General features: G+C 37.6%; 7 protein-coding genes and 2 long non-coding RNA genes across 14 annotated transcripts in view; 6 read left to right on the plus strand and 3 right to left on the minus strand.

The window, feature by feature from the left end:
- Positions 1-210: 210 nt before the first annotated feature.
- Positions 211-170,317, minus strand: LOC117214669 (centrosomal protein of 290 kDa-like). The gene is made up of 24 exons (XM_033460881.1): positions 170,138-170,317; positions 169,845-169,929; positions 169,690-169,736; positions 169,528-169,614; positions 169,329-169,464; positions 169,111-169,247; positions 168,497-168,735; positions 168,281-168,413; positions 168,013-168,203; positions 167,804-167,945; positions 167,456-167,696; positions 167,044-167,209; positions 165,267-166,613; positions 164,547-164,844; positions 162,975-164,191; positions 162,032-162,230; positions 161,727-161,941; positions 160,912-161,059; positions 160,431-160,823; positions 160,193-160,359; positions 159,536-159,734; positions 159,192-159,449; positions 158,992-159,076; positions 211-1,291 (listed from the first exon to the last, which is right to left on the minus strand). Exons 1-23 carry the CDS (start codon positions 170,315-170,317, stop codon positions 159,002-159,004), a joined length of 6,300 nt encoding a protein of 2,099 aa, XP_033316772.1. The 3' UTR covers positions 211-1,291; positions 158,992-159,001.
- On the plus strand, positions 90,996-92,775 carry LOC117214672. The gene is made up of 2 exons (XM_033460884.1): positions 90,996-91,332; positions 91,743-92,775. The coding sequence occupies exons 1-2, from the start codon at positions 91,270-91,272 to the stop codon at positions 92,082-92,084; spliced, it is 405 nt and encodes a 134-aa protein (XP_033316775.1). The 5' UTR covers positions 90,996-91,269; the 3' UTR covers positions 92,085-92,775.
- Positions 117,467-151,361, plus strand: LOC117214670 (chorion peroxidase). 3 transcript variants are annotated; one of them, XR_004488923.1, is made up of 17 exons: positions 117,467-117,894; positions 125,439-125,639; positions 134,607-134,686; positions 134,944-135,037; positions 135,377-135,568; positions 135,635-135,831; positions 139,047-139,299; positions 140,443-140,588; positions 143,614-143,855; positions 144,273-144,405; positions 144,493-144,620; positions 144,693-144,802; positions 145,108-145,200; positions 145,490-145,659; positions 146,355-146,463; positions 147,335-147,602; positions 150,120-150,216. XR_004488923.1 is itself a non-coding variant. In XM_033460882.1 (17 exons), exons 1-17 carry the CDS (start codon positions 117,887-117,889, stop codon positions 150,264-150,266), a joined length of 2,394 nt encoding a protein of 797 aa, XP_033316773.1. In that variant the 5' UTR covers positions 117,467-117,886; the 3' UTR covers positions 150,267-151,361. The 3 variants fall into 3 exon arrangements, 2 of the variants coding, with proteins under 2 accessions (XP_033316773.1, XP_033316774.1); XM_033460882.1 differs by having other exon boundaries at positions 147,335-147,425; positions 150,120-151,361; XM_033460883.1 differs by lacking the exon at positions 150,120-150,216 and having other exon boundaries at positions 117,468-117,894; positions 147,335-147,425; positions 147,484-147,829.
- LOC117214839 (protein starmaker-like) lies at positions 152,672-155,200 on the plus strand. Its single transcript, XM_033461207.1, has 2 exons — positions 152,672-153,945; positions 154,081-155,200. Exons 1-2 carry the CDS (start codon positions 152,672-152,674, stop codon positions 155,117-155,119), a joined length of 2,313 nt encoding a protein of 770 aa, XP_033317098.1. The 3' UTR covers positions 155,120-155,200.
- Positions 155,645-159,136, plus strand: LOC117214673 (eclosion hormone). The gene is made up of 3 exons (XM_033460885.1): positions 155,645-155,727; positions 157,471-157,569; positions 157,722-159,136. Exons 2-3 carry the CDS (start codon positions 157,473-157,475, stop codon positions 157,886-157,888), a joined length of 264 nt encoding a protein of 87 aa, XP_033316776.1. The 5' UTR covers positions 155,645-155,727; positions 157,471-157,472; the 3' UTR covers positions 157,889-159,136.
- A 925-nt stretch (positions 170,318-171,242) lies between the features above and the next one.
- On the plus strand, positions 171,243-185,646 carry LOC117214728 (2-oxoisovalerate dehydrogenase subunit beta, mitochondrial). 2 transcript variants are annotated; one of them, XM_033461006.1, is made up of 8 exons: positions 171,243-171,488; positions 172,222-172,299; positions 172,646-172,848; positions 172,977-173,141; positions 176,684-176,855; positions 177,843-177,988; positions 182,707-182,793; positions 185,115-185,646. In XM_033461006.1, the coding sequence occupies exons 1-8, from the start codon at positions 171,353-171,355 to the stop codon at positions 185,253-185,255; spliced, it is 1,128 nt and encodes a 375-aa protein (XP_033316897.1). In that variant the 5' UTR covers positions 171,243-171,352; the 3' UTR covers positions 185,256-185,646. The 2 variants fall into 2 exon arrangements, with proteins under 2 accessions (XP_033316897.1, XP_033316898.1); XM_033461007.1 differs by having other exon boundaries at positions 171,251-171,488; positions 172,977-173,132; positions 185,115-185,643.
- An 8,643-nt stretch (positions 185,647-194,289) lies between these two features.
- LOC117214784 (terminal nucleotidyltransferase 5C) overlaps positions 194,290-288,358 on the plus strand; it is a 160,220-nt gene continuing 66,151 nt past the window's right edge. Inside the window, exon 1 of one of the 2 annotated variants that reach the window (XM_033461103.1) lies at positions 194,290-194,967. In XM_033461103.1, the coding sequence (XP_033316994.1) occupies positions 194,827-194,967 (141 nt within the window). In that variant the 5' untranslated portion in view covers positions 194,290-194,826. Of the gene's footprint in view, positions 194,968-265,144; positions 265,862-288,358 lie in introns of those variants that run through there. The other variant, XM_033461106.1, reaches the window with a different exon arrangement.
- On the minus strand, positions 236,032-238,480 carry LOC117214786. Its single transcript, XR_004488939.1, has 3 exons — positions 238,398-238,480; positions 238,169-238,254; positions 236,032-236,345 (listed from the first exon to the last, which is right to left on the minus strand). It is a non-coding gene; the product is annotated as an uncharacterized LOC117214786 (long non-coding RNA).
- LOC117214785 lies at positions 256,750-258,398 on the minus strand. 2 transcript variants are annotated; one of them, XR_004488938.1, is made up of 4 exons: positions 258,162-258,398; positions 257,580-257,614; positions 257,043-257,486; positions 256,750-256,949 (listed from the first exon to the last, which is right to left on the minus strand). It is a non-coding gene; the product is annotated as an uncharacterized LOC117214785 (long non-coding RNA). The 2 variants fall into 2 exon arrangements; XR_004488937.1 differs by having other exon boundaries at positions 258,044-258,398.

The raw sequence follows: 288,358 nt of genomic DNA on the forward strand, positions 1-288,358 counted from the left end.
TTGAAGATTTGTCGGAATGGAAACGGAATCTGTGATTTTCATGGGATTTCATTCGCGAAGTTTTTAAAACAATTCTTAGGCTACAGCGTACTTTCCATTTTACAAATTCTTTATTCAAATGCAAGACATGGTATTTCTAGATTTTTCTAAAGGAACTTCAATCATATATGTGCTTGTATAAAAACTAGGTAGTAAATTTATTCTCCCACATACGTGAACATACTTATCGAACAAAATATATTCTACTACAAGTTAAAACTGGTACTCGTAAAACTTGCATACTTGCACTCAGAGTATGTTTTAAGACATATTGAACGAATAAGGAATGCTTCCGCCATAATTATATACTATTATTATATAAAACCGTGTGAGTAAAATGATAGTGAAAGCCCTAACTGCTTCATTGTTCGCCGATCCAACGTGTCGATAAACGGACAATAAAAGAAAGTTATTACGTAAAAAAATATATTACGGGCTACCCTATAATATTTTGAAGAGTATCTCGAAGAATAGAACATCCAGATAAGTATAATACCATTCATATTTTCCAAAAGCCGTAAATCACAAAAAGATACACACGTTACATTAAAAAAAAAAAAAATTGGGAAAGATATAATATTCCTATTTCTTAACACATTCGTTGTTCAATTTTATTAAAAACAAAAACTAACAAAGAAGAAAATGTCCTTACATGTTTATCCGATCGAATATCTAAACGGATGCAATTTATATATACCTTCCAAAACCGAGGAGATCTCCAATATTTAAAAATACGCTCACGGATTACATTAAGAGAAAAAAAGAACTTATCCCTAAAGAAAAACACACACGAAAAAAGAACGAAGGAGATATCGTTCTATATTTCCAGCCTTTCTCGCTGCATCATATTTTGCGCGAAGGGGTTAACCAACTCATCGCCCTTTGCTATTTCCCTCAACGCTCGAACCAACATGTTCCACGAGTATTTCACAGACTTACCTCGGTGTGACCGAAGGGAAAACGCGTTTTAATAATTCCTCGCCTTCGAATGAAAAAATCGCACCACGAGCTATTCGGTGAATCGTAAAAGGATGCCTCCTTCGAGCAAAGTTGTTCGTTGTCTCCAGTAACGCGATATCCCTTCCGTCGGTGACCTCTTCGCCGCTTGGCTTTCCGTTTCGTCCTGCAAGGCTTGTCAGGAATCCTTCGTCTCACGCCGAGGAATATTATATTGTAATATTTATCGCCGCGAACGGCGAGCGTATATTACCGGCGTCGAATGGGTGACGTGCCAAGCTGACGGCGGGACGACCTGCGAACACAACCACCATAGGGTTCTTAACATTCCATAGGTCGGCAAAGGCGCGACTTCGGCGCTTATTAGGCTGGAGGAAGCGGAGGACGCTGTTAAAGTCGCCTTTACGGAGGATGCTACGAAGATATTGTCCGACGTTCATGGGGGAACGTCGCTGGCGCGTGTTTGAGGGCGCAGGATTGTCCTAAGCGAGGCGGAAACGATGGTCTCAAGGCTATGGTGGAGTCGAGCTCGATATTAAAGCGTTGAGTTTGGTTCGCTTGGAATTTGAAGGAAATTCGATGGATAAAGACGGGTTTCCACGTGGTAGTCGATAGGAGAGTATTTTTTGAAGAAGTTTTCGAAAATTTTTAGGGTTTCTAGTTCTGAATAACGCGAGGACGGTGCTTTTGAGGCTACGGTGGAGTTGAGCTTGGATCAAAGCGTTGGATCCGATTCGTTTGCAGTTTGAAGAACGTTCTATGAATGAAAATGGATTTCCATAAGATCTTTGATAAAAAATTTTTAGAATTTATAGGATTTTTAGTGCCGAATGAAACGAAGATGGTGTTTTTCGAGACTATGGTGAAGTCGAGCTTGAAATCAAAGCGTTCGGTTTGCTTTGTCCCAGGTTTGAACTGGGAATTGATAGAAATTGATTTGCAAAAGTGTTCGATGAGAATTTTCTAGACTTCGAAATTGAAAAATTGGATAGTTTTCGGTGAAATATGTTCGATAATGAATATTGCTTCGATATGACAGCAAGTTGAATTTCATTCGTTTTTGTCTTTTGATCTTTATTGAAAACTTTTATTCTAAATTCCCAACGATATTCATAAGACGACGAATGTTGTTCTTTTTCAAATTATTTCAACAATTTTTAACACAATTGCGAAACTTCGAAAAATGATAATTCTTCAAAGAATTACAAATTCTTTCAGACCACAATTCGAAATTCTAAACCCATTTTTAGCTCGGCTCAATAAACATCTATCAAGGTCTATATCGACGAACGAATTTCTGGTGGGCAGTAACGAGTTCTTATTTTTAGTGCGAAACGCATGTGCGATACCGATGGTTAGATGTGGTCGTGTGTATATATATACGCACATATAACAGGCAGTTCATCCAAGAGCGGATTTATCTGCTGTGCTCCCTCCGCGCACCCACGTCGCATGGTAATGCAATAATTGACCTTTTCGCCGGGTCGATGGAGAGGAACGCAAAAACGGGTTGACGCCGGAGACAACTATTTCGAGCGCGCGTGTCAGAAGCATGAAAATTCGTGCGCGGGCGTGTGAGAAAGCTTCTGTGAAAATTGGAAAAGGCATCTGGCTGAGAGGATCTCTTCTATCCGCGAAAAAGCTCGTTGAAAAACTATGGACGACATTCGACCGAAATACCGGAGACGTTCTCGTTCGAATTTTCATATTTCTGTTTAGTTTGTTAGTGTTTCTTTCTTATTTATTTAACTATAATGAAATAATCTTGTTTTTAGTATACTTATGTAACGTTTTAACTCTTTCAATAAGATATCAGCTTTTTATATTTAGATCAAAGTTGATTTGATTGATAAATAATACAGCGTGTTTAAGTATAACTAATTTGTATATACAATGGCTTTTCTGTTCAACATCTTTTAACACATTAATAAAAATTATATACCGAGATACCGAGTTTTCATCGGTTATAATTATACGACTTTTCGCGTTCATTACTTCTTGAACGTTTTCTCCTCGCCATTATAAATTGCGGAGGTATAGTAAAGGGAACATTTTTACATTTTATACTGTATTTCTTCATAAGTCAGTTTTTTCTAGGTATTTTATGAAAAATTTGTAGAAACATTAATAGTTAAATCATAAGACACTGTAATTAAAAATACTTTTTTTCTTTCCAATAAAATATCCTTCGACACTGTCTCTCTAAACTTCCTGCTTCCGTAAAGGATCAATTCAATGTATCTGCTTCCTTCTCTATTCTATATTTTATCCCTTCCTTTCCATTTCTCAGAGCCAAATAAGACAGAAAGAAAAGAACGTAAAGGCTGTCAACCATCGCGACAAAATTCACATCCAAGCATCGTTCCTCCGGACTTTCAACTTTCACTCGGCGACATCCGCCGGTGCAATTAAAGACGGGGCCCTCTCTCCCGGGTCACCATTGACCTCTGTCGCAAGGACGTCGCGGTTCCGTTCGCCTTATCAAGAAAAATCGCCACGACGCAAGGGCACAGCAATATCTGGACCGTTCGACCGTGAGACGAACCCTGAATAATAGTCTTGCGAATCGTCTGGCTAGCGCGTATAGTGATTCAGCGACGAATCAGCTCGCGTGGCCTCGCCTCGAAACTTCAACCTGAAAATTCGTTTGCAGTTGCCCCTCGTTTAAGGACAAGAACAGAGGAGACGAGACGATTCTTCACCACTACGTATGCTGATCGAAGCTTCGTGTAGCAGTTCATTTTATAGATTTACGTAGACAAAATAAAAAATAAAAAATATGTATCGATTATCGATACTCTATAAATGACTCGAGAGACTTGTGCTATTAATGAGACTTATGATATAATTATAACGTCATTGACTCGCGTAACGCGTATGCTCGTGCAATATCATAATTTTGCCAAGATAATTATAAATGTGGAAGCTAGTTAGAAAATTGGTTTTTCCATTAAACATTACAACGAGTATATCGTAGCTTTGGTATGTTACGTACATTCGCTTACTACGTGCATTCTGTGCGTATTTCTACGTAAACGCATAAAAATCCGCTGTCTAGTGATCAGCTTGCAGTTTGCACGCGCTGGATCTGCGCGAAGGCAGATCGTATCTGCTCCCTTGGAACGTATCAATTGTACAACATGTGCGCTCACGCGCGCACGCTCGATAAATCAACATCAAGCCAGGCGATGTACAAACAAGTGTTCCATGGTGTATCCCGGAGAATCGAGACTTCGTTTCCTTTTTTCCATCCTGCTCTGTGTTTTTTCACCAGGTACTGTCTCTGTCGTTTTGTAGGGCGTACGAGCCTAGATGCATTCTGTGGATGTGAATCACTGCAGCGCGGGCTAAAATAATTGGACGGTAAGTAGACTTCAAGGCGAGACGTTTCTTTTTCCTCTCTTCTTCGTTCTTGTCGTTTTCCTTTTACCAGGGTCGTCGATTCGATAATATTGAGCTAATATTATCACTGAAACTTCACAATTAAGAATTCATCATCGCGCGCTAATAGATTACGGCGATTACAAGAGAAGGGAATTTGACATTCCTTGAACAAACTTTCCTTTTGACGAGTAAAAGTTGTACCCTCGTCGTAAACCATAGTCATCAAGCTGTTAATGCAGGTACACGATACGTTTCATCGTTCATCGTGCCACCAACGACGAGTTAAACAGTCTCTTTTCAAACGCAGATCGCTTAAAAATCGTTCGTATCCCGCTTTGGCGAATTGGTAACGGGCAAATTATTAACATTGGCGCTGAACTGTGAATATTTATGAGAATCTGTATTTTTATAAACGCGAATAAGGAACTGGAACCTAAGCAGAAATTGTACGAGTCACGAGTTACAGACTGTCGGGTTACGAGTTATAAAATTGTGTCGAAGTCGTACTACTCTTGTGTATCGGTTTCAAGATACGTGTGACATAGTATTAAAATGCATATGGTTATTTGGCCGACAACCAACAGCTGGCTGTTTACGTTTATTTATGCATCCAGCAACACGTTAATTTAAAATTATTCCACCGACAAGATATAATCGTTTACGACATAAAGTTGCAATAATAATGTGTTACCGTAGATCGTTCTTTTGATGTACAGCCTATGAACTGTTATTTATCGACGCACTCGATGATGAGAAAGTACCTAATGTTTGTAGGAAGCGGCATGGAAACGTACGATAACGTACACGACTTTACATTAGCGAAAGGCGTGCCTTTTAACAATTGAACATTCGTTAATTTATATTAATTGAACGTCTATTTGCTCTTTATTAGTCTGACTATCACGACATTGTTAATAACGCAAATGGCAATGTGGTCTTGTTTTCATCAGTAAAATTGGAAAAAAGAAACAAATGGATTAAATGTACCAATAAATATTTATATCAGAATAGAGTAAATCAACGGAAGAGGTTAAAATAAATAAACGTAGGAATGTTTATTAATTCCATCGTTTGTCGAAAGTAAATCTTTTATCTCGAGATGTTTCACTCTAAAAGTCTTCATCTTCGCTGTAAAATTTTGCAAACACGAAGGCCCGAAACTTCTTCGATAATTTTTCCTTCAGATTCATCCTATGTATTTGTAAATATTTTAGAAGATCCGTACATTCCAATATTCTCAACATTTATGCATTCGCGTAATCAAGTAACGCAACTGGTCTAAAATTAGGCCAAGTAAGTCTGCCAGTCTGCTCCTCCCGCATCATCGATATTAATTTATCCCCTTCCAACTGGCGAAAAATCTTCGTTGCTCGCGATCTACTCGTAGTAGATTGGCCCGTAAGTAGCCAGACCAAACCCACTCTGCCAGCCCACATCATCGGCATCGCTCTAATTTCCAGCAAAGCGAAACCTTGCTTTTCCATGAAACCATTACCGCGATAATCGTTCTTCGGCTGTTTCTAAATTATACGTGAGCGACAAATCGTGAAGTGGGTGGCCAGCCTACGAAATAATACATTTGCGACTCGTGCATTCGTCCAGGGGATTATTAAAGACACTTAGAGAATTTTAGCATACTTTCCAAATTGCAAATTAATAATGTTAAGTGGTAAGCTTTAATGGTAACTTACTATTTGTACGACCTACGACAACGACTAGCTTCGGTAGGTCGTAATGGAGTTTGGTTGGATTCTTTGAATCGATTTAAGCGCTGCCAATGTAACGACAGGTTGTTTCTCTGCGTTTTCTTTTATCGATACATACCGCTATGATTGTGTAAATCGCTAACGTGTTCGAATCGAATCGTTAGCACGACGATACTCCGCTTTCTATCGTTGTTTTTCATTCTATCCAATGCTTTCAGTTGGATCAATAAAATTGATAGTTTTCGACGGTCTCGGAATGAAGCTGCTCTCGTTCTACTTGCTACGATATTGGTATACCTTTGCGTTCTTCTCGTATCAAACGAAATCTAGAAGTTACGTAAGATGGTCAATTGGTTGGTTGGCATGTTGTTCACTGACGCTACAAGTGACAAGATTCGAAATTACGATCTTATCCTTGTTCTTTGGAAACAATCTTTTAAAAAATTATTTACTATTGTTTACATCTTTAGCATTAGAATTTCAAATTGACGGAATGCATAGACTACGTGAAAATATACGAAACAGACAGAGTAAAGTAGTCGTTATAATATTCAAAGGTTTGCTTCAGTGTCGAAGATACATTAAAAGATTGAAATTCGATGATTCATCGAGAACTTCTTTCTCCCTTAACCAGAACCAAAACCAGAACGAGAAGCACGCCTCCGGAGGAGCGGTGTATCAGCAGGTCGCGACAGGTTTTCGGACAGATTTCTTCGTGCTTAGCATTGTCGCGCACCGCCGGACTTACGCGGTCGTTTGCAGGTATGCCAAGTATGTAAGGTCTAACGTTGAGTCGCTGGACAGAACGAGTGGGAGGAAGGGCACTCTTGGGTCACACCGAGAGAGAAAGGCAACACGCTGGAGGAAAGGGACGGAAGAAAGTGGAGAAACGGTGAGAAAGTGCATGGAAAGAGTGAGAAAAAACATACCTTATTTTTTGGACATCTATCACTCTGTATGTACGATATTACGTACATACATGGTCGTTCAAAAGTTATATCATACCTTTTGTCTTTAACAAAGTTGTAATATTTAGTGTTGATCAACAGCTCCAAGTTAGAAGTATTTTTTGATAAACTTACTGATATATCTGTTCTTTACAATCGCTACGAAATCCATATTTAGTAACAACCGGTCCGATATTCCAGCTTCTAAAAAATCCACTTCTAATGAATTAAAAATCATTATCACAGAGACATCCCTACCACCGCTCCAAACCCTCCAACCGAATTCCTGAAAATCCAATATCTAACGATCTACTAATTGGATCTAATCTGATCCAATGATCACAACCGCTCCAGTATCTCAGGCTAAGTGAAAATTCCAAAATTCAACACCGTTCAATCCCGATTCCAGTTCCACCTATACCTCGCTACGCACGCAATTTCTTTAATCTGCAGAACATCGACCTTCGATCATCTGTCACCGTCGTATACCATGTCCTAACGCGTAACCCTGTCGCACCCTCCTCCTCGACTCGGTCTCTTGGAGCCACGACCGGGCGAACCGAGCCGGTCAACGTAGTAGGAGGACTTCGTCCTGCGAACGGTAAAGGAAAAGGAAGAAAGAAAGCGCGGTGGACAGGCGAGCAAAGAGAGAAACGGATCGACAGGGAGCTCGCTCGCGCGCGCCACAGGCCGTAGCCGGTGCCTGTGGGAAGAGAAGGAGAAGTCGCGGGAGTAAGATGGTGGTGACCAAGAGAGGAGAGTGAAGGGGGCGAGGAAAAGGAAGAAAGAATGCATTTGGATTGCTCGATAGGAGTAGGTGGGCACGTAAGAAGGCTAGGTTGGCCTGGTGGGAGTCCTGGCCACGGACTGGCCGGACAACCCGGTGCAGGACGAACGGCAACTCTGCCTATATTATAGAACACCAGCATCGGGAACTTGTATAAGCCTCAGCGCCGCGCCACGGTGGGAATTCGCCTCGCTAACGTGCGCGCGCGCGCGCACCTTCCTCCTTCTCTTTTACCCGCTTCGCTCTTTTCTCCTCACCGCCGCGTATTTAGACGCGCTCTGGCCGTGTGCACGCTGTCCCCGCGACAGCGGACCGCGCGTCGACGCGGGATTCCCGCGTTTCGGAACCCGCGCATGGGAAAGGGACGACGAACCGAGGGGGGTTACCCGTGGGGTCGCGTCATCCACGAGGGTGAAGCTCGAGTTCAGAAGAGGCGCCACAGGCCCTCGCAGATTGTGTGTGTAGCGCACTCGGCGACGCTTTGCCTGGACAGGGTTCCGGTCGCTTGCATGGGGAATATGAGACGTTCAACTTTGTGGTGTTTCCTGCGGATCGTTTCAGGGAATTATTGTCTAGTATGGACGGAGTATCGATGAGAGGAATCGTGGAATTGTGTTGGAATTGACAGCTTTATGAATGAATGTATTTCGGTGATTGGGTTGTTTATATGACTTGGTCTTCGCCTGGATTAAGGTCGTTGAGTTATATCTTCCTGTCCCTGTGGGAAGATTTTATTCTTCGAGGACGATAGTAGGCTTTAAATAATTCGGTTAATGGTAAAGTTAAATTTAATATGGGGTAATCTTGGTGGATGGTATTTCTGTTATTTTGGGGCGGAATTCATCGAGTAGTTAAGTTGCATATTTGATCGTATATTTTGATTTTATATAGTGGTAAATGCTTTATGCTATTAAATAGGTTAGGTGATGATGAGGTTATGTTTTATGTGGGATTGTAAATCACTGAATAGTATATCGCTTTTAGCTTGTTTTGAAGTTGTCGAGAAATTACGTTGTATATTTGATAGAAGATTTAGTGTAGTATATACGTAGGTAAATATGAGGAAGAATATTAACGTATTAACGTTAATACGTAACTACTTAATAGTAGTAGCACAAGGAAACTACTTCGATAACGCGTACCCTTATATTGCAGTAAGAATAATTATACTGCAATCGAACGTTTGCTCAATTTCCTGGCATTTTCTTGACTTGCGAGCGTGAAGCTACTAACACCAAGTAAACGCTACTGGACCCGACTTTTGTCGGGAAGTAATATAACTACCTAACCAAGTTCGTATTTAAAAATTAATACAGGAGAATACCAACCCTTTTCGTTGCTTCGCTTTTATGTAGCTACATTTTGTATTTTCCGATACTAAAATCACTATTCAACGAGTATTAAAATATTATCACTTCGAATATTACTTCACAATGTTATTTCGAATATCGTGACATCACCAGGTGAATGGGATAAAGTAAGAAGCATGAAAGTTTACAACAACCAATGTACGATATATTGGTACGCGACAATTGAAATTCGAACTAGTGAGAGTCACCACTACAATAACAATAGTAACGTTGGTAACGAAGTACGATACTAACAGAATTACTGTAGAAAGGCACTTCAAAAAACTGATACACCTTCCATTCCCGTGGCTGCATTTTCATTCCGATTTCACTTGTTCTATAACCCGAACTATTTCAATCTAGAACATCACAATCCTCGAGTTCTACACAATATTTATCTTATCTCCTAGACAAACATTCCGGAAGAGCTCAGAAAGGAATTCCGATGGAGTTTCACTTTATTCGTTCATTACTTAAATCGCAATTTTAAATTAAAAAAAAAATCTAAACATGTAAGTTGACCAGATAAATCTCCTACTCTACGAAAACGTTGCAGAGTCGTACCATTCATTTGGATATCATTTTTCCTAGAGCTATTTTAAACTGGAAACGTCTCGACATTTATCTACAAATCTACAAGAATAGTTCTCCACAAAACTTATCTAATCTCCCAGGAAACTATTCTAAAAAAAACCTTGAAAGGAAATCTCGTTCGTAATCTGACTCGCAAATCAAATATATCTCGACATTCCAGTTATCCATGAGAAAACTGTCTCGAAATCGATGAAAAAATTCCACAAAGCAGCAAAGAGCCACATCGTTGCATGACTATCGCTCCATTTCCATTCAGATTTCATTCTTCCACGGGGTCATCTAGAGGCCGCGTTAACGCTTAATTAACGCAGATGGTTAACCAGCACTGCGTGCGCGAACCTAAGGTGCACACGACATGGTACCACAAGGAAGAGCAACGGAAAGAATAGTCGATGACAGTGATAGTTTACAACCCACGAGTTCTACACAATATTTATTTTATCTTCTATACAAACATTCCGGAAGAGTTCAGAAAGGAATTTTGGAGAAATTTCACTTCCTTCGTTCATAACCTAAATGGCAATTTTAAATAAAAGAAAAGTCTAAACATGTAAGTTAAGCAGAAAAATCTCCTACTCTACGAAAACTACACTGCAGGAAAGTAACATTCACTCGGATATCATCTTTTCTAGAGGTCAAACAATTTTAAACTGGAAGCTTCTGAGCATTTATTTACAAGTCTATAAAACCAGTTCTCTACAAAATTTATATAATCTTTCAGGAAATTATTCTAGAAAATCTCGAAAGGAAATCTCGTTCGTAATTTAGATTGCAAACCAAAAATATCTCGACATTCCAGTCCTCCATGAGAAAAGTGTCTGGAAATCGATGAAAAAATTCCACAAAGTAGCAAAGAGTTACATCGTTGCATGACTATCGCTCCATTTCCATTCAGATTTCATTCTTCCACGGGGTCATCTAGAGGCCGCGTTAACGCTTAATTAACGCAGATGGTTAACCAGCACTGCGTGCGCGAACCTAAGGTGCACATGACAAGCTGCCGCAAGGAAAAGCAACAGGAAGAGTACCTGATACTTGCTTACGTAGCTAAAGAGCACACATATACGGTAGCACATTAAAGTACTTAAAAACTTATAGGATACTTTTATGAATATTATGTGTATCATAGAAAGCAGTTTAAAATTTCATTACTACCCAGACATGGAATAAAATTGCATTGACTCTAAGACATCTAATAAGAGTACGTTTCTAATGACAGTATATATTTCGCAGAGATTCTAAGAATATTCACACAATCAATTATCTATTACACTAATAACCTTCGATATTCATTGAGACCATCAATAACGCTTACTGTATGCTGAAACTTGCTATTCATTCTGTATACCAACTTCTTATCACATATTACTGTATGTTCGCAGCAAATATCTATAGATATAAATAGTTTCATATTTGACCAATATAATTATGACAATGGCGTTTTATTATGATACTAGTAAAACTTCCAAATGTTTCAATAACACACATACGGTATACAGGTAAAAATTTGCCATGGTAAGTGTTCGAATACTTTGCTGAGCTACTGTGTACATAAGTACGTGTAACGCGGGAGAACACGATGGTGTGCGATGGAACAACGATCCGGCTCGTGCGGAGGGCAGAAAGTAGATCCTGCAAAATCATCCGTGGCTCGTGTGCACCTCTAATGAAGATGTGGTAGATGTATGAATAAGCGGATATACTCGACGTCCACGACGTTGCACACCGATGGTGTGCTGTTGCTGCTTTGCTCTGTTGCTGTTCATGCTTGAGCGTGTTGTTCGTTGCCTCTGAAAATCGCGTGCAATGTCGGAGGACGGCAGGTGGACGGTGAAGGGAAAATAATGTTCACCGCGGCGGGTGATATCGCGGCTGCGAAATTCCTTTTGCTTTCTCTTCTGCTCGACAGGCAGAAAGAGAGAAAGAGAGAGAGAGAGGGAGAAAGAAAGAAAAGAAAGAGAGAGAGAGAGGAGAAGAGAAGGACTTTTAACTTCGCGGTGGGTGTAGCCGGCTCGTTTGTATAGTCGCGCATTATTCCGCGACGTGACGGTTTAATGGTGGAGGCCCGATTTCTCGCAAACGCGAACGCGCGCGCAAGCACCAGCGCGGACAGAAGCTACGATTGCGAGAGCCACCGTGCAACCAGGATTGCGAGAGACCAAACGTTGCATTCTATATGTGTTTGTGTGTATGTAGTCGTTGATTCTGTACAGTTTCGTTATTTGTGCTTGCCTTTCTTTCAGCTTTTGCTCTTTTTTTTCCTGCCATTTCATTGTGGAGAAAGGAAAGAGAATGGAGATCTTATCCATCGGGTTGATAACGCGATTTGTTGGTACATTGTCCTTATGTTCAGGTTCGTGCGTTATGTCTTGAAGTTCAAAGTAAGTCCATTTTCACAGTCATATAAGGATAAATCAGAGATGAAAGTAGTTTTGTATTCGAGAATTTATAGTTTGGAATTTGTTCTTAACTCTAATCTTTGTTTTATTCTGCAGCCTACATCGCTAGGTACGACGTGGCTGAAAATCGAACGAAACTGTTAGGTTCAAAGACGAAGTTCTTTAAAAATATCTGGCGAGCTCATTGGAAAGTAAGGTATAAACATTTGTAAAATTACATACATTTAACGCGATACTAAAATAGATACAAACAAAATTTATTAAATAAAAACATTCAAGCCAATTTCCCGTCGTCGATTCTTCCTACCCATCAACCTGATTAACCTCTACTATACAGCTTCGTTCGATGCTTGCATCGTTGGTCGTAGCAAAATTTCTTCGTCTCAGCTCACTTCGTACCTTAACATCGCATAATGGAAAAAACATGATTCAACAATCCAGTGAGTTTTTATAATTTCGAGCGAGGCAACTCTCACGGCGCAGCGGTCAGAAGTGAAACGAACAAAACGGTCGAGGTCCACTCGAGATCGCACAATCTGGCCGTGTCTTTAGTTGCGCGGGAATGCAAGGGAGAGGGCAGCTGGGTGGCGTAAGGTTCTCAGGTAGGTACATTTAGACGGACGTGCGCACGTCGAGATTCGTGGCCGTTCGCCGATCGTTGACACGAGACCGGAGCGCTCGACTGCATTATCGTTGGCGTGCGAACAGGTAACCTCGCGATCTCTCTCGCTGCCAGCGTGCATATGCGCGCGGCTATTTTGTTATGCCGGACCCGTCCACGCGCTGCGCAAACAAATACCCCGCGAAACGATCGTAACAGCGGCGTGTACACGCGCGACGATATCTGCTTTGGGAATTCTTCCTCATAGGCAGAGCCATGAGCGGAGAGAGAGAAAGAGAACATTGTAAATCAATGATATTAATATCAGCAATAATTTCGATGGTAATTCCCACGATGGCCGATACCATTGTCCCAGAAAGTATATCATTTGCGGTTGAAAATGGTTATCGATCTTTCAATGGGTTTCGTTAAATAGAATATGAACCTGTGGTCTACTAGTCGTGATCGATGATGCGTTTCGTTTGGTTAACTGTCTATTTCGATCGGACGTAGTTTCTTATGTTTGGACTTTATTTTCAATCGTGGTATAGATTCTTCTAGACGAGAGTTCCTAGGATGTGTTATCGTAAGATTGTAAGATACTTTTTCACTGTTTGTATGTTTGTAATCTATTTTTAATTTAAGCGTGATTTATGTAACACTAAATGATCCTTCCAGATGAAAATTCCTAGGAAATGATATTAAAGATTCGAGGTTGACTACCAAGACAAATCTATAAAATATCTTTGTTCAATTGTAGCATTTTTTACGTTTACATTTTCTGTTTAATTTAAGCGGAGATCGAATAATTTCTCTAGACGAAAATCCCTAGGAAGTGGAATGATATTAAAGATTCAAGACGGGCTATAAGATTACAAAACACCTCTGATCGATTGTAGGAATATGAGATACGATTATAAGATTGCGAGATTACCACTGTTATCGTAAGAAATTTATATCTATCGATCCAACCTCCGAAAACTCATCCTTGTCTCAACTGCTTTTAGTAGTCACGTCGCCGGAATACGCAAGGACCTCCTGACTGATATTCAACTCGATCAATACCCCTCACCTTCCTCGACACTATTACCAATATTACCACAACAAATATATCTATTCGTAATTCCATCGATCTATTGACCCATCTACAGGATTCTCGTGTCTAAAAACCACGAATCCTCATCCTAAATCAACAACTCGCCGGTATACGACTATGAAGTACAAATACTTCACCGAATCCGCGCAAGGCATTATTTTAACATTATATCGAAACAGACCGTTAAAGTTTATAGTTACAGTAGATGTATGTTCTAATGAACTGTCGTTCTACTTATCTATCTAAAGAACGTTTGAAAACCGAAATTCATGCACTCATAACGATCTATAGCAAACTCTACATTTTTGTTGAGATGAAAACAATAGACCAGCAGAAAAATCATTGTCGCATTCCATGATCATTCTTTTTCATCCGACTAAATATACTTTTTATCATATATACATGCATATATGTAAATCTATATATAATGTATATCTTTTATATATACATAAGTAAGACACATAAATATATGGATTATTTCATTAACGAGCAATAAATAATAATTGGTATATATTAATCGGCCATTTGTTTTTCCGACATAGAAGTCTGGTCCCATAAGTTAGGATTTAGATGAGTCAGGGAGTCTACTTTATACATGTACTTATACATTCGATTGCTGTGACGTGTTCGTCAGAGCACGCATCGTCTGTAAACATAACTCAACGCGGCTAAGCAGCCGAGTAAAGGAGCGGGGTGACGGGGAACGGCTCATCGGTCGGCGAGTTTCTCTCCCCGTTCAATTTTCCCGGATATCCTTTCACGCGGTCCGCGGACTCGTCCTTCCACGACCCAGGTCCAGAGTGCGTTCGAAGCTGTCGAGGCTGTCTGTCGAAGGGAAGTCGGTACGGTGAGAGGCGGACACGAAGGCCTCGTGCGCCACGGGCCACGACGAGGGGCGTCGAAACCGGAAGTGGTCTATCGAGGACGGGAGTTGCCGTGGCAACCGCGATCTGCTTTAACCCCCGGTCGATCATCGGTCTTCCGCGTCATTCGAAAGCGGTCTATTATTCGGGGTCGCTGCATCCTCTGTTGCACACAGCCTCCTCGAGCGGGAGCGAGTCGAACCAAGGCTTTCAGGCAGCAGCAGGCTTGAACCTGTGCGTTGTGTTTGTGCCACCGATGAGCAGCCAGCCAACAAGAGAGAACGCGATAGGATACGCGACTGCACACAGCTGAGCCGAACGGTGCCGAACTCGACCGAAACGACCCGGTGACGAACGACTGAGTCCGAAATCTCGCGACGCGTTTCACCGTGTTACGACGTCGCGTTACGCTTACAGCAGGGCCGTCTCGAGCCGCGCTGCCAACGACGATCTTATCGGGCCAATTGTTTGACTTTGTGTTGCCTGCTGCTGCTGCTTGCGACACATGACACGCCAGTCGACAAGCATGACTACTGCACGAGATTTTTCATGTGCCTGATCTGTCGAGGATTCTGTCGATCCTGTTTTACCCCGTTGCCAGTAAACCGTTCTTAAACGGGGAAAGGTATTCGAATCAAAAGATTATTGAGGTAAAAATGCAGACCGAGATTTATCAAAGGGTAAATATTGTGCACGATCAATGCGTATCGTATTTTTACATCGATTGATTCGAACGCAATCGTTCAACGACCAGTTACGATGTAGTCTATGCTGCGCATGCGCCAGGAGCGGATCAATCGTGCCACAAACCCGTTAACGTCGATTGCTTCTCCGAGAAATTAATCTACTCGCTGCTCCTGATTCTTGGTGCTTTCTTACGTGTGAAACGGTCCGTGCAGAATCTTCGGTACTTTCACCCGCTTTTTGAACCGGAACATAGACCGGACAATCGGAATCCCGCGTCCTTCAAAGTTCATTAAATAATTTTATCGGCATCCAAAATCTATTATGTTAATTAGTATGTACAGATATCGAATGGTTCGGTGTTCACAATAGGCTGACTGGAGTACAGGGATACGGGAATCAGTTAACAAAATTCGATTCACGAGGATGACTCATTTGTACCGATCGCCGGAGGTCTTGAAGGGCGACGGAGTTCCTTGATCCAACGCTGTGCGTATGTTTGTGCCGTGTAGTGATGGATTCAAGATACTTCCAGTTGCTTCGACATAAGCAACCTTTGACTCGCTCCAAACGTTATTTGTAATCCCTAAATTTAAATTGTAAATCTTACAGAATCTAAATACCTCGCAATAAATCTCGAGCACTTTTCAACTACTCTTTCTTTCAAAATAAGTGAGTTTCTATCCATACCAATAGAATATAGTTTCAACACAGAGCGGATATTCAACCACCGCTGTATATCATTTTCCTCAGCCCTAGTTAGTCACCCTGCCCTATGTTATTGACCAGAGTTTTGCACCCCGTAACAAAAAGCATTCCTCACCGAAAACATCGATCTATTCAAAGACATAACCCTCGGCATAACTTTCGCCTAACATACCACTTATCTCTAATCTGAAATACTACGTTGTATATATACATTATAAAACGTTTCTCTATATCTTCGAAATTTAAAGGATGAGAACGATTTTTTTTCCTAAAACGGCTCGAAAACTCACGAGATACAGAATGAAACTGGCATCGGTGGTGTGGCGTGTGTATTGTGCACGATGTGTGGGTTCGCGGGGCCGCGTTGTGTTGTTGTAGGAATGCTGTCGGCAGCCGGCAGCAGGGTCGCCCACTGTTACTCGTCGGGACTCGCTTTTGCTGCCTCTCTGCCCTTCCTGCGCTGGCCGGCTCGCTCGTTCGTTCGATTCCGTTTTAAAACTATATTGCCGTGGCCCCTTTGTACTTGCGGCCACTCGGCCCTCGCCGCTGTGTGCGTGCCTCTCTGTGAACGTATGTGGCACCGTGTGCGCACGTACGTGGATCGTATTACATATTTGTCCAGAGGAAGAGCGGAGGTCTCGTTCGTCGTCGTGTCGTCGCGGTCTTGCCTTCGTCGCGCTTCTCACCGCGCGATACGCCAACTTTCTCGCGTGATTTCGAACGGCCACGAGCGTGCGCCGTGCACTTTTTCTAGCGATGGCGCTGACGACTCGATCGGGAACACCTCGAAACCTCTCGACGTGTTTCTTGGAGCTTGTTCCACGTTGGAATTTAATTTATGATCGGGACATAGAAAATCATGTTGAGTACAGTACGTTTGGTTGCCTATGGGTATAAGTGGAAAAAGAAGGACTTTTCCGTACTTATGGGACAAAAGTTGTACATAGGACTATGTTCTAAAATTTTGCGGGAAAGTTATTTCACGAGTGACAATGATGGCGCTAGTAGTCACGATGCATCCTAATGCTGACAAGTATCAGACTACCGTAACGAATGAAGCACTTGAAAAACGAAACGAATGAAATGTGGAAAGGCTTATGAAAGTATTGAAGCGCTTGTAGACGCTTTCATAAATATTATGTATGTTATATAAAACATTTTGAAGTTTTATTGTATCGCTAAAACAAATCAGAAAATATATATAAAAGTTATAAGATGCCACAGCCTAAGAAAGGTTAAATGTAATTTACGATTAAATAAAAAAAAGTGCAGGCGTGGCAATTTCAATTAATCATATGAGAAGAGCAGGTAACGTTAAAGTCTGTTCAAAATATCACAGGTTATTCCAGCAATTATTCTCACGATTATTCCAACGGATAATTTCGTGTGACGCGTGAAGCGAGCGCTCTTATTTGTCTCGTCCAGCGGTTGGCGATAGACGGCGTCATTATCTCGAGCGACGCCAGCGATAACACCGTTGAGTGCGTGGAAACTACCACACGTTCGTACGCAAGCCGGTATTAAACGGTTGGCCAAGCCGGAGGAAGAAGCGGAGGGACGAGAGTCCTCTCACGGCAATACTTTCTCGGCGAATTTTTTTCGTTTAACGAAAATACCGCGCCTCATGTCAACGTACTCTTCCCAGTTCGAGTCATTGCTTTCCAACTTCCTCTATCCCCACTTCAGCGCTCCCAATTAACCAACATCGCCGCTTATCCCGGCGACAGTCCGTTCGATTACAAAACGCCTAAGCATAAAAACGACCATGTTTTACCTGAAGGTGTTGTGACAGTCTCGAACAGGCTGATCGAAAGCCTAACTTAAACAGTAACACAGTTCAGGTCCACCGCCTGAACACGGGTCGGTTGGTCGATTTAGAAACAAAGTCAAGTTTCGTGCCTTCTTCTCTGTCAAATTCTAGGGGATTCCCAAGAAACGCTCTCTGGGAAGGTTGTAGGTCCAAAAGGAGGCAAAGAGAGTGTGAGACTCTACTCTTCGGTAAGGTCTTCGGCTTCGGGATTAAGCTCCGTCCCTTCTTCTTGCCCCTCTCTGGCAACCTCTCTTTCCCTCTCGAACACTGTCGGCTCTTTCCACGAAACTCATCACCGTTCAACGGGCTTTATCCCGGCTTGTTTGCCTTTTCTTTCAACCGTCCGGGCTCCTTTTCTTTTTCTCTCTCCGCGCCTCTGTTCCTTGTCCTCCGCGAGACTCCCTCTCCCCCCTTAACTTCTCTTCCATCCTTATCCCTCTTTCTCCGCCTCTCGTCCGTATCATCGACTCCTTTTTTCTCCGTCCTGCCTACAGTTTCTCCCGCACGCGCAACCTTTTGCCGAATGGCGTGCCTTACGGCGGGCCACGGCAGGTCTCTCTCAAGACTACTCAAGAGTCCGCCAAGGGAACCACCGTGGCTCCTCCGTTTTGGTCTTGGTCGTTTTCAGTGGCGTAGCCCGGCCACGTTCTCGATAATCGGTCGAGAGTCCTACCGACTCGCTCTTCTTCTTCCGACCCTTTTCGACAGACCACTATCTGCCACCTGCCTCTGCCGAAAACGCCTATGTCGAGCAATGGCAGGTCGATGGATCGGAAAATATCGACCATTCACGATTTTCATTGCAATTAGGATTACAATCAATATCGATCGACTAGGCTCTGTATGAATGAGATAAAAACACCTGTTCAAGTTTTGTGGAATTCCGGGAATTCGCAATTCTGTGATATTTAAACGTAGAAAATTATTTTTCTAAGATATTAATTATAAAGTTTCTCTAAGAATAATTACTCATTAACCCTTCGAGGATTACTTTTTTTTTAGACTTCGAGAAAGATTTCTTTTTAGTAGGTTTTACTGTTTACAAATGTCAGTACTAGAATTTCACCAGTTTTCTCGTGGCCATAGCCAATTGTTCGCGTGCACCTGATACGAGATGCTACGGACGAGATTTGCGAAAGATCCGCGGCTATCGACGCGGTTGCGCGGCCCTCTCGGTCGGAGCCCTCTGGCGTAACGAGTAACGTGGCCTGCGAGATCCCCGAAGGGGATTCACGGATCTTCTTCTTCTTCTTCCTCTCCGTTCTTTCCTGCCGCTGCCGTTGCTTCCTTCTTTGTCGTTTTGCATCAGACGATGCGAATTAAATTGGAAACATGTATGACGTTGGGTAGGTGTAGCGTTCCCGAGGCCGTGGCAGGTGGCCGCCACGATCAAACGTTTCCTACCCTGCTGGAGCGATTCCGGGAATGGTCTGTGTGGTACCGAGGATTCGGATGAAAATTTGAAGAGTGGTCGGCTGAAGTATGAGGTTTGATTAGTTAGTTGTTAGCTTGAAATCGTTTCAAAAGTCGACCAGTTTTTTCATTCCTGGATGTATCCACCATCGCTTTAGTAGTTTTGTTGTGTATTCTATGGTTTCGGAATTACTATGAACTTCAATGTTTGATCGGTGGCTTTGAGCTGTGATTTTCCGTTTTTTTTTTTTTTTTGATTAATGTGCATGATTGATTTTATTGATAACTTGTTTATAATTCATTTCTTTATGATTTTGAGGCGAAACATATTTTTTCACCTTCCCCACAATCTTAATTGTCACATTTTTACTTTTTTACCAATCTTTGTCGATCTGTGAGCTATCTTCAAGCTTTATTTTTAAGCCTAAGAGATTTTTTCCATTTCCAACTATATCGTATTAAAATACAACTTTCTAGTCATAAAATAACACTAAAAATAAACAATTAATAATAACGTATTTATCAAGTTTTTCTCCCAGGATCGAGAATTCTTAGAACGATAATATTAATGAGAGGTCTTCACGACAAATCGAAGTATGTTAGTCAAGATGCTATTACATTCTTAAATTGATTCAGAGATGCAGAACAAAGTGTTACAGGGCAACGTGTCAAGCAGATATCAATATCTAATTATTCGTGAAAGATGCGTGTTGGTTGGGTCGTGGCGGCGGTGTCTCGTCACGCGGTGTATAAACGGCACGGATTCTGGGCCCCTCGATCGCCAAGGCTCATACATTTTAAATCGTCCTCTCTCGCGACACAATTTGTGCGCGACAAATTATGAACAATGACGGAGACAAGGCTTCGGCCCGATTCTACTAATTTCTGCGCGCCGGAATAATCAATTCTTGCATCAACATCGTAATTTCTGGATTACGGAATTTTTAATCGGCGTGCCGATGCTGCATTGCATGGTTTGCTATACCGCGCAAGATTGCGCATTTAATCGATTATTTGAATAATTTTATTACCAGGAAATTTTTAGCTAATGTAGATATCGCACTCGACTTTTTGTATTTTTGATAACGATCATTGCAAATTAAATTACGTATGTTCCGTACAGATTCCTTCTTTTTTTAAATTAATTAAATTGCAAATTTTATTTGTATACTCACTCAATAAATCGACACTCATTACGCTCTCCGTTCTGTAAAATTTGTTACTTTTAACTTCTATAATCCTTTACTCGATATCCGATCGTTAAAGGAAAAAGGCCAAGTGGCTTTTGTTAAAGCAAAGTCCTTGAAAATGGTCGATGGGAACTATAGTCGCAAATTTGATCGATTTTGACTAATATTCCAGGCGCCGCGTCGTTGCGATTCCAACAGAGCGTTTGCCGTAGAAATTTATTCGGCAGCGGCAAAGAAGAATTCAAACCCTTGCGGCAATAAATCCAACCGGGGAATTCCGTAAGTGTCGCGTGTCGTGCAACGAGAGTGATCGATGAACGCAACGACAACAGGTTTGTCATAAATGAACTTCCTTTTATTCGCCCATCAGTTCTCGAGTATACGAACTCCGAACAAAGTTCACGACACATGAGCATATATCACTTACGATATAGCTCTTTTGTTTTCTAATCGATTTTAATAAGCACGAAGTATTTTCGTTGCTCAAGTAAAGAAATATTTGTGGAAAATCGGTTACTGACTTTTATCATGAAAGATCCTTAATTATATTAAATTATATTAAATAGACAGATATTTAACAAAAAGAAATTAAATGAAGTCAAATGAAAGTTCGATATTACATTTATAGCAAATTGATAAATTGTAAAGATTATAGAATGTTTTATTAACAACTGGCTTGGATTATTCAATATTATTTTTCATTTGGAAGATTTTACGATATTGAATTATTTATGAATGCATCTTAGTTTTCTGCAGATGATTTATAATTTATGAATAAGAATACTATTCGAGGGACACGTCACTGCAAAGAAATTCGTTTGAGCACAGTACTTCACACGTACGATGAACGCTTCCACATTGAAAAGCTCTAACTCTCCATAGATAGTATTCCTTCCTTCAAGAATTTTAAGCATTTCTTTTACAGAGTAATGAATTACCAAGAAAAAAGAAAAATTTAAAAATCAACTAAAACTTCATTTCGATAGACAATTTCATAACGCACCAAAAGATTGCACAGGGCGGCACGGCTTCTATCCACGTCCCTGCAGCGTGAGCCGGCGGTGCGTGGCGTTTGGCGCGCACGCGGCTCCATTTCGAATGCTCAGGAAGACTCGAGTGTCGTCGAAGTCAACAAACTAAGCCACTCGATAATCCAACTTCCCAATAACCCAACACTTCCAAATCTTTCTTAAACCAATCTGCTTGAAAACAACATCCAACTTCTCTTTAACTCATCCGACATTTCAAACCTTTATTGATTCCACTTTTCCTCTATCCAACGCATGGGGAACTGGAGCAAAATGACGAAGCAAAAAAGACATCGGGAAGAGCTTCGAGACTCGGACGCCAGTGTAAGAAGCAATGTTCGCAGAGCTTTACTTACGAAGGCTTGGTTCCTTGGACGGAGAGCAAGAGATAGCTGCAAAGGGGGAGCGACAAAGAGGGAACGGATCAATACCGTGCGATACACGCCGAAGTAATTTCATTGTCCACTGTTAGCGGCGGCTCACGTGTCGCGTGGCGCGGCATGGCGTGGCGTGCGCTCCTCTCTTTCTCTTTCTCTCGTGCTTTCTCCCTTCCCCGTTTCACGGCTTTGCCATCGTCTCCACTCTGCTCTTTTCTTCCCGCTATGTTGCCCGCCGTTCCGTCTCTTTCTTCCTCTCTTTCTACTTAACCCCCCTACAGACTCGAGCTCCTTCTTCGTTCCACCATGTTCGTGCGTCCTTGTCGCTCCACGTCGGACCCACGTCTCTCCTCTCTCATGCAGAGGGGGAGAGGAGAAATAGAGCCCTTATGCCACGAGTGATAGCCGTACGCTGCTACTGGGTATTGATCACCCTCCGCAATCAATGTTAACAACGCTGCTTACAGATGGCGAGATCAATTATCTAGATAACGCACGGAGACAATCGTAGACCTACGCGTTGTGGCTCGATGTCCAGCCTTGGTTCATTGGCTGAGTGTTTAGACCTGTCTGACTCTCCTCGATGTTTCCAGATCGAGGAAACGAAGGAGACAGGAGATCCGCATGTGCTCGAGAACGGCTCGTGAAAGTTTTTAGAGAATGCGTGTACGCCGTTTTGCTCGTGCTGGAATCAGAGTATGGGATCATTGAAAATAGACGAGAGAGTATCGGTTGGATCGAACAAAGATCGCTTCTGGTATATATGTACATACGTAGTTTGCTTTCAATGTTGTTGCTAGCGTTGGAAGAGTTGGACGTAGAGCATTGAACGATTTAATTGCACGAGGCCAATAAACCCCCCTCCTCGTTTGAGGGGGGGGGGCAAAGGAAAAAAAGAGTAGTGGACCGTAAAGACTTCCATTTTGTTTGGAACGTTTACTTACGAACACGGAGCCGTTTCTTTCTTTCTCCCTCTATGTCTGTCTTTGTCTTTCGATCTGAGAGCCGAGCAAAACGCGATCGCGACTCTCACGGTCGATCTTTCACTCTCGGACATTTAGAGCGTTGACTTTCTCTCCTATCGCGAGTGTCGTTCGTGCGAACCGCGCACGATATCCGCGACGTTCGTGACGACCAATCATGACCTTGTCGAGATGGATTGATTGCGAGCCGGAACGGGGCGCAGCGTGTCGCTGACTATTTAGGTGAACTTTGAACGCCGCAACGAAAAAAAGAGTCCGGCGATCGTGTAGATTATACCGGAATCGTGATGCCGATGCTTGGAAACTATACCGTGACTGAATGTAAAATTAGGAGTAAACTTGATATATCGAATGGTATTCGTGTAGATTTTGTCATCGATTTAAAGCATCCTAGATAGCGTTCTGAAGGAATATACAGCATGGCTCATGAATGTATTCGAACACATATGTATTCGAACTTTTTATGGACGTATTATATGTGTTTCTATTCATGTTTTTCTATGACAAGTGTTCACTTTGGTCATCAAGATCATGTGAAACATCTACTGGTCTCATTTACTTTCATCAATCTTCCAATAATGTTTAAAAGTTTTGGATTTCTTTCAAAATGGAGATGCACTATTTATACAGTAGCAATATTGTGTGCGCGTAGGTACAAATACGTATATAAATATTTACATGCCCATTCCAATGCTTTACAATTTACATATGTATATATATATATGTATCTCCCTATTCATATTATTATTTATCTATTTTTTCCACTTCCTTCAAAATCTCCAGTTTTATCTTTTTTTCCTGTCCAATATTATGAACATACAATTTTTGTATGACTTATAAATTAAAATTCTATGAAAACTTTCCATTTTCCATTTCTGTTTCTGAAAATCATGCATGTTATTCTTGATCGATTATCCTTACAAAATAATAATAGTAATGATAATAATAATAATAATAATAGTAATAATCTATGAAATCGATCTATGTGACTTTTGAACAGCTGATATGTTTGTAAGTGAAACAAATCTCTGCCTAAGTTCCACTTCTTCAATTACAGTAATAATATTTTCCCCATTATCAACCCTAAGAGAGACTCGAAACCATTATCCGCATGACCAACGTACCTAACCTAACCGGTGTACAAACAAGCCACGGCACGGGCCAAAGATTGTCCGGCCTCGTGTAGAAAGTTACGCGGCAATTACACAAGCGCGCGTTATTTCCACGGTAGCTGTTCGCCAGCGAGGTCTCCGCGGCCTATCGTGATCCTAACCTATCCTTGCATCAGTCGGACGGTAGTTCCTACATGGAAGTATGCATTTTCTACCAATACACACTTACATCAGGCTTGCATCGTGAGCGCGCGCGCGCGCGCGCCATTACTGAACGTGGATGAAAACGTTCACTCCGTGGTACACGAAGTGGCTGGCTGCTTGTCAGAACAAAGTCTTTTGCGCCGGAGCGCGAGCTAGCCGCTGGCCAACAAACTGCTGGTAGCAACAGGCCAGCAACGGTCATTTATGTTAGAGAAGCGGCGCGTATGCATTTGTGAACGCACACTAGTGTTCGCGCGCGAGAGCGAATGAGCGAGTGAACGCGTGCACACGCACAGGGACGCGTGCGCGTTCACAAATCGGGTATTCCGCATGCACGCTCCAACAGTGATTTCTAAGTGAACGACACGACGCGACGCGACTGGTAGACAGGCAGGACGGAGGGGAGGAGGAAGGAGAACGGAATCACGGAGAAAGAATCCTTTCGTTGAGCATCGGCTGTGAGACTGACTCATGGCCCGACGTTGATGAGCTAATGACGAACATATGCAACGGGAACTACGAGTATGCGAATAAAGCCGTCAATAAGAGCGTTTTATGGTTTACGAGAACGACGCTTCGTCTCCCGGGTCTTGCGACCGGAATCACTGATAGAAAAGAGATATCTTTCGACTTTCTTTATGATGTTTTTATATTTTATTGATATCGATTATCGACGATGGTTTTCTCACGGCGATTGAGGTCGTGATATTATTTTAACGACGTAGAAGGACGAGGTGCGAAAATTCCGAGAGAAATTGGCTCGATAAAAAAGAAATCTCTGGCTTGGCGCACGAATCCGGGGATCAGTTAACATAAATTGCTCAATAACAAGACCGTCAATGGTTCATTGTTATTTCGATCAAGCAACGTCCTTTTCTACGCGCTTCTGCTCATTTCATCTCTCACTTTCCCCCGGTTGCTTTGTGGCCCGCGCGAGGAAGGGCAATGGAATTCGAGTCTGTGGATCTCGCAGACGCATCCTCTCACCCTACCCCCAACCACCTTCCTGCGGCGTCCCACGCTTTTCTGTCTTTTTCTTTCTCCCTTTCTTCGGCTCAGCCGCGCGCAAGATATACATAGCCGGCCAGATAGAAATAATACATTATTTAAATAGTGTGGCGACTACGGTGCGTGACCTTCTCGTCGACGTCGCGCCTGATTCCCCTCTTTAACCTCTTCTCCTCTTGAGCTGTGTGTGCGAGTCGTCACCTACCACTTCTTACGTCCACTCCCTTCCACCTTCCGTCGTAGCTCACCCTTACGCTCGATGTATCCCTACCACGCCAGCCGAAGAGCGCGCGAACGCATCCCCACCACTCTGCCCGTCTTCTGTTTCTCTTTCTTTCTTTCTCTTTTCTTGCTCGTCTTTACCTCTGCCCGGTGTCTACTTTTCGCCCCCTTGTTCTTCCGTCTTTGTTCACCGACCGCTCGATTTCTCGATGACTCTTTCTTTCCTTTGCTAGTCTTCTCTTTTCCACCATCGGGACGCTCTCTTTTTCCTGTCATCTGCTTCGGCTCGGTTTGCCGTCCTTCTTCATTCTTGGCCCCACTTTGCTCTCCACTCTCGAGCGACAGTTCTTGGCGGCTCTCCTCTCTCGACTGCGGATCCGTAGCTCGCTTGTGTGCAATACAGGGTGGCTTGCAAGGACGAGAAATTAAACAAACTCCTTAAGGCGGTTACCTGCCGTCGCTGCTGGCGTATACACGCTTAAGAATGTCTGTGTGTATACACACGAGCCATAGTATATAGTAAAGCACAGTATAGATGGTGCACACCTATAAACAGCTAAGTTCATAGGTGTCTTTGAAGTAGTTGGCCAGAAGGGCGGGCAGCTTTTGGGAATTCTTTTATCCTAGAAACCGTTCTTTTTCTTTTTGTGATCAAAGAAACGAACGTTCGCATTTCGTTGAGAAGTCTGGCCTTTACTTTCTGCTTCTTTCGTAATTAAACGACGAGATGGTTTGGAAATGTAGGAGCTGTAGGTGGGGACGAGCTATTGCGCGATTTATCGTTATGCAATTGGAGACGATGTATCGGAAGTATGCATTGTTTGTGAAATACACACGATCATACATACTTACTTGGATGCACGCTGGTGTACTTTGAATCGAGGTATAGCCCCGATGAGAACAGCGAAGTCGTAGGAAAATTATTTGTTCGAACCGAGGGAAAGGCAGCGTGCTTTAACGACTGGTTCTTACGATAAGTTGGCGTGAAGATTATAGTAGGGTTGAACGTGCGCGTCCTTCCGGCCTTTCGAAACGTGTTTTCTCGCGCCAGACATTGCACGTAGTTCAGAACTTCGGCTATCCGCCGTTAGGTCGCAGCACTCTTTGTCTCGTTCTTTGAAATAAGGGATGTGGGATGCGACATTTTGACGTTTCTTTTTATCGCTTTCTAATCTTTTGATCTTAAACTATCGAAACAACGATCAGATACATTAAATTTTATAAAAGAACATATATGATTTCAATATTTTAATAGCGTTATATTTATCTTTCACAAAAAACTTATCAAGGATAGGTAGCAATTGTACCAACAAGAAGATCAATAAAAATTTTCCTAAATCATACTGTTTCAACCATGTTCCTAAATATAAATGTACCATTTCCCTAATTCGTCTTATTCATACAGTAAACTTCCCCAAGAACTTCATCAACCTTAACTTTCTTTTATTTCCGAATCGCATTGGACGCCACGGTGGCGCTTGCAACGCTTCTCCCCTTCCACTCGTCTCGTCTCTAGCTCTGCGCTCAGCCTCCATATGTCGCTCGAACGTAGGGGAAGGAAGAGAAGAAAAAAAGACGCAACAATACGTGGCACGGGTCTAAAAAACATCATCGATTTCCCTCTTCTCTCGAATGGAGCTGCGACGGCTCCGTCCGCAACGCGTACACCCGCTAGAAGAAACGAGCATGTATACGAGTCGAGGCGCACGTAGTACTTACTCTCGACACTCGTGTCGGCCCCTTCGTTTATCCGCTTCCAGTTCCTGCACCCCTCCGCGCGGGTGCCCACCCTCACCCTTCTCCCGGCAATCCTTTACCCTCTCTTTCTTAAAAACCACTCCTCATCTGGCGTGCGCTTGGAGAGCGTGTGGCGGCGCTGTCGGCGCAGCTTCCTTCTTCCCCTTCGCGCCACGCAGCGCCACTGTGAACGAGGCTTGAACTGGCTCCGGCTCCGTCTATTGGCGGCGTTGCCAAGTGTCCTCGACCATCTGTAACCGCTCCTCCTCTCCTGTTTATTGGTTTAATATTCAATACGGCTCGTGAGTCCGATGTGTAACAGGCCGATGTAGGTGCACATTCGAAGCGCGTGCGTGCGCATGTATCGAGAGAACTATGTAACTGTGTATACACCCCTCCCCCCTCCCATGGCCCCTGTCCGTTCTCTTTCTCGCTATAGCCTGTATCCGTTTCCGTCTTCTTTTCGTCCTTTCTTCAGCGTACTGCTCGTTCACCGGTTCACTCGCTCGAGTAGCATCAACCTCCCCCCCCCCCCTCCTCGCCGCTACGCTTCTCCTCTTCCATATCGTTCTACCGCGATCTTCCTTCATCCTTCCTACGTTTCGTACCTCACAATCAGCCGTGGAATCCGTGTCTACAGGAATCACGAACGTGTATACGTGCGCACACGCGGGCGTGCCGATGCGCATAGTCAGGGGTTAACTATGTATAGTCGGATAATAGAGTTTGCCGAGTCGACATGCGCCCTTCTTGGACCAAGGTGCCGGCCTTGCCCCATATTTCTTCGAAATGGCCGGGGAGTCGAGTGACGTTCGATATCTTGAGCGTAGACGCGACGACGGAGGATCGTCGCCGGTATCGTCGACGCTGTCGCTCTGACGACGAGGTCAGATCCATGCGAGACGGGTTCAGCTGACGCCATCAATGCTTTCGCTTGACGGAGTTTATTTCGTTTTTTTTCTTTTTTCTCTTTTTTTTTTTTTTTTAGTTATCGATCGTCGATTAGGAATGCGTGGTAACGCGACGAGTGCGAGGGAGTTTTATTCAATGTTTGATGAACCATGGATTAGATTGTTGCGAGGATGTTTATGCAATATCACGCTTTTATGAACGTAAATAGATCTAAATGAAGTTTTGTTTTACACAGCAAATATTTTATTTTGCGTATTTTGTATGTTGCGTCCATTCTCTACGTTTTCGCGTCTTTAAATTTTCCATAAATGTATTAACATGCGCGATATAACGATTAGTTGCGAGGATTAATTAAGGAGCTTTCTGAAAGAAAGCACTTACGTATAACATACGTTTATGATGGCAAATACATTTTTCAGTCAAATAGTTGAAAGATCAAGGAATTTCAATTTATTTTATTATCATTATCAATTCGAACGTAGCCAATATTAAAGATTTTACACGGTTAATCATTTTGTATTATCAGTCCTCTTTCCAGAAAATCTTCGAACCACTTACTTTCGGAAGTTTTATAATATGCTTTGTAGACTTTAATCCGATGCCCTCTGACCTTTCCTTTGTTAGGTTTGTTGATTCGCTCGAATGCCAAGGTTGGCCATTCTTTTACAGCTGATGTTTGTAGCTTTGGTACGTGTTTTAATATAGGTAACAAAGTATATCTTAATTGACTGCGATTATTTCAATTTTCTTTGGATCGTAGGGTTCGTATTTTCAATATTGTTTTATAGTAGTCGATTATGACTGAATTATAAATAAATAAATATAAAGGAAATTTTGATAATAATATGAATTGCCTTTATAGACCCGTATCTTACCCTAGAACCTAAATTGTAATTAAACAATTATATCTTCATTGACAATTGAGCCACTTAGAAACCATATTAACTCCATAATAGGAAGACAAAAAAGCGTCAACGATATTAATATTTTATTTATCGTCATATATCGTACAAAGTTTTGTTACATTGGATATTTTTGTCGTTTACGTTATCTGCTTTAATAAACGATCTTATGGAAATTACACAATTCTCTGGTACGAGAACACAGACGCTAATCACGCATCCACGTAATAAAGTCGAGAAACGTACAAAAAATATAATAAATTAGTTTGGCTTCCGAGAACTTTGAATTTATTGTAATTAAGCACTTGCCCTTTTCTTCGTTCATTAGATATTATAGGGTTTCCGAATAAATAAATAAATAAATAAATGTTATGTAAGAAATTAAGATTTGGAAATTGAACTTCAATTTTAATTAAGGAACGAATGATTAAATCTATTTGATGGTTAATGGATTGCATTTTGTGCGCTTAATGTCACGTGATTGTTAATTCCATCGATCGAATAACGAGAAACAATGCTCGTTCCACAGAACAACGTATGTAACATTGATTTGTGTATTACGTCAGCCCGATGATGCTCGGTGCGTGAAGTGCTATTGATTCGCCCCGCAGGCAGGATAGACAACCATATTCGATTTTCGACCGTGCACCGTGGTATGATTAAGTAACTAAACTAAGCAATCGGATACTCAAATATTGTTCTTCGACCTCCGTTATGAGCCCATTTAACTTATTCAATGATCGATATTCGCATGTAGTACGTATGTTTGTTTATATGCATTATCGTCTATTGATCGGCGAAACACACAGACAGGAAGATTATGATGGCCTGTTACCGTAATATGTGAGGCTATTTAACTTCCATAAAATTCCTATCATTTTTAAACAGTTCTGGTTTAAGTAAACGAAGTCAGTTTCAATGATACGAATTTATCCCGAGTACACGCACCAATCGTAAAATATAATTAATATTACAGGGAAATTACGTCATTTAATTTTTATTTGACGTTCTGATAATCCATGGTTTATCAGGCCAGAGTCATTAACCTCTGTTGGAAGTTAAAACACCTGTTAAACTCTAAAAGGTCGCTTCTGTCCCCAGCTTTCACCAAAAACAATATCACGAGAGCAACTGGTACCCTAATTTTAATAATATCAGAAATTTATTTTCTCTTTTACGGATTATCAAAAAAGTCGTGGAGCACACAAAACGTAGAAAGATCACATTCTAGACTAAACTCATATATTTCAAAAATTGTCTATATTTCAATAATATTTACTTAATTATTAATCCATCTAAAATATCCATCATATAGATCCAAAAACGCTAGAGTTAACATCTGTAAAGTGTCTATTTAGAGTATCCCAAAGTTCCTGTTTACCAATTAACTATTAACCTCCACAAACAATGAAAAACAGATGCGACTCGATGCCATCGCTAGGTCTCTACTATTGGCTGGTTAGCAGTAGTGAGTAGCGACTGCGTTGGACTACGAATAGCTGAGGCGGGAGCGATGACCAGATGTGCGGATCGTATACGGGAACGGGACACGGGATGAAGCGGTACATAGGCAGATAATATTTGGCTGTAAAATTTCGGGCTGGCGTGTTCCAACGAAACGGTGTCTCGTTGGTCTCGACCCAGCTGTCAGGGCCTGTTTCGACCGTTCTCGTGAACGGAAAAGAGAGTTACCCTACGGTGCTTGAACAAGTCGTCGAGGGTCTGCCTTTATCTCGTGCCAAGCCTTACGACACCCTATAGTGACTACACAGTCGCCTTCGTTGTCTCTCGTAAAACAGTAGACGGATTCCCAGGTCGGCGAAGACACGAGTTTTAGATTAACCGGACAACGTCACTTGCCACACCTGCGGAGATCATTCGCGGGATACACGTGTAGTCGGTGTCATAGGGTATTATCGCGCGATAGTAACAGCAGTAGTAGTAGTAGATGTTCTTCGATCCCTTTTATCAGTATCGTTTACTTTTTTCTTCTTTGGAAGGTTCTTGGGTTCCCGCTTTTTGAATGATATATAGTTGGGATGTTCGTTGCTTCATTGAAATGATTGCAGTTTGTTCGTGAAAGGATGAGGTTGTAGAAGGAGTTATAGTTATACGATTCGATTTTAGTTTCCTTCTTAAATCTAATTTTTTATTAAAATATTAATATTCCCATCGTTTGTATTATTTTTCCTAACCTTAAAGATCCTAACCTTAAAGATCCTAACCTTAAAGATCTGTCTCAAACTTTTGAACTACCTGAAAAATCATCTACGATAATTTAGTGTTCTTTCGTCGCCTTTAAACGACAATAGCGTCTATTGTGACAAGACGATTGACTTGTTTGCGAGAAGACATTTTTCACGGTTCTGAATCTCACGTTTCACAGCCTTGTTGCTAAGAAATATCCTACAGTTACCATTGGGAAGAGACGACAGGTCTGCGGACCTTTCTCTAACAATGGTCAATCGTGACCATCGAAAATTTGTCAATATTGTTCCCTTCATGAAAAAAAGGGAAAGCTTCTTTCCTTTCTATTTATTGTGCAAAGAAGATCGTTATTAATTTGTGTATTTGGTCATCAAGACAGGGTAATTTACGGTATGCCGTGTTCCAAGGAAAAATACGAGTTTAAAAATATAATTTTGCTGATACCCACTAAATGGGAATACCTGGCTATACGAAGAAGTATGTTGGAGCAGAGAAATTTTCCTTTCCAACGTACGTGTGAATGGCTGATGAATAGCCACAGGCTGTTTTTACGATGATGTTTAGAGGAACCCTCTGGATGGATCGCGTGCTCGCGATTATGAATCGGTGATCATTCTATGCACGCCGATTCGATTCATTTGATCATTGCTGACTAAACGCCCTCGAGCCACAATATTGCGATTTGAAAGTGACTCGCTCGACGTTCGACCGATTGATACGGAAACTCGGTGCACACCGTGGAATGCAATTTGTTTTAGGTATCCGTTGGTGAAATTCGTGATACGACGTAGTGCGCGGAGAAAATCAACCGAAAATCGCAATTAGGTGTTTCGAACTCTTGATATTCTAGCTTCTTATAAGGGATTTAAATAGAATCAGCGAATATTTGATTATGTTATGCTATGTCTAGATGGACGCACACAAATGTCTTTCCATGATATCTAAATTAATTTGTAACAGATATAAAAAGTATTTGATAAATGTTCATTTAGAGAAGACGAACAATAAAACTTATGCGATATTCTTTCTATGATACTCAAAGTGTTTTACAATGCATTCGCGAAATAATAAACGATAGAAAATCTTCATTTGGGAATCACAATAGACGCTGTCCATATATTTTCTTCTGACGATTTCCAAATTGAATCGCAATAAGTTTGAAGAGATAAAAGACAAAGCATTGAAATGTTCTTTTATGGTCGGCAAATTGATTCACGACTGACCTAGAAAAAAGTTCTCACAACTGATACTACGAAATCTACAAGATACCATCAGTTTTTGTTTCTTAAACAGTTTGATAATCCTACTACCAATTCACTCTCGACTAACCACTGCGAATTTCTAAACGTCAACGAAGAGAAAGGAGGAAACATTCTCTTCTTAGGAGAAGAACATAGGATAGGGGTGTCGTTTGAGAGAAGCTCGATCATTTCGATAACCGGCGAAGAAACGGGACGGCACCCGCTTGTTCCTGCGACTGTCTGGATCGCGGTCTGAAAATAATCCCGACGATAAAAGGCATCACGACACGCTGGAAGAATGTTTGAAAAAATCCAAGAGCGTGGTGTAGGTACTGTTCATACACAACGGCCGTCTCAGAATAGCAGAAGTCGAGGTAAACACCGTAAAACCGCGCGAACCCGCGCGCGTCCGCTCGGCTCGTTTCGAAAGGAGACCGCGTACGTCGTGCACACGGGTTCCGGGGAAACGCTTGACAAGGAGGGAATGTAGGAAGAGGAGGACGTGCTGGAAAGAAGCTCGAAGAGGAAGAAGTCGCGCGACCATTCGCGAAAGCGACCGGAGAACCCGTTTATGCGACCCGTTAATAATCTCCGCGGACCATTTTTTTCTTTTTTTTGCATTAAATTACACCATGCATTGAGTCCGCTTGCAACGATTCTTAAAGGCAACGTCGTTTGTTTGCTCGTGTATTTTCTGGTCTTATCTTCTCATCGTTTTGCTAATTACACTGGCTCGCGAAAGTATTTGAACACTTATCGCGTTCTGAAATTTCATTGGCACTGTAACGAGACACGACCGTGGTGATTATATTGGTTAAATTTAAAAGCAATCTAAAAATGTGCATGGAAATTATGAAACATTTATTGCAATCGTATCTAACGTATTACAGTCATATGTAACGTATATGTATACAGCAGAATGTAGTATAATCAACTATAATAATAATAATAAAAATCAACTATAACAGTGATAAACGTAAGAAATATTCGTTAAACTGTGAACAATATAATCGCGATAGCTTTAATCCCTCAGTACCTGCAAATTTTAATTTATTCGTACAATTATTTTTGTAATTGATTCATTCATTTCTTATCAATGCGTAACCATGAAAGAAGATTAAAAGAAGTATATGTTGATATGGTTTTAATGTAAATTGCATTTCTAACGAAATATCCAATTTATATATTTTTCTGTGTCACAGAATTATTTAATAAAATTACAAGATACTCTACGCAAGAAATATTCTCTTCAAACGTGGTTAATCGTTTTCTAAAGCATGAACTTTGAATTATTCAATGGTGAATTTCGATTCTGTTTCTGGCAAACTGACATGTGGTTATTTAGGGGGCTTATTTTTAGTTGGTTCGTCCGTTAAAAATAGAATATGATGGATGAATTATTTAAAGAAATTAGGGTATTAGCCAGATGGATGTCTGGTATTAGGTACATGGACGTTCGCAGATTCGGATTTACAGCGATGGATTGTTTTGCTATCTTCAGCAGATAGGTATTCGTCTGTGAGAATGGAATGTCTAATTGGAATGTATCTTGGAACGTGCAATATCGGGACTGAATTCCTTCAATGTTGCCACTTCTTGCTAATACAGTGACTACTAGCGATTAACATCAAGGTACCGATGAAGCTTCTAAACCTAACTTAAGCAAGGGACGTCGAAAATGGGATGTATCCATTGTTATGGTAGGTACTTGGAATTATGACAGGAGACCCTAAACATGCTGGTTTTAGAAGACTTTATGAGAGACAGACTTTTGGGAAGTAATTTAAATATAGCTTTAAGTATACAAACTCTGTTGTAACGCGTGAACCTAAGCTGAAGAATGGACGCAGAACGATAATAAAACCCATGTGTCCTATTTTACTTTATTTTTGAACTACTGACATTTTTTTTTTATGTTCCAACAATCTTTCTTGGTAGCAAGATGCGTTGGATATTCTTTTGTGTATATACTTTTATTATGAATTTTCCCTCACGTTGTTTCGCAGATCGAGATTTACAGAATATACAGACGCAGACCGATCATCGTTCAAGTATTTTGACGACACGTTGAAAAAAATTCAGTCGATTGCAGAATAATTCCGTTTCCTCGATCAATTTAGATTTAAATTGAATTATTTGAATTATTTCAATTGCGTTAGTTCAATTTTTGTATTACTTTTATTATTCAATTTTCTGTCGTTTAAAGGAAAAGCAATCGTTCAAATGACTTCGCATAAGAGAATAACGTTAAAGTAGCGATTGCTACTGTTAGAAAGTTCAAGACAGAGTTGTAATTATACTTCGAGAAAAATGAGAAGGATATTTCGTTAATATCTTCGCGAACACATTCTCTGACCATAAAGTTCACCCACGCAAAGTAGTTGCATCGACAGCGCACGCCACTATAAGCATGTGCGTGTATTATAGCATTCAGTATGAACGAATTCAGGTAACGAATGTGTTAACTACGCGAAACGAATCCGAGGAAAATTATTTATTAACGTCTCTATGCATGCACCGCGAACATAGATACGAACGAGAATCGAGCGTGCAACCAGCTACATATTTTACACGCTATCGTTCGAAAGTATGCGGACGTATTTGACAGGACGTAATTTAATTACAGATACAAAAATTCATCTTAATTTTATTCTCTATCTTACACGATATACAATTTTATCTACAAATTTCTCTGCTCGTGTTCATAAGAATATGAATTTCCATAAATACACGCAGTGTATTTAATTATCGATATAAATCGACCAAAATGTCCATACATGCTTATGAACATCAGCATCGACTGTTCCGCGAATTTTATATATTTCATTCGAGAAACTCCACTACAACGAACCACGTCATAACGTTTAATTTTAACAAAATATTGTATCTGTTGTTTTTACCATTTTTTTGATAATCTGACTCGAACGACCTATCCATGTCACTCACAGTGTTTCGAACTTTCTTCAATCCACGACGATTTATCTCATTTCGATCGATCTCCAAAATTTCGTAACGTGGATCGCCTATGACCACCAAGTGGTAGTCGACGACTTAACCGAATAAGGCTGAGGTACCGGAGCGGTAATCTTGGCCTGGTGTCGGTGTTCGACGTTGTCCTGGCGGCCTGCAAAGAGGCCCGGCACACCAACCAGCGGCGCAGTCATTGCCACAACAAGTAGAAAATATACTTTCAAGCCTAACGGGATAATGTCGCCATAGTGACCTGCTCGGCCTATTATTTTTCCGCGCGAACCATAATACGCCGGGCCTCTCTGCGTGCTCGATTAGCATTACCCGGATAGAACAGCGTTGCCTCTCGATCGACGTCGGTTTCTACAACGAACGTTTCTGTCATCCATAGATACTATTTCGCTTTTTCACCCGGATTCGATCAACTATGCTGGACGTGTCTGACATCGATGGTCCGATAGCTTTCCAGGGTTCCGTGGGAATCACAGAAGATTTCAGAGATGTTTTCTGATCTAATAGTTTTTTTTTACTATTAGATCAGGTATCGGGTACTTTGAGATACCAGTCACGTTTCATATTTCGTTCTATCCGGTTAAAGTTAGTTGTTCATCGAGTTGGTTAATTTTTTCAATCGCAAATTATCGCTTGGCGAATATGCAAATAATTATCTAGTTCCGTTATCCGTTATGCGATATATTGGGGATTCGCATAAATATTTGTATATTTAGGATGGACAGATTTCTGAAGCGTGGAGATTATTTACGGAATGTACTGAATAATATATGTCGTCAGGTCTATGGTTAGGTTAACTCTCGGTTTATTCTATAATTATGCTATTATCTGTAGTTTATAATTACTTTATAATGAATTCAGACGTACGTAATCTCGTATAATTACCGTGATATTCAGTTTAGCATAGAATGACAAAAAGTCAAGATCGTATGTTTACTTAGAGTCACGTCAGTTACACAATCACGTTGGTCATACGATTACGTACATCTGGCTTCGTTATAAATTAATTACAAAGTATCTATTTTTCCTTTCCTTTTTTACATTATTATACATCGTATATAAAAAATGGTTCTTAGACGTAGTACAGATTTCTTGAAAGAACATGAAAGTCTACTTTAATTTTAGGTCGATGTTTTGGAGTTTCATAGATGCCACGAAAGCAACGTTTCAGAGGCGAAACGTCAGCGAATTTTTCAACATCACCTCTGAACTGCCCTTTCGAAAGTAACTTTTACTTTATCGCACTCTTACATAAATCTCTTTCTTAACATCGAGAGAAATTCGATTGGAAAAGAAACGATCGATGCTTTCTTACGTAAAGATAAATATTATTCACACGTTTAATTGCAGCCGAGAAGCAAAAGTGTGTTCTTCTTGTTCGTTTTAAGAGCGAATCGTTATGGCTGGAGAAGCAAAATTTTATGAAAATTACGGGAAATAGTCTTGAACGAGGGGAAAGCGACGAGAATCGCGTTCTTACAGAATCGAGATGCTACGGCAAAACTAGTGGAATTAGGCATACGAGTAAGATAGGCGAGTTTTACAACCCCTTTCAGAAAAATTACTTAAAAGGATGAGGGTTATTTGAAGCCGTTTTAGAAGGGTACTCGGTGTCGTACGATTATTTCAGTGAAAGGAGTCACTTAGACGGCGAGACTAATAAAAGAGAGCTGACTTTTACGCCAGAACAGAACGTACAACATGCATCCACCATTTTTTTAGCCCCAACCTTCCGCAATAACGTTGTAATACGTTGGAAGAAGCTGTAAGACACAAAAGCAGACGACGCTCCAGCGATTTTCCTTTCGGCGATTTTTCATTCAAATTCTGGCGGCACACAAAAGTCGAAATTTCTGCCATAGAAAACAACGGAAGAACGTTCGGAATTCAATTCCAATAGTAAAATGTAAAAAATGCAAATAGTAAAATACGAGGATATAAAAAATCTGAGGATAGTATTTCTTCAGATGGAACGAAGTTTCTTGCTACAGTCTTTACGTCACTTTCGACTCGATAGTTTCGATTACTTTGTCGTCGAAAAAGTTTCTTCGATTTAAGAAATATATGAGGGAATCGCGCGAAAAATGTGCATTTCTCGTTGGAATTTTAGCCTATCTTGATGCACGAGAGATTAAAAGTTTGTTGAAATTCGTTGATCGTAACAGAGCTAAGAAGAAAAATTGCTGGCGTAAAAATGTGCGAAACGAACACGCTATCCTAGTAACGTAAGGCTAACGAAAGATACCGCTACGTCTTTGTGCGGATCCTTTCTTGGATCAACGAAATCGTATCGATCACATTGCGCACCTAGGTGAAGGAACGTGCAAGACGGACATGCGCGACAAGTATCGCACGTATTCGAGCCTGTTGGTTCTCTACGTGTGCTGCAACGATGGACATATTTGCGGTATTACATGTTAGACGTGTGCTGCGAATAAATCACGATGCCGCTTTGAAAATTAAAAACCAGCGAAAAGATCGTAATCGAATAATTTGACGATTTTCACCATCTTCTAATCCTAACAGCAATAAAACTGAAAATTAGTATTCGTAAGAAAAAATCTACGATTACATTTCAAATGCAAAGTATCAATTTTTCGCTCACGTACGAAGAGAGTTTCGTGATCGACCTCTGTAATACATTCTTCGATATATTGTACTGTATAGATGACTGTGATTAATGAAAATGATGTATCATGGACGTAAATAAAAATTCGCAATTATTTTATATCGCTGTGGCGGTATAAAAGTCGTCGTTAATTTGCAACAGTACTTGCATATTTCAGCGAACTTCGAAAACAAGGAAAAAAAAAAACACGCCGAACGTGGCGATTTCAGTTTTCAAGAATTACTTTATATCGCTGTTTCAATATAAAAGTCTTCGTTAATTTGCGACAGCGCTTGAGTATTCCTGTAATTTGAAAAGCAAAAATACACGTTAAACGTCGTGATTCCAGTTCCTAAGAATTATTTTATATCGCTGTTTCGATATAAGAGCCGTCGTTAATTTTGCTAGCAGCATTTGCATATCTCGGTAATTAGAAAAATAGAAAATACGTTGAACATCGCGATTCCAGTCTCTAAAAATATTTGACTAACACGGAGATAGCAAGAGCTGCGAAATCTCGGATGAACTGGCTGTGTGTGCAACGTGTCATCAGATGCTTTAGGTCGATGGTGAAACAGCCCCAGAAGAATTTGGATATATGGCGTATTTTTACTTATCGTATTACTCTTGTCTCATATTTCTACAATTTTACAGATAGAAATTGCAACAGAAACGTTTCAAACATAAGAACCTCGAAACACCAAGTAATTACCACTGTGGAACACGAAGAGCGTCATTTGTCGATTAATTTGTCGAAAAGAAAGGGCAAGATGCATCCTTTTGGGGTTGTTTTACCAGCAACCTAAAGCGTCGAACGCGCACACAGCCGCATCGTTCGAGATTTCACGGTTCTTGCCATCTGCTTGTAAGCAGCTCCCATTGTCAAAGCTTCCTACAGGCTATTTAAATTCCTAAATTCCAAATCCTATTTCACAAAATCGTTCGAGAGCTCCACTCTTTCTCACCCTACGATTCCCTTTACCAACACTTCCTTCCCTTCATTCAATTTCTTTTTCTTTAAAAGTCGTTTATAGCACAAGGCCACGCGGCGTTTGTGAACGAAGGAGACCCTTGCTCCTCGACTTCCGGCGCACTTCCTCCTCCACACACGTCGTTTCTTAAATAGCGTGCTCGGTCGGTGACGCCGGTCTCCTCGTGGTTCCGGTTCGCCGGAAGCGTCCGCTTTTGTCAGTGAACACCGATCGACGCGGCCCTTTCTCTGACCGATCGACAACTCGCGCACTGTGTTTCACGTAGAACGACAACTCTTTCGCTGGTACGCGACTGCTCTTTCTTCCGGTTACGCCTCGCGCGTTCCCGTCGATGAACTTACGCTAAATTTAGGGCTAAGACACGTGTTTCTCATTACGTGTGATTATTTGGAAAAGGGAGGACAGCCGGGAAATAGTCTTTCCAGGCATTTTTCTGGATGTAAAGTAAAAATGGACCAAACGCGGCTGAGAAATGGATGCTGTTATATAGGTTGTACTTTCGTCGGAAGTATGCGCGAGTCCCTTTTTTAAATTCCTTTTTCGTATCTGTACGTCTCGTTGGAATGATCGTTTGGAACCTTCGAAACAATCGGCATCGCTATCTTTTTCCGTGATTTGATTATTCCATTTCGAAACACCGTTTGGGCTCTCGTTGCAAGTTTAGGTAAACGATACATATACATATAAGGTGTATTGCTAGGTAGAGGATAATTTAGATATATTCGACTTTTTAATAATTATTCTAATTAGAGAAATTTGTAGAGTTTTATTGGAAATCTGAACAGTAAATATCATTTGATGTGCATTGGTCAATAAAAAATTATTAGTATTTTATGGTAATTACTCTAACCCGAGAAAGTTTTACAGTTCTATTGGAAACCTGGCTGGTAAATGATATTTCATGCGCATTGATCGATACATTGATCGATGTTGATCTTTACAATGACGATAGTTTTAATTCGAAAAATTTAATTCAACTTCTAGCAAACGTTTGAAGAGCATACGATATCCAATGTGTATCGATCGATCAACGTACACGAGAAGCACCACAAATACACACAAAGGTACGAGAAACGCGAAAAGTACTACGCACTAAACGGCGTATACCTACCATTCGAACATTCTATGACAAGAGGTACCTTTGGAAAGTATGTAAAAATGGTTCGATCAGCATGGGTAACCGTGGAGAAGGAGAAAAAGAAGGAAAAAGAGAGAATGAAAAAAAAGATTGCCGCTGCACCCGGATTCTCTATCCGTGTCAGTGAAGACGAAACGTCGTAGCGCGACTCTCTCTCTTGTGAAAATCTATGGCAGCTTTCATACCGATTACAATGGCTTCCGTTCAAACGCGTCTATATCGATCGTGAAATCCAGGCGGCCGTAATGAGCGAAACATGTTTACAATTATTATTTGGTCGCGTTCGCTGCCTTGCGTTCCGCGGCGTGAAATCACGGCAGCCACCAACTCCATCGACTCTAAAATCTCTAAAACGTCAGGCGAAATTTTGCGACACGCCTGGAAATTTTCGTCCGTCCCGTATCGACGTAGAAACGTGTGATTCGTTTTATCCTTCCGCTTTAGTTGAAAACTACTAGCGAAAGTCGCGCGGGAAACAATGCACGGAGTTTTTTAATTTAAATTGCCCCGTTTTCCACCAGGCAGATTAAATTTAAGTTCGTTTACCGGGCGTAGCTTACCGGTTAAATTAAATACGTTGCCTGATTGTGAATTAGATATTCCGAGGTTATTTTAATTTCATCGAATTTTGAGCTTCCAACTTCCCGCTTTTCGCATTGATAACGTATTATGTTTATGCGTGTGCGCTTTCCAACAATAGCAACGATAAATAAGTAAAGTTGATCGATTAACACTTGTTACACTTTGCCTTGTATACAACGTACTATTTAGTTATGCAAATCCTGTAATGGATACAATGTGTCAAGAATTTTTCTAGTCACTGTTACGTACTTGAAGTATGAATTTGTTCGGAGAGTGTAAACGGAGGGAAAAAGCTCCTCCGACTATAAAATTATTTTGAAAATTTCATTTGTTTTCGTTATTATATGATATAGCGAAAGTTCATCGGAACAAGAATTGTATTTGTAGAAAAGTCTGTACGTGCTACTTCTTGGTTGTTGAGAAAACCGAACGTGCCATTCGTTTAAATTTGCCAGCATTATATGTAAATATAAAAACAAAACATATATTTGTTCAAGATGTTCTTTTTATTTTTATTAGAAAAGTATATTTCGTAATGTTGCGACTAAGAATTGTTATAAAATTCTCCTACAGATATTTAATATGCACGAGTTCCAGCTTAATGGAACTTACGCTGTTTTATACAAAGATATTGAACGTACCGATGGTATTACCTTTTAACGCTACCAGTAATTACTTACAAATAGAAATTGCTTTTAAATTCTATACTACGGTATTCCCATAGGCACGCAGTACATTAAAATGAAAGGACAGCATTTTTTAATATTTGCACTTACAGCGTTGTCTACGAGAGATCTTCGATCGGTCTCACAATCGTCGTAACGACAGCCAGAAATATTCGCAGTCACCGTAACCTACAATAAAATAGCAAATGCTAAATATAGAGAACGAGTACCTCCATGTACATTACGAGAACTGGAAAAATAACGCTGAAACGACGCTTTCGTACTTATACATTGTTCTTATGTTTGGAATCACACCTTCTAAATATCTCCTACTTTTTTTGCAACACCCTGTATACTCGTCGAACGATAGGGGACGAACCCCTCGAACGAATTCGATTCGAAAGAAGCGAACGAGTAATCGTGGGACAAAAATCGAGCCACCCGTTCTCCCATATGCATGCACATGTATATTTTTACCTCCCTTATGTCGCACAATACGCGCCATCGTATTGGTTATACAGTGGCGCCTGCGTGCCACCGTGGCCACTTTATTTTCGGTGATCTACCGATCCGAGTAAAACCGGAACACTCGTTCTAGCGGCAAACTTAACGCGTTTATACGCGCCACGCACTCCAGCAATGTTGGAGGAGTCGGCGGTTTTATCTAAATTGCATCGAGATCACGATAGCGCGTACAAACTTGGGAAATTGAAACTTTTGGTATGTTTTCAGTTGGTCGATGATTAACGAGGAATTAAACCGTTCCGTCAGGTTCCTGATTCTATCGGTGAAAGATTTTCGTGAATAAGATATCCGTTGGGCGAGGTTTTGATTTTCCCGATTCCGTAAAGAGATATGACGAAAAGGATTCGTAGATATACTTCATCTAATATATAAAAGTATAAGTAATTTGTCAAGCAATTTTTGGTTTCTCTGGCCGTGCAAGATCGCAAATTTCGTCTTTTGAATACGAGAAATATCTGGAGGATTTTTAGATAATTAATTTCTAACTAATTAGTAGACGATGGATTTGTATGCGAATTTATAATTTTATGAGCATAGCTAAAGATATATAGAACCTAGATAGGCGACTGTTTTATTTATTAAATATTCTAATGGGTACCGTATCAAGGATTTATTTACACAATTTTGTACATTATACATATGCATTGTTTGCATTATTATATCTTTCGGTTTCGTAAAAATCCACGAAAGGGAATAAAACTCCGCAGTCTGGTAATTACAAAGACAGAAAAATCCGACATCTGTCGCGAATGACGGATTTGTTACTTCTGCATAGAGTTAAACCGAACCGAGCTATACGAAGTTGCGTGAAAAATTCTGGGTCTCTACATCGATTCGTCACGTGCATCGAACATCGGACTCGTCACGCTTCATATGAAAAAAGAATTTCGTTCGATGGGCAAATACGATGACGTGGTCCGAGCTATCGTCGCCTAACAAGCTGGCAACTGAAAGTTGAGATCCGTTATCGATTCTAATCGGAATACCGCGAAAGATGCGCTTATCGAACCTCTCTCGCCGTTAAACGGTTCGGCTATCATCGGATCGAGATCGATCGCTGCGTTAATTCGCCGATGAACAGCTCTCGATCGACGTGACGCGTTCGAATTAATACGCCTCGATGAATTATTCATGCCGATCGACCGTTTATCGATCGTCGTGGATATAATGGAAAACACGTCGCGGTTCTGTTCTTACCAATGCTATCTTATCGATATAATTATTGAAATTCACAGACTTTTATTTGACTTACGACTGATTTATGCCACGTTCGTGACATGGATTTTGTAACTTTTTGTCGAATTGGTAGATCTATATATACCGTGTAACGTACATACAGTGGCAGTAAAAAGTATTCGTATATGCCTTTATTTTAATAATCTGAGAAATATTCTTCTGCCAGGTATCACGTTATACAAACGTATGTACGATAATGTAAGTCTAACGAAATGATACGAGATTTAATACCTTCGAATTTAATTAATTGGTATGTAAATGCTAATACGATAGTAAGTATGATAAGTACGATATAGTGTTAAAAAATTTGTTGTAGCCACTGTACACTGTACAGTTATGTTTATGGTTTTCAAACTTTCAAGGTTTTCTTGTTTTAAATGATAAAGTACCGTGATATGAATTTATTAGCTTCCATAAATTCAACATTTACTAACTCCATTTCCACAAATCCCGTGTCTTTTTAAAGTTAAATTTCGACGATCATTCTGATAAGAATTTTATATAATCAGTGGATATTAGTACCTTTTCCGAAATTTTAAACGTATCAAAGAATAAAGAGACATTTTCGTTGCGTTTCCGGTATTTTTCGGTGAAGTAGAAAGTGATATAAATAATGAATATAAAAATAGGATGAATTTACGTTTGCCTAATACCCAATTCGTGAGTTTTGTAATATTAGATTTATCGAATACGATTATACAATCCTATTGTTCGACGCACAAGAGTCAATAAAACTCGTCATCCCCTCAGAAAGTACATTTTCTTCGTGAAAATCGTAAGATTGTCTGAATTCAGCAGGCGATCGCGATCGTGATTCGTACGCTCGCGGTCCGTGTTCTTCCTCTAGCCTTTCTTTGTGTCCGATTTGAATAGAACAGCGTGCTCGTATTCGAATGAAACGAACGTAACGGGCAGCGGCGAAAACGTAACCGCGAGTCGAGTATCTGGGAAAACGGCGTGTCCCGTTACCTTCGATGAATACGTTTCTTCCTCGATCGTGGACAATGGCGTTTAGCTTGTCCTGGGATGGATTGCTCGGACGAGGATTGTGTGCTTTGGGAAATTAATATGGCTGTGGGAAGGAATCGCCGAGATGTAGATAAAGAATGCAGACTGTTTAGGTAAAGTATCGAAGTTGAAGCATCGGGCATGAAGCATCTTGCAGTTTGGAATTTTTGTGAAAATGATGCAAAGGACGCGATACAGTTAAGCATAGTTTATTGAATAATAAAAGAATCAGAATAAAATATAAAAAAAAAAAAAAGAATAAATAACATTTGACGCTTTATTCTGGTTATTTTATTATCCAATACGATGTGTTTAATTTTATCGTGCTCTCTTGCATTGTTATCGATCCGGTTATCTTTTGCTTTCCAGGAATAAATCTTTCAAGTTTGACGAGAATGTAGTCGATAAAGCATCAACGTAACTAGGAATACATAGGTAAGAAATATAATATAATATATAATGCAAGTGAAAATATTAAAAATACGAATGGAATACGCGCAATTTTACGTTCGACTCGTACAGCTCGATATTAGAAATCGCAACGTTATACGGAATTTTACTATCGACTTCTTAATACCTACTGGAACAAAAACATTATTAGTAAGTCGGTATACGAAGGTAATAGAAAGTTTGCTCCTGGAATAGCGCATACTTAGGAAAAAAAAGACTCGATTTTCTCCGATCTACTGCAACCTCTACCGTCAAGTGCCACGAATATCGAACCGTACTTTAAAGTACAATTACTCATACACGCTCCATGTGTGATTTTATCTTCAGAAATGAACCCCGTATCTTTCGCCGGCAACCTAGTAATTTAACATTCATCGTTTACCCCATTATTGTAATTTATCTCCATTCAACATCGGATGGAAACTTCTGCTGTAAAGCAGCATGTATTGATTGTGCGACGAGTTGTACGTATTTCATGTAACTTGGATTTCAACAAATTATTTTCAATATTGGTTTTGGTAAATATATGATTATACGACAGATGAGGGAATAATTTCCACGATTAAGTTAATCAGCAAAGTCGAATCAATCTTCGAAGCTTAAAAGAAGGAAGAAAACGAAAGCATATACGACACAACAACTCTAAACATCTTCAAATCGACCAAATCAGTCTCCAAACCCAACCCACACCCAAACCCCAATTTAATAGAATTAAAAGGAGTTAAACATAAAACGACAGCCCTAAACTTTCTCAAACCAACCAAATCATACGCAAAATTCGAATTTAGAAAGAAAGGAACCGAACATAAAGCAGCAGCCTTAAACTTTTTCAAACCAACCAAATCAATCATCAAGCTTGTCTCAATTGTTTCAAACCATAAAAGTAAAAAGACCAAGATAAGAAACTCAGTATGTAAAGCTTTAAAAACAAAATAGAAGGAGAGAGAGAGAGAGAGAGGGAGAGAGAGATAGAGAGAAGATTGGAAATCCACGGACGCGTGTACTCTCGGATGCACCGGCTTGCAGTTCCGCCACTGATTGGCACCGCGTTGGAGAATGGCGTTACGTGCGCGCGCGCGCGCTCCTTCTCATGCGACACACAGAAGGCCTTATTCACGCACGTACACACAACCAACAGACGGTCGCACCCACACACGTAATGCCGGTTTGGCAACACGGCCGGTGCAAGGCCCGTAACAGCCTGTTGGCCAACATCGGGTGGTGCACGAGCGCATGCGCGTGCACGCCTTCGCCTTCGTGACACTTTAAATAAACCATGGTGGGGTGTAAAAGGGGGGCAGGCACAAAAATGATAAACCGCTACAAAAATCCCGATATAGACGCGAGCACGCGCGCGCGAGCCACTGCGACCGACCGACCGAGCGTGCCGATTGCGCACGACGCCGCACGGTGGCATAGAATCAACCTTCTGTGTGCTGACCGGAATTGAATGACGATGCATGGTCGGCTGACACGCACGGGGTTCACAAATCTCCCGGAACGGACTTCTTGACGCGGCCCTAACCCCCTTGCTATACGAGTTCCTTAGTAGATTCTTATAGGTTTATTATGGTTCCTTACGCTATTTTTTAGATATTTCTGCAGATTTCTTTCTAAACAAACTATAAGGAATTTTTTTGGATCGTATCTTTGAACGTATATTTATTAACGTTTGTAGAATATTAACTACTTTTTTTTCCTAGTGAAAATAATAAAGATATGTAATCGAAAAATTACGCGCAGTTTTTACTATACTGGCACTCGTTAATTTGTAATTTATACGTATTTAGTAATCGTCAACGAAGAGTCGAAGTTAACATTAATTTTTTATTACAAATACAATCTATTTTATCGGTTGAATCGTAACCATAATTCGTGCCACGAATGTGACTGGATAATCGATATTATAAGGCTAAGGGTTAAAGATCGGGTAGTTGATGCAGATATAAAGGGGTGCAGCGAGATGGATGTTAAAGCTTCATCGTTATATGTCATAGGGGTCTGTTGGGTTTTACCGGGTTTCTTCTGTCGCGTTCGGCCCAGACACGAGTTGAACGTGAGAGATGCTTGTGCATTGTACTTACATGTGTACTGGGCGCGGTGAGAGTCCTGCAGCTCGATCCGAACGCTCCGAACAATTCTACTGGAACAAATGAGAACTTGTAGAATTTGGCTAAATATTTACGGAAATTTGGCAACGAAAGGACCAATCGGGTGTGAACGATTTATCAACGTTGTATAAAATTAAGTCAAAAAAGAATAAACTAATAAATCTCTTTATAGTGTTTGCCAAAACCTTTTACCAAAACCAAACAAAACTGTTGTACTATTTTTGTTAAATTAGTAACTTTAGTTATGGGGTAAATTGTCTTTTCTAAATATCTATTATTATATTATTTCGTCATTGATGTATTCTTCTTGGTTAATTACAATTCTTTTGATTTCCAGTTGCTGTACTAAATACTTTATTAATGTCATTTATATTATACATATATTTACGTATAATGTTATATTTACATTAAAGAAAAAGCATTCCAAATAATAGGTTAATCGAAAGATAGTTGGGTGCAGTTCGTCACGCAAAGACATTGAAAATTTACAACGGTTTTTACAACAGGAAGCTTCCTGTTATCGTCAATCGAAGGGAAATTGAAGTTCGAAGAGAGGTTCTTGACGAGACGAAGAAATCTATGCCTCCTTTATCGATTTCCCTTCAACCTGTATCCATAAAATTTGCATGTTTGCTTGCAACAATGTTCCAATTACTGATAATCCAATCCAAATTTCCCTACATAACTTGTTTTTCAAACCTTAAATATGCCATTGTATAATCAATCTACAGATAAGTACGTATTTTATTCCCTTAATTTGCATTCCAGAAAAATTCTTTTCCTATGAAAATCAGTAACGATGCAAGAAAATCAAAAGATAAAATTCTTCTCTTTTAATCTTTACTCTACTACACCTTGTAATACGTAAATTTGATTCCTTACACAAAAATTCCTCTGTTTTCGTACAAACGGATTATTGTGTTCAACATAATAGTAATAATAGTAAAAATAAAAGTAATTTGACTTTATTCAATTACAATTAACAGGACTCTATTAAGAAAAAAATCCCTACTTACCCTACAACAAAAATTTGTTTTGTTTAACATAGAAATGATCACTTTCTTATAATCAAATCCATTACCAATAAAGGTAAATATGTTATATATCTTTCGCAAAATACAGTAGCAAACATAGTAAACAGCAAAACGTGCTTTTAAATTCAACGTTTTTTTTCCATTTTTTAAAAGTAATACTTTTCATAATATAAGGTTTGAGAATAGATTTTTCATTTGGAGTACCATCAATTATAAGTACAACGCAGCTTTCACATTTTCATTTCGAATAATAATTACAAACAGAATCAAGTGGAATTTGGTATAAGGACTTCTCCAATTTACATGCTCGCCACTGTACACGGAACTGCTTCAGTCCGGTAACCCGAGTTCAGTTTATCGCGAACCTAACTGCATAATGTCGATTAACGAGGAAACAAAAGGATAAAAGAAGACAAATCTCGCGTGATAATTCGCACGGGATTACGTACGCGCCGTCTCCTTTATTGATTTACATACTCTGTCCTACATATCGCGCGCCTTATCTCCTTATCTCTCACGTGAAATAGAAAGCGAGTTTGCTGATCGATATCCGACCGGATTCCCGGATATCTATCCATTCTTCCCAGAAACTACTTATCGGTTGCCTAGTAATACACCTTCGTCAACGCCAAAAGAAATAGCGGAACACGGAATATGGCGACAAATTTTTCTTGGCCAAAGACAGAATGATCCTATATTACACCGTAAGAAAATAAAATGAAGTATTTACTGTTTTGATTGTAATAAACTAATTAAATGAAATATCCGTTCCATATGACATCTACCCAGGAGTCAATATCTAAGTATTATAAAATGTAAATACGCGAACTAAACGAATCATGCCATAAGCCTATCGTAAATTCGTTATCAAAGTGGAAGCGAACAATGACGCCGTTCAAACCTCATACAACGAAGATCCAAATTTTCCGAAGGAATCCAAATTTTGCATCAATATTCCATCATCCACCGCTTTCAAAATCTATCATTTCCCACGATTCCCCTTTTCCAGATTTACTGAAATATAAATCGTTAAAACAGTCGTATATTTCAACCTAACATAACCTCCAAAAATCCATTGCTGGACTGCGAATATTTACGCAAATTATATTTTTATAAGTACAATAAAAAAGAACGTGGAGCCTGGATAAAGCGTTGTTTTGTACTATATACTCGTATTTTCTATTACATTTTTGCATATTTCAGTGTCCACAAAAAGCTATTGGCATATCCCCTTACCTTTCGATGAACCGTTTCTCTTTTTTTTTTATCAGAACCTATGTTCCATTTTCACAATATCAAACTCTTGTTCTCATGCGAAAGTGTTGCTGAATTATACAAAATTTAATATTCATGAACCAAATTAATTAATGTGGACATAACACGTATATGATAATGTACAAATATTTTATCTGAACACTGTATATACGTATCGTACATGTATATAATACATTCTTCTACCTTCAATTTATATATGTCGCGTGTTATTGCTATTAATTATCAGTTTGAAGAACACGCTTTTAGAATTTTTACGTGTTGTACAAATATCTGCATTTGATGCATTCATTTCTAGGTTATGATCGCTCGAAGTCGGAAAGTTCCAATTTGCCTTTCAGAGCATCTTCCAGCTTCATTTGCATTCGTCCACAACTTTCCCATCACACTTGCCACGAACAATTGTATTTTTATGATACCTTATCAAAATTTTATGTGTCTGAAGGGGTACGACCATCCTCTATTTCTATAAACGCAGAAAAGTCCGCAGCGTACCCATCACTCTCCATTGCTCCTCTCTTAACCATCGATTCCACCCGAGTCTGGGTCCACCTGACCGGTAAGTCGATCGAGGCTCTCCCCGTTAGCCGTGAACACCGTCCAAATCGTTCACTCTCGTCGAATCCGTGCCAGCTTTCAGTCGGCTCGCTTTATTCCGACGCTTCGTTTCAGCTGGCCTACATACACGATACCGTGTTCCTTGCTGCGCGCCCGTTTCTCTATCCTTTTACCAAACGAAACAAAACGGCGAAAAGAGCATACCGGTAGCCGAACAAAAGCTACGCCCGGCGCTCACGGTATTTTCTTTCGACGCGTTTAGCCAGCAGTTCGCGCTAGAAAGAATAGACGAGGCGCGTAAAATCGTGCACGTACGTTGCTTACAATTGTATAACTGTTCCCGCGAATGTGGAGCAATTAAACGCGTAAACGGGACCTGATCGTTTCGAATTAATTGCTCGTGTCCGACGTAGCTCGTCGGAAGTGGTCAGTATCGGTGTTTCTGGTAGCACAGGCGATCGTGGACGATCGCGAGAGTGCGAGCACGCGACGGTTCGCGCACCTAACCTCCTAATGTCGACCGTTAATCTTAGTGTTACGAACCTTTGAGAAACCACGTTGATCAAATGGATTAGTCGAAGAAAACTGCGAATTTTTATGTTTTTATGGGGAAAAAATTAGTCCTTCTCGGTCGGCATAGTTTCCTTTCACTATCAACTGACCGAAGCAATAAATATTTACCACTAGAATCGCCTCATCTGACTTCAAAGACAGAAATGCTGCTACTGCAGTGGCGACATCTGATGGTAAACAGCTAAAGATTGAAAAATTCGCATAATGCGAATAATACGAAAAGAATATATAAAATATCTAAAGTATTGTATTGTATCTGTTATATCTATTATACTTCTGCAATGATAGGTAATAATAACAATAATTCGATTATACCGTGAATAAAGGAAATTATTCATAGGTACGTTGGGAAAATACAGTGGAAATAGCGTGTACAGGCTTTAACATGTAGTAGCACAAGAATGGCATACAAATCATCTACAATACAATAATTTTTAGGTAATTCTTATCTTATTACCAAATGTCTTCGGTTTTTGAGATGGATTTTAAGAGGTTAGGTACCACTGCAACCATCCATTTTGATCGCGAACGTTAAGGGAGAAGAGTTAACCTACAATTATTTAGGATTAGAGTTCGAAGCCACTTGATTGCGCGCATCCTTTTTCGTTTGGACAGAATCATTTATAAGAATGTCTCTGCGGTTATTCTTACGTATGCGATGTATTGCAGCAATTTGTATTACGTAATTCATGCATAATATGCACGAACGTAAGTCTGATATGTCAGTAGAATGTTAATCTGTCATTAGAGCGAGAGAAATCTGTCGAAATTACGTACGAAGCAGAATAATACATTCAAAAATGTTTCTAGTTATAAATACCTGTTCTCATTGCGTAATACCTTTCGAAGTATCTTAATTTCTATTCGAAATTTTTTCCACCATATTCGCCTAGATGTACATTAGCATAGGTAAGAAACCGAAATTGTGGAATAAGTGAAACCAATACAAATGACAAATCAGGTTGAACGAATATAAACATTCGTAAAATTTTCCTCTCGCCATAGGCTCATCTTTTATGACTGTTTCATCTTACTTCACGTTTGTTCTTTGTTCATCTTTCTTTCTTGTACAGAGTTTGATTAAGAATCGAAGCATCCTTACGTTAATACAGAATATCATTTAATTAACCCTCGAACGATATCGTTAGATCGTAGGAGACTACAACAATTCGAGTTAATTAGTGTATTTCCATATACGTGTATAAGTGTTTTATTATTTGCCATTTTTCCCCCGAGTTCTTGCACTTGCCAAATAATGAAACTTCAATTGAGGATCACAGATTCGAAAGGGTTCGTTGAAAAACTAATTTTGCTCAAGGAAGAACAACATTTGGCGTGAAAAGATTAGAAAATCTGAAATAAGTAATTCCGGATTGCCAGGCAATAAATTAATCTATCGTGCAACGGGTTAAACTTGCTCAAACTTCGTCATCTCAGAAACTTTGGGAAAACGTTTTCCTTGGTTGTAGAACGATTACGCGAGGCGTGGATCGATTCGAGGGTCGGATTATCGTTCGATTAGCGTTTGGTAGGCCCGGTGAGAACCCTCCCAATGCGTTGCTGGCCCGTTTGAATCGCGTCCCGGTAATATATTAAAGGCAGATGAACCGAAGCGGTGGCTATTTTCGCCGCGAAACGTTTAATTTAGCGTCTAAGCACGCGGACGATATATCGTCCGACGCGCTAACAAGTCTAACCCTTTCAGTGTCGCAATTACGCGGCGAGATTAATAGCGACGTTTCTATTTAGCTTACGGGGAGAGACGAACGAGCGAACGATGAATTATTTTCGCCCTCGGACGCGAACTGGAACGCGAACGTCGAAACCGATCGGAGAAAATTTCACGCCGTGTTACCACAACCGCAACCAGGGATATTGATTATCGCGATGGATCGTTCTGGACGATCCAACCGGCTTCCATCGTAAATATAAACGTTCTGGATGGATGGTGCGCGATCCAGACTATGTAGACACTGGGATTCGAGGTGATCGGGTTTAGGTGCAAGCGGGACCTTGTTTCTGGGACCAAAGGATGTTAGATAATGATGGTTATTATTACCAGGTCTAATAATAGTAATTCCACTTATTTATCAAGTATAATAATTTGATAATAACGATGTACGTACGAACGGGTATTTGATATTATCATCTTATTTTTTTTTTCTTTGTTTATTTTTTTGAGGATGTTAGATGATGATATTATTACGAGGTGTAATGTTGGTAATAATGATATATGCAGAGTAGGTCACTTGACATTGTCATCGTTTTTCGGTTGATATTATCATTCGCGGAGGTGATATAATGTCTGTTTTGAATCTTTTGAAAGACTTCGTTACGTCGTTTGAATAAAATCTATATCTTTTAAAAAATTTGTCAGAAAATGTTATATACGATATAGTATTAATACGAGATTATTGGATATTATTACTTTATGATAGTATAGAGTCAATTTTACGAGAAATTATAGTTATGGATTCGGGGGGCTTCTCCTTCTTTTGGAATTTTCATTTTTGTTTTTGATCCCTGAAGGGTTTACATAGGCATATGTACAGTTTGCGATTATAAGCTTGAGACCACTCCCTCTCGAGCAGAACGTAAATTGTTTCGTGGAAATTCACTGATTGGCAGGTGAGGTCTGTTGTATAGATAAAATGTTCTAGTTTGTGCGGAAAGAAGTCGTTTATGGGATATTATTTCATCCGTTGTAACAACGATTCCTATTTCTCGTTCTAATTTATCTTTTGTATTTTAATCTGATTTTCTTCCTTAATTTTTCGAAGAATGCAAAATTCGCGCTCAATTCTTGTCGTTTGTTAAATGATTTTCAGAAATGTTGCAATTACGAGAAAAATATACGAAATTAGAACATTGCATAAAATACAAAAATCTTACGACCAATTCTATGATCACATTTAATCGCACGATAATTACTATTAACAGCAATGAAACGAATAAAAATGTAACGTTAACAATAAAATCGATGTGCTTGGTGAACTTTCATTCATTACAGCTTCTGAGAGTTAACATCTACTTATTCTTACAGCTACAATTTAGAACTCGAATTCGAAATAAATTGCGAAACTGCGAAACTTGGATGCTTTAACCTTTGTGTTCCACAATTAGCATTGCTGTTTGTTGACCGAGGGAGATCGAACGTTTTCCAGAAAGAGGAGCTCACTGACGTGCGGCGATCCGTCAGAGAGGACGAATTGTTGAATCGCCGCCAAGAAGGAAGCGTTTTGCAAAATCTTACGAATTAACTTGCATACACATTCTCGAAGCAAATACATAGTCGAGGACCAGGAAGAAGAAAGTCAGAGATCGCAGAAGAAAAATACATGTAAGTACATTTTTGTTGAATTTCTAATTTTATCTCGACAGGAGAAGAAAGTTGAAGATTACGCAGGACGAACATACGTAAGTACATTTTTGTTGAATTTCTAATTTTAATTCGATAGAAGAAGTTTAACATGACACAATTGAAAATGAAAATAACCTGTTACGTATAAGCATGTCAGTCCCTAAAAAATAGCTAACAGATTGGCAAAGTTTTATGCAAGCCAAAAGTGTAATTATTAAGAGGAATAATATTTTAATAATTTTAACGCTGTAACATCGTGATTAGACTGCCTATTCTTATGCAAATTAATATTTTTATGCACACAGCCAAAGAAATACCGCTTAAGCAATTCCTAATTTACTGCGCAAAAATTCCTAATTTAACATCCAACGATCGATGTTCGACAAATTTTAAAATCAATGCAAAAACACCTATTTCTCTCTAAAACCAAACACAAAGAGAATTTTATTAACGTGAAATTGATCAGCGAATCTTGAAACTACAGGTTTCCTGTAAAAGAAAAAAGAAAAAGAAATGAGAAATGCGAGTAATCATGTTCCCCTGTGATCTTCGGTTGAAAAGGAACATTCTCACCTGTGTTTTTTATGGGAACGTAACGAAGTGGGCTGTTTCTGAGTTGAAACTATCGCGGATAGAAGGCCCGGCGCGCGCCATGATCGACCGAGATGATAGATCGTTTCTAGAAAGTACTCTAGCATACACGCATCACGCAATCGTATCAAATCTATGAAAGTCCACCTACATGTAGGCTGTACACGTACGATTCGCCGTTTCACCTCAAGCAGTGAAACCCGAGACGCTGTCCTTTCGAGCTGCATTTATGCGCCGTGATTAAACGTGAACTAGATACACACCTTGCGGCAAAACAATCCGTGTTCTTTCTCTTTTGTAATGTTAGAGACGCCTATTGGTATAGAACCTATCGATTGTATTCTTATTGGAAGTTGCATGGAATGTTATATGTTTGCTACAAATACAAAGCAGAAAGTTAAGAATTAGGAGTATCGCGTGGTTTTCGCCAGTTTACGAGCAGTTTTATCTTGCAGATCGTAAATGAAAGACGATGGAGATGACAGAAAAGGTAAACGGAGTATGTAGAAATTAGAAAGAAAATGTTACGTTAATTATTTAATTTCCAATGTCACTTTGGAGCGCTTTTCAGTTTTGGAATAGATATTCGCGGTATAGCGTTGAAGTGCGTATGAATAAACTAGATAGAAAAGATAAAGGAAGTATAATATAGAGATTAAAACACGAATTTATATTAATTATAAACGTCCAAGATAATTTTGAGGGGAAACTCTTTTTAGTACGTTTTATTAAAAAGCACGTGCATATAAGTTAATTCAGTTTATCATAGCATTGATTTTTTATTAACTATAAAGCGACTTTTAGAAATCGGCAGCGATTGAATATCTTACTCTTAGAAGAAATAAGTCAATGTACGTAAATTATTTCTTTAAACAGAGCAAATATAACGAATGCTTAATTCCTTATATAACCCCAATATGGAATTCCAAATTTAATTCACAGTCCATTATTTCATAAAATATTTCAAAATGCCAGAATACCATATACCGAACACCATAAATATAGCATACAGTGTAATACCAAAAATAAGATATCCATAATATTCAATTACATTTCATGAAATTGACATGCTGGACTTTAAAATCGACGTAGGTACAGATTAACACAGCATCTGTTTCGAAAAGAACATGGACTGTCATCACGCGAGTTTCTTACAATTAGTAGTTTTCTGCGTGACACTTAAGATATTCATGATACATAAGCTGCACGTTTCTCGGTGAGAGGAAATGTCGATACAGAAACATGGTGGCAACGATTTACGTCAACGGAGAAACGAGCATATAATATTTCGGCGATCCGTCATTTGTGAAACAAGTGCATTCTTGATATACTTGTATCCACGGAATTCGTGTCGTGTAATTGGAACGGAAACGAGTGGGCGTATATTAATCGATGGACATCAGTTGGTTCGTACTATCTTGCCACGCATCCTCGGTAATCTAATGCTAGTCGATGAAAATCTAATGCTAGTCGACGAAAATCTACATTTCGAATGATACGAAGTTTAAGATTATTAAATAGATTCGCTACGTTTGCAAATTTTTCAAATATTTGACACGTTTCGTATGCTACTACTCCGTGCAATGTATCGAATACATCGATCAAACTCCAAAGGCCCACCAAAGATCTACGTCACGTAAATACCTCCATCACCAATTCCTCTTTCCAGATCTAAAAAAAAAAAAAAAGATCCATCCTCTGAAACTGATCGAAGCTGCAGTATCCCACTCCCACAAAATACAAAACATCGCAGTAGAACTCCGGTAGAACTCCATCTATCCGAACTTAAACAGTTTACGTAATTGTGCTTCATACGATAGGAATTCACCAATGGTTTTCCCTTCGTGTAATAAGAATTCATATTCCGATAAACGAATTCAATCGACAAACGTTCAATCGACTTAAAATTCAAACGATTAAACCGATAACTACAGTTCTACCGAGTATCGAGTACATCACTGAAAGTCAAAAAAAGAAAAAAAAAAGAAGGATAAGGGGATCGTTACAGTGGCATAAAAATACAGCGTTCGCCAAGAATTGGCCAGCGCTAGGGCTGCGCGCGGTGGCTGCAATATGTACGCAGCGATGATACGCGGCGCGCGACAATTTACGTTACCGGGCAAACTAGTGGATGATTTAAGCGGACCCTGTGTGTCGGCTTGGCTTAAACAACAACAGCTGCGTATCCGCGGCGCACGCGACCAGTGACTCGCAGCGTCGGATCGCACAGCCGATGAAAAACCTTCTATTAGCGGTCTGGCCATCGTTCGGCCCGCGTTATCCTCTGATACATTAATGACGCGTCAAGTCAGCGCATGACAACGCGGCTACCCTCTGGCGCAGAGGTCCATCCTCGATCCTCTCTTCGCCTTCCCTCTTTGTCCGTCTCTCGACCATTCTACACCTTCCATCGTCGTCTATCCAACAGTTGATCTTCTATCCTCTTCTATTCACCGGTTCAGCCAGTTCAAGCGTCTCTGTCGCGCTCTGGCGTGGTTCTTCTCTGTCTCACCCCGTCTATCTCGCCCCACCCCCGCCACCCTCTCTCTAACCCCTCTGTGCGAACTCTCTGCTACCGGGCTCTGTGAGGAGATCAATAGGGATCCTACACCCCGTTCCTCCGCCGACGTGCCAGAGGAGGACAAAGGTACCACTACTCCTGGCTCTCTGATGTTCCAACGCTTCCACGCACGTGCCTATCCACGATACTCGCAACTCGTCTACGCGTCGTTCCGCGAGTTTTACGCCAGCAGGAATAAAAAAGACGCGGGCGCGCTCACGTGGAAGAGGGAACGTCGAGTGGGGATCGCGGGTTAAAGGATCAAGGATGCGAGATCTAGGATCGGCAGTCTGGGTGACTGGTAATGAAGTTGGGTCTCGGTTGCGTTTCATGGGCTTTTATGACGATGGCCAGAGATTTGGATAAGCGTGGAATTGTGGATATGATTATTCTGTAATGGATACATTGGTATTGGTATTGTACGTGAGTCGGCCAACGTTACGTAACACACCTCTCGTGGATTGTAGGATTTTATTAACAAATTTCGAGAAGTAGATAATTTGTTTTGTAAAGAGGGTAATTTATCGGAAGCGAATGCTAGAAGCAATTAGGAATTTGAAGACAAGTTGGAAGAAGATGTTCGTAACATTTTCACTGTTTCCTTTGTTTCAGTTTAGAGAGTCGATCAGTAAACTGCGGATTTTTATGCATTTAAGCGTGATTTAAAGGTGTGATAACGCACAGGATATAAAGCGTAACGTACAAATCAGCGAATCGTTAAACGAATCATTAAAAATATTTTACGATCTGGTAGAAAGTATTCGAAAATACTGTTAAAGGAATTTCTACTCCAGTTCTACTTCTTTGGTTGTGTTCATAAAAGTATGAATTTGCATGAACATCCACAGTCTGGTAATCTAATAGCTTAGCGTAGATTGATTTAATTCGGGGCTATCGTTGATGCGACGTATGATTTTCGTTTCGTAATTTGTATTTTATACGATAGAGCCAGTTAATGCCTTTATCGTGTAACATAGTCCAAATGTAACTCAAACTGTTGTGGTTACCTGTCCTGACGATACTACGCTAGTGTTGAGAGTTCATTTGTTTCGTATAATGTAACGTAATTATTATAACATTTATTATGAATAGGCAACGGAGTGTGTACTTTGGATCTTAATTTGTATTGTATAACACAGTCGCTACGTATAGCGTAACTGTTAACATACATTATGTATGTGTAGTTAAAATTGTGAGATCAACTATAAATAATGTTGTTACTTCTATGTATGTACTATTTTCACATTGTACTACCACTTGTATAATGTATGTGGCTATCTGAATGTGTAATTTATTGTTTCAATGAGAATGTTGTTACTCGTATATTTAACCTAATATCAATCATTTTGATATTAACCTTGTCCCAATGTCTTTCGGAAAATTTGAATACTTTGCTTTACAAGAAAATTTCGTAGACGAATGGGGAGATATTTGTCTAATACGCAAGCTTTCATCGAGATTTATAATTAAAAACTTACACAATTACGTGTGATTAAATTCGATATATAGAATGGAATATACGAATAGTAAATAATATGAGTAATTTTATTCATTTCGTTTTATTATAGTTGTATGGATATATTAATTGTAGAAGCGTAAGCGTTTTGATCGAAGCATTGATCGAATTCTTAACTGAAACTTGCCAACAGCTAGGAATTACGTAGTTTATCGAGGTCGAACTCGATACAGTATAATACCGTAACAATGTACACTTCCTGAGTTTTCAAACAGAGGAGAAAATAGAGATCTGCTACTTTCTAAATATCGTATCTACCTATGTTTCTAATACTGTAACATAAAATTCCTTAAACGTACAGCCATTAGTCTCTTGTCTGAAAGTTGCTTCGTTAACGGTCGTATAATTCACGATCTAAACTGTATTAATGCGTTTGTGCATCTTTGAAACTCTCACAAATGTGCACACATCCACAATCTATATCATACATATTCTCAAAAACATACTCTATCAGTATGAACGTACATCGATCTTATCAATCTCACGAACGCGACTAAAGAAACAGAGAACTTAACTGGACGTTTGTTATTTCACCAAATATTACAATTTCGTTTTGTCGATCCGTTTCAGCCATTTAATACCATAATTTCGAACGTCTCGTATCCTACATACATATGTTTAGTTTCATAGCATTAGCTGCATAGTTTCATGCATTTACGGCTACTTTGAACACGTAGAAACGCAGAAAAATGCGCATAATGTGCGAGAATATGTACAATACCCAAACTATACACTCTCGCTCCACTCAAAACTATCCAACAATACACTGTCAGCAATCTCTACCAAGTAAAACATAAAAATATGATTTTGCATAAATCTCCACTTATACATCTCTCATTGCTCCTTTATTGATAATTTGTCCACCTTGAAATTTCCCAAAACACACTACATATCATACAATCGTCTATTACAGGTCAAGATACCAATATCTCGATGGAAAAAGCATTGAAAATGTCTCAGTCTAGAGCATTGCCAAACTAGGAAGAAACGGTGCGCCAATTTATCGTCGCGTATCCGCGTATCTCGATCCGGCGTCGATTAATCCCTCTTAATTAATTTCGCCTGCCGGTCGGCGTCGGTCAACGATTCGACTTTCGATCCCGTTCGCGTGGCCACGGTGGCTCGTGGTTTTGTGGAGCAGTCTGTGCAACAACCGGTGCAACCGCGAGTGCACTTTCTTCTCCCGGTGGTGCACAGGCACGTGTGTACACGTGGGTTTGGCGGTTTTAACAGCCACGCGTTACACGCTCTCACAAAATTTCACCGTTTCTCGCTACTACCGTCCGGTCTGGCACACGACTGCCTCGTGCGATCGTACATGTACACGTATTTGTTTCACGTACGCGTATGCGGCTGGTCGGTGTCGGCACCTTTAACGACCTGAAAGATATCGATTATGCCGAAAATGAAAAACATCACGGAGCCCGATTGTCAGGCCTGGAGAAAGTCGGCTCGCGAGCTACTCCACAGAGGCTGAACGAGTTAAACGACGAGCGAGGAAGAGGAAGAGGAAGACGAAGAAGAAGAAGAAAAAGGAGATGACACCTGACGTTTTCCTTCCTTTCAGGAGAAAACTCGTCGATAGAAACGACAACGGGAATGGGGAAACGCAGACTCGTAACAATGGAAAGTGGAATCGCTTTTGGATCGTTTCTAATCGAGAAATCTTCGATGGTAAAATTTGATTTCGATGGTGATCGTCGGTGACTCACGTTTTAGGTAGCACGTTTTCTAGAGCGATCGAATTAAGACGAATTTCATCGACTAGAAAGTTGTTAACAGCGAGTACGATTTAGCTAACACTGGCCGAAAAAGGTACGCTGATAGTGATATCGTGAAAAAATTAAACGTTATAGTTAGTATATTTCAATCTATCGCGGTTTTAAAATATTTGTATGTGAACTTAGCGTGGCAGTCTACGTCTTATGGATCAACGATGAGTTAAACAAATTTCATTTGCCATCTAAGACAATTTACATAAATGGATCCTATTTTTTGAAAGTGTTACGGAGAGAGGAAGCTTTACGATTTGATTTTTTCTTTGGTCGCTATTTCTTCCCATTTAAGTACCTTTACATTAAGCTACATTTAAGTACTTAGAGCATTACAGTAAACTGTCGGATAAGTCAGAGAATAGTATGAAATTTGCGAGGCTATGAAATATGGGAATGAGCGAATTAATTGTCTTGGGGCTATATCGTATTGTTTTTTAATAAAAGAAATTTGAACTGTTATTATTTGCGAATAAAAATAAAACAGAATTCTGTTCAAAACGTATCTTCTTTTGTCCTTTACTTGGTGACTTATCGAATACCAACGAAAATTTGTATTTCTTCTAGTCGCGTAACTCCACGATGATAGAATACGAAGGTAGAAAGTTTCTATTATTTTTGAAGCCACGGAAACACAGCTAAGGATGAAGTTGCGTGGCTTTGAAACATGGAAAACAAAGATTGTTCTGCTTATCTCTTCCGAGAGTTCAAGCGATGCAGGTGTTTCGAGAATAAAACACAGATACGAACTGAACCATGCTGTGCGTTGTACGAATTTTGTAGAAAATTCATAAATAAAATATGTCAATATGTTGCGTTCGATAAATAAAATTAATCTAAAATCATAAAGCGTCGCGCGCATTTCGTTTGTAAAATAAAGAAGAGCAACTCGAGTAATAGATCGTTTAATTGATAATATATTTTTTATAGGTAAACTTTCAGAAGATTTTTCAATTTTCAAACGATACTTTGCAAGTGGATTTAGCAGTAAAAATTCAGAATGCGAGAATCATTTATCTTATCACGTCGTGGTATTCCAAATGCAACGACTCGATATTCAAAGAAACTTCTAAATCGCGAAAAAGAGAGGTATAAAAGAGATATGCGGACATCCTTTCTGCAAATATCTCAGTGAATTATCTATTCTTACCTTCGCTCTACTTTTTTTCGAGCCATGCAAAAACCAATTTTCTTGCCAAATCGTGGAACATCGTTCCCTAATATCTGTGGACGCAATTTTATAAAATCCAGAACTTCGCCGTAAATGAAATATACAACATCTGGTCCCTTCGTTAATATAAACAAACGAGAAGTACAAATATAATTTCGAACGATGCAAACACGATTATATACGACTAGGTTATTTTTTTTCAGTAATCATGAAACACTTTTTAATATTAATCTGTCTGTTTGCTTTAACACAATTGATTCAAAGACACGCAAAGTAAAATACTCATAGAAATATCAATAAACTAAAAACTCTATGTAAATTCCATTCCTTTCCATATTAATAGAAACACGGATTTGTCTAAATACCTGAAATCTGCAGATAAAATCAAAATCAAATTGACGAATATTAAAAAATCTATGTACCGAGCAAAGTTACGACGTGCAAAAATAACAATCTCTGTTTAAATTCTAGCTCTTTCTATATCCACGAAAACACGAATTTGTCTAACTAAATTGATTAACATAAAGAAATTTAGAAAACGTCCTAAGCAAAATATCCATTACAATACCATGAAATAAAAATCTCCGCTTAAATTCCACTTCTTCCTCTATTCAAATCATAAGTGTGTCCAAATTTTTATAGACACCTAGAATCTGCCAAGAAAACTCTAACCAAAGCCAACACAACTATCCTAGAACTCTAAAACCCTAGACACATCTTTCAGCTGAGGCTGCGCATTCAAGGCCTCTTCGCATCCATCGCCTATCTTCTCGATCCTGCACCGTGAGGATTTCATCTCAGGTGCGAGGCTTCATGTTGAAAATAGGTAAGATTCATCGTTGGGCTCGTGTCCGGTGACGATGTCGGACGTGCACGCGGCACATAGCATAGCTGGCGTGGCACATCCGTGACCGGTGGATTTGGCCAGGTCCCCGAGCCACCTGTTCCCCGCGTTCAGATGCCGGCCGCACAAATAAAGCGAAAGAAGCGCGACAATGTGGCATGTGCGGGATCGACGGTCGGTGCATAGGTGGTGTGGCACGGTGTCGGTGGCGGTGGCGGCGGTGACTCGTTGCCTGTAAGCCGGTCATAATAGTCGGCGGCACCTGTCTCGCTGAGCTGGCCATCTGAGATCGGGAACTGATGCAGCCGCCGAAGAAGTCGACGGACTAGTCAGTGGCGGGGATACCCGAAGAAGGTGGACGAGCGAGAGCAAAAGAACAAGCAGAAGCAGAAGCAGAAGAAGAAGAAGAAGAAACTAAGAGAAAAAAAGGACCAACGTAAGAAGAAGGCTAATATAAGAGAGCAAGATCATGGAGAGAGAGAGAGAGAGAGAGACGTGGGGAAGAGAAGAAGAGGTTGTATCGGAGGAGAGGCGCGTTGAGGTGGGGTGTAGCTGGGAAGATGCTGCACGGAGTGGGAGTGTACTCTGGACGAGAGGGAAGAAGAGGGCGAAAAAAACGGGCGAAAAAAGGTTCTCGGTGAAAAGGAGAACAACGAAGACAACGACGAAGGTGAAAGGGGGTGGGGGGTAGAGAGGATCTGCACACGGGCAGCCGGAGGGAGGATAGCACGAGAGCGGCTAAGAAGAAGAGAAAAAAGAGAAGCAACACCGAGAGAGTCGTGGAGAGAGCGAGGAAGGAGAAAGAGCACCGGTGTGAAGGAGCGTGCGCGTGCCACTGTTACACCGACACCTGCCACAAAACTTGGCTCTACTTTTTGGCGCACATGCACCCACCACACCTTCCCCATCCTTCGCTCCTCTCCTCTTCCAACTCTTCTCTCTCCCTTCTTTCTCTCGAGAGCGGCCTACTACAGTTCGAGACAGTATGCATATCGGAACCTTCCGTTTGGTAGCGACCAACGGTATTCCGAACGTCTTATTACCAGACGCCGAGGAGGGATTAAGTTCCGCGGTTTTAACGAACGCTACCGATGCCCACCGCTGGGGAGAGTATGGTTTCTTTATCAGGCTGATGCGCTGTTTCAGGATACAGCGTGCTGCCTGGATAACGAGAGATTCGTATGGGATTGGCCGAGGGATTGTCGGGGATCAGTCGTGGTTTTCATGTATTTATACGTGTTGCGTGTTTGCAGGTTTCTGACAGGAAGTTAACATGACGTTTAGAGATGATTATGTTGCGAAGAAAATCGTAATTATTTCTATTTTAGCTTTATTGGGTAGCGTATGTTGAACACGGAAAGAATCACTTTTCAGAAATCAAGAAGCCATCGTAGAAAGGCTATTTTTGTTAAGATGAGACAAAGTTAGCATGTTCTACGACTAAAAGCTGTTTTATTATTGTGTTATATATAAAAAGAGTGATATATAGAACAGTAATAGTATCAACTTATGAAAGCGGCAGATATCTGTACAATATATTCTGTGCAATATAAATAGTTTATTTATAATATTATCATTGGTTAATTATCATTAAAATTAAACACGCGATTTATCAAATTGTTATATTAACTGAGTTTAAATATTGCCGCTATAGTTAATTGCTAAAAGAATCGTCTACAATTTATCTAAAATTGTCGAAGACCAATTTTTGCATTAATTTAATTTTCACATTAACTACCATACCAGAAAAAACTAATTCTACCATATCGTAATGCTGTAGGACAGTTTTAATATGGAACGAAATCATCCTAAGTCTTGCCACTCGTAATTGTTTAAATTAGATTTTGTCAAAAATGAGCAAGTGTTCGTGCTTCTAATCAGTAATATACAGAATTGCGCGTTAGTAGTCACGGAGCTAAATAGCTATCGGAGAGCGAAACGCGAATTCAATTGGGTCAAACGATTCTCCAATTGCAAAGCTCCCATGAAATATTAATATTCGACAAATTCGACCATTAACAGTTCCGGCGCTCGAAATCCCGAAATCCTTCTAGAATTCAACGCGTTTCAATTTATCCATCATTTTCGCGAAAAGTACAACCTACACTGTATCCGAGTGCTCCGCGAAATTAAAACGGAATTCGAGGCATCAGAATCGTTCGATCTCACGGACTCACGTCCATCGACGTCGTTTCGTAAATTTTGGTACGAACAGACCGATGATTTACAAACACGAACTATCTCCATAAGCGAAAACCATAATGGAAGAATCATGAGATTGCCCCCCAAAATATAACACGCCCCCATAGTTCTGTATTCCGACCCCTCATCCACCCTCGTGTCTCTGTGACGAAAATCGAGCGAAACAACGCGACCTCGTAAGACACGCGACGACCTGACAGAGGCTCTCTTTACAGCAGCGGCGTCGACTGGTTCGGCTCTCTCTGTGGCGGGCGGAAATTTCAATTAACTTTATGGAGGCCGCGATGTAAATTGCGTAGGGGTCAACGCGTGTCGGTAGGGGCCAGAGAGTAGGAGCAAGGGTGCTGCCGTTGCTGCCACTGCTGCCACTACTACCGTTCTTTCTGACAACGGGGGTGAATGTGTAGTCGTGACGAGCGGTAGTGGTAGCAGAAGGTTGATGGTGGTGGCGACGCCGCTGGTGGTGGTGGTGGTGATGGTGGTGGTGGTGGTGGCGAGTTCAGGGGTGGTTAGAGGTGTAGGCACGGTCCACGGCCCCGTGGGCATAGGGTGCGGGCAGAGGGTCGCTGGTTGGATGGGTATTGATCAGCCAGGCGGCCAACAAGACGCCTTTGCAGGATACCTACTATACCCTCTACACCACCAACGTGCCCCGTCGTACACATTGCAGGGATTCCGTGTCACGTATACCGTGTCTAACACCAATGAAACCATCACCCACGCCATCCAACACCAACGAGACCGTCACGTATACCAGTCAACACCAATGAAACCATTATATATACCAGCTAACACCAACGAGAACATCGCCCACACCGACGATGGGCCAACGTAAACCCAGCCCCACCATCCGTGACATCACCCACACCGACTCTGCACCGCTGGCACGTGAAGTTTTGAGAGAGAGAGAGAAAGAGAGAGAGAGAGAGAGAAGCAGGTGGAAAGAAAGAAAGCAAGAGCGACGAACACGAGCGAGAGCGTGATAAGGTTGACGGGAGGGTTGCGAAAGAGGGAAAGGGAAGATTTTCACGATGCTACTAGCCAGGCGGCCAACAAGACGCTTTTGCAGAGGGACGCTGCTATCGTACATAGGTGAAACACATATACACGGGCAGACGTGGAGAGTCGCGCCACGTTCCACGCAAACGCCGCCGTCGGCCGAGATCGAATATACACTACCACAATTTGACATCATATACCCGCCACCGGGACCAGTCGACATAAACTACCACCGCTCTGTCCATGAGAGACCACCTACAGAAACGCGTCTTTCCGCCGTGGCTTCTCAGAGAGAGGGCTAGCGATAAAGAGGAAACGGGATGGAGATACTCCGGCAGGGCTAAGGGAGAAAGAGAGTCGCGTAGGGAAAAAGGGATAAGCTTTGCAGGAGGCATGGGTGAAAGAGTAGGATGGAAGAATTTGACGATGCCAAACCGGCTACCATGAGGCCTATGCAGGGTTACCTCGCCGCTATACATACCAGTGCCACTAGGCATCGCGTATATATTATTGTCGCCTAGCACACAGTGTACTCACGACCACGATCATTCGACCGTACTACCACTAGCATCGAGAGTTCGAGTAGCGTGTTCTCCTATGCTCAACACACATAGCGAGGCCCTTTACACGCGCGACCCGAGATGAACAAAAAGGGACCAAGGGAGACGAACAAACGAAGAGAGAATGGCGAGTTTACGTGATAGCGGGAGAAAGAAGGAGAGAAGTGACGCGCTGGCAGCGAGGCAGCCAACGAAACGCCTCTGCATCGATGCTCTCTATACGTGCATCACTAACACAAGCACGATCGTTGCCTGAGAGCATCGTCGCCGCTGCCATCGCCTGTTACTCGTCTAGTCCTTGCACGAAGCTTCAGGAAGTGGAGACGAAGAAAGGGTGGAGAGGATAGACGAGCGAAAAGGTCGAGTTCCATGGACGAACCGATGTAAGAGCAAGCGAGACAAACAGAGAAAGAAGGAGAGGAGAGTCGCGTTGACGCTACCAAGACGCTCGAGCAAGATCGAGTCTTTGGAGGATACCTACTATATCTAGCGCCCAACCACTTCCACTACCAGCGTCGATACATACGACCAACACTGGTCCAAGATTCGCGCAGCATCTTCTCTGTTCGCATTAACGGCGAGCAGGATGGAGATAAAACGGAGAGGAGAAAGATAGAGGTGTACATAGGTAGGCAGAGAGTGGGAGGGTGAGGTTTATATGGTTGAACAAGGGGATGGAAGCGGGAACGAGAGAGAAGTAGAAAGAGGAGGCAGGATTGCGAGAAAGAGACAGAGGTAGGGAGTTCACGTCGACGCCACTGGCGCGACATAGTGCCCCCGATTGCGATATATATCCACCCTCCCTAACCAACCCTATGCTTCTGCCACCCACACGCTTCGATCTCGCCTCGTATCTCTCTCCCTCTGTCGGTTCCCTCTCTACTTCGTCAAACCCCATCCCTGGCAGCCTCTGCCACTCTAACCATCCCTCCTACCCTTTCGTTCCTCCGCTTCCATCTACTAGAAACTCAACCCCGCCGCGCACCACCTTGTCTCTCTCTTCACCGCCACTGCGCTTTTGCCTCCGTTCCGCAATGCTCGGCCTCAGGGTTTCTGGCGTTGCTCTGGGGGGTGGCTGGCTGCCGCTGGACGACTCTCGCCACCACTTCGTCCACGAAAAAAACTCTATATACGGGGTATATAACACAGGCGGGCAAGAGCGAAATAGAAAGAGAAGGACTTTTTCCCTTTTTCCTTCTTGTTTTTTTTTAGTTTCGACGCGTCGCAAGGCCGTTGGGATTTCCAATTGGAATTTTTCGGGGCCCTGCTCTCCCGTGTCGATCTAACGCACGCGCGCAACCGATCGTCGAGCATAGAATACCTATCGATACATCGATTGGCGAGGGATGAGAGACTGCTCGATGCTTCGCAGTCCACGATGAGAATTGGGTTTCTTTAGTTTTTATGTTATTTGAAGGGTTTTCAAGGTTTGCAGGATTTTAACTATATCCGAGGTAAATTTTAAAGAGCAAATTTTTTCGGATAATGGTGATGGTAGAGTCCTCTCGCTCGATTATTTATCACGTCGTAGGTTATACACACCTCTTCGTTTTGTAGTTTGTTTGCAAGACTTTTACGGCTTGAGGATTCCAAGCGTTTTTAAGGTAGACTCAATTAGATGACAATTTTACGTCAAGTAGGATAATTGTAATTTCTAAAACTTGAGTAACCACTTTGATTGTTTTATATAACAACAAGTTTAAGTACCAAATTAAATATTATTACACATTGGTAGAATAAAATACTCAATATTGTAAGCTTTAAGGATTTCTTTAAGTCGAATAAACTAGTAAAATTACAGTTTTCATGAATTTATTCAAAAGTTGCAAGATGTTTGATTAATTTGGGCATAGTACCGGAAGTTATTATCAATTAATGTATACAAAATTAATTATGTATTAAATTAATTAGTGTAATACAAAATTAAGAAACACGAAATGTCGGATGAATGAAATGTATGTCAAGACCATTTCGATTCAATACTGTACGATTTCGTTATATTTTATCAATTTTCATCAAGTTATCCAAGGAAATAAAGTAACCGAAAGCCAGGCTTAACACGAGTCTCTCGACGTGCTAATCTTCCCCTCAACAATAGATCCTAGCCGAAAATAAATCCTGCCATATAGTGCCTTCCCATGTAACCACCAATACTACTTAACACTGCCATACATCTGGGGACATAGTGTTGCAGTGTATTTCGCTTGAATGAAGCGATTCGATGACTCTCCGTTACCTATTTATTTTCCAGTGCTCGATATTTGAGGTCACTAAACGAAAATTCTCAGTTACATTCAAATATTACGTGGATTAACGTCTGATATTTAGCACTGAATTTGTTTAAAAACTGACTTATTAATATCGTAAATTTCTATTAATAACCGAATATATCGTAAAATGTATATTTTACTTTAATTTAATTAAAAAACGAATAAATTAGGAATACGACAGGACGTATTTAATTAAATTAAAAACTTGATACATCTGAACATATTTAAAAGTTAACATCCGTTAATCTTCCAAATTTTTATTACTCGTTTCTAAACTCATTTTCTATACGATGAAAATTTCAAAGAAAAAAGAACAAAGCGAACAATAGAAATTTTAAAATTTCCAAATTGTCTAGCACGTTAAACGTACTCAAAAATTATCGTAACTTTATCTATCAAACGTGGCTATTTCTTAACTACTAAACGTACTCAAATATCGATTGACAAATATCATAAATATCACAGTTTCCAAATAATGATTATTCTCTCAGCACAGCTTTCTCAAAATTTCCAATCAACAACGAAATCTTCCTACCCGATCGAACCTCTAAGAAAAAAAGAAGGAAACTATATTCCCTCGTTCCCTCTTGCCAAAAATCGACCTAACTTCCCCCAAACTTGCCATCGAACGACCGCCAAATGTCGTTCAACAACCTTCTCGCGCCCCTACATATATCTCCATGCCTCTCGAACGAATTCGGTAATTGGATATCCGGATATCCGTCGCTCGAGCGTTGGACACAGAAACGGATCATCAGTTCACCCCCATCTCACCATTTCTCTTCATCCTCCTCATTCACCCTTCCATATTATTTCATTTTCTTAAAGACACGTGCTGATAAAACGGCGGCAATTGCCGGGTTTCACGCGGCATTCCCACCTGCCGTCCTCGCACGCTCTACAACCGTGTTCTCGCGCCTATACGCCGACAGACGGACGCGTCGTTATGCCTCTGTCCACGTGCCTGCCGAGGTAGCGTCCTCTCTCCGAGTGTCGAAGGTGCGCCCAGCCACGCCGCAATTCGAGCACACCTTCTTTCGACTCGTCCGAGCCGCCTGTTGCGAGCACCTGTACCCAAAGCAAGATGTCTGGAACGCGTGATCGAACGTTCAAGAGAGCATCCGGATCGGCAATTTATTCGAACAGCCGATGGTTCGATGTTTGAGTTGATCGTTCGACGGTAGCTTGTTTCAGAGCTGCTGCTTTAAAAAGTTGGTGACAAACAAAGAGATTAACTGGTGCTTTTACGAGCTTCACGGTTTCATCGCTCGGATGACGAGATGACGAGGGTCTAATTTTTTTACGTGATAAATCGTTTATCTTCGCAGGTTTCCTACGTAAGGATGCGACAGTAGCTGGGAAGAAGAGAAATTTTACAAAATAATATTCATTATTGTTTTTCGCAATTAACGTTATTGGTTTTTCAAATTTGTATTTAAATGATATTTTTTTAATCCATGGAAATTCTCTCTGCGATATTTATTAACGACGCATATCGGTGTATCGAGTGTCCTTCGGGCAATCATTTATAAATTAATAATGTCAGAGTCAAGCGACAAGTTACTAATATTATTCTCGAGGAAAGTTCTCGAGGAGTTCTCAGATTTTAGAAATATTATTCCTAGGTATTGAGAAGCCATTGAAATTCGTATTAATGAACTGTGAGAAATTACAATTTCCTATTATTCTGATGTACAGTTGTCCTGGTGTTGATATCAGTAAACATGTGTTGAAATCCCTCACATTCACTGCGGGTATAAATTTCTGTGTCAAAATAGACGTATGGAACGAAATGTGTGTATATATGTGAGAAAGAGAGAGAACGAATGTGTTTTCAATGCAAATAGGATAAGATGATTGTTACGTAACATAGTTTGTCGAGTTTGGATGAGAAGAGGGGAAACTGGGTGATGACTGTGGCTAGAAGCGCAACGTGCTACGAGTTACAATTACAATGATTGTGGATTTTATGGCGTTTTGTGACGGTTCCAATGTAAATGGGTACAGGTGACGTCAGGTGTTTCAGTTGAAATACGTTCATATGGCGAGTTGATATATGGACTGTAGTTTGCGAATTTTATATTTTGTTAGCGAATCGATTCTGCGGTGTTTTAATACGACAGAAGTTAAGGCGTTTTCATTTGAACGACCATGCATTTAAAATACGATTGTCTTCTTCTAAAAGTCATTATTATTCATATATTAGAATATGTCATATATGCGTATTACTAAAGTTTGGAAACTACGATAATAAATATAAATATGATACATTAATATATGAATAATACATTAAACATAATAGATATAATATAAATGCAATATCTCTGACGATTTGTATTTAAATTTAAGTATCGAAAAATAACGTATTCTTTGGCTGTTTATCGAACGAAAAAAATATTTCACGTATTCATTGAGAATAAATGATTAAGCAGAGTTACAGCAGCGAACAGTCAAACTATAAAAAGTAGGCCAAAAGCGTATCGAAACGAAACGACAATACGCGGACCATCTTCTGTAAAAGTAAAAATAGAAAGGGATTACCTCGATGATAATTCTTCGTTTTCATATACGAGCGACTTGGTCGCCACGATCGAGGAAGCAGGTCACTTTCTTGGACCTAATTTTCTCGGAATCCAGGTTCGAGCGTCAGGCAAATAAGCCAAGAATTTATTTTGCATAAACTATATCCTCTTATAATTTTTGAAAATATAAAATTAATTGCGGTATCTGCCAAGATAACACAGCATAGTATATCAAGCTTTAATCGCAATAGGATGGAATTCAAAAATGTTTATACGACAGAAAGAATTATACAAGAGAAATTTATAGAAGACTAAGATACGAATCTCAACTTTCAATTATGAGAGAAGCAACAGTGTAAAGAGTCTGACGTCGATTACCGAAATTGAATAATTGGTTTCATATCATTTCCAGATAAACTTAAATTCAAATACTTTTTTTTTTTTATTTTAATTCTCGACACGATTTAACGTAGTACAGTCTGTGCTGTCAAATTAGATCCCACTTTTCGCATCTTCGAACTTAGACATGTCCCCTTTCCTAACATTAATTGGCTCATCCAATTCTTCGACCGAACATCCACCACAATCGCCAATCCAATTCTCCGGAATCCCTAAACAAAACTCGACCGATTCGAAATTGTCGGCGCTAAACCTGTGGTCATTGTTGGCTAATAATTGGTGCATCGAATTCGTCGATGAGAAATCTCTGTGTCACCGTCTTCGATCCAATTCCTCGGGATGCCCGAAGAAAACTCGACAAGTGGAAAGTTTTGCCGGTGTGCCCGGTTTGACGGAAAAATCTGGAAAAGTGGGCCTGTGTAGGCCACGCCTGTTATCAGAGGCAGGTCAGGCCTCGTCTTTTCCTTTGGAAAAGCCGGTGGAGAACGAGGAGAATCGCGGGTTCCGATGGGAGAGCGAACCGAGAGAGGATCGCAGAGAGGGAGGAAGAGACTCTGGAGAGCAAGTGAGCGTACGAGTGAGAGGGGAACGGTTCGTGAACGCTTGGTGAGTGACTGAGCGAGAGAGACGGGCCACGTCGACAGACAGCAGAGAAGCAGGGAAGGACAGAGAGGGTAGTAGACAGGCCGCAAGAGAGACACAACATTCAGACAGAGACCGAAGTAGAACCAGGGTGAAAGAGAAAGAGATATAGAGAGTCAGACGAGGTCCGCCGCAAAATACAAGTTGGTAGGATATCGACCAGCCGGAAGTCTGAGTAGTTGTTGCCATGGAGACGCTCAAGTCAATTTGACCTGGGCCAACAGTCACCGGCATACTGATGCACGATATGCCATCCCATTATTCATATGGTTTTTACACGGTGGAACATATTTCGCGGGCCGATAGACCAGCGCCACGGTGAACACCACTTCACCGGAAGCCCGCCACCGGACCGAATCGCATCAGAGCGCTCCGTTCGAATCATCCCTTTTCCCAAGCTTTTTCGTTCCACGCGAAATCCACCGACTTTGTCGCTTTCCTTTTTCTCCTTTCTGTCCAGAGTTTTCCCTCTCTTCCATTCTTTTTTTCTTGCCGCTTTTGTTTGGATGAAAGTGCCAGATAGGTTAGGATCGGGAGGTTAGGTTGGTCGTTCGATATTGGGACGAAACGTGGATTGGAATCTGCTTGATGATGCTGGACGACGAGACGGTTCTGATGACGACACGGATAATTGCTACCCTTTTTGGTTGATTGTTATGGGATTATTGATTAGGTTCATGAGGTGCAGACTGATTTTAACGAAGTTGATGGAGATTGTTGGTTGAGTAGGCAAATAGTTAAGTTTGTTCGAGGAAAATTACAGAAGCTTTCGTTGAAGTTCCTCTTATTTTTCGAACGTTTCGACGTTCCTGCGACGTTGAACTGAATTATTTTGGGATACGACACTTTTAAAATACATAAGCATAACGCCGGCTTAAATTCCATTTTTCTAATAGGATTTACAAAAATATGAATTTACATGAACTTTAGTAAAGTTAAATGCAAATGAGAAGAAGCGGATATAAATTAAGTCTGGTGTGGAATTAGCGTCGAGTCACGTGCTGCAAACTTTCGCTTGGTTTTTAAAGCGGTGGAATCGACCGATTTACGGATTTCGTTAATGGAATATTATGATGATTATTTTGATCAAAGGACGCGGTAGTCGAAACAGAGAACTGGAGGGCAGAGATCTGCGAGGGAGGACGAAGTTGGCGAAGGAGCCGCGTGAAACAGGATTACTCAGGGCTTCTCCAACTATGCAGACTCGCGCGACACGCGAGTTCCTGCCTCGTTGTTGGAGGCTAAGTTTGAAGACGCGCGCGAGGGAGGATGACTGATTGTGTAGACCGGGCGAGATTCAGTTTTAGGGTCGAAGTGTTTTCTCTTTCCTTTCCACTATGGAAATGGTCTTATAACCCGATGTCATGCCGTGCTCCCTAAAAATAGCCAGATTCCCCGGTATTTGTATACATTTTTCGTTTTTCAACGTCTGGTCGGAGAGGCAAGGTTGACGCGTCCTCGGAGGGTGGCGAGTTTTCGAGAAGAATTCCTCTAGCAGCTCCGTGATTCACGAGGAAAAAAAATCCACGGGCTGTTTTGTATTCCTCGCGATACTCTTTGCATCCGACGAGTTTAGGTGAAAACGAGATTCGCCAGCCAAAGAGGCGAGCTTCGATCGAAATCACGCAGAACGTTGGAGAACAGAAGAACGTAAAGGATTCTTCGAGAGGACCTTCTTTGGAAAATCGTTGCTTAAATGCAGATATTTCTTTAGGAATGTTAATTTTTAAGCATCCGTATCGGCAAATTGCAGGGGTAGTTTTGGCGTTTCGATCGATATAGGAAACCAAACTGGTCGCCATCATGACCTGATTTACTCTATGCACTTGCAAATCCCGTCATTCCTGTGCTTTTCGATCTTGCAAAGAGTTTCAATTTATCGATTTTGCTTCTTCAACGTTCTTCGTATAAGTTCTAATCCCTTGATCCGATTGTAAATTGTTGTAATAATTTCATTGCAGCTTCGATTGTTCGTTTCTCGTCATGAATTTTAATCTGACGTATATGCGTGCACGTTTAATTTTTGTTTAATACAAGCGAGAATTGAAAAAATCCTTCTACTGCAACGTCAACTCTTTTGTCAACATCGTAAGACATCGCTTTGTGAAATATATAGTTACACTAAGCGTAACTATTTTGTGGCTTCTACGAATACTTTCAGATTGGTTTCAAACTCTACCAACATAATCGTGATAAACGAGTGTCGTTACAGTGCTAATGAAATTTCTAAACATTTTGTGTAACGCACGGAATGTATTCGTAAAAGCGTGGGAATGCCTGTCGTCTAGAAGCGTTCAAGTACTTAAAGTCTTACCAGGCCATTCTTTTTTCCAATGGTCTGTGTGTTCGCCTGTCTAATGTTAGGAAATTTATTCATCGAATTAATTTGGTATAACGAGCATTATAAATTATCTTCATTGATCTGACACCTACGCCAATTCTGAAAGCTAATTACATCGCGACCCAGGGAAATAATAGGCGGTCCTTCCCTGAAAACGCTATTCACACGGTCACCAAGTTACATTCTGAAAGGCAAGATAAATTAGAATCGACCGAGATATTCAGCGTGTGTGTCGCGTCATCAAATCAATGAATCGCCGATTAGCAGTGTCGTTAGACGCGTCGACTGGAAAATGCGTGATCATTTTTCGTTAATCCGGCTCGAACAGGTGCGACCTGTCGTAGATTCATCGCAGTGGTCGTTGGCAAACGTTTGATACATTTTCATGCTATTTACGATAGCTATTTATCTACTTATTCGATATACGTGGTAAATATAGAGTACGTAAAAAATACATAACATACATACACGTACACATAAAGATATTCTTGGAATTACAATAAAAATAAAATACTCGTTTATAATATCAAATTGCATTTTGTAGGATAGAAAGTAGCTGCAACAGGAATAGGAGTTAAAATTGGTATAAAAAATGTGCTTTTTTTCATTTTGGAATATTTTAATGGTAATGATAATTAATCAAAGAATTTATATATTGACGTCTGTGCTCTTTGTTTTTAAGCAATAATTCCAATCTTCGATCGTATAACTATTTTCATTCTTTAATGTAGATTTGAATAAGTAATGAAATGGTGCCAAGTAGCTTCTTGAAAGTCGTGTCATTAATGTAGTACATAAGTTACCATTAAGTTAGTTCTACCTTGAGTGACATATTACATCAGTAGAACCAGTATCCCAGTGTTCTTCGACAAATCGCGCTATTTCAGGAACGAATAGCCATCTGTAGAATCCGTAACCGTACCCAAAATCGTGGAACAAGGATTAATCTTGATTATATCGAACGTTATCGTTGTTTATGCCAAACATTATCGTTTGATCTTTTCGAGGATAAACATACCAAGATTAGATAACCGCTTTCTTTAGTTGTATTGTTCCAAGACACGTCTACAAACGCTAAACGAGATAACTAACAGCAGAAAGGTAATATACACATATTTGGCAGCTGTATTCTAGCAATTTTTGGACTCGCGTTTGCATCAAACGAGAATTCAACGTACACACACGATAAAACTATTTCGATTACGTGCTGTGCGTTAGCTTCTTTCTTAAAGCCTTAGATTGTTTTCTTTTCAAACACTCTGTATATTAGTCTGCCGCGATGAATAAACCGCAACGAAGCTCCCGTTGGGATTATAACCACAGGGCAATAAAAATAACGATTTAATGATCACGAGATACAAAGCGACACGTTAAAAAATTACCACGAAACGGGGTTAATGCCGACGCGGGGAATATTGAGAAAGTTTCACGTTGGTGGCCACGTTTGCGCTGACAAAAATTGACGCCGCGCACAACGGATTGTTCCCGATATGACCGGGAAAACGAATTTCCACTCGCAATCGATGCAACGCCGATGAGTTTCGATAATTAATACTGTATCTTTCGGTGAATTTTTTTTTTTACTTCGTTGAATTTTTAATTTATCCGACGAGAGCCAGTTTTCAGCGCTTTTCATTATAATTCACTGCTTCAGTATTTTGGCCTGGATTAGATAACTATATTTAACGTTTGATTATTTCTATTTATGGAAATTTATATACTTCCTGGTATTTCAGTCGGCTCTACGTATTTGTATCTCTGTCTATAAAGTTTAATCGTTGTTTCTTAGTTCGCGAAAGACGAAAGAGGTAACAGGGAAAAGAAGGTTTCATAGTTTGCTACGAAATCGATAGAAGAAACCACATAATCGAACGATACGTGTAATTCGTAGATTCGTAATTGTACGTACAGAAGAAATAACATTACGCAGGAAGCATCGTCTCTGAAATCAGTGGAACGATAATTCAAAGAAGGTTCATTGGTTCGTGGCTGGCGCGAAGAATGCGCCTGCTCGCGCGCGAAATCGCCGCGTTTTCGTGCACGATTCCGTGCACGGTGTTGCGCGCACACGCGCCCGGTTATATTTGCGCGCAACTAGAATGCATGACACATAAGTTTGAAATAACTCGTAGAGCGTTCCATTAAACGAAGCACGTGACGAAGTGCTGTCAGGCTCGCGTAAAACCGAACGCTATTTTGATTCGCGAAAACTGCATCGCCAACCGATACACAACATATATACCAAACAGTGGTGTATTTGAGGGACGGTGCTATTTCAGTTGCAGTTCGATCTTTGCGCGAATCGCGGATATATTTGCACACGCGGCTCGATTAACCGACACCCAGGGCTGGGGCTTGTTCCCTCGAGTCAGAGTAATAATGCTTCAACGTCCCTGCACCGTTATTTTCAAAGATATCGGCCCTGTTTCTCTAATTCTATCGTTTAATTCGTTGTTTCGTTAAGATCGTTAACATTCGTTAGAGAAACAGTAAAACAAGTGCAAGCAGAGATTCAAAACGACGATGCTTGGCTATCGCGAATTATGAGGAAAAATGGAAAAGTGATTTTAATATGTAATGTATGATATTTAATAAAAAAGATTTTGATTTATTTGGTTATCAAGCTTGAAATGTTTTTTTCCGTCGTCTTTGGTCCAATTATATTTTTCTAAGGTTAAAAAGTATTATTGGTACGCAGGATTTCTCACTTCCAGTTCATCTTACACATCTTCTTGAAATTGCAGTCTCGTGCAGAATTTTGTGAATCTACATTGTCAACGGTATATCGACCCATTGAACTTAATTCGTATCTCAAAATCGTATTTACATAAAGCAATCGCTATTTTTATTTTAAAAACTATGTCTCTTATGGAATTAGGTACATTCTTCTGATATCGCAGATTACCGTGCTGCAATAAAAATCGATCATATCGATATATACGCATATATGTATTAACCATTAACCAAGCAGTAAATTAGATACACATATTGTTCGTTAACAAAAACAGTGCACAATGTAGGTATACTTTTCAGATCACTACAGTGTCTTGCCCAATTAACTCTATATACTATATCACAGGTTGTTGCACCTATATTATAAATTATATGGCGTTCAACTTCAATAAAATTGATCGCGTGAAATACGAGCAGCGAAGGACAATTGGAAAAAAGTTTTTACGCAACGGGGATAAAAATCTTCGAGGTGATCTGTTCAACGCTATAATCTATTGTATTTTACGAGCCCCTGATCACTTTACATCGCAAACTCGCTCGAACAGGAAAAAAAAAAATAGAAGAAGTTCGAGTATGATGAATGATCGGAAACGAACCGTTTCGAATTGTTTAATTTTCGCGTTTAATTGCCCTTAATTGCATCAGTCCCCGAGGCGGGCGTAATTTCAACCTCCGATCGCCACTCAAATCACAATGTTTGCCTTGTATATCCGGCACGACGAAATCGACCACCCCATCTCTCTCTTTCGGCCCCATCCCTCTTAAATTGCTCGCCGCTGCTCGCACATTCGAGAAAGTAATTTTCGTTTCGGCTATTCTATCGCCCCTCGAACGAATGATTACATCATCCGTTGGGGGATGCATCATTCTCGCACCCGAACAGGGGTGGATTAACTTGATGCGCAACCCCGTCACCGAAATTCATAATCTGTGCAGCCAACGCGAGAACCATATTCCCCGGCAAGTGGCAAATTCTAATATATAAAGCGCCCCAGTGTCATCCAACACACTTCGAATCGTGTTTCACAGAAAATTTATGAGCTGATTTTACACGCCATATATTTCTATTAATTTCTATCGTATTTTCATTAGTTTTTATTCATTTCTAATGTATCTCTATTAAGTATATTTCTATTGATTTCCGGAGTACTTTTATCAGCTACAGATCTATTATTTTCTAGCGTATTATCACTACGTGTATTTCTATTAATTTCTAATGTAATTTTATTTGTGTATTTTCATTCATTTCTGGTGTATTTTTGTTAAATATAGCACTATCAGTTTCGATTATACAAAGTGTCCAAGTAGTTATGGTACAGCCGGGAAAGGGACGATTCTAGGTTAAAAAATAAATGGAAAAATAAGACAAGTTAATCAGTGAAGAAGGATATCAGGATTGAATTTTTAATATTTTGATGTTTCCTGGTGTTTTTTTTATTATTTCGGTAATTTCTATTCCTTGGCTATTATTTAGATTACACGAACAACGTAGCAAGTAATATCTTTGTTGGTTTATGAAAGTTTCATTTCTATCGAGTGTTGTGGGTTATTGATGGACCATGTGGCATGAAACGTGTTAAATTAATTAGTGTGTTCCTTCGCTCGATGTTTAAGTAATAGGGAGATAAAGGAAGTAGAATGACGGACGATCTAATATAATTACGATTTGATTAAATTCTCGAATATATTTATTGTATAAATTAATATCTTTAAATAAGATTCAAATTTCATTTATGTATTACGTAATATAAGCTTCAAAACTGCTATAACGTTTGAATTTAAAGTAGTTATTAAAAAGGGAGAATCGGAAAGTGGCGAATTAATTTACACGCTTAATGCGTGAATTGAGTTCTTTATTAAATTCTCAAAGTACAAATAGTGTATTATGTTATTATTGTTCGTGCATTCTCACGTTTGGAAAACACTTTCGCGGAGCATTAGACTGCAAGTGAAAATGAAATTTTGCTAGTGTCTGCTGAAACTCAGTGGAAGTTTTGACAGCTGAAATAGTTGGGGATTCGCCCACAAATTTCAAGTTACCAACCGTATACGGTTGATTTCACGTAAAATCGGGTTATTTCAAAATCTCAAGTGGAATATATCACAATGGAAGAATAATATCACCGAAGTTTGTCAACGTAGCACGAACACGTAAAAGATTGTCTAATCGCAGCGTCTTGACATATCACAAATAGAGAAGAATTTATTAAAATAATATTAATAATAACAAGCAAAATTTGATTAATAATATCAGTTCAATTATACAGAAGGACTTGATCATTTGAAATTGTTTGGTATGTAGTTCTAGCATTTGAGAAACTTAAACGAAATTAAACTGAACTGTTATTCAAGACATCCTCGATATTTCTAACTAATAAGTCCGACAGAATTAATCGTTTAGAGCTGGAAGTAGTATAGATCAGGATCTATTTACGAATCATGAATCTGTTGGTTCGATGAAGCAGAAATTGCTGGTGGGACTGAGTCGATGAAAGCTTTGCCTCGGCACAGATGCTGCCTAAGAATTTCTTGAGCAAACAGAGAGACGAAATAGGCCCGGCGAAGTGTATTCGATACGAAGATATTTTCTTTTCGAGGTTCCTCTTTCTCACTCTTGGCTGATGTCTATTTTCTGGGGTGGCGCGCGTGCATGCTCGCGAATTACTCGATGAACTAAATTCCGGGCCACATCAAAGCAATTTCCGTCATCGACTGTGTCATCGAGTCAGGTTGCCTTTGAAGATCAGTGTCGACGCTGTCAATGGCAAACTTTACTTTGGTGAAGTGTATCGTCTAATGATAGCACGTCCAGACCCTAATAATAGCCCTTGGTTGCCTAATAGTTGTCTAAAATTCTCATTCGTGAGCGCACCAAGCATTCGTCCCTTTAACAGATTGCCACGTTTATTAATAAACGCCGAACCTTTAATAAAGATCGAGTGGAACGTCGTACAAGTACAGAGGAATATTATCTTATCTTCTCGAGCCTGTTTTCTGTTAGAACGATAGAGAAGTTTGGGAATCTTCCTTATAACGAGTAGCTTGTTATAAAAGAATTCGTTTAATATTTTACCTCGCACTATCTCTTTTATCAAATTCCTGCAATTCTGCTTATAACGCTACATGCGATACATAATTTCTTTGTTCAAGTCACGCGTGCAAATCCAACCCAAACACGAACCTAACAGCGTCAAAGATGCATTTTTAATATGACCGATATTAAGAAGCTTGACGAAGCTTCGTCCTCAGTTACGTATTAATTAGGCATTATAGTTAAAAGATCGATAAAAACGTACGTATCACGTTTCTCTGCTGCGATCTTCATTTATACGTATGTTTACATATACTTACATACATATACGTATATTTAACGTACGTAAGATGTTGTAGCTTGCATCCATAAAGATCAATGGGTAAAATTATCAGCTTGAAAAGGTATATTCTTTGATATCAGGTGCGTGTGCACCAAATGGTTAACGCCAATCCATCCCATCAAAAAACAACAAGTTAACATCTAAGTTCCTTAATTCCTAATACGAAGAAAAGCAGGAATTTCATGGCGCAAGAATCCTGCTGACAGAACTCTTTTCGAATGCCCTTCGAAATCTCGAATTCGTACACGTTTCCCTAACAAGTTTCCCAAAGGGAGATCTCGATCGATGGACAGACAAATCTGACAAGGATCGCGATCCATCGCGAGCCACCCTCTGCCATCCACCCTTCTCGTTCTTCTTTCCTCTAGAAAGAAGACCGTGAGAAGATCGTCGAAGCTATGCAAAACAAGATAGCTACGGCGATCTGGTGCTCTTTGCTCAAGAAACTATTAGGTTACCGAATAATTCATGCGGGGTCGCAGCCCGCCAATCCGGTGGCGCGTACAGCACACGACCACGCCGAATCCAAGGTTCGCGGGGTCGTGCAGGATGCAAGGCGAGGGGCAAGCTAACACACTGTAGGGACAGAGAGGAACATTGTATCGCGTAGGGCGCTGGACAGAGATAGAAACAGCAAAAGTAGAGGAAGCGAGAAGGTACGAGATTGGAGGAACACAGAGGAGACTAGCAAAACTGAGAGCGCGTATACTCTGTTGCCAATCTCTCCCCGACACCCTATATCCTGTGGGGGACATAGCCACCCCGTTCGCCCCATAATCGTTTCTCTCGTTCCGCACACTCTCGACAGCGAGCGAGAGAGCGACGGGGATGGTTCTCGGCGAGCGGGACAGAGACGGCTGATGGCCACGCGAAAAAGGAAAAATGAAAATGAAAATACGAGAGAGAGCGCGCGCGAGTGGGGAGGGAAGGGGAGGAAGCGGGCGAAAAGAAGAAAGGGAAGAGGTACGATGTGCTCAACGGGGAGAGAAGAAAAAAAGAAAAAGAAAGAGGCGAGGGGTTGGAGGCGCGGGAAATGAAAATAGAAGAGAGACAGGAGTCTAGGGTTGTCCCAGGAGAGGGAGAGCGATGGAGGCATCGGGTGAAAGGCGACGAACATCGGGGAAAGAAACGGGCGAAAAGGGAAGAGAGGAGAGACAAAGTGGTAGAAACTAACGGCACGGACGGGAAGAAAAAAGCCGTTGGTGGGCGAGACGTGAATAGAAGAAAAATAGAATACCGGAGGAGCAACGGGGTTGGAGTAGAAGAGACGAGTAATGCGACAGAGAAGCGACAAGGGTGAGCGAGAGGAGACAGGACGAGACAGGGACGAGAGAAACGTGGCACAGAGCGAGCACGGTGAAATTAGCACAGATAGAGAAAGGATGAAATGGTTAAACGAGGGAAGGACGAAGCGAGATGAACAGAAAAGGGAGATAGTCAGGGCAGAAGCGCGCAGAGAGAGGAAAATGGAGTCGGTGGAAGAAAGACGGAGCGAAGGGAGAAACAGGGAATCGAGCAAGAGCAAGGCTATAGCTGCTGCCGTCCCGACCCGACCTCTCATCCCCCGTTACCCCATTCCTGTCTCCACCTCCCTAAACCTTCCCCTTTCCGCGCTACCTCATCTCCCAGCGTTCCCTCGGCTCTCTCTCCCTCCCCTCTGGTGCCGCTATCACCCTCGCCCACCATGGCACAACCACCCACCTATCCAGCCCACCGACCAACCATACCACACAGTAACACCCCGACCGACAGATCAATACCTACCAACTACCAAGCTGCTCCCAGATTATCATTCTATCCGTCCACTTTGAACGGCCCCGAAAATCGAGTGGACACACCGGCCCGTATGGACCCTCTCTTTCTCTTTCTCTTTCTCTTTCTCTCTGTTCCTGTCTCTCGCGCGCGCTTCTGATCGACCTCCCTCCTCGAAGGCCAGAACGCGTTCAAGAGAAACGCCGCTAAATGGAAACCGCGATCGGAGCGTACAGTCGCTTCATCGATATAGATCCCCTGACTGGAAACCGTTCTCTATCGTTGCTCGATTAACGCGGCCAAGAATTTAGTTTCGATGTTCGCTTTCCAGATACTGACTAGCTGGCTTATACGCCGTGTCGAGGTAAGTGTACTCCGCTGCAATGGCTGACTCGAGCGAACACCGTCCGTTCCATCGGAACATCCTACGCGCTTTAACGTTCTGTTTCGGCATCGGGGCCGAATGCTTTCCGGGATCGATAATTAACGAATTTGCGCGTGCAAGCTGCATTCGAATACGAAAGATGGTATCTCGAACGCGTTCAAGAATTTTGGTGACAATTTGGAGGCAGGTTGTCCCGGTTATCACGGTGCGATCGGTCAGAGAAAGTTTGTCCACAGGAAGCTTCGCTCCCGTGGAAATTTCATTTGAACATTTATCAAGCACGCGTGCGCCGATTCTAAGCTAAATTCGTGCAAACACTGTTCTTTTCAAAACAAAGCCTTAAATAGACCAGTTTTACTCCGCAGTCAACGAACCAAGTTCGAATACACTGAACGAATTTCTGTCTTCGATTCGAAAATAAAGCACCGAAGAAAAAAACTGCATGAAAAAGTTTCACCGTATATTATCGATTTACGTTTTCACAAAGAATCATCCTTTTGCTGATTGTACCGTGATTACAGAAATACGTCGATACCTTGTGTAACGAGGGATGATCTTTCCCCGCGCTTTTGTTCACGAGCTTCCGTACACTATGAGTTTCCTATATACAATAAATCGTTCGAACGAAGTAGTTTCATCTTTTTTTACGATCTGCGAACGAGGTCGTTTAAGTTAATCAACGTGCATGCGGGTGAGACAAAAGTGCAGCGAGAGGGTGGCTAAGGGGGAGGATAAAGAAAGAATTATTGCGAGAGGGAGAAGTTTTAGCGTATTTATCGCTCCCTTCTCGCACCTTTCTGCATCTCCACTCTCTCTCTCTCTCTCTCTCTCTCTCTCTGCTCTTTCGTAATGAGCCAGCAATTTTTCAAAGCCGAACGACCTTCTGATCGCATACGCGTTACGTCAAATTAAAGAGCAACAGGTGTCTCTGCTGATCATCGGATGTTCTCCGCGTTAAAATAGTAGCATCGTGATATGACGACACCCGCGACAACATTCGTTGTCTTTGAAGTGAATATTATTACAGAAGAGGCGATTAGTTGGACAACGAAGGGATCGATGGAGGGAACCTCGATCGATCGTTGAGAATTGATGAAACGTGCAACTTCGACGATTTCTTTCTGTATCATTAGAGAAAAATTATAGCGTCTGTTGGGTTTTACTGGCGCAATACTAAAAATTGTAAATTTTATGTCAAATGTTGTTTTTTTTTGTTTTACTAAGAATACAGTGAGATTCCTTTTATTTTGCTATAAAAGTTGGATTCTTTTTTATTATCATAAAATCTCGAGGATTTCTAATTGTAGGCCAAAGGTTAGGAAAATTTCTTAGTTACGACACACTCCTCTCCCTATCTTCTTTTACATCGTATCAAAGAGTAAATGTAATAGTATTTAGTGGAACGTATAGAAAGTGTTTTGTCTACATAGAATATAAAATCAATTTTTTTCCAGTAATATAATCTTCGCGCTTAAGAGTTTCTTGACAGCGAATTAAACACGAATAAAGAATTTGATTTGGAAATATGTCAATTGATAAAATTTAAGAGAGAATATTATTTCGCGACAGGAGATCATAAAAAGCGTACTTCCTACTTTCATAAGGTATATCTCATGTATCTTCCGTCCATTTGAATAAAACATTCATACATATAAATTATGAGTCGACGTATGTATGTTTTCAAATATTTCTACATCTCTCACACTGACATACATACATTTTTCACTCATTATTATAATTCAGATACGTTATTTATTACGGGAGGAAGTACACAGGTGCAGAACGACACAAACTTCGCGTTTTACAAATTTAGTTTTACCGATTTATTTGTTACATCTATTTAAGAAAATATTTGTTGATACATTGAAAATACCAAACAAATAAATCAACAGGCAGCAGAATCTGTCTGATCAAATACTCTGATTATAATTACCGAAAAGTATTAAAAATAACGACAGACTAAAAAACGTTACTCTTAAAAATAATCATCTCATCGAGATCCTTAAATTATCGATAACGACTTTCCACGAAATTTTTAACAACAATACGCAACAATTGTTTCATTTATGGAAAACCAATTCTTTATATTATTACTGTAAATATTTAACTAATATTTCCATTCTAACATGCCTTCCACGGTATCCCACGGTCTAAGAAAAAAATTGGGCAGGGGTTTACAGAAGGCAGAAGGGTGAAATCGATGATAGCGCGATTTGATCGAAAAGGGTGGAAGGTAACATCTTTCGGCTCGACCTTTTTAAACAAAAAAAGCGACGTAAATACACGTGGCCGGCGAAGGTGTTCCATTAGGCCGACCTTAAGTATCCTGGGCAAGGACGTCCGTTGTGAGGAAGATACGTCACCGACGACCATGGCAACGTCACGAGGGCGCCTCCGGTGACGTCAGTGGCGTGCTAAATGAGATTAGATTCGCGAGGGTTTATTTGCGGCCTACGCATTTTCTGCCCCTGTGCTGCGAGAGAAATGCCACATCGTACGTTCCGGACGTGACTACTTACGACGTTCTGCATACTCTAAACGAAAACCAGTGACCCTTGAACTAAACCTCGCAACGGATATGAAGTAATGCTCGTTCCACTCGTGTCTCGCGTTAGATTTAAGCGGTCGTTGCTTTCTCAAAGATTTCATATTAGTTGTGCGTGTATTAACCAGTAGAGCGTATATACGTCAAAGTTTGTTGGAAATTTGTGCGGAAGGGATAACATTCATAATAAAATAATATTCCACAATTGCGTAAAATATAAACGCTGAATTGGGACTTTTTGTGCTATCCAACGCTGTTTGTTCGTGTTTTCGTTCGGAATACATGCAACATTAAATGTGTTGGAAAACGTGGCCGACTTTACAGCTTCGAAGATTTTATACGTTCTGGCAGGTAGCAGTAGCAAAGTTAAGAGAGTTGTTGCAGAAAGATAGGAAATTTAACAACTTTGGAATTATTACTCGGTAGTTTAATACACATTTAATGACAAGAATCGGAAAGATATCTGTAAAATAGCTCATAATACTGTTAAAAAATAAAATTCTGGAAATTCCTTGGTATCAATACCGTGCAAGGGAATCTCCATTAACGCGAAACCCTTTGTGGAGTATAAAACGCGTGACGTGACACGAGGCATCGATCTCGGTAGTATCGATCCTCGTGCGAGCGACTCGCCAAGAGCTTGTTTCCTTCCCTCAATCATTCCAAGAAACCGTTCAATTTCGAGCAAAAATATTTCGCGCGGCAATTTTTCTTCGATTATACCGCAAGGTATAAAACGCGCATCCGTAATATTTTTTTTCCTGGTCGGGGGTTCCCACGCGTGGGAACAGCTGTGGCGCAAAACTGTCGCCGGAATATCCGTGTTACCGTTGCGTTTCCAGTGTTTCCAGCGTTACCTTGTAGACGGAGCGCGGGATCGGAAGCGTGGCAGGGAAATGAACTGTTATTATCAACACCGTCTGCGTTTAATCGTAAGTTACAACGTCTGCATACTTCTCGTGGCGGCGAAAGGACGATAGGACAGCTCGAGGTCGTGGCATGCGCCACGATAGGCCGGCAGCCACCGTGTGTGCATGCACAGGGCGAACCACCGTGTTGTATAGAAGTAGCTGTGTGTTGGCCGCGCGCGTTGCATAGCCGAGAGACAAGTGAACAAGAAAGGGAAACAGAGTGAGGAAGGGGGGGGGCGGGAGCGGGAGAGAGAGAGGGCGTGCGAGAGCGCGTACACTGTGTGGAGGGCGGAAGAGAGAACACGCTGGTGGATGGAGAATGCGCGAAAAGGAAGGAGATCGCGAGAGGTGAACGATAAAGAGAATCACAGAGGGGGAGAAGCACGGAGTGCGATGCATGAAAAGGGGGAAAGAAAGAAGAAGAAGAAGAAGAAGAGGAGGAAGAAATAAGACAGAAGGAGGGATAATAAGAGAAAAGGAAAGGACGGGGAACTGGAATGAAGAGAGGAATGGAAGAAAAAGACGAGTTTATAAAGGGAGGCGGAAGAGAGAGAAGGGAGTCGAAGGGAGAGCAACGTCGACGGCCAGCGTGAGAGAGATAGAGGGAAGAAGAGATAAAAAGAGAAATGAAAAGGAAGAAAAGAGTTCTTCTTCGATGGCAAGGCGTTCTTCGGTGTTGCAGGCAGCGGCGGCATAAATCGGTCGAAGGGAAAACTTTTTGGGCGCGGAGTTACCAGTCGGTATCTCCACTCCGCGCGTATATGTACGTATACACATATGTGTATGCGGTTTTATCTGGCGGTACTCGGGGATGTTGCGGGTTGATTTATCGCCTGTCGTTGCCATGGAAACCTCGGCGTGACCGGCTTGCGCGACACCCTCATATCCGAGTCGACTCTCTGCTTTACCCTCTCTATCTCTCGGCTTCTATCTCATTCTAACGCGGTTGCCTGTTACTCTCACCCTAGCTCCTCTCATCCTCTAATACACGCTTGCTATCTCTGTTAGTCGCTCCCTTCAATGGTATACTCTCCATTCGTACCCTTTTCCTCTAGAATCCGTTCGTTTCTGTCTCGTTCGTTCGCAGCGTGCCTATCCGTTCCAGTGCCTATCTCCCTCGATCATCCACTTCTCCTCCTCCCTCTAACGTCTCTCTTTTCCCACTTCCTCTTGCCTTTCTCTTTCTTCGAAATATGTATGTATATTCGGGCTGCGTCTCTCCTTATTGCATTCCCGCTCTATTTGTCTTTACACCGTATCACTATCCCTGTTGTCTCTACCATCTCCGTCCATCCTTCCCCGTGTTTCTCACCTTCCGTCTCAACGTGTCTTCCTTTCTCGCTCCCATCAGCGACCACGTACCAACCTCTCCTTGTCTCTCCTAACCCATGCTCCCTCCTTGCTGCTCGCAAGCTCTCTATTCCACTGTCGTTCATTTATCTCCCTCTCGTCGTCGTTTCCTTCCTTTTTCCATTCCGCTTTGTAGCCTCCCTTTCTGCTACGTTCTACCACCATCTACGTGTCTCTCATACACCCCGACTCCCGTCGTCTTTTCTCTCCTTTCTTCGTCCTTCCTTTTCCCCCCTTCGATGTACCGACGGCTTCGCTCACCCACGCACGCCTCGGCAATCCCACTCCTACGGCCTCTAACCTCCCCGACCGCCCTTTTCCACGCTCCTTGCTCACGTACATACGCCGTGTCTCTTTCCCTTCAGCTCGCCCTCAAACCACTTAGCCGACCGACCAACCACCCATCCACCTATCTACTACGGCTCACCCACCCTTCCTTTCCTTTCCATCCACCCACTCTCATCTTCCCTTCGATATGCACCCCACGCTACTATCAGCTTCTACTCCCACGCGCGAGCTTGAAACCCCCCAGAGGAACGTCAAGGAGGCGACTACCGGAGGAGTTCTCTGCAAAGAACCAGAACTCCAGCCACCTCCTCACCTCCACTCGCGCCTGCAACAGCCCCTCGGTCGCTTTTACCTCCTCCATCCACCACCATCCGCTCCGCCAATCGAGTGTCGACTGGCTGCTGGCTTGGTGCACGTTTGCGCTACTGCACAGGGCCTCTGATCGTTCCACGCGATCTAGATAAAGAGCGTTATCTAACTGTGCGGCTAATTAACCGGCTTCTCGTCTAGTTATCAGTCTAGGAGCACTTTACTTTCTTCGTCTCTCGATGCAAACCGATCTCCAGCGAGTGACTTTTCGTCTTGCGATCTCCGGGAACCACCGATCACTAGGGAGTCCCCAAGGAAAATTTCGTTATCGACCGAGTTAACGCAGATTCGAAGAGATAAAATGTGATTTAGATCCGGCGAGTTGTGAAAGCGTATAAAGAAATAGAAGAAATTTTGTTTACGAGCTATTCGTAGAAATTTAGAATTATATGAAAAACTTAGAAATCTTAACTTGAAATCCAATCTGACCGGTTGGACACGACAGAAAGGGATATGAGATGTTGAAAATTTTTAATCTGATTTATTTGGAGATTTAGAAATGTAAACTTGGAGTTTTCATATTTTGAGGAGAATTTTAAACTTTTTTGGCAATGAACCGTATTACCGACGGTAGATAATCTTGACAAAGGACGTTCGATTCTTGGCACATTTAGCCAGTATAAAACATTCCCTAGGCAATAAAAAATTAATGTTTGTGGATTGACCAATGGTTTTGCCAGACGTCTAATGGCAATGATTCGAATGAACATCGAAAAAGTTCAACTTAAATGTCGACCATCTGCTATTCTATTCGCTGCTACGAATCGAACGCGGTGCGTGACTGAAGAAGGATCGATTGGCATATGCGGGTCTAATTAGAGATTCAGCCGAGAATTACGAAAACCCCACCACGGTTAGATTACTTTCTTGAAAGACGAGTTTCATAACGAGTTCAATTACTTTCACAAATAATGTTCCCCGTTACTGCCTAGTTGCTCGAATCACGCGCAAAACAGTTAATTACTGAATCGAAGAATTTCCGCAGTGACAATTTTTCTCAGATCCTTGCAAAACCTGATACTGATCGGTAGAAACCTATCTCTTCGTTCCGTGTTTAGATTCGCGTTAATTATAAATATTTTGTTATATTATTTTTTACATTGTAATTAATACCTTTGATCTTTTTAATTATATAGATTTTTGTTTAATTTTTTAATGTAACGAATATCATATATTTACGAAATAAATAAACATAACAAAAATATTCATTTAAGCATAAGTGTCAACAATTTTGAAATATTTGATATGAAATATTTAAGTGTAATATAGTTATTTCATTATTGTTATTAAAACGATAGAATACAAATACATAGAGTAGCATAATAACCCAATAAAAAGTTGCTTATAATACAATAAAAATTATATATGTATTAGAAGTGTGTAGTGTAGTAGATATGTTAGAAGTTATAATACAATAAAAGTATTTTGTGTGTGTTACCGACTCTTGATAAAGAAGTGACGCTAAGATAAACTATATACCTTCTTTTCTACTTCTAGTGATAAAAACTTTGTATTATTATTGTATTATAGTCAATATCGGTGTAATAAAATGCATTATGCAATTCTCTAGTAGCTCAAAATTAACATTCATTATTCATCGTAAGTAAGTACACGAACCTTACGTCGATACACGATTATCGATTTCCGTCTTAAATTTTCACAATCAATGCAAGTTCCGTGCAAACATAATCATCGAATAAATCTGACAGAGTTCAGTACATCTAATGTCGATCTTATCTATTATATTAAGCAAAATATTCAAACAAAGAATAGGGCTACATAAAACATAAACCATTCGTACGTCCATCAAAGAAATACTGTATCCATATAGAATTTCACTAGCCTAGTGTAAAAGGCACCAAATGTCTCAACGTTAACAATACGGGAAAAAAGTGAAGATAAGGAGTTACGAAAGATCAGACAATATCCGGTGGAAGACAATGACGTCGTGCCAAAGGAAAACGGCAGGAAATATAAGGTCAGGTCGATAGACCCAGGCGAAGAGAATATTCCCGAGGCATCGTTGTCGGTCTCATTGTTATCGACCCGTTGGTATTCCCCGGCGTCATTGGTAGCAGGATCACGTGGTGTCTATCGCCTTCCAACCAGTCAGCTCTCTCGTACAATGCACACCATTGACGTAACTTTAAGCAGTCCTGCGTGAAAGGTCATAAGCGCAACTCTGGTATAATCAACGTCTTATATGCACTCTCGAATCCTCGCCATCCGCTTCTCGCCGTATGCAAAAATCATTCGATATGACTTTGATTGACGCGACACAGTGAAATAGATGGAAATTAATCTTTATGAAAATAACGACCTCCTTTGCTGGCGTTAATTACTTTATATTGGCTAAAGGGGACTTTTTTAAAGAGTAACAAGAAAATTAGGACTTTCGATTATGACGAATTTATAAAAATTGGTAGATCGGCATTGGTTTATACAAAGATCGTATATATATAAATTAATGGTTGTTTCTGGCATAACATTATTTAATTATTAAACCAGAAGGAAATTCAGCTTTTTGACTATGTTGAATAGCAAAAGTTGACAAATTGGTATTGATTTGCACAAAAAACTAAATATATGGCATATTGACATATATGACAAATAGGAAGGATTATTTTTCAAAATAAAAAGAGAACTATTTGATTATGATGATTTACAAAAATTGAACAATTAATATCGGTAAAATAGAAAATTCTTTGATTACTTTGAATGAACAAAGATTGAATATAAAATCATTCAGTATTTCAGAATTTTTGGAAGAATCAAACGTTGTACGTTTCTGTTTTTCTCTGTCGCTGTACAATCAATAGTTTTGACTTACGTGATATATAAATCTAAAAACTTTCAATTAATAACCAGTATGTTTTCTTTTCGTGAACAATTTAATTAACCGAGACAATAGAGGCTATCGAGCTCACGATACACGCGAATGCAAATCAGGTTGCATATAATTAGGCATGGCATGGAAAATAACACGATGCTCCTGCTTTTGATATGATAATTATCAAACGTGGCTACAGATTCGAGTACGATGGACACAAATATAATGGATTTCCATCTCGCTCGATATTAACACGCGACTCATTGGCAACAGTACCCCCTAACTCTCATTCTTCGGTCACGTATGCAATATATCATTTGCATACAGGTGAAAACGAACAATAACTTCAAACAATATTACTATAGCGACGAGGAATATTCTTTTGACACATTTTTTGATAAATATCAGCTAAATATCATTCTAAATCCAATAGAAAATTAATATAAAACATTTACAAAGTCCTATTTGTTTCCTGATCTCAATCGATTCTCATTTTTAAATAACATTGTCCCATCTGTGTTCAATAACATTGTTACTTGTTAATTGTGTCTGAATTGTTCTCTCGTTCATCGAACAAAGAATCGCGATAAGGATGCGTGTTATCCGTCAGCTGGGACAACTCTGAATTTCAAAGAGATATCGTTGAAAAAAAACGGAGAATAGGTCAAGCTTGAATTTTTAACGATCCACGGTCTTCGGCGTACGTATATAAGACGAAAGGAAAATTCTACTGGGAAATGTTGCTCGTGTTGTTTCGCGGTTAAACTATATTAACAACGAATTCGTTATGTCGCGTCTCACCGCATGGATTGCTGCTTTGTTCATATTGATCGGATCTGTTTGGTCACAGGTTAAGACTTGCCACGGCTTTCGTGTTTCTAAAGCTCGATTACATAACCATAAATAATTTCCGATGATACCAGAGTGATTATTAATTATCCTTAATAGCAATTTTCCACGAAAATCGTTAACTTCTCCACGAACGAATTTTTCTTCGCATACGTAGATAACATTTTTTTTTTTTTTGTCAATTATTTGCTATTTTCTGATTTTCTTTCAAAGAAACTACAGTGCACTAAATTTAATTTTTCTGCAAATAAATACATTAATTTCGTTATTGTTCAACTAGTTAACATTTTGAATGCGTATAGTGTCTTTTTATGAGCAATTAACAATTAATGATTATTGCATATTATAATTTCCTGTATAAATATTAATTATATAAATATTAATTTCTTGTTCTTATTATCATACATATAGGAACAGATTCTTGAAGAAAGAATCGAGGAACCAAGATTCGGCTTTGGTTTGCTCGAGCCGATACGAATATATTTTTGCAAGAATTCTTGCGAGTCAACTGAAGGAAAGCCGTACATACTGAATCTTGCCTGTGCCGTAAAGTGTCCTGAATTATATTTACCTCATACAACTTCAAACCCATCTACTTCAACAATAAAATCATCGAGTTCACCAGCTGAATCGAGTATGCCAGCTATGAGTATGCCAGTTATGAGTATGCCAACTGCAACAAATAGTATGCCAACTGCAACAAATAGTATGCCAACTGTAACAAATAGTATGCCAACTACAATGCGTATATGAACAGAACCGAATTTGTCAACTAAATCGAATATGGTAGCTGTACCACGGAATGCTTCGACATCAAGTAATATCACTAATGCTAATGCTGACTCAACATTACTTTTTCTTTATGTACGAATAAGATTTTTTGAGAATTTCATTATATATTTTCGTAGAATATAATATACTAACAACTAATGTATATTTTCTATTCAACTTTAGATTAGTATGACGTTATGGAAATTTCATGGTTCGTTATTAATAACAAACTGCGTGTCGAAATGAGAAAGACTTTCTTTCGGTCTTTTGCATTGGACTAACGAATGAAATTTTTGCTAACACAATGTTAATTATGGAAGTTATTAAATCCGTTTCTTTTGTATGTAGAGAACGAGTTTTTCGAGAATTTTTAATACATGGTTCTTTAGAGTGTAGCCCAATATTTTTATATATATATATATTTTCTATCTATATAGATTGACATGATGTTACGAACAAGTGAAATTTTTACTTACACGATTTGATACAATTTGTTGGCTTTTTATATTTCTAAATAAATTGTGCTTTCATCAACGAGATTCTGATTTAACTTGTTCATTTGTACCATGTCCTGTTTCTATAAGTCCTCAAGTTGTACGAAGGATGGCGTTAGTAATACCGAGATATTCCGTAATGCGTTAACGAAGATTTCTGCTTCATTAAAACAGGAATATTATTCACGGTCGATATCAAAGAAAAATTAAATTTTGTTATCGATTTTTAAAATACATTTCCTGGTAACTATCCTGTTTCTAAAGTTCATATATGCACAGATAATATCATTATCGTTTCCCTTGTACGCTACAAGAAATTCCGCTTCTTCGGTTTGTTTCTGCTACTATTCCCGAATTTCACGTATTATAAGTGTTATAAATTAATAAACATAATGAAGCTTAAATGTATCTATCCTTGATACTCGACAGCGATAAAATAAATTTATACAGATATTCGTTCATAAAGAGAAATTACCAAATGTATAGCAATTCTATTGGGTTGGCAACTAACTGATTGGGGATTTTCTCATTAGGTGGTAATGACGAAATGACTTAGTTGCCAAACCAATATTTAATCAGAGTGGAGTGAGTCAAAATGCTGAGAACTTCCATTTACTTGCATTTCGTATTTTGACTTCCAAAAATTATCTCTTTATATAGTTATATTTTATATAGTTATATTAGTTTTATAATTAATTAATTTATAACCTTATTCTTCGATGTGATATGTTTTAATAATTTCAGTGTAAAAAGAGCAGCGCGGTTGTACTCTTACGATCGTTAATTTTATATCTAGCAATTCGAATCATTTATTATTTCAACTAGACATGTACATAAAATTTTCTAAAATTCAAACTGATATATCGATAAAACTCCATTTTTCCTTATTTAAAATCAACATGAATTATTTCGATCATCAGGCATTCAATTAGATATTCCGTTTAAATACTAAAAGTGGTTTTAATCATATCCGTTCTGCGATACCGCCAGTTTCGACACTCGTTCCTTTATGAGTGAACATTTATGCATTTATTGAAAATTTATAAGTGCACAAGTAATATAAAACGCCAACCTGACGTAAAAAAATATACAAAATATGCAAAATACAGTGCTTTCTATACTACTTGGTAGGTGAAACAACTCTACCGAGATTCTATCTTTCTAATTATATCTTTAAAAAAATATATAAAAATTCGCAGTTCAACTATGAGAAAGCTTTTATCTATCGTTATTTTTTTATTTATATTTTATCATTTTTTATCGTGATTTTATTTATTTATATACACGAAGCTTTTATTTTATCATTGTTTTGTTCTCCATTGTACAAAAGAACCGAAGATAGCGGGGAACAGCGATTAAGCAGCAGGTGAACAGACTCCAAAAATGGAATTTTCCGTGCTTGCATTCGAGATTTGTCGCCGTTTTTAAACGAGTCTCTGTACCTTGCTAATTAATGGCTGCCACCTTTTACGCCGTTAACCCTCTCATGTTTGGTGTAATTCGATCACCAGCTCATTGTACGGGCGTGCATACAGAAAGTGAGAGGACACACGTTCCTCGTAATAGCTCGGTCGCGATTACTTTCACAACGGGAGCAAGGTCTTAGGTTTTTCGTGGCCGGATGCGTCGTAGTTTGGTTGTTTCGTCGTTTTCGAAATTTCAATAGAGAATGACATTCCTTTACTTTCCAAAGTATTAGATATTTCGAATGTTTTGCGACGAATTGTTGGGGATTAAAATCGAGTCCTTAAATAAAAAATATACTGTGGGAGTTGTGACTGTTTTGTAATAATTTTAAGGAAATTAGTAATAAAAAAAAAAAAAAAATAGAAATAATACAAAAATAATAATCCATTTATAGTATCCTTCCAAAAATGTTCTTTATTCTAGTGTCCAATACGTATAGAAGTTTTCGAACAGTAACAAGGATTTTGCCTGAAATTCATAGTCAAGAACTAATAAAAGGATTATGTAACTGTGTTGTCGAACAAATTCTATTAAATAACTTATTTTTTCTTTTCTCGGTTCTTAATTGCGGAGAATGGAGATACGGAAGAAGATTGAATCTTGTATAAACATTGGTAAACTCGAATGAAAAATTATTTGTTCGAAAGTTTCGTATACCTTTTACCAAAGAATAATTCGTCGATTAGAAACCAGGTGAAATGTCGGTATCAACTATCGGTATCAAAAAAAGTGGTGCGACCACGACAAACAGGATGTCGAACAATGGACATAACAGGATACGAACGATGCAGGACATACGGTCCAGACTCGCCTACTGTGAATCACGCGGCGAGCTATGCAAAAGAATGAAAGTTCCGTGAAGTCGTGTGGTCGCAGTTTCGATTCCGTATTAGAACCACAACGATAATATTACGATACCGTGCTCTTTTTCAACTAATCAACTGGTGTAAACCTCTCTATAACATCTAGTAAATGACCCATTCGATTGGCGTAAAAAACACCACGTCAAAATATCGTTTTGCAATTTTTATACATTCCAAACTTCAATGATTCTAACAGATTTGCGTTATGCTGTGTGAAAGATCGTTGAAATTTCAGTGTTACGTTATTAGAGACATTACAGAAACGTTATGCACGACAAATACGTAATATGAATAAACATAGTTTATTCCGTGAAACAGTTACATATATATGCGCATATTTACGCATCCGTGAAAAATTTTAACGTGAAAAATCCATAGAATACACGTAATATCAAAAAATATTTGTAAAATATTGACATGTAAAACATACTTGTCACAGTATAAGAGCCAATGTCTTTAATATCGTGGACATAAAAATTTCAGAAATTGAATTTCGAACAAAGTTAGATAAAAAAATTGGAGAAAGTTTAAAAGTACGATCGTTTACATATACCTATACATACAGAATCGAAGCTATTCGTATTGATGTAAGTTATGGAATCGTAGATTTAATTTGATCTTATCTAACATTGGTTTTATATACAGGGTGGTTGGTAACTGGTGGTTCAAGCCGAAAGGGGGTGATTCTACGCGAAAAAATAAGTCGAAAATATAGAATAAATATTTTTTTTTTTAATTTTTCCATCGAGACAACGATCTACAGTGAGATCCGTTATAACGTACCGCACGCGTACCGAGCGAAAATTCAAAGTCGATTTTCTCGAAAACAAAGCCTCAAACGAAAAATTTTTATTCTATATTTTCGACTTATTTTTTCGCGTAGAATCACCCCCTTTCCGCTTGTACCACCAGTTACCAACCACCCTGTATATGCGCATATTTACGCATCCGTGAAAAATTTAAAAGTGAAAAATCCATAGAATACACGTAATATCAAAAAATATTTGTAAAATATTGACATGTAAAACATACTTGTCACAGTATAAGAGCCAATGTCTTTAATATCGTGGACATAAAAATTTCAGAAATTGAATTTCGAACAGAGTTAGATAAAAAGAATTGGAGAAAGTTTAAAAGTACGATCGTTTATATATACCTATACGTACAGAATCGAAGCTATTCGTATTGATGTAAGTTATGGAATCGTAGATTTAATTTGATCTTATCTAACATTGGTTTTATATACAGGGTGGTTGGTAACTGGTGGTTCAAGCCGAAAGGGGGTGATTCTACGCGAAAAAATAAGTCGAAAATATAGAATAAACATTTTTTTTTTTAATTTTTCCATCGAGACAACGATCTACAGTAAGACCCGTTATAACGTACCGCACGCGTACCGAGCGAAAATTCAAAGTCGATTTTCTCGAAAACAAAGCCTCAAACGAAAAATTTTTATTCTATATTTTCGACTTATTTTTTCGCGTAGAATCACCCCCTTTCCGCTTGTACCACCAGTTACCAACCACCCTGTATATGCGCATATTTACGCATCCGTGAAAAATTTAAAAGTGAAAAATCCATAGAATACACGTAATATCAAAAAATATTTGTAAAATATTGACACGTAAAACATACTTGTCACAGTATAAGAGCCAATGTCTTTAATATCGTGGACATAAAAATTTCAGAAATTGAATTTCGAACAAAGTTAGGTAAAAAAATTGGAGAAAGTTTAAAAGTACGATCGTTTACATATACCTATACATACAGAATCGAAGCTATTCGTATTGATGTAAGTTATGGAATCGTAGATTTAATTTGATCTTATCTAACATTGGTTTTATATATATCGTTTGATTTGTTATCAAGTGTTCGAGCCTAATTGTCTTAGGAGAAAACGATCGCCGAGGTTCTATTTCGAACACAGGAAAATATTATCCTATAGACTATAGACAAAAGCGGAATTTCATTGCAGCTGTCGCAATCTTCTGCTGGCAGAAGTCGAGGACACGTTTGAAGGTAAACGCCAGTCGCGGCAATAAAAGGAAGTATTTAACGATCTAGATTCTAATCTAGAATTCCAAATTCTGATCCGCTTTCTCCTATTTCGATGTATACATATGGCGGAAATATTTTCTTGGAAAGTACACGAACATCATTTCATTCCTGTTCTCTTTGGTCTTTCGAGCAACTTTGTTCGTTTCTCATTAAATTCCAACGCGGTGTCGGAGATTAATTGCAGGTACAGGGAATGCGGATATATTCATTTACGATAGTATTAACAAATTAATCTTCCATTTAGCCATTAACAACGAGTCGGTAACGAGAAATTAATATATCGAAGTAAAATTAGAAACAACTGCTACAAGCGATATCAAAAGAAAAATTTTAATTAGAAAAATTTCACCAAATTTGATTCTTTGCTCATTATTTTAATAAGAATCTAAGTGTGCAAAAATTAATGACAAAAACTGTGTTGTAAAATATATCGTAAACGTTGCAAGCTTGAAACAAATACATACTAACGAATATCGTATTCACATATGTTACATACATACGTTTAATTAATTTAGTGCGTATACTTTTTAACAACAAGTGACAAATCAAAGAATGTTCGATCATTATTTGAAGCTCGTTCAATACCGCCCCAGGGATGAATAGAACAGGATCGTGACGGAAAGCAGCTGTATAGCGAGCATGAAAATCATAGTTGCCGCAGCATCAGTCAATCAAACGGCCTGGGAAACCGGTGGGACCGCTGACTACTTAGTTTGGAAGCAAACTAGGGCAGAATACGCAACGCTACATGTACTAAATTCCCTTCCCTCTCTCGCGCGGATATCCCGATTGCTCTCCCGTTCGCGTTTAACCTGATTTCAAGCTCATGCCTTCGCGCTCGTTTTGGATATGTACGCAGACCGATCGTTTCTGCCACCTAACTTCAATAAGGGATGTATAATCTACCGTAATATATACAGTGGCGATGAATGAAACCGAAGGGATTACTGTGGTTCAAAATAACACGAAAGTAACAAAGTTGCGTTACGCACTTCATTTACGAGAAATTCCAAGTTGAAAACAGCAGGAGTGGGCAATCGGCAGGAGAAAGAAGAAGTCGAAGCTTCCGCTTTGCGTCTCACTTTCGAGAAGATCGAGGTTGCAAGTTTGTAGAGTACAGTGTGTCGGGCTAATTCTTAATTAAACGTGTCTAAACTTAATTTTATTACGTAAAGAAGCGAAACGTTGGAGAAAAATGACGCGAAAGAATTGCGAACGTCGAACAATATAGCCGGCTTTCTTTTCTCCAATGTACGCAAGATAATACGCTTTTAATTTACCGAGGACCAAGCCCGACAAATTACACACACAACCAGCGCAACGCGGCGATTAACTTAATATCGAATCAATTACAGAAAAGGTCGTCCCCATGAATTATATTTTATCCTCGTCGCCCCAGTCTTCTTGTAATTTTACGGCCATCCCTGACGTAATCGACAATTATTACATCCTGTAGATTGCAATAAAAAAGAAAGGAGTTGGCCAGTAGCGGACATTCTCTTTCTTCTTCTTCGAATAATCATCGATTAAAATCCAAGACGCATAAATCTGATCGTATCTCGTTCCAGTGTGTTGCATAAAATTTGACCAAGAGAAAAGAGTGCATTGCAAAATCAACGAAACTGCTACAAAAAATTACGCGTTCGTTATTTCAATCATCTACCTTTAATTTTGCCAAATTATTACGGAATTCCTAATCGAGAGATCCGACCGCAAGCACGCGCCTATAATACAAGTGGGAATACGTCTTTATCCATACCGAATCAATCATCGAAATCTAGAAAAATTCATTCTCGCAACACCCGTAAAACTGCAGTGGAAAATTACAAATTGATTACTGTAACTACTCCGATCTATCTAATTCCAAGAAATAACCGCAGAATTCCTAATTGAGAATGCAAATCACAAAAGATGCACGATGCAATTCAAAGTACACGCTTTTGACCATATAATTTACAAATGAACGACTAAAATTCCCAAAGATACATCGTTAGCAAGTCGATCAAATTTCTCTGGAGAATCACGAATTTCGACCATCGTTGGTACTTGCAATCTGAACAGATCATCGTAGAATTGGCGATGGAGGGTGGCAATCGCAGCTGATCATGTGACTCACCGTGTTACCCGCTCAACCCTATTATTCTGGAGTTACTGTGAAAGGGAAGGCGAACGCGAGGCCGGCGAAAAGAAAGATCGCTCGCTTCGGTGATCTAGATCGATCCGCCGCGTGTCTACGACCTCTCTTCTCCGACGGTCTCCGGTTTCTACGTGTGAGCGTTTACTTCGTGCACCTGTACACACGAGTGTCAGGGAAAACACGATTCTCCCGTGGAAGCGGGATCTCTCATACAGGCCTTGCATCGAGATGCAAGATTGCGCAGGAACGCATGTGACTTAGCATCATGTGACTTAGAGAGAAAGTCGATCCGCCGTGGCGGCGGCGCGGTGGCGGCAGCGGCGACGCGGCCACGAGATAGAATGCGCCTCTTCAAACGAGCGATCAGGGTCGGTCATCCGACACGCTTCGTCGAATTCGACGGATACGATGAACCCGACAGACGATCGAACGTACGAGGAATTAGAGGAAATCAATGGCTGACGGATTATCGATCACTGTCATAGAGTTCGGTCGAAAGAGCGATTTTATGAAACTGTATTTGCAAGTACTGTTGTATACTTTGTGTGAGGTCTTCCCTCACTAATCTTCTTTTCCTGCGTTTGATCGTAGATTAATTTGATTATAAAAAGTCCACGTTGTGGATTAATCCATTCATACATTCGTATTAGTGAGTTTGTACGTTAATTGAACTATAATAACAGAAGTCGTCGTACGTTCTTAAAAATTCTGCGATATTCTCGGAATTTGCGAAGATTAGTTTCGTTCAATTGTATTTTCTAGTACAGCTTTCCTTCTTACGGTGTTTGGTTGTTACTTCTATCGTGAAGCTCTCGTTCTATTTTTTTCGTTGATGGAATTATTTTTTCATGCCCTTGGACAGCCTTCTTTAAACATAGATATTACGTTTTTGGTGTCCTCGCACCGCTTCTTTTTCATTGCTGAAATCAACTTGTTGTATCCTTGCGCCCGTTTGTTTCTTTTTCTTCATTAAATTCCTGTCTTGGTTCGTTTTTTATCATAGAAATGTCCTCTTCCTTAAGAATTTGTTACTAGCATTTCCTTACAATCTCTACCACACATATATGTAGCTACTAGCATTGGTTCATCATATGCGGAAATCTTACCAGTCTGAATTTCATCACCGTAGAGGAAGTTACAGTTCGAGTGAAATCCATGACATGATAGGCCGTTTTTCACCATTGGCTCAGGATAGAAACGGTAGTAATTGAACCCGGAAGAGTACTACCTAGAAACGTTCACAGTGATCACCTGATCATCAGGAAGCATTTTGGTGGAAATAACTAGCAGTGACGACTCAATGCTCACAGATTGCCTGTTTAAATGAAATGGCTGGTAAAATGTTTACCAAATGATTTCGTACACATCTAACAGATTAATTACGACCACCGTAGGCTTGCTTAATATTTGCGACAGTCCTTCCTTTCCTTTCACTTCCTTCCCTCCCTTTTCTTCTTCATTTCTTTCCTCCCTTTCATTTTATTCCATTGCCTCCTGCCTCTTCCTTCTTCTCCTTTCTCTTCCTTCCAAATTCGTGTCTTCTGTTTTCTTTCTTACCGGTCTTCTTCTTCTTTATCTTTTATTCTCTCTCTTTTCACATTTTACTTCTCTTCTTCCACCCCTTTCATCCTTTCCATCTTTTCCATTTCCTTCCTTCATTTTATTCCCCTTCTTTTCTTTCTCTAAATTTCTATTCATAAACTTAATACAACATTACACAGGGAATATGCGAATACCATTGGTCTTCTACTCTATTAAGAAATAACGAAAAGAGCCTTACTCGGTCTAACTCTCAAGCACAGAAACGCTATCGCCGTCAACTTTTATTAGAATACAATCACCAAGCTCCATAAAGGTATGCGTACGAACAGAGGAAATATTTCCCTTTCGAATCACGTGGGTAGCAGCAAATTGATCGGTTCGATCGGCTTCCCAGGAATCGGGAAGTGTCGTAAAACAAAATGTTCGAACACCTGGAGGAAATATAAAGGCGAAGAAGAGCAAACAACGCGTCGTTATATAAAACGTTATTACAAATAATTACGCAACCAATTTCGTGAAACCAGTGGAATATCAACCTATCGTTCATCACATTGAATCGATCGTCGAGATAGACGGATAATTAGTACAGAAAATGTAGCGTGAAACCGAGCCTAACGGAGCCTCACCGAGCCCAGATAGATGCCTTTCCTCTTTTGCATTACTCGATCGACCACTCGGCCAGGGAATCCTTTCCCTTTTTCTTCATCGCTTCCTGCCGACACACCAACATCTCTCACGTTCGCTCGAATTAAACGCCTGTAAGTCTATTCACACGTGCAAACGTTCGTTTTCGCGTTACGCGATCGCTACACGTTTTATGTAACCGCAATAAAAACCACACGAATATCCCAATCGTTGCTTTTTTTCTCCCGTTTTTGTTCCATCGATGGTTGAAACGTTATCGCCTTTCGTTTGTCTGCGAACATTGCGCGGACGTCGAACAATTTTCAACGCCGGTGGCTTCTTCAGATATCGCGTTCCTGTGTAGAGTTGTTTCGCAGGATTAGATTCTATGGTGTTTAAGGATATTTTGTAGATGTAGGGCGATTAACGATTTTTGGCGATACCATATCGATTTTGAAAATTCAGTAGCCAACGTTGCTGGCCTATTGAGATTCACGTTGATCTTAAGCGCGAAACTATTTTTTAAGCAACTTTAAAGTTGGATAGTTTTAAACATTTTGCTGGTAATTTTATTATACCATTACATATCATGGAAACAAATAACAACGATGGCGATGATCGATATAATATATGTATATCAATCTACTTTCCAATTGCTAATAAATAATAATTGCTGGTAAAAACGTATTTCCTGTATTGGTAGTAATGATAAATAGGAAACGAGGTTCCGAACGCTATATCCGAAAATACAGGGTGGTTGGTAACTGGTCGTACAAGCGGAAAGGGGGTGGTTCTACGCGAAAAAAGAAGTCGAAAATATAGAATAAAAATTTTTCGTTTGAGGCTTTGTTTTCGAGAAAATCGACTTTGAATTTTCGCTCGGTACGCGTGCGGTACGTTATATATAGATCGTTGTCTCGATGGAAAAATTAAAAAAAAAATAAAAAAAATTTTTATTCTATATTTTCGACTTCTGTTTTCGCGTAGAATCACCCCCTTTCCGCTTGTACCACCAGTTACCAACCACCCTGTATATCCTCAAGAATGTTTCCCCCGGTTTAATTTCACAATCTTGCAGCTTTCTACTTTAATATCGCGATAAATTACCTATCGAAATTATTCAATTTGAAATAAATCAGCTATTCCATATATTACACGTCATTTGAAATTTATTTCAAATTTATTTTAAATAAGAACTTCTCCTTTTTCTTCCATTATATTCAATAAATTGGCAATTTAACTTTTTAATATTTATCAACCTTATTTTCTATAATATAGCATGTCGAATTATTTATCCTAGTTCAAACGAGTACATCGTTCGTGTTTCTCGTTAAAGTAATCGCGAAATAAATGACAACCTGTTCGGCCGATTCGGTCAAGTTGGCCAGGTTATTTCGTTCAGAAATTACCGCATCACGCTACATGTGACAGTGAATAATGTGGCACACCGTTGATTACCCGAAGTGAATATAAAAGTGACCAAATTAAGAAGAATGAAATACATACGCCACAGGCCATATTTTTTCCTCCTTTTTTTTTTTTTTACAAATTTATCCAACAACTTTCACTTAACGAAATTATCAACGAATCACTGCAGTGACATACTTCAACCAATCTGTCAACACATCTTATCATCGTTCATCACTCTGGAATCCGTGTGAAAAATCTTTTACCTACAGCTGTCTTCTTATCAATCACGTTAAAGTTCCAAATCTAAAATTGCGAATGGACTACGGACATGTCTAAACATTTTGGATATCTCGTACGTATTTGTACACTAAAACGTTTCACAAATGTGCAACGATTCAAATCGGTATCATATATCCACAGACTTTGTTAGTAACTCCATAAAACAATCAAATTTTCCGACAAGAACTGTGGCAGAAAATAAATTAATTCAAAGCTGCGTGCAAATTTCCAAAATCGGATCAATGAACGTCACGAAATACCTCGAAAGGCGAGTCAAGGTCCTCTTGGTGCGCGCCTTTTGATTCACTGCGACCTGCCGTGTTTCAAATTTCGATAAAAAATCGTTTCTCGTCATCAGCAAAGAGAAGAAGATGGGAAACGAGAAAAAGACAAATTCGAGTACAACGTATCGAGTCACGATCATACAGAAAACCGCAAAAGGCTGGAAGCCAGATTCGGGTCAGAATTGCGGAGAATGCCAAGGTTCCATCCTTCCCCTTCTCGAATGGATGTCTCGATAGCAAAATTTCTTTTTTTTTTTTGCGTGTATTACTCACGTACGGACTCCTTTGATCCACACCCGATCGAATTTCGATTATGCGTCTGGGTGAAATGTTATTTCGCAACGAGTGGGCGTACCTTGGAAGAGAATGATGCACCTTTCAAGGTGAACGGTTCAACTATCGTCACCAATTCACTGTTTATTATCTGTTCTATCGGACATTTTTGTCGCTTCCTTTGACATTTGAATACATTTCAAACGTTGAAGAAATTTCGTTTCCAAGCATTGTACGAACTTCGAGTTTCTGTTATAACATCACTGGACTACGGATATTTATGCAAATTCATATTTTTACGAGTATAATTATAAAGACAGAACCCAGATACAGGCAATTATTTTATTCAATAAGTATTACAAGGTGTAGTATATTTTTGATATTTTATATACTTTTGCATATGCGCATCGTGTGCACTTTTGCATACACGTATAAAAACCGGCAATGTAAAAATTTATGAGATACTTAAATAAAACTTACAAGAACCTCAGGTCGCTGAAATTAATCGATTAACGAGTGAAATAATATCACAGAATAAAGTGTTATTCTAGCGTGAGCGGTAGAAAATATGCAGTATTTTACATTTACAGTATTTTCGTAACTATGCATATACAAGACACTAAGCGGAAATATATGACCATTGCACAGAGTACAGTCAATTAAGGATTATAAATGGCTGGAGATTATAAAATTATTTGATATATGCGTATTACGCATCTCTGTATCAGATCGAAAATCTATGTCGTTAACCTTCGCAGATTGACATTTAAAAATCTCGGATGTATTCCTATAAAGAAATACAAAACTTTCCCCTTTCACCAAATAAACATTATTGGTCCAGTCGCACCTTCAAAGTATTTAAACATCCTGTGTAAGCGTGTGGTAATGACGAAATCACGCCCTCGTTCGGGTAAATTGAATTTAATTGTTCACATCAGTAAACTGATCGACATTTATTGATCAATATTATTCATCGATTTTTTCTACTTTAAATTTACGGAAAAAAGTGAAACGTTATATGAGATATAGCGATAGAGAACAGAGAAAATACAATAGTAAAAATATGTTGATGTGTTGTTAGAAATAAATGCAATGCTGTAAATGCGCGTCATGAAATGTGAGTTGAAGTGTACGTTATATTACCTCGAGATTTCTATCTAATTACGTATCTATTTATTACTTTATCTTATACACACTGTCTCATCTTGCTCGACGCGTTTATAAATATCTTTAACATTAATATAAACGTTATGTTAGAATGAACGTCGTGTATCGTGCTCCTGTAATATTTGTCTTCTCCGAAAATACTTTCGCAACATCGAGCAGTATTTCATTTCAAGCGGTCTGATTTATATTAATCTGACTGATATGATAGCATTTGCGAGATTCAGATCAGTATCATGTAAAAAAATAACAGTGGTTGCTCGTGGCGAATATTTTGAATTTAAAAATGGTACGGAAAATAATGTCGGTAAATTATTATTTTATTAATCACTTTAACGAATACCTGAATATATAAATTATTAGATGACCGAATATAAAAGATATTACACGAGCCACGCACGAACGAAACTTATCAATCTTATTCAAGTTAATCGGCCGACCTTTTAAAAAGGAAAACATGTACTGAGATCATAAATTTACATTTTAAGATTTAAAATTTTAAATAAAATTAAATGCGTATTGAGATTGAATTTAAATTTTAAACTCTCACATTTAGAGAGATAAGTTTAATTATATGTATTTTGAGATACATGGTTGCATCAAAGTTAAAATGTCTTTCGAAAATTGAAGTCGATCAGTTTGGTTTCGGAATGGCTCATATGTAAGAGTAAATGATCGGTTTGTTCCCATCACTTTCGATTTTTAACACGAAGAGAGCCTTTCGATGAACGTCGCAGAATTCCACGAGAGGAACGATGAAAGTATTTTCATTCAAGTGAAGGCATCAAGGAGAAAGTTAAAGCGACGATTTGGTGCATTTGATACAATATGTTTTGCAATCTACGTACAACTGACATTTCAAGACTATTCGAGATTATACGTAAACGAAGTCATTCAGACTGAAATTTAAATTCAAATTAACAAATTCCAATTTAAAAATCAAAATTCAAATTTAAGTTAAAAAAATACAGATACAAATTATTCTCGATTATTCTCGAAGACTTAACTTTAAATTGACGATCATTCTACATTCTCTCTCCATCGCTTTCCTTCGTCAAAATTTTCTCGAGAAGAACCCACACAGAATCTAAACCAGCCCGCCCCAAGAACCGTAATAGTACGATCCAGAGAATCCAATCAACTTCTTGCGTCGTAACAAGCGTAACAAGCTGTCGCTTTCACCGTCTCAAAACGCGCGTAACTTCAAAAGCAACATCGGCGCAACAAGATCACGAGTCTTCCTCGACACATAAAGAAAAAATATTCGTCTTGATCTACTTGAAACTTGTTAAAGCTCGATCTGTTTGTGCAAACGACCTGGCAGATGTTCAGGCACGCGTGCAACTGCAATTGTAGTAGGCACACGCTGCTCGATCGTCTCGAAACCAATATGAGAGCATGTTATATCATTGTCCCGGATTCGAGTCGTTCAACGACGCACGTTCCCGCTCACATTTGCCTCGGATCGATAACACACGCGCAGTAACCACTGGTCAAACCTGTTTAAAAAACATTTTTCGAGGGAATTTCCGGCGCCGCCCCGACCGCCAAGGATACACCTTTCGCACGTACGCGACCGAGTCTCGTTCCTGAAACTCGGTCGCCACAGTGACCAAATTCTCTCCTAATTGCCGAATTCTGTCCAACAAATATTGTTTTAAAAAAGGAAATTTGTTTAATTACTGGGAGACGCTTATTGGTATTGCGATATAATGGGAATGACATAATTATTGGAAATTATGAAACAGTTTCTGAATGGGATACTTGCACGTGAATCGTACAATATGTTAACCAATTTCGTAACGTATATAAAGCTCTTAATGTCTTAAAAATGCGAAATTGTTGATTTATTCTCATCGATGATGTATCGATAAATCAAACAAAATACAATCAAACTATTTACGTATAAAACTCCTAGAGTGTGCTGCGAAGGGGAGAATTTTGCAAATTGCTGATAAATTTAGCGCAAGATGTCGTAACGAGAATTTAAGAATGAATTAGGGATGACGTTTAAGGAAATATCGTGGAAAACTCGGTGAAATTTCTAACGTTTGAAAAGACCAGATTTTTAAATAATTTACTCGGAGAAGTGATGTGTCGAGCAATTCGATATATCTTCAGGTGGATTAATTGCAATTGATCGTTGTCGGATCCTTTGAAACGTTCAGTGCTTTAAAAAAAGGGAATTTCTCGAAACGATTACTGGGAGCGATAACGTATCAAAAAATTGTATAATTCGGTCGTTTCGATGGTTTAATTAATTGCCTGATCAAAGAAACAGCACTATACATATGTTGTAGGTTAAATGTAGTAACTGATAAAAAAAAAAAAAACTGGTTGCTGGCTGAAATTGCATGTTTGTGCGATGGAGAGGCAACTACAGTGTCGATTGCGCCGTTTATGACGATATGCTTTTATAAAAGTCGATTTCAGCAACTGTGGTGTACCCAACATGTATGAAAAAATGCGGTCACTGTGATGCGTGTTTGTTGGCAGGATTTTACGTGGATCATTGAAATCTGACATGTTAAGGAGCGTACAAACGACTATTACTGTTAATATCACTGTCAATATTTAATGTTGTCAACATTGTATTGACGATATAAATATGTACATAATTCATCGTCTAGATGGCCTCTTATGTATGATAATATTGAAGATCTTGAACATTGACAAATAATATTGTCAATAATCTGTATAAAAAGTTACACTTCTGATGTGTTAAAGAAACGGTAAAGAATATGTAACAGAATATATCACAATGTGTTTACGGCAGTGTATTGACTCATCGTTGGCCATTACAACGCATATATAGGTAACTGTATTCAATTTTTCGTTGTAGTTTAATTACGCTATTCAAATTAATATAATTTGAAACTCGTAGATACATTCATTCATATCAGGCAGATTTTATCAGACAATGAAAAGAAACACGAAATTAATAAAACTTGGAACCATCAGCGAATCAAATAATAAAAGCTCGATTTTCCAATAAATTTCTTCGAACATTCATCGATATAATCAAAGTAATTGTAACAAAAGACGATTTACTCGAGCGACGTAATCATACATTCATCAACTCATATACAATTAAACTGTCGACCATTCCGATTCCAACGATTACTTAAAAATCCTTTATATACTCCAAGCATGCTTACGCTAATATATCATCGATATTTCAAGGATACGAGCACAATGAAATTCTTTACATCACTTTCTTTCTACGCCCTTTAACCTTATCAATCAGTTTTTGTTACACACAATGCTCGGCTCCATACCCCATATAGCCCATATACAACGGCGAGAATGTAACAATTCCACATTGAACCCGCTATCTCGCCTTTCATCGTGATTAACCGACCGCGGAAAGTCGAACGATCTTCTTCACGCATAAATAATTAAACACAAAGTGGACGACATCGATAACTATCCCGTTCGAGTTCGCTTCTGAACGAAGGAAATTCGTACGATCGAATAGTTTTCCTCGATGCCGATCAATTAGGTATACGCTCGAGGAGTAACTTTCTCGATTCATCGGCTGTTTCGATCCATCGATCAAACTTAAATCAGCGAAACTTGGCCTCCGGGCGGCGTTCTATTGCCCAATGCTGCTCCATTTATCGTTTTTCGAACGCGTAAGAGTCTATGGGTGTGGAGGTTTGATTACGTGGAACAGTTTCATTAACGAGAACGTATAGCTTCGAATACGGTGACGTTGATTGTTTTAAATAGCATTGACCACGTGTGGGCATGAGTCTTGTATCGAAAAATTCAGGTACAGCGACGAATAAAAGAAAAATCAAAGTTGATACACTACGAATTTTAGTAAATTTTATACTAGACATTTTTTACGATATTGACAATTTCATATTTATTAATTGCTCTTGTTAAATATAAATATATTTCGTAACATTATGCTGTTTTCCTATAGTTCTTGCTTTACAAAGTTTCTTGCAAGAGGCGAGTGAAGGCACGAAAACAGGAAAGGCGAAGCTACTAAGATCACGAGGTTCTTCGTTTTATCGTAATCTTCTTTTCGCAAACAATGGTTTAATGAACCGTTCGAAGTAACCGAATATTGTTTGTTTAGAATTCTCATGGGCGATCGCGTCTACCTTCTTTCGTAGCATTCAACGGACAGCCGGTTGTTGCAAGCTTCTGCAACTTTGTAACAAAGTTGCTTAAACCGAGTTACGTTTGATCGTGTTGATTACAACAGGTTGAATCTCGGTCACGAATCTCAGGTGTTCTCAGTTTCCATTTTAACAATTTCGCTATTATTTTTTAGCACTCTTCCAGAAGAGTTACAACGATACGAAACAACGATAACATTTATCAAATAAAGTATAAAAGACAAAAAGTTAAGTGCTTTAGAGCTAAACATAAGACTCAAAACTAACGTTCGTGATCGTTTACAACCTGATAATACCGATGGAGGGTTAACCATAAGAACGATACGGATCTGTGTGTGAGTCGCGTGATTCATCCGGTCCACCCTAGTCTCTTTCTTTGTCTCTTTTATTTTTCCGTTTCACGTAACGAAAAGTGAATGTCAGTGGCATTTAACGTTCCGGCGCCGCGGTGTGGCCGTCCAAGGAAATCTGGTGCGTAAGCTTACGGAGAAGGTTCTCGCGAAGGCGACCTCGTGAGACATCGCGGTCCGACAACTTTCGAAGATCGCGAATGCCTGGAGAAAGTGCTCTTTTTTTCGATTCACCTCAGTCGAAATCGCGATTGCATGTAAAGCACGGCCGTTCGCGATCGAGAAAGACTTCACTACCATAATCGACTTACAATTTGGCTCTACCGAAACCGGAATAATCAATGATAGCGAATTGATAGCGAATTTACCATTTTATTGTTCAATAGTGTCTGGTAATTGAAATTGGTTCACGCTGTTCTTCCTCGAAATCATTATTTTAAATTCACATCTTTTCGCATAATCATAAGTAGGCTTCATTCATACGTACAGTATACAATATGCAAACGTATACAAAATATACAAAGTATTATTATGATATTCAGACAGAGATACAAATTTTTATTTAGGTTGCGGATTTTTGTAGATGTTCGTAGAAATCTGTATAGTATGAGATGGTATTATAAATGGTATATGAAGATATGGTGGCCGAATATGATATCATAACTACGAATCAGTTTATGGGAATATTACATCTTGTGACAAAGAAAGTTTGGGATGGAACATATCGAGTCCATATGAGCGAGACCAAAGCTCCATCACCTGTGTATTAACCGAGTCTGTCGGAAGTCAAATTGCATAATAATGAAATAAATAAAGTATGATTGATTTGATCAACTGCACGTTTTCGTTTTCACCCGTAGCTGAATGAATCGTGTTCAACTTCTCGACGAACAAACGTCTTACTTTCATATTACATTTATTATAAGGAAATAGCACAAAAAATTAATCCAAGATAAATTTCAAAGAATAATATTTGTAATATCATCACCTGTCTCTACCTTTCAATTGATGAACTTGTTAAATGTAGCTTCTGAGTGTTTTAATCCTGGCTGTCCCAACTGTAGTCACGATTAAAATGATCGTCCTCGAAAAATGGCCAATATTTAAACGATTCGATACGTTCGATCAACAGGTCGAAATGCGATTGTTGACGATTCGTCGGTAGTCTGCTCGTAGCTCGTAATTAAATTCTAATTAGTCACAGTAGAGTATCCAGAACGGTAGTGTGATAAAGATAAACGAGCCGGAACGCGAGCGAAGATCGGCAAGAAATATCGAGTAATTATATCGACGTGTATGCTGTCACATTATGTACTCGTTTTCTGACCAGGCAATTTAAACGATCGAAGAAAATGGCCAATTTGTAGTACAAGTAGAAAGTCGAAACACGCCGATCATGCGAACGCCCGTTTCTCCAGCTGTAACATGTACCGTGACTTCGATACGACGACTGCACTTGAAGGTTGCGCGTGGACATTGCTCCACTCGATGACACGCACAATTTTTGCTCGTTCGTTCGGGCTTTGTATCTGCTGCGTTATGCAGCGTCTCATATGCGGGAGGATAAAATCAATGGGACGAAAAGAATCGTAGATGTAGAAATTATATTTCGAAGGCACGAATGAAACGCGAAGGTTTACAGTCTAATCGGAGTTGAACAATTGGGAAATCTGAAACTTGTAGATTTTATAATTTGGTAATTTGCAAATTTAGAAGTTTGAAAGTTTGGAAATTTGAAGATTTAGAAATTTGAAAGTTTGCAAATTTGAAAATTTAGAAATTTGAAAGTTAGCAAATTTGAAGGTTTAGAAATTTTGAAATTCAGAAGCTTGGAAATTTATAAATTTCGTACAGAGAGAGAGAGAGAGAGAGAGAGAGAAATTGAGAACTGAAAAGATTTGGGAATTTAAAAATCTGAGAAGCTAGGAGTTTGAAGATTGGAAGATTCGTATTTGAACAAATTCTTAATAGGAAACTTAATAACTTACAAGCTTGCATTTGTTCAGCAAAGCACTTGGAAAGCATTACGAGGCAAAAGACTTATCGTTGCAATAAGATCAAAGAGAAACACGCGAAGTATGCCAAGCCCGATACGAAAACAACGATTCGAATGCATAACAAACTCGTATAGGAGAGAATATGCAACGAAGAAAAGACGTTTAGAAACATGAACTACAATAAACTACACTTATACAAGGAAATCGTGGGTGATGAAGTACACCGCCTGTCACTTAAATTACTACTGTTGGTACATTCATTATTTAATTGAAAATCTCTCTCCATTTTTGTCGAATTTCACTTGAAACTATTTCCTTCTTTGTTTATGGCTGAAACTTTCCGGTTTTCCCCATCGTCTAGTGACTATGTGAGCACAGATCTGACATTTTCAGCAAACCGTACATCGAGAAAATGGCGGTGGTTGTTACGCAACGGAACAAGTCTGCCAAATTGTGAGTCCGTTCGTCAAAGTTGCGACTGCCACTCCACATCCATACGTTTTACGCGCCACGAGAAATATCGATGCAGAAGGGAATGCATAAAATTCCTCTCGAAACGGTTTTGCCAGTTGGCTCCCGCTATTTAGTCACGGGAACTCGCGAATAGCTGAAAGCATTTAATTGTTCTTGGTTGCTGTCGAAACCAAGAACTTCGACGACGTGTTACGACGCTCGAGAAATGTGTTTTAAATCCTGAATTTGTTTCTACGAATGTACGAGTTTGTTAAGAAAAATACAAGTTTCAGCGAAGGAAATGGTCGTTGGATAGGTTTCTAAACTTTAGGAATTTTCTGCTTCCGATCTTTGTTTTCAACTATGCAATATTTCAAATTTTACATGTTACTTTTTAGTTCTGCGATATTTTTAGTTTCACGCGTTGTTCTCTGGTTCTACAGTATTTGATATTTCTCCATGAGATTTTGTTAACGACGCACCGGGGATCCGGATATTTTAATTATGAAAACGAATAAAAGTAGAATTTAGACGAAATGCAATACTCCAGTGGTATTTTCAGGATTAATGTAGAGCAATTTTTGAACTTCAACTGTCTGTGAAGTACGCAATTGGATTAATATCTGAGATAATTAATCAACGAGTATTTTTCTTAACACACGGTTAAACAACAATTGTATACTTTAAATGTTATTCGATTCACGCGATCCAAGTAGCAATGACGAATTTCTGAAAATAGTTACATCATCAAGCCTGGAACGCAGTAATAAACGCATAGAATGGAGTAATAAATGCTAGCATATAAACGAGCTTATTAAAATACCCTGCATTATTGTCATTCTTTTTTATATGATGTTATATTATATACAGTAGACTGGATATAGAGAAAATCTTAAAGAAAATACATAACAGTAGAATTTCTATTATTACTCATTTTGCTATTATTCAAAACCTTTCAAATCACAAAATTCATCATATGCAAATGTGTTACTTCCTTTCCACGAAAATTGCTCACACGAGCTGAATAATTAAATATCCTATAGTAGAGACAATCTTGAACAAAATTTATGCCAAAGATCGTTCATCACAAATTTCAAAATTCATCGTATGCAAACGATACTTTAATTTGACATAAAGATCGCTCACATATTTCTACCAAAGATTATTCCAATCTTCTCAAATTTCCAAATTGATCATCGCGCAAATGACACTCACTTTAATTTCCAATAAACAATCCCGACTTGAAATTAGTAATTGAATACCGATAAATTGCTCGTCGCCAATCATCTCGATTTACGATAATGGCTGCAGGAGCGAAGATAAACGCTACCTTGCGCATGCACACAGCTTGTACTTTGTACGCATTTACACCTCGTGCACCCTCGAACCGTGTTCGGTCATCTTTTTCTTACACGATGAATTTTATCCAAATCGAACGCAAAATGGAAGCTTGGAAATACAGAAACTGAGAAAAAAAAAAAGACGGACGATATATCGGTTACGTAACGTTGTATATTAATGATTACAACCCTTCACACGATTGACTAGAAAAGCTACGAGCGACTGATATGAAAGTTTCTCTCCCCCAGTCGGCGAGAAGAGGATCGAGAACGCCGAGAGAATGTGAAGTCTCGGGAAGATCTACGACATAATTACACCGTGCATCGCATTTTTCCATCACGCGATGGTCTTGCATTAAAAGCAGCGATTCTAAGCCAGCGATCAGGCGACTTTTACTTTGCAAACACGGCAGGGTCAATTCGTACCTGATCTCCCCCCTCCCTGATAGATCACATTCGTGTTTCCATATTATATATCTGATTGATCGATGTAACCAATGTGTGTCTAAGAAGACATTTCCTTTTAATTCTCTCGGATCGTTTAGGCGTTCGCCGAGTTATTCGATTATTTTGAGTTTTATGAGATGATTCGATTGGAAACAATTTGCAGACGTAATAACTTTACAGAAGAACAATTTCAAAATATATCGCCAATGCACATCGAGTGAAAGGAACAGAAAATAAAAAGTGGTCTTATCATATCTTTCTTGTATGGTTTTCATAGTTGCGATTCAACGATGCCTACAGAAAGAGGATATTCGATGTTGTAATTTCTAACGATGTTGCAAGAAAAAGATATTTCAGTATAAAAAGGTTATATTGATTTTCATTTAATTTATATTCTTGTTACGTCTTTAGTCTTTTTCTGTGTTGTAAATAATTTGATATGCTTATTTATTTACAAGATCATAAATAGTAGTAGGAATCGATTGAAGCATATCTAGCGAGGAATCAAATCAATGCTGTTTTAATTAACAGTAATGTTTCGTATAAACGATTGGATGTTCTACAAGTATGGTACTAAGATCTTCCCAAGCTGATCTTTTAATCTTCGCTCAATTATATGGTACAAACTGTTAAACAAGATAATTGCTGGACCATTAGCTGAAATGTCTTCATCGTGCACTAATGTTTCTAATACTCCTAAAGCTACCCGATAAAGAGACTTACTACTTTCCTCTTCGTTAATCAATTCTGTTACTACTTTACTTATTAAATTACCCAAAATTTGTACTACTTTTTCAATGGCTATAAACGATACATGTAAAAAATCTTTTAAGCCAACTTTTCGAGTTTGCACAACTTAATACATATCTATGTTAACATCAAAATTATCAAAACACAACTGTAGATCACAAAGTTCTATTCCGTTAAAAGATTCGTCAAATTAAAAGTTCTCTAGCCGCTAGCCAGTTTCATTTTCTGTAAACAGTATCAATGAATATTCTATTCTTGGAATATTCATATTTTCTCGTAAATCTACCAAATGAAATTTCTTTGCATATAACAGTTTCACGTTAGTTATCGATAGATTTAATATCAAACATGACACTTCCTGCAATAACCTATCACGACGAAATGAACGAGCGTGAACAAGTTCAGAACTAAATTGTATCATTTTTTCAGTTAATCAGTCGCATTAAATTCCTCGTTTCCTCGCTCTTCTATAACCATAAATCTCTTACCAGAATTTCCCAAATCGAAGAGAAGAAGCAGTTCAGAGTGGAATTTCATATTTTGCTAAGAACCTACGAAAATTCTTTGGCAACGATTTCAGATGACTGCTAGATTGATCCAGTCAACACAGTCAATAACCTCACACGGCAAAGTAAATGACAACGAGGAATTCAGAAGAGGAAGTTTCTTTAGTTACGGACAAAGCCAAAATTCCGGAAGAAGGAAGCGTTTTCGTGGTAATGCAAAAGTAAAAAAGGAGGAGAAGAAACCGAAAGCCCAGGCGATTTGGTCGCGCTGAATTTGCCTGGCAATTCGCTCGTGCAAACGATAACGTCCGACTCGCTTTCGTTGTTACCGTTTGATTGATCGCGGCCGCTACTCGATGATCCACGGCGAGGCACCGTTTACGATTTGTACTCGTCATGTCGCTTTCTACGATTCGCAATAGCGCCGTCTAATGCACGCCTAAGCCGCGAATCTTCAGCATGAAACTCAACGGAATCTTCTGATTAATCAAAACTTTTTACGACGCCGTGATCTAAATCGAAGTAGAAACCAATGATACTCGGCGACTTGCGCCATCGAGATCGATACGTTTACTACGGGGAGTTTCAAAATTTTTTCGCAACAGCTCATCGACGATCATCTAGAATCCACTGGTTGTGGATGAATAGGACGATTTCAAGCTTTCGACTCTGTTAGATAGTCCTTCGATAATTGCTTTTAGTCCTTTTTTCCACCTGCGCTTCTTTTCCTAACGTGGAGCGATAGGAACGGGATTTTTAGCGATGCAAAACCGTTTCGTTTAATTATGATGTGGTTGTATGGTGTGGAAGTGAGATTAATAGAATCATGGAAGTTGTGTTTGAAAGAAATTGTTAATTGTTTATTAAGTGGATGTTTTCACTGTGAACTGTGATTACCGCGCTATGACTATTTCATCATGGACGAACGATTTGAAGAGGAGATTAATCGTTTTCCTCAAATTGTAAAGTAGTAATCTTGTTTGAGTAGTAACGCAATACTTTTAAGCTGTAATTCAATCCTAACTAAACTGCACGGAGAAGCTCCAAGTTAAATTAAACCGTTAAATAAAAAAGAAATTTGTAACTCAATTTACCAAGTCAAGATCATCCAAATTTTTAATTCGCATTTTACGCAATTAACTTACCGAGATTAGAGGAGCTTTGTCTTTCGTTTAAAATTAATTTCGGATATCAAATTTTCACGGTTAATATCTTCTGTTCATTCACGTTCTTAGTCTCGTTTGACAAGCAAATATTATCAGCTCGCGTAATCACAAAGTTGGAGCGTAGACCAGTCGTGATACTGTACGCGGCAACAGATTATCATCAGAGAATCATCGATACAATGTGATTTACGTTTGTCGCCAAAGAATTTAGCCGAATTATATAATCAATTACAATATTCTGATCGTCGTTGAAATTCTCATGACTTTCATAACCTTATGCAATGAAAGTGCGGTACGCGCGTTTCTTATGTAACGAAAATCGAATGTCCTTTTGGCATCACACAATTCGCTTGCAAAAGGACTTTACGCCTCTCGTTCGTGCATATCTTTGATTCTTGAATCTTCTTTAAATCTTCCTTGAATACATTACGTTTCAGCGTTAGCAGAATGTCAATTTCGTTCCTATTACTGTTAGAATTCTTCAACTCGATTAACATAAGATTCGTACAGATGACCTTAACTGAAGTCAAACTAGACAACTCTATTTTATATGAAATTCTCAACTTCATTAATCAGATACACAATTGATTACGTAACATCTCAAAGAACAAGAGACTTATTTCTACGAATCTATTTATTGCAGGGAATAATATAAATAATTAGGTAAACGACAATAAATAATCATCCCAGGCCTATTTAAATAATCTCAATACCAGCTCTTTAATTCACATACAACATAGTTCATTACGACACAAAGTTTCTTACGATTTCCATGCGATTCGATTTCAATTCAACCCTAACGAATCCAGCCTAACCCTAACCTACCCCAAAATGAAAAGAAGACAGAAGATTGAGGGATTAAGGTTAAGTTTCATTCCGAGTATGTTACGCGTTCCTTAAATTCATCCTGATTAAGATTTGACAGTAGAACACGATAAATTCATCAAGAGATCCTAAATTCTTTCAACCACCTCAACGAACTGTCTAAACCTGTTCAAACGTCCTTTTCTAACATCAACCTTCCAAATCCTACACATAATATCCTCTACCTCCGACTCGCTTTCTGCCTATCTGAATCCTATCTCACCCTATTCCATCAAACCTAATAACGAAAGAAAACTAGAAAACTAGAAAAGCAAGCGCGAACACAGCATAAGAAGCCAGTCTTAATTAGTCAATTCGAAGGAAACGGCGATCTTATCCGTACTTATGGATTAATCGCGGGGTTCGGGTGGCGACTTTGTACGTCACGTTATTTCGGAGAGCGCGGAGAGACAATCGATGTCTCGAATCGAGGGCAGCAGCCAGCGGCTCGTTTAGAGAAAGGAAAGTCAAACGTGGACGGGAGTCTACGCCTCCTCCTCCCTCCTTCTCTCTTTCTCGCTCTCTTTGCTCCTTTTCCTCTTCTTCGTCGCCGGATAACCGCCTCTCCTGTTCTCTCTCACCTGGAGGTTGTTAGCTCGAAGTCAGGTAACTTACATTGCCTCTCGCCCCCTCCGCTGTGCCGTTCAACGGCCAACGCTTTTGGGGAGCTTTTCCACCACCATCTGCCACTGTGTGTACGTAGTCGATAAAGAACTACACGGGAACACGCGTCGAGTGAGGTTACCGCATTATATGAAACACTCGGTCAGTAAGTCTCTAACCAACAATCACTCGACACCGAGCACATCCAGTCAGTGGTCACTGACTACAACGGACAGACCGAGCCAGTAGAAGTGGCTGACTATCGTCGTACTGTCTAAGACAAATGGTGACCAGTCGAATTTGTCTGACCAGGTCTATGGAATTCGTCGTTTCGTCCCGTATCGTCTTTCTTCCCTTCGTTCTTCCTTGAGATACTTTGACACAACCCTATCTTGGGTTTTTCCTATCTTCGTCCGTGGAGGATTATTGAAAATAATCGTGGTTCGAGCAAAAAAGTGTGTCGAAAGTGCTGCTCGAGTTCGCCGATTCTGAACATTCGTCCTTGAACATCGTTCGGCGAGCATCTGCTCGGTTCGGTTTACTGGAGATCGGCCAGCAACGTGGAGCACGTGGAGGCAAAATGCACAGGTAAGCTATTGTTAACGCTTGGTTGGTACGAACCACTTGCGATTGATTTATCCCGCTTATTTGTGGCCAGAGTATCTTTTCGTTTTTCTCTGTGTTAACGTTACTCGTGGTTAAAGGACGCAATTATTAGGACGTTAGAACTGCCAAATCTATAAATATATATTTTTAAGCTCCATTGTCAGGTTCTTTGTTTATAGACGCATGAAAAGTACGAATGTGGAATTACAAAAATTAATACGATTTTTATCTAAGTAGAAATATGATCATTGTTTGTAACATACGAAATATCGGATTTTGATGATATCAATTTTCTGAAGTAAACATTTCCCTTCCTTTCGTAAACATTTTTCACTTTTCGAGGATCATTTCATATGTCGCCCTAGAACCGACAATTTCCTTCTTCGTACGTGATTTTAATTTTTTAATTTCTACGCGTATAAACATATATATAAATCTTTTAAATATTTACACGTATCATTACATATAAATGTATATAAATCTTGTTTGGGATTCAGCGAAATATGACTTATTAGAAATTATATATGTCATATATTACTACTTTTATATCAATTTACTTCCATCGCATCACTTCCATCGTAATCATCATTAAGAGTACAATAATATTAACTTACATATTAAAGTTTGGTAGTTCTCATGTTAGAAAGGTTCGTTCTATTTAAAACGTAATCACTGAGGCATTAGATGTTTCGTGTTTCACGTTGATACTTTAATGTTAGAACATTAGATGAGATATCGATGAGAAGAAAGCTTGGCCTTTCTCAATAGATCCTGTTAACGTTACTCGCAATCGTTCACAAAACAAATTAATTGCTAGAATGTTCAAAGGATTCTACCAGTTCGAGCAGCTAAAAGCTAGAAAATCAGTCAACGTACACCTCACGAGATCAGCACAAATTTTCGCGTATATTTGTCCCCTTTCTTCCTCTCTCAGTCTCATTATTAGTCGTTTCTAAAACGATCTGATCATTAGACCATTAATACGATCCCATTACCATTAAAAGGATCCCTCCTTCAAAGAATAATCGCTGAAGAATAAGAGAAAGCTGTTTGATTCGCAGCTGAAAAGAAAGATTGATATCGCTGACGGTAATGTATATCTAAAAGAGCAGTAATAATGATGTAATCGTTACAGTGTTAGCGTCATGTTTAACCTAAAGTCTTCAAACAAAACAACGTCTAAATAGTCTACTTACACTTCACAATTACCATTCGTGGAAATTAACGACCGATAAACGGCGCTCTCTTGCATCCATGTTTAAAGTATTGCGTTTTTCAATGCACGCGTAATGAAAGCTGAACTCAGCACGAGAACAATTACAATTGCCCCAAAAAATGCATTCTGGCGTAATGCATAATTACGGTTAATCACGAGCTGACTGCTTTAAAGGATCGCTCTATTTTCAATGCAGTTCCGTTCAGTCAGAGAGAAACACGATAAAAGAAACACGATTCGACGATGACACAATTGTCGAAGGGACTGCTGCGATAAGGAGGCAGCTTCATTTTTCAATAACTCGCGTAAACCAACAGAAATCGATGTAAAGTTAAATTACTTTCTACAAACGTGATTTAAGTTATCAGTGATCAACTGATATTCGTAGTAATAAAATTTCTAACTATTTTGAGTATGAAAGCTCTAACTTTCTTTCTCTTTCGATGAATATAATTGAAGATTGCAAGGGAAAAACGTGATAAATCGTATTTCTTATTTTCTGTGGAGAAGCAATATAATTGAAAATGAAATATGTATCTTTTTAAACATATCCTTCGTCCGCTCCAAAATTTAAAAAATATTGTTCGACATAATAATAAAATGTTACAGATACAAGACATTAAAGTATTACTCTTTTTATTATACCTTGTTAATTATACGTTTGACTTCGTCAAGTATTCGGTTCTTTTTAAGAGACATCTTTAAACTTAATAAGTTGTTTTATAATTTTTAATTACGTCGTATTAAAATTCCCCCGTTTAATGATAACGTGATATTAAAACCAGGAAACGAGCAAAAGTGTACTTAACGTGTTTCTCTCCTGCGATATTTAATTTAAATATGGCAGCTGGCTCTTGATCGCTGCGAAATCTTTCAGTCGTTCGTTTTCTCGGCACGTTTCCATCGATAACGAATTCACCAACGATCATGAAAATCGATTTTACGGTTTACACTTAGGGACAAAAACAAGCGGACAGCTAATGGAAATGAGTATCAATGGAGCTCATTCGAGTTAATATAATTAACTGTTATTTATTATTACATTTTGAAATTTTAGTACAAAAGCCTTTTGCGATTGATGCTTATCTTACCTAATTTCATCAATTTTTAATTAACCGATTTGCCAAATAACCGATCACGTATCATTATAGTACATGGATTATTTAGCAAATAATCGAAGTTAGTATTTACATTTGTGTGCAAATAAGCCGTTGTTTAACAAAATTTCACTGATACCTATTTCCATTACCTCTCCGCTCATTTTTGTCCCCGACTTTTATCCAAAAGGGCAACGTCGACGCCGGGACCGACGTACAATCTTATCGAGAGAAGAGCGCATCGCGAAATTGGATTCAATCATTCGTTGCATCGAGTTGGTAAGAAAAGTGAAAGGATCCGCGATAGACGCAGCGAGAAAGTAATCCACGATGTTTATTTCGATCGGACCTCTTATCGTAATCGAGTCTCGTACGCGTAACGCGTAATCTAACAGTGTTATCAGTCGTTTCTATCGGTAAACCGTATTAACGATTTTAATCTATAAGTGAAATTCAAGTGAAATTCTACGCGCGTTTACGCACTTTCACCGGTGATATGCACACAGCGGATGGTTATTTTGTTGGTACTCCTATGAACTTGATTGAGGAAGCTTGAAGTAAATTTCAAACATTTATGCATTATAACGAAATTCATTGTGTAATTTACCTTGAAACGAATCAAGTTAGAAATTTTGTCTATGTTGAAATTCACTGATTATAGAATGAAAATATTTCGTTATTCGTACGTGGAAACAAAATCAATAAATTTTGAAAAATTCACCTAATTATTAGACCATGAACTTTTATGAAACTTCGTATTTTCGTGCAAGTAACTGTCGTTATAACCCTGTTCGGTTTGGTTCGAGTACTTCGTATGTTTTCAGAGCCTGCTTGTTCTCGACTTTACAGCTTTCGCTGGCTTCCGGTACGCCGCGATTTCTTACGTTTCTCGATCCGATTTCTCGGCGTTACGCGGTTAGAATACCGGGCCAATTTACGTAAATTGTCGTGATAACATTTACATATCTTCGTACGAAACAAAAGAGAAAAGATCAAACACGCTTTACATAAATATAATGGAATACAGCAATCCCCTTCTATGTTTAATCGGCACAAAAATACGCGCAAATTAAATTCAAATCATCGCAAATGACTAGACCGTGATTGCTTATGCTTGAAAAAGAGCGAAAATGAAACAATAGAAGAGGAGGCAGCGAAGTAGAAAATTAAATAATCGTCACTCGTAGAAACTGTTCTAGCGTTACAACGATGATCGTTACCGTGACAAGGATGCTCTATTGTCGATCAGTTGTCCATTATTGATGTATTATCGATCGTGTTACCAACGATGTAATTGCGAAGTATTATACTTTGTTCGGTGTTGCGCTTCAGGGATCCGTTGCAGAGAGTTACGCCTCTGATTTCACAATGATTTCGTTGATCAACTATTATTTACAGATATTTATAAAGAATTACAATCGCTCCATTACGCTGCAATCGTTGATTCCCCATTGACAAAGCATATTAGTCATTTCGTAATGATCGCTGAATGTTACGTGCAAGTGGGTGAAGAAACAGAAAGTTCGGCTCAATGCTTCCAGCTTATTTCTATTTCATTTTAGAAGAATATTTCCTGAACGTAACGATTTGTCTGATAAATGATATAACTACGAACAGAATAATTCTGCATGGAAAATAATCAAGAATAAGTAACGTAATAACTTTTCGTTGAAAAAATTCCGTTTAAAAATGTTTCATCTACTCGTGCATCTAATTACATTTCGTCTGTAAGTCGCAGTTTTGTTGACAATTGCAGAAAAATCCGCGGTCTACTAATCGTACGAGAGAAACACTAGCTTCTTTGCTTTCTGGTCACTTTGCGTGGCCTGCGGCACGGACGAAACGTGCCGATGCTTAAAACCGGTCGCGACGCATTCGATTTCATAAGGTCTATTGACCGATTGCCTTTAGTCAATGACTCTAGCTGAACCGACGTGAATACGACTCGAGGAATCCCCCGTGAATCGTATCGAAACACCATAAATCTCGCAAGTGCAGCAGGTATAGATTACTCTAGAATCTAATGAATTCGTGGCTTGCGTCTTGTGACTTTTTCCCTGTGTGTTTCTTAGAGAAACGGAGGAGTAGCATGACAGAGATTCTTTGGCACGTGCATAAAATTGATAACATAGACGTAGGAGAACTTGTTGAAAAGCAATTTCACTGGATGATTCCTAATGAAATAGAGTTAGGATGAGAGGTAATCGAGTTTGGTCAGAATATCTGAGCGCAGGATGTTCAGCAAGGAGTGGCGCATCCAAGAAACGTTCATCCATCCAAACACGCATCCAGAAAACAACATCAAAGTGAAATATACCATAAACTTTTTAAAGTAACTTTTTCAAATGCAGACATCAGGACACGTTGTAGTATCGTATAGTGACACAGAAATTGATTATCACTTTGCATTTTTAACGATTGAAGAAGATGAAGTTCATTTATCTTTCTTCATATGTAATTGAATATCGAAAACTTTGAATTTGACTATTTCATATGCAAAGCTAAGCTTGTTGAAGAAGTCAGATTTTAAAAATAATATTCTACAGAAGCTCCGTGTAAAAATTGACAAGCGCAAATTTACGAGAGAAATCTTACGCGTTCTGATTTTTTTTTTTATAAATAATTTCTTATATTCCTCTTCAACTTCTCGATCTTTTATACAAAATTTCAAACTTGACTACCGTATCAAACATGCTGTTTTATTTCAACGTATATCGCGAATACTTCATGCAATTCCTCGTTATACCATAGAGAACAACATCGCCGTAGTGCAAATATACATAGTTCTCATTCCACCACGTATGCAGTTTCTTCATCCTGAATTCATGCATCGTCGGGAATGGGCGAGCACGTGCTCATTGCAGTAAGATATAAAAACAGATTGATCTACATGATTTCATTTTTGCATTCATAAAAAAATAAAGCAACAGTATAAAATTACAAATTCTGAAGATTCTTTGAACCTCACGAAAGTCAAGGTATACTGCCGCGTTATTCATCGTCTCTCGAAATTGTGCAACGAATAATCGATGGAAGAAACTACAATAATTATACAAATTCAGCGCCTAAGGTTTTGCTGGTTTATACATTTGCGGATCAATTTTCTGCTATGGAAACGAAATTAAAAAATAGATTATATCACGTTGGATTGATCGTTAGAGGCCAGATATGGAAGCTAAATGTTTTTCCTTTCCATTCTTTGACGTTTCGAGTTGGTAACGAGCAGGCTGAATTTCTAAACTCGATGTTTCAACTGGCAAACTGTTACATAATATCGATGGTATTCTAGTTGGCTAATCGGTAGTCGGCCTTACTAATTAATACTTTTATTTGAAAAAATCGTTAAATACATGTTTTATTGCTTGTATTCGAAAATGTTTTTAAACGAACGTGATTCACAGCTATGAGACATTTATGTTTTCTCGAGATCAGTCTAATAACACAATATTAAATAAAATAAATTTATATGATTATATCGTTCAAATTTCAAGCCAATATGAAAATGTGTATAAAAGTTACAAGATATTTACTGGAAACACATATTTGGTAAGAAATTAGTATACAGCATGTGAATAATCGCCTTAAACATATAATAAGCGTTAAATATGGTCCACTGAATATTAAAGTTTATTAATGCAATGGATAATTGATTGTTTAAATAATTTTGTGATGTCTGCGAAATATATTCTTGTACGAAATATCTTGCAATTTCAAAGTACATATATTCCCAGACCTATTTCGAACTTCACTAACTTCATCAAATTTCGAAATGTTTCATACAGCACACGTAATACATTCATGAGAGATGTCGAATAATTTCGCTAACCTGTGTATAGTAATCTCAATTTACAATTCGTCATAAAGAATATAGGATCTTGAGGCGTATCTCATTGATCCTATAAACAGGTAAATCAAACGCGCGACGTTCTGCGCTAACGAAATAAACTGAAAATTCATCCAGGCTTATTATTCAACTCGTTCGACGAACCGATCAACACCGAGACAGACACATCAGACGGACTAATCCGAGCAGATAATTGTCGGGGTTTTAGAATAAAAGGTGAATGTCCTCGGACCAGTTTTCCATCTGAATATAACGTAGAAACGAGCTCAATGCATAATTTTCGATGAAACCAACGAGAAAATATCACTCGGTTACAGTTATACGTACACGACCGCGATAAATAAATCGACACTCGGTTGCCTCCACGTCCAAGGTGGACACATTCTCCCGAGACTTGGTCGAAACCAATGTTACTTGGAATAGAATGGAACAACAAGCATTTGCATCCGCTTTGCAATGTAAATAAAGCACGTAGTAATTGATCGTTTTTCTCGCCTATCATTTTTTACTTTCTAATCCCACGATCATAATCGTTTTTTAACTTCCTTAAATGTTACATTTACGTTGCCATAGCGAAGTTTCGAGCCACTCTTTTCAAACCTAATCCTTTGTAAGAAGGTTACGAGAGTATTCTGATCGTTCATAAAGGCCAATAATGACGTTTCCATTGCTTTTATTAGCTGCCTATTTGTCTACCTGCGTGTTGTTGCGAAAATTTCCACTTAAACGAAGAAATTTACTTCGAAGAACTGTATTTAAATTAATTTCCACCATGGCACTGCCAAATTAATTTATCTTCCATTGATATTTACCTAGCTACCAACTTCTAACAATTGCAGATTTCATTAAACCAACGTGTAATTCACGTGTAATTCCCCAAAATTTGAAATCCGGTTCTAAGAATCTTTCGATCAACTCATAACGAAAAAGATCAATCTGAAACACGAGTAACTATCTACTGTCATAAATATCTTCCTAACCTATGTAAATCATCCTTTCTAGTCATTTATTACCCATTTATATTTTATTATTCCAAAGAATGATATTTCAACGATTCGCAACTGTGTACATTGCTTCCAAATTACTTATCATAAGTATTTACTAAACCTAACTTCCTAAATAATAAATTGTTGAAGCAAAATCTACAGTTTACTAAGAGTTTACAGTTTACTAAGTAATTCAAGAATTCAGCAACCCTTAACGCAAAAATCGATTACGAAATACCATGAAAGGGGTGTGAAACAAAGTGATTCCCAACAACCGCAAACACAGGCTACAAGCGATTTCGGTTGAATATTCGGCCGTGATTGGTTCGCGATATAACCCCGATGCCACAGAGAAGATAATCGTCGTTGTTACAATGTTGCAGATCCGTGATAGGGCGGACACGATCCGCGATAATCGGGCTCTTGCTGCTACTGGCGACCTGGCGAAACAACGATAGCTGCGACGGCCTGCAATATCAGCCGGTCGAGGTTTATGCAAACGGCGATGACTGCGCGTTGATCCTCAGCGGGCCAGGAAGGACCAGCGTCTTCGATTACACATACAATTTGCTACGTGGCTCCTTGTAAGTAACGTTAATATCACTGCAAATACGTATACACGACGTATAATACACACGAATGCTTTGATACTATTTCGAACAGGATTGTTCGACTATATATTATATGTAGAGTGAGGTAAACTCGAGCGAACCGCCGTGGGCGAAGATTCTTTTGCAGTTGATTTATTAGCCGGTGCTCTGGGTACATATCTATATTAGTTTGTTACGACATTCTCCTTAGAGGATTCGAAGAATGTTTACCGTGATGGGACGTTTCTTATGTTTGAAAAGATTATGTTGTTTCGACGGAGATGAGAATTGGAAATTAAACTGTTACATCAAACCGTCAAGATTCGTTTTAATGTTTCCTTTTAGAGAGATATTGGGATATTGGAAAACGCAGACAAGTATACGTTCTTGTCTAAGCATCACTAGATTGGTTTAAGTCACTAGATCAATTTCAAATATGTAATTATTTAACGTTCAATACAATTTGATATAGAACGTAGAATGTAACTCATCAGCGCATATTTTACAATTTTGCAAAGAAATAGATTAATATGATATATGATTGCAACAATAATTTGAAACTCATAAAGAATCTAATAACAGATCAGACGTTACGAATCCGACACGATATCCATTGCAATAAAAAAAAAAGAGATATTTAACGAGGGTTAAACACTCAAATATCATATGTATCATACAAACAGATCTAGTAACATCTCCTTTCAATCGGCAGAAGTTTGAGGCAAAAGAGGCAAACTCTAACCCCAAGGCATATCTTACGATGTGTAATATTGCAATTATCGCACATTTCTCCATTGATTACAATCTTAATTATAGCTCGATATTAAATCCGGCAATTTGTCGATAAGGAGTTAACGATCGCCGCTGGTAAGCTCGTTGTTACGCGATATTTTCCTTGTACCGATCCTTCCACCCGATCTCTGTTACCATGGTACGTTCAAAAGGCACGTGCAACGTGTAATTATGTCCTTCGGACGTTTCACGTGGCTTCGGGTTGGCCGAATTAAAGCATGATCTTACACAAGACCTGCAAGACCTCCACCGATATTTTCGAGGTCTAGAGAAAGCAGGAACAACAGTCGATGGTGACTGAACTTTCACTATCCATCTAACCTTTGTTGCTCAGATAATATTAGATTACTATCGCACAAATCGCCCAACGAAATATCTTTCTCAAACTCTTCCCACATAGCGGGTCATGTATGTCATAAACCAAACTTTCATTCACTTCCTGTTATATATATACATGTGTATACAAGGTGTGGCCGAATAACACGCAGAAGCGGGCACGAGGTAATCCCTTGTGAAAAAATAAGGACAAAATATGGAACAAAATTTTGTCACTTAAGCTTTAGCTTTCGAGAAAATCGAGTTCGAATTTGTTACATGCGTATGATAAATTTTCAAATTTATTTTTTCGGACACAAAGCGTCTCGAGAAAAAATTTTATTCTGCATTTTCGACTTATTTTCACACGTAGAATGACCTGATTATGACCCGCCGATTATTTTGCCCTGTCTAGTCCGGAATTAGTCGCGTTCAAGAATACTTGATAAGTTTTCAAACTCGATTTTCTCGCAAATTAAGACTTAAATGGAAAAATTTTATTTTATCGTAAGGAATCACCTCGTGTGCCTGCTTGTACATGTTATTGTACAATTCAAGATATCTGCTATATACATACTATTATTAGATCTACTATTTATTATTGGTGTATCTTGTTGATACATTACGATGCCATTACTTCTTTAATTTTTTATTATTTTTCTGATAAATGATATAATTCCTTCTACGTTTGGAATATTTAATTATTTTGTTCTTGGGAATAATTCAACATCCTCTATATAATTGTATGGAAACCTCGAATAAAAATCTATAGCATATTCTGGTTAAAGTTGAATCAACAATGAAGTACGATGTAACGTGGAGCACGAGAAGCACGTTAGATGTTTGAAACTGTTTTCCCCAAAATCTGCTAAATAAGTTTTAGATTTTCATTGGAATTTTCCTTGCTACCTAAAATGCTAAAATATTACCTTGCTACGATCCTCTAGTTATCATATGTATTTCAGCCTTGATTTCACTTCAGCAAACAAAAGTAATAGCATTTGTCTCACAGCTGTCCGCCTCGCGATAACTTTAACATAGTTTAATCGAGTTACTGAACGCTTGATAATGATTTATCATAGCAAAATAAAAAGTTCACTTCTGCAACATGTAACCGTGAGAACACGTAATGAGAGCGTACCGTTACACATCATGGAAAACTTGATCTCCTTTTGTTTATCGATGCGGATAATACAATGAAATACTGTTGTAACTACTAGTTACAGAACCTTGAAACGAAATATGGAGCTGTACGGTGTTTCTTGACATTTTAAGAAAGCAAGAACGACGGAGATCGTTCGAGGAGAAGAAAACGATGAAATGGCTATGAAATTGACGGGAAAGAGATAAAGTTGTTGCGTTATTCATGATAATTATTATAGAGACTCGTCTATTTCCTGACAGATATACAACGACCACTGGTACATGAATTATTAATAGGAAACCGATAACAAGCAGACCGAACTTGCTGATCAACTTTAAGCTACTGTCTCTGATTATAATACAAAAGGTGATCGTCGTTTTAAACAGGTTCAAAAGATATCATTATTCGAGATGCTCCACGAAACTTGGACGCGTCTATTTTCAACATATTTACGATCTTCACTTTTACTATAGCTAGCTTCTTAATATTCGTGAAAGTGGAAATGTATCTCGTGATTGAATTCGTATAAAATACACGAAAGTATAAGGGTGCTTGGATAGTTTGAGACTCTATAACGAGTTATAATCCATCGATCGGTGTGAGTCTGAGGGAAACAGAACGTAATAGAAATGAACGAGTATCGATATTTCTAGATGCAATAATATAATCATAATTATTGAAAATGTAAAGATATGCTGTCACGACATTACTAATAGGACAGAAGAACTCGAAGATCGATATTCTAAGAATTCTTATTGAGAAAGAAACTATACGTGAAATTATTAAACGAGGATTATAGCTTGAACTATGTATATCTATATCATCGATGAAATTTTACAAGTTATAAGTTACGAGTCATCGACATCGATAAATTCTGTTGCATAACGTCAACAAATTTGGTAATAAGACAAACAGCGTTTCGCAAGTAAATTTTACAAATTACAAATAATCCGATTGGGATGGTCGACGTAAGATTGCAAAATTATAAGAAATCAATCTATGATTTATAATCAAAAACACGACGTTAGCGAATTATTCCAGAAAAGGACCTAGAATCTCAATGGAACAAGAAAAGTACTTTTCTTCATCGTCCTAATAGTTAGAAAACTACTGCAAGAATAATGAGTGACATTTCTACGAGGAGTTTAAGATCTCTGATCGAACGTCGCATTATCTACAAACATAACGACGTACAAATCGTCCAGGAGATTCCTGTTGCTTTGCAAACATCTTGCCTAACGCGAAATCGATTTATTAATCCCATTTCTGGACGAAGATTCACGAGACGCTGTATCGTCGCGACAGAGCATGATTCTGTCAGTTCTAACGAGGCATAATGCGATTGCATCGTTTCCTCGCAATTACCAGATTCGAACAGGCTACGCGTGCCCGTGTACCCCATAAACGTTATTGCACGTTAACGCGAACGAACGTGAGTTGTCGGCGGCTCGTGCAGTCACGATTAAATCTTCCGATCGCGAAAAAAAAAGAAAACCGTCACGGCTATTCGTGATCCTTTTGAGGACGACCGCTAATAAAACACGACAGATCTGCTTGGGATAAAAGGAAGCAACGATCCGGTCGCGAATCCGCCACGTTCAAAGATGTAACGAGGATAATTAGAAAGTTCCATGCAATCATGCGATCTGATAATGATGCATTGTGAAAATTTACTCTGCAACGCGTATATTACCTTTCCTTCTGATTCGTTTTTGAAAATGACGAAACCTTACTTTCCAATTTTCGACTTTCTGTATTTTTTCTTTCTTTTTTTTTTTTTTTTGTAAGATAATGGAAATTTTCCAATGGTTGGAAAAAATATTTGCACACGAGCTTCATTCTCTAACGAAACGTTTTTTTATCAGATTGTACATTTCAGTTCTAGAATATGAATTTTGTATACTTATAGGAAAATACTTGATGGTGCGAAATTTAACACACTTGGACTTAATTAGAAGGTATGTAGAAACAGTTGAAAGTACGTAGAAATACATTTTGAATACGAGAAAGTTTGCTTGCTTTTTATCGTTTCCGAGCGTGTGTTGCACAATTTGGAAAAATTCTATTTCTTTTCAACGGTAGATCTCTTAGAAAGTTCTCACTTTTGAAAATTCCAGTTGTGTATGATGATAGTTGGGTTCCAAGCCTATAATAATATCCACAAGCGTTCCGATAGTATGCTATCTGTTTACAATTACAGAATGCACGTGTAACGACACGATATTGCATGGTATCTGCTCGCTGGAATCCATACGTTTGTCTAGGGAGGATAGAAGCTGCCCGAGGACAAGATATAATGGCTCACGGCTGAGAATGCAGCAAAACGAAACACGCGACCTATCTGTGCGTTACACTTGCACTTACTAACCTCGGTGAAAGCCAAATCGACACATGATCACGCGACTCGAATATTTTCGCAAGATATCGCCGTTACGGAGCAATGAGCCCGGTTGAAAGAATTTTCCCGGAGAATTTCCACGTCCACGGTACAATGCTCCTGATTAACGATATCGCGACGTTGTTTGCTTATATCAAATCGACGTTTCGTTAAAAATTAACGAGACAGTTCGTTCCAATCCTCTCGATCTTCCTTTGGAATTGGAAATCTGTGTATTTCTGAGAAAATAGAATTACACGATCGTCTATAAAAATGATAATTTTCCACTTTGATTCGGAAATTATGAAGCAATGATAGTCACAAGTAAAATAATCCTATACTGCGGTAAATAGAACTGTTATGCACATAAACGAGTCTCTTTAACGATTCGTTGATAATCAAACGTTTCGTATGTTTCACAATCTAATAACAACACGCAAAAGCATATGCAAGTGATTAAAAGTAATTCATCTATATACAATAAAATTATATAACATTAGCGTGAATGAGTGGAATACTATGCACAATACGTTATTTACGCAGAAGCCGATGTATCATTATAAGACTATCATCATCAATATCAATCATTTGACTTCTGGAAAGCAAAAGGACACTAATCATACACTTTGCTACTAAATATGAGAGATTTGTATATACGCAGAAAGCAGATTTAACACGCGGTATAAAGTTTGATTTCTAAGTAGCTCGTGTGATATAGAGAACAGTGAATGTTTTAATAGTAGCACTGACATAATATGTCACTGGCACAATGGTGTACTAAGAGACGGGCAGTGTTAAGGATAATTTTTCTTGGTCACGAGAATATGTGGAAAACATCGATTCGGTTATCGATACTACCGTTAAGATTCAGCCTTGTACAGCGATACTCTGTCAGCTGATACTGAATGGAATAGAAAATCTATAGCTTGTGCAATTAATACGGAGATCGTGTTCCTGGTCTCGTTACGTCGACAATGAATATTCCGTAATGCGGTGTAACTTTTCAATTTATATTCTATGAATGTGGTTCGTTCCCGTTAGTCTTTGCACAAGGCATGTTTATGGAGCGAGTTAAAGAGACAAAATAGGTTACGAAATATCGGCAAAATAAAGGAAATAATTGAAATGAAGGAAAAGAAATTGAATTGAAAGGGAATTTGAAGAGCGAAGAATTTTTGAACGCGTACGAGTCAGTAGAAAGGAAAACAAATCTATAAATACAGCTGGAAACTTTCGTATAAATTGCTCGAGCATCTAAAAAGGTTGATCTTTTTTACGAGAAATAGATTCTTATTTTTATATTGTTTAAAGTAAATCACAAGTTCATATTTTCTGCAACTTTTCTGCTCTAACAATTAGACGCAGTTTCAATTTATCAAAGATAGTGCAAGCGTGTTCAAAATGTGCAGCAAACCGTAGCTGCATTTTGTAATATATTTCATACCCGTTCACACGTAAGACTTAACATACTCATTTCTCACTTTACTCTGTCCTCATACCGAAAGTACGTATCGTTTACTTCTGTAGTCGACTGCCAGAAATATATGAACACGATAAATTTAAGGCGAAATACATTGAAGAACGTTTAAAGTATTTCGCAATTTTCGTTTGAAAAACATCTTACGAATTACTGTTAACAATTCTTTTTAACTAATACTAACAACATCGAAATTATTAGTTCCAAATGAAACGTTTCGTTATTTATTATACACGAAGAGGAAATATTTTACGAAGAACACAATCAGAGACATTTTAAGTCTAAAAATTTGAAGAGATGTTCGAAGAAAAATGGTGTTCAATTGTTACGTTAAAGGGGAAAAGATGGCAATAAAATATAATTTGTCGCGAATCGACATCTTCGTATTGATTACAGCGGACACTTAATGATATTTATGTAACGTATACGACGCTAGAATGTTTCTGTTAAATCGCAACGAAAAGCACTTTCTACTTTAAAATTGCTCTCGGCTTCGTTACATTATACGAAATGCAGTCCATGTAAGTCATTAAATGGAGGAAACGCGTTTTAAACGTGACTTTTCCTTCTAAGAATCCAGCGTAATCAAAGCAAGTGAATATGCAGAGATTGTTTTTAACGTGGTTGGCTACACGTCGCGTGTTATCACGAACGTTATAACAATACCATTCCTTTATAAAAATCGATAGAAAACGAATGCTTTTCTTAGAGAATCTTCCAACGTATAGGAACCTATTAAATTATTTGGAAAGTTCGCAGCATTTTCTACAGTTAATTTATTCCATTATAACCCGACATCATAAATTTGACGAAACTCGAAGAGAAAAATCTAATTATTAAATGTATTATCGGTCGATAGAAAAGATATTGTCCAACCAGAAAGAAATCATCTTAAATTCCTAAGATTTAATACCCTCTTATGACGATTTGTTTGAAATGTATATTTAGGTAAAGATATAAGAAAGAAGCGGAAGATTATCAAGAGAAATGGCGTGCAAAACGCGCTAATTCTATAAAAATAACGAACTCCTTCATTTCCATTTTCACTATGTATTTTCCAAGCAAATGAATATTAGAAAGAAACACCGTAAGAACATCGTAAAAGTCCAATTACCACGATTAGATAATTCGCGATTTTAATAATCCATTTCCTAATCTCATATTTTCACAATGTTTCTGTCTGCGGGCCTTGGAAAATTGGCGCGAATAATAATTTATTAAACGTAGTAGCATACGAGTTATTAGACCAACCGCTATAACGCGAAATTACGCGGGAATGTGCTGTGTTGCAATTAAATTCAGAACGACCCTCAAGTGCATTCTCGCGAATACTTTCAGCGTGTTCCCCATTACTCTATTTAATAACGATTGTGACAGGATAATCTGTGGGAAAACGTTCCTGAGCACAAGTAGATTTCAAGGCACAATTTACGAACACCATATGAGCGACAAGAATCTTAATGAAGTTTCACGGTGGCGCATTCGAGCCGTTTAATTGATACACTCCATAAGAAGATGCAATTTTAAGACGACGCACTGAAGAAAGTAACAACCAATTTTGTCGAAAGATCAATCATATTTGGTAACTTGGATGATCAAAGGAAGAGCGAATTAGGAACTTAATTAAATCAAAATTAATATATTAACTGGGTAAATTAATGTACTAACTGCTAATTTACTTATATTTACTGTTAACTTATCACTAGATCTAATGCTGCTACTTATCGTCAAATGGTTGCGTAACGTAAAGTAAATATTGTTGTATCGAAATTTGAGGTAACTTGCGAATAATTTTTCATGATCAATCGATGATAAGATCGTATATTATTAAGATAAATAAAAAATACAGGTCCAGTGGAGTAATTTTTTCCAAAAACTCTTCTTTATCTCTAAACATAGGAAACGATACTTAAGATTCATTTAGTGAATTTTGTAACAATTTCCAAGAATTCTCGAAAATGAAAAATTCTTTTCTTCGAAACTAAGGGTCAGCTGTAAAGACTCTTTACTATGCCATTATCTAAACATTTGTAAATAGAAACACAAACATATTACGTAATTAAAATCATGTAGAATATGAATATAAGACCCCAAGAAAATACCCAGAATTGAAATAACCAACCCAAGACCTAACAACAAATTGAAATTTCTCGGATTTCTTCATCGAAATTCAACTTTACCTACGATCTTCTCAACTTAGAGTTTCTCCCAAATCACTTGATCCGAATACTAGTTCGTTCGTAACAAAAAAACTAACCTTTTTCAAAGTAACGAAGCCAACGAAAGACACCAGAAAAGAATCACCACCATCGATCATCACGGAAAGTCTCGCGGTAAGCAAAACCAACCATCGTCATCTGCTTCATTAATTAACCCAGCAATTTGTTCTGGTTAATTGCACACCCCGTCGAGCTTGGTAAAGTCAGAGGCGTGTCGAGGTCCGAAAGCAAAGAGACCGTCAACGAAAACCGGTGGTCGGTCAACCTTCGAACGTAAAAACCACGAGCGGCACGTCAATGCCATCATATTTCGTAGCGAGAAACAAGATATGTCAATTGACGTGCATTTCGCGTGCGCACGGCTCACACATGATAGTTTCGGGTTACCTTGATACAGAATATCTCCAGGCTACGGAGACGTACGCAGGTGCGTGGTGACTTGAGCGAGTCAAAAGCTGCCTGGCTAACGAAAGTAGGCTAAAACGTTAGGTAATTGACTGGAGAAAGAAAAATTGATTCGAGGAACGAAAGCAAGAAATATATAGAGAGATACCAGGGATGGTTAAGATCTAAGAACAATAAAACCCGATTCAATGATCGAGAATACGCGTTAACTTTCCGTTTCTTCATCTTTCAGCCCAGCGACAGCTGGATCGCAGACATGCATCACCTACGACGCTGTGAATCGCGCCTACATCGAAGCCAGAAAACGCATCAGTGAGTGTTAACAAATAGGGAAGGGAAATAAGCAGTAGATGAAAAAGAATTGTTAATTATAATCGGTGCAAGTAACGAGTTACGCGGGATAATTTACCGTGTCGTTTCGTCTGTATGGAAGTTTCCTCGCGATTCAGTCGCGTTTGTCTTGAAACGATTACACCTCTAGCTCGTTATACCATTCATCCTTGGTTAACGCGTTCTTTGTTCGGTCCCGTTCGCGATCATGCTCACGCACGTTTCGTCGGTTCATGCAGATGTGGCGCAACCCAAGAGCAAAATGTGGCGACCGGAGGATCTGGCTACGGTCGGCGAACTTCTGCTGGATATCAGTTCCAACCTTGCTCAAACGTAAGAACTCGTCTATTTCTCTTTTTTCGTTTCTTACTTATTTCAGGGATTTATCAGTTAGGAGTTTTCTAAGTATCCTCAAGCGAAAAAGATTTTCGGAGAGAATCATTAGAATATTGACGATCCAACTGCTTTTATTCACAAGATTCTAAAAGAGGATCTGAAAAAGTTATCTATCGCATCGTGTGAAGCTAATCGTAAGAAGCTCCTTATAAATTCTTGAAAAAAAATTAGATAGTACATTTAACTAAGCGATAGATGTAAAAGAGGGAAATTTGGCATAGGCGGTTGCTGTAATTTGTTACATCGATAGAAAATCACTAGATTCTATTACAACAGATATGGACTAACCTTCGAGGAGATCGAGAAGAGTCTACCTCTAATCGACACTTCGAAGACTTTGATCCGCGATGTGTGCCCAGCTTTCCTAAGCAACGTGGAGTGTCGAGCTGGGAAATATCGAAGAAACGACGGTCTGTGCACGAATTTACAGAATCCAACGTGGGGCTCCACTTTATCCCCTTTCCAAAGGTAAGCCACAGCTATTAAACTCGTTTATCAATATCCTCTGATGACAAATTTTCATTTGTCATATAGATTGATGAGTCCACGATTTGCGGACGGCTTAACAGCACCTAGAATATCGGAAACAGGTCATGATTTACCATTATCACGAGTGGTGTCACGCACCATGCATCCTGATGAGGGTTATCACGATCACGCTGGCACAGTCATGGTCATCGCCTGGGGACAGTTTATGGACCACGACTATACGCTGACTGGCACCCCTCTAGGTACGATTCCAAACCCGATAATTGTCTAGTTATACGGTATAACGTACGTAGAATAAATTAAGGGATGACCAGATTTTGATAGATAGATTCAGGTCCTACAAAATATTCGTTTTGTATATAAGAGTAACATTTATGACGGTTAAAACGACTAATTCGCAAGTTTTATATTTTTCCTACATACTTCTCATTTTGATTTCTGTGGTACAAGTTTTATGATACAGGGAATGATAATTTTAGTATTAGTACTCCGACAATTTCGATAGAGATTTAATAACAGATGTAGAATGCAGTATGAGAAATTGGAAATAGATAGTTACTGTAATATATTCTATCACTAGGGGGCTACCAGGGAAAATCAATAAAATTATAGACGAGCAAATTCTGAAAGCAAGTTCTCCATTTACAAACATTACTTGTGTAGATTTAGAAACACATTTAGAACGCGATATGCTAAATTGTAAATAGACAGTTGCGGTAATATATTCTGTCGCTGAAGGGTTGCCAGACAAAATCAATAAAATTATAGACGAGCAAATTTCCTGCCGGAATTCTGCATTTGCAAACTTTATTCCTGTAGATTTAGAAACACATCTACAACACGATATGCAAAATTTCGTAGAAACATTTGCCATAACTTCTATCGATAGAATTTATACTAAACTTCGATGAAATTCCACGAAACGAAGAAGATCCCTAAAACATACCTACTGTTTCATTAAATTCTAGTACAAAACAAGGAACAAAGCCAGCTGTACATAAACTAGAATCATACACGCATCGATGCAAGACAAATTTCTCTCTCGAGAATAATATCTCGCGATTAATCGACGAAATGACATTACAAGGAATGCCAGACAGACGAGAATGGCACGCTATCCTTAGCGAAGGGAACGGTGACCGAGAATTCGCGAGCAAAGAAAAAAAATGGAGAAAGTAACCGAGCCCCAATTTTCAATAGCAAATTACGTAATCGGTGTCGTTTGGTTGAGTTACATCAGCGTGTGCACGGGACGGCTCGTATATAGTAAACGTGTTATAGCAGACGTAGACAGCTCTCAAGCCCTTCTACGTCGAATATTTACCGTCTATCGAAACTAGGGTAACAGCCAGAGAAAGCGAACGATTGCCAGTCAGATAAACCGGTAGGCCGATCATGTGACTACCGTGGTGAAGTTTCCACGGGCCGTACGATCCACGCCAAAATCGCATGCGTCCACACGTTGCTCTCCTGGAACTTGGCAATTAGTGGCACCAGCAAGAAAGCGGTTGCTATTTTGTTGGTATATGGCAATTAATTGGATTGAATCCACGATACGAAATCAGCGACAGTGGTTCGATAGACCCGCGATAGCGAAACACGTATCGCGTTGGAAAATGAGAATTTCCTGAATTTTTTTCGGGTCCAATGGATTTGCGGGTTAATTAATTATTTTAGAGTTTCAGTTTTGTGCGTTTCCAGAGATTACTGATAGGTATTCAGGACTTTATAATTGTAGTAACAATTATGGATTTGAACTGTTGAAAACTTTCAGATGGTTAGATTTTTTACAACTTAGATTTTAATGCTTGTATTTAGAAAACAGGTGTAAGTACTTTTGATAAAATTAATGTTTATGTTTATTGTAAGAAAAATACGATCGTGTAATTGTAAATGATCTGCACAGAGTATACTTGAAGCTAGTGGTTGCCGTGTTAAATCGCGATGATTAGCATACGCATAGTTATCCTTCGATTACGATAATATGATTGATGTTACCTATGAAGTAATTCAGAATTTCTTTACTAAATTTTTAAGCACATTGAAAGAATTTCTTATCGACGATCACTTCTACCGAAGTACATATTGCGTCATTTATAGTGGAACGTATTACGATTATTATACATATTATAGAACACTCGTTTTATGTTCACTGTACGAAATAATTGCGAAGATAAACATCCATAGTGCATTACACTGCTCATTAATAATTAATACGTGTAAATGACGATATGAATAATCATACTCCATATACAAATGTTCCTCATAACGATAGAACAAATCTAAACCATCGTACCAACGATCTTCAATCTTCTTCAAACGGTTACACGCTCTTTCGATGAACGACGATTACCTATCCATTAAACGCGACAGAACAAGGCAACTCTTATCGCAATCTTAAAGGGGCAAGAATTAATTTATGACTTAAGACAACCATCTAATCCAGCTATATATATAAAGAACTTAACAAATACCATCAAGACAATGGGAATTAAGCGAAGTAAAAATTTAAATCGATCATCAACCGCTTAATCTACAAACAGCCTCGCGTGCTGTCTCTTACGTTACTATTCTATCTCGCCTGAAAAATCATTTCCAACATTATGGTACTCGGTATGAGAACAGAATCGAATTCTAAAGATAATGATTCAAATTAATCCTCGTTGGTTTGATGAGATGTTGTCAGGAGGCGAGATAAATTGTTATTGTCCAGATGCAACGTATCAATTTTCTGCTTACTTTATTTGGTAATGATATTATGAAAAAAGGCTTCTTCCGAATGAAAACGTAAGAGATTGCGTAAATTTTCGTTTATTGGTTTTATCTATTAGTAACGACAACGTTCCTTTATCGGCAAGCTTATTCCATGACAAGCAATTTATGTAAATTATCCATTAGAGATTTGCATTAAATATTATCCAAATATACCTCTTAAATATATTAGGCTACACCAATTTGGACATTTCATATATTTTTGCACATAGTGTCGTGTCAATTGATGAACGAAAATTGCAAATAAAATGTCACGTCAATTTGCCTAATTGGCCCTTAACACAGTAATGAACTACGATTTATGCAAATTCTCGAAAAATTGACCTAAAGGAAATTCCTAAAAAATCCTTATTAAAAGAACAATGCTTGCATGAAGATTTATGTCACTTTTTTACGCTCTCGCGTGCTGTTTCTTACGGTACAATTTTATCTCATCAGAAAAATCATTCCCAACGTTACGGTAGCGAGTTTTGCGGTTCTCGGTTCACGCCTTCGAATCTTCCCACGTAAGCCACGAACGGGAAACGATGTATCCATATCGCGGGCACATCGACATGGAAAGTATACACGACGCTCGTGTAACCACTGTCGCGGTGGAATTAAATAAATTACGCTATCATAACAGTAGACCAACGGCTAGCTAAGGCCATATCGTATGATCGATGAGCTGGTATTCCACTTGTAGATCCCCTGAACCGAAACGACCCGGAGGAATGTTGCCATCGGCCACAACACCTGAAGAATCCGTACTGCAACGAGATCCATATACCGGAAGACGATTATTTCTACAGGCTGTTCGGCGTGAAATGCATGGACTTCGTTCGCGCCTTTCCAGCCGTTCGACCTGGTTGCAGACTTGGCTCCCGTGTGCCTTTTAATCTTCTGACAGGTGTGCTTGACGGGAACACCGTCTATGGTATCTCGGAATCATTCGCCAGGTAATTGATTCTTTGTCTTAATGTTGATCGTCGAGAGTTTCGTTGGGTGGTCTTTCGAAATGATTTAAATTCGTGATTCTGACACAATGGCGATCCTAATTCAGTTGAGAAGGTAAATGGCTTTCGTAGGTTTATAGGTTATAGGTTAATTAGGTTTACTGGAAGCTAACGTTTTATAAGTTAATGGTTTTATGTCATGCATCAATTTCTCTAGCAATTTTTAAGCTTTTCGACAGTCCTACCCAATTAAAAGTTCCTTCGTCCATGCCATCTTTCACCGAGGCCTCTCAAATCCGAGTATTTGGTTTCTACTAAATGTACTTCTTCTACTAAGTGTGTTTTTCTCTAAAAGAATCACACTTCCTCGTTCTTCCACCATAATTGTATCGTCGATTTTTCCTTAACGAGCCAAACAACAATTCGTTAATAACAGCAAAACGTGTTCAATGATAATCGAACGACTTGCAACACGTCTGTTCGAAACTCAAAGCTGTGCCGTCCGTTACGTCAGCTTGGACAATAAATCAGCATTACGTTGTTCTACATTTTCTAACGTGTAGTCTATGTGTATACATTCTGTTCCTCGCACTTTCTAGTCCGCTCGCATTATGAGATCCACGATTACACAATCGGGAATCGAGGGACTCTTTCATCCTCTGATCCAGTTGAATTCGGACCATGTTTCACTTTGGGCTGTGGTTAGATGCGTGTTCTGTCGGACGAAACATCTGTAAAACGCAATGCATGTTCTCCCAACGATCTACGGTGGCTACGAAAAGTATTTGCACATACTTTTATGTTCCAATGAAGCCTTCTTCCATCATATTTTACAGCAAAGTTTTGTAACGATGTGAAAGTACTACCAAATGATACGAAACTAGATACACCTGAACCTAATTAATACGTAAATACTATAATAATTGCAATTGTGTGTAAATACTTTTTGTAGCCATTATATAATATTTGATTGTTCTGATACATTTGTCAGAACGACAGATGGTCGGAACAAAAATGAACTGTAATCACAGCCTTAGGCGAGATAATCTCACTAATATGCGCGTGTTATTACTAATAATTTATTAATATGTATCATATGTGAATAGAGAAACGTTCGAGACACGTCCCTTTTGTTTCCATTTCCAGGAAGCTCCGCGCTGGTTATGGAGGATTGTTACGCATGAACCCAGTGTTCTCGGAGTATGGTTTGAAGGATTTACTGCCACTGAAGCTGGACATCCCCGACGAGGGCTGCACTCGACCGAATCGATCGATGTACTGTTTCGAAGCGGGTGAGTCTTTTCAATGTAAATATTTCGCAACCAAATGAGTCGCGAATTTTACTATCGATTCTAAGATAGTTGGTTAGTTTCTGGATAGTATCGGGTTTAACTTTATCCAGTTTCTATTATAAAAACTATCCGAGGACTCGTTTTTGCTTTTTCTTTCACAACGTTCCTTTTGAAAAAAGAAATTGTTCTCCTTTTGATAACTTTGAGATTCTTTTAGAAAGTTACAAGTTTGTTGTAGTATTCTTGAGAGTAATGAAAAATTGAGTGACTGTCTGAATTGTAACATTCGTATCTTAATACATTTCGTCCGGATGATGTCATAAGACGTCAAACCAGGTGAACCTGCCGGACGGTTGATGCTGATGTCTTAAGACTCAAGACCTCATTAATAACGCTCGACCAGTGCTCGTTCAAGTCCTCAGGTCAACTTTGAAAAATGTCTCAGGATCAGTGTGTTAAATCTAGATTATTCAACGTCCATCCACTTTTGAAGTCATTCATATCATTCTGAACAGTCCATAAAGTACTATGTATCGCATTCTACAAGTATATTTACTTGCACACAACAATGCCGTATAGAAACGTAATATAGTGCTTCTTAAATTCTAACGCTATAGAGAGAAACAGATAAAAATAATTGTCTCAGACTTAGAAAGCTTCCAGTTCGTTTGACCTTCGATACTAATATTCTTCAAAATTAATAATCGGAAGACATTTTTTCTCTCCATTTGATCTTCAACGAAAAACAATGAGGAAATCAATGCGTCTTTCTTTTCTTCGATTGATTTTCAACGCATGATATTTTTCAAAATTAACCAAGTAATCATATCAAGAAACCTTTTTCTCTTTCTTCTGCTTTTGTCCAATGACTGGACGAACGATTAATCACACGACAATCGAATCAAACGTACAAACGCCGGATCTAATCTCTAATCATCTGAGAATTGAGACTCGCCGGCATTGTAAGCAATGAGAAGTGAAAAACGTCGAATACGCCGGCGCCGCACGATTTTATCTCACCCCTGGCGTGTTCACCGGCCTGGGAAATAGTTTTCCCACGTTGTGCTCAACCAATCAGAAAATCGTGGTTATCCTACGCGATTATCGTGCTCGTGTACAAGACGAAATATGTAACATCTGTTGCAACTGTTCGATGCATTAACCTGTATTAGTTCCATCGATCTATGTTTCTGGTTCACGTTAGAATTGATATTTCTTCCGACAGAATGTTCAAAATGAACGATTCATAATTTTTCATAGAAACTTTATATACGACACTGTAAATGATTTTAGACTCAAACGCATCAGATCAAACGACGTTACACAGCGAATTATCGGCTTTCGTAACAGAAATAGAAGGCGAGAAGGCCATTCTTCAGCAGAGCGATGGTCCTATTCATAGAACCGCCACTACGAAAAAGTGGTTTCAAGATTTCGGAATAGTATTATCGTCATGGCCAGAATTGAGTTCTGATCTGAAAGAATAAAATCCGTGTAGGCGTATATTCCAGACGAAACATTAAATAAGTTAGTGAGTAGTGTACCTAACAGATATCGGCAACAATCTCTTGCAGACTGTTCACCAGAAATTATTAGAAGACGAAAAAATTCTAAGCTAACATCTACTTAAATTCCTATGTTCTCTAAAACACACAACAATCGCAAGCTTTTGGATGATAGTACGCTGGTCGCTGCAATTTCTTTCCAATGCAAGTTTTGTTCCAAGCTAAGTTTAAACTAGCGCGCCAAATTATTACATTCTACGAAACGCGTAATAATTTCAAATTTTTGGCCGGTAATTTACCTTACGTTCTAGTTTCTTTAATACGAGTTTCACGTTCCGATAGCTCTGGATTTTAATCTCAACATTAACCACGATGTTTTGCGTAATATTCGCTTTCGATCGAAAGCGGCGTAACCACGTGACGGGGCAACAGCGAGAAAAATGGATTGTCTCGCGTGGTCGAATTTGTTCGAGACCATGGTTATTTACGAAAAGAAGTAGGTCACGTGTCGCTGCCGGATAAAATGATAATAGGGATCGCATTATGTATAATACGGAACAGTGTCGAAATTCGCGTGGAAATTCTGCCTCGCATTCTGCCTCGTCGAGTCAAAGAACGGCGATGGTTGCTCGACCGAACAATTATCGGCGTGTAACGCGATGTGTAACAGAGAAAGGGAGTGGTCCATAATCAAGGTCGACGACTTCATTCGCAAAGTTGTCGTAACAAAATGAAAGCCTGGTGTATTCGATAATCTATAATACCATGTGCATTTCGTTAAGTTCTAGCGATTCCTAACTATTCGACAAGAGTCACGATGAATGTTGAATTCAAATTGTGAATCTGTTGCTAATAACCGGGAAAAACGAGTTATTTCGCCACTTGAATTTTCGATCTCTTGAATATGAAACCTGTTTCATTTATGGATTTCCATTTTTTAGAACGTCGTATCGTTTCCGTTAAAAATAATATTTACATTTGCAAAGACTAAAATCAAATTCTAATGGATCCAGGCTGGAATTGATTTGCATTTGTTAACTTTTAATTATCGTTCTGCATGCTTGACAAATTAATAGGTGAAAATTTCCCTCTTTTATTTCTATCGTTTATCGCACGAAAATTGATTCTATTCTAGAAAATCACGATAGTAGAAATTATTTTACGTTACATACTAACGCGTTGCTTGGAAATCTTTTCTTACATTTTCACGAATTTTGTATGGTTCTCGTGAAACTTTCTTTCTTGAAAGGAATATTTGAATTAACTAATCTATGTTAATAATATGAAAATATAAAAAATTCGTATTTCTAAGCTAATAATAATAAAATTAGCTAATAACAAATAACGCAATAATTAACCTAAACAGGGAAGTGAAGAAATCAAGGGAGAAAAGGAAATTCTTCCAGTTGATGTATAAACGGTAGAATGCGGTTGTTCCACTTTGTTACAGGAAAAATCATCTATTTTTCATCGGTCACGAGCAACATTCTTGCTGAACATACCGTAACTTTTGCCTTCAGGTGAGATAAGAGTGAATGAGCAACTTGTGCTAACCTGCATGCATACCTTGATGGCGCGAGAACACAATCGAATAGCGAAGACCTTGATTCAAATTAACCCTCATTGGGACGACGAGACGCTGTACCAAGAGGCAAGACGAATCGTCATTGCTCTGATTCAACATATCACCTACAACGAATTTCTGCCCATTCTACTTGGTAAAGATGTCATGGAGAAATTTGGCCTTCTTCTTGAGAAAAATGTAAGAGATGATACGGTTGCCTGAATTCCGATTTACACAAACTGATATTTTTCTGAATACCATTAAAGAGATAAAATCTATATATTCCAAAGAGCGTTTGAACTTCGCCATAAATATTTTGAACTTTGGACTTCACTTTAAATGTTTTATACTTCGAAATTTATTTTGGATATTTTCTATATTTTTGCATATCAAACGCATTCTGTACATTTTTGCGCGTTTAAATTTTCCATAAATGCATAAACATTCACAGACATAGTTTGTAAATCTTTTTTAATTTAGAATATTGAAACAATACTTTTAGATTTCTATTCGTTCAAAGTTGATTCCTGTGATCAGCGATTTCGGTTTTTCCCATCCACGAAAAATGAAATATCGTAAAATTTCATAATCGTATGTACGTTTCATTTCTTATAGGTATACTGGGACGGTTACGACGAAAGCGTGAACCCAGCAGTGATCGATGCTTTCGCTGCTGCAGCCTTCAGATTCGGCCACTCGTTATTGCCAACGGCAGTGGAAAGATGGAGCAAAGCTCATAAATTCATCGGTGAGTTAGAATGCAAAATTTCAAGACCAAGGAGTAAACCTCGAATCCTCAGATAATTAAATTCTGACGATAATTGTTTCTTTAAAGCCTCGAAGAGACTGTCAGACTTAATCAGAAGACCGTTTGACCTGTATCGTGCTGGAGTTTTCGACGAGTACGTCATGGGATTGATGAACCAAGTTGCTCAAGCTATGGACGACTCTATCACGCAAGAAGTATGAAATATTCTTTTATATACATACAAAGTGAAAAGAAGTCAGAGAAATACTTATTCATATAAATTCTAGGTGACGAATCACTTATTCAAAAAAGTTGGAGCTAAATTTGGACTGGATTTGGTCTCGTTTAACATGCAACGAGGTCGTGAATTTGGTATTCCAAGTTACATGGAATTCAGGTTGGCACATTTCGCTAGAGATATTCAGTTTATACAAATTTACAGGAACTTTATAAAAACATACGGTTCGCAGAAACCCACCTTAGATACTTAGTTTACACAAACTTATAAAATATTCGGTTGGCAACTAAGTGATTGCGGACTTTGTCATTAGATGGCAATGCCAGAATCCGCAATCACTTAGTTGCCAAACCAATATATTTAGAAAGACAAAGATAATTCGTGGAAATTGTATAAATATATTTCTATAAATTTTAATAAATCTCTCAAACTAAAAAACTACCTATTCTCATTCTACTTCTCAGAAAATTCTGCGGACTTCCATGGGCAGACACCTTCGACGAACTACACGGTTCCATGCCAAACGAGACCATCAAACGCTACAGCTCGATCTTCGAGTGAGTATTATCCGTATACCCGTCCTCAATCTCTATTTATACACGATTCAGCCAAAATTCGAAACATATTCCAGACATTCGAATCCTAAATCAATCGCAAAGAACACGGACGGCTTATGATGTCAAAACAGATTATTCATTGAATCATCGATAATCCATTACGTAATAATTCAAATCGATGCTAATTTGCCTCGCGTTAAACATTCTAAAACACGTTATAATCATCGTTTCTAGGGAATGAATATAAAATCCCCGGAAATAACGGTGCGTATTTTAATTCGATGTTTAGTCGCCCAGCTGACGTGGATCTGTGGTCCGGTGGTGTGTCCGAGAGGCCACTTCCGGGTAGCATGCTCGGTCCAACCTTCGCCTGTATAATCGCCACGCAATTCAGCTATTCCCGTCGTGGTGACCGATTTTGGTACGAGTTGCCGAATCAGCCATCGTCCTTCACTCTCGGTAAGAAACCTTTTCAATCGAGAAACTCGAATAAATTGGAATTTATGGGTACGGCATGGAACGAGAAAGATCGCTAACCATGGTATTCTTGCATAGCGAAATTCGTCAATTAACGATATTAGAGAACTGACAAGTTACGATTCGTAGACTACGAACTGCTTCCTTGCAAGTTTGCAATCTTAGAATTTCAAAATTTTGCAATTTTAGCGGATTAAGTAATAAGCTCGTTCGCCTTTCACCAGCCTGTACGTTTCGAAGAATCGCGTAACAATTATTTAACGAAGGTAAAGATACAGATGATTGAATTTTTTGGTGAGAAATACGTATTCGCGAAGAAATGGAATAAACAACAACATAAGCGACTCTGCTGATCGCATTACAAGCATAAAAATAAGAACACTCGACGTTGTCACGTGCTATCTTAAGAAAACGCAAGAAACGAACTTATTTTGCTCGACCTAATAGAATCTCGCTATTTTAGAATCGAATTCGGAATTTCATAATTTAGAAATAGAATTTTAGAATTTCATAAGGAACCGAATGTTAAAATTACTCGGCTGCAAAAAAAAATAATAATAAAAAATTGTGACTTATTCTGTGTATACAGTATAACGCTTATATCCAATAAATTAAACGAAATAATTATTGTTTGAACGTTTTCTGCTATCAATTCTGAAGTATGTTTTCTTTTCTAGATCAACTAAACGAAATTCGCAAAGTGCAGCTCGCTAGAGTGATCTGCGACAATACGGACCTGATCGACACCATACAGCTATATCCCATGGTGTTGCCCGATCATGAAATGTAAGTAAGACGCCGTGGGTTGAATTCGAAGAGGTTACAGACATTTGTGGCTAGTAAAATGTGTTGCGAAGAATCGATTACCGGCTCGGAGGAGATTGAATGTCGTTTTGAAGATCGTAGGTCGATTCGAATTGTACTATTAGTGAATTACATCGTTAGAATTGATCGAACTGCACGAGCAAGGTAGAGAATGAAAGTAACGTTTAATTTCATTGCGTGATCAAATCAACACCTATTTGTCTCGTAATGCATCCTCCAACGATGGTTTTAAGGACAAGTTCTTTCACTGAAATATTCTTCTTCTTCTTCTTCTTCTTCTTCGTTCTTTCACGATATTACTTGTTTCTATAAAATTTGTTACTGTTATTTATTATACGCTGTATTCTATCTATTATATATTATATTTATCGTTGACGCGATTATTCTGTTCCTAATAAAGTTTGATTTCCACGACTACTATTAGACATTTTAATATTTTATACGAACCACTCAGAAGCAAAAATAATTTCCGAATTCAGTCAAATTTCAGTCAAAGTTTTATGAAATCGAGTCGATCGATTTGTCTCTTCAGTTCGTATAACAGTTTGCTACTAAAATTAATTTATCTGAAAATAGACCAATAAGTTGCATCAAACCGAACATAATATTCAAATAATTAAACCAATGAATTTATGATAAGCCGAACTTCACATTTTTAGAACACAACCTCGGCAGGAAATTTTAAGCGTTCTTCACAAAAATGTATACAGACTATTGCAAGATTATCGCACATTATTTTTTCCTATTAACGTCCGTCGTTCGTCCGTTTAGTTCGCAACGAAATCATCGAACCTATCATCTGAAATAACGCAACTCGTATGTCACCTTGCAGAAACCCACGAGTACCATGTCGAAGCGGCGTGCTACCAAGCATGGACCTGAGCAAATGGGCGGAATTCCCGACCGCGAATCAAGCGCAATACGTGAGTAATCTAGCGGACAACTATCAAGCATACGGAAAGTAAAAAGGCTGTTTTTTAGAAGTAAAATTTAGAGAACCTACCGCCTAGACGAAAGACCACCACCATGTAGTGAACAAGTCACGAGCCAAGAAGCACGACACTTAGCCAACCCCTTTCACCCTGAGACACACGATTACGGTACTGTAGAATAGCGAAACTATCGACATGCTAGTCTGCATGTTGCATTTCGAATCAGCTTAGGGATCACAGAGGTAGACGAACAGTTCTAGCATCCGAATAGAACCCGCCCCCCTCCCTCCTCTAGCGACCTTAATTAATTAGTATACTCGATAAAGACACTTAATTTATTGCCAGGCTAGAATTATAATTTATATTCAATATAAATTATGATTTTTTCCGTTGTAGTTTCTTTGTTTTCTTTTTATACATGTTTTATACGTAAACGGATGTGTAAAGATAATATAATTAATTTTAAGGAATTCCACGACGTTTAACGATTTAGAAGTCGATGACTTTCTATCTATATACAGTGATGGAGGAAAATATCGCTATAGACCGGAGTTTCTTGTAAAATCTTGTGCGAATCTGTAAAATTTATCGCTGATTCCTTGTTCAATCTTTTTGTGAGATGCGACCATCGGGGCTGAAATTCAAATTTGTCGTAATTGGTTGTCGTTAAACAACTGTAGAAGTATGTAAGGACAGACGAACTACTTTTACCGGAATGTAAAATTTCGATCGTCGATTTAGTCGATTCTGTAAATGTTCTGGAACGTATACACGGGCAGAAGTGGAATTTTGCAACGTTGAAACAGAAGTTTTGGTTGCTTGTAGCGGTTATTCGAAGTAAAGATTCCACGTAACTGTTTCAAGAAACGAAATCGATGTCGCAAACGCTGCCAATTCTCGCCTGTTATGCCTTACAAAAACATTTGAATAAAGAATTGTGTATTTTAGAAATTCACCTAGAATTTTATGAGATACGCTTGTCTGTGCTAATACTTTTGTTCATCGCTATATCTGTACATACGTTACGATCCAATTACAATTTTGTAACGTGCCTTTATAATAACAGATTTACGAAAAAGCGTAGTGCGACACGATCATCGAATTTTCGCATATTGCTTGCGTATTACAATCGAGTCGAACGAGGGAAGGAGATTCAAGTGATCGAAGTTGCAAATAATACGAATTCGTTGCGTAATGGCGGTACGCGACAGGGGCGCGTTCACGTAGGAACAACTTCCACGCCGACTGCTTTTAATAATCACTCTCGAAGTACGTTAGAAACTGATACAATAGAGAGAATTTAGCTGTGCCTGTGTCGCGTTGTGTCACAGTCGAAACCAGTTGCAAATGATTGCACGATTCATATGGATTAACAAAGGTTGCGAAACGGACGACGACTCCCTTTCATTCAACTTCACTTCGTTTGTCGTTAGTTACCTAATAGAGAAGTAAATATACGCGAACTCGTCTTCATATTACGAGAATATCACGGTGGTAGGCCATCGCGCGTTTTATTTCTCAATACCTGTCGAATACTCTAATTTTATTTTCGCGGTGGGCAACCATTTTCTACGAATTTTATTTTTCCATTGATTTGGAACAATTTCAAATGTCAGAATATCAGAACACGTTACTTGATATACGGTTGTCAAAATCGTGATTACAATTTTTTCACCCTCCAATTCTCGTTACGTACGTATCTTACGTTTCGGATATTCCAAATTTTTTACGTATTACATAACCGAAGTAATCGTTTAATAGAATCCACGAAATGTTCAGTCTTATCGTTTTGCGCTATTCAAGATGAAAATGAACAAAAATTCAAGCTATGAGAATTGAGGGGTTTTAAGTCTTTTGATGAAATTATTCGGATCAAGTATCTACGATGAATCGTGTCTGTATCATGAGTGGAAAATTGTAGCTCTACTATCGTCACACATCTCCCAGATCTCTCTAGAACGACTTTAGTACCATCAATGTTTCTATTTCCCTTTCTTACTTAGCTATCCTTACATCGAATCCTTAATTTATTCTTCGTACGTAATAAGTGCGGATTTCTCCACCCTTCAACTTCTCACAAACGCATAAAAATCCGCAGTCCAGTAATAACTCCTACACAATGTACATAATAGCACGTAACAAAAGCGCATTCCCTCCATGAAATCGCACCAACACGGGTAGCACATTTTTACTAGTGTCCATTCTCTAGTCTTCCTCTCTATCACGATAAATACAATTTTTCCCCCGAAATAAAGAAAAAAGAAGAAAGAAAAAACAAGAAAAAGATCATAAAGCAATCATAATCATAAAGCATTTTTGTCTCCAATTTTTAATAGAATTTCTAACAAAATTGGAGATTTGGTTTTATTCCTTTATACAAAAGAAGAAGAAAGAAAAAAACGCGAAATATCATAACCATCCATCTGTCTCCGATATTTTGATAAAATTGGAGATTTTTATTTTCTCATATAAAAGAAACAAAAATACTAAAGGAGTGAAAAAAATCATAAAGACTTCGTTCCTATTTGTAATTTTTATAAATAACATTTCTAACGGAATCGCGACATGGAAACACGAGTTTTGAGTTTGTAAACGCGGAGAGGATCTTGACAGGTTTCCCACAATATTCTACGAAGGATTATACGATGCACGAGCACCTACAAATGTAAACCTATTGTACTATAGCGATTGGTGGAGGAGCACTTGCTTGATGTACCAAGAGAGCCAACGAGACCGGAAAAGGTGCGGAACCAATACGACAGACAACAGGTTTTGCGACTCTTCTTTGAGAGCATTAACGGCATTGCTTCGTATCTGGGATTCAGAAAATAATCGCGCACCAACGACTAAGTATGGAGCACCGAGGGTGAATCACAATCGCACAGAGATTATATTTAATTTTCTCGAACAGAGAGTATATTTATGTCACTCATTTTCCACTTATATATGTTCGATGTCGAGAAAAATGCTTGTGATCAATTTACATGATTTTATAATAGCAGAAGAAGTTTCTTTTATTATAAGTATTTTTGTTTAGATTATATAGAGTAAATAATACGCATTGTCGTGTTATCAACGTTGTACGAAGAGAAGAGAAATAAATTGTTTCGTTCACCCTCGTACTGTCACGCACATTCGAGCACTTTAAGACACCGCCCATTTATATTTATGTTCCATGAAAATATTGACAGAGTTGACGATAATTCTAACGCAGCAAGTATCGTACCAAACACGTAGCTAGCATAAGCAACACGATTCAACACACATTATCAAAGTCTGCGAACATAATTTTAACTCCATGAACATCTTCGCATTAAGAATACTGCGTTTGGATCCTTCAGAGCTAATATCAGCCAAACAACCTACTTAAGCCGATGAAACTTCGAGCCATAAATAACTACCCTTTTATAGGATTCAACGATCACCTTGGAGAGAGGGTTAACAACTAATACACTAGCGCTGAAACACGTAGTAATTTATACGATACTATACATATTTTATATCCGTGTGGCTTCCTTCTTATACGATCGCGTATACAATTTATCGAACCAGTACGTTCTTTTTTCTATCGTCGTTATAGGCGTACCACTTTTTCCCCCCATCCTCTTCTACCCTGTCTTCGTTTAATTTTAGTATACAAATAAGAGAAAAGGCGAAATGTGGAGCGTGAATCTAGCATTTATCTCAGTGTTTGCTTCAAGTGTTATTGTATTATTATATACAATGTATATACACGCGTGCACGATGGCTCATGGAATAAATTTCGAATTACGCAAGACTATACGATTGTTTAAAGCGAAGATAGAGAAAAAAGGGAACGGCGATTTCTGAGCCACTGTACACTCGTAATCTTTTAGTTTGTAATTGAATTTTGTACAGTTTAAGTATCGTGAACGAATAAAGTCACATTAACGAGAGTGCCATTTATGGAACCTTCATCGATTTTGTGAATTTTCCTTTCTCTTTCTTTTTCTATCTCTTATTTATATTATCATTACGATATTTGATTTGTCGTTGGACGAATCAAATGTTGGGTAACTTGGAAAATCGTTAGTGGCATTTGGAGTTTTCGCGTTGTTCTATGCAGTAGCACGGTAAATATTTCACCACAGCGAGTTACACAGCGAGCACGTAAAATTTACTACCGATGTCGAGGGAGAATGATTTACAAGGTAGTTAAAAGCAGCACCTACGTTTCTTGTGCACCGACTCGTCCGATCGAAAGCACAATGTGAAATGACCTACGAGCATTCGTACTTGAAACATCTGTCTAGCATTAGATTATTTGGAAAGTTCGTGGCGTTTTTCATGGTCGTTATATATCTCTGTATATTTCAGCATCTGAACTAAACTAAATCGACCGTACTTTTCGTAAATTTATCAACTTTGTTACTTGAATACACCATCAGTCCACAACTTAAGAAAAAAAGAAAGAAAATGGAACAATTGACTAACTACATAAAACATTCTTTAAAAAATATTCATATCATCATTTTTATCTATTTTTTAATTTATTGAATAGCTTAAATGATAAGATGGAGTTCATCACAAATTTGAATACATGATCAGTCTACAATTTAAAAAAAAAAAAAGAAAATGGAACAATTGCCTAACTACAAAAAACATTCTTTAAAAAATATTCATATCATTATTTTTATCTACTTTTTAATGTATTGAATAGCTTAAATGATAAGATGGAGAAGACAATTGTTCATCACAAATTTGAATACATGATCAGTCTACAATTGACTAACAATTGACTAACTACAAAAAAAATTTTTTAAAAAATATTCATATCATCATTTTTATCTATTTTTTAATTTATTGAATAGCTTAAATGATAAGATGGAGAAGGCAATTGTTCATCACAAACTCCTAGGATGAAACAATAAATTGGAACAAATACAAATCCAAATTGGATGTTAGATAATTAACATTAACATTAAGATGTAAATAGAAACCAGATAGAGATAAAAATTAATGAGAAAAATTCGAGATCGCTCGTGAGAAAGTGTCTTTCAACGAGACAACATTAAACAAGGAGACAAGAGGAGAAAAATGATGAAAGTAGAATGCTCAATACCATAGTGAAGAAATTTTTGAAAAATACATTGTCTCTAAATTTGTTCAAAATTTCACCATGAACTTTCCGGACAATCAAATGTTAGATCCTTCTTGCACATGTACATTAGTATCTGCATCGATCTCGTCATTCGATCACGTCATTTGCAAAGACAATGAGCAGAGGTAGGATAACAGAGATTCGAAATTTTCAGACAGCAGAAACTGGTTCGGCTTCAGGAAGAATCGAGTCGCTTTTCACCGCATGGAAACCAATAACAAAAATAGAAAACGCAACGGGATTATCGAAGAAGATGAATAAAAATTCTTCAAAGAGAATCAGTTCCATAACATCACCATTACGCGATGGCAAAATAAATAAACATAATACTATCAATACATTTACTAAGCCCGCGAATAACGCTTCTATTAACATTTTAAACACCACGGAACTCAAATCTGATTCAAATTCAAATCTTCTTGTCGAAGACAAAGTTGGTCGAAGTATAAAATTTAATAAAACCACGAGTAAAAATAAAGTAGAAATATTTGAGACGTTAAATAATCATCGAGAATGGGACACGATCGAACGTGTTAAGCGTTCCTTGGACAAAAAATCCAATTACGTAGGCTTCAGAGAACAAGTTCCCTCTTCGAAGAGATTCTATCGTCATCCAGGCCTAAGTTACGAGGAGCAACAAAATCAACTTAACCACACGGTCCAAACGAGAAATATAAATCAAAATCTCGGAAGTACGATGAATAAACTACTTGACACGTTCGAGTCATCGCAACCAGAGACTACTATCGAATACCCATCGAAAGAACCAAGCAAACATAGTTACGTCCCAATTTTTCCTAGTTGCGACGATACTGAAAATTTCGAATCGAACGATTCAGACAATAGTACAAAAATGAACGTAAGAAATCGTAGCAACGATAAAGTAGATTTTGCAGAGACACAAGAGGCCAAAGGTTTAAAAACTGATAGAAATGTGTTAAACGAAACGTTTCAGGATACGAATAAATTACAGAGCTCGGTTAGACAGCAGAGAAAGGACAATAGTTACATCGACATACGGGATCACCAGAAAAGTGTCGAAAATGTAACATCTTCTGCTATTGCTGAGTATAATCCAAACAAAATTCCGTACGTCGAGGTGCCGGATTATTCTGATATCAGAGAGGAAAGTTTAGACGAGAGAGATCGTAAAGAGAACGAAACGAGAACTGACTTTGTCGATCCAGAAGTATTCGCTGATCTTAAAGAATCTGCTAAATCACCGAACGATTCGTCCGAGGGAAGTGTAAAAGACAAATCTAGAAAAAATTCAAGGGAAAATTTAAGTAAAGAAAGGGAGTCAGATTTGACGAATTTGGACAAATTTTCCGACACTGACGAACCCGATACGGATAAAAGCAAGGAAAGCAATTCAAATTTTACGAACTTGGACAAGTCTTCGGAAACCGATAAACAAGATACAAATAACGGAAATAAATCGTTGGAGGATTTAGGGCTTAGACAGAATTCAGATATCAAGGATAATACGAAACCAAAAACATTGATAGGCTCCAAAGAGTCCTCTGAACTTTCAAAGAACGACGAACTTGAGGAGAACGATAAAAAGAATCTATTTAAAGATTCAAAGGATGATTTAAACAACGCCAACCTTAAGAAACTGGAATGGAAAGAAAATGCGAGGGGAGGGAATGGCGAGCCACAGGAAGATTCTGAGGAAACAGGGCAAGGGGATTCTGAAAGTAAATCGGGGCCCATAATTTTCGACATAAACGAATACAGGAAGCCATTCGATCTAGACGAATTTCTTAAGGACGATCCGATAATGAAAAAGTTGAATCTGCTCGAAAAGGAGACGCGGACCAAGTACGGACAGAACGGGAAACGAGTTTCAACCGACTTTAACGAATCCGAAAGTGATAATACGTTCAGGGAACGAGCGAATGGCCGAGGGAATTCAAAGGAGGTTCGAGACACTTTCGATGATTTACCAAGATCGTATAAATCCAGTGACTTCGCTGATATGTTCGCAAAAATCGACGAAGGAAACCAAAACGAAGGGAATAAAGGGAAGAAAGGAACGGAAAGTGATAATCAGGAAAGTGAAGAGTTTAATGAAGAGAACAGCGACGATGATTTTTTGACAATTTTCAAGAAGGACAAGGAGGATTTCTCGTCTAAATTTGAGAAAGAAGAACATCAAGATAACGAAAGCGAAGCGAAGGAAAAGGCGAAGAATGATAATGTGAAAGGTGAAGATTCCGTAGAAGAGAACAGTAACGAAGATTCGCTAATAATTTTCAAACAGAACAAGATATATCCTTTAACAAAATTTGAAAACGAAAAAGTATTTCCGTCTGGATATTTAAAGAACGAGGAGAACAATAGAAACGTCGTAGATCGTAGAAGGAAGAATAACAAGTATCAAGAAGACACGCACGACGCATTGTCGACGATCTTGAGCAAGAAAAGCCAGGTTTCGCGACTGGACGAGGACATCGATGGAAGGATCGAAGACGGGGACGCTTACAAAAACTTCTGGTCCTTAGAATATAAATCTCCGCGGTCGAGAGTCGACATGGAGGCGCAAGAAAGGAGGAAATAGCGGGATAGCGATTGAAATCTTGGCGAGACGTCTCGCGTCTTCTGACATTTTGACGTGCAACACGGATGAAGATGTTACGGTAGACCGATCTTGAAAGCTAGTCTATGAATCTTATATCAAACACTTTAAAACATTGTTGTTATATCTGTTAAATGTTTCCAATGTTTCAAAATAAATTAAAGTAAGAACGTGAATAAAGTAATTGTTGAATCGTGTGTTGTAAGTTTGAAAATCGTCTACGATGATCGAATATTATTTTTCAAAATTCAGATGCAGGATTCGGAATTTAGATTTAAACACTTCGAAGTGATTACTTACGATAGTTGATCTACGAGTCTGGGTTCGCGAGAGAATCCGGAAACAGCGAGAGTTCCTCTTTAAGCAATCTGGCTAACGATCGATCGAAATTTCCGTGGTCGGACGATTCCGAGAGTGCAGGAAATCGAAGAAATCGAATTAAGGTAAGATAGGCAGCGGGGTTTCCCTCGTCCGAGGGATGAATCTGGCCTCAACGGATATATAAGGCCGTCATCGTACAGTGCTCAGTGTCATTCGTCTGGTTTTATCAATTCCAGCAGCCTCGGCTCGATCCAAGCGCCAGCAACCAGGTAAATACGATCCGATAGAGTGAAAACGCATTTCGTACCAGTCATATGACCTACAATATCCTTTACAACCTAACTTTCCATTGAACCATCGAAGTCAAATTTAGCCCTCGATCTCGATTCCCGGTATTGTTCATGTTCACCGAACTCGAAGCACATCCTGGTCCATTGATCCGCGAGCGATCGCCGTTTCCACGATCGATCGTGCGTTAACCGCGGCACAACGATCGATCGATCCTTGGTCTTGAATCTTTCAAGTGCTTCCTGGAGAGAGACGGGGGGAAAAGAGAGAGAGAGAGAGAGACGATTGCGAGACGAAGAGATAAAACACACCTTCCATCCATATTTATTATCTTTATGTGTTCACAATGTGGCCGTTAAGGAGAACGCGGAAGTATCGCGGTAGATTCCGGTTGTAAATGACGATATATATACGAAACGGAGAAAAAACGGGTGAAAAAAGAGAGAGAGAAAGGGAGAGGAAAAAAGAAAGAATACAAAAAGAAGTGGCCACCGACGTAGCGGATACGCTCGAACAATTTATATCGAAGAGACACGAAGACCGCCCGCAGGCGATAAGTATCTGCGTTCGCGAAACAGAAAGAATAATTCGGACATATTAACGAGATACGCGTGTGATTCGTTCTTCTGTTTCTTTTTTTATTTTTTACTACCAGCAACGCTTGGTTGCAACGTCTGTTTTTATCGGGTTGACTTTAATCGTTTAAGCTCGAGTTGCCTCGACGACTTCGACAACTTGGCGCGTTTATCCCTGAAAGTTCATGAATGTCATTCCCCGTCTCTTTTATGTTAGCACGTTTCTTTATCCTTTTTTATCGACTGATCGAACGAAACGGATAATTAATCGAGGAAAGTGTACATGACCATTATAATCGATCATTATTCAAGCGGCTTTGAATTGTGCATCCTGTCAGAGGCTAGAATTATCGAGACTCTATGCTTTATAATTGTATCCTGTTAGATCTACCTTCACTAGGACTCATCTTCTATTGGATGTAGGTGTTTCTTTTTTTCTTTTCTTTTTTTTTCTTTTTTTCTCGTTTTGGTTCGCTGTGCCGTGTAAGAGTAAAAGCTGATGAACTGCACGCGATATCGAGAGTCGCTATCGTTTCTATCGCAGATCCTGTTGGTTTCTTTGTCTTCTTTTCTGTTGAACATTGTCAGACGCAATTAACAATGGCATAGTGGTGTCTCGCGTCTGAGTGAAAGTTGTTACGTTCATCGAGGTAGAAAGGGGGAATTGGCTAGTTTTGTGGATAAATAGTATCTCTTTGGAGACTGAGAATTCTCCAATTCGATTTAGTCGTTTAGATAAAGTTACGGGACTAATGGGTAATTTGTAAGAAAATTATTCCCTTGTTATGATATTTCTGACACTGATAACAATTACATCTATTGCAATATGAGATACTATTATGAGTGCAATTACATATCCCATTTTAAAGATTACAATTTCTTGGTGCAGGCTCGTTCGATCGAAGACACGATGATCGGCGGAAATAACTTAAAATATTTATCTAATACTTATCTGAGAAGTTCGTAGAGTTTTTGATACTTGATATCTGTCGCAGATTTTCAAAATCACGAGTAACATTTTTTCAAAATTAAATATACTATATCGTTATATCGCTGTACTCCTCGATAAAGGAAAAATCTGTCTCAAAATGGTTAATATAATCGTTGCTTAGGATGAATTAACACATTTGAATCTGATATTTGTTTCAGTCATGAACGCTTCAACTCGCATTTTGCTGGTGCTCTTCGTGTCCTACGCTATAGCCTTCATGCTCGTTGCAGGGAGTGTTCCCTTCGACCGAGCCATAGGTGAGTTTAGTTAAAAAATAATAATGAATTTTGCGCAATGACACGCGCCAATTCTACGTTTGAAAGTTGACCAAATTTTGAATTAATTTCTTTCGAGCTCTATGTTTGAAAATTAACCGTTTTAATCGCTGTGCTCCGAATTGATTTCTTAGGAGTGTGCATCAGAAATTGCGCCCAGTGCAAGAAAATGTTCGGCCCGTACTTCCTTGGACAGAAGTGCGCCGATTCTTGCGTCAAATACAAAGGAAAGCTCATCCCCGACTGCGAGGATGAAGGTTCGATTCAACCGTTCCTCCAAGCTCTCGATAGCGACTATTAAAACTCGTAATGCTTATTCGTGTCAACGTGCATTATACGTAATATGTGCCAAAAATACGTGTTATATATATATAATATATAAAATATGTGTTACATAAAACGTGTGAATTATGTGTAAATTCGCAAGCAGAGGTCTTAATCTTTTAGAGTCTAAGCAGTATTCGACGTTTAGTTCTTATTTAACAAGCTATTCTCAAAGACAGATCGTATTCTTATAACGAATAATGTATTTATGTTAATATATTTCTATGCTGAATCGTTTTATATGTTACAATTGAAAAGAATCGAATGAAACTGAATGTCGAGTCTAGTTTGACAAAGGGTTAGATAGTATGTATATAAGATCATAGTATATTTTTCTCTTGAGTACAGGGTACCACGAATTTTTACTTTTGTAATCAATTTTTAATCGAAACTCAGGGAAACGTATAAGTATGTGCGAGAAATTGAGAGAATTTGATTTCACGCCTTATTTGTGAGTATTATATATCATATTACATGTATTAGCTAATAATATCGACCAAAAATTTGGGATCATTTGTCACGATCAATTACATTTATAGTGAATTTTCTGCTAATTTTTATTAATCGTTATTAATTCGAAATTGATCATGATATCGACACTAATTCTCGTTTAATTTCGATAGATTTCTGTGCAGAAGTTTTTTTTACATAACGTTCATAATGTTCTTAATTCTTGGCTTCTACGGAACACGGTTGTAATTCCAAATTTTTGGCTGGTAATGGGTTTCTATCACCGTCCAAAGTATTAAACGTGAAGTATTACTAATAGTAATAAATATCAAGTGAAAGAAAAACATTTGCTTTCTACATCACATTTAAGAAAATAAAATTCTCCCGACATCTAGCATCATCGAAAAAGCTTTCTTTAAAGCGTTTTTAATATCGCAACAACAACAAAAAATGTAAAGAAATGTTTCAAAATTTAACACCATCGACAAGCTAGAAAACATGTACCTTTAAAATCACGTTCTGTCACAAACAAAAGAAACAGGACGGTACTTGACGATTTTTAATATTTTAACTGCTGTCCGCACGATCTTCGATAAATAAAACGAATTATCACAAGTACGATTTACTCACCAGACGTTGCTTACTCCGGAATAGGAGGAATTACATGGCACTCTGGTATCGTAGACAATGTCTGTTTTGATTCTAGTTGTTGTACCTGAAAATTATTCGTAAGTTTCTTCACATTGTATTGTTTTCTTTCTTTGTATTTATTTTCCTTTCATCTCGAATTAATTTTTCCTTTCTCTTATGCGTATAAAATGTATATTTACACGTTGTCGAAGAGATTTCTCGTTCATGGCTGCTCTCGATAATAAATGTTTCACTTTGTCTAGGAGTTCAGACTTGTAGTACAATTGCTCCCTCAATGTCTTTATCTCCCCGTTATCCTCCTCCTTTTGCACCTTTTCGAACGCAGCTACCCTTCGCTCGGCCAATTGCAAATCTGTTTCTAACGCCACGATTCGCTTCTGCGCTTCCTCGTAATTATTTTTCAACGCTGTTTCGCTTTTGCTATTTAACAATTTGCCCTACACGCGAAATCGATAAATCGTTAGTGATGAAATTAGACGTAAACATAGGATAAAGATATGAAATTAAAGAATTGTTCCCCTGCCTGATGTATATGATTCGTCTTTGAGCCAAGCCTGAGACGTCTGTTTTCTACTTGAAGCTTCTCGATGATTCTTTTCAACGTAAAGATCGTCTTCTCCATCTTCAAGATGGATTGTTTAGTACCGTGGTCTTGTAAATCTTTGTCCGACGATCTTGGAGTCGAATCTGACGATTTTTCTACTTTCAGTAGCTCTATGTATCTATATATGAATGATAAGTTGTAGAATAAAGCAGCTATTTTAATATCGTTGCTTCACTTATAATTATCCCTTAAAAATAGAATTTTTATTTAATTTCATCTTGAAATATATGAATAATGAAGCTTAAACTGTACAACAAAATATTATTTGTTTTAATCATCGTAAACGACAACGCTTCGACTAAAAAATGCCGCAGTGTCTAATGGAAAATCTAATAATTTATCATCGTTCCCTAACTTGTTGTTGATCCATTGAAAATACATTTTTTGTAGAATATAAAATAGACAATATTATATCTTAAATATTGGAATGTGCAAAGCAGTGAAATTGTTGAAAAAAAATAATACGATAAATATTCCAATTAATTAAAAATGTCAGATCCAGATTCATAAACCTTAACTTGCAATACACTTATAATAAAATATTTAATTAAAAAATTAAAAAATTACTAAACCTACTTTTCTAAGTGTTCAACCTTCTCCCTCAACCTAGGCGTGTCCGCGTTCGCCTTTTCCAATTCGAGTCGAAGCTCAAAGTTCTCGGCTTCCAACGCTAAGTTCATTTTCTCCAAAATATCTTTAGTCATTTCCAATTTCTCTAACTGACTAACAACATAGCTGTTACCCTACAAAACATCGATAAACATAAAGAAACAACTCAACAACGAATCAGAAGACTGCAAACAAAGAAACAGACCTGAGAAATTGTCTCTAAAGCAGCAATACGTGCTTTTTGCTCTTCGATTTTGTGCAAAAGCTTCTCATTATCTTCGTTCTCCAACCTGTCGGACAATTCTTTGACACGTTCGCGTAAAGTTTCGCACTCTTTCTGAAGATCTCCCATTATATTTTGTCGAACAGTTATTGGTCGAGCTGATAGATTTCCAGCTGCTGTGTGACCTTCTGATTTCAATTTGTTTTTTAAATACCATTTTTCCCTTTCCATACACGAAACCACCGATCGAAGTTTCTCGTAATTCGTGAGTAATTTCGAGTGTTCCTCCGTTTTTTCTTTGAGCTTCTCTTTCAACTTTTCGGCAGTTTGTTGCCACTTCTTCTGCTTTTCCCACAACGATAGCTCTTCCGCTGTCTACGCGATATATTTTGAAATTTTTGTACATATTACTAATGTGGTACATTTATACCAGTTAGATGTAAAATTGTTGAAGTAAGTGTACCTTGGCTTTCTTCGCTTCCTGAGCTAAATATTCTCTGTCTAACTGCACTCGAGCTTTCTCGAGTTCTTCTTCCAAGGACTTTACTTTACGTTCAAGCAGAATTTCGCGCTGCGAGGTTTTCTTTTCTTGTGCCTTTACGGCCATATATCTATGACGAAGGTAATTAGAGAGGGTAATTCAAGGACGATTATGGTTAAAGGGTTCCTCCTGTCTCTTGTATTTTCGTTCGAATATACAAATAAAAAAAGAAAAAAAAAAAGAAAACAAATCGTATCAAAATTAAAACAAATAAATTTTGTGTTACGCAGAGGATTCTATTTTCATTAATAATTGGTAGATTGGTCCAAAAATTCATTTATTTGTAGACTGCAAATTTTTATGTATTCATGGAAAATTTAAATGCCCAAGGATTCACAGAACGCACATATTGTGCATTTAATATTCAAACCTATCAGTTCAAAGTTTCAGTATCCGCATAAATTTCCAGATAAAAATACCCAAAGAATAGAGATTTGAAGGGACTTTATAAAAAAATATCACGATGGACCTACTCCTTCAGATCTACTCGCAAAAATATGAATTTGCATAAACGACTGCAGTCTATTTATTAATTTTTTGAGCGCAACCTATGGGCTTTCAAAGACGAACATTTTATCTAAATTTTATTTTAAAAAGGTCCTATATGACTTCTATCTATGACCCATATGTTCTAATAAAAATCATGAAAAATATTTCTGTATCCATTGGGAATCGAATTTACTATATTAATACATTATACGTTCTGTTTTCTCGCTTTTCGCCTATCACAAAAATACCTGCGACTAAGTTGTTGCTTCAAATCAGAAATTTCGTTCTTATACATTTTCTCCTTTTCCAACAACGACTGCAGCTGTTTCCTCACTGTATCCGTATGATCCTGTTGCTGTAAATTATCGTGACTCTGTGTAATTTCGTGTATCTTCAACTCTGACTCGCCATGAGTTATCGCTTGCCGTGATCGAGTAGCAGATCCCATTAATTCAACTTCGTTCTTCGTCGAGGAAAAAAGAAAGTAATCAAATATACGTAATAAAATAACATTTAATATAAATTTCCAAAGACCGTGAAGAATCTATGGTACCTGCAGCTCCTGAAACGCAAAACTAAGCTGATTTATCTTATCATCTTTCTCTTGCATCTCTTTCATCAAAGACATATTTCCTTTCGTGACCATCATACGATTTTCACATAATTGTTTTCGTAACGTGTCCGCTTCTGATTGCCATTTTGCCAATTCTCCGAGATAGCTCTCTAACTCGCTTTTATGCTGTTCTTCTAGTCTAATAAAAAGCGATAGTTCAACATCTGATTGTCTTTTTCAGCTAACGACATATTAAATAGAAACGATAGATATAGTGTGGTCGTAAATTAAAGCTTCGACTTTGGTTATAGTCTTTGAATTTCTATGTTTTATTCTCATTCTCGTTTTGACGAGAAAAAAGACGTTCAATGTTCCAAGAGAAACTTCAGTACAAAATTGAATATTAACAATAATTTTTTATGTATCTTCCACAAAAGTAAGAAGCTTTGTAAAGATAGAAAGATACGATTGGATCAAGAATGGCCGAAACAATGCATGAACACATACAAACCAGGTACATCCGTACAATTTTAGCTATCCTAATTTTTAGTTATCAGTACAAATGCTATTGAATTTTACATGTTTTTGTGGATCTAATCTCACTACCGCAAACTTTCCAACGAATCTGAATCCTTTTTTTACTAAAAACGACTATAGTCGCTAAACTTTGGATTCTTATGCATTCGTGGGTAAATTAAAAATGCACAAATTCACCTAATGCATATAACATATAAAAATATATAAAATGTTCAAAATTGAGTTACTCGTCATAATTCTTAGATAGGTTTCATCTTTGCAAAAATTCGCAGTCCAGTAATCTCCCAGAAACAGGGATTTCAATCAAATTCTAATTGGTTTCTCGGCTAATAGTGGAATCAAAACGCGTAGACTTTTAACTGCTAATTTTCCGACCTCACTATATCCTTTCTACCTACAACGATACCTTTCCCTCGTACGATCCACATGATTCAGCCTTTCCTCGGCCAACCGATGCCAACGATCGCTCAGTTCCTTAGTTATACACAAATCTGCCTCCAAAGTAGAAACCTTCTCTTTCAACCTAGCAACCTCTTCCGTCTGCATAACGATATTTCTTATATCATCAATTTTCGACTCAGCTTCTTGTACTTTTTCAATCAATTTCTCTGGCTCGTCTCTCCTATCATCTTGCCTCTGTTGAATTCTTTGAGTATCGCTTTGCATAGATAGAATACGACTCTGCAAACTTCTGATTTCTTCTTGTAGTCGAGCTGCAGCCTTACTGTGCTCGTCTCTGTCTTCTTTCAACAGGTTTTGATATCTGCCTATGGTCTCCTCCTTTTGACTGACAAGCTTTTGCAAGCTGTTTATCGTCGACTTCAAAGCAAGCTTCTCACTACAGTCAGTGGTAGGGCGTTGTACACGAAGCGAAAGCTTGTATTCTTCAATTATTCTCTCTTTTTGCGCCAGTGCTAGGTCTTTGCTTTTTATTATCTCGTTCAACGAGTCCACCTTCGCCTGACACTCTGCTATCTGTAATTCGTACTTGATTAAAGCGGAGGAACGTTCGGAGCTGAGCTTCAGAGCTTGATCCAATTGTTCTCGAAGTAACGACATTTCCTGATCACCTTTTCTTTCTATCGCATCTTTCTCTGCTTTTCCTCCGTGTTCTACGTCTACTTTTTCTCCTATCATTTCCTTCGTCGTTTTTATCGTTTCTTTATATCGTGTATCTTCTTTAGAATGAATCGCTTCTTCCTTTTTTTCTTTGACTTCCATTTCTTTCGACGTTTCTTTCGTTGGCTCTTTCGCCGTTTCTTTTGCTTTCTCCTTAAATTTTTCATCTTCTGGATCACTTTCTTTGGAAAAAGTGGTCTGAACTTCAATATCGCTCGTTTGTTTCTTGTCCAAGCAACAAGTGTAGGGATCTGTTTGCATTTCTCTTGGTTTCGTCTCTACGATTGCTTGAATCGACGCATGCTTGTTTTCTGGTAACTTTGGGCTCGTTGGGTCATTCGTATTGGTTTTGGATCGTTGATCTTGACCTTTGCTCCATGCTTTCTGGATCTGTATCATCTCGTGCTCCATTTCGGTTATGACCGATTCGTATTCCGTGAATTTGTTGTTGGCTATTTGGATCTCGTACTCTAGTTGTGTTATCTTTCGTTTGCACTTAAAGTCCTGATCAATTGTTAATTGTTAATTTAAAGCAAACCATCTGACTTGAAATAAATCCAAAATAAAAATCAACGAAGGAAAATAATAAAGGACGAAATACGACTGAATGCAACTATTTTCAATGATTAATAAATTAAAAAGTTTGTAAATTATTATGACTCTACTTATGTTTAAATTAATTAATCGAATCAATCGAGTTTTTAGAATGGATTAAAGAAAATTTGTTTGAAATATATACAGAATAAAGTACACATCGAATACAGAAATAAGAAAATATGAAGACAGAAAAATATTAAAAAGAATACGTGGCCATTAACAGAAAAAACATTTTGCTAAACAATTTGATAAAAACACGTACGTTCAGAGTATACTGCGAATATTCTGAAAATCGTTGCATAATATCTTGGACACTGTTGCTTCCAATCTGTTGTTCTAGTATATCTTTCAAACTTTCAACGATTTGTAAGCGATTACTTAATGTTTCCTGTTGCTGCTTAGCATTCTCATGGCACTCTTTCGCTTTTTTCATATCCGAATCGATATTCTGACGTTCGTCTTTGAGTTTCATCGATAACGAAATTACTCTATCTAAAGCGCTAATCGAAGTGGAGCCTGCGTACTGATTTTGCAGAAATCCTATCACTTCTATATACATTCTGCAAAAAAATTCTTATTAATTGAATACCTGTATATCATGAAATATAATAGAAAATAATATCTCTCTAATAAAATAAAATAATTCTCTATAATAGAAATGCAAAAACAAAATCTTCTCCAGCAACAATCTTATACTTCAAAATATACTTCGTTAAAAAATCCAATTTCTAACTTACCTATATATTTAAAATTATAATTAATTCTATAATTCCAGTATCTAAGTTTAACTTTTAATCTATGTATGTATTAAGAAATTCGAAGATTTATTTTTAGTGTAATTCTAATTTACTAATTTATAATTCAAATTTTAAACCATTGTCAATTTATATATTAAAAATTCTGAAATGTTTACTTAATTTCTTAATGCAAAATTCATTCATGTCGTCAGAGGAGATCGGAAGTTTATGGAAAACAATTTCACCTGCAACGATTATCGCATTGTTTTCGACAATCCTGCACGTAAGTGCGCAATCCTTCGCAAGTTGTCCTCGATTTATCAAGTTCTTCCTGCAAATACGACACCTCATTCTCCAATCTAACTTTCCGCGTATTCAACTCCATCTCTAACAAATTTTTATTCGCCAACTCAAAATCCAGCCTGGAAATTGTCGCTTTGTCTTCACTAACAGCTTGCAAATTTAATATGTGATGCCTGAGATTGTCCAATTCCATCGTTTTTAACGAATTCAACGAATATTGCTGCTTAGCTTCCTCTTGAGCAATCTGCAGTTGTTTCTTCAGATTTTCAATTTCTATCTGAAGAACTGCATTGTTGTCTTTTAATTCTTGCACTTTATTATCATCTACTTGTTGAGTCCTCTCAAAGTGCAAATCTTTGGATAATCTTTTATGCAGAATAATTAATTCTTCTTGCAATTCAGACTTAGCAGCGGCCACTTCTTTAAGATTTCCCTCGCATTTTGACAATTGAGTCTGTAAAATTTCATGCAGACTAGTCACGTGATCAGCTCGTTGCTTTTCTAAAAGTTCTCTAGCCTCAGCTTCTCTCAATTTTTCCGTCAAATTTAAATCCTGATCGCTTTTGCTATGAATTTCTTTTTGCAAATACTCTACAACTTGATCTTTTTCTTGAGTTATCAATTCCAATTCTTTCTTTAATATTTCCATCTCATTGTCATTTCCTAATACTAAATTATTTTCCATCATATTACGAAAACGTATGCTTAATTCTTCGTGTTTCTCTCTTAATTCATTGTAAATGGCTGAACTAACAGAGTTGAATAAGTTGCTCTGCAATATCGATAACTCGCGTTCGAGGATTTTGTTGTGTTTGGTAAAGTCAGCCAATGCTTTGTTTAAATAATTTTCATTTCTAATTGCTTCTTTTTGGGTCTGGTAAGCTTTCGTTGTTTCCTTATTCAACAATTTTTGAAGAGCAAAGTTCTTCCTGTTTGCAATTAAAACTTCGCTGGAAGCTTCTGCATATTCTTTGGTCTTAATCACGAAAGCTTTTCGAATCTCATCTTCGCCATCTTCCAATATCTTCGCACTCTGCTCGTAAACATCGAGCTTATGTTTCAACTTTTCAATTTCGTTTTTAAGCTCATCGTTTTGTTCTGTTAAGGAGGTCTTTTGTTTCTCCCATTCTTCTGTCTCGTTTTTATAGGCTTCTTGTAATCTCTTCATTTCGGTAAGATACGTAGTTATTTTTTCGCTGTCTGAGTCTTCGGTGTACACTTTATCGATATCGCCATGTACATTCAAAACCAACTTGCGCAGCATGTTATCCTTTCTTTGCAGTTCTTTTCTATAATTATTTATACTTCGTAATAGCAATTTGTTTATTTCGTTGATTCATATATTAGTGAAATATACAGCAACGATTTAGAAGAATATTTATAAATGTAGAGGATGGCCAAAAATAAAAGATTCTAAGTTTGAAGTTTGAAGGATAAAATTATTCTAAAAAATGTCTGGTGACTTTGATATGTAAATTATAGTTTAATACACATTCAATGGTCCATTAAAAAATTGTGTTATGACTGCAATAGGAGGAAAATAATACCATTTCAATTAAACACATTCGGTGATTCATTATAAAATTTCCTCATATTACAGAAATCAATCCTTATTTATATAACCAATTTAAATAATTTTATCCTTAAAACTTGAATTAAATTTCATTGAAAAACGAAGCCAGATATTTCGAATCTTCATTACAAGCATTATAAATTTACCTCAATTGTTTAACTTGGCCTCTCAATTCAGCATTGCTGCCCTGCACAACATTCAAATTCTCCTGCAACCTCATCGCAGGATGATACCAGCCTGCTAAATGTCTCACATCTAACGCCTCTAACAACCTTTCTAAAGTATTAGACTGTATCTCCACACTACTTTTTCCTACGATATTAAACGATTAATCATCTATCTAACTTATACATATAAAAAAGCAAGACTAATAAAGAATACTTTTTAACAATACAACAAACGCAATATACAAACATGATTAGTATACGTGTGTTCAATAGTTTACGTGTGTTATGAAAGATAGAAATTCGAAATAGAGAATGAAGAAGCAATTTTGTCGTGGAAAGAAGGAAAAATTTGTGCATCATTAAAGTACCATTAAAAGTAGCGAAAATTCACCGTCTTGGTTTCGGATACTGTCCAAAATTTCATGCATCCCTGTTCTAAGGGCTTCGTTCTCCTCTATAACTAACTGGACATTTTCTTGCAGCTCAGAAACATTTAATTTCGAATGCCACATAGGTGTAGATTCCGCCAGTTTGGTCGAGTGGAAAAATTCGCCAGTATCATTTACAATAGCATCCGAAACATCTAATTCTTTCGATGACTTTTTACATAATTTATATTTTAACACCCTTATCTAAAATATTAAGGTAATCCAAGGAAAAAAAATTGTTCGATTCACAATCGAAAAGGAATTATTTTAATTCAATCGACGAATATCGTCATTGAGTATTTGCTTCTTACGTCTGAATTTAATTCTAAATTTTCCTCGACGAGCAATTTATTTTGATGCAGAAGTTCCGTCAATTTCTTTTCCTGCTCTCTACGTTTTGCTAAAGCGTGTTCGATGGAAACCGATTCGTCTTCTGGTATACCTAATTTTTCTCTACAATCCATATTATTAACATATGTGCAATGAAAGCTTTCAAAAGGTGCAGTGGTCTTACAATTACCTAAGGGTTATAATTTCCATTTCCTGATACGAGTTTAACATCTCTAATTTGTTCACCACATTAATTAAATCTGTTATACGCCCACTCTTGCTCTCCAGTTCACTTTTTAGATTTTTTATTTCGTTCAATGCGTCTGTTAAAGCTTGATTCTCGTCCTCATATTTCCTCAACGTTCCTAATACTTCGCACAACTGAATAACATGAAATGTTTAAAAGACCTGAGACTAATATAAGTGTTTGTTAAATAAAATATATCTAATGAACTGACTTTGCCACTTTTTGACTCCGCATCTTCCTCCGCTTCGTTTAATTTAATTTGCAAATTGGATATCTGTTCGTTCGCATCCTGTAATTTTTTTAACAAATCCTTCTGCTCCTTCTTTTTGTCGATCTTTTTTATCCTGAAGGAAATATCAATGAAATTTTAACCACAGATCGATTATATTCAAAACCTTTATTTCCTTAAAAACGATTATGTACATACTTTTGAGCATCTGTTTTTAACTTTTCTATGAGAGTTGCACTTTCGTTGATTTCAACGGTGGCTTCAGATAATTTTGTTTTTAACTCGAGTATAATTTTATCACGATGATCTATCTGCTCGTTCAAGTGGACGATTTCGGATTTATTTTGCTCTTTGACAGAGGCCACGGATTGCATGAAAGACTGAGACAAATGTTCTCTTAATCGCAGAATTTCATCGTCTTTTTCATCTAATATTGCCTAACAAATTTTGAACGAATTAAAACGTGTGAAAAGCTTCATAATCTTACTTTAATCCTTTAATTCCCATAGGCATCAACAGATGCAATCTTCCATTTATTCAAAGTACAAGTAAACGTAAATAATTATAATATAAAAAATGTGTTTGATTTTCGTTTACTTTTTAAATTACCAACATTTTGGTAGGACAGTGAAATACAGTAAGAAAATTTATAAATTCTAATATTAGACTAAAAGAATAATATTGTAAATGAATATCAAAACAGTTTCAAAATTTTTTAATTCGTATCAATAAAAGCAGAAATTAATAAAATTAATCATATAGCATCATAAATTGAGCTTTGGGAATTAAAGTTGCATTACAATACGATATACCTTCCATTCATTGATTCTAGCATCAATTTGTGTACTAAATTCATCTATTGCTTTATCTCTATCTAACTGCTGAGCTGTTACTTCCTCAACCTGTGTCACTAATGCTGCGTTTTCTCGTTCTAAGTTAAATATTTTTTCTGTAAAAAATACATTCTTGCAGTTTGATCATAAAACTGAACCTGTTTATAACGAACTAAACAACTTTTCATTTTAATAACCTTTATATTCTATAGATTTGATTTGTGCAGAACTTAGTTCTTCGGTCATTTCATTCATTTTATACGTTGCATCTTCCATTTCTTGAGTTAAAGTGGTTAACCGTCCTTTTAAAACTAAATTGTCCCTTTCAAAAGTCTATGGAATTACAAAGATGTAAACAGAACATTCTAACAATATTTTGTTCCATTTCAAACTCACCTCTAATTCTGTCATAAGAATTTTAATCTTTTTATTTTTGCCTTGCAAAGCATCGTCATAATCAGTGCTTTCAGATACATCTACGTGCTTAAAACAAAATAACATGGACAGTTTTATAAGAGGTTTTTATATCTTTGCTGTATTACTAATGAAATATCTTACTTTAGATACATCGGTGGTTTCATGTTTTGGATCGGTAGTACCCCATTCTATCATATAAAATGAAACATATTTTATAATATACTTTCATTGCAATAGAGTAATAAAGTAAACCTTGATTAAAATTATACTTCAACTAAAGAATACACACGATTTACCTTTCTTTTTACGCTTAGCAGGTTCAGGTTTTAAGGAAGAAATGGTTTGTTTTAATTCGCCGCATTCTAAAAGTAGTGACTCTACCTATTAACAAAATAAATTTCAGAATATCACACAAGAATACTAATTATTAACCTACATAAATACTATTCTATATTTGACAAGGAAAGACATGATAGAAGAATAAGAAAGAGTGCTGCATTTTATTGAATAAATATCACACAAATAACAATAGAGTTATTCTATAAAGAACAATTCGTGTTGAATAAAAATGTTAAATGATTATTTTTACTTGATTGTCTTTGTATTGCAGTATTTCTTGAGATAGTTTCATCAAAGTTCGTAGGTTATGTATATCACTAATATCGTCAACGTCGCAACTGATCACAGCAGGATAAAGATCCTCCATGTCATCGTCGGTTAGTGACGATGGATCCGCTGATAATATACGATCCCAATCAGTACGACCCATTTTTCGCGATAATTGTTTATTACCACTAAATATAACCCCACTATTTCTACGTAATCAGTATGTTTGACGTTTACCAGCGACGCCTGCCAGCTAGTTGTCATGGGAACTCGTTTTCAGCGTTTGATCCGACATCTGGCGAGAACTTAGAAAACTAATACGAAGATGTAACATTATTGAAACATTTCCTATTAACGCATGAAAGCAAAAATTTTGTTTGAAATATGTACTTTATAATGTTCAAAGAATTTTATAAATACTTTTCAAACACTATTATATAAAACACAGAGGTCAATACGATGTTTTCATTGCCATAAATTTGATTAAAATTACGCTATTTTTTGTTAATGTTAGTTCGTATATTCGAATTTTTATTCTATAAATTTCAATTTTTATATGAAAAATTCATATATATAAATGAATACTTTTGAAACCTCGAATTGAAAATATTGTACATGATTCAGTAATAGTATTACGTTATGTTATGACGACAATAGAAACATTATCAAAAAGTGTTTCACATAAACAAGATAACCGGCTATACTCTCATCTAATCCCACTATGAATATTGAAGGAAGTAAAATTCACATATTGTATGAAAATCATCTAAATACAGAAAAATAAGGAATACACTTTTCACAATAATTTCTTACATACCTACATCATTTCATGCCTACATCTAACTTGCGTATTCATAATACAGCTGCATATAATGCTTCTCTGTAGTTACAAACGCAAGAAAAAATCTAATTCGATAATAGAGAAAAGAGAAATGTAACATGATAAGAATACTTATCTAAAACAACTTGGAAACACATTTACAGCTCGCATGCTAATGCTAGCGTCACGTGATATCTTTACATGTATGACACATAGTATCATTAGTATGTGAACCACTGAACAAGGCTATTTACGAAATTCAACATTCAGACGGTTATGGGTGCTCGAGTTTTAAAATACGATATTGTATGTAAATAACGATAACATATTAAACCGAATACATTATCGCCACGCTGCGTGAGCCGTCACTTCGTTGCGATGATACTTAGTAAATTGTCTACGCGTTTAAACGCGTCTCTAATTCTCAATTTCACGCAAAGATCATCTATGTTACGCGACCAAGTCAGGTGGATACAATTCACGTATTATACCGACAAAACCATCATCGTTCCTGGTGAGTAAATACGATTGATTTTAATTGTGATTCTTGACCACCAGTCGATTAACTCCTAAACGTGCAACTTTTTTCGATCCAATCAGTTAAAGACGCGCAATTTTTTTTAACGCAATTGTTTCTTAGCTATGTAATAATATATATTTTTTATAATTCTAATACTTTACATTACGTTTTTAATACAATAAGATGCAAAGTACAAGTTCTAAGGAGGACAAGTTAAAGAGAACAAATGTTTTTATAAATACAAAAACGTGACTGTTTATCGCTAAATATGTTGATTTGTTAAAAAAATGGTTCGTTAACTATATCCGTGTCTCATATGGGCATGAGCATTAAGGTGATAAAAATAATTTTTCGTTAATCATTGAGTGTAAATATATTTCTGTCAATCGTTGAATGAATATATTTTTGTGACATTTTCATAAAGATATATTATTGTAATTTTTGAAAAAAAAAATTGATTTGTGTAGGTAAAAAAGACGAAAATACATGTCTGTGTAATGCTTTTATGTCAGCAATTGAATCGCTACTTTATTACTAATTACAGTAGTTGTGCGTTAAATTACATTTGCCGTTTCCTGGTAAGGATGATGAGACAAATAAGTAGACACGAGAGAATATTTCAGTATTACGTATAGATGAAGAAGTTGAATTATGAATGGCAATAAGAAAAACAGTGAAGATGTAATGGCAAGCATAACTATATAATTTTAATACAATTATGTTTTAGGTGAAACTGAAAAAATGAATATGTATCAAGCGATAAACCATGGACTTCGAATAGCATTGAAGAATGACCCTGCTGCAGGTAATGATATTTCAAAAATTTTCTCTCTCTCTTATATTGAACACTCAATGAAATTACTAAGTGGAGTGTACACTATAAATAATTCTAGTCACTACTTACTAGTTGCTATTAATTGATTTAAAAAATTACTAGTACTATGTGAAGATAGAATATTAATTTTCAGAGAGACAAATTAATTTCTGTATCAGTTTTTTAAATTGATAAGGTTCTAGTTATAATATGTAAATTACTATAGACCTGTTATCCAATATTAATATCAGTATAAATATTGTTATATACTATATATACCCTCATTTACGTGCAAACATTTTATCAATGAAGAACACTGATAATTTTCCTGACTTAGTGATCTTCGGTGAAGATGTCGCATTTGGAGGAGTATTTCGCTGTACGATGAATTTACAAAAGGAATTCGGCAATGATCGAGTTTTTAACACGCCACTTTGCGAGCAAGGAATCGCTGGCTTTGGAATTGGTTTAGCCACCGTTGGTGTGACAGCGATCGCAGAAATTCAATTTGCTGATTACATATTTCCTGCCTTCGACCAGGTATCAACATTGTTAAAAATTTCGATCACTAATTTTCACAAGCTTAAAACCGCTTTTCTAAAGAAAAGAATCCTATCATCGAAATGCATAAACATTTTAGTTTGTAATATACATTATTCTATCTGTAGTTGGTAAACGAAGCAGCAAAACTTAGATACCGAAGTGGAGCAGAATTCGATTGTGGTAAATTGACAGTTCGAACACCATGTGGCGCTGTCGGTCATGGAGGACTCTACCATTCCCAGAGTCCAGAAGCTTATTTCGCTCATACACCAGGATTGAAGGTACAATTTGTTAGTATTAAATATATTGAATTAAAATATAATATAAATATTATAAAACATGCCTTTTTCTATTACTATCGGATGTACTAAGCTATGGTTACAATGGATGCATTTTCTGACGAACGAATGTTCCGAAAAATAGACGAGAAAAATAACTTGATATTTTCTACTATTTGATTGTACTATATGTAATATACCATGTTATACTGTTCTGTATGAAGAATATACTGAGGTGGTTATAACGTGTAGGCATATTTAATGAAGTAACGAATGGGTGAATTTGTAATAGTCAGATGTATTATGGTACTATACCAATCGAAGAAAAAATAGGAAGCGTGTTCATACATTTATATCAACGGACGTTACTACAAAAAGTTAACCTTCTTGTGTAACTCTAGTTAAAAATTACATGAAACAGCAATAACAATCTAGACCTCGTAACCCAAAACAACGTTAATATTCAAAGGCATAATAATAAGAATCTCGTCCAGTTTTGAATTTTCCGTTTCAACTTGAAACTTTTTCTACGGCCATTGACCGCTACAGTACAAACTGTTGTTCTGAAGAATGAAACATCTGAAAAACAGAGCAGGTATTCTTATAAGAATTCATACATTTGTTACAATTGTTCTGATGCATCCACCGGAACATTAGTTTATCAAAAGACATATCGATAGTAGCTGTAATCTGATTTATCACGACTATAGCAAGGAAAAACATATTTTATGATATCTATTATATTTTAATTCATTTATACAACATTAATATATTCATATAACTTTGTGAAAATTTATGAATATGATGCCACAGACACTTACTTAATAATAAAATTTCTATGAAATTCGAATGATTATTGAGCAAATATGAAAAAACATTCAGTAACGAAACAGTATTTGAAGGTGCTACAAAAGCATTGTACCATAAGTATGATCTCTAATGGCGCGTAAATGTTGGGCTATAGAATATTAGATACAAATTCTTACCTTGTAGTTGATAATTTGATTGGATTCAGGTATACGTTGTTTCTTAGCACGCAAATGAAGCACTTGAAACGCAATATTCCACTAACACACTTAAAAATTTAATCAAAATCGCATAAAATCGCGACGAACTATGCAACAACATTTTCCGACCAAAAATTCCGCGCGTAACATCATTGCTACGAGGTTCACACGAATTAAAAGAAGGAGGTCGGCGCTGATTGGCTAAAAATATTGTCAACTTAATGGTGGTAAATTTGATTACAGAGAACGAATTAATAGTTCATAATTTACTATTATAGTTTTATTGTATATTTGTGTTCTAAAGAATTGAGCATAACAAAATGTAATAAGTTACAGAATACTTCAAATCATATTATTCTTATATCGAATTATATTAAATTACATAATAGTTTTCAATATGTAGATATACATATACATTACAATGTCATAAGCACCAAATAGAATGTAAATTTGTGATTTCGCATATGTCTATTGTAATAAATCATTACATTCATATCACTTTTGATGTTAACGCAGGTTAAATCTCAGACAAAGTATAAAACAGAGCTGAATATTGACGTCATAATGATGGTAAAAGGAAGATAGAATTTAATTAATATTAACACAAATATCATAGGGATATAAAAAATTCTATATTTCGTCTGCAATAATTATTCATATATCCATAGCTACAACAATTCCAGCAACTATTAATGTTATCACTGCAGAGTTAGTGCCAAAGTTCTTTAGCTTTTATTGATAAAAAAGCTCTTTATGTCCTGTAGATTACAAAGTTCTTCAACTCACGTCGATAACGAATACTTTCCTCATTTTTGGACAGATGTCTCTATCAGATACAATCGTCCACCGAAATTATTGATCCATTGAAAACAATAGATCAATGATACAGAGAGAAACTAGCCACTTTATCTTAACAATCATCCTGGCAATAGCTTCTTATCTTTTTTATTAAAACGCTTCTCATTTAATTCGCTACTAAATAATTTGTAAATTTAATCGCCGGCTATTCATCGCGTTCAGATTGAAACGGTCACGGAACAAATTGGTGACGAATGAATAGAAACGTTATAAAAAGTTGAAGAGCATCCAGAATGGATTTCTATGCTCAAGGATATATACGAGATCCTTCGTTGTCGAGTTCACTTCTATTCTATAGCCATTGACTCTTAACTTTCTGGAAGAGATTCTATGAATATTGCACGACGCACGTATCTACGTATGCATGAGGAAAGTTTTCCTCGTACACTAACGTGTCACTACCGACACTATACATCTCGATTACATGAACAGCAGTGCGCAACATCGCGTCGACATTTCCTGAAGCTGAGAGATCGCACGCTCTTCGTCGCGCGCTTTGACATAGTACACCAACCGTGGAAACAAACCTGCAACGTAATAAAACGTATGTTGCTAGCATATAGTATTAAATCGTTTGGATAGTTCGGAGCGAAATTACAAAAATGTTTAACATTCTGTTAAATAACGTATATATTGCTTTTTCCAGTGGTTCTTTTTTGAGGAGCTTCTTATTTTTACCAGCATAGAATTCCTTCGAGTAGCTTTTACTTGAAATTCTTCAAATCCGTAATTAATAATTTAAAGTATCATATTATAAAACCTGGAATAAATATACGTGTAATGAATGGGAATAGATAATTAATTCTTCCTTAGTTCCTTTTAATATACAATTATCCATGTACGATTATAATTTAGCAATTTTATTCGATTATTTTGTAGACTATGAATTGTTAAAGATGTTACGAATTTTTCAAACAAACAAATACATTCTATCGCTTACCTGTTTTAAACGGTATTTTGGATAAAAATTTATATAAATGGAATTTGGCTTGGTTTTAATTATTTGGGGAAAAAAGCTTTGTGTTTTAATGATTTCCAAGGAAAACGGATTGTACCCTATCACACAATCATTCAATTCCTTCACTTTAGACCTTCGAAGTTCCTTACGTTCATTTATGAAGTGAAGGTTAAATTATTGCGTATCTTTAAACAAAACTACGGAAGTAATACTGAAATCCTGGTGCATCCTCGCAGTAGATCGAAAGAACTTTAAAGAAGAAAATAACAATTTTATAGGAACACCAGTACAAGTTATAACTGAGGGTACTTTCACGTTTTATATCTAAAATTTTTCAATTTTCCAGTTGTCCAATTTTCAAATCCCAGGGCCTAAATTTTCAATTTCCCAGTCCTTGAACGTCAAACTTCGTGTTTCGAAATTCTAAAGTTTTCAAATTGCCAAATTACCAGCTAAACGTGGTTAAAATCGATAACATATGGTACCCACCGTCCACAGCCTTTCCATATAAACCTCAAGGCCGTTCTGCACACCGAAAAGACAGACCAAACTCACCTTACATCATCCGAAAGAATCAAATCGCAATTTCCACCTACACGTCGTTCTCGGCATCGAGAGACCGTCGAACAGGATAAGGTCGCTCTTCTCCGAATTCCAGGACGTAATCACCGATTGCGTGTGCACGACCGGTACACGGAGAGAAATGAAATGTAACCGAACGTCCTTTTCAGATCGTTATGCCCCGCGGAGCGAAACAGGCGAAAGGTCTTTTGTTGAGCTGCATAGAGGAACCGGATCCCTGCATCATGTTCGAGCCGAAAATATTGTACCGTACTGCGATCGACGATGTGCCGACAGCTCATTACAAGATAGAGATCGGCAAGGCTGAGGTTGTAAGAGAAGGTAAGCGTTACAGGAAGGAGCAACGAGTCTTCTCTGGACAAGTTTCACTTTGAGACTGCGTAACAATGCCATGGATCACGTTTGATCATTCCTCGCGCGTAATGTAAATCGCTATTTCTTTTTCGTACATTCGTACGATCGATGGACGATCGAATCAAGATCGCGATGAAACTTTCACGAGTTTGCGGACAGGGAATTTATGGCGTCGTTACACTATATCGTCGACGATTAATTGACCGGATAAATAATTCGTTACACGCTCGTGAACTGCTAATTCGGCGCGAATGATCGATAATGAACGGTTATTGGTTTGTATACAATGTGTTCGTCACAAGCGAGAAGTTTTTTAACGGGCAATTGTTCGGCCATGAATTACATAAACGAACTACGAATTTTCTGAAAACTTTCAATTTATGAAGAAGTTTATTTTGAGTGATTTTTGAGAACACGTTCATAGTTCCATTTCTTGATCTTCTCGAGAGTCGAGCGCGTTGATTCATTTTTGGAAATAATCATTGTGCGTTCGTCTCTGTATGATATATATCGATTTACTAAAATATTGGTTGGTGAATTATTGTAAAAAAGGGCTTCGCTGATTACAAATTGGACGTCTCTTGTTGCTCTTGTGTTCTCTAATGATTTTACTATGACCCTATTATTTCATTCGCGTCACCTTGTAACCCGTTATAACATTACAAATTTCCAGCACAAAAGTTGCATAAAATAAAATTTACTACGGTGTACAGGTTGATAAAGTTTTCTAGAATAAAAGGATCTCTGGCACCCCGTATAATATTCATCGATCGCGACCGTCCTTTCATTATTCGATCGACGGAGTGGCACACGCGATGACCGGTCTCCTGAAACAGGATACCGGCGACACTGGTGTACATACTGACTCTTATAGAGAGGACGCGGCGGGCAATTGCGAGAGGCGTAAGGTGAAACGAGGCAAGCGGCGTTACAGGTGTGTGGATTTGCACGTAGGTGACGCGGTGACACTCGTGGGCTGGGGTACTCAGGTGCACGTACTGTTGGAGGTGGCCGATCTTGTCCAAGAGGAGCTCGGGGCGTCCTGCGAGGTGATAGACCTCGTTTCTATCCTGCCTTGGGACACGGAACTCGTTTGCAAGGTAATTTCGTCATTATAATTCGCTACGTTTTCTTTTCTATTCCTTTTTTTCGTTTTTTTGCATCTTTTTCTTTTCTACCGCGTTTAACGCAACCGGATCGTTTGCATGCGTTACGTTTAAATGCGAGACTGTTACGTTTGCGCGGCTATTACGTGGGTTCGTGTCCTTCGTTGATATAAGAGAGAGAAAGAGAGAGAGAGAGGGAGATACGCGGTATTTTAATCGTACGATTCGTTCGTGGAAAGCAGTTACACTTGGGCAACTTGTGCAGGAGGGTTTGCGTTTCAGGACCTTTTAAATCGTTCCGTTTTTTAACGAATAATTTTTTTTTGCGGAACTGGCGGAGGAAGGTTCGTGTTTTAAAAGAATTGTCTCCCCTCTGTTGGATAATGTGGTAGAAATAGATTGTATAGCATCAATGATACAGGAATTAAACGAGGTTAAGGATGAAAATGACACATCGAGCGAATTGTACATTTGTACCACTTCAACGATTATCAACGAACAGTAATCGGAATTTACTTTATGCAACAATAAATTGCGAATGTTTATGCAAATTCGGATCTTTATGAATACAGTTAAAGGAATGCAACTTGCATGAAAGTTTTATGTATTCTAGCCTATTATGTGTATTCTAGGTGCTATTATGTATGTATAAATTTCCCATAAAAGAATAAACCTGCACAGTCTATAAATGGTGAATATTCATAGAAGCGAAGAATAATTAAACAGGTAAAGAAATGAAGAAATCAACGTACCAAGGTGTAAACGAGGAACATTTATCTTCCGAGAGAAACCAGAAACGATTCTACATTGTATCCCAAAGCTATTACAGAATTTTATTGTCAGATATTATGCTTGTAGAAAACATATTTTTTATTCCCTCGATATTAGCATACAGTAATTATACATCGAAATATTATTTCGATTAATTTTTTTTTAACCGATTCCTTTTAATGCGAAGATACCGAACTACAAATGGTGACTTTCTTTTCAATTAGGAAACGAAAGATCTCGATTTCAAGACGAATCTTTCGAAATCGGTCGAAAAAAGTTACCGTTGCTTTCTTTCTTGTGGAACGTTGCGAAATAATTGCGAAATGTAGATATACGCGTTCACGTCCATTTTTATTTGCGAAATCGGTACCACCGCGAATAATCCAATGCGATCGTCGCTGTTTTAGCGCCTCTCTCCTTCGATTACCGGCTCATTAAGCCTCTCCTCTACAGCCTCTCTCTGCCTATCGAAAATTCAACGCGAGTTCACTGCGCTCTTGCATAATTCCACGAATATTGTTAGGAAAACTTTACGATTAAATTTCTTTCATAGTAATAAATTTGGTAATAAAAGAAGCAGTAAATTCTGATAAATTCTACAAAAAAAGAATTGGTTGGCATTGCTTTATTCGACTCGCAACATTGTAAAATCCTAGAAATTCTTTATGTCGCAGCAATTTATAACCTGTACATTGTTTGCCCGTTTGGCTGTTAATTTATTAATATGTATAAATACATATGGATCTTCGTTCTCGCTTGTTTTTCGACTTTACGATGTCCTCTGGTTTATATTATATAAAAATGCACATAAACGATAATAGTAATATCCGAGAATAATAATAACTAATTCATTCATATTATCAGTTAATGAATTCCATAATTTCACAAAGAGATGCAAATATAATATTATTTAATAATACTATTAGGTTGTTCGAAAAGTTTCTTTTATTTCATAAGATGATAATGAACAACAATTTCTGTTTTATATTATTTTATTGAATTAGGTATGGTGTATTTCGTTATATTTCTATTAGTATGCTCGTGAATAATTCAATAAAGTAATATAAAACAAAAAACATTGTGCGTCTGTTATTTCCTTATAAAACGAAAAAAACTTTTCGCACAACCTAATACAATTAGAAACCTTCCTGTATTTGTATTAATCAACTGCCAAATGTTTGCCAAGATTATAACTTTACTTATTAATAATATCTAAAACGTTCGAATCGTTTGCTTGAAACAAAATACACTTGAAGTATTTACTTGTCTATTTAACTTGCAAATATTGAATATCCCCGTCGTCACGTTGATTGAAATTTTCAAACAAAGACGATATTCATTCACACAAATTATTCGGTATCGCTGTTGTTATCAACCGAATCTCAAATAAAATTCATCGAGCGTTTACTTACTCGTTTAACATCGAAACGTTAAACGTCGCGTTGTCACGTTGATTCGAATACACGAACGAGAAGGCAACATTCACTCGTCCGAATTACGGCACACCGCAGTACGGAACGACGCTAATATCGCGCTGATTTATGCTAATCGATCTTTAGTTTAATGACATGCCGATTGTACGGTATGCACCGGCCGCTTATGTGTGACAGTATTATACACAGTAACTCGCACGTGAACCAGCCGGCTGCGTGCTAGGTGGCGAGCGCAATTGTAAACCCGTTTCGCGTAATTTCGATACGTCGATGTCGCTGATATTTGTCGCGAGATTCCCCTGCGATAAAGTCAAAGAGGGAAGTTATCGTACTTTCTCGTTATTCGTTAACTTTTAAATTCGAGATTTCGAATTTTTCGATCTTCAGATCGAAAGCTTCTCTATCTTTGGATTCTCGAGCTTCGAACTTTCGAATTCCTTTTCGAATTTCGAATTTTTCGATCCTCGAGTTTCAAACTTTCAATTTCGAATTCTCCGATTTCCAAATCTTTAATTCTAAATTCCTTGATACTTAAACTTGTGATTTTAGATCCTCCGTAAAATTTCTACCGCCGAATATCAAATTCACTCTTCAAACTTCAGTCTTGAAGATCTTTTCCAAACTTGCAAATTTCAATTACCAAATTGACAGCTAAACGCAGTTCGAAACCTAAAACGTGGCATCGGTGGCTACATAAAACAAAGCAGCCATTGTTCACATGCTTTCATATGTTCGTCAAGGCCATTCGAACAGGATGTTTGTCGCGAGATTCCCTTATTAGCGGATAAAATCCACTCAGAGCATAAAAGGTATCGTATGGTTTCTGAAAGCCATGATTTTAACAGGCGGTAGAATGTAAAGAAGCCTGATCGTGAAAAATACTGAACGATAAGGGGTTAGAGTGGTTATATGGAAATTTAGTTTTTGTTTATTTAAACGAGTGTAAGAAGCTTAAGAAGATCGTGAGAAATGGAAACTGATAAGGGTTGGAGTGGCTATATAGAAATTTAGTTTCTGTTTATTTAAACAAGTTCTAAGAGAGAGACAGAGAGAGAGAGAGGATTCATAAAGATTGGATAATGTATCTTGGATAGAATGTAACTTTCTTGCGGCGAACCAGCTCCGCTGGTGGCATTAGCCCATATCGGCAAGAAAAGGTCCACGAGAGTTAAGACTGTGCTTCTTGTACCTTAACGAACCGATTAAAACACGATGTAATTTATTCTGCTCGCCACCCTTGTAATTGCATGCTCAGGGATAATATACTGGTTTTAGAAGTTCGACGAAGTATGCTAAAACACCAAATTTTGTTTTTACAAGAATTTCTTTACGCGATTTCGATTCAGCACTAATGAAAAGTTAACAGAAACACGTTCAATTTTCTTTTCACGAACGTCTTCTCAATGTAGTTATTTGCATCCGAAGCTATCATTAGTGTAGATATATTTTTCTTAGGATTTAAGGGCTCCAGGCTCTGTCCGCGTATAAGTTATTGCTACTCCGAGCAATATGGGACGGTGCGTAAATCATCCACGAATTGATCTGGGAAACGGCTTGTTCTACCGAACGAATTACCCTCCGTGACACGTGATAGCGTGGATGATTGTAGGTGGTCATGGTTGGTCTATATTCGACATTACGGATCGAACCATCCGTTGCAATGACTATGAATGTCTAATTGCCGATTTCATAATTGGACGTTTCTATGATACCAGCGAAGATGTGTGGAAAGGGATCGAGTTGCTCGAGTAAGTGATGAGATTATCCTTCGACGAAATAACAAGCTGTGTTAGGAGAGACATTGATGTTCGTGCTTACGGTTCGGGATATAAGCGGGTTAGTTCAATTATGTATGCTATCGAGGGATTGTGAATGGGACTGTGGAAATTGCTTGACGTTATCTTCTATGCAAGGGTTGATATCGTAATATATTACGAAAATTACATATATAATCGTAGGAACTCTACAGTAATTGCATCGAATTCCTCGAAATAAGAAATATTTCGATATGAGCCATTCGGAAGTTGTCGATTTTAAAGCTATAATATATGGTTAGTGGTTAACTTTATAAAAATCAAACAATTTATCTCTATAAACATGATCAATTGGTCTTCTATGTATCTTACATTGTCTCTTACGGATTATTCATTTTCTCTTGATAATGATTAATGGTATTATTAAGGTATCAAACCTCTACAAACTGCCTAATATCACTATGCACATACGTGTAATAAATAAGGGAACTGCGAAACCTTAATATATCCTGTTGCCTTGTTTTTTATCTTACTCAGAAATGGAATAATATAATTTTGATATTTTGGTATTAGCGTGAATATATTAGAATATCAGAACACTAGTTTCTCATTACTCTAATATATTGTTGAATTATTTCTGAATGTAATTACCTGAATGTTACAATCGTGCGAAATTATTTCGAAAGATTAATACCAGACAATCTGTGATTTACACGCGATCGTTTTACTTTAATAATGATACACAATGTTACAGTCGGTGAAGAAGACTGGCCGCGTGGTAATCGCCCATGAAGCGCCGCTAACGAGTGGCTTCGGAGCAGAAATAGTTTCAGTCGTTCAGGTAAGTAAATGTTTCCTCGAAAATGGTATGACATAACAGCGTAAGCGAAATTGAAACTCTGATTACCACATTTCAACTTAAATCTCGTTCAACTGTGACGAAGAGAGATTACACTAAGGAAGAATCAAAAGTATTTGAACGTAAACTGCCAATCTGTTAGATCGTTTCGTAAGTTCCATTTACCACGTATGTTGTGTCTATTATCTTAATTGGTATTTCATTCTTACCAGGCACAGATTTCAAAAAGATTCAGAGAGTCGTGAAAATTTGTGTCATTGTATACTTCACGTATTCCATAAAATGAAAATTAAAACGATAATGAGAACGGAAAATATTAATTCGATTTATCCGCAAGCTCTATATTTTCAAACACGACAAACGATCGTCTTCTTGCATGAAAATTTCTATAAAAGTGCGGAGCATTTTCTCGAACGAAGAAATATTAAATAAATCTAGAAATTGAATAGAAAGTGAGATACGTGATATTGAACTTTTATACTTTAAAAGGTTAATAAACTCATAAATTAATATAGCTGACTTTTAAAAGTGAAAGACTAGGAATAGATATACAAACGGAACAAAACTAAAAGTCAGATTTACGAGATACGCGTTGATAAACGAGGAGGAAATTTCTATTAAAAAATGTTGATCAAACTCTAAATCGTAGATATATGTGTGAGTTTGCGATGCGCAAGTTAATTTCCAAATGGAACTACGAATACAAAATGGAAAAGACTACGTTGACGATTTAGCTCATAATGGCTCGATAAAAATATTGACGGTTCAATTCAAAATGTTAAAGTTTAGTAGAAATCGGCGAACCTTATGAAACGATCTAATAGATCGATTTAAATATTATGCACGTATAAGGAAGTTGGAGCAAATATCAGAGCAATTAGGCCATGTTACGCGAAATAACTGCACGTAATTCCAATCGAACGGTCGTATAGGCACAGTTGATAGATAAACGGAATTTTATTGTAGTTACGAAATTATTTACACGTAGCGCGTGCACGGTGCCAAAATCCATTAGATGCATGTTCAATGCATTGTTGGAATGTGGCAGGATATCATTACGCGTATTTTCTGTTACGTCATGCGCACACTTCGTGACGGTTCGATACGCTTCAGCTTGCTCAGATGTACAAACCTCGGCTGCCTTGCAAAACTCCTATACCTAGCGCTAAATTAGCAAATGGATAGTTCGATCGTTTGTAATTTAAACATTCGCCTAATAATACGATCATGTCTGTCGTTCGACGTGACAAAACTGAGAAATGTACTCATAACTGTCATTAATCTAAATACCTTCGTAAAACTGTTCTCATTCGGTTAATTAAGTTCACAAATTGTTCCTTTTACAGGCTTCGTTTGTATTAGACTGATGCGTACGAAATGTCGTTTCTTAAAAATAAAAGTTTAATCGTACGTAGTTTCCAGAATATATGCAATCAGTATAATTTTTACGTAATTCAATGCACCTCTCCGATGAATTCATTCTTTCAGATTTATGTGAATTACCAGTTCTATAATTCAATAATTTTTTAAATAGAGATATTGTGGCTGCTTTTAAAATAATGTGCACATTAGAAAAATTGTTCAGACGAAGCGTGGGAGATCTTTAAGTCTTCCTAAATACTAACATTTGTTTTTTGTGCCAAATTTACTCACTAATAGCGATTTCCTCTTGTAGACCTTTCATTAGAAATTTTCTTGTGACTGTTTACTTAAAATTCTTGCATTCTTTGAAGTATATAGTAATTCCAAATTTTCCACCAACAATATTCTCCAGAAATACAATCTACAACAATTGGAAACATCGATTAGCTATGCTATACATTTATTACATATTGCTAACTTAAATGTTAATAAATATTAGTAATTTAATAAATTTACTAAATTCATACTTCCCTAACATTAGAACTAGCGATGACCAAAGTGTAAAACTTGTGTCAAAGAAATTGGGGTGGCAGCCGTATAGGAAATTATATAGGGTGGTTGATAACTGGTGGTACAAGCGGAAAGGGGGTGATTCTATGCGAAAAAAAGAAGTCGAAAATATAGAATAAAAATTTTTCGTTCGAGGCTTTGTTTTCGAGAAAATCGACTTTGAATTTTCGCTCGGTACGCGTGCACTTTATCACGTCTCGTTATAACGGATCTCACTGTAGATCGTTGTCTCGATGGAAAAATTAAAAAAAAAAAAATTAAAAAGAAATGTTTATATATGTGAATATAATGGATTAATAATCTATAAAATTTGAAGGAAAATTATAGTTAAATGAGAATATAAAAGAGTAAAAAGAACATTTTCAATGCAGGAAGAGTGTTTTCTACATTTGGAAGCTCCGATACAAAGGGTCACAGGCTGGGATTGTCCATTTCCGCACGTTTTCGAACCATTTTATCTACCAGACAAGTGGCGGTGCTTCGCGGCAGTCAGAAAGATCCTGAAGTACTGAAGAACCAGGGCTATTCTACTTAAGAACTTGTCGCAGTAGAAGACGCCAGAAACCTGTTGCCTCTGCGGACATTACCCCGCCACAACAACACGCATGAGTATCGATTTTTGGTCTTCTTTCGCCTGTTTAAAAATCAGTCCAAAGAATTTCTGTTTCATCATTCTTAATAGGATGATTCGATCGATATACGTAGTTGGTTTTAATTAACCGGTCTGTCAGCTGTTGTTTGATTATCAATGATGTGAAACTTGATTGAAAAGAGGGGCAATATCAAGATCGGGTTACGTTCTTTATTGCGTAATGTACATTTCGACGATAACATTTCAAAAGACAAATAACACGATATCATTTGCGTTATAAACTTGCGTTATATTATTGTATAAAAAATAAAGGATAATTTTTTCGACAAATGTATACATTGTTTTTAATTGTATGTAAGAACGATGACGTAGCATGTCAAATTTGTAGAATTCATAGCACGTCGAATTTATTCGTAGATCTTCTTTGTCATTAAATCAAAATGGAATATCAAAATCGTAAAAACAAATACAATATGATGTATAAATAAAGCATGACATTAAATAAGAAATCACAAAGATAAGAGTATAGTACAAGGAAAATTACTCAATACCGCATAAATAGCATTGTTTAAGATTGCTATCTTTGCTAAGCTTCGACTGCCTTTCATTGACTATTTTCTAGTCTTCGTTTCGACCAACGGTCTACTTAAAAAAAAAAGAAGAAAAAAAGAAACACTTGGAAATATAGAATATATGCAACACAAACACTAATACCTTGTCTGTATTTTTACTACAAACAATGGTTTGTTACCGGAGGTATTTTAAGAACATGAGCGAATACTTTTTTATAATCAGTATGCACAATCGTTCCTCGTACATAAATTTAAAAATATTAATAAATTAAAAATTCCAGCATACACGATCTTACATAATAGATACGTACACACCGAAGCACCCAGAAACAAAACTACCAAATATTAGCCAATAACATTGTAATATTCATCTACCTCCCAACAAACAGATTCAAACCAGCCAACCATAGTATCATACGATTTATATCAGGACGAGTTCAATCTTCTTGTCTAACCAAACGTGAAACCTCTCAGTCCATCCGGAAGACGTTCTACGAGTCGCGTCGAATTCTTGTTTAGACCCGTTCCTCGGTTTCTTTAACGGGGAAGTTGAAAGGAGCTGCGGGTGCAGCTTTGATTGTTCGGTTGGACGTCGTTTAACCTGTCCCTGGCCCAATTCGACGTGGACAGACGCGTGAATATTCTTCTGTTCGAGCTGAACCTGCCGTCGAAAGATGATACACTGAACACATGGTGACCGGTGGTGGCGACAACGATGGCGGCGGTGGCGTGGCACCAAGGAGTCCCGTCGAATCGATATTCGCAATTAGAACGGACGTGCCTACTCGTTTTTACAGAATATCTGGGTCAAGTCTGTCTTTAGCTGTAAAATCGAGCGCCTGATCGGTGTGTGGACCATGCGTGGCAACGTAATATCTTAATCAAGGCTTCTGTCTCAGGTGTTACACTGGTCGACGAGTATCCTTGGAGAAGGCGAAACCGGGCGAAGTCGATAGAATCGAGCGATTTTGCGACCTCAATCTAGGGAAAGAGGGAGAAAGAGAGCGTCGCTACGATTGCCGGTCGACGCTTCGTAAATGTTCTCCTTGTTGACAGCATAACGGGCGTAATTTATGCGTAAATAATTTATGGAACACACCGCCAACTGTGAACAGGAGTTGCTCGGCTTCTACACGGGTTTGTTGCTAAACTCTCGCTTGGTCAAGTTTTTGGATGATAGGTTTATGTTTATAGATGTTTCAGTTTCGACTAGTGGGTAATCTAGCGTTAGCTATTTTTACTGCCCTTAATACCTCCGTGATTGATCATTTTGATTTAGGTCAGAAGATGATTGCTATGATTTAGCGTTAGCTATTAACATTACGTTTGATATTCACTGTTCTTAATACTTTTGCAATTGATTATGTATCTTTGCATTCGTAGCTTATATATTTAAAAAGCGTAAACTAGCAGATGCTCATTTTATATTTACAATAAATATTGAAGAGAGTACGAGCCATATGCATGAGCCATTCAGAAGCTACAGTGATTGACTTCATAAAATAGAGAGCTAAGGCTCGAGGAAAGAAAACTGAAGTTCAAAGAACTAAAAGTGAAGTTCAAATTGGAACTAAACTTTGTTACAAACACAACCTTTGTTGGATCGAAACCATAATCCATACCACGAGCGTGTCTTCACGTTACAAGGGTTAATCGTAGGAAATATGCAATACTAAATTACTTAGTCGAGTTTTAAATTGCCGCTGGTAGAGCTCCTTCGGAAAAAAATTATTATGCATCATACAGTGACTATAAGAAGCAAAACGAAATTTTCTATTATTTAGTTAATTCTTTCGTATAATTGCAAAAATTGGATTCTATGCAAATGAAAGGTAGAACCTTAGAAAATAACGATTCACTGGAAAATAAGGTTATATGCGATGCTTGTTTTTACCTACCGTATATACTATCAAACTTTACGATATTAGCCAACGCAACAATATCGACATCAGCTTTAACCATTCCAACGATCGTTAACAATTATCGTTCTTACAATAAAAGTCGACCAACTGTAATAAAGCAAAAGAACGATGTAATCGCTATAATACTTGAAGCGTCGATACTTAAACGCGAGTTTCCGGATGAAGCGGAGTGTTGAAGAGGATCGTCGAGGTCGAACCCGGACGAAATCGAGGCAAGAAAGAAAATAGCGATCAGCCGAAGGAAGTGTGCGGCGCGCAATGTGCACTCGCACCGTATTTTGTAATTTGAAAGGGAAACCACATTCTTTCACTGTGTATTATGATACGTGAAAGTTGGCAACGGTGCACACCGGCGCAACCATACGGCCGGTAGAAACAGAAAGGCAAAGAGAAAGAAGGGAGGAAAGACGGGGCGGCGAGGGAGAGACGAAGAGAGACAGGTGAACCGTGTCGAAGTAGGAGAACAACGAGGAGAGAATCGAGAGAACACAGATATATATATATATATATATTTATACAGATAGAGACAGAGAGGAGGGAAAGAGAGAGAGAGCCATTTGCCACGGAGGCATAGACTATATCGAAGGTCGACGAGTTGCCTTTTTATTAGTCGATTTTTGCGGGAATAGAGCAACGGCTCGTGCACGCTAACATATGGCGCCGATGCGTTCACATGCATTGAAAGTTGATGGATTCCCGATCACGTCAACGCGACCTTCACGATGAATCGATGCCGCTGCGAAAGTGTGAATCTTAGACAAAATCTTGATAACCGGAATTATCTGATCTTAGCGGACTATCATCATTTTAAACGTGAAAACGACGATGTTGTCTTTCCCGAATCTATTAAATGTTGCTTTAAAGCACATTATAATATAGTTTCCCTCTGCTATAAAAGAAAAACATACAAATTCCATAATACGCTACACGATTTCATTGCAAACGCTAAATTTGGTAAAATTCCATATCTATGTATACATTGCGTCAAATATAAATTCTCTGTTACCATTATTTAGATACGCGAACAAGCATTTAAATTATAATCTCGTAAGTTCTTCCTTTTAGTATCCAACCGGTAAACCCATCAACTCAACCATAATCTCGAAACAGGGAGAACTGCAGGAACTCGTTCCATTTGCTTCAACAGCGACTTATCGATTATGGTTGTTATCAAATAAATGGCCCTCGTTTATGTTATAATACTATACGTATATATATATATGTGTGTGTGTGTGTGTGTATCATTGCCTTTTGTGCCTTTATTTATTTTTTTGTTTTTATAGTCGCTTCTATTTTTGGTAAAATTGTGCACGTGCGTAAGATATACGATCAGTCGTGCTGTGACCTCGTGATTCACGCGCGAGCAACGCCGATTAAATTAATTAATCGGAATCGCGGCCGGTCGAATCTCTCCGTGCGTATCAATGCCGAAAGAGCAATGTCTGGCTTGTTACCATTCGAGTGTCGCGTGCGTCGCGCTGATTTTTGTTACGCTGATTTACAACAGCCACGCGAAACGACGTTCCCATCGGACAACCCCGATCAATATTGTTTTCCGTGCCGGTTTGCAGCGATTTGACGCCCGTAAAAATTTCCATCGGCCTCACTGATCAATTGGTGACGTATTTACGACGCTTTCGAAACTTACAGCTGCGTTTTTATCTTATCGGAATATAATTTTGTTTGCCGTACGAGGCTACGCGAACGAACTGAAGTTAATGCTTCAGAGAGCCTTTTTCTAGGGATGAAGCCTAGCGTGCACTAATGTTAAGTTGAAGTTTCAGAGAGCTTCCTTGGGACAATAAATAATGGCAGTTTGATTTGATGATTTCCCTTAATTCCAGAAATAATTGACATTCTTCAACACTGTCTGTTGTTAATTGACTTTTCTATTCGTTATGATGTTATGTTGTAGCAAGTATTTTTCATACGAAATCTATTTTTATACTGTAAAATTAGAATATTTTAGATAATGTATTAATATGTTACTGGGTTTAAGGATAGTCTCTGATTCTTGAAATAAAAAAAAAATCAAAATATCTTAATATTGGTTTTGTTTCTTCAGTATCAGCAAGAATATTATTCGGTATTTAATGAAAACTAGGATTAACAATAAGTAAATAAAATTGGTTTGTTTCATCTCCTAAAATATCATCTTTCTGCTGTTGTCATTGCATTTGTGGAACGTAAATGTTTTTACGCGAATTATTATAAGAATTATCTTTAGAATTTCGTGACATTTTATTCGAGCCTCGTATTAAAGTCGCAGTCACGCACGTGTGATAAAAACAATGTACGTGTAAAAAAGAAATATTCTATTGTTTTATCACAACACGTGTTCACACGAATATCAAATTTATTGCCTTGAAATTGATGATAAAAACTTACATATGTAAAAAGTGTATCACATATGTACTATGTTTATGAATAATAAAGATGATACGAAAGAAATCAAGGAAGCAGAGTGCTGCTTCATAGTCAGACACAATAGAAGGCATTCCTGCTTTATGGATTCAGACGTCTTGTAATAAAGATTCTATTGTACAAAACTACTTTGATATTTATTTAGATCTTCTCAAAAGTCCGTGTTAAATAATTTAAAGTTGTCGTCTTTTTCTAGTAAGCTTGATCTTTGGATATTTAAGATGAGAAAAAATTGTAAAAGGAATCAGATATATGGAGAATTAAAGCGGACGGTACTGTATTATATAGTATATATATAACGTAATTAAAATGTTCTTTAGATTTATCTTCTCATCGCCGACTGCCATTTTCGCCTTTTAGACGACTTTCTTACCAAACATCGTATTTCTCAATAGGAAAGTTACAGGTCTAGGCTATTATATCTAAAATATATAAGCTATACTATCCTAAGAGAATATAATTTACATTTTTTCTTAATGAACAGAGGAATTAGCATGTAATATCTAAGAAGCAGTTATCTAACGACTCGAAACACGAGACGATCCTAGTACGAATCACTTTAAAATCCATTCAGAGTAATTCTAAATATTACACCTACTAGTGCGTGTCCACACATTAGTTTTTATAGAATATGTCATTATCATAATATTATGTATATGAAAAGCTAAATAAACAAGGTTTAAACTATGTAATTGTATGTCATTGTACATATTATGCACAATGTATAATTATTGTAATATATTTATGTAAAATTTGAAGTTGCAAAAATGCATGTAATAGACAAAAATATATAAAATATCCAAAGGAAAGTAACCGTTATAATTTCTAATAAATAAAACGAATCTGTGTATAAGTTTCATTTCTTTAGTTCTGGCCATGCAAACATAAATTAACATAAAATTCCGCGGTCTACTAATAATTAATTCCTCAGCGATACTTTAACTACGATACTGTACCTACAATATTTCCATCAAAACCATCAGAGTTACGATTTCTTCCACAAGCAAAACCATCAAAATTCTAGCGAGTAAGTGGATACGTATAATAAAAAGATAAAAGAGAAACAGTCTCATAACACTTTCATACACGGCGTACATTCGTGAACGAAACGGGATGCAATTTCCAGGCGCAAAAGCGGGCGAAGCTTATTAACTGCGAGGCCGATACGCAATGCAGCGAAGGTGCAGTGGCATTTAACGTATCTGTCCGCTTGGTTCAGCCGCGACGCGTGCAGGCGCGTGCAACAGCTGCGTTATCTACGGGAAAACGCGTTCGACGCGGTGGAAAAAGTTCCCGACAGGCTGAGAGAGTGCACAGTTTATCAATATGATAATGTACGGTAAGCCGATGAAATCGAAAAGAAATTGCGATCAACAAGATCGAGGCAAGGAACAGGTCCTTGAAGACTTCTCCGTCTTAACTCCAACTGGAAATCCATTTTGAAATAACACGAAGCGACAGGGCGAGGAATTTGAATATTCACTTTGAACGACAAAATGTCAGATTTTTTATTCTTGGCAAGGAAAATTACGTCGTACCGTCTTCTCCTTGATTCGTCATCCATAAACGTTAATCGGCGACATTAATCGACACTTGTACATACTTTCTATCTATAGTTTATGGGCGCCTCGAGGAAGTCAAGAGGGACACGCGTGGTTAAGAATGTCACTAGTCAATCACGTTCTTGGCGAAGCGCGATTCAGTATTGCATCATTGAAATGTTGAACGTTTCGAATCTCGACAAAGAGATTGTTCGTTGTCAAAATGAATTATGTATACTAGTTTCATCTGTCAGTTCAAGAAAACGAGATTAGGTGTTTGTTCTGTATGTAGAATCGAAGTACAAGGAGCCACAGGAATTATGATAATTTGCAACAATGTAATGTAGAATAACTTATTGCTTTCTGAGAAAAAGGGGCTCATAATCAAAGAAAATATTGTATAACTGACAAAATAAATGTCGAAATTATCTTTGAATAAAAATAAGAAAATTCCCTAGTTATTCAATAATGACTTAATTAAACTGTATAGACTATATTTATATTAACGGTTGATTCACCTTTTGTAATTATTGTACTATCTTTTCTTTAAAAAAGGAAAACAAACAGAAGATATCAATTTTCGGTTATCGATCATTTGAATATATGTAAGATTACATATATGTATATGTATACATACAGATATAGGGATATATTGTAGTTATGGTAATTAATCTTCTTTGATTGATCATCTGAAGTGAATATTTACAAAGCCTGTAAATCCTTTCGATTTCACAGCTGATTTTAATGAAATTTCATATGTTCGAGTATAAGACTAAACAAAATCTTGAAATAATTTCTTTTTATCTTACGTTATACAATTTGAAGTGGAGAGTCATCAATATTTTGATTAACCGTTTTATGATATGCCCTATCTCTTTCAATATACCTTCTCCAGTGGTGTGATTCTTTTGAATCTTGTTTTGCCATTTAAATGTTCGTCGATAAAGAGATAAATATTCTGACAGTTTTTACAGTGTGCAAAACTTCATTGAAATACAAAGTACAGACTTTTTATAATCTGTATAAATGCTTTTTTAAATGCTGTTAATATGGAACATTCCATACCTCGAAGAAACTTTGCCAAACGGTAAACAAGATACGCAAGAAACCTTTCCTACTTCGTTTTTTGCGATAAATGTAAAAGGGAAACATGATTTTCCTTTATTACCGTAACAAATGACAATTCGCTTTCTTATATCGATAAGAAAGAAATTTAGATAAACAGAATCTCCGGAGTAATTACGTTATACGGTACTTTGAAGTAGTAACGATAAAGAAACATACACGACGCAAACGTCGTAAGATTTCTTATGCTTTATTAACAAGAGATAAAATAATTACTTCCGGCAGGTAAATTACATATTACTCCACAGACTCATTATTAATATAGTAATATATATCAATTACGTTCCTCGAATAATATTCTACTTTCAATACCTGCTATCTCGATTTCTCAGATCGAAATGGTCTTTTTAAATCAAATCGATACATTGTCCGTCATGGTGGTTACCAATAATTGGCATTTCTTTCGCATTAATAGTGTAATGAATCACGCGATTGTCGTGATTACATTGGTAAAATTTAGAACGAATATTCACTTATAGAAAAATATTATAGACAGGGATCCTAAATATTTAATTAGTACTAAATATAGATTGATTAAATGTTGTAACTTATTAACACAGTAAATAATTGGCTATTCTCTGTGAAACGTATGTTTACAAAAAACATACATTTCATAACATAGATATATTGTAAACATACATTTCTTGTAACTTCTATGTGTATGTAAACATTTTGGACCTAACCATGTTAGTCGTGCGTGTTTCGTTATATTGTAAATAAAATTTCAGAACAGTTTCTACAGACGCACATAATTTACTCAAAAAAGTTTCTATAAATATACAAATATTTTCGTGAGCCACAATACTCACGATCAATTACTATATAATTCACATTACAACATTACCAAGGTAAACGATACTCTGATACTCTGAATAACGTGTTAAACATGTTAAAATCAGAATACGATAAAAGCAATAAAAGTCTTATAAAAATTTGTTAGAGTCAATTATTAATAGTACCTTAAAATGTCTCTAGAAGCTTCGAATACCTTAAACATTTCTAGGAACGCGAACGATACGTTTCTAAGATTTACCGTCAAGCCCCAGCGTGCAAAGCGGACGAAACTGCAGCGCTCTGGTTGCTCTGGACAGCCGTTTGCGCGTTCACCGGCCGTTCAAAGACGGGTTCGTCGAACGCAGGCACTACTCGGCGATGAAGTGTATAGATAGGGTTAATCGGTCGGTTCCCGGTGGTGTGTAGAGATCAGCGAGCGAAAATTAGTTTGCGAGAAAAGCGTCGCGTCGCATCGCATGGCAACGTTCGCATTTTCTGCGTCGCCGGTGGCGCTGGTTCCGTCGAAACGACGACGCCGGTAGCTTTCGAGCGATTTCGGGCAGACGTGCAGCCTGCTTTCCGCCGGTGGTGGGGATAGTTACGCGGCGTTCGACTTGAGTCGGGTGGGGCGACATCACGCCGGGACGGAACAGCACGAGATTCTCGCAGTGTCGAATCCCGCCGGTTGTCTCGTTCTTTTCGTAATTGTCGTCGACTTCCTTAATCGTTAATTCCGAGTAACACACACGGCTCGTGTAACTACGCGTGCCGCGTTCAATCATTTGCTTTCCCGATTTTTCTCCCGTTCATTAACTTGTGTGCGCGAGTTACGAACAATTTTCTAGCCTCTCGTTTAAGACCGATTGTCTCTCGTCTCTGCCCGACCACGTGACACACGTTAGTCCAAGTTCTTACCAAGAGTTACGTTTAAAAGTGTGAGAGTCCTGTTTTTGTCGCGAGGCGTGTAAGAACATTCTGGAGAAGACGTTTCGTTTCGAGAGAGTGAATCGATCGATCCATCGCCTATTAACCGAGACGTCGCACATAGTAGCCTTAGCTTCCTTACAACGACACGAGTGAGAAGCCAGTGGTGCAGTATCAGCTTTCGTTTTGCGAGATTGTTCATTTCCATTATGGAGAAGGTGAATGGTAATATCGAGAAACGATTGCCCGAGGCGGAAGAAATTTGGACTGGGAACGTGACGATGGAAGAGCCCAGAAAAGAAACCAACAACCGATCCGTCAATCCTGGTCAGGTTCTCCCTTTGATGCAGGTAAGCTTACGTAACTCGAAACTTGCCAGTTCGCTTGCAAATCATGCTGGTTCGCGTATCGTTCCGACTACGTTACCCTTACGATGTGCTATTCGCACGCGTGATTTCGAACCGATGCGATGGGTGTCATTAACCCAAGGGAAAAGGACTTAAAGCGGAAGGACTCAGGAGTCTAGTGTTCCAAGGCAGCGCCGTATCGATCGATCCCATCGAATCATGGCGAACCGGGCGATATACAGCCGCGGCCGATTTGTTAACGCGGTCTGTCACATTAATATAGAATTATCGTGACATTATAGGAAAATTTTATTTCTTAATGATATACTGTATAATGAAAAATTTTATTTGTGACTCGAAATTTTATTTCAGACATGCCTATGTCGATTAGTCGTCTTTTATTGCTTGATTTATTTATTTAGTAATCTGCGGGCATTATCTCTATGCTATAAAGAAAATAAGAAAGAAATTACAACGTTGAGTATACAAATAAAAAAAGAAACTGAAGTACAATAATTGCAAAGCTGACTGTCTGCGCTTATAGAAAAAACCATGGAAGTGTTGATTTTGAAAATGTATGATATACATTCGCTTCGAATGGAACATTTTATTAATCATTTGACGATCGGTAAAACTGAATCGGTAAGACCGAGAAGTGTTCGCAGCAAGCAGCGAATTTATACGGAACGACACTTATTAAATTAGCATAACGGGTGTCCACACGTGATCTAAGGTGTTAGCCAATCAGTACTCTGGAATGTATTAATTTGCCGGTTTGTAACGAAAGGTGTTTCTAAGACACGTAGTATATGTATTTTTTTTCTTGAACACTTATCGCACGGGTCGTTGCGTGTTTCCATGGAACTACGAATAATTGTCGTTTCACGCTTACGTTCGATATTCGCCGGCGACGTAATAAATTCGTTTCTACGAAAATCAGGCTGACAAACATAATATAGTTGACTTTTATGCATTCACGGAAAACTTGCAGATACAAACATATATAGAATGCATATAATATATATCATATATTATACATATATATAATATACATCATATTATATCATATGCATAAATATATAAAAGTATATAAAGTATCCACGGTATAGTAGTTACGATACTTAGTAGTTAAAACAATACTCCTTGAAACATAAATACATACATGCATATGTATAAGAAATGAATTCGCATAGATATAGGATACTAAAAATTGTAACTAAATGTACAATAAACAGATAGTTCTAGAAACGACGAATCAAGCTAAAACATTTTCTTATTTTTCAAAAATCCAGACAGCACGTTTCTTTATTAAAAAAGTAAAATCTGTATGTACTGTACTATTGTACATCAATAGTTTATTGACACGGCATAAAGAGGAAAAGTACTTTGCGTTTGATACAGTCGATTCTTACGCCGCGTTAAAACGTTTCGCTGTTTTAAGTTGGTAAAACAATGGCGATATTAACCGACTATGAAGCGTGCTTCCTCCTTGAAGCTTTTTAATGCGTCCATGTTGCCATTATATTATACACCTATACGGCAACCATTCTCCCGATCCTATTTCACTCGAAATGACGTCAGTTCAGGCGGCAGTCTCGAATCCGAAGGATCATTTCCGGAGCAATGGCACGAGTATCGATTGGTCGACACGCCTGAAACTCTGAGACAAGGCGCGGATCGTGTGTAGGACGCGACATTATGCTCCATCGATGTACCGAGATACACGAAGGCTCAATTCGCTGCCATGATAGAACGCCGATATGCATAATTATGTTCTCGGCCACGAATTTTAATGGCTTGCGATATGTCTGTGACATCCAACGAGTTATAACGAAACGATAAAAGAAACGAGAAAGAAACTGTTATCAAGAAAGTTACGTGTTTTCGTGCATGTTTTCGTGTTGGGTCTACAAGCTTAGTATCTGTTGTTTGTGACGTTACAAATTATTTTTCCTGATAATTGACGGATAACGCCGAACGAAGGAAAATAATATTGCAACTATATTACTTATTTCTGCTTTTTTAAATGTTCTTTTCCTTCTTCTTTCTTAGATTTGAGGAATAATGCAAGGATTGCCAATATTTTTCGCTTCTATTTAAGACACACTCTGTTACTAAAATAGAATTATTCATTTCTCGGCGTTCTTGCACAATAATTTGTTAATTAATGATATCAGTGAATTGATAAGTTAGAAGTTACAAGTTATAGAATTCGACCTCACAATTTCACAATTTTATGATCGAATGGTTTATGACTGAGGAAATTTACAATAATTCGATTGTACGAGAGAACCTTGGGATTGCATTATTATTTTTATCGAAAATTTCTTTATTCCATTAGTCATTGTCCCCTTATAAGCCATTTTGTTGAATCACGCAGAAATTAAAATGCCTCAAATTATGTTAATTGACACACATACAAGAAACGACGCAGTATTTAAACAATTGAATCGACGTAATATATGCGTCGTTATTAATGAATGTATTAATGTAGGATTTCTTTTAAACCGTTAAATTAAAAGCCATTCTGTTTAGTCCAACGAAAACTATATAGCAACATAATAATAATATAACAAAGTTAATTTCTATATATGTAGTTACAAATCGATATAAATATGTAGTATCACACGATGCAATAAAAATATCTTGAAATATTATCGGTTAATATCGTCACGGTTGTTTTTTTATACGAATAATTGATCTCCAAATTATTTCATCAATATTCGAGTGTAATCTGATTTTTTAATAAGATTGACAATTGACGTAATATTGAGGCTATAATTATTTACATAGAGTGGACCGTGACTGTTCGTTCTTCAAGTTAGACCGTGCGCAAAGACCAACATAGTTGGTTGTATTATTATGAACCATATCATAACAACGTGTCACGAAGGGTCATATTGTTTTGCAAGTGTCGAATGATATATATATATATACATATACATATACAGCGAGCAAAAATATAAAGCTTATTTTGATTTATCCGCGCAATTATTTTTCAAATCAGTCTTTGTTCGAAAAAATATTCCTAATAGAATTTATCCTCTTTCCAGGAAGAGTTTTTACGATGGACACAAATTTCGTTTATTCCGTATAACACGAGTGTTTCTGAGATTTACAAGACGATCTTTGTTTTCTTAAATGATGTATACTTCCTTTTAGCTAGAACATAATTTATTTTTTAATAAATTCATTGATCTACGATATGAGACATCGAGTAATTTTTAAATATTTTTTCGAATATAAATTTATACTATCAATTTATTTTAATGAGGTATATTAATCGTGCAGAAATTGAAGAACACATTTTTTCTAAATTAATCGCAGATAATATAACGGAATCAGTCGTCACAGTGAATATCTTATGCCCATTTATGTCTATTTTACATAATAAATTATGTGATTTTTTAAGTATCAGTATTAGCCTTCTGTTAGTCTTCAATCTTTACACTAAACAACTAATATGTGTATTTTTTATAAAAGTACTTTTCCATTTTGGTGAATTGTATCTTCTTTAAAAAAATCTCTGTAAGATTGTGTTTTTACTATTGAAAATCAATAGAAAGAAAATTTCTTTCACGTTCTAAAAAAAAGAAAAAATCCATTTTCACAAAGGGTAAAATATCATTCGAATAGGTATATCAAACAACTTAGAGAGGAACTTATGGTGTCATAGTGTTTATCAAATAATAAACGATAACCTTTTCCCTGAAAAATCTCGTTCAGTGGCGAGTGACTATCTATTCTTGAAGTTATTTTCTATCGGAGAGTAATTTTTTGCGACGATAGCGGCAATGATCATTGATCATTACCGTCGCGATCGTCTTAATTGTTTGAAATATGTATTCAGAAACAGAACGAGCCTGGCGCTGTTTATTGGAGTTAATGCGTTTGGACTTTAGACCACGCTATACAGGGTGTCCCGAGATAAATAATTAACGATAAGGAGAAATATAGTATTATGTTTAACGACTACGTTTTTATTTAGTACTATCATAAAAATGAATATTTGCGTGGAAATATGTTATTTGTGTTTTTCTAAATATTTCATATATTCAAGATAAGACACCCTATATATATAAGAAGTATTTCTAGAATTGATAAAAACATATTTACATTAGGACATCGTGTCGCTTCGTATATTTGTACCTACAAGTATACCTTTCAGTTAGCCCGATTTGTTTATATGAAATTCAGAGAAAGGTTAAATTCGATGTAGTCTATCTTCTGGCGAAGGTTAAAGTGTTTTTTTTTTAAATGATAATCATAGTGTTCGATGTTTTCTATTATCGGACATTGTTGATTTATGTTCATGAAATTTTGTCAGTACATATTAATTACTCCACAATTATATTCCACGGTTTAAGAACTTTTATTTACTTAGCCCTTTTACAATATTTGTAATTGCTTAAATTTCAAGCAGACCTCGAATACGTTTAAATTAAGATTTATAAATTATAAACTAATATATTTAAACTTTATAACAAGATTTTTCCATGGATAGATAAATAATATGTACACGGTTAATAGAACATCTTGTAACACTATTTTTGGTAGAATAAATTAATGTTTCAATATCATATCAGTTTCAGACAGATATTACTCATGGAACATTTTATCTTATTATTTTCATTGAAACGAATTAAAGTTTCAGTATTATAACATATTCAGATAAATATCATTAGCAGAAAATTTTGTGCTGCTATTTTCATTAAAATAAATTAAAATTCCAATATTACATCATGTTCAGGAAATAAAAGTTGAAAAGTATTTTAAAACTCTTCCTCTATCCTAACCGTGAAATTTGTTATTCAACACAGAGAAATTCTTGGAACGATTCTAGAAACCGAATTGCTGCTCGAAGTTAAAAACGATAATCTCATGAATCGCTTGAATCACTTTGCGTTAAACACGCAATGAGCGCGATGACGTTGAAGCGGCATATTTCAAGCCTAGGCGGCATGCAGTCAGGTTCATAAATCCATTTACCTCGTTAAAAAATTAAAATGTTCGCATCAGACACGAACTACCGAATCGTATAACATGTATATTCTTCCAGTGTGTGTATTTTTCTTGAAATTTATCGTCGATACGATTAATTTCCCGTTGAGTTACACACTCTCGTGGAACTTTGAACGTAGACAGCGGTTATAATTTCTCGCGAAACCGCTATTAAAATAATCTCTCTCTCGCGCTCTCGATTGCCAGCGAAACGTACGAGCGTCTCAGAAATTGGACCGATCAACTCTGCTTTTTGTATATTTCTCGATTTTATTACGTAGGTAATGTAATTAATCTTCAGTTCTCAGGGCACGGACAATTTTCTTAGATAAAAATTGAATGCCACTTGGAATCGAAAAAATATCATTAAATTCCACAGAGAAACGTTAAGAGATAATCTCCGTAACATTTGATTATATTTCAATCTTTCAGTAGGTATTTTCAACCTCACTCTTTTATTCGTAACTTTTATATTTTTTAATGCTTCTATGAACAACGCTGTTTCGGTTATACGCGGATGTTTTTCTTTTTTTAAATTTCGACTCACTTTATCTCGAATCACTTTATTCAGTATACGTTTACGAGTCTCTTTATTACGGCGATTAAGAGAAGTGAGAAAGAGCGAATGCGGATTCGTTCGTATGAACCAATTCCTCACAAATTGCCACTGCGGATCAAGAAGCAAACGGCCAGTGTGTTCGTGCGAGTTACATAGTTACTGTTTCACTGTATAAGTAAATTATGTACATAATATGTATGTAAATACACGTATAAATATATGCACGTGCATTGGAAGAATATAAATGTACATATATGTACATGTACTTCAATCTTTCGTGACGTCTATTCTTAACTACACGAATATTCGCGTGCCCTGCATTGTTTGAAAAACCACTCTATCCAAAACTTCTACGTGATTTTTTTTAATTGATCTTTTTATTAATATATTAGATTAACAAACTCACAGTACTCAAGGGGGACCATCTTTAATACTTATTATTGTATGTTTAAGATGATTACTAATTTTTTACTACATACATATATGTTTCCAATAAATATCTTATACTTCTACCAATATGATCGCGATAATTGTGTCTCGTTATGGTATTAACGAAATTTCGAAATGTCGTATGTAACACATACGCAATTTTTTATATAAATGTTCTCTATTCTAAATGTTCAAGTACTTTCGTGTGTCATTTATACAGTGTAGAACAGCTGGCATTACAAACGATTACTTAACCAACCGTATTTCTCGCATTCATTGTATTTATCGGTTTTTAATAATACCGTTCGTGAATATTCCAGCCATTCTGACTCCTCTGAATCGCTGAATTAATTAACTCGGATGCCCCGATGACGCTGTTGGAAGGATTACGTAATAGACTCGCTGTGAAATGACATTTTTTCTTTTGGCGAAGGTGTACACTTCGGATCTTGTTCCTTCTGTCGTTCTGTACTGATTCGTCATGGTCTGAGAACTTATTTAGTAACATTTTCGAATTCTGTGAATAGACACAGAATGGCTGTTGGTTGGAAGATGGAGTATTTTGCTTGACGGAGATAGTGTTGTTTGCTACTATCTTATGTAATTCGTGGGAAGGAAAAAAGAGATAAGTGGTGTAATCAGACTGTATAGATATTTTTGTTTTATTAATTCTCAAGTATATGATTTTTCAAAATATAGCAAGATATTTTGAAATTATTGGTTTATACGTTGCAAGAACATAGAAAAATAATTTGAAATATTCGTACTACTTTTTTGATCGAAGGAAAAGATTTATCGCTAAAGAGATTGTTGTTAAATTCTTTTTTTTCTATAAAAGGGTAAGAGGAATTTTTTATATATAATGTCGTAATAACTACAAATGGCACAGACGTTCGAATTATAGCTGGGAAAGATTACAAAAGACGAAATAACTTGTTTATGAACAGACAGACACTTTATGTCTTTGTGCTATGAATACATCATTAATTTAGACACTATACAGTAAATGTTATGTGTCTACTATATTGGGGAATACAGGTATGTTGCCAAATGGCAGTTGCATTTAAAGATTAATGTTCCCTGGAATATGATGTGAAATTTGTTCCTTTGAAAAGAAAGAAAATTTTTATGAATACATCATCTGGTAAAATGTAATAAATGTACGATAACGATAAAGTGATATATGCGAAATCTAGATATATGAATATCTGTTAAGAACATTTAGATTAAAATAATGCAATTAATATTTTGATGTAACGAGAAATGTACATCATCTGATAAAAATATATCGTTGCTTTAGATACATTTCATAAGACGTGATAAAAATTCGATAGCAAACAAAATGATATACGATAAATATCATAGGTATATGATTATTGTAACTTTCACGTTGCTAAACCTGTTAAAGCTCATTTTCTTCATTGAACCTATAAAACTGTATAATTGTCTTGTGTAATAACAACTATATAATCCACAGAATGATAAATTAACCTAATAAGAAAATTGACATTATTCAATATATTCCTATGTTATTAAGTAATTTAAAAAAAGTCCTCTTACCCTTTTATCGCGCTTTCTAATTAAACAAACATATTCTGGCTCCTACAACATTGAGATATTGAAATGCTAACAATCACGAAACAATCCTGTTGTATCTGTGGCGTCACACGTCATTTAAATTAATCACGCTTCCGATAATTTGTCTTCGGCACATTAATTAACGTCCTGTCGTCGTCGAGTATATGCAATCGTTTATGACTTATTATAAATCATTTCTACAACCATTTAAACTCCGAAACTTCTTCGTCGCGTTTTGTCGTCCTTTCCGTTGGTTTACGCTCGTTTAATTCGTTGGCGTGTACAGTTATCTATCAGTCGATTTGAGACATTATGGCTGCTTTGTATTAATTTGGTCATTGTTAGGGACAGATCGAAAGCTGATTTCTAACTTTACAAAATTCGAATTCGATATCGAAAAATGTTATTGTATATTTACGTTTTACAATATTTCGAAGTAGAATATCTTGAAATAATTGTTCAAATGATTACCAGGAAGGGTAGTTTTTCTCTAATCACTGTAATTAAAAAATCGGATAAAGTTTCGTTTAAAATAAAATATCCTATGAAAATCTTATTGAGAAAGTCCACGTAGCCGCTGATTGTTTAAATCCTTGTCATCATTACCATTTTCATGTATTTAATTTAAAAGACTCGTACAGAACGGAAAGAAATCATGCTACGGTTAACAGACGAGTGCAAAGAGTTAATAATAATGGTAGATAGTGATTTTGGTTAAGAAAAAGTAATACACATAGGGTTTTCTAATGTGGAAAAATTGGTATGCCAATGGTTCGTATATATCTCTGCATACCGAAAACGCAAACTTGGCCAAAGATGACGCTCTCATATATTACATATTCAAATGGAACGTCCCACTAAAGAAAAAGTGTCACTGTGTTAACCGGAAGTCAGCAACGTCTTCCAGTGAAAGCTTCTTCGATATTTCTTGGCTGATTACTATATAATTGGCCTCGCGCATACGGTAATGAGCAACTCGTGGTTAATGGCAACGATTCTTCGTATCATGAAGCAAGGAAAGAAACGTTCATTTTCTTGGCGTGAAAAAAAGGTAATAATTTGTCGAGGAAGGATGAGATACGATAGATTACGTTTTACGGCTTGGAAAGGAAAAGAGAAACCGTCTAATTACTTAGGAATCGTATAGATTTTTGTACTCTTTGATAGACTTCGTCTTGTTTAACTATTGCGTAATCCTTTTTTAAGGAAAATGAATGATGATGTTGGTTTTAATAATGAATGTAATATAGACAGTGTCAATGTTATTTGAAGTTACAGTGAAAGTGACGAAGAAGTTTGTTTATCTTCGCTGCAATAGGATTGCAGATGTTTGATTAATCGTATCATTTTTATATATAGTTTGAATTTAATCAACAACGAAATAAAATTTAAGACTACAGAAAACAAGACGAAGATGTAAACGAAAGAAATGTATAGAGAAAACTATACTACAGTAGAAAGAATAAAACTGGAGCAATATTTAGGGCATTTAAGACGGTGGAAGAAAAGATACAATATTTTGAATAAGACAAAATTATTCTTAACCCAAGTACACATCTTATATGTTTCGATTACAAATCTTTGTTTTATTCATTATTTATTTATTTTATTCATTTATCTCGGAACTATTATTCATTATGTAATAATCTAATAGAATTTTAGAAGAAAATACTCCATCGATTCAAATGGCTTTTACTTCGGTTAAATATTTTTATTTTAATACAATTGATCTGGAAATTATTATGCAATGACCCACTATTACTTTCTTACTATCGATCAAAGAGCAGAGAATAATTCATTCTTCCTGCTCATCGAATCATCGAAAATCGTCGATTATTCTTTCCAAACTATACACTCGATTCACTTTTTTTTATTAGTCTTTTCGTTGCCTTTAATAAACTGTCATCTTAACAGAGGTGTTACGTCAATCCTCGATTCAGTCACTTTGTTCTTGCGTTGAAAAACTTTTTTAAACCGCCCACGTGCAGGCATTCTTCGATACGGTTGCCCGTCGACATCGATAACCGGACTGATCTTTAAATAGAATAAACGTTTTGTCACCGGCAACCGAGGGTCGGTGATCGTACGTGAAAGTAACGAGAATGAAGAAAAGGTTAAGCGAAAGGTAGAACCACTTTGGTCTACCTAAACGATCGACATGCCATTACGAATTCAATGGTGCTTTAAATGGAGTTCAGCCTTATCAAGCCTTTGCGTATTCCTTTGCATAATTCAACGTCACTGACTGCCAGTGGCTGCCCATCAGTATCCACGATCATTCCGTCTTGTCACTCGTCTTTTCGCGTTTCATTGCTATCTTGTTCCTTTGGCAGGTGTATCTAAGCTTTGAATTGCATCTCGTATTCACATGGCCGTTAATTTCAATTTTCTATTATCGTCGTTAATTGGCGTCGATCATTTCAAGAAATATCTCCTCGTCCGTGAGAAGATCTAGTAATTGCTTCTATATGAAATAAATTGGTAAGAAGTGTTTGAAATACGTGAAGTTTTGAAAGATTTGACATTTCTTTCCCGAAACAGGTTTGTTTAGAGTTTACAGGAATATTTCACGCTTCTTTCTTTGATCATTATCTTCTTTACTGTTTCTGTCTGTTTGCTGTATAATTCATTCCACCTTTCAAAGGAATTTGAATTCGTTTCTGATTAGTATGATCTATCGAAGAATTATAAAGGTTCCAACAATTGGCGAAAAATCTTAACAAACGAACATATGCATATTTTTATAGAAGGTATGACCTAAATTGAGATTCGTTTTATTTACCACGTACTATAACGAGCATTTTAGTTTAGATGTTATATATTACATCTAACCTATTCACGATAGCTTTTATCTTGGATATGTAACTGGAAATATTTCAAGCTGAAATCCAAGCTTGATTTTATCCTGTCGTCAGTGTATTCATTTTTAGACACAGCGTGTTCGTAAACGACCCTTTAAGCTTGAGACCTGCAGGCTCGTAGCTTGGCTCGTGCTCCGTGTGTACGACCACTAAATTTCGGTTTTACAACGTAGACGTAATTAAAGTCACTCTGACCGGTTATAATAAACGGGGCAGTAAATTATTACGGAGGCCGTAGAACAGGCCAGCCCACGAAAGGATACGATTCTTCGTTGAAGGAGCCCTAAGGACCTTAAGAACGCTGACGATACGATTCGCGTGAGAATTTCTCGTTTATCCTGCGGAATCCTCGAGAGTGTTTTCGAGTAAACAGAAACATCCTCGAGAAGCAAACAACTTTGCTAATAAATACCTTGTTTCCTGTTAACAGGAAAAATTCTTGTAGATAGAAGATTAGAATTATACTCATGGAATGATGAAACTAATTGTATAACGTGTATCTTTAATAACGTATATGTTTCCTAAGATAAAAATTTAGAGTGCCTATTGTCTTTGAGAAAAAGAAATTGTTTCATCTATTCTTAGATATAATTAAAAATGAAAAAGAGAAATTTGTTTTTACATATAGTATGATTATGAAAAGATCGATTCTATTTCCTCTAGAATTGTACGTATTATTTTTGCATCAATTTTGATTATGTGAATTATTCGCGTCAAAAATTTCAAAATTCCTTTAATTAAAAACCTTCGATCTCTGTCCTAATTGGAAATAAGATAAAAAAAGGAAGAAATTTATTAGCCACTTTGAGATACATTTATTCGAAATATAATGTCAACATATCTCTTAGTAGCTTCCCATTAAAAACTCCGTGTTCTCTAAACCTATCCGATTATCAAATAAATCATCAAACAGATAATCCCGAACCGTTGGATTTTTAATTTTCACCATGACTAGGGGGTAAATTTCTGATTCTTCGGATTTCGATCGCGTTTTCAGACCTTTCTTGCAAACCTACTCTGGAGAAGTGAATTGGAGTGCTCAGAAAACGTCGAAACGAACCTATACTAATAAAATCTTGATCGAAACTCGAGAAACCACGAATATGCAATGGCAAACCTCTTGTACCTTCCAAGTAACGGAACATCAGGAAGGGTTAATTAAGTCGCGATTGAAGCATCTGTTCGATCAAATGGCAAGCAGAGATCGCTCGGCGAACGATTTACTTATCCCGAGTAACATCATGGGAAAGACGATCTGCTTTCTAATTACATCCTTTTAAGGAGATCCAAGGGCGCGTTCACTTTCGTGGCTCGTTAAAACAGAACCGAAATCGACTCGTTAATCGTGGCGGTTTCTTCGGTGGAATTAGTGTCGAAGAACGAGGCGATGCCACTAGCCTCGTGTGTGCCGCTGTCGAAAATAGAAGCACTCGCGGTCAAACGCGCGAAACCGGTCACCTCTCCGTAGAATAGCGCGCTAGTTAAGGTCAGGATATTTCTGGACGTGGATGAAAGTGGTGTGGATTGGTATTCGCAAAGACGAACTGTTTCTTTCGTGGCTGGTTAATCGTGTTAGTAGGTGAAATTAACACTGTTTCCGCGACGCTGAAACTTTTTTTAAGGTCGATATCCTTCGATCAATACATCGAAGATGTATCTTCGTTACTTTATAATTTTTCAATTTTCGTATGTTTGCACACTGTCTTGCATTTTTATCGAATGCTTCCTTGAACCAGGAATAAAGCACGGTAATTCGTTTGGTTTTGCTATGCTCTCTATAATTAATCTAAACTTCTCGAAGAGTAAAGTTTCGTATTAGCCTAGAAATGTTATTGGAACTCTTTACAATAGTTCTGTGTAAAGTTTATAATGGTTTAAATGCAGTTTAAAGTAATTTGATTCATGCAATTTCTACTGAAAGTCTCGTAACTTACGTTAGAATATTGATAAAAGTTAGAATGTTTACGAAATGTCCGAGAAACGAAATGGAAAATTTCAAGGCTCGCAGTAGGGTTAATTGTCATTGGAATTCTACATATATTTAGTTTTTAATAATATTTTTATCTCAGTGGTAAATATATTATAAGATTATTTCAAAATGTTTTTGAAATGTTTTTTGAAATGTTTTCGCAACCTAAAGGATTGCAACTAACAAACGTGCTATAGTTATTAATTCAGAAAATACATAAACTCTCAAATAAGCATTCGACACGACGTGTAAACTTTATTTTACGTAGAATAACACGTAGGATAGCTTACAGAAACTTCACCGCTGATTAAAATCTACATTCTGATTAAATGTTAATAAACGTGGGATCATTGTGCAAAAAGCGGAGGATCGTTACGTTGTCTTCAACATAATTCTTTCTCGTAAGCGTACGAAACGTAGATCGAAGATATAATAGTAAACAAAAAGAAAAAGAACAATTCAACATCGTCTCCTCGTACGTTAATGATTTCGCGTCACATAATTAATTGGTACTCTACGTGGCACGAAACATAGCTTCAAATTATCGCGCAGGTAGCACGATAACTCTCATTAATCGGTCACTGCACTTTTATTGTACCGGAAACGCGCTACCTAAAATTCAATTTTTCCGTCGTTATCTGGTCTAGCGTTTCCTTAATTTCGTAAACGTCCAAAAATGAGAAAAATACGAATTTTTTAAGATAATAGCTAGCCTCGCATTTGTTTAGTTACGTAAACGTTCAGAAATATGAAAAACGAATTCTTGGAAATAATACGTCGCTTTATAAGTAGGATATTTATGCAGATTGATATTTTTGATAATGTAACTAATGGACTATGGTCCCACTTAGTGTTATCTGGAAAAGGTCGAGGAGATCCTCTATACCACTTGAACAATTTTTTAAACCAAAAATTATTTTAAACGAAGAAAAATTACAATGAATTTGTAAGAAATGTTCCAATTCTGAAACTAATAATTTTTATAAAACTGGAATAAATAAGTGAAAAGAATTACGTAGAAATTGCTCTTCTTAAATATATAATATTGAAATTTTATTTGGAAATAGAACTTTCCGTATGCACCGATCTAAAATATTTTTTCTTCGTTCAGATTTCTTTCGTATTAATGGCGTATCCAAGTAACATATAGGGTCATTCTGTAAATCGTTGTCATTCGTTAAATGAAGCGGCTGGAGGTTTTTTCAATCTGCATCGAAAACGTCCAGGACCATGTAGAATTAGTCGAGTAGATCTCGAAGGTCGCGATAAATCTTTTGGTCGGTCCGAGTGCGGAAAAGGATGAGTAGACTCAGCACATGCAGACCAAGCGCAGTGTTTCGCAAATTGAAGACTGCGAAGGAATTTTATCCTTTGCTTACGTCAGTTTCGAACTTACTATTCTTGGAAGTGTAGTCTCGAGAATGACTATTTTTTTTATATTCATTTTATGGAAGAAGTTTTGTCTTGTTTTGTGTCTATATAAAGCTTAGCATTTTTTGTACGAATTTAGGAGCCATAGATTTTTTTTGTTTTTATTAACGTCTACTTCTTCAGATGATAATGAATGATGGAAAAATTTGATGATTTGCAATTCATAATTTTGCTACGTCCCCAAGTCGGTTTTTTGCTGGATGTCTGTTACTCTTGTTATTAATTTGAAATTAATGCTATAGGTATCAATAGTAATTTCTTCTATTTCAATAACCATTCAATGAAATAACATTTTAAAGTAAAATAATTCTAATCTGACTTCTTTTTCAAATTCTCAAGTGACTTAAAATTTTAGGAAATAATAGCGTACACGTCAGCTAACTTAAAAAGATCAGAGATTCTTAAAATGCCAAATAGAAATCGCAGAAACTTCAAGCACGGATCTCTTAAAATAGAAGCAACCGGACAAAACCATACGAAACAGGTTGAAACTCATCCTCGGGAGACTCAAGGGAAGCTAGTTATTGTTTTAATTTCTACGTTCTCTGTGCAAGTCAGAATTGCCTCATCCAGCACGTTTTGATTTTGACGCAAATCAGAAAATGTACGCGTTTCAAGGCGCATAGAAACAAAGAGTCCTTATATTTCACGTTTGTGCAGCCTTATCGGAAGAAAAGGGGAACGATTTCGTTATTTGTGAGAAAAGAAAAGTGTTGTTATTTATCGCGTGGAAAAGTCGAGTAACACTTTCCATGCTGGTTGTCGCTGTTGGCCAGTTCTGATGCTGCAGACACGGGGCAACGACCCATTGATCCCACGGGAGACTCTGCACCGTTGCAACTGGCACACAGGTCAAACTGCATCGACTTGTAGAAATGGTTAGGGGTGTAGCGGCACATGAATCAGAGGATAATTCAAATCATGTTGTTTCATCATACTTAGGTTAGAATACAAGTAATGTAAGAACAAATAGACTCCGGGTAAAACAATGTCGCCGCTACGCATAACCGTCGAACAAAGACGAATTTGAATCTTCCGACCCCCCTCATCTCCGCCCCCAACCAGTATAAATAAACCAACGCAACCGAAAGAGTACAGTATCTAACAGTATCTTCGAGTATCTACGAGTATCAACGAGCGATCTACCGAGTTACATGACGAACATTTATTGAGTATTCATCCGCAATTTTATACTTCGTATTAACGACTCAGCGATTATAGGCTGTAATTTATTACATATTATAGGCTGTTAATTTATTATTTTAAATAAATTCGACGGTTACGACAACAAACGATAACAAATAAATTTCACGGTCAAACTTCCGATATACTTTGTCCTCTACAGAGTCGGTTCATGCGCTGGCTATTCCTATTGCTCGGTACAGAATAATTAAAATCATAATGGCAGGCGAGAGTGTCGAAATCGATTCTGCTATTACGAGTGTAGGAATATGGAAAGGAAAAATGATCGCATATGGCGAAATTTTTTGGAACCGCTGACTTGGAACGTAGATCGAAGTTTGGGAACTAGGTTCAGCTTTTTAGATTGGAATTTCAATTCACATTTGATAATTAGCGTTTGGTATACGGCAACATTCTTCGCTTGGCTTACGATACAAGGTATATTTAAGTCCAGGAGCTAGGTTTAGATTTTTCTACGGTGCTAATGAAGCTTTAAAAATATAACACGTTACACTCAGAAAAGTGTCACTGCATGACGAATGTATTCGTTTCATGAAACGATTGAATTAATTGGTTTACTTACCTAGTGAAACACATTGCTCACGTACGAGTCATTCGATACCTCGGAAGTGTGTTTGTTGGACGAAGTTAATAATAAAACCGAGGGCGGAGTGAAAGAGCCAGATATTAATTACATCACCACGATTTTTTTAAAACAGTTTCAGGTCCCCCTTCGTGTCTTTATATGGGTTGCCTTTCCGTAACGTAATAAGTGGAATGTGTTATTTATCTTATTCCAGGAAAGTAATATCGCAATGATGTATAAATGTTTCAGACACAGCTGACCCCGTCCTTTTACATCATGCGTAATGCAGGTAGGATTCACGAGTTTGTTTTTCAAATTTTAGAAATTTTCTTCAGATTTTCTTTGCGTGATTATTCTTCTCGTGAACTCATCGTACGTTGTTTGCTTCTTAAAAATAACTTCTAGTACGATGATTAGGACATTTTATGCAAATAGACTTCACTTCAGAAGTTTTCTCGTCTTCAAGGAAATGTGCCAATGTGGCCTAAAAATGTTAGACTAGTCAAAGGTCGAACGTTCATCTTCGTGAACGAGTTTCTAAAATAGAAAAGAGGAAAATAGAAAAAATAATGGATGAACCGTCTAGTAAATTTTAATCTTTCCAACTGTTCATGAATTCTTCTCGACAAAGGATAATAGTTTGATTATTCAGAAATATTCGAGTCGTAAAGTTGATGTGTGTGTAACATAAAATAGAAAGAAATCCTAATTAACATTCTTTTTCGCTATTTCTTTCCGAAGTATCTATTATTACAATCTTTTTAGACTTTGCAATTCCTTTCGTTATTTCAGCGTTTAGTTTTTATTCAACCAAAGCAACTAATGTCTAGAATGATCGTTTTTTAATCTCTACGTTCCGTCATTATTTGAGAACCGCTGCTTTAAACTATCTCCTCTCACGAATTAAACATTTCCAAAAATTTCTTCTTTTGTAAATTCTCCAACAAAATACTTTACACAAAAGTACAAATTTCTTTTTCCGCCAGTATCTCAAAATACAAACAAGCAAAGTATGGAACAAAAGACACCTGTTACAAGTTAAAGGGAAAAATGTTGAGCACGCAAGATGTCGTAAACATAGAAACTTTCATGTAACTCTCGTGCAATTTCCATTATAATCTTAATCGTAAACGCCAACGTTTGGGATAATGTATGCCACGTGCGGTTTTGTTTTGGATAACACTCCGGAACATTTTCAAGCATTGTCGTGTCCGCGATAACTACCTTCGCGAATCAGCAATCGGGAAATAAATTAGCATAGGCCCAGCCACGTCGAACCGGATTCACCAAGGTCGACGATATAGAGAGTATCGTCGTTCTACCTGGTTCAAGCGGAAACCGAGCAATTTTTTATTTCGAGTAATACGTACGATACAGCGAAACTTCATTTGTCATAATTTACCGAAGAATAAATAGTTTGTATAATAGAAATTCTCCAGAGTAGTTATGTTTTTTAATTCGTAATAACAGGAGTTCGCATTCAGATAAATGGATACACTCATTAATTCATTAAAAGTTGATAGATCTTTCTCAATTTCCATCTCAGGATCTAGCAATGGACTTGGTTTATAAGTTTTATATTTAATCATTTATTCACTCCTTGATCTATCATTTTAATGCTCAACTACTTATCCTAATTATTCAATTATATATTCTATTTCTTTTTCTATCTTTGCCTCTCAATCATTCCTAACCATCACAGTTCTCTGCTAAGCGTTTTGAACATTGAAATAAATTTTCTTCCATATTTCCATATCTAGTTTCTGCCTAATTAATCTTTGGCTATTTCTCTGCCTACTTTCATTTTTATTAAACATACAATCATAGTGTGACATCGTCTTTATATACAACACATATTTTTATTCCAGGCAATCAATTTCTTTTAATTGTAATATCGTGCTTGAATTGTTCAATTTTATTATTCTGTAATTGTCTTTCCACATTAGTAACTTATCTATTCTTTTACCTTCACTTCTCGATTATTCCAACGTCATACGAATTTCTTTAATTGACTAGCTATAATTCCCTTCAAATAAATGGAATTCTACGCTAACTACCTTGCAATTAATTCAATTATTTTTAATTTGTAAGGAAGTTGATCGACTATCGTCAAAAGAATTTTACAATGCAACCATGTGTTCGAATAATAAGAAATCGTCGATATTATCGGTAGACAGGTGCGAATCGATTTCACTTTCCGTTCTGTTTGCAAACTATGTATCTATTTTTTTCTTGAAGACATCTGTTCGATGTTTCAATAAGTGTCCTTCTTCTTTCTATATTTTTCTTCTTTTTACACGTCTTACCATTGTCTGATCGTATTATTTTCGAGTGATCGTGCTTGCTGCTCTGTTTGTCGTTCAACAGAAATTCATGTCATAATGTCGTGCAAGTATAAAGGTGTTGTGACGTCAGTGAATTGGTAATCGAACGCGGTAATAGGAAACGAAATATTTGCGAGCTGTTTCGAAATACAGTGGCTAGTGGTATACTAAACTGCTCGACTGAATTTTAATGTTCACACACGGCAAACACTACATTACCTGCCACTCGACTAAACCACTGCAACGTCTTACTAAACTACTCGATTAAATTTCGATATTTACACACAGTAAGTTACTAAATTACTCACCACTTAATTAAATTACTGGACGTGTCTGAATCAGCCTTAAGAATCAGAGAGTTAACATCATAGAGTCGATCACTTTGGCTTCCCATTCATTCTTGATTCGTTCTTATCTCGGAATGCACTTCGCCATTGAATTTCGCTTTCATTCGTTTGATATTACGTAAAAATACCGGCAGGTCTTCGTTTTTCCGACCGTATTATTATATGCACGTTGCTGTTTGTGGATCAAGGTATTGCCAACGATTCACACGTTCTATATTGTCAACCTGAATCGCCACGTCTGATAGACTCGTTAAAAATTTAGACTCGTAATTAGCGTAGAGTCACGGACTTAGCCATATCATAGCATCGCTAACTTTTTTCTGTAGTTGAATAATAATAGACCGAACGAATTAGAAATGCAAAGCAGGAGTATTAAACGTTGCCTGTATTATTTCACGCATCGTGGATTATTAACGAATAAAAAATTAAAAACGTGAAAAATGACGAATGTACACAGAATATACATTATATGCAGAAATACATGGAATGTTTAAAGCATGGTAATCATTAAAGCGAGGATTTTTATAAATGTATGGGAAATTTTAGGGTGAGAAAAATGCAGAAGGTGCATATCATATGCAAAGATATAGATAAAAGTTGTATAATATTGTTATAATATTAATAATAAAAAAATAATTAAATAATATTAATAATAATAAATAATAATAAAATTGTTATAATATTTACCAGCTGACCAAATTTCTGTTTGTGTTTCATTTCCTTGAGTGTATTCATAGGAATATAAATTTGAATATTTATTCAAAATATAGTGATTATTATTGTAATTAATGAATATACAGAAAAGTGTCAAAAGTACAACACTATCGCTATTTTTATTTCGCTGTTGTCTAATAACTTCCGTTATTCTATCAGTATACGAGTTTCGTACTTTCCCGTGTCACGGTGTGAAATCAGAATTTTTCCTTCTATCAGTCAAACCTCGAAGGAGAAATTTTCCGATATATTGTTTCAAAAAGCACTATGACCAATTCGTCGACGAACGATTATCAATTAGACGTGTTCTTCAGAAAAAGTTTACTTCAAAGAAAGTGGATAAAAATCTTAAAGGGTAGAAAGGATTCAGGAAGTTCAAGTTCCACGTTGAAGAATCGATGGTATCATAATGTCTACCATAAATCACGTGTTATCATTACCACTACTTCTATAGTCATTTTTTCGATCGTGTGAAAATTGATTGTACAAAAAACAACAAACAAATAAAATTTTCGACGTAAATTGTCATCGTGATGAATCCTCGAAAATATATAGAACAATTCGAATATAAAGAACAATTCCATTGTCCATTGTTCTTATCGTTTTCAACGCGATGAAATATTCATTTCGTAGAACGAATTATCGCAAGTAAATACAAATGGAGATAGATACGCGCGATTAAAATAGAAAAATTGATTTTTTTGCGCCTGTGATGTATTGTAGTGGATTGAAATAACGAAAAACTCGACGAGAATCGATTAAGCAAACACGTAAAATCCAACGAGAGTCCAATAATAATCGCCTTATCAGTAGCTTATCGCTATTCAATTAAAACCCGTTTAATTATTTTCAGTAAAACGAAGGTCGACCTGTCGAATTTGAACGACAGTTGCGCAACGAATAAAAATTTGCACCACTTGAAAACCACGAGCGTCTAACATTCGTTTTAAATCGTCGACCATGTTCTGCTATTACGTCGCTTTTGCCAATTACCTGATCATGATTTCCAGTTTTCTAATATATTCAGCGTAATATCAATGAAACTAATTAAAAATCTACACCTGACTGTTTATCTTCAAAAATTCACCGTTTCGTTCGTTTTTTGAAACTAATTATAATGTACATCAGGCTATTTACATTCAAAAACACACTGCTCAAATATATTACGATATCTTCAAAACCCTATGATTTACTCGAAAACCTAGTAATCTTTTCGAAAGCCTCCAATTTACTCAAATGCACCTGAACATCCTCAAAACCTTACAATTTACTCAAATATTTTCCAAATGTTTCGATGTTACGACTCAATTTGTTCAGAACTTTCTAATTTACTACGATTCGTCTGCATATTTCCAACACACTAGAATCTACTTAAACATGCTGCAATATTCTCCAAAACTCTACAATCCATTCACAATGCACCTTAATATTTTTAGAATCTTACAATTTATTCAGAGCAATTCACTCAAGAAAAATAGCATTTCCTATGCAAAGTTTCGCTCTCTAGATATTCTAAGAAATCTGTTCAAACCTCTTCAAACCTAAAATTCTAAGGATAGAAGCGAATGACCGAAAATCAGAGTCAGACGTTGCGAATATAAAGGACGCATATTTCCTTCTCTTCTAGAAGAACAAAAAAACATGTCGATTGGCTTGAAAATATCGCGCGGGGACCTTTCGATCGATAAATCGGTCCGGCCAGGAATGGAAACGGCCGAGTGCAACGGTGCTCGTTACGCCTGGAGGCTTTCGACGGCGAAATACCATGCAGAATTCCGCGTGTCCCTTTCATCGAAGCTCCAATCATCCTCGTGTGTTCGCGAGTACGCGCAGCGGTGTCACGCGTAAAAGTGGACGCAGGAAAGCGGCGTTCTCTCTTCTTGTTACTTCTCTCCGTGGTTATGTAAGCGAGTTCGTTCGAGCGTGGACAGAGGCTGGCATAATCTGACATCGGGAATAGATTAGGGGATATCGAGCGTGATCGCGGTACGTACCCATTGCCCGTGTAAGTATAGTGCAGTTTGATGACGCTTGAGAATACTTCGAGATATTAGCACGTTCATTTCGAACACTTTGCATCCGAGTCGGTATATAATCTCACGATACGTATGTGCTGGTCTATGATAAACGTATGTGCTGGTCCGCGATTAATGTGTGTGACGTGAATGATACAGATGGCCGATGCAAATAAAGAATCATTAAACTTTAAGGAATATTAGGATACGAATGAAATGTTGGTATAAAAATAGATCGCGTATAAAAATTATTCGTTCGCAGAGATAATAGAAATTCGATCAATGATGAACGTGTTAAACCGGGTTTGTCTTTATCCAAGAAAACTCGGAGAATAAGAATAAAGTATTAGGTCGTCCGAAAACTTTCTTTCGTTTTATAAAGAAATAATAGATGCACAATATTTTTCGTTTTATATTATTTTATCGAACTTCGTATGATCCATTTTGTTCTATCAAGATAAAGATTACAACGTTCGACAGATTAGATTTCATTTTTGTATAAAGATGCGTTGTTGTGAGAGACGTGTCTGTAAAAGAAAGACACCTTTCGGATAGCCTAATAGAAATAATATAAGTGGAATTTCGAAGACGAGATCTATTTAGCCTATGTTGATTCATCTCGAAAAAGTTAACGATTTTATATGAAAATTATCAGTTAGTATCTGTATCATACGTAATAGAAACTTAGAACGAAGTGAGTAGTTTAGATTTTTATGCTATTGTGAAGAATTCGCAGGTGTACAAATGCACGCAGAATTATATGAAATTTCATACAATTTCGTTCATTCGCTCATGTGTAGTACAGTAGTTATAATATTTGGTAGGTAAAACAAATATCCTCTTAGGTTCGTAAAATGAATTTGCATATATATTCACGTTCTACGAACGAGTATTTTAAGCTAACTGTATGCTCACCCGACGAAGGAAAAAGAGCAAGAGTAAAACACCTATGCTCGTATACAAAAAGATCATGAGCTAAATTCATGTTAGTCGATTAATTTATGTTGCTTCAACTTTCAAGCTGAAAAAACGCATAGAATAATGGGACTGTAAAGGGTTAAAAGGCGCCGGAAAAGCTTGACAAAGCAGTGGCGCGCAAATGTGTAACGCGTTTGGAAGTCAGAGGGGATGGACGATTCTGCCGCTCGAGGATTTCCAGCCTCTGCTGGATTCATCATCGACTCGCACGTGGCAGCGTGTATACGCGGCTACGGCTCGTGAAAGGCCGCGCGATTCGTGTTGGGTAATCGCAGACGATTTTTTCGCGCGACGGGTTTTGAAATAGGCAACGCCACGGGGCGAGCACAAAGAAAGCTGGTGAAAAAAGAAGCGAGGCCGCGATCGAGATCTTTGCCGATCCTTCGATGCCTCCGGATTCTCTTGATCCTTTCGTTGCTAGATCTCTGCACGCAGGTGCCTTTCGAGACGAGTTTTGAAACAGGGCTTTCTAGCCTTTGATATCGTAACATGTATTACATATTATGACTCTTGCATCCTTCCAAGTCAGCGTGAAAAATAAAACGACGCGTAACGAAATAACGATTAATACTATTTGCTAATTTATATGGTTAATTAGCATAGGCTCTTTCGTTTATAGTGTGCCCACGAAGAAAGGATTATCCGCCGCAAGATAGGAAAGAACTTTTATCGTTTTCTCGAAAATAGAAAATATTTTCTATCGTTAAACGTTACGATCGTTTTATATTCTAATTTATAAAAACAATAGCGTCTAAGTATTCGATAGCTGAGAAATAGGAGTAGGTAATGTTATTCGTAAAAATTGCCGAGTATTTCGGAAATATCGTTCTGAATCTGAAATGAAGAATACTCGATTGTTAGAAGTTAAATTTTTAACGCGAAACGAGGATCAAAAAGCACGAGGTAAAATGTCGAAGTTCTTAAAATTACATCAACACGTAGTAATCGGATTTATAAAAGGCACGAAAAATTTCTCTCTCTTGGTTCGACGTTGAAAAAGCGTTTTTCATCGTTGTAAGTGAATAACTTCGATTTTCTCGTAGAAAATATCGCCAACGGAAAAGCAATTATTCCGCCAATGCAAGAACAATAATGTTCTTTCGTGTTTTAGTTTCGTTCTAATTGTATTATTAAATTTCTGCTTGTGTTTTAACTAAGTTCCTCCCACGTTTTCTCCCTATTCACTTTTCATGCAGAAAATAACGAGCAGAAGGGAAGGAGAACTTGTGAATTTTTTCCTCGAATTTTAGATTTCTCCAGCTCCGCAATTTCTATTCGATAAATTCGACATTTTTTATTACTTATCAATGACTGATATTTACGAATATTTATGAATTTATGGAAAATTCAAATATGGAACGAAACAAATTACTACAAAATATCTAAATACAATTTTTTAAAGATTTATCGTAATTGTTATAATTTTGATTGTAATATTTATTGAGTAAAATCTACTTACGACTATATAACTTTGAAAAATTACAGAATCATCTACAATTCACTTAGGTATCGATTACTAAATGCATTTTCCAATTTATCTGTTTATCATGTACACGTGTTGGTATATCGAACAAAGTAATGTTCGTTATCATCGATTGTTAGATAATTAGTTGTTGAATCGTTCGTTCTAGAACAACATTCGTTTAACCTACGTCGAAATAAATTCTACGAATTAAAATGACAAGGATAGAAAATGGTCGGCGGAAATGGAAAATAAAGGAATATTTTCATCTTCCAATCAAGGGAATGAAATCACTGATTAGTAGAAACCTTGTTTTGTATTTAAAGCAATATTTTTTTACCTCTCTTTTCTTGGAATTGCTAATCAATTTAAAATAGCCGCTTCCTTATTTGATAGTATCAAGGAGAAGATACAACCTGTGATTCATTCTATAAATGTACAGAAATAAAATCATTACAAATGGCAAATAGAAATAAGAAGGAATTTTAAAGAAAGAAATAAAAAATATAGAAATCAGAGAGACGCGAATGATATACAAAATTTTCATGATACGAGATCTCACTTTTTGAGAGGAGAAATTTCATTGATATTTTTATTCGGATGGTCCGATAAATATCCGAAATTTTCTTTCCAGCAAAAATTGAAAAATATGTATATAAAAGAAAAAATAGATCAGATTACATAGACAAATTTTTCAAATATTTTTAAACCAGTGTAAATAACGTTAAAAGGTTTAATTTCACAGACATCGTTATAGTATCGCAAGAATATATAAACAGAATGGATAAAATGTGGAAAATTTCATTCTCAGTGAATCGTGTAATTCAGGAACTCGAAGCACCAGAGAACATTCGATTCTCTATGGTTTGTAATCGTCGTCGTTGATTGTCACTTACGCATTAATTTAGAACCTTTGCTGCTGGTAAAATGTCTCGTCTCATGAGCACGTGGGTGTGACACGTTTTACCAATCGTGCATTTGTTCCTCGCGACATTTCCATACAGATAGAACGGGGGAGTTGTTACGTGTGTAGGAAACTGTTCCTCCTATGCTATTTACGCACTCCGTTTACCATACACACTGCCGATCTTGATACGTTCCTTCTCCATTTCGGAATTCCGAATAATTTTCTGGAGATATGGCTATGACATTTATTTAAATAAAAATGATATTTACCGTAAAGAAGGTTTGGTTAACGGTGATGATTTCAAATGGTAAAATTTATTGTTTATCTTCGTATGTCTCTTTCCAATTTCCGAATTTTGAATGATTTCATGGAAAAATTGTGAGAGATTATTATTTAGATAATAAACGGTAAAAACGCGTTTCTAATGGGAGTAAACTGAAATTAATGGTGGTTTAAATCGTAAATAGGATAGAAAAATTATAATTTCTATCGAATTTCAAAAGTTTCGAATGTAATTTTTTCAAATTTGTATGGATTTGTATTTAAATAAAACGAGATAAAAATGTTCAACACGATTCAAATTCTAGCGATGATTGTAATTTTCAAGCGTAAATAGGTTGAAGAGATTATAATTTTTTTGTTTGAATTTAAAAGCTTTGGCTAGAATTTTCCTAAATTTGAATCGTACAAGATTGAACAATATAGTTTGTTAAATTGCTCGATTTTTCTAAACTCTGTTTTATTTTTTCCTCGTCAACGACGATAAACGAGAAAAGTAATTAAGAACGGTCATCGAATCATACAGCTCGATAAGTGTTTTAGCAAACATGTTACTTTATCGCGCTCGATTTTCCCTCTCGCGTTATTTTTCTAGAGTATTTTTCGTTATTGAATTACATTCTTGCATTTACTTATTATATTGACTTTATCGTAATTGTAATTGATTTTTAGTTCGCTTTCTAATTGATCATTATCTGTGCTGTACACTCGAGCTCGAATACGATTGATCTTTGGCGCTTTTATCAATTTTGTTCCGATGAAGCAGAAATCCTTCTGCGATATATCGTATTATTGCAAAATTTCTTCATCTCAAAATACGTTCGATATGTTTAAGACACGGATATTTAAATTCAGCGTTAGCATATTTTTTGAAGTAACACTTGGAAACGTTCCAAGATTTGTTCTTCAAGCGTCGGAAAAATTACAAATATTCATTTACTATTCGAATTAGACTATTTTCCGAATTAAATGATTTTCCAATTCCAGAATTTAGTTCAATATATTTCTCTTAATTTGTAATGCGAATGTTCTAATCTTAACAATCGTAGAACCTTAGAATGTTGGAATTTTATAATTTTGGTATTTTGGAACTTTGAAATTTTTAAATTCTTGAAACACTGAAATTTTGAAACTTCAAAATTACAAGATTAGTATACCTTGGAATGTTGAAACTTTAGAATTTTAGTATTTCGTAATTTGGTCGGCTTAATCGGACTTCACACATAAAAATAACTTCAGAACAAAATCTGGAAAATCCGTGGCAGATTTGCCGTAGGCGTGAAAATGAGTGCGCAGGCGCGTGCGCATGCGCACTCTTCGTTCCATTGCGTGCGGCGTGTTCACGTGCAATGGCGCGCGTACTTAAACGCGTACGCTATCCGTAGAAAGGCAAGACCTTGATATTTCGTATAATATGCTTTGAGAATTATCTGCTGGGATTGGTGCAGGCCTGGTTTCAACTCTCCGTGTCTCTGTCTTTCTCTCTCTCGTAATTCCTCTCTTTCCCTCGCCACGGTGGACAGATTTAAAGGTCTGTTGGACAAAAGTATCAGAATACGAGCAACACCGATTCTCCAACTTGAGACTAGACGCGCCGCCAGCCGTGAAATAACCGGCAACAATAGGAAAAAGTGTAACTCGCTTAGACATGACTAATTATACTGCATCTCTGTTAAAAAAGTACGTATAAACAGAATCTTGTGTCGCACCGTGATCAAACGTCTTTCGTTCACATAATAGGACTTTATAATGTTCGTATAAGAAATAGCTTTAATCGATAGTTTGTTAAAAATAAATAGATTTTTATTAGTTTCAGTTTCAAAGTCTAAAGATCGATTTAATTTACAATTTCTATTTTTAATCATTTATTCCTTTTTATTCTTTACTCTACGATTTTGACAATCTATAACTACTACTATAGGTCACTGTAATAACCTAATTATTAAGCTATGGATTTTATGCATTTATGGGAAATTTGGAAAAAATGGTAAAAATACCCAAAGTATAGCATTCGTTGCTATATTCAATCGATAAACACAGCTCTCTATCTATGGTTCGTCTTTTTTTTTTTTTTTATTATTATATTCGTGAAAATATGAATATGCGTTAATATCAACACCAATTATCGTATGTTGTTCTCCCAATTTGCTTTCTCCGCCATCTCCAACCATTTTACGATATTTTCTCTTTTTCCTCTGTCGAAGAAATGTCTTAGATGCGGAGAATAGAGGGAAATCTTAGATGCGGCTAATTGAGCTCCTCCCCTTTGCGAAAAGGGACATACAAAAGGATCTTGTGTCTTACGTTAGTAGAGTAATTATTTACTCGGCTAACTTGCTTAGATTACTGGCGAATTAATGAGAATGCTTACGCGACCGCGGCAAGTTATTTGATCTTGAAATTTATCGAGATACCCTCGACCGTACTTACCTTTCGAGGTTCTTCTTATCGATTTCTTGGGAGAAGTCGTATTATGTACTTGTTTCTCGATTCCATTTCGATCTCGAAGATTACATTGTTTGTAAATGTAATCAGACGCGGAACCTTCAGATTATTCAGGTTTGGTTTCAATTGCGGCTCTCGACTCTTTCACAAACGAACCGAAATGACAAATTTTTAGAACTATGCTTCCTCGTACGATAATAATCTGTTTGCTCTGATCGCATCGGTTCTACGTATTCCACCGAACATAGTCAGAATTGAAATAAATTTGTACGTCTGCGCTTCAAAATTCTAAAATTTCGAATGTTCGGGACTTTAGAATTCCAGGCTTTTCGAGTATCCGTAAGAATTTGAAGTTTACAAGGTTTTGAACTTTAAAGCCTTGGAACTTTGAAATTTTAGAATTTTACAAGTGTAGAATCCTGGAACTTTCGAATTTTGAAATTTTAGAATCGTAGGATTTTGCAACTCTGACAAAGAAACTTCGCAGTTTCGAACAATTAGAATTTCGAAATTTCAGAATTTCTCTGATCACGTTTCACGTACTACTGGTTGAGAACCACTTTGAAAAATTGTTGCGATTATTCCGATCTGTTACTCAAATGTCGAAGATAATCTAGTTTTTTACATTATTGCGAAGCGTAAAATTAATACGACGAGTAGAATTAATCGAACGTTTTACCCGTGGAGTTTCGTTGCAGAAAATGTTTTGAACGGAGTGCTTTTATGAAAAATGGAAATTACGCGTGGTATTTAATAACGTAGGTTTCATTATAGGTACGATACCACAGGTAGCTATTGTAGTTAATAGAACTTCAATTGAATAATACAATGTGTATAATGTCGGTTTTGTACTTTCGTTTGCTCTTAATTTCATGTTACTCGTATGGAAATTAATGTTGCAGGAAGATTAGAGCCGTTTGTATGAAACTCGGCTGATTAATTGTATAGAATCCGATGCAGTGATATTTCACTGTTGCTATACGTCCAGTCAGTACCAACTACTTACATTTACTATAATCTAACTGATGCGATTAATCAGATACGGTGATCGGTCCTCAATTTCACTTCGCTGTATCATTTGCCGATTATACATACCAAATGAAACACAAAATTATCTATTGCAAAACAATTCCTTTGCCTAAATACTCGTCCAAATTATAATTTATAACGAGCAATAAAATTGACAAATTTACCAAAAGTTGAATTCCATTGATCTGATTTCTGAGTGGCGCGTTTATCAATTTAAAGTAATTACATTTTTTATTATTACAAAATAATAGAAATATTACGAAAGCACACAATTTTCTTTCTATATCCAATAGATAATTATTTTACGTAGAAACCCTAAATTTTCGCCCTTTGTATAGCAAACTATTTTCAAACAATATTACCGTTCTTAAAGAGTAGAGGCAAGAAACATTCGTTGAATGGAATTAGCACGCGAGTTTCTCGTGATTGCAGAAATCTGTAACGAACGAAACACGAACTGATCGATCGAAATCGATCACAGACGCTTGGCCGATCGGACTGACCTGTATCGATCACGACGCCGATTGAGCGGTTAAATCGAAAATCGCGTCGTTATCGCGGCCCTTTTCCAGATTCGCTCCAAATAGAGGCGTAGCCGTGCACGGGGTGCTCCACCAGCGAGCACCCGCCCGACAAATTGATCATTGAGCGGAATAAGTTTGCTTGTCTCCACTCACTTACGCAACGCGGTGACCACATGCGCTCGGTGAACCGATAAGTCGACACACGCAACGACGGCTTCTTTTTTATCGCTATCCTTTTCGTCGATTACTATTTACCAGAATCTAGACTTGGGAATTGCTAAAGTCTCGATGGAAAGTCTACGTAACCGAAAATTATCGAAGCTTTAAGTGAAATCGCAAGACTTGGTGAAATATCTTTGACCAGATAGCTTGGAAATTGGTACAACTCCATCGTAACTGGAGAAATTGTACGAAATTAAGAGGAACTCCGAAGCAATTGGAGATTGTGAGAAATTAGTCGAAGGTTGTGAAGATTCGATGGATAAAAAGTGTTAAAAAATTGAAATTAAGAAGCGTATTTCTCAGAAGAAATCAGGGGAACGAATGCAAAAAGCGAACAATATAAAATCAAAGATAATAAAAGTCGAAAATCTACGAATCGATGTCTCAATTTTTTTTTTTTTTTTAACTTGTTACGCATCGAATCGTTCTTTTTCGATGTTAACTATTGCGATATTTGCTACAGTTGCTACGATTTTTCATCAATTTCTCGCAATCTCTAGCCGCTCGAACGTTCCCCTTAACTTTAACAGAATGTTAAAAGGTTCCCTAATAAATTTCGAAAGACTCAAAAAATGTAGTACAATTAAACGCGTTGAAATGCGGTCCAACTTTGTAAATTAATCCAACTGCTTGCTCTACAATCAGCTTAATCCACTTAATAAACCAGTTTTATATCCAAGACTGAAACTAGAAGAATTTCATAATCGAGTTCTAGTAGAATTCCACGGCGCATAATTCTCGATCGGTTGGAGCACGAAGACGAGTCAGTAAAGACACGCAATCGTCTCGTGAACAGCTTTTATCCGAAAACGGCCTATCTGCGGTGCCACCGACAAACATTTTTCATCGAAACCAACTCGCCATGAATACGCGCGATTGTTCACGAGCTCACGCACCGAATCAAACCGATAAACCCTGCCGAAACGATCTCGATTGCCTGGTTTTCGTACTGGATACGCGATTTACTGGAAAAAGGAACGGTCACGGTTGCGTCGTCGCGAAAAATTCCCTCGTAAAACCGGACTACATTCATGAAAAATCATTTTTACGCCGGTTTTTATCTCTCATCTATTCTTCTTCTCTTCCTTTCCTTCTGTTTCGTTATATTTATTCGTTCGTACATGTACTATGGTTCATGTAACGTGGCTTCCGGTTCGTTCGTTGATTTTGTAACGATGCTTGTTAGCACTAGGATTTCTAGGATGTAATTTCATAGCAGCACTATGGCGTTCCCACAAGTAACGTTTAGACTACGCATTTTTCTCAACTTATGGCAAATTCGAGCATGTAAACGAATACAAAATTCAATATACAATTCAAAATACAGTACCTGTTGTGATATTCAATAGCGGAACGCGTTCTTGCTTAGGTTCCACTTTTTTTTATTTGTGTTTGTAAAATACGAATTTACATACAAATCGGCAGTCCAGTAATTTCGTTGTTTGTTCTATTTATTTGTTCATTAAAAAAGCATAAAGGAAAGATCAATTAATTTGAGCACCAATTTTTATCGTCTCGAGATGTCGTCTTGGTTAGAAACAAAAGTATCTTGTCTATATAAGATGTCGTGAGCTACGAAGAAAAAATAAAAAATTCTTTGGATAGTTGGTCAGAAGACATGAAAATATAACGCAAAGAACGATATTGATCGGTCAATTCGATAACGAATTTAATTACATATGTATTAGGTTGTTGGAAAAGTTTCTTTCGTTTTAGCAGGAAATAGTAGACGCACAACGTTTTTTGTTTTATATTATTTTGTCGAATTACGTACGATCCATTTTGTTTCGTTGAGATAAACACCGCGACTTGGTTTCACGTTTGCATGAAGGTGCACTGTCGTAAAAAACACGTTTGCGAAAGAAAGATACTTTTCGGACAACCCTGTACTTAATTTTGATTGAAACGTATAGATTTTTACACTTAATTTTTTAAGTACGTACATACTAAATTTTACCACTATTTTCAGCTCGTTAATAGCAATATATACGTTGAATACACAAAACACCTATATGTGTGTTTCTGTTAATCACAATATGGGCGCACATCACGGTTTACGAATGTATTAATGCGAATGTAGATGTAAATAAATCACTGTACATAAATATAGTATCTGTATACGTTGATATCCAAAATTTTATCAACGATAATACCAAGTTCTAATTTGACTTACGATATTTTTATTTTGTTTGTTTTCAGGTAAGAGATTATCTACTAAATATACATATTATCTTAGCGAGTGGTCGTGATCATCGATCATAAATAGCCGCAGTACAAGTGAGCAAACTTTATTTCTTATTTCGATACATATCTAGTAATTTACACGTTTACGAATTTCATTGTAAGCTAATTTGTTACAAATATTCATAATAACTTCCATGTTTCCTGCTATTTTATTTAATTTTACTTAATTTCATTCGTTTAAAATTTACGCTACGAGCTGCGGTATTACCGGTATGCCATATATTATTCTCTTAAAAACTGCAATTTATCATTTGTCTCTGGACATTCAATATTTCATTTAAACAAACACAATTCATCACGGAAGTAGATTTCATTTTTAAACTCTGCAAATTGCCCTTCTTCTGCCTAATCGTAATCTAACTATAAATATATTACATTCATTTCGCGTCAGTATTTAATATATTCAACGAATGTCTCATTTAGAGAAGGACACGCGATATAAGTATATTTTATTTTTAAAACCCGGAAGTTACTATTTCTCCACGCTAAATACTACCAGAATAATTCAAATATGCAATTCGTAATTTCACGTCGAAGTTCTATACATTCGCTACATTCTTGCAGATTTTTATCCTTCCATATACCTTTCATTTAGATTCCCCTATGTTCCAGTTACTCGTGATCTTAGTATTTTACAGTAAAACTGCCGGAATAGTCAGAGTAAGCGATTTATAATTTTTCATCGAAACTTTATCAAGCGCTTTTACAATAGTGAAATTTTAAAGGGCTGTCCTGAATTAGAATGTTTTAAAACAGCGTCTTTTTGTGATTTTCTTTTAGAAGCGAAAGAAAGAAATGAAGTTATTGAATTTTGAGGTATGGTTTTATATATATTTAACGAATATAAAAAAATTTTTTTAAAGTAAAAAAGAAAATTATAACAGATTTCTAAGCCTATTTCATGGGCTGCAGTTTTCAATCGGCGTGAAAGATCCATCTCGTAATTCTTGAGAGAAACAAAAAACCAAAAGAAGGATTAAATTATTATATATTTTTCTTCTCGATACACTAAAAAAGTTCGTCAAAAAGTTTATTTAAATAATTGTTATAGCACCTTAAAGTTTATTTTTTTTTTTATAAAACACTTTTTTTCTTTAAACCCGGCAAAATTTTTAATTTCACGCTATTTTCTGCCTTTTTTTTAGTTCATCGAGCAGCCCATGAAATAGGCTTAGAAATCTGTTATAATTTCTTTTTTACTTTAACAAAATTTCTTTGTATTCGTTAAATATATGTAAAACCATACCTGAAAATTCAATAACTTCATTTATTTCTTTCCCTTCTAAAAAAATCGCAAAAAGACTCTGTTTTCTAATTCAGAACATTCTAATTCAGGACACTCCCTTAAACGTTTGTATTTCTTCAAATATCTTTGATTTAGATGCCCATGGCGCAATTTGTACACCATACTCCGCCATAGTTCTAAACGTAAAACCGTACACCGCTGTTAATTTACAAACTAATTAATTTACAAATCCTTGTCGATTTACCTGTATTACGGTGTTCTTCGTTACACGATCCTAACGACATTAAGACACACGACAGAGAAAATTTCACGGGGGGCGAGTTTCTCGATCGGACAATCGATTGCTGAAGATAACCGTACAATTTCGTCATTACGGTTCGCTAAGAATCTGCGCGAACCGTCTACGGACGAGTTTGTTCACCTCGCGAAACAACTGTCGTCGTGTAAAAAATGGCACCCAGATACAATTGGCTCGAGCTGGGGCAATCATCCCGTAAATAAATTATCGTAACCCCTCGGCGGATAAAAGCGGGAAAGTTCACCGAGTCGGTTAATTAAACGCCAGCCTCGCAACAATTAGCTCATCGATAAGGGCATGATGTTGGAGCTGGAGGTGATGTTCGAACGAGGATAAAGTTAGGGCAAAACAAGCGTAATTAACGAGATACCTTCTTATTGCCGACTCGAATCGCTTATCAGAAGCAAAGTAGTAAATAGGTAGAGAATAAATTTAGTTCGTGTTACTCGAATAAACATGATAATCGAAAAAGTAATTTTTATTTCGTGAGCGACGATGTTCGACGAGCTTTTGAATTTTCAATGAAGAAATTAAGATTAGTAGGATTTGTAGGATTGCACATATAGTATAAGTCGTTGAATTTATGCTACTTAAATAAACAGGAATCGATCGAAGGTTATTTTTGTTTCAACAGCGGCGATATTGGTCTTGGTATTGAAATTCGAAAGAAAAAATTTCTCGATTAATGTAAAACTCATCATCGTATTATGCAAATATCATTGCGCCGATGAACTTTTCCATTCTTCGCTCGATATACAATCGGTAAACGCCTAACTCAAAAATTCCACAATTCTCAATTCTACGACTTTAAAATAGAATTTTTCCTCCTCCCACTTTTCGCCCCTTTCTTTCGGTCTTTTAACACTTCTGTTCCAATTCACGCGGATTACAGAATAATCGAAATTAATTACAGGCAAACAATGTACGTATTACGCAGAAGGGCGCGAGTTTGAGCAGCGAGTTGACCGTGTTAGTCGAAGTCGAGGACAGAGAGTTATCAGGTCCTCGAATAAACGAACAAATAGGTAGATCAAATTGTTTGCTGATTGTCTACATGTATACCAGTTTTACCGAACGTTGTGAAACAGTGGACAGGGTATTTTAACTCCGGAGAGCAACGTGAGTCAGGATTTAATATCAAAGAAACGATTATAAGAAAATTTCTGAGGATTTTTCTTAACGTAGATAAAAATTCTAGAAAAAGAAAGAAATATTAGATACGCATTACGATATGAATCTGCATGAGCCGAGTCTCGTAGAATATTCGAACAGTTATTTTATTAATACTATTAAATCGAAACGAATATAACAGCGAAGAGAATGAAAAGAGAGGAAAGCGGGAGAGAAGGAAGAAAGAGGACGAAGAAGTGAAGAAGAACAGGTACAGTTGTCGGTGGTTTTTTAATTCGCATTTTTCTATCAATGTGATGTTCGTTGTTCGCTTTCTTCGTAATCTTAATCTTGGTAACGGGGAAGATATTCTATCTTTCGACAAACACGCTCGTTTCCTCCTCGTAAATCTTGTCTACCGTCTCAAGAAATGAATTAATTCATGCAAGAACGTGGGTAACGCTAATTCGTCGTCTTAATGAAATCACGCATTGTTGCATCTTGAAACGTGAATAATTTCTCAACGTTTTGATAAGTGCGCAAGCGGTTCGTAGTATTAAAGGCAAATATCGCCACCCCCGCAACTGGTTCGAATTAATTACGTTTGCACAGTAACTTCTAAATTCGAGCCGAGCAAGCAAGAAATAATCTGTGGACAAGAATTTTGTTTACACATATTCGCCTTGGTCTTTCTCTTTTTAATCGCGATAACTCTAGATTCTTGCTCCGTTGACGCGATAATGACGGAGCAAAATCTAGAATTTAACGATCCTTGAATGTTTCATTGTAAAGAAAGATTTCCTTTAGTGGTGAATTAAAATGTATCCTAAAAGTACGAGGAATTACATCGTATTGTTATTGTTATCATTTATGGAAGTTTTAATTATTGTATATCGTTTTATTTTTGCATGATTTTTAAATTAAAATTGCTTAATTTTCATCTTTACTTTATTATTGAATTTCTTCCATTACCTCTTTCCTTCTTTTTTTTTTATTTGTTTTTATATAGAATTTATTAGTTACCTACTTATTACGTTACTTATTACGTTTCGCTGCGTTCTGCGATTTTTAAGCTCACACTTTTCCTTCTATTTCTACGCATTCATACGCGAAAATATATAAATTCCTATAGAAAAATCGTTCTATCGAAAGTAGATTAAAATAACATGATCGATGGCAAAGTAGAATCCATACTTCTTAATAAATCTTAATAAGCTTAAATCTTAATAAATTTTTATCAAGCAAATCTTCGAACGAATAATGGAATAATCTGTCAAATAAAATGAAAGTATGTGATTCCTCGTGCAAGCTTCAAGTCGATAATCCAGTGTTCGATAGGTTTCTAGATTTTCTATAGATTTCTCCTAAAATTCGACAAATCTATTGCTTCTCCTTATGAAAAAAATAGATTTCAACGCTCGATACACGTTTCCAACGTATATGAGAAAAATTGTATTTACTTTGAGGAAGCACGATATAATATCGTGTCAGATCTGATTGGTTAGATAGGAGAGATAGATGGTAGGAGCTGTGTCAGTGATAAGGGAGAAGGCTGCGAAAGAGAAACTTTATTTCTCCTCTTTCTCTTCCTTCTCTTATCCGTTGACTGACACTTGTTGCTAGAGTGGTGCAATAACCTTTGAGCTTCAAAGATCCACTTGTACGTCGAAGATTAGACACATTGCACCTGTCACAGCCAAGAAAACACATTTTCGCTCATTCAACATTTCAATGTAGTATTTCGTTCAATTTGATTTAACCAGATTTACGTCACGTTACATCATGCTTCAATTTCGTGATTTTATTATCATACTCGTCGAAATTAATCATCGATGCTCGACGAACGTTCAGGCACGAGCCATTTTTATCGAATATGCAAATCCTTTTCACTCTTTCACGCACGTATTCACACGTTCTCGAAGGTAATTTGCAATTTTGATTTTTCATAGTCTTCATTAACCTTTCTGCCGAGTAAATTCGTGAAAAACACGAAACAGCAAGGTTATTGTTATCTCTTTAGAAATTACGAACTGATGAAAAGATAAGAATGTTTATAAAAATCTGCGATATTAATTAATTAAATATATTACTTAACTTTAAAACATGCTTTTGTTTCGATACGATATTTCCTTTTATCTGCCATCGCAATCCGACAATCGACAGCTTTAAATAAACGTATTCGATATTACGTGAATATTTATCAGATAATCGAGATTCAAGCGTAGCGTTTTAAATACCACGCATTTGCATAAGGTTCCCTCATCTTCCATTTTTATTTCAATACGATATTCCCTATTTAAACAATTAATTTACATTCGCGGAATAATGTTAATACAGGTACTAAAATTACGAACATAATATACCAAGAAATTATGCTAAAGATAATGATAATAATCTGCTTATCATCTTATCCAGATTGTATCAAAACGTAACAACCGACGAGTTTTCCTCATTACCTATAATGAAATGGCTAATTATAGATATTTACGAAGCTGGTAATTCCATCAAAAGGATCGTTGCGTACAGTTTAAGTAGTAAATTAATTTTTATTCTCAATATTCCCGAACACCGATGTTCGTACCATGGAACATGATCTTTTGACTAACCTGGTTGGCTTAGCTTGGCTAGAACCAAATCAAACATAGACTGGCGAAAAAATAAAAAGTCTTGTTTAACAGCCTTTCTTCATCCAGGATTGCGAACGCCCTTTACTTCCGGTCGCCTTGACAAGAACGTGTGACTGTACGACCCAATTGCGCGCCGTTCCGGCTCTCTTTTTCCTCCGATTTTTCCCATAGAGTCGCGCTTATTGGTGGCCATCAATTTTTATTTTTATCTCGCACAAATTCACGTATTTTCATTGGTTTTATCCGGTACATGCAATTGTCAGGGTAACAGAGATTCTAATATTAACATTCTCCAAATCTAGAAATGTTAGAAATCTAAAAATTTAAACATATAGAAAAATACGTAAAAAAAAAAACTACGGAAGAAGTTGTTGAAAAAATTCGGGACTTTTTAATCGTATTTCAAAAGCTTTAGCTTTTCTTCCTGTTTGGAAAGTTTCGGAGCAAGTATTTTACTTGGTATAGTAAAAATAGATAACAACGATACTCCGAGAAGCTCGAAATCGACGTATTCGAGCATAGTAATTGTCGCGAAAATACAATCGTTTCCTTGTTTACGCGCCAAAGGAATAAAATAGCATAGAGCGTACTGAAATAGCATAAAATATTTATCCGTGGTTCGATAAAGATAATCGTGTTTCTGCCAACAAATATACATTGTATAGACTATCCTTCCGTATTTTGAACGGTACTTAACTTCGAAAGGTACGTACGTAGTATAGTTGTCAATCTGGAGACGATGTCTTCCAGAATCGATTCGTCATGCCATCCGACATGTTTCCGTAAACTCGTTCGTCTTGCATAAGTTTTCCATGCAATTGAATTTCTAATTTCCTCTTGCAAAAGTGCCTATTTTCATCTGTTATCAACGACAAGTATGAAATTGATTAGAAAAGGCAACAACTTACATAGCAACGCTGTCGACCTGCGTGTCTTTACATCGACGTAACATCGATCGAACTTATCCTTTCGCGTATCGCGCTCGTGGGTCACAAAGTTATCGACAGGTGTTCGCGATAAGAATCGCGTGAATGTCCTTTGAACGATCTGAATGGAACGAAGGTCTATCGCTGGTTGGTGTCCTTTGAATATTCCTGACTCCTTAACGAAACATCTTATTACTCGATTTTTCGATTTTACGGTTGCGGTGGAGAGGAAGCTGGAAAGTTTAAGACTGGAAGTTGCATTGGCTGTTGAAAAACGCGGCAAGATTCAAGCAAAGGAAGACTTTTTTGGAAATCGCCACCTGTAGTACCGCAAATTGGTTTTACTATAAGTAGAAAGTGCGACATCTTATCGCTTTGCTATTAAAATCATTTCGCAGAAATTAAAATTTCAGTATTAGCTCCGGAATGAGAAGTAAAGAACATGGCGAGCTTTATCAATGCATGCAATTTATGGCAGAATGCAGTCATCAAGTAGCTGCTGTATCTCGGTAAATATCTTTATCGATCGTGAGAACGTAAAAATTTTCCTAACGACTTATTTACGCGAATCGTGAAGAATCGAATAAAAATAAAAGCGTAGGTTGTTAGGGACAAACTATTGCGAAATGGTCTGACAGATATGATTACATAGTCGAAGACGTGCCAAGATTAGAGGAGATTCCAATTTCAAGCGGAATCGGTGTACGATAACGAAATATTCCGTCCCTTTCCATCACCAAATATACATATGCATGTGTACAACGCTCTATCTACAAACTTAGAGGAAATTGCAAACATCCACATGGTAGAACCTTTCTCCTTTGCGAGAGAACTCGCAAATTGATCGGTAGAAGGGAAATTCCCAACGAAATTTTTGTCTTTCATTTAGAATTGTTCGTTGGCTATAACTGTTTACGTTACATACAAATATTGATATTTTGGCGTTTATACTAAAATTGTATTCAACGATACGTAGAACGCATATACAGAAACATTCAGAATGTCGAAAGTACTCTTCGCGATATTTCAATGACAAGACAAATCTCTTTTTGGATTCTATCTTTTTAATTCTTTCAATGTCGTTTCATGATTCAACGACACTGTATCTGAGTAACAACGTACATTAAAAAAAAGAACGCGGTCGTCACGATTAAACGCACCATTGTCGTCTTGAAAATCTGCAAACCTTCAGAAAAAAAGGACTAAGGAACGTGGTGAAATTTCACTAGCAAACTGTAATCTCCACTGGAAATCTCCACTGGCACGATTTAAGCAACGCTCGGTTATTTTTTATCCGATAAGAGGTCGTTCCAGATAACACATTTGTATAATAGTAGGGAAAAGCAAAATGGAGAGGAAATAAAGATGAAAAAAGACAAAGGAATGGTGACGTGCGGGTACCGTGGTGTATGTAACACGTTACATACCGGTGATACGGCTGGTAATCGCGAGTTTCTTTCAAAAACCCTAAGGTTAATCGGCGAGCATCCGTGTCGAAGCCGACATTCAGCGTATTGTTGGCCACGATGTCCTTGTTTGCGATTTAGCCGGCTGTGGTCACGCGTCTGTTTTCGTGCGTTTTCGACTACTACGTACCGCTACCAACCAAAAATTTGCCAATTGTATGGTAAAAAGGATTCGTTTAGACTACTCTGGACCAAGCGAGCGAATACTCGTTCCTTCCTTTATTTAGTAAAATTAATCGATTTGCTTTCCAGACAATTTTTCGCCGAATTGGAAATCGAACGAATGCTGCAAAAATGCCTGTTCGACTATAATTTTTTCAACAGATATCGTTGTCACAAGCCCGAGTCAAGACTAAATTGGAAATATGCACGTAACTGTTGAGTATTCTTTGATGCTCGGTCTAATCTCTACGAAGGATCGCACGCGTTCGTCCTGAATAGGCCACGCATTTTTATGGCATTTCGTATCTTTATTAAAATAATTTTAATTAATTTACTGCCGTTAAATTTTAGGACAAGTGTATACTTCACTGTTTAAATGTTTTTTTTATATTTTGTACATTAAACGCACTTTCGACATTTTCCTTTTTTCAAATTTCCCAGAAATGCATATCAATCTGTCGTCTTCGTCACCAAGTTTATACACCGTTACCTTTCTTCTGCGTCACTCTGTATAATCGCACCTTAAAGAGTAATATTATAGGAATTATCCACTGTCCGAAGAATCGCTTATCGCATTCCTTCACGTAGGTCAGCTTGATCGAATCGAATTATCGAGTCGATGACAAATAAAATTGAACGTTACATAGGAAAAAAAAAAATACTCGCATGCATGCGCGTAAAGGTCGATACATAATTTGCCTCCCATACGCTCTTCCTATCTCTTTCTCTTTTACTCTTTCTTTTCCTACACAGTTGATCTTATGGTTTCGATTGAACATGACACAGGGAGTCGCGCGAAAGTAGCTAGCAGAGAAAAGTTACACAGTAAAAGTACTCTTATACGTGAAATACAAATATTAACATACGACCGACGAGATCGAAAGTTTCGCAGTGCATACTAATTTCAGAGAGTGTTTAACGTATTTTCCTTTCGCGATTGCTATTATTAGGTTGTCCGAAAAGCGTCTTTCTTTTACAGATCCGTCTTTCACAACGATGCATCTTTATACAAACATGAAATCTAATCTGTCCAACCTTATGATTTTTATTTTGATAGAACAAAATGGATCGTACGTAATTTGATAAAATGATATGTTGAAGTGGTTACCACTTCTAAGAAAACTCTACATCTAGTCTTTTTAGTTTTCTCAAGCACTGAAGCCATCGACAGACAAAAGACTGCGACGAAGTCAGACCATAAATAGTAGACAGGCGACGTTGACTTCGGGGTTTTCAGTTATTGAGTAACACAGCTAGCGTCACGACCGGCATACTTCAAATCCGATGAACTGACGATGGAGATAAAGATGTGACGGCACTCCGGCCACAATGTATATCGCTGAAGTGCCTAATGAACTATCAACATCCCAACGGTCCTTCCACCGAAGGTTCTGGAAGAAAGAGCACGTGGCAACGGTCGCGGACGCCTAGCAAATGCATGGACGGTGGGGATGTTAAGGGATGGCAAAAGAAAGTAATCGGATCTGATCGAAAGTCAAATCATAAGAGTGTCGGTCTTAGAAAGTCACGCCTAGAGTTCGGAAGTGGATTGTAAAGTGGATTGTTGTTAGAAAAACAATAAAGTTTTCTTTTTTTTATTTTTCACCTCAAATTTCTTTTTTTTTTATTTTGTTATTTTACGTGACACTAGCGTGCGGATCTGGACCAACTCAAATTGTATTCTTACTTATAATTACACTTCTATTTAAATATATTTTCTGCCTTACACTTTATTCACGAGTTTCCTCTGTTTACACATCGAATAACCTCAACATAATATAAAACGGAAGAAACTTTTCGGACGACCTAATGTTTCAGATCGACCTTGAAAGCGCTTTCGACATAGGGTAGATGCATACGATATACAGGGTGGTTGGTAACTGGTGGTACAAGCGGAAAGGGGATGATTCTACGCGAAAAAAGAAGACGAAAATGTAGAATAAAAATTTTTTTTTTAATTTTTCCATCGAGACAACGATCTACAGTGAGATCCGTTATAACGAGACGCGACGAAGTGCACGCGTACCGAGCGAAAATTCAAAGTCGATTTTCTCGAAAACAAAGGCTCAAACGAAAAGTTTTTATTCTATATTTTCGACTTCTTTTTTCGCGTAGAATCAGCCCCTTTCCGCTTGTACCACCAGTTACCACCCACCCTGCATTTCATCCATTATTCAAGTCCGAGAGAAATCGAATAACGTTGATATATATATTTCTTGATTTACGTTTCTTGATTTACGATCAAACATTCCGCAGTTTAAGATAATAGTCGGTGTTTATGGCAATAAACTTAAATTCCTTAAGCCATCGCACTTTGTTGAAACAGGTCACTAAAACTGAAATCTGCAGTTGCTAATCTCCAAGTACGTGTATAACACACTGCAAATCCGAGCGCAGGCAGGACGCTAATCCAACTGTATCCTCTCACCGACAGATTACGACATCGGGTAGATCCACTTCCTGCGAATGAAATAAGAACAAAATCCCTTTCTATGTCAACCGCGCGATTCAACAACGTCTCGATCATAAATCGCGCGAAATCGATCGAAGTCTGCCAGTGTCTGGTGGGTTTGTGCCACCCTCTGGGCAAAGTCAGCGCAAATTGATCCCGATCATTGACGCCAAATGAAATCGGAGAGACGCCGCGCGTCGCGTCTCGTCGTCCGTGACAGGCTAATGACATGCTGGTTATCACGAATACGACCTGTTTACGTGTGTGCTCAGGGTGCACGCACACGAACACGATTGTACCAGCCAGCCACACGAAGCGCGTATAATACGGGCGCCGGGTATCTGCGATGTCTCCATTGACCAACCAATTCTCATTGATTGTTCGTCGTGTGACATTGATCCGTAGACAGAAATCACATGTGCACGCAGAGCTCGTGTTATTTCTGTACGGAACAATTTCAATTATTTCACCGTTGTTCCTCGTTTCATTAACTTTAACTATCGTGATACGTCGAAGCTTGGATTTGCATTTACATTGGCATCGGTTTGCCTCGTCAAAGCTTAACCCGCGTTCTTTCGCACGCGACGAGTTTCGCTTTGCGTTGATCTCATTCGATTCGATCAGATTTGATTCGTGACATTTTGCTTGGAACAGCGACCAACTCGATCAACGAAGTTCGAACAACGTGTTTGGCAAAATGTAAACAGAAACTGAAATAGTTTACGAAGATTGCTCGTAGTTGGATGAACGTTAGGTAAGCCGAGAACTTTCCATTAATTATACAGGTGGAAGCATCGAAGTGTAAATTTGGAATTAAGTTGTCCGAATAATTATGCAATACTAATGGATGGTAACGATATAATGGACGGTAGTACGTCGTTTGTACTTTGTTTTACTTGTTTATTGAAAATAGCGATCGATCGAGATAAGAATGAATTACGGGGAACGTTTTTTTTTGTTGCGTCAAGGTCTCGTGTTATTTATTTCAACAATGAAACGCAAATAGTATGAAGAACGCAACAATCAGAGGGAATTTCGAATTTCTGCGTGTTGTTACGAAATAATCTAAGTTTGTGTTTTCATTGAAATCATAATTATACGAAAGCAGAGGAGTTTCGCAGATAAAACAATCGTGCAGCGCGCTGGTATAATTATTTAAAAGCAGTTTATCTGCATGAATCTTAAAGATAATTCGCCCAGAATTCTCTTCATATAGAGACTACTATCTTTTTATCAACAAACTGGTTGGTAGCGAAATAACGTAACGTCGCGATGGTAATCGCACCGCTGCGAGTTTTCATTGAATACAATTGAATTCAGGCAAATTGGAGCATAAAAGACACGGATTAATGCTCGTCCGTATATACGTTTCTTCGAAAAGTAGACAAGTTTGAGGAAACCGTATTACGGACTATGCTTCCCGTACAACGATCTTAACAATTTTACGTCTTTATAAATCACCAAGTAAATTCGCTTTGTCTACAAACTGTTTGGCCCATGGGAATCGAAAATTTGTCGCAGGTACATCGTCAAACGCGTACCTGCAAAACCACTGCCATTCTCTTCCTTGCCGCAATTTGACTCCGTTTCGCAAATACAATACCGCAATGTCGAATTTATCTTATGAAAATTCCACGGATAAATAGGAAAGGAACCTTGGTTACCAACAAAGTTCTATCGTTTCATTTTCTAAGGCAAAACATTTCTTTTAATACTTCACTAAAATATGCTAGCCTGTAACATCGACGAAGTAATATTCATCCTATTTTTCAAACGTCTAAAACGTTTACTTGAATCGTGAAACAAGCTGTTCATTTACAGAGAAACTTACTATAACGGTGCATAATAAATCCTAGTCGCCAGGAACGTGCCCATCGAAAAGATTCAAAGTCCAAAGATACCAACGTGTACGTGCAACTAAAAATACAAAATGTAAGAAGAAATTGGTTAATCTATTAATTACTGTGAAGAATAAAAGCTAGGAATATTTACATTTAATACATCGAATTATTAACAAATTGAAAATAAATTATACATGAAAGGTAACGTTTATTTCTTACCCATCTAAAATTCTAACGAAAGCACGGTCCTAGCTTGGAGATCACGCTGTTCCACCGTAAAACCTCGAAACAACGAAACATTGAACCCAGGTGGAAAGCTTCCACTCGGTCAGAAACTTCGATGATCGCTGTAACTCGACGGGTAATAGAGTCCCTTCGTCTCTGGCCGCTTCCAGTTCTTCACAGCGTCCGACCAATTTCCCCATTACCTTCGTTCGATACCGCGGTGAATTCGTGGAAATTGGCCGGCGTTCGTTTGCACACGAGTCGAATCACGGTGCGGTTACAGTTCGATCGCTTCTTCGACCGCGTAATCGATTGAAAATTGAGGCAACAACCGTGCAGGGAAAATACCCACGGGAGCTGTATACTTCCCGGTTCAGCGAGGAGCGACGTTACGTCGTCGATTTTCAGACAACGCGTACGACGAGACGAGGAAATTGTTGCCTGGCAACCGATTGACCTAGATCGGTTGCTCTATCGTAGCTGGAGTTGCTCAGGGCGTCTGATTGTCGCGGCAGGGTGCAGGATTGAAGGCTGAATGGGATTGAGGTGCGTTGAAGAGGAAACTAGAGAAACTGGTAGACTGCTCTTGGCAGCCCATGCTTGTAGTAGTTGTACTACCATGAAATTATGGTGGATATTAAACTTTTGATGTATAATCGCTATTTCGCCTCTTTTTCTTTCTATTTGTTTGAAGCTTTCGAATTGAGAAAATGAATTAGCGTTGGGCTTGCCAGGCCAGGTCGAGAGACCGGTTTTAAAATTTAGTTTAATATTGTACGTTTATTGTTGCTTCCTTTGTTCGTCTAACTTTATGTAAATTTTTATATTAACAAAAATTGAGAAATCGATTAATCAGGTAATATAAGAATTCACATGAAGTTGGATGAACAAAAGAAATAACGATGAACGCAACGCACAATTTTTAATGAAATTTTCAGAGCGGTCGTTTGACCGAGGCTGGCAAGGTTGGCGTTAATTTATCGTTTCGATTACGTATCAATTTTTTGAATAATAATTTCTACAATTAGAGATCTATTATTTATTTATTTATTTTGGTAAAAGTAGACATTTTCTTAGAGTAGCGATTTTCAGGATTTAGCTTAGATACAATTCATTCGTGTAGAGATTTTCTATGTTTTTCGTTTTGTTAGAAATAAAGGTGTTTTGACAAAGTAATTAAATTTCGAGGGGTTGTTCCAGGGATGATCGAAATTTTTATTTTGTTAGAAATAAATTATATTATACTTCACATTTGTAAGGGATAAGATCGAGCTGGATGAAATTGATTTACCCTTATTAATTTTTAATTTCATAATTATAGAAGTTTCTGTTTAAAAGAAGAAGTGGCGTAACTTTTACCATTCTATTGATGTATTTTCAATGGAAATGTGCGTAATATAAGTTTCAGAGTAGTAAGTTTATCTGTTAAAAATTGCAAAATATTAACCCTTCATCGCCGTGTAAAATCGAGTGCTTCTTAATATCATCGCGTTCCAATATAAAATAATAACATTATTTTTACCAAAAAAAAAAAAAAATGGTAGTATAGTATAGTGGTTCTATCGCGTCATTAGGTTCTCAGATACATAATGAAGCTGACTGTAACGTTAGTAATACAATAGCGTAATATCCATTCATCTTTGGTGTTCTGATTAAACTACCACCAACATCGATAATATTAGCATTGCATTACCACTATAGATCTTATCTACATTTCCACTATCGATTCAACTCGACAAAATTACTCCGATATTATAATATAATTTATAGCATTATGACATGTGTTAAATTATGATATAATTGATAGGGTTCTTAATTTATTCGTTGTTCCTCTTTTCAAACGTAAAATTCGTTGTATTATATCTATTTGTTAAATTATCGGAACAATTAAAGGTCACACACGTGTTTTGCGAATTACAGATGCACAAATTGTTTGACACCTTTGTTGTCTTTTTAAATTGAAGTAATCGGCGTAACATATTACGCGTTAATCATTGAAAATTGACAATTTATATCGTTATTTACTTATTATATGTACTTTCACAACGGTGAAACACGTTAAATTTCAAGATCAAATATTGAAATTCTACGATACTGCTCACTTCGTGTAATTGCAGAACTTGTTAATTTCTCATTTTTTATCCGAAACTGTTAAGAAATCGCGAAAGAAAAATTCTATACTTCAAACGTGAAACGATGTGTTTGTATCGTACCAGATTATCTAATCGATCGCTTTAAACGATACTTTATTGCATTCTTTAAGATCAATTAATCGTAAAATTGGACAATTTGTTCCAACACGCAAGCTGGTTACAGCGGAAGGAAAGTTCGTATCAATCTGAAAAACACGAAACAAGTTTTCGATACGTTTTTGCGAAATTCAAAAATTGTTCAATTTTTACCAGAAAATAAACAAGCAACGACAATACGGAATTGGATGCTTCGAACATGAAACGATGTTTCCTTGGCACTTTAAATTGCATATCTGGTCTAGCACTTTATAAACAACTGTACGCGCAACATATCTTCACAATTATAAAGTTGTCTAATTTATACGTAAAGTTCAATCTGAAAAACAATCTTAAGTAAATGAGAAATAGCAAAGAGAATATCACGGACAAGTAGCGATAATTTAGTGTCGCATAAAATTATCTGGACTAACCATTTATCTAGCCTGATAAGACAACCACGTCAAAGTAATATATATTACATCGATAACACAGTTAAACAAAAGGATCATGACATCGATGGTTTAAAGAAAAACCGAATGAATTTATCAAAATCGAAAATACAGTCATTAATTTTCACAAAACACTTTGTTTATGCCGGAAACTCGTCATTGAAAGAAACGACATCAGACTTGTTATTTCTTAGAAAAATGGACATTATTTCTTAGGAAAATGACAATGTTCAAATTTCTTAGGAAAATGTTTAACAGTTAAAATAGAAATATTTCCCATAATCAGGAAAATTTGATTCCAAGAGAATCAAGTTACGCGAAGAATGTTATAATCGTAATTAAATGTTTCTGGGAGGAAAGATTTATGAAAATTAATTGAGAAACAAAAACGAGCAAGAAATTATTCCCACAGTTCGGAAAATTCGGTTCTGAAATAATTCAAGAATCGTAAACGATATAACAACGATAATTAAATTCATTTGAAAGAGAAACAGAACATCTAACTAATTAATTATTCTTGTTTTTATGGAATAACTGGTCTTGTTAATGATTTATGTATCCATCGATTAATTCGAACCCGGTTTCGATGAATCGTCGGTAGTTTCAGTGTCAGTCATTGTCGTCAGTGGACATGACATTTACATATCACACGCACGGCTGTCATTGCGGCATTGTTATTACGTGAATGGGCGTTTATTGTCAATTTCTGGCTCGTCGGTTGGCTGCAAGGTCCGCCGGTCATTGCCACTGAATGGGCCAACTGATTCAGACATATGCCACCGTATTATCCCCTTGATACCCGATTCCAATCGTTCCAACCGATTACGATCATTAGGAGCGATCATATCGAAGCCTTCAGATCCTCGTGAATGATTTCCACTGAATTAGATCGACTTGATTTTCATGCAAATTTATCGTTTTATCATCTAAAGTAATGAAATTCACTTTGCATCTTCTACTATTACAGAGTTTCCATGTTTCTGTGTTATGCACATTCTGTACATTTTTCTTATCGTTAGATCTTCGACTTAGAAAAATGAAAATAGGAGAATTTAGAAAATAATCGTTTCGTTTAAATTCATTTTTTCATACAAACAACTGTTTACTAAAATTTGAGCCAACACTTTAATATTTCTTTGAAACTGTAAATCGAATAGAAATTTTCCAAGAGCAACTGTTGGATGGGTAAGCGAATGAGTAGTCGATTAGGAGGTACGTTTATAGCTTGTCTATGTTGATGAAACATTATACAAGATAGTTATGAGGCGTTTGAAACATTGTTAGTCAACGTATCGATAATGATTATCGGCGATACCTGTTTATACCTGTTTATTATTTCATGTACGGTTAACACGTGTAACGTACGTATGGATAACGTGATGTAGTTTCTTGGAAGCGCGTATGCTTAAAAAAAGGTCATTGCATACGATACACGAAGATAGCTCGGACTTGTGCTTCTTTACAGTGATAATCAAGTACGTTCACTGTGTAGGACGGAAATGCGAGTTGGCGCAAACTTTCAGCTCATTTATGCTGTACAATGTTAACGATGTAAGAAGAATTTTTCACGAGAAATTTAGGTTTCGCTTCTATCGCGTATTTTTCCTTCGTTGCATCGCAACACTCGAATTCCATCAATTTCACTTTCTACGCGAGAAAAGATCTTCCACCGGGTTTGACGAACCAAGTTCTACTGTCATTCGTAATACGTAAACTGGCGCCAACGCGAATCAGCGCAGCATTTCGTCATAGACGATCTTCGCGTACACCGAAACCGTATTCGTACACGTCGAACGTTCGATTTGCGGCCGAAAATACCCGGTTTGCGACTCGTACACGCGTGCTCGGTGTATGCCGCACCGCGTGTACCTCGCCCTTGACATTATATCAAGATCGCATCATCCATGAGCAATCCGCTGGCCATTGGCTGGCTTGCCTTTTTCTGTCTACTTCGATATTACGTAGGTTTATCAAACTATGATATGTATCTAAATATTTTAATACATTGATGGTCAAAATTAAATTTCTGTGACAGAAATAAATACGCAGATAAGAATACGTATTGTTACGAGATCGGATCTCTTCTCGTCTGACACGTCCCTTTATCGGCGATCTCGCTGTACAATGTGCTGTGCAATTCCGTACGGTATATGATATTTTCGGGATATTTATGTTCGAATTACGAAGACGACCGATCGATGTTTCTATCCAATTCATCGTCCATATCAACGAACAGCGATGGTCTTCTTAATTCTTTGTCGAAATACACGTAGAGCTTGACGTTTCGCTTTATAGCTGACAAATACACGTAATCAACGAACACCGTCACAGTTCACGTACCAAAGATAGACTTCAGTTTCTGGAGTATCGTAGCGAGATGTTTAATTTTGTGAAAAACGTTCGCGTATTTTTAACGGCCAGGTACGAAAACGTTAAGAAAATGGAGCGAGTTGGTCGAACACCTTGAGGAATTTTCGTAGCGGCACCATGCCAGCGTCTGCCTCTGAATCAACTGAAAACAGCACCAATTACGTGGGAAGAATACGAAGAAACCGCGTTGAGCAAGATAGAAAGTCGGGAACCGATGTTTTCGGAAGATCGTTTTTCTTGATAAATCGCGCGATCGGCTCGTGGATCGACCGTTAATTAATAGCAACTCGTAAATCGAGAGTCCGGATCGATCCGCGCGATAAGACGGTTACGGTGCCTGTTAAAAGTGCAATTTAGACATTCCCAGGCACGGGCGGACGTTTACGACCGTCAATTTTCTTCGATTAAAATGTACCAATGGTAAATTATGCGACGAGATCCGACGACGATTTATGGCCCGAGCCGTGGAATCGACTTCTGCCAGGCGGCTCTCTTTGCTTTACGAGACTCTTTCATCGGCCTTGATCCGCACGGGATTGTAGAAACTGGAAGAGATATCGGAGTCGACACAAATTGTCACAGTGGCGAGGTCAAGGTTTACGGATGCGAATCGTTCTTTAATAGACTCTTAGACCATGCCAGATCATACTTCAAGGGAAAACGGGTTAGAACACGTTCGCGGGTCGAGTGATTGCTCAAGGTCGTTTGTTCGGTAACCAGAGACGTCACTGGCGACACTTTTGTGTTCGATGGATCATAGTATTTCCTTAAATTGTTCTTTCTCATTGACCTTTGTTCGTTCGAGATCATAGAGACTGAACAAGATCGATGCAGAACTGTGAGACCGATGAGATCGAAGTTTGGTCATGTGAATCTTTCTGCGATAAACTTTTAAATTAGCTTTGAAATAACGAGGGGAAGAAATGACGAATAATAGGGTAGAATGTGTTTCAAATAGGTTGGTTGCTTCAAGTTACTTGCTATTTTTACGTTCAGTACGTTAATATGTCTAGGTCATTTCGATTGGCCTTGATTCGCTTCGGATTATAAGAACTGATAAAATTGATGTCGCTATAGATCGTCGTACCGATGAGACTAAAATCTTCTTGGATTTTTCTGCGCTTTCTTCTTTTCTTAGATTAGCTTTGGAACGCTGTATTCCAAATGGATCGATCGCTCGAGATCGTTCGTACGATATCCAATGACATGACTGGTGACTCCTTCGAAGCAACCTGTACAGAGTAGTCAGGCAACGCGATAATATTTCCATTTCTCGATGCTTCCGGTTAGGTGATACAGTTACAAGACGATAGATAAACCGGTGGTGCACGTATGGCGCACGAATTAGGTTGAGAATGAATCGGCTCGAGCTTGGTTGAAAAGCCTTGTCCCGATGTGCTGAGGGCGTGCCGCGAAGTGGAATCGATCGAACCATACGATTGCATACGAATGGCCGCGCTATCGCCTACCAGGTGTTGGTCTACGATAAATCCCACGAGATGCGCCGTTTAATTATTTAACGGTCCTTTATCGATCACTATGCACCGACCGATACGACAAGGCTACAAGCACCAGCTGCTTTGTCCCTCTCGCGACATTGCGAAACAGCGGGCCGCATTCTTTTCTGGTTACCAATGCTAAACGTTCCTTTCGTTCACGTTAACGACTTCTCTGGGCTTCGCCTTTTTGCAATTCCTCTTTTCTTTTCCTTTCTTTTTATCTCGGTTCTTTTTCCTTCCCACTGTTTATTATCTTCCTTCTTGCTTGATTATTCCATGAAGGTAAAGAGTTGGTTGACACTAATTGAGAGACGATGTTTTTTCAAGCTGGTGGAGGTTTCAGATCACATGGAAGGAGTTTTTAATTTGTTAGTTTATTCTTCCTTGGTTCTCTGTATGTTTTTTTTTCTTCTCTTTTTTGGGCATCGTGCAGGAGCGAAGGTTTGGGTAGGAGCCCTCCTCTTTCTTATTATTTTTAGCGACGGCTGTTTATTGTCTTCTTTTTTAAATGGTTACTCCGTGAAGGTAAAGATCAAGAGGAAGGTAAAAATGACGCAAGACTGAAATCCTTCTTAAGGCTAAAGCTTTCAAGTTGTACGTAAGATGTTTCCAATTTCGTGGTTTCTTGTTCTTTGCTCGCTTTTGTCCTCTTACGGGTTGGTACCTATCTATGTAGAAGCGAAGAAATTGTCTCAGGCAAGCTCTTCGATGTACAGCTTTCTTACGCTAATAAATCTAATTGACGTTTGTTCGAGTACGAAGATCTCCGCCTTCTCGCTCTATATCTCGCAACTGTATGAAATCTCTTTTAAAATTGACTTATGTGCAGCAGCACGATAATCTATCTCTTTTCTTCGAATCGCTGAGAAAAGCGCTAAATCATCGAAGAAAAGGAAGAAGACTCCATCTTCTTTACCTTGTCTGACGCTTTTTCTATCAAAGAATAGCCAAAAGAATATTTAAGGCCGTTGGCAGCTGTATCGTTGAAAAGAACCGATTGTCGATGGAACGGAGGTCAGATCGTTGAGAAACCTTCGGGAAACCGCCTCGACGAGGCGGTTGGTCGGTGTTCAGCCGATCGAATTCGCCTTTCGATAGCGAAACGGGGACAATTTTAAGACTCGTTCCTTTAACAATTCGTTCGAGCGAGTAGATAATGGCGCCAGCGTGAATGTAGTCAACCTTGTGCGTTACCTACCACACCCTGCGTAATGCCTCAATGTAAAACTCGAGAGGTCGGTTTTCACCAGTTTCGAAGTGTGGAAGGTCGCAAGTGACAGGAAAATCGATTTTTTCTCCCTTCATGCCGCTACCGGTTTCGTTAACATTTTTTTTTCTTCCTCCTGTCCTTTTCCTTTCTTTCTTCTCCGCGAGCTCGCGGCACGGAACTCGATCGATTTACAACCGACAGATATTTCCAGAAATCGGAACGAACGATCGGAACGGTCATTAATAACAATCAAAATTTTATCTCCGGGAGATTCTGTAGGGAGAAAATTGAATTTTAATAGAAAGATTCGTACGGTTGCAAATATTCGAACGTATCGCTACGTATTAATTAATTTTTAACAAAAATGCCACTCTTCCGGTGTAATATTGCAAATTTCAAACTTTAATCAAGTATATCGAAATTCATGTTTTACACATCGAGCTTTAAGCTTCGGATACTCAAGCACAGCTGTCGCGATGTTTGCTGAACGAAAGAAATTTCTATTCAGGCTCCATCGCTTTGCAATTACGCGTATAAGAATGTGAAGTTGCATAAAAGTCCTCAGCCTCTGATCATCGTTCTTCGTGCGAGCCTCGTCGTAATTTTGGCACGATAGCCGTGTCGAATCGTATTGGTTACCAGCGAGATCGTGCATGCGCCGAAACAGAGGTAAATAGAATTCACTCGTGACGACTCATAACACGTGACACCTTCCCGTAGGAAAAAATCGCGGCGAGAAAATTTAAGCGACGTCGTGTTACGATCGTGCGGTCCCTGACGTGCATTTTTGGTCACGGGCCGACGTACCGGTTGGAGGCTCTTCAAGATTCACGGCGCTCCAAGATTATGACGTGTAAATCGAGACGATACGAGACAGTCTATCGTATGTACTGTGGCCAATGATAAAGTGTAGTACCTACATGGACACTTATAATGTAAATTTGAAATTTCATTAGCACAGGCATTGGAAACTTGTAGCAACTATGACACTACTTCAAGTGATTTTTATTTTTTCAAAGGCAAAATTCTTATTTTTCCTCATATTTCTCATACATTACTTCCGAGTGTGATAATTAATATTTTTAGATGGCTGGTCATTTTAAAACATTCCACTAGATTCTGTTCGTGTTAGATTTTATTAGTCTACTACATTCTATTTGATACGTTTTCTTCCTACGTACTTGTACCGCAGATTATTTTAACGTTGGCTGCAAGCTCGTGCAGCTGGCTTCCTATTCTTTCTGCTTATTCAAACCGCAATAATAATTAGATTGAAAATTGGTTGGAAATAACTGCGAATTATCTAGCTATTTGTTCCTTGGAAAACAAAAGAAAAAACAAAAAAAAAAAAAAGAAATGACGTTATCAAACGATGTTCGCGCTAATAAAGAGAGATTCTGTTTTGTCTATACAGGAAAATTTTTCCAAGAAATTGCGGCATCGAAAATTCTAGCACAACAAACTTTATCTTCTAACGCGGTTGAACCGCAACCTTATTTACAACTTTCGATAAGAAATTATATTTTCGGTGAAATCTTCGTAACATTTAACTTCATCGTTTGTCTGTCAACAAGTCTTGCTTTAGTTACTTAGAAATACCTACGGTTTACTCTACGATCCAAACATAAACCTTATACTTGTCATAAAAAAATATTGATCATTTGATAGCTCCAAAAAGATGAAGAACCTATTGAAGCTACGTAATTTTTACAAACACCGTTAGATATTTACGATGTGTCTTTTCGTCGTCGTTTTTCTGTCGTGTAGATCCCAGCAAATTAAACCTCAGCAAGTACACCCTCTACGACTTTTTCTTTTAGAATTTCCATAAAACTATCGATTCCAAGTAAGCGTCGACAATCAGGGCCAATCGTAAAAAAAAACGATGATCGATGAATCGAGAATGATTCAGAAACGCATACGATCGTTCGGTAACCCAGCCGTTTAATTTATCACGACGAAGGACCATAGGTGAACATGTTCGCGTGCGCAGTGACCAGCGAAAGTTGCAACTGTATTAGCAACAGGTGTGCAACAGCTCGCAGCCACGACAGGTAAATCGATATCTTCCACTGCCGCCCACTTCAGCTTCGTTTTCCCGCTTCTCCAGGTTCGTCTATTCTTATTCCTCTGCTTTTTCACCGCGACTCGATCAAACATTCCTGTTTAACCTTTCAATGACCAAAGAATTTCATCGGCCAATACATTCTACTTGAAGGTATTTAACCTGTCTACTCTTCGGGTCTTGTATTTTAGTAGATATATCCAGTAATCGTGAAGAGGACAGGTTTATTACAGTCTTTCTAGGAATATTCGTATTTATAATATTTAAATACAATTCCTCGCCGCAGTATATTCACAATAATTACATTTCTTCAGGACAGTCGCTGAATACAGTTGCGGAACAAACGTGCGTCGTGTATGGACTGCAGATATTTATGCATTTTGGGAAGATCTAAGAATTTCTAAAAGTCTACAAAATACACATAATATACAAGAATATATAAATCATCCAAAATAGAGTACTTATCGTGACATTAGAACGTAGATGAAACAAATTTCTATTTAAATTACGTCTCTTTAGGTGTATTCATAAAAGTATAAAATTGTATTAACATCCGCAGTCTAATCACGTAAGACTATGATCCTAAAAATTTCTTTTTAACCAAAAATCAGACAATATTCGTGAAAGTGTAAGATGTTTGAAAAAGAACCGTGAAATCTCTAAATATTAGGCTGCCAACTAAGTGGTTGCGAATTTTGTCATTTGGTGGTATTGACAATCGCAATTACTTAGTTACCAAACCGATATATATGAAGATCATCGAGTGCAAGTGATTCTCGCGAAACTTTTCAATAACGAAGATGAATGAAACACAAATTGTGTCACTCAGCAAGCAAAAATCCACTTCATTCTTTGTAAAGAATTCGCAAAGACAATTTTCTTGAGATTCGATTATGCTCTTGTTACTCTCTGTTATACTCTTGCTTCCTGGGTGATTGCTCCTTCGACATCAACACGGTAAAGAAGTATATTAGTCCGGAATATGGTTAAGATGGATAGTTATTACGACTCACACAACACCACAGAATAAATATATCTGTCGGGGAAACCGGGAATTAAACTCAAACGTTTACGTCGTTTTATCATCCGTTGAACCGGCATGAAAATGTTTTTACTCGCATAATCTACCGAAACCGTTTCCTGTGGCATTAACTTCCTTCCAGTGTTCACGATTATCGTATTGAATAACTGAAAGTTTTAATTAGTCGGACTCGTGATTGTATTAAACGACGTCGACTTAATTGTCTGAATTGGTTGTACGGCTGGCATTAAACATTTCCATTCCCTGTCAGACGGATACAAAGGTCAGCTTATGGTGATTGCTAGTACTATTTCTCTTTCAATCGCTTCCTCTGGCTAACGTAAGACGCTCGATTAGATTCCATTAAAATTCGTATCCGTGAAAGATGAGATTTTCAGGACGTGGGTTGTAATACTTGGTTCGTAGAATATTCATGCGAATTATAAATATTTTCACAGATATTCGATAACGAAATTAAACAATGATATTTGATAATAAACGAAACTCGATCAAAGGTGTGTCTAGTTTTTTAACCGTCGCAAAATATAGTTCATCCTTGATAAATTATTTGCGTATTGTATTTATACTTTAATTGTTACTATTTCATTCTTATTTTTCTACATTTACGTGCGTTGTATAAAATGCAAATGTATAAAAATCCACGATCTAATAAGTAATTTGTTTTTTCTTAAAGTTGTGTCTGTATGACTAAGAACAATGGGTGCTCGTGCTTAGTCACTTGACAGATTTCTATTTTTAGAAAAATCCATGTTCATAAAATTCTAATCGAAACACTTCCGTCAGGAAATGTGTAATGATTCGCTTTGAATCCATCGTAGGAATGGTCACAGTAGTGGATCACCTACGAATATTTAATAGATTCACGTTTTCTTTCGTTCCTTTGTATCATGCTGATGTGCAAAGCTGAACACGCTTTATACGATTTTCAAGAATGTTCATATCGATTCAGGTACACAATTCATATTGTGTTACAAGCAATGCACCGAGTGACACTTAAAAGACAACACCGTACTCTAACGTTTATCCTTTGTACGCACGGTATCGTGCCAATCAATGTTGGGTTTCGATTACAAGCACGAATAGAGGCAAGATGTTAGACAACGATCGAACATCGTGTTTGCAGTTGCTATACAAGTACAGACTTGTGTATCTTTAGGCACAGTAGCGGTTTCTATCTGGTAACAAAGGATCCTTAGGTGGAAATCAACTTTTGGAAAGTAACTCGATCCGTTCTGCCTTTCTTTAATCAGAACATTTTGTATTCAATTTTTCTACGAATTTCTCAAAGAATTTCAAGGAGAAATTGAAATTTCCTTGATGAAGCGAAACGTAGATTCGCAAGAGTGGAAACATCTCTTTGATGTTTTGCATGTAGACCCTGGCAATATCGAATTATTTATAAAAGGAAGAGTAATTCAGGATGAAATTTCCCCTTCAAAGACTATTTTAGCATTCCTGTCTATTTACTTTGAAAAACGAAATCTTCATGCTGTTCTTTCTGTGCTCTAAATAATTTCGATTTAAACATTTATTACATTAATGGATAGGTTTCTTATCATTAAATAAAGTAATTAGCAGGAATCGAAATAATTTCTATCTCATAAATGGAAGCTACTCACGTTGCATACTTCAACCGACGATGAGACCCAATATTTCGGTCATACGCGAATCTTATTGAAATTTCCCAATTTTAAAAACGCTATGAATTTCCCAAGCAATCAAATTATCACCATATGCTCATACTAGAAAATTCACAGGCCGTTTTCATCATTTCCCGCCAATGACCAGTTAATTTTCGCTCGAAACGCAACTAACACGTTCCCCTAAGCTCCATACCGCTCCATCGACATTTCGTACGTCCGACTGCCAATTTTAGTTACAATCACGTGCAATGGGACCGCAATCGGCAACCTGCGTTGCATTACGCCACGTTTCGGTAGAATTCCAGCAATGTTCGCGCGTGGTTTTCAACGTAAAAGAGGGATATCCATTTCATCTTCCTGCGCTGCCCCACGTTTTTCCTTTCTTCCATGCGATCACTATCGTTCGGCCATGAGAACGCAAGAATCTCTTGTCGCCGGCATATTTATGGAGAACTGGTCGGGATTCCATGGAGAAACGCTCATACTTAACACAGTTGAGACGCTAGAGACACGCAAGAATTCGCTACTTCTATTAATTGTTCGATTGCTCGTTTTTTGCAATTGCTGGCTTTCTTCTTTTGCTCGTTGGTTGCTGTGACCAGAGTTTAAGGAAGTGCAGTCGAAGTGGAAAAATACGCGATTGCGGATATTTGTGCAAATTCGTATCTTTACGAAGGTACTGGAAGAAATGAGAGAGAAACTTATTTCACCCTGTAAATGTTACAACGAATACTTTATTTCGTACGCTTCGCGTAACTTTGCATACTGTATGCGTCGTGCACGTTTTTGCATCTCTAGATTTTCTACAAACGCGTGAAGACTCTACCGATCTGTCGTTGCTGGAAAGAGATACGCACTCGATGCTTCTAATTTGTTGGGGAAACTTCGGTTATTTCATTTATATAATAGTTTCTTTTTACTTAAGATAACAATTCCCTTATCGAGATACATGGTTCTGCTTTTTGCTTATTATACACAATATCTAAAGTTCTTCTATCCTTCCTTTCCACTCCATCCACTCTATCTCCTCTTTCTCACGCTGTTTCTTATTTATCGTTTACGTTATTTCACGTTCTTTTCCCATATGTTGCAATGTATTTTCTTTTTGTTACAATTTACGTATATAATAGTTACTATACTGAAATACGATGTAGATATCATTTGTAATTGTCGTCGCGATAAAAATATATACTTTCATTAATATTAATAAATAATTCTGAAAAGTATAAAGTATTTTTATTAATTTATCGCGAAGAGGAAAAATAAAATATTACGCAAGTTAATTTGTAATTCTCAAATGAAGATAAAAATTCTGAAACAAAGAATAATAAAAGTGCGAAGTAATTGAGGCTATAACAATGATAAGAGATAACGAAGTTTCCAACAATATTTAATTAATTCAAGCTATTTAAGCCAATATCGACGCTGTTATCAACTTCCAAGATCAAGATCCGTCTGACCCAAGTTAAATCATACCACTCGTACAACTGATGACATAAATACACGATGAACCTGCTTTACCTCTTGCGTTACGTATCCCAAGTGATATGATCTAAAAAACAAGAATCTGGAAGAGACTGCTTTCAAGGCTGCGACTAAGCCTGTGCGCCGAGTATTGGCTAAACTCGATCCGGTAGATCGTTGCCAGCGAATTTACCGTAAAATGTAAATCGTGTCAAACCATTTTTCAATCGGAACGTGATTGACCAGTTTACCACCGTAGAAAGTGAATTAACATTCAGGCGAGATCGGCCGCTGCAGATAGCATCGTTATTTTTAACGAGCGCAGGTTTCCAGTGAATAGTAGCTCCTTTGACTGGAGGAAAAGAAAAAAAGAAGGAAAAGAAAGAAAGAAAGAAAGAGTCGCTCTTAGAGACAAAAAACGACCAACTTCTGTTCTTGCTCTTGAAAAGTTTGAATAATTCCTTTCTTCTCGTTACATCATACTCCTCATATCTTCTCGTGTTACAGACATAGAACTATATTTAAGAACTATTTCGGAGGGTGAAAAGCTTCTTCTTTCTTCTTTTTCTTTAGAATTTAATTATGCAATATCACAAAGGTGAAATTTTAATAAAATTTTTAAAAAAGTACACGAAGAGATTCGATAAACGTGTCGACCAGTTCTCCCTGCTATTTTTGCCGCCAAACAAGTTAATCGAACACCGTTATTTTGTTGAAAAAATACTTCTATACTCACCGAGATATATTAGGTTGTCCGAAAAACGTTCTTCCGTTTTGTAAGGAAATAATAGACGCACAATGTTTTTTGTTTTATATTAGTTTATCGAATTATGCACGAAGATAATAATAGAAATATAACGAAATGGATCATACTTAATTCAATAAAATAATATAAAACAGAAATTGTTGTTCGTCTATTATCACCTTATGAAACGAAAGAAACTTTTCGGACAACCTAATATAAAATAATTTCGAACACAGTTTCCATTTACTTGACAACTTGCTCCCCAAAAAATTGTCAAAGGCGACCCATGTTTTCGCTTAAGACGATCTAATCTTTTCGAACTAACTCTCATTTACCTACTTTTATATTATTTATCTGTTATGTGTCTTACTCGCAAACTCTCGTACCACAGCATGATTTATCTCTACATTGTAATTTTGCTCTCGAGCGTCGCAGATTTATCGCATTTCTCTTTTCCCTCGCTGTTCGTTGTTATTTCAGATTTCGTTGTTATTAACGTATATGTATGTAATTGTACTGTCGTTACGCAAGCGTCGCGCGGACATCTGTTTCGCGATAGCGGCGCGGCGGTTCGCTCGTTCAGAAAAACTCTCGTACAATTTCCTAACGATATCCGTGAAAATACCGCGTTTCTCGATCCTGGCCGCGACACACAGACTCACGCACACCGACCGCTCGCTTATCACCGATTAAATTCTTGCGAATAGTGTGCAGCAAGAGCATAATTGCGCAAGATTACGTCGGGTCGTGCTGCAACGCTCGCGGACCTTTATCTTACGCAACACGTCGTGAATTGTGTTTTCCAATTGAGATTTTAACCAATTTATTCTTTTCTTCTAATCAAACTTTCTAATTATCTTCCGGCGAATTAAAGACCGATGCATCGACTCGGCGGCCGATCGATCTGTCGATGCTTAGCTTCGATTATGAGACTCTGAGTAACCGTGAGCAATCGTTCGTTGTGTAACTTCGTGTCGGTAGAGCGAGGTACTTGCTGACATAGCGTTTGGTGGTGACGCCGATGACAATTGTTTCTGGGATTCGTTTATCGTTTGTAATGTATTAGGTTGTCCGAAAAGTATCTTTCTTTTACAGACACGTCTTTTACAACAACGCATCTTTATACGAACATGAAACCTAATCTGACGGACGTTGTGATCTTTATCTTGATAAAACAAAACGGATCGTACGTAATTCGATAAAACAATATAAAACGGGAAACGTTGTGTATCCGATATTTCCTTATAAAACGAAAGAAATTTTTCGGACGACCTAATATTAAGGAGACCGCAGGAACGATGCAACGTTCGATACAATTAGAAACGTTTAATATATCTGTTAATAGATTTTTATAGTTTCCTAAAGCTTCTTTAGTTTCCTTATAGTTTCCTACAGATTTCGTATTCGGCTTTCGAATACAACTGGTCGCTAGACATTCTGTTTTATTTTCAAAGGATTGGCCCATCGCTATGAGACGGAATCTAAAAAACAATACTAAAGGAAAAGATGTCAAATTTCAGAATGCTTCACAAAATATCTCTAATCTAATCAAGTTTCCCATTGTAATCAATTTCGTCGTATGAAGATGTTCTCTCTCTAACTTCAGACCCTCGGACGATACAACCCGAAACGAATTATCCGAACTCTCCTCGAAAAAGAATACGCGAATAACCAGCACTTCAACTTCCACCTTCAAGCCACAATTTTCGCCGTGAATGGCGATTACATCGGCTAGAAACTTCGGCTCAGATCATACACGGTTCGCATGAAATTATCAGAATCCTCGTTTGAAAAGAATTCAATGTGCGCTGTAACCTGCACTTTTAAACCACGATTTTCCCCGTGAATCACGATCACAATTACGTGTTTAAAATCAACTTCTCCCCTGTACTTTCTCCAAGCACACGATCGATCTGTCCTAGTCGATGCATACACGTATTTATGCAAAGAGAGAGATCAGGTTATGGACAACGAGGATATGGCTGGTGGGTGCATAGATAAAAGTGTCTTTGTTACGATCGAACGAAGGAGGAGAAACGGCGTAGATCCCACGATGGCGAAACACGCTCGATCAACTATAACGCGGGTCATTGATTTAGCCGGTCTCGCACCTATATCCGCGTAGCCGCGCGCTACTGTGGTTATGCATTATGCAAAACTTTTTTTTCCAACCTGCAGTGACTTTAGTCGCTGGGTGAACAAAGAAAAAAGCTACAATCTCTTTGGTTTCCTCCCTCTCTCCCTCTCTCTCTCTCTCTCTCTGTATGTTCTTTGTATGTATATGTTGGCGTGCGTTGCGAACAGCATTGTCCATTTGTTCTCCGATTACCTGAAAATCGTGTCACGTAGGGCATAGGGCGTAGAGGACACCTTAGGCCTTTCAATTCGATCGCATCGCGAAAAGCGTAAACCGTGAGTAATTACGTACCATCGCGAATCCGACTGGAACGTGATTTATCGGTGATTTGTAGGCGGCGTTCGTTGCTACCGTTGTATATCATTGGTAAATGGTCCGGAAACGTCGGACTTTAATCAAAAGTGCGTCCTTGTAATTGCTCGTAGTAATTTATTGGTACACAGAGGGCAGGGAAGTGTGGGATCTTGGAAATTTTAAATTGTTGTGTAGAAAATGGACAGGAATGGATCGTAGCGTGGGAAGTTACGCTTTTGGTCGATTTTTCTCCCGAATTTGGTTATATTCTTTCGAGTTTTACGTAGAGATGGAAGAAAAATCTACGATAGAGATATAATAATAATTTAGCAGGACATAGTAATTTACTTCAGAGTATAATGATTTTTAGTTTTTGTCAATAATAATAGGTCACGATTTACCAATATTACGATACAAAAAAAATCGGTAAAATTTCCGATGAGAATTGAACAGATACGAAAAGGACACGACGCTAATCTGCGGATAATCGGGTGGCGGATTAATTCGATTCAATGGCGGAAAATTCGATCGACCGGTGTCGACACCACCTAACAGCTGTTAGCTTTCAGCTGTTCGACAGCATTAAAACCGAAGGATTTCTTTGATCGTGCAATTAAACACTGGTCGGTTGGCGGACGTGTTCGCGGGCGCGTTGTTGCGCGCAAGAAACCGCGACGCATATTGTGTTACAATTTCAAGCGATTCGCTTGATGAAAGGGATCGGTTTTTCGTATTATTAGAGGCTCGCTCGCGGCTTTGATCGATAACCCGATGGCCTTGAATAGACACCGGACTTTTCTAACGAAGTAAAAGTTGACTGCGGTGAGACCGGCTTCGTAAGGATTTTAAGAGATTGCACGTCGCCGAAGGCATGTTCGATCGTACATATTTATTCGTGCACGATCAATCGGAATACTTTCTAATATCTATCTACTTTGCCATTAAATCGTCGGTTAATTGAAAAAATCAATGTACGCGTGTCCTTCTTCATTATACAAAAACTTCGCGATCTTGTGTTTAAAAAAGAAATGGAAAAAAGAGATTTTCGATGTACTTTTACATATTCATAGAACGTTCGTTTACAGTTTAATGAGTTGCTGAAAAATTAAAATGATAATGTTACTCGTTTGTTAACTTCGTCTAAAAAAGAGGAGAAAAGGGATCAAAACGTATTTTTGCATTTTTATAGGATATTTTTAATTTGACGTTTACAGCGCAATATATTGTTAATTTAGTACGTTCAAGTTGAAGAAGCTATAGGTCTGGCCAAAATCAATTAATTCCTCAAGGCCGCCGAGCACCGAGCATCCTTCACCGCATCTACGGGTTTCAGATATCACTTTCCATATTTTCTTCTATATTTTCCATGTTTCCCAAAATCAACGTCAAAACCACATCTACAAATGTAGAAACAATCCATCGAATTACATACAACTCTATAAGAAACTTCAACTTCGGTTCTATCGCCATCCAATGTGATGTATGATCACCATATGCGAGGGAGGCAATCGTTCATTGGCGAAAACGCTCGACTCATTTGGTTAAGAAATGGAAACTTGTTCCAAGAGGTACCATGGAAATACCCTGGAAAGCGAGCAGCAATCTCGCTCCGCCCTGCACTCCGGCCGCGATACATCCAAGGCCGCTCGAGGCCGATCGAGTGGCTCGAATTCGTCGATTCGCGGGTGCGGCAGACAGAAGGCACTCTTTCACTCTCTATCTGTCTTCTTTTAACCTACGTACGACCATTCGCCTTCTCGCTCGTTACTCGTTCTCTCAGTCGCTGGCCTAGCGTCTAGTCTCTGTCCGGCAACCCTCGCTTTCTCTGTCTCTTCGTTTCTCTCTTACACCCGCTTATTCGATAATACTTGCTCTCTTTGTCGCTCGTGTATACACTTGTAGTATTCTGGCCACATCCTCTCTCTCCTACGCGTCTGTGTTACATTTAGTCTTAGTAGTGTGTTTAGTTGGTTCCATATACCTTTTATTTCGTTCGCTTGCTTTCTTTTTTCGTTTGTTTGACTTACCGATCTTTATATCCCTCCTTTTTGGTGTTGTTGCTCTATCAAGAAACCATATTTGATTTTGAATAGAACGCGTGAAGGATATTTAAGGTTAGGAACTTGTGAAAGGTTAACAGTTGTTTCCAAGAGATACTACAAGTTTTTGTTTCGTTGCAGATACCGCGAATAACGCGACTTATTAACTTATACATCGGTATATTACACATTGCGGAGTATATTCGCATAGGCAGATGTAACGACATCGATCACTATGGACATAACCCAGGGAAAGGTCTAAAACTTTCACAGCTATCTACTTCCTAAAACATAGTCACACCGCTTCTTTCCCAGATGTTTACGTAATATCCCTAAAAGCATACCATCCTTACCTTTCAACGCTCAGATCAAACCCACGAAACTCGCTTAAAATCGAATCAATTAACCCCAACAATTTCCGCCATACGTGCTGTCACTTTCGAAATACATACCTTTGATGAAATCGAAGACACGTATCGATCATTTCGATCGCTATTTCTCTAACATACGGTCGATCAATTACCTCATTGGCTGTTTTACATAATACACATATACTTGGAAACTATTTACCATTTTACGAGGAAACGTGGGATCGTTCGGCTAGCTTTTCGAATTATTTCGACGAAAAAGAATGCAACCGAGTATATAATTATTTTTACACAAATATCCCGAACTATTCGAGTAATTCCTAACTGTTGCTCTCTGTCTCTGTCGGATGCTTGGTGCGGCGCACCGAGCGCGAACGTCCTTGACGGTCGCCGTGGCGACTGCGCAACACAGAACAGCGCAGCGTTGCGCGTCGTTGCGCTTGCGCGCACTCAATGCACTCGCCCCACCCCCATCCCATCGCCTCTGTGACAAGCCGCCCCCCACCACACGGTCCACCTTTACCGTCACGAGCAACCCCACTTTTCTCTCTAACTATATATCACGGTTGCCGCATATTACGTCATCGACACCTTCACTTTGCCCATGCTCGGAGCGCACGATGCTCTGCCACTCGTTGCTCTTTCGTTGCGCTCGTACGTTGCCCGCACACGTCCTCTCGCAGCATATTGTTGCTGCTCCTGTCCAGCATCCTTCGATCTCGTTCCATCTCGTCTTTCGATTACGTTCTTTTACTTGTTCTTTTTTTATTTTGCGTAAACATGGGTATAGATCGTAATGGAAGGGGAAAAATTGCTAGGCAACTGCCAGTAAGGGAAGTACATTTTTCAGGAAATACATTGTGGTAGTTACTCGATGATTTAATAATGAACAAATCTTTCTCGTTCGAGCTCGCCGAGCACGGTGCTATGCCATTCGTTGTTCTTTCGTTGCGCTCATACGTTTCCTGCACACGTCCTCTCGCAGCATATTGTTGCTGCACCTGCACAATATTCTTCAGTGTCGTTCTATGTTATATTTCCATTACACTTTTTTTACTTTCTTTCCTTTTGCCACCTTTTTTTCGTTTTGAATAAAGATGGATGTAGATTGTAATTGAAGACAGAATTGCTGAAAAAATGACACAACTAAGGGAAGTACATTTCTTTGATGATGAGGGTGATTTGATCATTATACTTGATCCGTTCATAGTAAACAAATTTTGTCTTTTATGATTTTACTGATATTCTTTGGATTTTGAGAGTGTGAGTGTTGCATTCTTCTTGTTCTGTAATATGATTGAATACTTACGACGCTCGTATCGGAGTAAATACTTCATTTTTAGAGACAATATTGTAGATATCTCGAAATTGATGATTTTTAACACATGTCACTGACCTAGTTGTTTTTATAGAAATTATTATGTATTACGAAGTACATATATACGTGGATATTTCTTTCACATTTTTATTCAAAATTGTACTTCAAATTTTCCAGAAGCACCTAAGATAAAAATCAAGTTCACGTTGATCGATTACTTTTTAAAGAGTATTATTCGATATTTTACAATAATGTACCTGTTCATATCATTCTATATATCATTCATTTCGTAACAAAAACGATGTACAAATTCCACCTCCAAATACATATTTTTAAAAATGTATCAAAATTATATCGCATCGCGCGCAGATAAAAGTTGTTTGCTTGAAAAAAATTTTTCCACTACGGACCAATAAAAGATCCTCGAGCCACCAACAAACATGAACAACCACGCACGCGAAGCGCAAACATTCGAGATTCATCGTATTGTGTCTTGACAACTTCCTTTTTCTCTTCATCGCGAAGAGGATGATGAGGACGCAGCTTTGACTCGTTCATGGTAGATACTGGAACGACCGGTTTTTCCAGAAATTCACGTGAACAATTCGGACGATTAACATACAGATATACTTATGTTCGTTAGTCGGTGAGCAACGTTAGGTGGACGCGATGCGATATCTTCAAGTTAATCAGTCAGCCGGTCGAAAATTCAAATGAAGTCTGGGAAGTGATCTTCCCTGAAACCGAGAAACCGGACTGTATCCGGATTAAAAATACCTTTTTGTTTCGAGTCAATAAGAATACGGCTTACATCGATCGGCCAAGATTAGGTGATTTATGGATCACACAACATATACACGTAATATTTTTATAGGTGTTATGCACTCGTTCGAATAAAGTTACAAATTGCTAAAGAAGTTAGAATTTTATAAATTCTTCCTCGCTTACAAAATGTTACCTGACTATCCTATCTGACAAAAAATTAGACGGTTGTAAAATAGAAATTTCTAGCCTACAATTTGTAATCTAATTTACTAATATCGTTAGTTGGCAAATTATTGTGCAAGTGTCTTATTTTCATGAAGTATACGACTCGTAAACTTGCTTTATCGAGCTTTTAGCGATAAACCAATGGTCCATATCTTTATTAACATTATTTTTACCCTTCGAGTCAGAATGATACATATTAATGATACATATTAAAAATAAACATTTTGAACGATGTTAAAGATTGCGAATAAACACGTAATGAAATTCATTTCTCTCTTTCGTTGTCCCCTTTTTTGTCTACCTACTGTTGTCCAGTTGCAAAAGATAATGAGCAATTTGAAACGCGCGAATTCTTACACGAGCATCGATGAATGACACGGGTTGACAATGTAGCGCATCCTAGAATAGATAAACCGCGGCTTCCATTTAAAAGCACCACAGACCAATACTATGACGTGAAAGTAACGATCTGATGCAGAGTCAATAACCTGCGATAACTGTTTGACCTAAAAGTGTCTTTGGAACTTCGTCGATGCATCTTTTTTCATTCCCTTTGCATCGGCGTCGAAAGCTCTGCGATTTGTATGGCGGTTCGGCGTGTTTCATCTGCTCTGACCACATGATTATTTAATCGACGCCAATTTCCGTTCGATTACGGTCCTTTTATCAAATATCTAGCGTCTTTTCTATACACGTACGTACGTATTTGTGAATTTGAATTCTCTTGAGGTTTTTTTATACGCAGCTGAATTTTGACAAGCAATGAGTTTTAGATTATATCGGCTTTTGCCGTAGAAACGATTTTTACAGTTTTATAATTTTACGGTTTTATTATCAAACTTGTGTTACTTGCTACCTAATGATTGATAAATCTTTGCTGGAAATATTAAATTCAATCAATTAACGAATTTTCACAGATCATAAGTTTCAGGTAATAAACTCCTGTCGTACGGAATTTTCGTAACTTTATAGAGTTACTTGTTACTTGCTACGCAAGAGAAAGAATTAACGTGGACAGTAAAATGTCGCGACTTGTCAGTCTTAATCGACTCTTTGTCCAGCATAGCAAGTAACGAGTTTGGTAATAAAACAACAGTAACAGAAGTTTATAACTTATAAATTATGACTTTTATCATGCAAAAGGTTCCCCAGCGGTGACCATTATTTCTTTCGCCAGTGTGTGCGTTCAAACTTTCCCTTGTCACGTTTGGGCGACAAGGCGTGTAACAATATGCATTTAATAATCGAAAGAAACGGGGGAAGAATTACCTTGTTGACGTTAATAAACCATTAGCATATTTATAAGCGAGAAGCATTTAATTCGATCTTTTTTTAAACCCGCACTTAAAGTCCATATTCATAAAATTATACCTCCTTGGAATAATGTAGAGCAAAGTTCGAGCTTTAAAATATAAGTGGAAAGTTCTGTAAACTCTAAAACGACATATTTTCTCTTGGTGTTCAGTTCAGAGCACGTTGATTTCTCGTTAATTCTACCATTATTTACATTGTTATTAACTATAGGAATTAGCAGATTGTAAATTTGAACTATTTGTTAAAGAAATTTAACGATATTTTTTTTTTTAAATAACGTTTATTAGACCAAGATGCATTTTAATGCATTTGGGCATTCACAATAAACTATACATTTTGATAGATGTGTTAGGCAAAAGTACCGATACGCGAAGGTACGACGTAGCCATACTATATTATGTGTTGGCTTTTTAAATTTTTTGTTTTAATATATTCTTTGCATTTAAGCCGCTGGGGGAGCGGAGCTTTTATGTGATTTTGTTTTTATTTGTTTTTTCTGCCCTGAAAACAGAAATTTAACGATAACGAAGTACAGGATGACATCAGTGTAATTGTTGATTTTTCTTAGAATTTAATCTCGAAATTAAGATTAATAATTTGTGGAAGACACAATGTTTGTATTGAAGTAATATTATGTGATATTTATTGAACAAAAATTACAAGAAATATAAGTGAGCGTTGTGAGATGTTGAATGTTATTCTCAGGCTGACTGATTTAGTGACCTGACCCATGGCCCTTGAAAAGATTTTGAACCCCCACTCTCTATGCGGTAAAGAGTGTGACCTGAGCAGATGGCTGTGTGGCATCACGTGCCATGGAACCTTCTAGCAGCTTTTCGATACAAAGCCCTACGCCGTCTAGGCACAACACCAACGTGCCCAATGTTCCATCCATTCGCTTCTTCCGCCGAATTCTCGGAAAAGCATTCTCGCCAGCTGCCACGGTACATACAACGAACGTACGCTACTGAGGATATCGCTGGACAACGAAGGGAAGAATCCGTTAGACCAATCACCTCATCTGTATGCGATTAATATCGTTGTATTCCAACAATTTTAAATATCATTGCTTGAAATAATGCGAGTAGTCTTTGAGTGTCAATGAAAAGGAGGATTCTTTACTTTCTATCTCAATGATAGTTTGAAAAAAAATTTTTTAGAGTACAAAAATGTTTCATTATACATATGTATATACAGCGACTACAAAAAAATATTTGCACATAATCCTATTTTCCAATGTAGCGTTTTTTTTATCAGGTTCTACATTTCATTTTCGTAATATCAAATTTTGGTCATATGGAAGCAGTGCTAAATGATACGTAATTTAATATACTTGAATCTAATTAATTAGTATATAAATTCTATAATAAATACAGCGATGTGCAAATACCTTTTGTGTCCGCTGTAATGAAACACAGCAGTGCATATCTCCGCGTTACGTCTTTTCTTTCTTTCGTTCTTTCTCTTTTGTCTTTTTATTTCATCACAATGCGACAAAGAAATCGCTGGCAACACACGTATTTAGGTTCTAGCTCTAATACATGGCCACTGATATCGCGTACGTTTATTTGCGTGAATATTACGAAAATAGCATGCATTACGCGAAAAAGGAAAATACGGAGTGTTACGCCGAGAATTCGAGAATGTTCGCTAGTCCCGTTACCGCCGGTCCAATTCCTATGCCTGTAACATTCTTCGACAACGAATATACAGAGTAACGCCGATAGTAATAGATTGTTCAGAAAATTCATAGTGAAAATTAAGAAAGGTTTAATTAGAGTTAGGCTTTTTGCCATTTAGAATACAAAGAGTCTTTTTTTGGAAAAATTGTTCGCCTTTTTCGATAATGAATTAGCCTCAAATAGATTCAAATAGCTTTTACAGGCTTCTAGAGTATTTGATTTCTTGTCTATAACGTTCGAGTAAGTTCTTCAAAGACCATAACTACAGCTATCTACTATATTCGATATATGCGACAGAAAATATTTTTGTGAGCCACTGTAGATAATTTTTATCACATATTTTTCTTGTCACATAAATTTCCCAATATTTTTACGATCTCCTAGTGGCTTTTAAAATTTAACTTATTTTATTAAATGACAGTACAAAAGATACTTATGAACGGAATTGCTTTTGCAGTAAATATCTTCGTTCCAACTATTTAGTCCAAAAAATGTGAGATTTCAAAATATTTTATATTTGACATGCACAACAGTTTCCTATGGTGAACATTATAATACTTTCGTCAGCCAGTGTCTATATCGGGGACGTCGTCTCTTCTGTTACATTGCGCCTTAATTGCATTAATTATTGTCTTCCTTTTTCCGCGTCGCCCAGTTGAATTTCTATATATACACGAACCGTATTAACAACGGCGGAAGCGATGGAAAGACCAGCTGTTAGAAAATTCCTGGCCAGAGTAGAATCGAGCGGAAAACTAGGACAACAACTCTTCAAAAGTTTCATCGTCGATGTGGAAATATTCAGCTGATTGTAGAACGATCGGATCCCGCGCTCTGTCGTATGCTATAGTCGCCTATAGCATACCTGGCTGCTTCTAGAAGTCGATGGAAACGTTTAAAATACGTAAAATACATTTTCGCCGACGAGAAAAATAACGCCGGCCAGATGCATGTGTTTGTTTTATCGCTTGAAATCGCCAGTGTTATTACGTAACCGCGACGACAACCACGTTTAGATAAGAACTATGCAATATAAAAATCGCTCGTACACGATTACAGCGCACAACGCTCTTAGTTGTACAGATTAGTGTCGAATTGAAAGACCTGTGCCATTGTGATATTCTATTTTCCTATCCAGTTTAATAGCCGATCTTCGTTCTTGAATACTTGATTTGATTGTAATTATACGTAAAATTCCTTCACTTTTATTATCATTTCAATATATGAGTTTTCATACATTACAAAGTGTACAAGTAAAAGATTGAACATTACTCGGAAATAATTGTAACATGGAAAACGTAAGATTTACGACAGTAAAACGTTGATTCAGTCAGAAGGAAGGATTCTATCTTGTATCATTTACATGTAAGAGTTTCAAATAACTTGGATCAACTGCGCTTGATCCTAATCTAAATTCATTTTTTATCAGACGAGTGAAAAGTTGAGGATTCATCGCAAATAATTACTGCAATTTAGGACGCGTAATACTCGCAGTGATAGAACGTTGAGAACAAGTGTCGTTCAGCAAAAAGCCTCAGGTATTCTTGATATGAAATTTTGCGCGGTTTGGCAAATTTAAAAATAAAGCTTGTGTAAAGTGTTGGTACGCCGGCCGGCGTTCTTCGGGCATTTTATTACGCACGTAACGCGTGTGTGCATACATACGTCAAAATCGAAGTGGAATCGTGACTCAGGAGCGCGTGGAAGCGCTGCTTCGAAGGGAAGATTGGCGGCGCAGATGACGTTTTACGAACGATAATACGGGGATAGACGTTGGCCAGGCGTAGAGGGGGTAGGAATAGTTACTATAGATATATGTAGGTATAGTAAGAGGGTGGATGAGAAGAGTGGGGGAAGGTAGAGTGCGTGCGCGCTCGAGTTGAACGCGGCTGTCAGTGTCAATTGGTTCGCCGCGACGACTTGAGGTGTCGTTAATGTGTAAACCAACGTTGTACTCGAAAGTTTCTTCCTCGCGTTCCGTCATTAGTCAGAAACGGTACGGTTTGACATTCGCATCGTCCCCTCGTTCCTGTGTGTTTACTATCCCTGCCGCGAAATCAAACGACGAGGCGTCTATTTAACAACAACGGTGGTTCGAAGGATCGGGATCGATCGGAAACAGAAATTTCGATTTGAAACTCGTACCCAACTTTTCGGTTCGTCTCGTCTGCCCGTCAACGACGACGGGCAGCCACGTTTCATCGACCGAGCAGACAAGTTCCATCTTTTCTTTTTTTCTGGTGATCCCACTGAGATATATCGATAAAAACAACGCGTCTATTGGTGACGATCCACACAGTGTGTGTACGATCGGTCGAGCGGTGAGAGCAGCCGCGAGGAACTCAACACGCTCACGCAGATTTCCGTCGTTTCTGCACGTCGTTGCCGGCTTGAAAACGTCACGTGTGGTGCCGGACAAAGAGAAACAGAGAGAGCATATGCGATAGTAATCGTAAACGCGTCGCATCCCCGCACGTTAAGTGGACGAGAGAACGCTCAGATAGGATATATGTTAGCGTGCTTTGACTTCGGTGAAGATCGGTGAGACGTGCTGTGCTACTGCGCCCCGACGACAACGCGGAGAGGCTCTTACAAGACGTAAGTACCGTCCTAATATAGAGTACTCGTAGCTCCATATGGTAGCGTATGAAAATAATTTGTTCCGTCCGAGCATATTCTTATTGACCAAAGAGCTTGATCTCATCCGTTTTAAACACAAGACGTTCAGGTTATCGCGTCAACTTACCCTGACTTTTCAGCGGATTAGGCAAATTTATAGATAAAATAACAGTGTATATGCTGACGCTCGTGTATCGCGCTATCGATGATTCTAGAAAATTTCGCCATTGGCATGCATGTATATCGATGGCGTGGTAACGGTCGAGATACCAAGTCTCGTCGAATTTTGAACGAGTCCCGCTCTTCGTCCGTTTTTTACTCTCTACGACGATATCTCGCGTCTACTTTACCGACCGTGTTTTGAAAACAGCCGTATATGTCCATGAACGCGGATATATGAACAGCCGCGCTCTTTCCAGAACGTACATTGCACGCGCAGGCGCGTGACCTTTTCTAAGTCCTTTTCTTCCTTTCGCCGCGACCGTAGATAGACTTTTTTTTTCTCTCTTTCCCTGTGGTTTTTTTTTCTTGTTGCTCGTCGTTCCACAGGGAGAAACAGGGAGTATTCGACTTCTACCGGGGTCGTACCGTACATGCTTCTTGTCGTTTCTTGTCAATATTTACGCCAGACCCGTATGTGTATGTCTTTCGCTACGTGTATTACGAAACTCGCTTTCGTCGCTCAGTTATGTATGTACATGGTTTCTTCGTGTCGTATCGATTTCTTAGATCGTACGAATTTCTTACGAAAATCGGAAACTTCAGAAATGGTCGTTTACATCGGTTTCATCTAAACTAGTTCAAATTTTATTTACTTTAATTACAGAAAATTATACAAATAGAAAGTATTTACACAGAAACAGTCAAACCAACATGTAATTAATGTAATTCGCTTTTAAAGTAACAAATTTATAATATTTGTTATTGATTCGTAAATTATCTTGTCCTTCGATCTAAATGATCCTTATTTATAATCGAAGAAGTATTTGTAATCGTAACGGTAGAAATGAAGGATTTTCAAATTGACCAAGGTCAAGAACTCGTTGGTTTTCTCGGAAGCGAGAAGCATCGTTGATAGGAGTAATTCGCGGCAGTTAGTATCTCCATTCGTTAAACGCAATTACACATAGACTCCTGCAAGACACGCGTCGATTAGAATCTTTGCGACGCGGCGGCAGGATCGATTATTATCCTGCCAGCTGGATCTTATCGCATCCTGTTCATCGCGTTGTTTGTTCCGCCCTGCTCCGCTCGTATACAAACACACACGCAATGCTGTGCAACTGTGCACGATTTTTTCCTTAATTTTATTGTATACTGGGTGTTTTACAGAAATCGAACGTTATACAACTGCAGTTTATATCGTAGGAAGCAGAATAAAAGTTTCATTAGGCAAAATATATCACACAAAAAGTATAAAAAAGAAAAGTGAAAGTAATACGTACTTCTTTTAAGACGGAAAAATGTATCAATTAGTGTATAGAAAAATATACCAAGTGATGCATCACTTAAAACAAACTACTTAACGATATATTTTTTCTATCTTCTGCTATTTTAAAGCTAGCTGCATAAGACACCCTGTATACAAGTATTCATAGCTTCTAAATAATCGAGAAATCCGGTTATTTGAATAATTTACCATAAATTCATAATTTACTAGTAATTGAATAACATCTCTAGTTTATTCTTACAAATAGTGATAACAGGAAGGCAGTAGAGTATTTAAAAATGAATAAAGAGGATGTGCATGATACTTGCACGATCGATATAGTTAAAAACATAGAATTCCATTATTCCAAATTAAGTCATTCCAAATTCATCTACTGATTTTTACGTAATTAGTTATTTCGATCTTATCGATGTTGATTTTAGATTTTTAAACTTAACATAGTTTAAATCTATGATTCTGTGTTCGTATAGTTATTTACATGATTCAGTCGTTTAACTACTGAGTAATTATCGACGATTCGTCTAATTAAAGTAATCCTCGGTCATATAAGTAGGACGCGTGATTTACGTCAAAGAGAATATTAATTTGGCAGAGAAAAATGCTTAACTTTTTCAGCCCGTTATGAATCCATATATGCGTTACGAAAAAATTGTTCATAGCGTCGTAAACCCATTTATGCGTTCGCCTACAACCATTCAATGAGCGTTATGAACCTATATGCACGTACGTCCAATACTATCTTTGCTCTTGTGCCTGGAGATAATAAAAACAGTAGGAAGAAACCGTTTTATTGTGCCACGCTTGATGAATTTTCAGTTTCTTATTCTTTCTTTATTTAGTTCTCGTCCGAAGAATTATTATACTGGGAAAATTCATTAATTTTGTAAGTACAAAGATGTAATTCGTTATTTAAAGTGCCTATAATAAATTCCACAATCAGAGTAAATGAATAATAAATATTTAAATGTCTATAATAATTCTATTTTTAATTCATTTAATTTAATATATAATTACAGTACGTTTTTAATTCATTCCGTTCAAGTTTTTGCATTTAAATAATAATAGTGAAAAATTCAAATAATAATAGTGAAAATATTTCAATAGTGAAAAATTGTTGTAAACAACGTATGATAAACGCGTTATCGAATATCGAATATCTTGGCGCTGGAAAGGTTAAGCGAGGTACATAGATTGAGGAAAGGATTCCGCTAATCGTGTCAATTATTAGCGATACTTTATTAATTTTCTAGTAATAGAAAATACAAGTGGAAATTAATATCATAAATGTATCTTGAAAGCAACGTAGCGCGTGAATAAAAAGAACATTTAAAATTGAAAAGAAAATTTAGTAATTTTTCAAACACTCTATGTTACAACAGAGCGATCGATAATTTCCAGTAAACGATCGACGAGCGTTCTTGGCTTAGGATTGCATATTAATATGTTTTAAAATAACGTCATCCTTCTTGTCCATTCCGATCATCCGTCGAGTGAATTTATAAGGAAAAAAGGCGTAGGAATTAGCGTCGATTGTGTAACGTTTGCCATGGAATATCCGGTTCTTTCGCGTTGCGTTGGCGTCTCTGAAATAATTCGCGAATCGTAAAGTTCACTGCAACGAAGCACTAGGCGAGTTGATCGTTTACGAGTTCCACAGCCTTGTAGCGAGATGAGGAACGAAAACAAATTTCAAAAGATTCCAAACATCACGCGTTACACAGTGAACAAAAAGTTTCATAAAACGAGGGAGAAATAATTTTAGATTAATTTAATCTGCAACTGGTATGGTGTTTATATATTTTGTTACGCAGGCTGTACGGCGGAAATTCGCTGGAGTTTCAATAAAGTTCACCGCAGAAATATTATTTAGGTAGTACAAAAAACAGAAGAAAGATAACATCATCGATTATAGCTGTTATTTTATTTAATTGCTCGACGCAAAATATCTTCTTTTCATTGGAACGATCAGTGAAAATAGATCTGATATATCTTTTGTAAAATGACCGAATAGTTTTACAGTAAAGAAACAACTACGATGGAATTAGGTCCTATATATAGATTCAGATCATCTTTTACAAGATTTCAGTGAAACATATCGTAGTTTGAATCCATAGAGAATAACGGTCATGATAAAGAAATTTCAAAATTCTACGCGCATTAACTAAATAATTGAATGATTAAAAACAAACATGCATGCAAACAAACATACAGCATGGTTATATTCTAGGTTTATCGTATGATAAAAAAATCTAAACAGTTAGTGATTAAGGAACTCCTGATTGGTAAATTTTACTAAGATAAGCGAAATGATTATCAGAGATCGGAGTATTAGGTCCAAAGTGGTAACAAACTTAGACTTCGTATTTGCTTGTTTGGATAAGAATTATTCCAAACTTTGGTCTTAGACGAGTCCAATTAAGGAAAAATTTTCGTAAGTTTCTAGAGCGCGCATATGGTTTCCATCTTTTCCTCTCTCGAATTCCGCGAACAAGCAATGAGTTCTATATTCGACCTAACGTGAAAGTATACGTACGTCCTTGGCGCAATAAACGCTACTTTCAGCTGGAACAAAGAGTAGCACGCAATAAAACGTCGAGTGCTGCTCGGTCTGCACTCACTTCCCCGTTACGTTCCATACGGCTTGTCCCCCGATATATTTTATTAAACTCGAAATGACGAATTCACGCGAACAGAATAGAGTGATTCATTCGTCTATTTTTGATTGGAAAACTAACCACACTGAAAATGGATCCTGTTGATGCTTGTAAAAATTTTACAACGATGGATGAATCTTCCAAACGACATTTCATACAAGGTTTTTTAGATTTTCTTCTTTAATACTTCAACCTTCTAATCTCATATTTTTTCCGGTCTAAATACCCAAAAATAAGTAATCCCTTTTTTTTATTGAGAAGCTAGAAACGGATCTTCTTATTGACTATAAAGATTTTACGACGATGGATCAATTTTTTAGATAGTATCGTGTAAAATATCTCTTACGTAACTCTTGAATTTGTATCGTTTCTTGGCTTAAACATCGAAAAGTAGTCGATTTTCGTTTTTCATTGGAAACCTAAACTTGTCGAAAATGGATCTATTAATCGTGCACGCGATAATTCTGTGATTTGTGAATCAATTTTTCATTTCGTAAAAGCTTTTCCAAATTTCCTTACGCGATAATTTGAACCTTCTAATCTCACGTATTCCAACACACGATTTTAATTCTTCTCGTTAACCAACAAATCTATACGCTCAAATTTAATTGTCCGAGCATAAATTCTATCCAAATAAAATTTTATTTATCGCAATAAAAATCGTTCTCAATGTACGATTTATTAAATTCCAGCTAACAATGAGTTTTTATCGCCTGTCCATATGATTAGCAAAACGTTAAGCCAATCGTACAAACGCTTACGGCTTAACCTTTCAATTTCTCTCGTTGCTAACGAAACACGCAAACGTACGTTAATTGGAATGAAATTATTCAGACGTGAACTTTGATTATTATTGAAACTGAAAACACGTATTGTACGAATGATGCATGCGAGCTTCACGTGCAAACTGTTCTGCTTTTTAATGCATTCGAACGAATAGAAATCTTCCGTGTATTAACGGAAACGGAGTTCGTGACAGTATCGATTCCTTTGACTACGTTCCCGAGTAAGCTGTATTTACATAGCGTGGCTATCGTTTTCAACAAGTCGACGCCGTTATGCGACGTTAAATGAACGTCGAAAGGCTTCTTTTTATTCCTTCTACGTTCCTTCTTTGCCTGTAAGATTTTACACGTCGGTAAAGCGATTCGTCGAGTCGTTGAGTAACATACATATGCTTTGCATATATTAATCACGCAAAGTAGTGAGAGAATGTACAACAGAAAGCGATAGTAGACAACGACGAAGCGTTCCTCGCTTTTTAATCTTGGCCACGCAGCTCGCTGCGAAGATAAGATTATTTAATTTGTGTCGGCCGTTCGATCGGGACGCGTCGCGGAATGTCAAGCGGATTCCCCGTTAAACGCTGTAACACGCGTAATGCCAGCTTGCGTTTTGGCACGCTGGCTTGTTCAATTATGCAGTCAACAGGTTGTCTTCGACTACGAGTAAACTTGTACCACAGTAGCAATTAAATTGTTGAAATATCTTTCTATTACTTTAAAGGGGCTGTGCGGTGCGGTTTCTTTCGTTTTTTGGCAATTCGTGTAAACGAAAATGAAACTTTGAGATTACGTTACGATACTATGTAAAGCTAAGAGTTTTAGAATGCCATGCATTATGTGTAAAAATATAAAAATATCTACGGTATAGTACTCTTTACGATATTCAGTAGACAAGAGAATTTTTTTTTAAATCTTAATGATGTAAGATAATTCGTTGGAATTTTCTACGGAATATTGTCATGTGTTTGCCATTATGAGAAACGCGTTATATACTTTCAAACGATAAAAACGTATCTCAGTAGAGAAATTATAACTTAGTCAATTATGAAACTAAAGGTATGATAGGGTACAAAGTAAAAACGCGTGAATGTATAAATTCAAATTGAAACAATCTTGTCTATGATTATCGACGTGCCCCAATATATTGCAAAATAATGTGTGTTCGATGCCTGTTCGATAATATGTACAATGTACGTGCTTCGTCGGTCGAGAAACGAATTTAATTTGATCTAACGAACGACACGGATCGATGATCCGTGTTGTTAGAACGATTATGACATCCGGTGTTCGAGAATGTTGCGTTCTAACAACGCGACCTAGGGCAACAACGACGGCAGGCTTGGGTGCAACAGGCCGTTTTTTCTACGTTAGCATAATCCCACGGTGCACTTTTACGCCTTCTCTCGGCCTGTTGTCGCCGTGAAATCGCATTATTCTCGTTTCGCTATTTAATTTTCCCGGTTCGAGTTCTCGCGTTTTCAACATTGTTGAAGGTTACAAGCTGTGACGCTTCATCTTAATCCCCTGGCAATCTTATTGCTGTGACTTCGAACTTCCGCTTCTAAGGCTATTACTAATGTTTCCTTGCTGATTTCATATAATTCGCGTAATTGTTGTTCGTGCGTAGATTATAAGTCGAGATATTAATTTCATTTTGTTTATTTATACGAAGATTATTAGCATCTCTTTCGTTGAACGATTTTGCTGTTATTGGCACGTACGTTAACGTTGTTCCGATTATTTGAAACTTGTTTAGCCTTTTAGGATTGCGTTTCGCGAGAAGATTTAAAAAGACGATGAAAATATTTGGGATGAAAGAAATATTTGTAGTTTCTGGGGAAGAGTAGCTAAAGTATTGGAAATAGAAAGTTATTACATCAGAATTGGAAATTAAATAATGAATTGAAATTTCCATATGATTTTTACCTGTTACATTGTCGACTCGACTGGAAAAAAGGATTTCTGGCATTTTTATCTTTGCTTCCTCGTATTTGAATTAACGCAGAAACCAACGCAGAAGAAACGATCCATCGATTTGTTCGATTCTTCCTTATTGCAAGGCCAACAGGAATAAAGTTTGCGTTAATCACGATCGCTTATTTGAATAAAAAATGACATCTTTTCCTGTTTATTCCGCACAATGAAATTTTGTTCTAATCTTATTGATTGCACAGCCGCGAATCCGACCTGCAAACGTGCGAACTTGATGTGCGACTGTGCGAACGTGAACAACGAATTTTTATTTCTACTTCCAATTCAACTGCATTATGCATCGCGCCGTGTAGCGAAATATTAATAGCATGTTCATGCTATCGATTGAATAGGATGTAACAACTCGGTGTTTAATCGATTCTCAATAATTACGCATGGAACGTTACTTTCGATACTTTAGACATTAAGACGCACACAGTTTCAGGACGTTTGAGCGAGAATTTACAGCGTTATTTTTCTCTGCACCTAACGCTACATAAACTCGCGCTTAAAAGCACTAAAACGTCTCCTGTCTTTTCTATCTATCTTTAAATCTATGAATTTTAAATTGTATGCATTTTTGGATAAAATCTGTTTACGTTTGATTGGCAACTAAGTGTTTGTGATTTTTGTCAATACCACCTAATGACAAAATCTGCGATCACTTACTTTCCAACCCAGTATATCGTATAAAACATCAAATTAATCGATCTATTACAACCACGCGTAACTCGTCCATCGTTTTTCTCAAGAATTGGAAAAACGTGTCAGACTAGGCTAACACAGCGTCATTTTCATCCATCGAACGAAACACTGTGCGATTAGAATTCGAAAGGCCGATGCCCGTGGAGAAGCCAATTTCTCGAATTCTAATCCCGTCACACGCCTCGCGCAAGAAAGTTTCGTTTCTGCGCTCTGCAACAAGGTAGCGAATTATCTTGCGCTCGTAACAAAGTGAACGAAAGGAGGAAGTGCAGGATGAGTGAAAGGCCCGCGAAATTTGCCGGCTGCATAGCAATATCGGAGTTCGATGTCCGCGTGATCGGACTGAACTTTGAAAAAACAACTACCAAATTGATAAGACACTGTGGCGCAACTAGGTTGCTCTTCGAACGCGGCTGTAACCGAACCGAAAGGAGGAAGTGAGATGAATCTGGTGAAAGGGGAATGGAGGAATATCGAGATGATAGGAGAGGAGGAACAGTAGTTGATTAGCAACGTAGACCAGCCTTTGGCGGTTAAAAATCGTTCGAGTGATAAATTGAATAGACGGGTAACAATACTGCGTGATATTGTGTATTAAGAAGGAGGAGGGGAGGGACAGCGATTTATCTGTCGAAAAATGAGAGAACGAAGAAAGGAGGAAGTATCGAGACGAGTGAAAGGCGTGACTGGAAAATTCAGTGACTCGGAGGTTACAAATCTCGGACGATCGATGCACGTGCATATCGGATCGCGGTACGTCACATAACCAGTTCACCGTAATTCGTTCTTTCAATAGGAGATACAGGAGCGTGGCGACTTGTAAGGATGTGATTGATCGAAGACAAATAAGAAGCGTTTTTATTATATGTCTGTTACAAATAGATGGCAGATAGAACCACGAAAGAGGAAAAGTAGAAAATTGTTTTATCTGCAAACTATACTTTGGATATTTTCTATAGTTGTTCGTATTACGCGTATCCTCTGCATTTTACGTGCGATTTTGCAGTCTTGAATTTCCTATGATGCAAAAAACTCAGCGATCTAGCTATAGGAAACTGGGAACAGCCGGGAAAGGTGGATAGAACGTTGGGTACTCTTCGCTTTGATCCGATATGCTTTATTTTACATTGAAATTTGCTAAACCGAGAAATAAATGAAAAAAACTGATATTTGTTATAAAGGAAAGAGAAAAGTCCGATATATTCGCGTAAATTTTCGTTAAAATCGACACTTGGTATAGGTTTTTTTTTGCACGAGGTATCGCAAGCTTTGGGAAGAGGACACCACATGGCTCGCTTTGTATATTCTTCGTCCGACGTTATTCCCCCGTTTTGCTTTAAAATCACATATCCCGTGACACGATGTTATCTCTTAAAAAACAATTAAATGGAATTACGTTGACTGTCGAGGTTGCATAACCAGAAGTAAACTCTACACCGTTACCATCCAGGAAAAAGATACGGCAAGTCGATTTTTGTTGGTTTTTTGATTTTTACGTTATAACGATGAAACATTACGGGACATAATTCAACTTTTATGTGAGAAATCAATAACTGATTTAATATCGTAAATTTAATCTTGTAACGTTCGGTATCTTGAAAATGTTCAACAGGCTAACAAAAACACACGCATACTGAGTATGTACTCGGTCTTAAAAGCAAATAAAAATATAATAGGAGAATTGACTGGCAGCAGCGGAATCGTAAAATTGTTTTCCTGTAAGATATGAAAAAGTGATTTTCGTCACGTCATTTATCATGATTTTCTTCTGTCGACATCGTATACGTAGCGTACTGTATCGAGCACGTACGAGTTCTATTTCAGTTATGCGTATAAAATATACTGAAAAAGATAAATTCTCGCAAACGGAGAGCAGATAACTGTAAAACAGATTAAAAATATACACAGATACGAGATAAAATCCGCCCCTGAGGTTCTTCCACGTCGAGCGAGTTTCGGTACAGTGATTTGAAATTTCAAGTGACCCGTGATTCTTTGACACACGGTTATCGTCGTTTGTGCAACACAAACAACGCATCACGTGCACCACACATGAATGGTTGAAACGCAGACGTATCGTGTCTAAAAGGCGCGAAGTACTACAATGAACCAGTAATTACAGTTATAATGACGCGTGAATTAAAATCGAGTGACGCGTTTGAGACGGTGTTTGCACCTTTAAATATCATTAAGCGATTCGTGGAGCGTGAACTTGGCGAGCATACGTAATAATAGACCTAGGCAAGTATTATTTGAAATTAAGATAAAAAAATAATTATTTCAGACGATTCATTTCGTATTATTATCTTCTATACATTGACACTTTGATTACCAACACGGCTATCGTTGATCTACGTTGTTATATTTTGTAGAATTATTAAAATCAGATAAATTTCATGAACTGGACAATTTTATGGTGTAATATATTTCAATCTATTTAGGCTTCCAGAGTGAAATATGTAAAATTCGCATGACAGTCAACGTGTTCACACTGCTGTGATTCCCGAATTTTTACGTCTCAATTTTCAATTCATTTTAGCGAACGAAAAAATTCTCTACAGTTTTATATCGAGTTGGCAACTATCATTTGGCAAAGCCGCAATCATTTAGTTGCCAACCCAATACCAGAACTATATATCTAATATAAAATCGAACCGAGAAATCGTGCATATCCAGGACAATGTTCTCATATCTTGCTCGAGCAGAAGATATTTTTCAACGTTAGAAAAATATTATTGGGTCGGAAATGAGCGAAAAAACGCGACAGAAATACATATATTTCCTAGTGATCTTAAAAGTGAATTGTCATAAGTATTCACATTCTCTTCCTCTCACTTTCATCTCCTCTCACCTTTCATTTAACCCAGCGACTAAAATAAAAGCAGTCAGAGGAATCGTCGTCTCCTATGGAGATTGGAAAAGGAAATTGATTTTACATCGCTACTGAACGCACGATCGATCGAGTCGCAAGAAAGAATCGATGTACTCGAAACGTGAATGTTACGCAAAGCGGTGTTTTTCGCGCGAAATCGTGATTTGCAACTTGACATTGGCCCGGACGTTCACGGACAATATTTCACGTAAGAGGCGCGCGTGTTCGCCTTTCACCGGGTCCGATAACGCGATATAATTAAATTTCGCGCAGTCAGAGAATTGATGGCCGCACGTTCGAAATCGCAACGCTCGCTCGGTCGTTGACACGAACGATGATGAAATTGGCGATCAATTGGCTACCCCTAACCGCGATTTTTTCCACAATTTCAACTGATATCGTCAGTGGGATTTTACTAGCCCGTGAATTTCAATAGTTGCAGGCTTGGTCAGTATTTATAGATCTTTCTGTGTAATAGGAATAAATTTGCTGATGAAAAAAATAGTTGATAACATAGTGAATGAAATTTTATACGAGTATTTTATATAATTTTATAAACAGTATGGATTTTATTATAGATCTTCGTTTATTGTATATTGACTAAGTGATTGCGGATTTTGTCAATACCATCTAATGGCAAAATCCGCAATCACTAAAAATCATCTGTTATATAAATTCCATAGATTTCGTGTATGTTTCATATGAAACTAACGTATTATCCGGAGGAACGAGTTCTTCCAAAAACGTGCCTGTTTTTCTAAAAACGTTTATATAGACGAATCTTTCTCAAGATATCGATAAGATATTTGAAGATATGTTCGAGAGGCTTTGATTAATGTTTCTATATTATTTATAGAATATTATTCGTATGTTTACGGATGAAACACCAATCGATGTATCGTTACCCTGTTGCGTGTGTGTAAAATGTAGATAAAGGGAAGAGGGTGAGGATGGTTTCTGGTCGAGCGCGGCTGCCACGTGAACAATGGCGATCCATGAACGAAACAGGTCGTCACTCGCCGCTGCACAACGACGTGGGTTTAACGGATTGTGCGCTTCTCGAAAATATCGCTCCTCGTATCTGCGTTGTTGTGTAATGCTCCTATTACGATCGCGATACGGCCATTAAGCCGCGCGATCTCGACGATCGATCGAAAGGATAAAGATGGCCGAGAGAAGATCGTGGCGTAGATCTCCACCGATTTGTAAATCTCGTGAGAAAATATAGAAGACAAAAATTGCTTGGTAGATGGATATGAGGTAATTTGATTAGAAAGTTGTCTTTCAATGACAGATATCGACGAATAACTTCGTATTAGTAGATTGCAGATTTTTATGCAAATTCCCACTCGATTTTATGAATTCTTCGCTCTATATATTTTGCATATTTTTGTATAATATATGCAGATTTTCGTACGCTTAGATTTTCCATAACGCATATAATTAATTGATAATATAATTTCACGAATGTGTTTCCAACTCTGTACATTGCTCTTATAGCGTGCGATGCAGGTTTCAAACGCGTCTATTCGAAAAGTTAAAAGTTCATTATCCTTTATAATTGCAGTGTCGTCATACGAGAGACAATCGTGTAAATCATTGTGGAATTTATATTGCTGGATTTTGTGCGATTTAGTAATTTAACGATGGAATTTATTACTCGTAATTTATTATCGTAATTGCAAGGCTTTTCTATTTCTGTTTCAATGTTATTTCCATATTAGGATCGATCTTACACAATAGGCTGTTAATAAATTATACAATTTTCTCCGTCGGTATAAAATTATATATGCGTATATATATATTTTGTTTAACAACCTCCAGAATTGTTTTTCTATTTTTTATATCTGACGATTCAATAGAATTTTTATAGAATGAGAAACGGGAACGTGTTCCATTAACCGTGTTTTCAAATTCTTCCTATTCTGGGTTTGAGGATAACCGTATCGCTCTGAAACGGATATCCGGACCATGGGTCACGCCGTGGGAGCTTCTGAACGTCAGATAAATTGAGCGACGAAGAATAGACGAAATTGCTATTTATACGCGACGTTTAGGAATTTAGATCGACGGTGATACGGATACGAACAAATATTTAGCAACGAGATTATCTGACGACGATAAGAAACTCGGTCAAAAATACTTGCTACTTTGTCTGATTACTCGACTGCGTAAAATTACTACGAACTTTTGTGAATTTCCTAGGAAATTCAAATGCCTCGTGGATATACGAGTAATTTTTAGAAATCGTCGTTATTGCTTCCAGTTGAAAGACAATGTCTAACCGTTCGACGTAACGTCGTTTGCCAGAGGAAATTTCATTTCCTTGAAAGTTAATTGTTCCCACTTTTCGATGTTTACATCCAGGTCCAAGGTATCGGTTCATCGATCGAACGAAAAGAATTACGTATTCCTCTGTATCGTACACAACGATGACCTTCTGCTCTTCGAATCGACGGTTAATTTAAATAATTGTTTGGTCGAGCGTTTCTACCGTATAATATATCGAACTTTCTAGCTAACAACAACCATACGTACATCCAGAATTCAACGTTCAATTAATCAATCGTACATTCTGTAATTCCGAAAAATTTTACCACCGCTAATTTCATCAACTCGTAAAAACGATCTAAATACAACGAAGTAAACACTAAATATTGCAAAATAACGAAATAACAACGAACGGTGCTTCTTCAAACGTTAGAAAGCCCCAAGAGTCCCGACCTATGTACCGAGTTTCAACCGATTCACCTGTCGTCCCTCTTTGACGCTTCCTTCATCTTCAACGCACCTGCAAGCGCGTCAGAACGATTCACAGCCGAGCTACGTCTCCACACACGTGCGTACACACGTGCAGTACACATTGTGCAGTACACATTGTACACGTACGTAATATATACATAAGTAGCTGCAGTTAGAATCGAATGGGAAGGTTTTGCGGAGGAGGTGCAGGGGTTAATCTGTTGGAGGTCGAAACAGCGTAAAGGATACGCCAGTTAGCCTACACATTCGCATTGTTGCAAAACGTGTTGAGCGCGCCTCCCTTGACATTAAAACGTGCGCTTACGACGCGCGTTCCATCGCAAAAGCGTAATATATGCCCGCGCCTACCATCGATTCTCACCCCACTCCTTTTAACGTTCCATCATTTTGCTATCCTATCCTCTCTTTCTCGTGTTCCTTGTCTCATTATACGTAATAAGATGCATCTTACATCACGTTTCTCTTTCCATCTTTCATTGTTTTTCATTTCTTTTTTTTTTTTTTGTTGACTTCTTTTTTTAACTTTGCTTTTCAAAAGTGCTTACCTCGATACATTCTATTTCCATGCTTTTTAGCGTTCCATCGTTTTGCCATCCTTTCTTCTCCCTCGTGTCTTGTTATGTATATCTCGCGTTACGTATCTCTTTTATCTTTTTTTTTCTAACTTTTTCTCTTTATTTCTGCTTATCTTTTTTCTCGATCGATCGAACTTGGTAACGACGCGACGTTACCTGCGTATCTCCTGAGTCAAGCGCTCGCGTCGCACGTTTTTCTCGGCCCCCTTTCCCCGCGATGCCTAAAAAATGCCGAATTGAAAGATGGAATCTTCGTGATTAGCAATTCAGAACGAAATAGAAGGAAGCGAGACAAAGCGAAAGGACAGGACTTGTAGGGAATTTTCAGTATCCGCGATAACTGACTCATTGTTGGACAATAAACGATCTTGCAAAATGATCTCGCACGAAGTAACACCACCGCAAAACGACTGAATCTTTCTATTTCAGTAACGTTCTTAGCATGTCTTCGAGAAAAGAGGCAGTTACTTGGAGAAACTTCATATATTCCTCGGCTGTTGTTATTCGGATCAGTGCCCCACGAATGGCACGTGATCCTTTTTACGTCAGAGTAGAAAAAATACGAGGCACGTATACTCGCTTATCGACTTGTTACGAGTTTGTTGCCAGTAGCATACCACTTTTTCATCGGCCTCCTTTTCCTCATTCAGCTATCTTTATCGCTGTGTTATCGATAGCGTAACATATTTGAACGATTTCAGCAACGGTATTGCAATACCGGATACGCTCGTTTACTTTTCCAACTGTTATCACCGCCGTTACTTTCACTTTTCCCTCATTTTCCTTTTCCTTCGACCACCTTATCGACTCGTATCAGCCACACGTCATGCTCGAGGGAGGTCAAGTACGCGATACGCTGTTTTCTCTTTCTTCTCGACGCGATCGATCTTGCCCCAACGACGATTCTTACGATTTCACGATGATTTTGTGGAAATTCGGGGCTTGGACTTGTTCTAAGCCAAGATTTAACGAAATTTCCTGCCAATTTTTTTTTATTCGTTCCTTCAACTATTCTTCACAGTGAAATAGATCTTTAGTTTCAGCTTCGTGTTTATTTAGTTGCGGACGATTCAGCGAATGATATCGTAACAGCTAAGATAGATGTTCTTGGAAATCTGGTCGTTAAACGAGAACAGTTTCTGTGGAACTTTTTATAATTTGCTTATTTGTATATTTTTAGGTGTTATTTTTAGGTCTTATTTTCTTAGTGTGTTGCAAGTAGTTCTACAACTTTCGGTTAAGACGTTGTTAAAAATAACGCACAAGATTGGACGTTATTAATATAGAAAGTTGGAGAAAATTCTTTTTAGGAAAAGAGATCGTCTGACCAGCTGATCAGCCAATTAACTGACGAAAGACTTTAGACCGATTCGTCGTACCGGAAGACGAATTCCGACGAAAAAGCTGAACAAAAGGCCAACAATACGATTTCTCTTCTAAAAATTCTACGGAAAATGGCCAATTATCGAAAGACTTACTTTATCAATGAAACTAATAAGCGTTTCTTCGAATGTCATTGAAACATGTCACAAAATGAATACGTACGCTTATCTACTTACATTTGTAACTTCCGATATGTTGTATCTAATCTCTTCGGTTTTTCAACAGTTTTCAACTGTTTCATTCAGGGTCAATATTAGCTAAAATAAAGATGGTTATTAGTATTGGTTGAAAAAGCGAGATAAGTAACAAATAGCAATAAGATAGCGTCTAGAAATGAGATCACGGACGCTTTATGCTGCAAGCTGTACGATTTTTTAATAAACGCTTCTTCTGTACTGTTATTTAGGGAAGGTCAGTTGAATTTTAAAAATCAGTAGGAAATTACAAAAATATTAAAGAACTTATATCATAATATTACCTACACAGTGGCTGACAGAAGTACATTGATTGATCACAGAATTGGAACATTTATTCAAACGTATACTCTCAGAAGACACAATATATCTATTGCAAATATATATTTAACAAAAAATCAGTATTCAACATGAATGATCATGTTAAGCGTATGATACGTAAGTATTAAAGATGATTTCATTGAATTTTCAGATTTATTAGTATAATTGATAATTGGCTGTTTCAATGTCTTTGCGATGTATATATCTTGTCTATGATCTCGTCTACGTTCTCAGATTTCTTTCCATCTTTGTTTACTCATTAACAGTGCTAAATTACAAGATATCTCTCGTAACACGCATAATATACTCACAAAATATTCCCACAAATGTTCGAATACCTTTTTGCTCCATTGTATATCAACTACTTTAGCCAACTACTAGTAAAAAAAAAAGAAAAAAAAAAGGAAAGAACAGGAAACCGAAGTACATATGATGCAACTTCTGGGAGCATCGATCGTTCGCAGAATCGCTACTGATATTCATCTAAAGGTAGCGATACGCCGATGGCAACGAGGTCGAGTTGGAACACAATGGCCTCGTAATGACCGCTCGTAACCCGGCGATGACTAGCAGAACGAGTTTCCAGCGAGCGCTTTAGAGATTAATTTCACTGACGAAAATCACGCCGGCCTAATGATTCTTCGCGATGCCATTGACTTCTTTCGTCCTCTCGAGATGCAACACGTCGTTATTACAACGTTACCATAACACGTCGTGCGTCAGACTGTGAGATAATACATAGATCGTTGCGCAATAATTCTAATAAATTGAATTTATTTATCGCCAGAGCACAGGTGTAACGTGCATTCTGCGAGAAGGATACTCGTCCAGATGGTATCGAGCTAACGAGCCGTTTTACGAGCTCCGAGATAAATCTTTTTACCGATCACCGCTCGATTCCGCGCGATTACAAATTTTATTTCGCTGCCATTAACAGCCTATAAGAGTAGCATTTGCACAAATTATTGCAAGTAGTATGCAAAATACAGCGGAAATAGGACGAGGATGTAGAACAAGGAAATTGCGTTGGGCAAGTTTCATTTCTGAGAAGACAGAATTTGTAAATTCCAGTCGAACATACGCGTGTTTGGCTAATTTTCGATTGGTCAGTAGTAAGCGATCGGATGCAAGTCGTTACACGCGCGAGAATAATAAAATGCCACTTGGTAACGTTACGATGCGCTATAGGCTCGTACTGTATCAATTTCGTACTGGATCATCGTGAACAGATTTCATGCTACAGAAATATTCCTATATCTCGTACAGCGTTCTGGTAGGAAATACGCTGTTTGGATAATGAAACGTTCATAGAACTCGCGATAGAACTCCCAATTACAATGCGCAGTGGTGTGCAACGAGTTTTTCGAACCGAAAGAGATCGCGTTTGCACGTGCATCGTTACAGCAAACAATAATTCGAGATTTCCAAATGGCCAGCAGCCAGGTGAGAATGAAATAGTTACTCGGACTACAAATCAGGAAACGTATAAAATAGCGAGTTTTCTCGCTAGAGAGCGAGAAACTGCAGGAGGATTAAATCGCGAGGGTTTCTATCATTTTTCTGTCTTTCGACTGGATGTAGTAACGGACGACTGGCGACTAACCATTAGAGAAATTGCAAAATTTGTGATTTTGCAATAAGCAAAATTTGTTTGCCGTTTATCGTCGCTGCGCAAGTTGTTACAAGTTGCAGAAACGATCAGACATTGTTAAGAAGAAAAATCTGTAATTTTATATCTGCAATTTTCAACAGTTACGGGATTGTGTCATAGTTAACGGTGCAAATTAGAGTTCAGATGTGACGAACGTAGATTGCAAATGCTCGTTTATTGCAATGGAAACGGATACGCATTACAAATGATACCGCGTTTAGTTTCGTTATTAAGGATAAGTGTGTCGCAATGAAAGTTCATTTCGCGGATATTACAGACGTATTACGGTAAAAATTGATCTTGTATGTTTTACAAATATCGCAGACGTAATGCGAAAAGGTTTACCTTTACGCGTGTCACGAGCATTGTATGCTGCGATAAAATTCCCATTTCTTAAATTCGATTTACAAAAAAAAAAAAAAAATAACTCGACAAATGTCCTCTTATAAATTATTCTCTAAAATATCGAACATAATCTTCGAATTAATTCGATCTCGTAACCTCGAGTACCACCAAATACCAGTTATATCTACCGTTTCAATATTTTCTATCTCTCTACGCTATCTCATCCACGGTTACCTGTTCCGTACGACATACAGACCATTCGTAATTACTCGAGCAATTTGAAAAAGTCGAAAAATCAAAAATATATAAAATCTTCGTTTCTGAAATTCCTACGATTACTGCTGCTGCAAGTACTTCTTCAAATAGTCAACGAGACAATTTTATTCGTTACTCTCTCATTTATCTATTATCGCTTTCCCCTGTCATATTCTCGTAATTCTAATAAAGTCTCGTTACGACCAATGGAGTTATTAACCTTCGAAATCTTAGAAAGTAACGGGCATATCTTTGGAACGGTGTCTCCTGGCACGGTGTCAATTATACATAGTGGCACGCACGAGCACAGAGATTTAGAACGTTCCGAGGCGGAGTAAGACGTAAAGGTGTACACGAGCTCGCGGGTTCGAAACAGGTGACTGCCGTTTATGGTTAGAGCGCATAATTAATCGGCCGTCTAAATACGGTGCACGAGGCGAAAGACTTACCTTCTCGACTTGGCGTGGCCAATTAAAGAACGTGGAATATCGGCCAGCGTAGGAAACACCTGGATGAGAGGCCCTGTTGCACGCGTTCAAACCACTTTCTTCTTCTACCCTGCGTGCCTTCTTGTTCCTGCTGCCGCTTTTTCCGTACCAGACCACTAACTTCGTACTCGATCATTTCATCCGGTAGACGCGCCTATTGGAAAGTACAAGCTTCGATATCGGTGTAAAATTTGAAGCTTCGAGTTTATATATTTTGTAATATAATTTTATTTTACTATGAGCATAAGTATCGGTCAATTTTATTCATCGATTGAATTTAACGTGCAAAGAAAATTGGTAATAAAATTCGATATAAAGTTATGCGAGAGTTCACTGTATTCGATATCGAACTTGGAGTGCTGATTTAATGGAAAGGTCGCGTTAGTTTTATCGTATTATGTATTTCGTAAGTGTTGTAGAAAATACAAATTTTAGAGGCAATATTGGCAGTAAAATTTCATGATTTTTGATCGTTCAAACGTCGAGAAGTATTTCTCCTTCTATGAAATTGCGATAGGAGTTTCGTCTGGCTAATTAAACTCGTCCGAACGATTTTTTGGCGCTGTTCTTTGCTTCTTGCAAGTTCAGTGTCTTATTCGGTGTGCACGCGACGAATCGTCCAATTTTTGATAGGAGAATTTGTCGACGCTTAAGCCGCAGAAATTTATATCAGATTTCGCAAGCTCGTAAAATTGACGAAACGATTTGTTTCGATTAAAAATTTATTACTTCGCTATTAAACTCATTCTTGTTGCCGATGTAATCCATTATTCAGGGAACATTTTTGCAGCTCGCAATGTTTTATGTATTATGCGGTAGTTTCTCTACAATCTGGTTTCGTTTGTCGTTCGTGGCTTTAAGTTCTGCTAAACAGATTTCATTATTATGTCAGAATTCTTGGCTTCTCGTTCGTATACTGACTGCATTAAGCTTTTTATGTTCATTGTATAATATCAAGCAAAGGTTTTTAAAGTGTCAGCTATATGAAAGTATCGACGGAACTCGGTACAGCTTAGCTCCAATGACATAACTCTATAGCTCTAAGTAGATTTGACCCAGTGACGTCAACTATATGTTGAGTTCTGCAGCTGACAGTCATTTACAAGTATGAACAGTATTCGCTGTAATATAACGTTATCGTAATCGAACATTATAAAAATCGATCTTTGCAAATTTTCAGTTTCTCGTGAATTTCTGTTCGTCAATAATATTTGACGCGCGTGAAATTTTTTAATGCGTACACGTTGCTGGAGATCGACGTTTTCTTCGTAATAAAATTCTTCCGTCTAATTTCCTTAGCATTCTACAAATATTTCACATACAGTCTCTTCCATCAATTTTCTTCTCTTTCGCGTATCGTGATCAATTTTCGATAGAAGAATAATTATTTACCAACTTCATCCTTGCGTCACATTACGATTAACATTCATTAAACCTTTCAAACATTCCGAACTTTTCAAACAATAAACCTACCATAAAATTTCTCCGCTGAAAATATTTTAATTAGAAAATATATTAAATACTCTTCTTCTACAAATATCTTCTATTCGATACTTCAGCCAATTAATTCTCTTCGTTTCCACGCTTGACAAGCGAATTTTCGTGGGAAAATAATTATTCACTGACTTTATTCTTACGTTACATCGCAGCTAACGTTCATTAAGTCTATCAACGTGTACAATTTACAGAGAAGTCGTAACGTCTGTTTTGTTCTTCTCGTTCTCCATTTTCTCTCGAACGAGAGAGAGAGAGAGAGAGAGGTTTCTTTTTACTGGTGTTCGTGAACCGTAAGTCTAAAAGAGTTTTGCTCGTTTGCGGGTTATCGTTTTCCCCGGTCATTCCTGAGCCAAGCGCAATTTACGGAATTAAAGTTTTTCTTCGCTGGAAGATACCGAGTCGCCACGTGTCCTTTGTTCCCGTAAACGTGATATTAATCGGATTACGTGCGATTCTACGTAAGTCGAACTTATGTATTCGAAGTGAATGTTTTTGCAAACCTCAAGCAAGCGAAGTAGATTCATCTGCGAATTGAAGATTGAAGCACGAAGTCATCTATCAAATACTTTTTCTTAACGATTTCTCACGACGTAGATTAATGATATATCACGCGTAAATCGAGTGTTTGTATTTAGAAAGAATCAAACGAAATCGACTGTGGCATATCGTTCCACGTTTCTGTTTGTTATATAAGATGAATTACGTTAACATCGAAAAACAATTAGTATTTTTTACGTAATCGTTATCTGTTCGAAAAATCCTGTTCTTAATATTAACCACATATGCACCGGAAATATTTTAAGATAAATATTGTTCACGTAAGAAAAATATCTAGTTAGCAAACATTCGTAGTTACGAAACATGGAAAGGAAAAATGGATAAATCTTTATAGTTTTCTATCTCGCAATTCATTTTTTCCCCTATTCTGAAACTATTAATCTTCAAATATTTCTCATCGATCAATTATGCAACCTGTTATTTACCTGGCTTCCGAGAGCTTCGAGTCACAGAAATGCCACGAAATTTCGAAGTTTCCGTAGTCACATCACTAAAACGTATTCTATGTAAACGTCACTAAGAAACGTTAAGAAAACTTGGTATTCCGTTGCAACGAGATTCTTTCTTGCACGAATGTCATTGGTTTTCCTGAAAACTATAGGTATCGAACTGTTTTATAGTTTTTCACGGTATCGTTCGATCGTTGGACAGAAGCGCACCGTAAAATATGCCCTTTAACGAACGCAGAACACCTCGCGAGGTGTCGCGAGAACATTTCACCGGTTGATCGTTGCAACGCTCCTTTCCACGCCGCGTTTTATGCGAGAACGCTCCAGTTCAGCCCTGTAAAAGGAATGTCGCTGGTGTTTCAAGGTTCGCGAGCACGTACCAGGGCGTGGTATGCACCTGGAAATCCGACTGCCGAGCGATATAATCGATCTCGTTATGATTGGCAAATCCTTCTTTCTCGGCTGTCTGCGTATTGCTTTGCATATCATATTTTTCTTCCTTTTTTTCTCATTTTTCTCTTCGTTATTCAATCTTCTCTTCCCCTTCTAGAGTTTCCTTTTGGTTTATTTCTTCTTTTTTTCTTTTTTTCTTTTTCTGTCGACGTTCTTTTCATTGATCAATAGACTGTGGGTGTTTGTGTATTTTTTGCAAGATTATAGAGTTAGCAAATCCATAGAACGCTTATACTGTGCAAAATATAGGAGATATTCATGGTACGGTATTTATTAGAAACAGATTTTTATTCGATTTTTACTTTTCTGTTTTAGATCATTGAAATACAAATGAATATTCAAATATATAAAATAGAAATATGCGCGGTCTATCGATGAATTTTGGTACTTGGAAGAAATTGAAGGGACGACAGAGTGCGTGTTAATATTCGTGTCAAATTACAGAAATGTCGTGTAATAATTTTTTCTTCTGTTATCAATGTATCGTAGTATCCAAGTTTTCCTGATTATACATTTGATTGATGAAAAAGAATCGAACTTTGATTTATGAGAGATGGTAGTGAAGAATGAGGATTCAGGTGAAAATAGAATCTTGATGATATAATCAAATCTAAAAATAAGTAGACTAAACCAAATTTTCTCTCAACTATCTCTGCGACGATTCTCTATAAATACCAGAATTGCCAGTTCGTTTCAAATGCTCTACTTCCTTCTCCAAACCTTGCCCAACTATCGCAACAAATAACTCCAAATCTTCCAACGTAAGAACCGTAGAGTTCAGTTACTCGTAATACGCTTCTTACGCTAATTACGCGTTGTAAGAGAATGCCAGAGTATAATCTGACTGCAACCCAGAAACGACGTTTCGACGAGGACCAACGGTACTGCACACGCTATCGATCTAAAGGCAACGAAAGAAGAAGCGGCAAAAATATGGAAAAAATTCATCTTCGAAAAATAAACCTACTAACCCGAGGAGACGACATTGTTCGAACGACGAAACGAAAGACAACCTAAACCTTTTGTACTAAATTTGCGAAATCATCGTTAGCTTTTAATTTCTCAGTTTATTAAACCTGTCAAGGGCCCAGCGATAATTACAAGGAA

Source organism: Bombus bifarius, unplaced genomic scaffold (genome assembly GCF_011952205.1).
Source record: "Bombus bifarius isolate JDL3187 unplaced genomic scaffold, Bbif_JDL3187 scf7180000009243, whole genome shotgun sequence".
Classification (NCBI taxonomy): domain Eukaryota; kingdom Metazoa; phylum Arthropoda; class Insecta; order Hymenoptera; family Apidae; genus Bombus; species Bombus bifarius.

Excerpts from the sequence above, each read along its gene's own strand:
- LOC117214672 (XM_033460884.1), top strand. The coding sequence starts at position 91,270 with ATGTCGCGTCTCACCGCATGGATTGCTGCTTTGTTCATATTGATCGGA. Across the intron at positions 91,333-91,742 it reads TCGGATCTGTTTGGTCACAG|GAACAGATTCTTGAAGAAAG; the intron begins GTTAAGACTTGC and ends TCATACATATAG.
- LOC117214670 (XM_033460882.1), top strand. Across the intron at positions 135,038-135,376 it reads AGTTCCAACCTTGCTCAAAC|ATATGGACTAACCTTCGAGG; the intron begins GTAAGAACTCGT and ends CTATTACAACAG. Across the intron at positions 147,426-150,119 it reads CCGCGAATCAAGCGCAATAC|CGATTGGTGGAGGAGCACTT; the intron begins GTGAGTAATCTA and ends ATTGTACTATAG.
- LOC117214839 (XM_033461207.1), top strand. The coding sequence starts at position 152,672 with ATGAGCAGAGGTAGGATAACAGAGATTCGAAATTTTCAGACAGCAGAA. Across the intron at positions 153,946-154,080 it reads AATTCAAATTTTACGAACTT|TGAACTTTCAAAGAACGACG; the intron begins GGACAAGTCTTC and ends CAAAGAGTCCTC.
- LOC117214673 (XM_033460885.1), top strand. The coding sequence starts at position 157,473 with ATGAACGCTTCAACTCGCATTTTGCTGGTGCTCTTCGTGTCCTACGCT. Across the intron at positions 157,570-157,721 it reads TCCCTTCGACCGAGCCATAG|GAGTGTGCATCAGAAATTGC; the intron begins GTGAGTTTAGTT and ends TTGATTTCTTAG.
- LOC117214669 (XM_033460881.1), bottom strand. The coding sequence starts at position 170,317 with ATGGGTCGTACTGATTGGGATCGTATATTATCAGCGGATCCATCGTCA. Across the intron at positions 168,204-168,280 it reads CGGAGTCAAAAAGTGGCAAA|TTGTGCGAAGTATTAGGAAC; the intron begins GTCAGTTCATTA and ends CATGTTATTCAG. Across the intron at positions 161,060-161,726 it reads AAGCAACAACTTAGTCGCAG|ATATATGGCCGTAAAGGCAC; the intron begins GTATTTTTGTGA and ends CCTTCGTCATAG.
- LOC117214728 (XM_033461006.1), top strand. The coding sequence starts at position 171,353 with ATGATACTTAGTAAATTGTCTACGCGTTTAAACGCGTCTCTAATTCTC. Across the intron at positions 171,489-172,221 it reads CAAAACCATCATCGTTCCTG|GTGAAACTGAAAAAATGAAT; the intron begins GTGAGTAAATAC and ends ATTATGTTTTAG. Across the intron at positions 172,849-172,976 it reads TATTTCCTGCCTTCGACCAG|TTGGTAAACGAAGCAGCAAA; the intron begins GTATCAACATTG and ends TTCTATCTGTAG.